Genomic DNA, 279,269 nt, shown 5'->3' on the forward strand with positions numbered 1-279,269 from the left:
TAGTCTTGTAGAACAGACCAGTATTAACGTTTGCAACTGGACATCAGTAAACTAAGATAACAATAGTGTCTTTTAATTAAGTAACCACACATCTAGTAGTCTAGTAGAAGAGACCAGTTTTAATGTTTGCAACTGGATATCAGTAAACTAAGATAACAGTAGTGTCTGTTAACTAAGTAACCACACATCTAGTAGTCTAGTAGAACAGACCAGTATTAATGTTTGCAACTGGACATCAGTAAACTAAGATAACGATAGTGTCTGCTAACTAAGTAACCACACATCTAGTAGTCTAGTAGAACAGACCAGTATTAACGTTTGCAACTGGACATCAGTAAACTAAGATAACAATAGTGTCTCTTAACTAGGTAACCACACATCTAGTAGTCTGGTAGAACAGACCATTATTAATGTTTGTAACTGGACATCAGTAAACTAAGATAACGATAGTGTCTGCTAACTAAGTAACCACACATCTAGTAGTCTAGTAGAACAGACCAGTATTAACGTTTGCAACTGGACATCAGTAAACTAAGATAACAATAGTGTCTTTTAATTAAGTAACCACACATCTAGTAGTCTAGTAGAACAGACCAGTATTAATGTTTGTAACTGGACATCAGTAAACTAAGATAACGATAGTGTCTGTTAGCTAAGTATCCACACATCTAGTAGTCTTGTAGAACAGACCAGTATTAACGTTCGCAACTGGACATCAGTAAACTAAGATAACAATAGTGTATTTTAATTAAGTAACCACACATCTAGTAGTCTAGTAGAATAGTCTAGTATTAGTGTTAGCAACTGGCGATCAGTAAACTAAGATAACAATAGTGTCTGTTAGCTAAGTATCCACACATCTAGTAGTCTTGTAGAACAGACCAGTATTAATGTTTGCAACTGGACGTCCGTAAACTAAGATAACAATAGTGTCTTTTAATTAAGTAACCACACATCTAGTAGTCTAGTAGAACAGACCAGTATTAACGTTTGCAACTGCACATCAGTAAACTAAGATAACAATAGTGTCTTTTAATTAAGTAACCACACATCTAGTAGTCTAGTAGAACAGACCAGTATTAATGTTTGTAACTGGACATCAGTAAACTAAGATAACAATAGTGTCTGTTAGCTAAGTATCCACACATCTAGTAGTCTTGTAGAACAGACCAGTATTAACGTTCGCAACTGGACATCAGTAAACTAAGATAACAATAGTGTATTTTAATTAAGTAACCACACATCTAGTAGTCTAGTAGAATAGTCTAGTATTAGTGTTAGCAACTGGCGATCAGTAAACTAAGATAACAATAGTGTCTGTTAGCTAAGTATCCACACATCTAGTAGTCTTGTAGAACAGACCAGTATTAATGTTTGCAACTGGACATCAGTAAACTAAGATAACAATAGTGTTTTTTAGCTGAGTAACTACACATCTAGTAGTCTCGTAGAACAGATTAGTATTAACGTTTGCAACTGGACATCAGTAAACTAAGATAACAATAGTGTCTTTTAATTAAGTAACCACACATCTAGTAGTCTAGTAGAACAGACCAGTATTAATGTTTGTAACTGGACATCAGTAAAATAAGATAACAATAGTGTCTGTTAGCTGGTAACCACACATCTAGTAGTCTAGTAGAACAGACCAGTATTAGTGTTAGCAACTGGCGATCAGTAAACTAAGATAACAATAGTGTCTGTTAGCTAAGTATCCACACATCTAGTAGTCTAGTAGAACAGACCAGTATTAACGTTTGCAACTGGACATCTGTAAACTAAGATAACAATAGGGTCTTTTAATTAAGTAACCACACATCTAGTAGTCTAGTAGAACAGACCAGTATTAATGTTTGTAACTGGACATCAGTAAAATAAGATAACAATAGTGTCTGTTAGCTAAGTAACCACACATCTAGTAGTCTAGTAAAACAGACCAGTATTAATGTTTGTAACTGGACATCAGTAAACTAAGATAACAATAGTGTCTGTTAGCTAAGTAACCACACATCTAGTAGTCTGGTAGAACAGACCATTATTAATGTTTGTAACTGGACATCAGTAAACTAAGATAACGATAGTGTCTGTTAACTAAGTAACCACACATCTAGTAGTCTAGTAGAACAGACCAGTATTAACGTTTGCAACTGCACATCAGTAAACTAAGATAACAATAGTGTCTTTTAATTAAGTAACCACACATCTAGTAGTCTAGTAGAACAGACCAGTATTAATGTTTGTAACTGGACATCAGTAAACTAAGATAACAATAGTGTCTGTTAGCTAAGTATCCACACATCTAGTAGTCTTGTAGAACAGACCAGTATTAATGTTTGCAACTGGACATCAGTAAACTAAGATAACAATAGTGTCTCTTAACTAAGTAACCACACATCTAGTAGTCTGGTAGAACAAATCATTATTAATGTTTGTAACTGGACATCAGTAAACTAAGATAACAATAGTGTTTGTTAGCTGAGTAACTACACATCTAGTAGTCTAGTAGAACAGACCAGTATTAACGTTTGCAACTGGACATCAGTAAACCAAGATAACAATAGTGTCTTTTAATTAAGTAACCACACATCTAGTAGTCTAGTAGAAGAGACCAGTTTTAATGTTTGCAACTGGATATCAGTAAACTAAGATAACAGTAGTGTCTGTTGACTAAGTAACCACACATCTAGTAGTCTAGTAGAACAGACCAGTATTAATGTTTGCAACTGGACATCAGTAAACTAAGATAACGATAGTGTCTGCTAACTAAGTAACCACACATCTAGTAGTCTAGTAGAACAGACCAGTATTAACGTTTGCAACTGGACATCAGTAAACTAAGATAACAATAGTGTATCTTAACTAGGTAACCACACATCTAGTAGTCTGGTAGAACAGACCATTATTAATGTTTGTAACTGGACATCAGTAAACTAAGATAACGATAGTGTCTGCTAACTAAGTAACCACACATCTAGTAGTCTAGTAGAACAGACCAGTATTAACGTTTGCAACTGGACATCAGTAAACTAAGATAACAATAGTGTCTTTTAATTAAGTAACCACACATCTAGTAGTCTAGTAGAACAGACCAGTATTAATGTTTGTAACTGGACATCAGTAAACTAAGATAACAATAGTGTCTGTTAGCTAAGTATCCACACATCTAGTAGTCTTGTAGAACAGACCAGTATTAACGTTCGCAACTGGACATCAGTAAACTAAGATAACAATAGTGTATTTTAATTAAGTAACCACACATCTAGTAGTCTAGTAGAATAGTCTAGTATTAGTGTTAGCAACTGGCGATCAGTAAACTAAGATAACAATAGTGTCTGTTAGCTAAGTATCCACACATCTAGTAGTCTTGTAGAACAGACCAGTATTAATGTTTGCAACTGGACGTCCGTAAACTAAGATAACAATAGTGTCTTTTAATTAAGTAACCACACATCTAGTAGTCTAGTAGAACAGACCAGTATTAACGTTTGCAACTGCACATCAGTAAACTAAGATAACAATAGTGTCTTTTAATTAAGTAACCACACATCTAGTAGTCTAGTAGAACAGACCAGTATTAATGTTTGTAACTGGACATCAGTAAACTAAGATAACAATAGTGTCTGTTAGCTAAGTATCCACACATCTAGTAGTCTTGTAGAACAGACCAGTATTAACGTTCGCAACTGGACATCAGTAAACTAAGATAACAATAGTGTATTTTAATTAAGTAACCACACATCTAGTAGTCTAGTAGAATAGTCTAGTATTAGTGTTAGCAACTGGCGATCAGTAAACTAAGATAACAATAGTGTCTGTTAGCTAAGTATCCACACATCTAGTAGTCTTGTAGAACAGACCAGTATTAATGTTTGCAACTGGACATCAGTAAACTAAGATAACAATAGTGTTTTTTAGCTGAGTAACTACACATCTAGTAGTCTCGTAGAACAGATTAGTATTAACGTTTGCAACTGGACATCAGTAAACTAAGATAACAATAGTGTCTTTTAATTAAGTAACCACACATCTAGTAGTCTAGTAGAACAGACCAGTATTAATGTTTGTAACTGGACATCAGTAAAATAAGATAACAATAGTGTCTGTTAGCTAAGTAACCACACATCTAGTAGTCTAGTAGAACAGACCAGTATTAGTGTTAGCAACTGGCGATCAGTAAACTAAGATAACAATAGTGTCTGTTAGCTAAGTATCCACACATCTAGTAGTCTAGTAGAACAGACCAGTATTAACGTTTGCAACTGGACATCTGTAAACTAAGATAACAATAGTGTCTTTTAATTAAGTAACCACACATCTAGTAGTCTAGTAGAACAGACCAGTATTAATGTTTGTAACTGGACATCAGTAAACGAAGATAACAATAGTGTCTGTTAGCTAAGTATCCACACATCTAGTAGTCTTGTAGAACAGACCAGTATTAACGTTCGCAACTGGACATCAGTAAACTAAGATAACAATAGTGTATTTTAATAAAGTAACCACACATCTAGTAGTCTAGTAGAACAGACCAGTATTAGTGTTAGCAAATGGACATCAGTAAACTAAGATAACAGTAGTGTCTGTTAGCTAAGTATCCACACATCTAGTAGTCTTGTAGAACAGACCAGTATTAATGTTTGCAACTGGACATCAGTAAACTAAGATAACAATAGTGTTTTTTAGCTGAGTAACTACACATCTAGTAGTCTCGTAGAACAGATTAGTATTAACGTTTGTAACTGGACATCAGTAAAATAAGATAACAATAGTGTCTGTTAGCTAAGTAACCACACATCTAGTAGTCTAGTAGAACAGACCAGTATTAGTGTTAGCAACTGGCGATCAGTAAACTAAGATAACAATAGTGTCTGTTAGCTAAGTATCCACACATCTAGTAGTCTAGTAGAACAGACCAGTATTAACGTTTGCAACTGGACATCTGTAAACTAAGATAACAATAGTGTCTTTTAATTAAGTAACCACACATCTAGTAGTCTAGTAGAACAGACCAGTATTAATGTTTGTAACTGGACATCAGTAAACGAAGATAACAATAGTGTCTGTTAGCTAAGTATCCACACATCTAGTAGTCTTGTAGAACAGACCAGTATTAACGTTCGCAACTGGACATCAGTAAACTAAGATAACAATAGTGTATTTTAATAAAGTAACCACACATCTAGTAGTCTAGTAGAACAGACCAGTATTAGTGTTAGCAAATGGACATCAGTAAACTAAGATAACAGTAGTGTCTGTTAGCTAAGTATCCACACATCTAGTAGTCTTGTAGAACAGACCAGTATTAATGTTTGCAACTGGACATCAGTAAACTAAGATAACAATAGTGTTTTTTAGCTGAGTAACTACACATCTAGTAGTCTCGTAGAACAGATTAGTATTAACGTTTGCAACTGGACATCAGTAAACTAAGATAACAATAGTGTCTTTTAATTAAGTAACCACACATCTAGTAGTCTAGTAGAACAGACCAGTATTAATGTTTGTAACTGGACATCAGTAAAATAAGATAACAATAGTGTCTGTTAGCTAAGTAACCACACATCTAGTAGTCTAGTAGAACAGACCAGTATTAGTGTTAGCAACTGGCGATCAGTAAACTAAGATAACAATAGTGTCTGTTAGCTAACTAACCACACATCTAGTAGTCTTGTAGAACAGACCAGTATTAACGTTTGCAACTGGACATCAGTAAACTAAGATAACAATATTGTCTTTTAATTAAGTAACCACACATCTAGTAGTCTAGTAGAACAGACCAGTATTAATGTTTGCAACTGGACATCAGTAAACTAAGATAACAATAGTGTTTTTTAGCTGAGTAACTACACATCTAGTAGTCTCGTAGAACAGATTAGTATTAACGTTTGCAACTGGACATCAGTAAACTAAGATAACAATAGTGTCTGTTAGCTAAGTATCCACACATCTAGTAGTCTTGTAGAACAGACCAGTATTAATGTTTGCAACTGGACATCAGTAAACTAAGATAACAATAGTGTCTTTTAATTAAGTAACCACACATCTAGTAGTCTAGTAGAACTGACCAGTATTAATGTTTGTAACTGGACATCAGTAAACTAAGATAACAATAGTGTCTGTTAGCTAACTAACCACACATCTAGTAGTCTTGTAGAACAGACCAGTATTAACGTTTGCAACTGGACATCAGTAAACTAAGATAACAATATTGTCTTTTAATTAAGTAACCACACATCTAGTAGTCTAGTAGAACAGACCAGTATTAGTGTTAGCAAATGGACATCAGTAAACTAAGATAACAGTAGTGTCTGTTAACTTAGTAACCACACATCTAGTAGTCTAGTAGAAGAGACCAGTATTAATGTTTCCAACTGGACATCAGTAAACTAAGATAACGATAGTGTCTGCTAACTAAGTAACCACACATCTAGTAGTCTAGTAGAACAGACCAATATTAGTGTTAGCAACTGGACATCATTAAACTAAAATAACAATGGTGTCTGTTAACTAAGTAACCACACATCTAGTAGTCTAGTAGAACAGACCAGTATTAATGTTTGCAACTGGACATCAGTAAACTAAGATAACGATAGTGTCTGCTAACTAAGTAACCACACATCTAGTAGTCTAGTAGAACAGACCAGTATTATTGTTAGCAACTAGGATAACAATAATGTCTGTTAGCTAAGTAACCACACATCTAGTAGTTTAGTAGAACAGACCAGTATTAGTGTTAGCAACTGGCGATCAGTAAACTAAGATAACAATAGTGTCTGTTAGCTAAGTATCCACACATCTAGTAGTTTTGTAGAACAGACCAGTATTAATGTTTGCAACTGGACATCAGTAAACTAAGATAACAATAGTGTCTTTTAATTAAGTAACCACACATCTAGTAGTCTAGTAGAACAGACCAGTATTAATGTTTGTAACTGGACATCAGTAAACTAAGATAACAATAGTGTCTGTTAGCTAACTAACCACACATCTAGTAGTCTAGTAGAAGAGACCAGTTTTAATGTTTGCAACTGGACATCAGTAAACTAAGATAACGATAGTGTCTGCTAACTAAGTAACCACACATCTAGTAGTCTAGTAGAACAGACCAGTATTAGTGTTAGCAACTGGCGATCAGTAAACTAAGATAACAGTAGTGTCTGTTAGCTAAGTTACCACACATTTAGTATTGTAGTAGAACAGACCAGTATAAATGTTTGCAACTGGACATCAGTAAACTAGATAACAATAGTGTCTGTTAACTAACTAACCACACATCTAGTAGTCTAGTAGAACAGACCAGTATTAATATTTGTAACTGGAAATCAGTAAACTAAAATAACAATAGTGTCTGTTAGCTAAGTAACCACACATCTTAGACTAGTAGATCTAGAAATAATGTTGCATACTCTACATTACACTACAAGAACAATAGTGTTTTAACTCTGTTTGAACCAATAGAGTTTTAGCTCCAGGACATCCAAATTAAGTTGTTTGAATACCAGTTTCATTTGACAGTTTTGCTTTAAGACAACTACGTTTTGTTTGAATGCCTGTTTGAATTACTAGAGATTTAAGTTGCAGTACGACCAAGTTGTTTGAATTTTTGTTCAAATTAAGTTATTTTTAGCACAACAAAGTCAAGTTGCTTGAATGCTTGTTAAATCAGAGTTGTAGCTTCAGACAATGCATTTAGAAGGTGTTTTCGCCCTCAGAACTGCCGTTGACTTGATATTTTTTTGTTTTTCGCCACATTTTCTGTAAACTCAATAGACTGTATTGTGTGAAAATCTTAAGTTCACCAGTTTTTCAAATGCTGGAACCACCACGTCTGGCACCAACAATCATTCCACGGTCAAAGTCGCTTAGATTGCTCATCTTCCCCATTCTAATGTTTGGTCGAACGACAATTGTACTTCTTTGGCTATTTGTGTTAGAGCAGGTGTACCTAATGAAGTAGCTGCTGATGTGGCTGATTCTTCCAGCAATGAATTATGTTAAAATTTAAAAGAAAAAAATAATATTAAAATGTAGAAGGTTTTTTTGTTTGTTTGGAATTTCGCACAAAGCTACTCGAGGGCTATCTGTGCTAGCCGTCCCTAATTTAGCAGTGTAAGACTAGAGGGAAGGCAGCTAGTCATCACCACCCACCGCCAACTCTTGGGCTACTCTTTTACCAACGAATAGTGGGATTGACCGTCACATTATAACGCCCCCACGGCTGGGAGAGCGAGCATGTTTGGCGCGACTCGGGCGCGAACCCGCGACCCTCAGATTACGAAGCGCACGCCTTAACGCACTAGGCCATGCCGGGCCCCTGAAATGTAGAAGGAAATACCTGAAGATTGTCTGCTAAAAGTAAACATCCGTATCTGTGGAAACTTAAGGAATTGTAAACCAACTAAATGCTTAGAAACAGTGTATAAATGTGTGTAATAATAGTGCAGAATAAAAACATTTAATAATAATAATGTATTTCATAATTAAGGTGATGTCCCACACATGCAAAACAGTCACGTGATTGGCCTGGTCCAATGAAGTGACAGGCTAACTGGAACTATTACAAGTTGTATAAAGAGACAGCGTTACCTACCTATTGGTGCACAGCTGAGAATGAGGTAGGTGAGGACAAAGTCGGCTCGGTTATAGTCGAAGACAAGCAAAGAAGTTTATTGAAATTAATAATACCAAATAATTTAATATTGAAATACTCAACTCACCCATGAAAATTTTTGTCTTCATATGTTGGAATTTTTGTGTAGGTATTAAGGCATTCTTTCCCCGTGAATAATTGATCCAAATTTTAAATTCCATGAAACTCAAGGTTACGAACAAACATTTGTTTTACTTACTCTTTGACGAATGTTTCTCTCTTCCGAGTAAGACAAGTCAGAGAAAGACGATAAAAATGGCCGTTCTCAAAGAAATCGCAGATACGTAATTTCGTCTTTTCCAAGAACTCCTTGTATATTCCAAACATATTTTTTGCGTATTAACTGTTTAACAAATCATAGATTAATAACACCAATAACTTGTTAAATATCGAACATTTCTTGACGCACTATTTGTTTATAATTTCAAGATGGCGGAATAGACAATTTAGTGAAGTTACACAATGTATCCACATTTTTATTTTAAATCCACTTGTTATTATCAGGCTGGGTCAAAGTTGAAAAGTTAGTGGCCATATTTTAGATATGTTTTAATTCCTAAAGTAGATGTAACTGAAGACGTAACCGACAAGAGACCTAGAAGCAAATCGTTTTTCCACCAAAACAAACAGGCGTTGGTCACAGCGAAACGTTTTATCCTGCTTAGATGTTTCATTTGTAGCGAAACAATTAAAGGTCTAGAATACTTTTCGACCAGATTAGGCCCGTTTCGTTTACAGCAAAACGTTCAGAGAAGTAGAGTATGTGTTGACATGCTTATCTGTTTTATTCACAGCGAAACGTTTATAAATATAAGCCAACTCTACAACTGATCTCTAATTCCAGTAAAACTATTAGAGAGCTGGCTTACAGTTAATTTACTCAAACACGTTTCATTCTATGTTCGTGAACGAATTAAAAAATCTACATCGTTTCAGATGTTTCGATACGCTTCACCCATCATTTAGTAGATTTTTGTTTTGTTTGCATTATTTTAAAATGGCAATTGTTTATCTTTTAAAAGGAATATTGTTAGCTGATTTCTGAAATTTTAAAAAATGTAACTGCGGGTATCGAAACAAAATGTTTAGTGTTAAAAGCCATTTGACTAACCACGGAGCCACCAGAATATAAAGGTTTTTGTAATAGTGACATCAGTTATCTGCTGTGTCCACGAAGGCGAATCGAACCTCTTAATGTAGCGTTGTAAATCAGACTTTTACTGACTGTTTCACCGGGGGCCCGGCATGGCTAAGCGTGTTAAGGCGTGCAACCCGTAATCTGAGGGTTGCGGGTTCGCATCCCTGTCGCGCCAATGATGCTCGCCCTTCCAGCCGTGGGGGCGTTATAACGTGACGGTCAATCCCACTATTCGTTGGTAAAAGAGTAGCCCAAGAGTTGGCGGTGGGTGGTGATGACTAGCTGCCTTCCCTCTAGTCTTACACTGCTAAATTAGGGACGGCTAGCACAGATAGCCCTCGAGTAGCTTTGTGCGAAATTCAAAAACAAACAAAATGTTTCACCGGGTGATGAGATAGATGAATTTGTCCTGATGGTGCTGCCATCTAGTAAGTTAAATTAAAAGGATTTATCTGTTGGAGACGTAATATTTAAATACAAGAAAATGTTTTTAGCAGAACATGTCAGACTAGCTCTGTGTGTGTGTGTTTGTACGCGCGGTATAGGACAGACATTTTATAAATGCTTAAATATAGGTGACTAGCAACGTTACTCGGCGTTGTCCGGGTTTTCGAAAAAACAAACTTACTGTTTCTCCATTCCATTTTAAGATATGTAAATATTTTGTGAATTTAAAAAAAAAAAAACACCTTAACTTTGATTTTTAAAAATAAACCACGACTCTGCTTTAAATCATGGCTATTTTATGAACGATATTTGTTTTTTTACTTCCCTGACAAAGATAATATTCTCAGTATGAGTTTGTTTTACATTATTTCATACGTATGAATATCCGTTCCAGTAGATACGATAAGCCTCGTTCTATTGACCCCATTCCTCGAAGTTTAAAACGCAAATACGTAATATTATGTTGAATTTGTTTCATAAAAATATCCAAATTACAATAAATGTGAAACCGTATTTTCATTTTGTCATTAATGTATGAAATATACTACAAACAAAATACAGTATTGTACTTTTATAATGAATCAAAAGAAAAATTCCAGTTCTAGGTATCCAACCACATTGAGAGAGAAAATGTACATTCGCTGTCTATACTTTATCAGTGCACACTATTATAATTTAAGCCTCACTCTTATCACGTAGACTAATTTATGGTAGTCAGTGTAATTTTATTTTATAGGCTAGGCCTATTGTTTGCTTTTTCGTACACGAAATTCTAACTGTACATACATTTATTTTGTATGTGAAGTTAAATATGTTATGTATTAATAAATGTATAATTAAGAATCTAAAATCAAATAGGCCTATAACGTTATATTCTAAAATAACTTTTTAATCAAAGTTACTGAAAAAGTCTGCGTACAATATGTTTAACGATGAAATTACCACTGCAGCAAACACAGACGCGTATATCAACAATAACTTGTAGTTCAGCACTCCTTCAGGTGAGAAAAGTGTAAACGCGACAGATAAATAAGCAAACAAGGGAACAATAGATGTTTTTAGTGTCATATATGGATAAATTTCTGTTCTGTATACAACTAGCTTTACTTCCATCGATAACTAGAACAGTAGTTTAAACCGTTCTCACCCTCAAATATAAACGTCATAAAGATGTCGAGATTTTACCGATGTATAATTATACAAAATATAAACGCCAAGATATTCAGATATAACCAATGTATAATTATACATAAATATGGTTTAAGTTTTTACTACCTGATTAGAAGGTTTGGTAAGTTTTTACTGCCTTATCAGTTTTATGTTTGAAGAACGTAAACAGTTTAACTTCTGGGAAGTATGGTCCTTTCAGTTGGTTTGTAAGATCCTGTGTGGTGGCTGTATGTAAATAAGCATGTGTGTGTTTTTATAGCCACATCGGGCTATCTGCTGAGCCCACAGAGGGAATTCGAACCACTGATTTTAGCATTGTAAATCCGTAAACATACCGCTGTAAGCGGGAGGCACGTAAATATATCTATAAAAACTATCTATTAACAGAAACGCTGTAAATATTGTACGTACAAGTTCATAGATTAACAAGTACGACACTGAACGTACATAAACAGGAAAAATAGAAAATAAATAACCTTCAGTTTACACAACCTATAGATGGACAAGAATTCAGTTACAGAATATAGAATTTACCAGAGAATTTTAATTTCCTTTAATTTCGTTAGCTAATGGCGTAGACAAAGGAAATTACATAAAAATTGTCACCGATATAACATGTGAGCGAAATTATTTACCACACCTCCAAGTTATTTGTTTTTTGGAGAGGGTAGGTGCCTTTTCGGCTCCTTCGATTCCTACATCTATCGTTTCTGATCCCACCTTCGGTGTTTCAGTGCCTTGAGTGGTATCCTTGAAGAAACGGTTTTTCAGCGTCGATTATTCTATGTGGTTTTCGTCATTCGGTCTCTATTAGCGTTTACGTAGTCGTTGAAGCCAGACACTGGAAGATCACGGTTAAACCTAGGCAGAACAACAGGTGCTTTATATTTAGACTTCTCGTTGTACGAGTCCGTAAAATGTTCAATACCCTAATGGAATCATAACTGAAGCCGAATTTATTTTTCACTTCCCAAGTAAATAACAAAAAAATGTGAACAATAAGTTACGTAAGTCTTCCATCCGTGCAAACACCAGATGGTAAAAATGGAATCCCTACAAACACACACTCGTAGGTCTGTCAGCTACAATTACCGCCTTGCTCGGATTTTGACGTCAATCACTTCAGTATTCCACAATATTTTGGAAGCTTCTAATTTCTGTTGTTTTTCAGTTTTATGTAATCTGAACTTAATGTTTTCTTTTGTTTGGAGGTCACAATTCATCTCTTGTGGGTCAATCTATAGCTTGGTCACAGCACACTTCCCCCATCTTTTACTATTAAAACAAGGAAAGAAAATTATGAAATAAAGAGAGAAACCACAATAAATCAAACATTAAAAATTTAATAAAAGATATAAATAATTACCACCAGAGTAACCTGAATTATTTATTCTCAGTAACTGTCATACGTCATTTCAGTTCTGATGTACTCACCATCTAATAGCATGAACTTATTCAAGATACCTCCGTGCTTTCACTAATATATTCAGACATCTGAAAGCAAATCTTAAACTATATAACCTTCTGTTTACTGTCACTACATGTATCGGTAAACCGTTCTATTAAATCTTGGACGTTAGTTTTATAACGATGTTAAATGTTGTGCTGTTTTTTAGACAAACTTTATCAAACAAGTAAACATGACTGTTAAATCAATCGGTACAAAATTACTATTTAAAATTATTAGCAAAGCCCAGTACTAGATGGCGCTTAAGTAAATACCTGAAATAAAGTCTCCTAAAACTATAAACAATATAGTACCAATGAAACAAAATAGCTGACGTCAAAGTCACACACTCCTAAGATTTCAGTCAACAAAACCACTGGACTAAAGAATTTGGCTAACCTTCTCTTATAATCCTTACTAATAACATGTAATGAAATTTGTGGATTTATTCTACAGGTGGTACTAATAAACACTACAGCAGGGGATAATAAGGAACCCCCAATTCATTGCCAGTTTCAGAACTATTACAACCAATCTAGCTCAAGCACTTACATCATGACCAACCAACTAACTCATCGTCAGATAATTATATCAAAAAGAGTAAATGTAAAATCATTACGTTATTTGTGATTTCTAAATAATAAAAAAAAACTGGCTTGGAAAATTAAGAACTGATATTAAATAAATATAAATAGTTACTCACTTAAACCATAAACAAAAACTACATATCTGTTTACAATAAACTCTAGATAACTATTATTATTCACTTGAGGTATATAAAAACTCAAAATTTGTTAATAATAATAACCGTAATTACTCACTTGTCTTAAGTCACATATTGATTTCGGAATATATTTAGTAACATCTGATGTTACAGTTTCATACAGATATAGGTACGTATAGCAACATCCATATGAGATTACAGTTTGAAACAAATGTATATAGGTGTAGTCACAAATGATGCTACACTTTGAAATAAATATAGATAGTTGTAGTAACATCCATACAATTTTACGTATGAAACAAATATAGATCGGTGTAGTAACGTCTGATGTTGCAGTTTGAAACAAATGTAGATAGGCGAAGTAACATCCTGTGTTGCAGTGTGAAATAAATGCTGATGACTGTAGTAACACCCATATGATGTTATAGTATGAAACAAATGTAGATAGGCGTAGTGACATCCTGTGTTGCAGTGTGAAATAAATGTTGATGACTGTAGTAACACCCATATGATGTCACAGTATGAAACAAATGTAGATAGGTGTAGTAACAACCGACGTTACGTATGAAACATATGTAGCTACGTGTAGTAACATTTTGAAATAAAGGAACGGCAAATAATTGTATGAACCACGTTTTGACGAAACGTCCTTGATGGTTTCCATCATAGCATTTTAAAATAATGTTGTTGTGTTTTGAGCTTCTAATAAATTGTTGTTTTTCAAGTTGTCGCTCAAAGTGTGCCTGAAACGTTTCCCGTTATGTTATCATGAACCGTGCACATAAGTTAGAATTTCTGTGTAAAAGTTTCACTGGGGCTATTAGTTCTTACTTAGCCCTAAGTTTGATTCGATAAGCTATGGGAAAGGCAACTGGTCAATAGTTCTAGCGGTCAACTCTTGTCTGATTGTGCTGTGGGATTTGACAGCTACTTTTATAATCCACCCACGAACTTAATATGGATGGTGTATTTTTGTTGTTTGGGGAAATTGGTTGCGAACCTTTAACAAGAATGCTAGCCATATGGTCATATTTAAAGTTGTTATGAATCATTTTACGATTTCTAATAACTGTCTTCTAAACGAAACATTTTATAACGTGTCCTATATTCAAATGGATAATAGAAGTCTTTGGTTTTGTTTTTTTCTTTGCCTTCAATAAATTTTATTCTACCGTCAGACATAATTTACAGTCAAAATGATTAATACCCTGATCAAAATTATAAATTGTAATTAAATAACATAATTAATCATAAAACTTTAATTTTTATTATAAACAGTTTGCACTAATTTAGAATATTTGAATCTTTAAACAACTACCGAGTGAACCAGGTTTCGAGATATTCTACAAAGTGTAGTTATGTGTTATAAAAGTTACAGGATTGAGTCCAGTGCGCTTTGGGAAAGAGGGAGTGTTATAGGAATGACAGTTAGATATCATTATTAGGTTAGAAAAGAGTAGCTTAAGAGTTGACGGTGTGTGTCGTTTACTAGCTGCTTTACTTATAGTTCTAATAGTTCAAAATTAAGGTTAGTGCAGAGACAGTCCTTTTGTAGCTTTGTGAGAATTATTTTAATTATTTCACTACTCAGCGACAAGTTTATAACACTAAAATCTGAAGTTGAATCCTTGAAGGCCGTTATGTGTTTAACTACAAAACTGGATCCTTGGAGAGTAGGTAGACCGTTGGGTGTTTAACTACAAAACTGGATCCTTGAAGGGTAGGTAGACCGTTGGGTGTTTAACTACAAAACTGGATCCTTGGAGGGTAGGTAGATCGTTGGGTGTTTAACTACAAAACTGGATCCTTGAAGGGTAGATAGGCCGTTGGGTGTTTAACTACAAAACTGGATCCTTGGAGGGTAGGTAGACTGTTGGGTATTTAACTACAAAACTGGAACCTTGAAGGGTAGATAGGCCGTTGTGTCTTTAACTACAAAACAATAGAAATATTTTATAATCGGATATCTTGCATGTGGCGAGACAGGAAGACAGTACCGAAAGACATCAGTGGCATCTTCCCAACCAAGACAAACGTTTGTTTGTGACACTTTCACTGAATTATTAACTAAGATGATAACAAAACATTCTTTAAACGTTCTGTTTCAATGTTCACAATCACTGTCTGTTAAACATTCACAGTCACTATCTGTTCAACAGTCACTGTATGCTCAACATTCACAGTCACTGTCTGTTCAACATTCACAATCACAGTCTGTTCAACGTTCACAGTCACTGTCTGTTCAACATTCACAGTCACTGTTTGTTCAACGCTCTACAAAATATTTCGTCTTTAATATGAGAAAATTTTTGTGGTTACGAGCTACACAATCTTTACTGAAGGTCCTTGAGATATAAGGTTGTCCTGATATCTAGTATAAAAGTTAAATCAATTCAGACCATAAACTGACCTAAAGATCAAATTTAATTTCAACATTTTAATTCGACAAAACATAAGTAAATATACAGATTTTCCTCCATACAGGTCTGAGACAAAAACAGGAGCAAAGATTTACTTATTTGAAATAAAACATGTAACAAAAAGTTTCTTCCCTGCAAAACAACGCTTGAAACTGACATAAGATAATTAAAACACGTGTGATGTCACATATTTGAAACTCACGAAATTTCATACGTTCAATCTATTTTGAGATTTCAAAATACAAGACTAATCGATCTCAAAATTTCACAGGTGAGGTCCAGTGATCAGTGATCAAAGTCCAGTGATCAACGATCCAGACACTTACATAAAAACGTTAAACCAGAAGATGTCAAGGTTCATCAACAGGTGAAGTCCAGTGATCAAGACAAGATGTTAAACACTTACATAAAAAAGTATTAAAACAGAAGATATGAAGGTTAATTAACAGGTAAGGTCCAGTGGTCATGACAAGACGTTACGTACTTACGTAGAAAACATTAAATCAGAAACCGTCTTTCAGTCAAATCATATAGACATCGTCACCAGGGGGCATTACACATATTAATCTACGACATCAAACACAAGTTTTTAATTTGTTTTGCTTTTTTTTAGATTGAGAAGGAACTATGGAATAGAATAATAGATTTAGACATATAATTGTATTTAATATAAAATCAAACAACACCAAACCTTGAAAATAAAATACAACGGTATTAAAGGTATCACAAATTTCTTTTAAAAATGGCGAAGGTTTCTAGAAGCTGTTTCCGGAGGAAATGCTCATAATAGTACTATATACATAGTTGGCCTTAAAATTGCAATGGATAACTTGACAGAACTCTGAGCTAAAATATATTTCTGGCACATATGGAAAGACGGTTCAAACGCTTACCATTATTACACAATAAAGCACATTACTTTATTAACACAAACATATATAAACATGCAAATTTGAGTATAGTTAGGTTAGACAAAATTTTCTTTCCTATACACAATAATATTTTATAATAGTCAATATGTGGAATTACAAGTAAAAATATAGGCTTCAAGACTTGCTTACATTATATACACTATAGTTAACAATACAACAATAACACAGTTTTATGTTAACCACTTGCTTATAGCAGCTTTCTAGAGTGTACCTTCCTAAAAGATTTTCCTATGAATGTACCGCTGGAAGGTGATGTCACATCGCCAAGCATAAAATAGACCAGCCGAAACTGAATTGATGTTGGGTTTAAGTTGCTTTAAGCCTATTTCATATCACCTTTTAATGAGCATAAAAGACAGGATTACGTTGTCTCAGGACCGTTCGTGCTCACGAGCATTGTAATTGATTTTAGGCTTAGGGCTATGAACACTAGGCAACATCATATTCGCATCATTTAAAAGCCTTACTATAAACAACGCCAAACATAAGATGATTTAGGCCTATTTTACAGTTGTTAACGTGATGAGATGTTTTCATCTGCATCGACGAAAAATTGTTTCAAGATATTTTTCAGAGTGAACAAATATATTAAGGTATTGACTTTGTGCGCGCTTGGCTAAAAGATGAAAGGAGAGGAATCAGACCGAGGCGTAAACAAGCGATGGAATCAGAATGAGGCTTAAACAATCGAAGATCACAGACAAATATTTTGAGTAGAAGTGTCATAAAAGTAGAAAAATATTTTTTTTTTTTTTTTTTTTTGGAAACGGAAGAAACGTTTTCTTTTTGTATACATTTGTATTTAAAACAGAGAATTATTTTAATAAATAATTTGTTTTAATATTTTGAAGATCTAAAACTATTGTTTATATTGTCTAAAGTTGACAAACTATGAGCCTGTATAAAAGCAACAACAATAAATGTCTTTCTTTTCTTTGTGTTTTCAAAGTTATTTGTCATACAAATAATGTTGAAAACAACTAGCCTTTAGAATGTAGATAACAATTTCCTAAGGAACGCTTTCAAGTTCGAGTTTCTTCGTTTGTACAGGACTATGTTCGTGAAATCACTTAGAAGCAGATGACTTTGAACTACTTGTTTGTTTGTTTTTAAGGTAACTACAAACATAGCTGTACAGAAATAAACGTTTTTCTCAAAATATATAAAGATTGTTTTGCACACACAAAATATACACATTCTCACGGTTATATGGACTTATTTCAAAATTATTGATATAACGATTAGTATTCATTAAATTCATCTTCTGAAATTGAAACAAACAAATTGAATATATTAAAACCAACTATTCGATATGACGCTGGTAGCACATCCTATCTTTCAAACAAAATGAGGGTTATCGATACCTAAAAGTTTGTTTCAGGCCGTCATGTTAATACATTTTGCACATAGAATCAGTTAGAATTGTTACTTTTAATTACATTTACAAATTCATGTTAAAAACATAAGATGGCAGATAAATTGTGCGAGATATCAATGTTTCAACAGTTGAACAAAAAACGTCTTATGACTTAAAACGATTGAATCAGACTTTTTTTTCAAAATTTAACACAGTTATATACAACGAATAATTTGTCTCAAAACAACAGTAAAGACTTTTCTTTACAAATTCTGAACAAGAAGTATTTACTGAGCCAATGTTAAAAATTTGATAGTAAAGAAGGGGCCTGAGGCACATGTTGTGGCTTAATCAAGATATGGCCCCTAAAGGAAACTCATGCTTATTAGCTACAGGGGCAGAAAGAGCACCCTCGGGCTCTGGCCTCTGGCTTTCCAGCTGTCAAATACTTGTTTGTTAAAACCCGACCGGTCATCAAGCATGAATTGGTCTAAATGTCAAGTTTACTGTAAGGCGGAAGTTGTCACGGACACAGTTTCTGACCGGGAGAAAGAGCTGATAGGAACCAGACTGGAGGAGGGGTCATCTTGAGAAAGTCCACTTCTGCTACTTGGGCCCGCATCCTCGCTGGCCTGAGACTGTGTGGCCGATCTCTTCTGTTTCTGCTTCAAGTGAACCTTGGTGTGTCGCTTCTTCTCGTCGCTTCTAGCGAACCTGCGGCCGCACAAATCACAGGAAAATGGTTTCTCACCAGTATGTGTGCGAATGTGTGTAGTTAAGTGGTCACTCCTACTGAATGACCTCATACAGATGCGGCATTGGAACGGCTTTTGACCAGTGTGGATTCGGATGTGGCGGGTCAGTTCGTCGCTGCGAGAGAACCTCCGGTCACAAGCTTCTAATGGACAAGCATAAGGTCGTTCGTGGACTGGCGTCTTGCAAGGTCTGTTAGGGTACTTGCGTTGTTTCACTGGTACCAACTTGAAAGGAACTGGGCTGGACTGGTAAGCCTGGCTGAGAATCTCGTGCCCCTTGCTAGTGGATTGGTTGTATTCTGCTAGTCCTTGCCCAGGGAGAAAGCCGGCTTCAGGGACAGGTTCTGGTTTTGGAAAAACAGCAGATGAACCTGCTTCAAGCTGAACAGGTCCATAATCAGGTGTGTTATAAACCGGAGTGGTCCACTGTCCTGATGTGGACGCTAACTCCATCCCTTGTTGGAAGATCATGGACTGTGGTGACATTCCCCCAGCAGCTGCTACGAGAGCTGCGACGTTCCCTTCAGGACCGGTGCAACTGCTATACGCAGATGACTGTTTCACGACAAACCCTTGACAACTCGTGTCAAACTGCAGCAGTTCCTGTTGGCTCTGAGGGTTGATGAAGAAATGTTCTTGAACCATTGTCTCTGCCAGAGAATGAGACGGTGCACTGATCGTCTCAAACGTTCCGTGAGTGGGTGAGGAGGAGAAATGGGAGGAAGGAGCGGGAGAAGCTGTTCCGAGATCCTGACCAGGAGGTGGTGACGACGTGGCAGGAACCGTGTGCGGACTGGATATATTTAGAAAAGGACTGAAGTCTGAAGATTTCTCAGGGTCCAGCCACCCTAGAACCTGGCCCTGACCTCTCTGCTGGGAGGGAGGGGTGGTACGGTTATACGAAAGACTTTGTGATGTGGCGGTTTGCTGTGGGGAGCTACTGGGGAACATCCCTTGATCAGGCTTCTCGGTAGAGGGGACCACCGCCTCGGCTGTGGAAAAAGCAAACAAATATTTGTATTATTTTCTCTGCGCTAAAAAGCATCCATACTTTTATATGAATTCAATTTAATATAATGAGATTCTTCAACTTACTTCGTCAGTGCGTAAGTCGGTGAGCGTACCTGGCCGCCATTAATACTCCGCCCTCACTTCTTTACGTAAGAGTACAGTTAACCAATCACATTTACACAGTGATTATATCAGCCTAGGAAAACTAGTTTTACCGCTATTTTTCCAGTATATATATTTTATTTACATTTTGAACGAACTTACCAAAGCAAATAAAAAGCACAAATCCACATTTAGATAAGAAACAAATATAAAAGCGTTCTTTGTTATAGACGTGCGTAACGATTTGGCCCTAAAGAAGAAGGCAAAGCGCTTCATTTTGTTATTTATATAATTTCTGAGAGAAGATACCCGTCGCGCACAAGAAACAACGTTTTAGTGCCGAAGCCACATCGTACGTCACACACGCGTTCTAGCAAGTTATTGTTCAAGTCTATTTCCATCTCTTTCACCTACAGGAGTTCACGTGTAAACTGAGACTGTGTGTGTGTATGTTTTTTTCTAACTTGTAGAAAATACTGAATTGGGCCTCATCGTATTTAGAGAGAGAGAGCTGTGATGAAAAGAAAGTGGAGATCAATAGTGTGTTCGTTAAACAATATTCATACTCACGATCTTGCAAACGAAGGGAAATGATATCCTTCACATTGATATAAAAAAAAGCAGTTGGAAGATGTTCTACACACTGGTATTAAAAATAGCAGGACGGAAATACTATTCTTCACATTGAGTTTAAATGTACCAGGAGAGTAATGGTATTATACACATTCATAATAAATACAGAAGGAAGGACCATCTATTCTTCACATGAATAACAAAGGTAGCAGAAGAGAAATGCTATTCTACACATTGATATAAAGATAGCAGGAGTGAAAATCTATTCTTCACGTTGATATAAAAGATAGCAGGAGGGAAATTCTACACTTCAGATTCATATTATTTATGAAGTTTAAACTTGCAGGCCTGTGTTGTTACCACAAGTCAGATAATTTTCAGTGTCACTATGAAAACTATATCACATCACTTGTCATAAGAAACAAAACAATATCACGTCATTCAGTATGTCGGTTAAAAACATATCACATCACTTGTCATTAGTTAAAAAACAATACCATGTCATTCACTATGACGGTTAAAACAATAACACAACACTTTTTATTAGTAAGAAAACAATACGATGTCATTCAGTACGTCGGTTAAAACCATATCACATAACTTGTCATAAGCTAGAAAACAATACCATGTCATCCACTATGACGGTTAAAATCATATCACATCGCTTGTCATAAGTTAGAAAACAATACCATGTCATTCAGTATGACTGTTAAAACCATATCACATCACTTGTCAACAGTAAAGAAAAATACGATGTTATTCAGTATGTCGGTTAAAACCACATCACATTGCTTGTCATTAACATGAAAACAATACCACGTCATTTAGTATGACGGTAAAAACCATATCATATAACTTGTTACAAGTTAAAAAACAATACCACGTCCTTCGATATGACGGATAAAACCACAACACATCACTTGTCATTAGTTAGAAAACAACACTACATCATTTCGTAGGACAGTTAAAACCACATAATATCACTTCTCATTAGTAAGAAAACAATACGATGTCATTCAGTACGTCGGTTAAAACCATATCATATCACATCTCATTAGTAAGAAAACAATACGATGTCATTCAGTACGTCGGTTAAAACCATATCATATCACTTGTCATAAGCTAGAAAACAATATCACGTCATTCAGTTTGTCGGTTAAAACCATATCACATCACTTCTCTTAACACTGAAAACAACACCACGTTATTGAATATGACGTTCAAATCCATATTACATTACCTGTCACAAGTTAGATAACAATCCCATGTTATTCAGTAAGTCGGTTAACACCATATCACACCACCTGTGATTAATAGAAAACAATACCATGTCATTCAGTACGACGGTTAAAACCATATCACATCACTTCTAATAACTCTGAAAACAATACCACGTTATTGAATATGACGTTCAAATCGATATCACAATACTTGTCACTAGTTAGATAAAATACCATGTCATTCAGTATGTCGGTTAAAATCATATCACATCACTTTTTATTAGTAAGAAAACAATACGATGTCATTCAGTACGTCGGTTAATACCATATCACATCACTTGTCATAAGCTAGAAGAAAAATACCATGTCATCCACTATGACGGTGAAAATCATATCACATCGTTTGTCATTCCGTATGACTGTTAAAACCATATCACATCACTTGTCATTAATAAAGCAACAATAAGATGTTATTCAATATGTCGGTTAAAACCACATCACATCATTAGTGATAAGCTACAAGATAACATCACGTCACTCAGTATGTCGGTTAAAACCATATCACATCACTTGTCATTAGTTAGAAAGCAATACCATGTCATTCAGTATAAGGTTAAAACCATAACACATCACTTGTCATTAGTTAGAAAACAACACTACATCATTTCGTAGGACGGTTAAAACCACAGAATATCACATCTCATTAGTTAGAAAATAATACCATGTAATTTTGTATGACAGTTAAAACAATATCACATCACTTGTTATAAGCTGTAAAACAATCCCATGTCATTCAGCATGACGGTTAAACCATAACACATCACTTGTTATTAGTAAAGGAACAATACGATGTTATTCTATATGTCGGTTAAAACCATATCACATCGCTTGTCATTAGTTAAAAAGCAATACCATGTCATTCAGTATGACTGGTAAAACCATATCACATCACTTGTCATTAGTAACGGAAAAATACGATGTTATTCAGTATGTCGGTTAAAAGCACATCACATCGATTGTCATTAATTTGAAAACAATACCACGTATGAAGATAAAACCATATCACATCACTTGTCATCAGTAAAGGAAAAATACGATGTCATTCAGTATGTCGATTAAAACGAAATCACATCACTTGTCATTAATTAGAAGACAATATCACGTCATCCAGTTTGTCGGATAAAACCATATCACATCACTTCTCATAACTCTGAATACAATACCACGTTATTGAATATAACGTTCAAATCTATATCACATTACTTGTAACAAGATAGATAACAATACCATGTCATTCAGTATGTCGGTTAATCCATACTTCATCGCTTCTTATTAGTTAGAAAACAATACCATGTAATTCAGTATGTCGTTTAAAACAATGTCACATCGTTTGTCAATAGTTAGAAAGCAATATCATGTCATTCAGCATAACGGTTAAAACCATATTATATCACTTGTCATAACTTTGGAAATAATACCACGTTATTGAATATGACGTTCAAATCCATATCAAACTACATGTCATAAGTTAGAAACAATGCCACGTCATTAAGAATATCGATTAAAACCATGTCACATCGGTTGTTATTGATTAGAAAACCATACCATTTCATTCATTATGTCGGTTAAAACCATATTACATCGTTTGCCATTAGTTAGAAAACAATGCCATGTGATTCAGTATGAGGTTAAAACCATATCACATCACTTGTCATTAGTAAAGGAACAATACGATGTTATGCAGTATGAGGTTTAAACCATATCACATCATTTGTCATTAGTTAGAAAACAATACCATGTCATTCAGTATGACTGTTAAAACCATATCACATCACTTGTCATTAGTAAAGAAACAATACGATGTTATTCAGTATGAGGTTAACATCATATCACATCGCTTGCCATTAGTTAGAAAGCAACACCATATCATTCAGTATGTCGGTTAAAATCATATCACATCGCTTGTCATTAGTTAGAAAACAATACCATATCATTCAGTATGTCGGTTAAAACAATATCACATCATTTGTTATTAGTATGAAAACAATACGATGTTATTAAATTTGTCGATTAATACCATATCACATCACTTGTTATTTGCAACAAAAATTTACGATGTTTTTCAGTATGTCGGTTAAAACCAATTACACCACTTGTTATTAATCAGAAAACAATACCATGTAATTCAGTACAACGGTTAAAACCATATCACATGAATTGTTATTAGTGATAAAACAATACGATGTCATTCAGAGTGACTTTTAAAACCATATCACATCACTTGTCATCAGTTATAAAACAATACCATATCGTTTAAAACAATGTGACATCGTTTGTCAATAGATAAAAAGCAATACTATGGGATTCTGTAAAACGGTTAAAACCATATCATATCATTTGTCATAACTCTGAATAAAATACCACGTTATTGAATATGACGTTCAAATCCACATCACACTACATGTCACAAGTTAGAAAACAATACCATGTCATTCCGTATGTCGGTTAAAACTATATCATATCACTTGCTATTAGTAAGAAAACAATACGATGTTATTCAGTATGTCGATTAAAATCATATCACATCGCTTGTCATAAATTAGAGTGCAATACCACGTCATTCTGCATGTCGGTTAAAACCATATCACATCGCTTGTTATCACTTAGAAAACAATACCATGTCATTCAGTACGTCGGTTAAAGGCATATCACATCGCTTGTGATTAGTTAGAAACCAACACCATGTCATTCAGTATTTCGGTCATAATTATATCACATCACTTGTCATTATAAAGCAACAATACGATGTTGTTAAATTTGTCGTTTAAAACCATATTATATCAATTGTCATAAGTAAAAAACAATACCATGTCATTCAGTATGTCTTTTAAAATCATATCCCATCGCTTGTTATTGGTTAGAAAACCACACCATTTCATTCAGTATGTCGGTTAAAACCATATTACATCGTTTGCCATTATTTAGAGAGCAATACCATGTAATTCAGTATGAAATTAAAACAATATCACATCGTTTGTCATTAATTAGAAAACAGTACCATGACATTCAGCACGTCGGTTAAAGGCATATCACATCGATGGTTATTAGTAAAGGAACAATACGATGTTATTCTCTATGTCGGTTAAAACCATATCACAACGCTTCTTATTAGTTAGAGAACAATAACATGTCATTCAGTATGTCGGTTAAAACCATATCACATCGCTTGTCATTAATTAGAGAACAATACCATGCCATTCAGTACGACAGTTAAAACCATATCTCATCACTTCTCATAACCCCTAAAACAATACCACGTTATTGAATATGACGTTCAAATCCCAATCACACTACTTGTCTCAATTCAGATAACAATACTATGTCACTCCCTATGTCGGTTAAAACCGTATCACATCAATTGTCATAAGTTAGAAAACAATGCCACGTCATTAAGAATATCGATTAAAACCATGTCACATCGCTTGTTATTGATTAGAAAACCATACCATTTCATTCATTTTGTCGGTTAAAACCATATTACATCGTTTGCCATTAGTTAGAAAGCAATGATATGTAATTCAGTATGAAATTAAAACAATATCACATCGTTTGTCTTTAATTAGAAAGCAACACCATGTCATTCAGTATGTCGGTTAAAATCATATCACATCGCTTATTATTACGTAGAAAACAATACCATATCATTCAGTATGTCAGTAAAATTCATATCACATTGCTTGTCACAAGTTTCTCGGTCATAACTATATCACATCACTTGTCATTAGTAAAGCAACAATACAATGTTATTAAATTGGTCGATTAAAACCATATCACATCACTTGTTATTTGTACGAGAACAATACGATGTTTTTCAGTACGTCGGTTAAAACAATTACAACACTTCTCATTAATTAGAAATTATACCATGTAATTCAGTACAACGGTTAAAACCATATCACAGGAATTGTTATTAGTGATAAAGCAATACCATATCATTCAGTATGTCGGTTAAAACCATATCATATCACTTGTCATTAGTAAAGTAACAATACGATGTTATTCTATATGTCGGTTAAAACCATATCACATCGCTTGTTTTTAGTTAAAAAACAATACCAAGTCATTCCGTACGACGGTTAAAACGATATAACATCATTCCTCATAACTCTTAAAACAATACCACGTTATTGAATATGACGTTCAAATCCATATCACACTACTTGTCACAAGTCAACTAACAATACCATGTCATTCAGTATGTTGGTTGAAACCATATAACATCACTTGTCATTAGTAAAGGAACAATACGATGTTATTCAGTATGAGTTTAACATCATATCACATCATTTGTCATTAGCTAGAAAACAATACCATGTCATTCAGTATCACTGTTAAAACCATATCACATCACATGTCATTAGTAAAGGAACAATACGATGTTATTCTGTTAGTCGGTTAAAACCATATCACATCGCTTGCCATTAGTTAGAAAACAATACAATATCATTCAGTATCTCGGTTAATACTATATCACATTCGTTGTCATTAGTTAGAAAAAAAAATATCATATCGTTCAGTATGACGGTTAAAACCATATCACATCACTTGTTATTTGTAAGAAAAAAATACGATGTTTTTCAGTATGTCGGTTAAAACCAATTACACCACTTGTCATTAATTAGAAAACAATACCATGTCATTCAGTACGTCGTTTAAAACAATGTCACATTGTTTGTCAACAGTTAGAAACCAATACCATGTCATTCAGTACTACGTTTAAACCATATCATATCACTTGTCATAACTTTGAAAATAATACCACGTTATTGAATATGACGTTCAAATCCATATCACACTACATGTCACAAGTAAGATAACAATTTCATGTCATCTATGATGTCACTTAGAACCATATCACATCACTTGTCATTAGTAAAGGAACATTACGATGTTATTCATAGAGGTTAAAATCATATCATATCATTTGTCATTAGTTAGAGAACAATACCATATCATTCAGTATGACTGTTAAAACCATATCACATTATTTGTTATTAGTAAGAAAACAATACGATGTTATTTAGTATGTCGGATAAAACCATATCACATCGCTTGTCATTAATTAGAAAACAATACCATGTCCTTCAGTATGTCGGTTAAAATCATATCACATCGCTGATTATTACTTAGAACACAATACCATGTCATTTAGTATTTCGGTTAAAGCCATATCACATCGAATGTTATTAGTTAGAAAACAATACCATGTCATTCAGTATGTCGGTTAAACCATATCACATCGATTTTCATTACTTAAAAAGAAACACCATGTCATTCAGTATGAAATTAAAACAATATCACACAGTTTGTCACTAATTACAAAACAATACCATGTCATTCAGTATGTTGGTTAAAACTATATGACATCACATGTCATTAGTAAAGCAACAACACGATGTTATTCAGTATGAGGTTAAAACCATATCACATCACATGTCATTTGTAAAGGAACTATACGATGTTATTCAGTATGAGGTTAACATCATATCACATCATTTGTCATTAGCTAGAAAACAATACCATGTCATTCAGTATGACTGTTAAAACCATATCACATCACATGTCATTAGTAAAGGAACAACACGATGTTATTCAGTATGAGGTTAAAACCATATCACATCTCTTGTCATTTGTAAAGGAACTATACGATATCGTACAATATGTCTGATAAAACCAAATAACACCACTTGTCATTAATTATTAGAAATACCATGTCATTCTGCATGTCGGTTAAAACCATATCCCATCGCTTGTTATTACTTAGAAAACAATACCATGTCATTCAGTATGTTGTTTAAAACCATATCACATTGTTTGTCAATAGTTAGAAAGCAATACCATGTCATTCAATATGTCGGTTACAACCATATCACATCACTTGTCATTAGTAAAGGAACAATACGATGTTATGCAGTATGAGGTTTAAACCATATCACATCATTTGTCATTCGTTAGAAATCAATACCATGTCATTCAGTATGACTGTTAAAACCATATCACATCACTTGTCATTAGTAAAGGAACAATACGATGTTATTCAGTATGAGGTTAACATCATATCACATCATTTGTCATTAGCTAGAAAACAATACCATGTCATACAGTATGACTGTCAAAACAATATCACATCACATATCATTAGAAAAGGAACAATACGATGTTATTCTGTATGTCAATTAAAACCATATCACATCGCTTGCCATTAATTAGAGAGCAATACCTTGTCATTTAGTATTTCGGTTAAAATCATATCACATCGCATGACATTAGTAAAGGAACAATACGATGTTATTCAGTATGAGTTTAACATCATATCACATCATTTGTCATTAGCTAGAAAACAATACCATATCATTCAGTATGATTGTTAAAACCATATCACATCACATGTCATTAGTAAAGGAACAAGACGATGTTGTTCAGTATGAGGTTAAAACCATATCACATCTCTTGTCATTTCTAAAGGAACTATACGATATCATACAATATTTCTATTAAAACCAAATAATACCACTTGTCGTTAATTATTAAACAAAATTATGTCATTCTGCATGTCGGTTAAAGCGATATCACATCGCTTGTTATTACTTAGAAAACAATACCATGTTATTCAGTATGTCGGTTAAAATGATATCACATCGCTTATTATTACTTAGAAAACAATACCATATCATTAAGTATGTCGGTTAAATCCATATCACATTGCTTGTCACAAGCTAAAAAACAATACTAGATCATACAGTATTTCGGTCATAACTATATCACATAACTTGTCATTAGTAAAGCAACAATACGATGTTATTCAGTATGAGATTAACATCATATCACATAATTTGTCATTAGCTAGAAAACAATACCATGTCATTCAGTATCACTGTTAAAACCATATCACATTACATGTCATTACTAAAAGATCAATAGATGTTATTCTGTATGTCGGGTAAAACCATATCACATCGCTTGTTTAATTAGAAAACAATACCATATCATTCAGTATGTCGGTTAAAACTATATCACATCATTTGTTATTAGTATGAAAACAATACGATGTTATTAAATTTGTCGATTAATACCATATCACATCACTTGTTATTTGCAACAAAACAATACGATGTTTTTCAATATGTCAATTAAAACCAATTACACCACTTGTCATTAATTAGAAAACAATACCATGTAATTCAGTACAACGGTTAAAACCATATCACATGAATTCTTATTAGTGAGAAAACAATACGATGTCATTCAGAGTGACTTTAAAACAATATCACATCACTTGTCATTAGTTATAAAACAATACCATGTCGTTTAAAACAATGTCACATCGTTTGTCAGTAGTTAGAAAGCAATACCATGGCATTCAGTATGTCGTTTAAAACCATATCACATTGTTTGTCAATAGTTAGAAAGCAATACCATGTCATTCAATATGTCGGTTAAAACCATATCACATCACTTGTCATTAGTAAAGGAACAATACGATGTTATGCAGTATGAGGTTTAAACCATATCACATCATTTGTCATTCGTTAGAAAACAATACCATGTCATTCAGTATGACTGTTAGAACCATATCACATCACTTGTCATTAGTAAAGGAACAATACGATGTTATTCATTATGAGGTTAACTTCATATCACATCATTTGTCATTAGCTAGAAAACAATACCATGTCATTCAGTATGACTGTCAAACCATATCACATCACATGTCATTAGGATACGAACAATACGATGTTATTCTGTATGTCGGTTAAAACCATATCACATCGCTTGCCATTAATTAGAGAGCAATACCATGTCATTTAGTATTTCGGTTAAAATCATATCACATCGCTTGTCATTAGTAAAGGAACAATACGATGTTATTCAGTATGAGTTTAACATCATATCACATCATTTGTCATTAGGTATAAAACAATACCATGTCATTCAGTATGACTGTTAAAACCATATCACATCACATGTCATTAGTAAAGGAACAACACGATGTTATTCAGTATGAGGTTAAAACCATATCACATCTCTTGTCATTTGTAAAGGAACTATACGATATCATACAATATTTCTGTTCAAATCAAATAATACCACTTGTCATTAATTATTAAACAATACTATGTCATTCTGCATGTCGGTTAAAGCGATATCACATCGCTTATTATTACTTAAAAAAACAATACAATATCATTAAGTATGTCGGTTAAATCCATATCACATTGCTTGTCACAAGCTAAAAAAACAATACTAGGTCATACAATATTTCGGTCAAAACTATATCACATCACTTGTCATTAGTAAAGCAACAATACGATGTTGTTAAATATGTCGGTTAAAACCATATCATATCAATTGTCATTAGTAAAAAACAAAACCATGTCATTCAGTATGTCGTTTAAAACCATATCACATTGTTTGTCAATAGTTAGAAAGCAATACCTTGTGAATCAGTGTGACGGTTAAAACCATATAACATCACTCTTCATAACTCTTAAAACAATACCACGTTATTGAATATGACGTTCAAATCCATATCACACTACTTGTCGCAAGTAAGATAACAATACCATGTCATTCAGTATGTCGTTTAAAACCATATCACATCGCTTGTCATTAATTAGAGAGCAATACCATGTCATTTAGTATTTCGGTTAAAACCCTATCACATCGATTGTTATTAGTTAGAAAACAATACCATGTCATTCAGTATGTCGGTTAAACCATATCACATCGATTTTCATTACTCAGAAAGCAACACCATGTCATTCAGTATGAAATTAAAACAATATCACATCGTTGAGTATGTCGGTTAAAACTTTATGACATCACATGTCATTAGTAAAGCAACAACACGATGTTATTCAGTATGAGGTTAAAACCATATCACATCAATTGTCATAAGTTAGAAAACAATGCCACGTCATTAAGAATATCGATTAAAACCATGTCACATCGCTTGTTATTGATTAGAAAACCATACCATTTCATTCATTATGTCGGTTAAAACCATATCACATCGTTTGCCATTAGTTAGAAAGCAATGACATGTAATTCAGTATGAAATTAAAACAATATCACATCGTTTATCTTTAATTAGAAAACAATACCATCTCATTCTGCATGTCGGTTAAAACCATATCACATCGCATGTTATTACTAAGAAAACAATACCATGTCATTCAGTACGTCGGTTAAAGACATATCACATCGCTTGTGATTAGTTAGAAAGCAACACCATGTCATTCAGTATGTCGGTTAAAACTATATGACATCACATGTCATTAGTAAAGCAACAACACGATGTTATTCAGTATGAGGTTAAAACCATATCACATCTCTTGTCATTTGTAAAGGAACTATACGATATCGTACAATATGTCTGATAAAACCAAATAACACCACTTGTCATTAATTATTAGAAATACCATGTCATTCTGCATGTCGGTTAAAACCATATCACATCGCTTGTTATCACCTAGAAAACAATACCATGTTTATCAGTACGTCGGTTAAAGGCATATCACATCGCTTGTGATTAGTTAGAAAGCAACACCATGTCATTCAGTATTTCGGTCATAACTATATCACATCACTTGTCATTAGTAAAGCAACAATACGATGTTGTTAAATTTTCGTTTAAAACTATATTATATCAATTGTCATTAGTAAAAAACAATACCATGTCATTCAGTATGTCGTTTGAAACCATATCACATTGTTTGTCAATAGTTAGAAAGCAATACCATGTCATTCAATATGTCGGTTAAAACCATTCACATCACTTGTCATTAGTAAAGGAACAATACGATGTTATGCAGTATGAGGTTTAAACCATATCACATCATTTATCATTAGTTAGAAAACAATACCATGTCATTCAGTATGACTGTTAGAACCATATCACATCACTTGTCATTAGTAAAGGAACAATACGATGTTATTCAGTATGAGGTTAACATCATGTCACATCATTTGTCATTAGCTAGAAAACAATACCATGTCATTCAGTATGACTGTTAAAACCATATCACATCACATGTCATTAGGAAAGGAACAATACGATGTTATTCTGTATGTCGGTTAAAACCATATCACATCGCTTGCCATTAATTAGAGAGCAATACCATGTCATTTAGTATTTCGGTTAAAATCATATCACATCGCTTGTCATTAGTAAAGGAACAATACGATGTTATTCAGTATGAGTTTAACATCATATCACATCATTTGTCATTAGGTATAAAACAATACCATGTCATTCAGTATGACTGTTAAAACCATATCACATCACATGTCATTAGTAAAGGAACAACACGATGTTATTCAGTATGAGGTTAAAACCATATCACATCTCTTGTCATTTGTAAAGGAACTATACGATATCATACAATATTTCTGTTAAAATCAAATAATACCACTTGTCATTAATTATTAAACAATACTATGTCATTCTGCATGTCGGTTAAAGCGATATCACATCGCTTATTATTACTTAGAAAACAATATCATATCATTAAGTATGTCGGTTAAATCCATATCACATTGCTTGTCACAAGCTAAAAAACAATACTAGGTCATACAGTATTTCGGTCATAACCATATCACATCACTTGTCATTAGTAAAGCAACAATACGATGTTGTTAAATAAGTCGGTTAAAACCATATCATATCAATTGTCATTAGTAAAAAACAAAACCATGTCATTCAGTATGTCGTTTAAAACCATATCACATTGTTTGTCAATAGTTAGAAAGCAATACCTTGTGAATCAGTGTGACGGTTAAAACCATATAACATCACTCTTCATAACTCTTAAAACAATACCACGTTATTGAATATGACGTTCAAATCCATATCACACCACTTGTCACAAGTCAGATAACAATACCATATCATTCAGTATGAGGTTAAAACCATATCACATTACTTGTCATTAGTAAATAAACAATACGATGTTATGCAGTATGAGGTTAAAACCATATCACATGGCTTATTATTAGTTAAAAAACAATACCATGTCATTCAGTATGAGGTTAAAATCATATCACATCGCTTGTCATTAGTTAGAAAACAATACCATATCATTCAGTATTTCGGTTAAAACTATATCACATCATTTGTTATTAGTATGAAAACAACACGATGTTATTAAATTTGTCGTTTAAAACCATATTATATCAATTGTCATTAGTAAAAAAACAATACCATGTCATTCAGTATGTCGTTTAAAACCATATCACATTGTTTGTCAATAGTTAGAAAGAAATACCATGTCATTCAGTGTAACGGTTAAAACCATATCATATCACCTGTCATAACTTTGAAAATAATACCACGTTATTGAATATGACGTTCAAATCCATATCACACTACGTGTCCCAAGTTGGATAACAATACCATGTCATTCAGTATGTCGGTCAAAACCATATCACATCGATTGTCCTTACTCAGAAAACAATACCATGTCATTCAGTACATCGGTTAAAACCATATCACATCGCTTATGATTAGTAAAGCAACAATACCATGTCATTCAGTATGTCGGTTGAAACCATATAACATCACTCCTCATAACTCTTAAAACAATACCACGTTTTTTGAATATGACGTTCAAATCCATATCACACTACTTGTTGCAAGTCAGACAACAATACCATGTCATTCAGTATGTCGGTTAAAACAATATTACATCGTTTGCCATTAGTCAGAGAGCAATACCATGTAATTCAGTAGGAAATTAAAACAATATCACATCGTTTGTCGTTACTCAGAAAACAATACCATGTCATTCAGTACATCAGTTAAAACCATATCACATCGCTTGTGATTAGTAAAGCAACAATACCATGTCATTTAGTATGTCGATTGTAACCATATAACATCACTTCTCATAACTCTTAGAACAATACCACATTCTTGAATATAACGTTCAAATCCATATCACACTACTTGTCTCAAATCAGATAACAATACCATGTCATTCAGTATGTCGGTTAAAACCATATCACCTTGCTTCTCATTATTTAGAAAATAATGCCATGACATTCATTATGTAGGTTAAACGATATCACATCGCTTGTCAGTAATAAGAAAACAATGACATGTCATTCAGTATGTCGGTTAAACCATATAACATCGCTTGTTATTAATTAAAAAACAATACCATGTCATTCAGTATGAGGTTAAAACCATATGTCATCACTAGTCATAAGTAATGGATCTATACGATATCATTGAATATGTCGGTTAAAACCAAATCACACAACTTGTCATTCATTAGAAAATAATACAATTTCATTCAGTATGTCATTAAAAACCATATCACATCACTCCTCATAACTCTTAAAACAATACCACGTTATTGAATATGACGTTCAAATCCATATCACACTACTTGTCGCAAGTAAGATAACAATACCATGTCATTCAGTATGTCGTTTAAAACCATATCACATGGCTTGTTACTAGTTAGAAAGCGACACCATATCATTCAGTATGTCGGTTAAAATCATATCACATCGCTTGTCATTAGTTAGGAAACAATACCATATCATTCAGTATGTCGGTTAAAATTATATCACATCATTTGTTATTACTATGAAAACAATACGATGTTATTAAATTTGTCGTTTAAAACCATATTATATCAATTGTCATTAGTAAAAAACTATACCATGTCATTCAGTATGTCGTTTAAAACCATATCACATTGTTTGTCAATATTTAGAAAGAAATACCATGTCATTCAGTGTAACGGTTAAAACCATATTATGTCACCTGTCATAACTTTGAAAGTAATACCACGTTATTGAATATGACGTTCAAATCCATATCACACTACGTATCACAAGTTGGATAACAATACCATGTCATTCAGTATGTCGGTCAAAATCATATCACATCAATTGTCCTTACTCAGAAAACAATACCATGTCATTCAGTACATCGGTTAAAACCATATCACATCGCTTATGATTAGTAAAGCAACAATACCATGTCATTCAGTATACCGGCTGAAACCATATAACATCACTTCTCATAACTCTTAAAACAATACCACATTCTTGAATTGTTATTGTTAAAAACAATACCATTTCATTCAGTATGTCATTAAAAACCATATCACATCCTTTGTCATTAGTTAAAAGCAATACCATGTCATTCAGTATAACGGTTAAAACCATATAACATCACTCCTCATAACTCGTAAAACAATACCAAGTTATTGAATATGACGTTCAAATCCATATCACACTACTTGTCGCAAGAAACATAACAATACCATGTCATTCAGTATGTCGGTTAAAACCATATCACATCTCTCGTCATTAATTAGAAAACAATGCCATGTGATTCAGTATGAAATTAAAACCATATCACATCACTTGTCATTAGTAAAGGAACAATAGGATGTTATTCAGTATGTCGGTTAAAACTATATCACATCACTTGTTATTTGTATGAAAACAATACCATTTCATTCAGTATGTCATTAAAAACCATATCACATCCGTTGTCATTAGTTAAAAGCAATACCATGTCATTCAATATAACGGTTAAAACCATATAACATCACTCCTCATAACTCGTAAAACAATACCAAGTTATTGAATATGACGTTCAAATCCATATCACACTACATGTCACAAGTTAGATAACAATACCATGTCATTCCGTAGGTCGGTTAAAACTATATTACATCACTTGTCATTACTTAGAAAACAATACCATATCGTTCAGTATGACGGTTAAAATCATATCACATCGCTTGTCACTAATTAGAAAGCAATACCATGTCATTTATTATTTCGGTTAAAGCCATATACATCGATTGTTATTAGTTAGAAAGCAACACCATGTCATTCAGTACGAAATTAAAACAATATCACATCGTTTGTCACTAATTAGAAAACTATACCATATCATTGAGTATGTCGGTTAAAACTTTATGACGTCACATGTCATTAGTAAAGCAACAACACGATGTTATTCAGTATGAGGTTAAAACCATATCACATCACATGCCCTTTGTAAAGGAACTATACGATAACATACAATATGTCCGTTAAAACCAAATAACCCCACTTGTCATTAATTATTAAACAATACCATGCCATTCAGTACGACGGTTAAAACCATATAACATCACTTCTCATAACTCTTAAAACAATACTACGTTATTGAATATGACGTTCAAATCCATATCTCACTACTTGTCTCAAGTCAGATAACAATACCATGTCATTCAGTATGTCGGTTAAAACCATATCACATCGCTTGTCATTAGTAAAGAAACAATACGATGGTATGCAGTATGAGGTTAAAATCATATCACATCGCTTACCATTAGTCAGAAAGCAACACCATATCATTCAGTATGTCTGTTAAAACCAAATAACACCACTTGTCATTAATTATTAAACAATACCATGCCATTCAATATATTTGTTGAAACCATATCACATCAATTGTCATAAGTTAGAAAACAATGCCACGTCATTAAGATATCGATTAAAACCATGTCACATCGCTTGTTATTGATTAGAAAACCATACCATTTCATTCATTATGTCGGTTAAAACCATATTACATCGTTTGCCATTAGTTAGAAAGCAATGCCATGTAATTCAGTATGAAATTAAAACAATATCACATCGTTTGTCTTTAATTAGAAAACAATGCCATATGACTCAGTATGAGGTTAAAACCATATCACATCACTTGTCATTAGTAAAGGAACAATACGATGTTATGCAGTATGAGGTTTAAACCATATCACATCGCTTGTCATTAATTAGAAAACAATGCCATGTGATTCAGTATGAGGTTAAAACCATATCACATCACTTGTCATTAGTAAAGGAACAATACGATGTTATGCAGTATGAGGTTTAAACCATATCACATCATTTATCATTAGTTAGAAAACAATACCATGTCATTCAGTATGACTGTTAAAACCATATCACATCACTTGTCATTAGTAAAGAAACAATACGATGTTATTCAGTATGAGATTAACATCATATCACATAATTTGTCATTAGCTAGAAAACAATACCATGTCATTCAGTATCACTGTTAAAACCATATCACATCACATGTCATTACTAAAAGAACAATAGATGTTATTCTGTATGTCGGGTAAAACCATATCACATCGCTTGTTTAATTAGAAAACAATACCATATCATTCAGTATGTCGGTTAAAACTATATCACATCATTTGTTATTAGTATGAAAACAATACGATGTTATTAAATTTGTCGATTAATACCATATCACATCACTTGTTATTTGCAACAAAAATTTACGATGTTTTTCAGTATGTCGGTTAAAACCAATTACATCACTTGTCATTAATTAGAAAACAATACCATGTAATTCAGTACAACGGTTAAAACCATATCACATGAATTCTTATTAGTGAGAAAACAATACGATGTCATTCAGAGTGACTTTTAAAACAATATCACATCACTTGTCATTAGTTATAAAACAATACCATGTCGTTTAAAACAATGTCACATCGTTTGTCAGTAGTTAGAAAGCAATACCATGGCATTCAGTATGTCGTTTAAAACCATATCACATTGTTTGTCAATAGTTAGAAAGCAATACCATGTCATTCAATATGTCGGTTAAAACCATATCACATCACTTGTCATTAGTAAAGGAACAATACGATGTTATGCAGTATGAGGTTTAAACCATATCACATCATTTGTCATTTGTTAGAAAACAATACCATGTCATTCAGTATGATTGTTAGAACCATATCACATCACTTTTCATTAGTAAAGGAACAATACGATGTTATTCAGTATGAGGTTAACATCATATCACATCATTTGTCATTAGCTAGAAAACAATACCATGTCATTCAGTATGACTGTCAAACCATATCACATCACATGTCATTAGGAAAGGAACAATACGATGTTATTCTGTATGTCGGTTAAAACCATATCACATCGCTTGCCATTAATTAGAGAGCAATACCATGTCATTTAGTATTTCGGTTAAAATCATATCACATCGCTTGTCATTAGTAAAGGAACAATACGATGTTATTCAGTATGAGTTTGATATCATATCACATCATTTGTCATTAGGTATAAAACAATACCATGTCATTCAGTATGACTGTTAAAACCATATCACATCACATGTCATTAGTAAAGGAACAACACGATGTTATTCAGTATGAGGTTAAAACCATATCACATCTCTTGTCATTTGTAAAGGAACTATACGATATCATACAATATTTCTGTTAAAATCAAATAATACCACTTGTCATTAATTATTAAACAATACTATGTCATTCTGCATGTCGGTTAAAGCGATATCACATCGCTTATTATTACTTAAAAAACAATACAATATCATTAAGTATGTCGGTTAAATCCATATCACATTGCTTGTCACAAGCTAAAAAACAATACTAGGTCATACAATATTTCGGTCAAAACTATATCACATCACTTGTCATTAGTAAAGCAACAATACGATGTTGTTAAATATGTCGGTTAAAACCATATCATATCAATTGTCATTAGTAAAAAACAAAACCATGTCATTCAGTATGTCGTTTAAAACCATATCACATTGTTTGTCAATAGTTAGAAAGCAATACCTTGTGAATCAGTGTGACGGTTAAAACCATATAACATCACTCTTCATAACTCTTAAAACAATACCACATTCTTGAATTGTTATTGTTAAAAACAATACCATTTCATTCAGTATGTCATTAAAAACCATATCACATCCTTTGTCATTAGTTAAAAGCAATACCATGTCATTCAGTATAACGGTTAAAACCATATAACATCACTCCTCATAACTCGTAAAACAATACCAAGTTATTGAATATGACGTTCAAATCCATATCACACTACATGTCACAAGTTAGATAACAATACCATGTCATTCCGTAGGTCGGTTAAAACTATATTACATCACTTGTCATTACTTAGAAAACAATACCATATCGTTCAGTATGACGGTTAAAATCATATCACATCGCTTGTCACTAATTAGAAAGCAATACCATGTCATTTATTATTTCGGTTAAAGCCATATACATCGATTGTTATTAGTTAGAAAGCAACACCATGTCATTCAGTACGAAATTAAAACAATATCACATCGTTTGTCACTAATTAGAAAACTATACCATATCATTGAGTATGTCGGTTAAAACTTTATGACGTCACATGTCATTAGTAAAGCAACAACACGATGTTATTCAGTATGAGGTTAAAACCATATCACATCACATGCCATTTGTAAAGGAACTATACGATAACATACAATATGTCCGTTAAAACCAAATAACCCCACTTGTCATTAATTATTAAACAATACCATGCCATTCAGTACGACGGTTAAAACCATATAACATCACTTCTCATAACTCTTAAAACAATACTACGTTATTGAATATGACGTTCAAATCCATATCTCACTACTTGTCTCAAGTCAGATAACAATACCATGTCATTCAGTATGTCGGTTAAAACCATATCACATCGCTTGTCATTAGTAAAGAAACAATACGATGGTATGCAGTATGAGGTTAAAATCATATCACATCGCTTACCATTAGTCAGAAAGCAACACCATATCATTCAGTATGTCTGTTAAAACCAAATAACACCACTTGTCATTAATTATTAAACAATACCATGCCATTCAATATATTTGTTGAAACCATATCACATCAATTGTCATAAGTTAGAAAACAATGCCACGTCATTAAGATATCGATTAAAACCATATCACATCGCTTGTTATTGATTAGAAAACCATACCATTTCATTCATTATGTCGGTTAAAACCATATTACATCGTTTGCCATTAGTTAGAAAGCAATGCCATGTAATTCAGTATGAAATTAAAACAATATCACATCGTTTGTCTTTAATTAGAAAACAATGCCATGTGATTCAGTATGAGATTAAAACCATATCACATCACTTGTCATTAGTAAAGGAACAATACGATGTTATGCAGTATGAGGTTTAAACCATATCACATCGCTTGTCATTAATTAGAAAACAATGCCATGTGATTCAGTATGAGGTTAAAACCATATCACATCACTTGTCATTAGTAAAGGAACAATACGATGTTATGCAGTATGAGGTTTAAACCATATCACATCATTTATCATTAGTTAGAAAACAATACCATGTCATTCAGTATGACTGTTAAAACCATATCACATCACTTGTCATTAGTAAAGAAACAATACGATGTTATTCAGTATGAGATTAACATCATATCACATAATTTGTCATTAGCTAGAAAACAATACCATGTCATTCAGTATCACTGTTAAAACCATATCACATCACATGTCATTACTAAAAGAACAATAGATGTTATTCTGTATGTCGGGTAAAACCATATCACATCGCTTGTTTAATTAGAAAACAATACCATATCATTCAGTATGTCGGTTAAAACTATATCACATCATTTGTTATTAGTATGAAAACAATACGATGTTATTAAATTTGTCGATTAATACCATATCACATCACTTGTTATTTGCAACAAAAATTTACGATGTTTTTCAGTATGTCGGTTAAAACCAATTACATCACTTGTCATTAATTAGAAAACAATACCATGTAATTCAGTACAACGGTTAAAACCATATCACATGAATTCTCATTAGTGAGAAAACAATACGATGTCATTCAGAGTGACTTTTAAAACAATATCACATCACTTGTCATTAGTTATAAAACAATACCATGTCGTTTAAAACAATGTCACATCGTTTGTCAGTAGTTAGAAAGCAATACCATGGCATTCAGTATGTCGTTTAAAACCATATCACATTGTTTGTCAATAGTTAGAAAGCAATACCATGTCATTCAATATGTCGGTTAAAACCATATCACATCACTTGTCATTAGTAAAGGAACAATACGATGTTATGCAGTATGAGGTTTAAACCATATCACATCATTTGTCATTTGTTAGAAAACAATACCATGTCATTCAGTATGACTGTTAGAACCATATCACATCACTTTTCATTAGTAAAGGAACAATACGATGTTATTCAGTATGAGGTTAACATCATATCACATCATTTGTCATTAGCTAGAAAACAATACCATGTCATTCAGTATGACTGTCAAACCATATCACATCACATGTCATTAGGAAAGGAACAATACGATGTTATTCTGTATGTCGGTTAAAACCATATCACATCGCTTGCCATTAATTAGAGAGCAATACCATGTCATTTAGTATTTCGGTTAAAATCATATCACATCGCTTGTCATTAGTAAAGGAACAATACGATGTTATTCAGTATGAGTTTAATATCATATCACATCATTTGTCATTAGGTATAAAACAATACCATGTCATTCAGTATGACTGTTAAAACCATATCACATCACATGTCATTAGAAAAGGAACAACACGATGTTATTCAGTATGAGGTTAAAACCATATCACATCTCTTGTCATTTGTAAAGGAACTATACGATATCATACAATATTTCTGTTCAAATCAAATAATACCACTTGTCATTAATTATTAAACAATACTATGTCATTCTGCATGTCGGTTAAAGCGATATCACATCGCTTATTATTACTTAAAAAACAATACAATATCATTAAGTATGTCGGTTAAATCCATATCACATTGCTTGTCACAAGCTAAAAAACAATACTAGGTCATACAATATTTCGGTCAAAACTATATCACATCACTTGTCATTAGTAAAGCAACAATACGATGTTGTTAAATATGTCGGTTAAAACCATATCATATCAATTGTCATTAGTAAAAAACAAAACCATGTCATTCAGTATGTCGTTTAAAACCATATCACATTGTTTGTCAATAGTTAGAAAGCAATACCTTGTGAATCAGTGTGACGGTTAAAACCATATAACATCACTCTTCATAACTCTTAAAACAATACCACGTTATTGAATATGACGTTCAAATCCATATCACACTACTTGTCGCAAGTAAGATAACAATACCATGTCATTCAGTATGTCGTTTAAAACCATATCACATCGCTTGTCATTAATTAGAGAGCAATACCATGTCATTTAGTATTTCGGTTAAAGCCCTATCACATCGATTGTTATTAGTTAGAAAACAATACCATGTCATTCAGTATGTCGGTTAAACCATATCACATCGATTTTCATTACTCAGAAAGCAACACCATGTCATTCAGTATGAAATTAAAACAATATCACATCGTTGAGTATGTCGGTTAAAACTTTATGACATCACATGTCATTAGTAAAGCAACAACACGATGTTATTCAGTATGAGGTTAAAACCATATCACATCAATTGTCATAAGTTAGAAAACAATGCCACGTCATTAAGAATATCGATTAAAACCATGTCACATCGCTTGTTATTGATTAGAAAACCATACCATTTCATTCATTATGTCGGTTAAAACCATATCACATCGTTTGCCATTAGTTAGAAAGCAATGACATGTAATTCAGTATGAAATTAAAACAATATCACATCGTTTATCTTTAATTAGAAAACAATACCATCTCATTCTGCATGTCGGTTAAAACCATATCACATCGCATGTTATTACTAAGAAAACAATACCATGTCATTCAGTACGTCGGTTAAAGACATATCACATCGCTTGTGATTAGTTAGAAAGCAACACCATGTCATTCAGTATGTCGGTTAAAACTATATGACATCACATGTCATTAGTAAAGCAACAACACGATGTTATTCAGTATGAGGTTAAAACCATATCACATCTCTTGTCATTTGTAAAGGAACTATACGATATCGTACAATATGTCTGATAAAACCAAATAACACCACTTGTCATTAATTATTAGAAATACCATGTCATTCTGCATGTCAGTTAAAACCATATCACATCGCTTGTTATTACCTAGAAAACAATACCATGTTTATCAGTACGTCGGTTAAAGGCATATCACATCGCTTGTGATTAGTTAGAAAGCAACACCATGTCATTCAGTATTTCGGTCATAACTATATCACATCACTTGTCATTAGTAAAGCAACAATACGATGTTGTTAAATTTTCGTTTAAAACTATATTATATCAATTGTCATTAGTAAAAAAACAATACCATGTCATTCAGTATGTCGTTTGAAACCATATCACATTGTTTGTCAATAGTTAGAAAGCAATACCATGTCATTCAATATGTCGGTTAAAACCATTCACATCACTTGTCATTAGTAAAGGAACAATACGATGTTATGCAGTATGAGGTTTAAACCATATCACATCATTTATCATTAGTTAGAAAACAATACCATGTCATTCAGTATGACTGTTAGAACCATATCACATCACTTGTCATTAGTAAAGGAACAATACGATGTTATTCAGTATGAGGTTAACATCATGTCACATCATTTGTCATTAGCTAGAAAACAATACCATGTCATTCAGTATGACTGTTAAAACCATATCACATCACATGTCATTAGGAAAGGAACAATACGATGTTATTCTGTATGTCGGTTAAAACCATATCACATCGCTTGCCATTAATTAGAGAGCAATACCATGTCATTTAGTATTTCGGTTAAAATCATATCACATCGCTTGTCATTAGTAAAGGAACAATACGATGTTATTCAGTATGAGTTTAACATCATATCACATCATTTGTCATTAGGTATAAAACAATACCATGTCATTCAGTATGACTGTTAAAACCATATCACATCACATGTCATTAGTAAAGGAACAACACGATGTTATTCAGTATGAGGTTAAAACCATATCACATCTCTTGTCATTTGTAAAGGAACTATACGATATCATACAATATTTCTGTTAAAATCAAATAATACCACTTGTCATTAATTATTAAACAATACTATGTCATTCTGCATGTCGGTTAAAGCGATATCACATCGCTTATTATTACTTAGAAAACAATACCATATCATTAAGTATGTCGGTTAAATCCATATCACATTGCTTGTCACAAGCTAAAAAAACAATACTAGGTCATACAGTATTTCGGTCATAACCATATCACATCACTTGTCATTAGTAAAGCAACAATACGATGTTGTTAAATAAGTCGGTTAAAACCATATCATATCAATTGTCATTAGTAAAAAAACAAAACCATGTCATTCAGTATGTCGTTTAAAACCATATCACATTGTTTGTCAATAGTTAGAAAGCAATACCTTGTGAATCAGTGTGACGGTTAAAACCATATAACATCACTCTTCATAACTCTTAAAACAATACCACGTTATTGAATATGACGTTCAAATCCATATCACACCACTTGTCACAAGTCAGATAACAATACCATATCATTCAGTATGAGGTTAAAACCATATCACATTACTTGTCATTAGTAAATAAACAATACGATGTTATGCAGTATGAGGTTAAAACCATATCACATGGCTTGTTATTAGTTAAAAAACAATACCATGTCATTCAGTATGAGGTTAAAATCATATCACATCGCTTGTCATTAGTTAGAAAACAATACCATATCATTCAGTATTTCGGTTAAAACTATATCACATCATTTGTTATTAGTATGAAAACAACACGATGTTATTAAATTTGTCGTTTAAAACCATATTATATCAATTGTCATTAGTAAAAAACAATACCATGTCATTCAGTATGTCGTTTAAAACCATATCACATTGTTTGTCAATAGTTAGAAAGAAATACCATGTCATTCAGTGTAACGGTTAAAACCATATCATATCACCTGTCATAACTTTGAAAATAATACCACGTTATTGAATATGACGTTCAAATCCATATCACACTACGTGTCCCAAGTTGGATAACAATACCATGTCATTCAGTATGTCGGTCAAAACCATATCACATCGATTGTCCTTACTCAGAAAACAATACCATGTCATTCAGTACATCGGTTAAAACCATATCACATCGCTTATGATTAGTAAAGCAACAATACCATGTCATTCAGTATGTCGGTTGAAACCATATAACATCACTCCTCATAACTCTTAAAACAATACCACGTTTTTGAATATGACGTTCAAATCCATATCACACTACTTGTTGCAAGTCAGATAACAATACCATGTCATTCAGTATGTCGGTTAAAACAATATTACATCGTTTGCCATTAGTCAGAGAGCAATACCATGTAATTCAGTAGGAAATTAAAACAATATCACATCGTTTGTCGTTACTCAGAAAACAATACCATGTCATTCAGTACATCGGTTAAAACCATATCACATCGCTTGTGATTAGTAAAGCAACAATACCATGTCATTTAGTATGTCGGTTGTAACCATATAACATCACTTCTCATAACTCTTAGAACAATACCACATTCTTGAATATAACGTTCAAATCCATATCACACTACTTGTCTCAAATCAGATAACAATACCATGTCATTCAGTATGTCGGTTAAAACCATATCACCTTGCTTCTCATTATTTAGAAAATAATGCCATGTCATTCATTATGTCGGTTAAACGATATCACATCGCTTGTCAGTAATAAGAAAACAATGACATGTCATTCAGTATGTCGGTTAAACCATATAACATCGCTTGTTATTAATTAAAAAACAATACCATGTCATTCAGTATGAGGTTAAAACCATATGTTATCACTAGTCATAAGTAATGGATCTATACGATATCATTGAATATGTCGGTTAAAACCAAATCACACAACTTGTCATTCATTAGAAAATAATACAATTTCATTCAGTATGTCATTAAAAACCATATCACATCACTCCTCATAACTCTTAAAACAATACCACGTTATTGAATATGACGTTCAAATCCATATCACACTACTTTTCGCAAGTAAGATAACAATACCATGTCATTCAGTATGTCGTTTAAAACCATATCACATCGCTTGTCATTAATTAGAGAGCAATACCATGTCATTCAGTATGTCGGTTAAACCATATCACATCGATTTTCATTACTCAGAAAGCAACACCATGTCATTCAGTATGAAATTAAAACAATATAACATCGTTGAGTATGTCGGTTAAAACTTTATGACATCACATGTCATTAGTAAAGCAACAACACGATGTTATTCAGTATGAGGTGAAAACCATATCACATCAATTGTCATAAGTTAGAAAACAATGCCACGTCATTAAGAATATCGATTAAAACCATGTCACATCGCTTGTTATTGATTAGAAAACCATACCATTTCATTCATTATGTCGGTTAAAACCATATCACATCGTTTGCCATTAGTTAGAAAGCAATGACATGTAATTCAGTATGAAATTAAAACAATATCACATCGTTTGTCTTTAATTAGAAAACAATACCATCTCATTCTGCATGTCGGTTAAAACCATATCACATCGCATGTTATTACTAAGAAAACAATACCATGTCATTCAGTATGACTGTTAAAACCATATCACATCACTTGTCATTAGTAAAGGAACAATACGATGTTATTCAGCATGATGTTAAAACCATATCACATCGCTTGTTATTAGTTAGAAAACAATACCATGTCATTCAGTATGTCGTTAAAACCATATCACATCGCTTGTTATTAGTTAGAAAACAATACCATGTCATTCAGTATGTCTTTTAAAACCATATCACATCGTTTGTCATTAATTAGAGAGCAATACCATGTCATTTAGTATTTCGGTTAAAGCCATATCACATCGCATGTTATTACTAAGAAAACAATACCATGTCATTCAGTATGACTGTTAAAACCATATCACATCACTTGTCATTAGTAAAGGAACAATACGATGTTATTCAGCATGACGTTCAAATCCATATCACACTACATGTCACAAGTTAGATAACAATACCATGTCATTCCGTATTTCGGTTAAAACTATATCACATCACTTGTCATTAGTTAGGAAACAATACGATGTTATTCAGTATGTCGATTAAAATCATATCACATCGCTTGTCATTAATTAGAGAGCAATACCATGTCATTTAGTATTTCGGTTAAAGCCATATCACTTCGATTGTTATTAGTTAGAAAACAATACCATGTCATTCAGTATGTCGGTTAAACCATATCACATCGATTTTCATTACTCAGAAAGCAACACCATGTCTTTCAGTATGAAATTAAAACAATATCACATCATTTGTCACTAATTAGAAAACTATACCATATCATTGAGTATGTCGGTTAAAACTTTATGACATCACATGTCATTAGTAAAGCAACAACACGATGTTATTCAGTATGAGGTTAAAACCATATCACATCACATGTCATTTGTAAAGGAACTATACGATATCATACAATATGTCTGTTGAAACCAAATAACACCACTTGTCATTAATTATTAAACAATACCATGCCATTCAGTACGACGGTTAAAACCATATCACATCACTTCTCATAACTCTTAAAACAATACCACGTTATTGAATATGACGTTCAAATCCATATCACACTACTTGTCTCAAGTCAGATAACAATACCATGTTATTCAGTATGTCGGTTAAAACCATATCATATCAATTGTCATAAGTTAGAAAACAATGCCACGTCATTCAGTATATCGATTAAAACCATATCACATTGCTTGTCATTAATTAGAAAACAATGCCACGTCATTCAGTATATGGCGTAAAACCACATCACATCGCTTGTTATTAGTTAGAAAACAATACCATGTCATTCAGTATGTTGGTTAAAACCATATCACATCGCTTGTTATTAGTTAGAAAACAATACTATTTCATTCAGTATGTCGGTTAAAACCATATCACGTTACTTGTTATTAGTTAGAAAACAATACCATGTCATTCAGTATGTCTTTTAAAACCATATCACATCGTTTGTCATTAGTTAGAAAGCAATACCATGTCATTCAGTATAGTGGTTAAAACCATATCATATCACTTGTCATAACTCTGAATAAAATACCACGTTATTGAATATGATGTTCAAATCCAAAGCACTCTATTTGTCACAAGTTAGATAACAATACCATGTCATTCAGTATGACTGTTAAAACCATAGCTCATCACTTGTAACAAGTTAAAAAACAATAACACGGTATTCCGTATGACGTTTAAAAGCATATCACACCACTTTTTCTGAGTGAGAAAACAATACTATGTCATTCCGTATGACGGTTGGCGTTAGTAGAATAATGTTATTGTTAAGAAAACAATGTTGTTTTTATTAGTAAAATAATATTATTGTTTATAAAACAATGTTGTTGTTGGTAAAACGATAGGACCGACATGGCCAAGCGTGTTAAGGAGTGCGACTCGTAATCTTAGGGTTGCGGGTTCGCATCCCCGTCGGTAAACATGCTCGTCCTTTCAGACTTGGGTGCGTTATAAGTGACAGTCAATCCCACTATTCGTTGGTAAATGAGTAGACCTAGAGTTGGCGGTTGTTGGTGATGACTTGCTGACTTCAAACAAATGCTGACGGCTAGCACATATAGTCCTCGAGTAGTTTTGTTCGAAATTAAAAAACAAACAAACAAACAGTAAAATGATATTGTTGTTTCTCAAACAATGATGTTATTACTAAAATAATGTTGTTAGTAAAACAATATTGCTATTAATAAGACAATGTCCTTATTAAAAAACCGATGTTATTGTTATTAGAACAATGTTGTTATTACATAAATAATGTCTTTGTTATTTAAACAATGATATTATTAGTAAAACAATGTTGTGATTAGTAAAACAATGATGTTGCTAGTATAATAATGTCGTTGTTATTTGAACAATGATATTATAAGTAAAACAATGTCATTATTCTTAAAACAATGATGTTATTAGTAAAACAATGATGTTGCTAGTATAATAATGTAGTTGTTATTTGAACAATGATATTATAAGTAAAACAATGTCATTATTCTTAAAACAATGTTGTGATTAGTAAAACAATGATGTTGCTAGTATAATAATGTCGTTGTTATTTGAACAATGATATTATAAGTAAAACAATGTCATTATTCTTAAAACAATGTTGTGATTAGTAAAACAATGATGTTGCTAGTATAATAATGTCGTTGTTATTTGAACAATGATATTATAAGCAAAACAATGTCATTATTCTTAAAACAATGTTGTGATTAGTAAAAACAATGATGTTGCTAGTATAATGATGTCGTTGTTATTTGAACAATGATATTATAAGTAAAACAATGTCAATATTCTTAAAACAATGTTGTTATTAGTAAAACAATAATGTTGTTAGTATAATAATGTAGTTGTTATTTGAACAATGATATTATTAGTAAAACTATGTCATTATTCTTAAAACAATGTTGTTATTAGTAAAACAATAATGTTGCTAGTATAATAATGTCGTTGTTATTTGAACAATGATATTATTAGTAAAACAATGTCATTATTCTTAAAACAATGATGTTATTAGTAAAACAATGATGTTGCTAGTATAATAATGTCGTTGATATTTGAACAATTATATTAGTAAAACAATGTCATTATTCTTAAAACAATGATGTTATTAATAAAACAATGATGTTGCTAGTATAATAATGTCGTTGTTATTTGAACAATGATATTATAAGTAAAACAATGTCATTATTCTTAAAACAATGCTGTTATTAATAAAATAATGTTATTCTTATTAAAACAATGATGTTATTAGTGAAACAATATTGTTGCTGGTAAAATAATCTCAAGAATTGTTCGACACAAAAACAATGTATTAATGTCGGTAAAAACAGAACCTTCATGTGCTAAACGACAAATACGTTTCTTACTACCAGTCCACCCTGAATAATCACTCATCCGAAATCTCAGGTAATTATTTTTTATTATTCTGTGGCTCTTCTGATTTATGCTTCAAGTTCATTTTTACTTTGATATTTCATGTAGATTATATCATATCTAGAGTCATGTGGAAGTACTAGAGCATCAATCAGTTGGAGTAGTATCTGGCTATCAGATCCCAACACACAATAAATATAGAATCACGTAGAGATATTGGAGCAACTGCTAGAGTAGTATCTAGCTGTCAGATCCAGTTTTATAACAAACACACATTTAATGTAGAATCACGTAGAAGAATTGGGGCAACTGTTAAAGTAATATCTAGCTATTAGATCGAACGTTATAACAAACACAGATCGAGTGTTATAACAAACACAGATCAAGCGTTATAACAAACACAGATCGAGTGTTATAACAAACATCAATAAAAAAATATGTAGAGTTTTTATGAAAGCTGAGAGAGAAGTTATCATAATAGTTTACTGAAATAAAACATTTTTGAGAGAAAATAAAACACCTTAGGATGTGAAATCAAAGCTTTACTTTTTGGATGTTTTATGAAACAAAATCCTATGGATGTTTGGGGTATAAAAAATAAATTTGGATAATTTTGTGATTTGTTATTCAAAATAATTCTTACTACTTGTTCATTGGTACCGCTATCTATCGTTGTCAGCTATACACACATACTTACAAAATACGTTTAATGGAACTCATTTACTAGGTGGCGCCCTAATAGTTTTGATACACATCAATACCATTTACTCTCTGAACCTACCATAATGCCTGCGAAAACGGTTCCGAAACGGGAGCCAGTAGTCAGCTGAGGGTCGCATCCTGCAGGTACACTGTCGGCGCGATTCCCAGACACAGTCAGGACGGGGAAACATTGCCCCCTCTCGGGTCGGAGGAGTGGGACGACGTAGGTAAGGCATACGGTAGACCGGCCGTGAAAGTAATATGTGCCGGAAGCAGTGGGAGTCAACGTCCAACTGAGAATCTATCCTCGTGAAGTCAACCAAAAGTTTGCGCGAACCAATCACTAGCTCGTGTTACATAATTACTGACATATCTGGACTACGTGTGGTTCACCTCACTCCTCAGCGGCCCCTCCCCGACAGTGTCACTCTATAAAGTGTGGCCTCTTGTTTTGAATCAGTCACACACAGACATGAACCAGAATATTAAGGTAATATGGTTTCTTCACATATCGCAGTGAAAACACCAAAACTCGATCATTGTTAGTTTGGTAACGCACTAACACTAAACTTTATGTTGCGTGTCAGGCCCTCACATGATAATCGCCACGCGAAATGGCCATAAAACTGTAGTTTCCACTACCAGATTTCCACTGTTTAGAGGTTGATTGTAGCTCACGAAGTACATTATTAACTCCGCTACGTTTGGTCAAAATCGGTAAACTTAAATTATTTACAATATTTAAAGTTATTATAATTATTGTTATCGCCAACCTTCCGAAGCCGCCAATTTCTTGGCGAGTTGTTCTTTAAGGGCGACTGAGAACATTTATTACTATAATTCAAACAATCAACCAACTTTTAGAAATAATTTATTTCAAGAATTCTACTTTAACGTTACGCTACACTGTAAACTCGCCGCGACACCTGTCGGCTGTGGCTATGAGGTAAACCTGCTGTCTTATCCTTTAGCAACGCACGCTTATCCACGAACTTCGTTGATGGTTCTAGAGCCAAATTTCACAGGACTCCAGATGGTCAAGGGGACTCCTTATCTATAAAACAATGTTCATTACCAAGGGAGCTACAACGATCCCGAAAATTTATCCAGGCAAACTGAAGATCTAGTATGTGTTTCTTTCCATATTTCATGATCTCGGAGGTGCCATTTTTGAAACTGTATTCCCACGCCCTGTCACCAGCTAGCAGTACCAAACTTTACAGGCGGACATCAGAGATAAATATTTACGTGTATGACATACCTGCTACCAGGAGCCATGAGCTCAAAGGGAGTAAAGCAGTAAGTTACTGGCTCCATGTACTCGAATTTGGCATTGGATTTTATGTCCTCATGATATTGGAGGCGCCATTTTAAAAATTATATTCATAGAACTAGTAGGATCAAACTTGGCATGAGAAATCGGATATCTCGGATTAACATTTTTTTTTTTATTTTTCACGTTCGCCTCCTTCCGCATCTTGGGGAGCCTTTAGATGTAAAGAGGACATTGAAAGAGCTCGATAAATAAATTAAAGCCTTTGAAACCAAAAGGGTGGCCTTTCAACCTCCAAACAGAGAGCGAATATTGTATATTACAGTGGAACCCCTCTGAAGCGGCCACCTTCGGGACTGAGACAAACTGGCCTGATTAGAGGGGTTCCACTGTACATAATTAGGGATTATGTAAACAAAAAAAGGGACTGTGATTGAATGACCGCCTTCAAGGGGTGACCGAATCTGAGGGGTGGCCGCTTAGAGGGATTCCACTGTAGTTGTCAAACTATTCCGCGATTTGTTTTTATTGTTAAGCACAAAATAACCCAAGAAGCTATCTGTGCTGCGGCCACTACGAGTTTCTAAATCCAGTTTTTAGTGCTGTAAGTCGATATATATAGCAATGAGCCACTGTGTGTGTATGTGTGTGGGTGTGGGTAGGTGGTTGAGTGGGTGAATGGATGGGTGCGGGTTTTTAACTCTTCAAATAATCAACCATAATAGTGAGTGCCTCTTCAACGTACTATAAGATAATTAAGTGCCCTAAATGGATAAATTTAGTGTCTCTCAATGTAATTTTATACACATAATGTCACTATATTTTCTGATTTAACGTAGCTTTATATTTATAAGTCTTGTGCTGTTATTTTTTGACATCACGCAATCGTGGAATTTTTTGCTTTTATGCTACTCGAAAAACATTTTTATTATGCAATATGCAACCCCCAACTTTACAAAATGTTTATCCTGTGTGCATGTAGATTTGCAATAGGGGTCACAATTTTCCTGTTTCTCCTCCATTTTTTTCAAAGAGAACTTTATTTTCCTCCATTCATATGCACATATGACGGGCTCGGCATGGCTAGGTGGTTAAGGCACTCGACTCGCAATCTGAGGGTTGTGTGTTCGAATCCTCGTCACACCAAACATGCTCGCCCTTTCAGCTACGGGGGCGTTATAATGTTACAGTCAATCCCACTATTCGTTGGTAAAAGAGTATCCCAAGAATTGGCGGTGAGTGGTGATGACTAGCTGCCTTCCCTCTAGTCTTACACTGCTAAATTAGGGACGGTTAGCGCAGATGGCCCTCAAGTAGCTTTGCTCAAAATTCAAAACAAACAAACGCATATGACGTCATGAATGCATCACACGTGTATCTAGTACACTTGCGCCACCAATATAAATATAATAGTACTGTCTGTTGCATGTTCATGTAAATACTTCGGAAGGTATGGATGGATCTTCACCAAAATTGCTTGTAAATTTACGGTTTGTTTTTTTAAATTATATATAAAGGAAACAACTTTTCATGTTCTAATATAATCGTTCATTAGTCATCAATTTACATAACTTCTGTCCAGGGTACGTGTCCACAGTTAGTAGTTTAATACATACTTATATCAAGATGTGTCGTATTAACATAGTTTTAAATACAAAACTCTAAAACATTAATTTATACAAAAAAACAGAAACTTATGTTAAGATCTTTTCTCTTTTTACTTCATTTCAGCCCTAGGGGAGTCATTGCCGCCCTGTCTTTCGACAAGATAATAAAGAAACGCATGATCGATAGTTTATAATAAACGTGTAAATATATCAATCAAAGACAAATAATTAATGTAGTGTTCTGATAGTTTAGATATGTTAGAGAACTGGAAAAACGTAAAAAAAAAAACATCCTTTGGATAAATAAAACTGATGAAATTTTTACTGGAAGATCGACATGACTAAAATCATCAACTGGTATATTACATGACTAGTATCATCAACTGAAAAATTACATGACTAGTAATATCAACTGATAGATTACATGACTAGTATCATCAACTGAAAGATTACATGACTAGTATTATCAACTGATAGATTACATGACTAGTATCATCAGCTTTAAGATATGATAAACCGATGGTGATCTCTTCTTCAGAGAATTTACACGCCGACAGAGAAAACATCTGGCGCGAAGGATGTTTAGACGTAAAACCATTTGAGAAAAGTAATTCGATTATAAAAACAGCTAGCTCCTTTGTAGAATTAGGAGCAGTAACGTTGAAAGCTATCTATCCTTAGGGCATGTCGTTCCCTCCATTTCTATCCTTTTATATCTCCACCCTTAATCAAGAATGGTTAGTAGCACACTAGTTCCAAGCCTAAACACCAGGGCTGTAGGGAAAGTGTTGAGAATCGAATCATAGATTTACTGCTACAATAAAATCTGGTGATTTACTTTTAAATTTAAAAATTTATTTCATTATAGGACTGTTAATGGTTTAATATTTTTTTATAAAATACAGTCATATTAAAGAGTAAAATATTTCTGTCCAGCATGCGCATTTAATTTGCGCAGAAACGTCATCAGATTCTACGTCATCGCTTTTAACGCGATCGTGAACTGCGCGTGGCAATGCCGGAGTCCTAAGGGCGTATCCGCGTCTTTATTTTCTCGATCGAGACAAGGTTAATGTAAATTTAATTGAGACTTTTTTCATCTGGATGGTCACTCAGTGATAATGACAAAACAATGTAGGTCACTTATGTTTCAGTGCAGCCCAGCCCAACCTCACTTTCCGCTAAAGTCTGTGGGACGAAGTGAGCAATACTGATGCTATCCTAATTGCCACCTGTTCAGTATACGGCTTCTTCAACTATAACTTGCCGTTGTATTACGTTTTTTGAGACGAAAACTTAATTTCTAGCGAATAGAAAACTTGAACTGAGAAGAATTGCGGGTTGTTCTGGGTCAGTTATTTGATGGCCTCCAATGGGTTAGGAAGTACTCTAAGTGTGATCTTACCTGGAGTAGAAAGAGCGTAGAGAGCTAGTTCTTCGGGATGAAAGAAACTGTTTCCGGTAGATATCGGAGTTTTGAAAATATCCGGCATCGCCTCACTAGAAGAGCCGGGAGATCTCCAGGGAGAGTCTGTACCCGCTACGGACTTCGGAGTATTCAGCTTTAAGAAGTAAGTGTGAGGGAAACAGTGACTGTCCACAACTGTACGAGAGAGGCTATCCAAAACGTTCATAATCATGCTAAGTTTCTCAAGGGGTTTCCGTGGAAACCTCCACAGCCGGACTAGTAAAAAAAACACCAGCACGTGCCCCTATCTTTCCGAAACGGCTGTTTACTTGTCAATAGGCTGTTTGACAATCGACTCTAGAAGAGGATTCACCATTTCAACTGTTACCATGTGGAAAGCCCGACTCTGTCTGCTTCTGTCCTCGTTTCTAGTTGTACTTTGTTAAACGTCAAATCAATGAAACAAACCACATGAATGAAGGTCGCTGCGTGGTCTCTTCCATATTTGGGAACCGGAACCTATCACTCAGCCAATCATACCAGTTTCAGCCTGCCTACGTTTGGTCGACGTCAAAATGACGTTGAAACTAAAAAAGATAACTGCCGTTGATTAGTCGTCGTTTCTTTCCTTTTTTTTTTTATTTGCTAAGTGCACGCCGTCTTTCACATCTACACTGCACATGCTTAGGATATCGCTGGATTTAATGAGAAAAAGTAGTCCAAAACTTAAACCATCTGTTCTATAAATTAGAAACCATCAATGTGGAGAATTTAGTTAATATTTACCACTGCAATTAAAACTCCAGAAACACGTCGTTTTAACAAACTATAAACTTCACGCTACGCATTGCCCATATATGGTAGCGAGAGAACCGAAGTCTTCCGAAAGTAAAACGTCATGATGTCGTCATGTGCTCGAACTACGCCAGTACCTTTTTGAGGCGAGCGCTGCCGAACGATCTTCGGATGTCATCGTTAACACGAAGTTCCGGAGCTTTACACTTGCAGAAGATGAATCCAATCCGTTATTCCAATTAATTTTAGTGTTGTTGCCATGGTAGTTTAAGGCCACGACAGCAGCTATTAGTGTCCGTATCCAAGTGAGACATAATGGTTAAGTTTAACCTCTGTGGTAGTTTGTAATTTTTTTACGGTTCGTACTTTTGTAAAACATTTGAACAATGCTCTTGATAAACATTATATATTTTTAATCTTTCAGGAAATTATTCTATTGTCTTTGGAGTTTCTAACATATTTATGTTCGACAGCTAATATTTCTAGAATAAGTAAATATTGTTTAATCGATATGTTGGCACACAATGAATTACACGGCGTGCTTGGACCATTCAAAGGCCAGGAAAAACATTCTGGACCCGTCGGTCCTCACGAATCTAGAATCATCTATTTCGTTGTTTAAAGAAACGATCACGTGTTGTCGTTAAGATGACAGATTTAATAAAGTGTACTCAGAACGATGTTCTTTTTTTTATTGGCTGGCATACGTATTAACGTGACACTTAACATATCCTGGTTGTTCAGATAACTGTACTTTTAATCTTAACCCTAATTGACACCAAAGTTACGTTCCTTTGAATATAATATATAGAAGTCGCCAAATAAATTTATCTCAAGTTATTATATCACTTTTTTATAAACATCGAGTCCCTTAAAAAGAGGATAAGGTAGCTGATCATTGAAGATTACTTTTTAAAAATATTAGGGCAGTAAAATTATTTTTATCATTACTGAGTATTTGATTATTTTGTTGAGCAATAGCATCTTTTATAATATTTCAAAAAATTGCTAAGTCAGAGAAATGATTTATACAATTACGAGGGCATGAAAATACTCTCAAAATACTAAGTTACTAAACGATCATTTATGAAAATCACTGAATATCTAAAAAACACTTTTCTAACTTCTAAAGTGAATGTCCACTAGTGTGGTCAGGTATAAATGTTTAATTCTGGTGGTGAAACTCGTGGAGAACAGAATTCAGACAATACATTATGTAGCTTTGAAGTAAAACAAACAAAGAAATATCCTTTAAGTGTTCACTATAAAAATGTACTATATTAATCGGTATAGTTATTAAACCTAATTAGTAATATCTGTCTCTTTAACTACTAATCATTAGTCCGTTTGAACTAATCATTAACTTACTGATTACACTTTTGTGATCATATAGGCTACTAATCGTGATGACAAAGACTCATTCGTTTCGGAATACGGCGTTGTGCTGAAAACTCGAAATGAGTTTTGATACAACACGAAGGTTATTCGCGCTAGTTTTTCCTTCTTAATATCTCATAAGCTAGAGGAGATGTAACCAGCACTTACCTCCACCTCTTAGGTTAGTTTAGTCCAATACTGGCACTGACATCTATCCACAACTCAAATTTTATGAGCGCAATTTTATGACACGGGACGCGAACCGTTAACTCTCGGATTCACAAATTTACACGCAATCACTAAGGCACATCCAATTCAAGTTTAACTAAAGACTAAATCATTTGGAATTTAGAGTATTACAAAGTGTAGAACCTAAAAACAAATATGATAAGATACGTATAAGACAAAGCAAATATTTATTGGTTTTTGAAAAGTAAACGAAAGACTACAGTTTTCTAGTAAGTTTTATATAGATCAGCAAAGTTCGATATATCTACGGAACAATCACAATGTTGTTGTCATATAATGATAGGATTATAAATGAAGAGAAAGGTGTGTTGGTGATACGAACTTGGTTATAAAAAATTCTTAGACTTATATAATTAGTATAGTCATAAAGGAGTTATATTAAAGACAGTTCTGATGACCAGTAAGGCCGTTCGTTGATGATTTTGGTCGCTGCTGGATTTTAACCAAGTCAAACTTTTCCAGTTATTCTGTTGTAAGGAGTTTATTTCGAATTATTTAGAATCTATATGAAGTATTTTATGTCTCAGGTGCGCTCACGTGTTGGTCACGCTCAGGTTGGACACATTTTCCATGGAAAATATAAAATCAAGAGGTTTACTTCGAAGAAAGTTCCTGGACAAGTTGAAATAACAGAAGGTATTACAAATGTCGTTATCACATTTTAATCGCTGTATATAATATGATAATTTATATTTAATAGTAGTAAGACAAATTTAATCATATTTTTATAGGCGGACATATAAATAAAGAAAGAATTCTATCGAGTCAACAATGATGTTTGTTCACAAGGCCTAGTGTGTTAACCATTTTTAAAGTGATAGAGATATAACTGGTCTGAGTCTAGCCACCCTGGTCGAATATTGAAACCTGACTGTCAGTCTTGTAACGCACCTTAGGCCACAAAGTTCGGAACGCGCTTTTTATCAACGGGAAGTTTACCGTTATCCCTCGAATTGACAGCTCGACATCTAATCCAATAAGCACAACAATCTTTATAGTGTGAAGTTTACACACTGTTTACTGAGAATTGTTTAACAACAATTAAACTAGTATTTTACATGTACACAAATTAGTAGTTTATACATTAGATTTACTTAACATCTGAATTACAACCACTCTCTGTCTGTTCGGAAATAATAGAACGTTCATTACTATATTTTACGAATATATTGTCTGTATGTTCGGAAATAATGGAACGTTCGTTTCTGTATTTTACAAGCCTATTGTCTGTCTGTTCGGAAATAATGGAACGTTCATTACTGTATTTTAAGAATATATTGTCTGCCTATTGGGAAATAATGGAACGTTCGTTACTGTATTTTACGAATATATTGTCTGTATGTTCGGAAATAATGGAACGTTCGTTACTGTATTTTACAAATCTATTGTCTGTTTGTTAGGAAATAATGGAACGTTCATTACTGTATTTTAAGAATATATTGTCTGCCTATTGGGAAATAATGGAACGTTCGTTACTGTATTTTACGAATATATTGTCTGTATGTTCGGAAATAATGGAACGTTCGTTACTGCATTTTACAAATCTATTGTCTGTTTGTTAGGAAATAATGGAACGTTCATTACTGTATTTTAAGAATATATTGTCTGCTTATTGGGAAATAATGGAACGTTCGTTACTGTATTTTTACAAAGGCACTAATGTCTGTCTGTTAGGAAATAACGAAACGTTCCTAACAATATTTGACAAAGATACTGTCATGTGTTTCCTGTTTCGCTGTAAATCACTCGTTTCGTTCATTTCAAACCTATGAACATCTAACAGTAGGTTTTGGTCAAAGTTTATTACATTAGTGCCATTTGACCTGTTTCACTCCTCACGAAAGGTAACTTACCGAGGTCTTAATGTGTCGACTTGACAGCACGAGGGCACATGGGTAGATTCTTCGAAACGGTGTGGAAAAGGGCAAAAGGCATGTGTTAGGTTGTCAGTAGTATGTTGATAGCTGTCCCGCGCAATAAACAGCGCTTTAAAAAAGCTTGTTTCATTGGTTGTGAGGCTTTCCAAGGCCATGCTAGAGACTTTCGTCACTCGAGACGGTGATGAACATCGTTGAGATCACACTTATGGTAATAAGCACGCGGGTCGAGTCAGGTTAGCTCTAGCTGGTGAAACGAAATCTATAAGTGTTCGGCAAGCGTAAGATGAAAAATGTCTTGATGAACTCATACCAGGTATAGACCACTGAACAAATGATCGACTGAGCTACTTAATAATTTGAGATGTGCGCGCGCGGCATTTGCGTTGGTGTGGGAGAAGCGTGAAGGTAGCTTCCATTCAACGAGCGTGTAACGTCAGGCTTGTGTGCAACGCGTGGGTGACGCGCGGAGGAGGGAGGCACGCGCACAGCGGAAGTTTTAGAAATTTGCTATTTGAGAAATAGCTACAGGTAAGACTTTTAACGATATTTAACTTTAGTGAGACAAGTTCAAAAATAAAATAATAATGGATATTACATGAGCGTTTGACTGCAATGGCACGGGCAGCAAATTTCAAGAGGTCAAACGATCTTAAACAGTCATGACTAATAAATTAAACCGCTGACCTTTAAGAAACTGAACGGATTTTATTTATCGAAATTAGAGGAATATGTTAGTAAAGAAGTCGATGAAAGATTAATGGATGACCTAACAAACCTTGTGATTTAAAATATGGTTTTCTTACTAAATCTTTCTTCCTATATGAATATAAACAGTTCTTTTTATTGTGTTTTTAAATATTCCAACTATATCTTTTCTGTTGTAGTTATCAAACAGAAACTGTCATATGTTGTAGCAATACTTATTTAGTGACTTATTTTTCTCAAAATATCAGGCTTCGGTATGACCAGGTGGTTAAGCCACTCGACTCGCAATTTGATGGTCGCAGATTCGAATCCCCGTCACACCAAACATGTTCGCCCTTTCAGCTGTGGGGGCGTTATAATGTTACAGTCAATCCCACTATTCGTTGGTAAAAAGAGTAGCCCAAGAGTTGGCGGTGGGTGGTGATGACTAGCTGCCTTCACTCTAGTCTTACAATGTTAAATTAGGGGTGGCTAACACAGATAGCCATCATGTAGCTTTGCGCGAAATTCAAGAAACAATCAAAAATATACATGTTTTTAAAATATTCCTATGATTCAGTTGTAAAGATGAAAATGTGCTAGACACAATAACTAAGTTTATAATAAAAACAACTTCATTCAACATTATAAATACTGAATGTAAAGACCGAAGTCACACCAACACCAGGCATAATAAAATTAATTCCGATCACAACAATTATAAATTAATTAATCCAGTGTGAATTCGAGGAGCAACGCATGAACGTACTTCACACTTTGGGTCTGTAGGTGTGTTATAAGAGTAACTGTCAAACCCTCTTATTCAGTCAGACAATAATAGATGGTGATGGGTGGAGATGACTAGTCGGTTAGCTTTGTTCCCTCGTGAGACAGCGGCAAGTCTTTAGAGGGTTTGATTCCCATCGGTGGACACAGCAGAGATCTCTAAGTGACTTTTCGATAGGAAAACACATCCACACACATTGTCAGCTCAAAATTAAGGAAAACTGTACGCCATACAAGAAAAACACCAACAACACATAAATAATAAGAAACTGGAAATCTTCGTTCAACTGTAGATTGAATAATAAAACTACAAATCAGTCTTACCATAAGGAAAAAAAATATTATGTAACGGCAGTTGGCTAAGTGCAACAAATCCCACGGGGGATCTTTGTTTAGTATTTCTGGTTAGGTGTAAAATATGTTTATCACCTGCTTTGTTATCATTCATTATATGGCACATTAACCTACATGAGTACTTTTTCAAAGTTATATGTAATAACAACAATAACATATTCATTTCCAACATAGCGGTAACTTTACAGATTTCTAATCAGAGGTTCGATTCCCCTCAGTGGCAAGAGTAAACAGCCCAGTGTGGTTTTACTAAAAGAAACACATACTCGAAAACTGATGTAACATCTAATGGGAATACCGAAAAATATTAGAAAAGTAGGTTTAATGTTATTGTATAACAGTTCCCTAAATACCATTACATAACAGTACCCTAAATACCATTGTATAACGTACCTTAAATACCACTGTATAACAGTACCCTAAATACCACCATTGTGTAACACTACCCTAAATACTATTGTATAATACACTAACGACAGATTCGTAAGGCGGAAACCTCGTCTAATGGTATTCAATACTGCCACCAAAGTTACGGAATATACACATTCTATCTTCAACAAATCTATATAGTAAACACAAAATTAGAATTACAGACAAGGTAAACAGAAGTTAATGTACTAACATAAATATTTATAAGGACAGTAGTAAATGTATCTGCACAGCCAATGAGAAAGAATTAAAACAAGATAAGTTTGTTTTTTTTAAGCTAGAGAGATTATTCCAAACGTTCATCAGATATCTCCTTATTCGTCACTACTGCGGTTGAACTGTTCATCGAAATCATGGCTGATAAGTTATGTTTTTTTCTTTGTATTCAACAAAATGTACACACCTAAAAAGTAAAACATGGAAGATGGCTTTAATAAAGATGAGTGTACCAGCAAACGAACAGCGATGAAAGATGAATCGTGATTTCTTCCCTTTGGCCAACAGAATGTTTGATTATAGTCCTTTTCATTCACGCATGGATAAGACCATCCGAAAAATTAAATTTATTGCCACCTACTTTCAAATCCTCGAAACATAAATCTGCAAGTTACGCCAAGTCTATCTATAGAAGAAAAACAATGATCACCCTGGTGAAATGCTGGACTTTGGTCAGACACAGTAATTTTATAAATAACTTGAACTTACTTTACCTTGACCTCTAACCTTTACCCATAAGTTGTCCATATATAATACGTTGTATAATGTGTTGTTGTTTTTTTCTATTTTCTTTCAAGTATTACTAAAAGTTTCTATTGTAAAGATTCAGATATGTATAACACTGGTCATATTAACCGCGTTAGTGGTCAAGGTGCTTAAAACAGTTTATATCATGATACCAGGTGTTTAAAACAGTTTATATCACGATACCAGGTGTTTAAAACAGTTTATATCATGATACAAGGTGTTTAAAATAGTTTGTATCATGATACCAGACGTTCAAAACAATTTATATCATGATACCAGGTGTTTAAAACAGTTTATATCATGATACCTCTAACACCATTGTTTGGTTTTTCTCGTACAAGCGAAGCCTTAAACCTATATTCAAATATCCAGTTTACAAACGATAAGTAATAGATTCAATATAACCATGTGTGGCAGGTTCAGTACAACCATGTGTAGTAGGTTCAGCACAACCATGTGTAGTAGGTTCAGTATAACCATGTGTAATACGGTTAGTAGAACCATGTATAGTAGGTTCAGTACAACCATATATAGTAGGTTTCATACAACCATGTGTAATAGGTTCAGTATTACCATGTATAGTAGGTTCAGTACCAACACATGTAGTAGGTTCAGTATAAACCTGATTAGAAACAATCAGTACTTTTCGTGACCCATCAACAGATGTTTCGTTACTGTAGAAATCTGTTTATAAAAGTTCTAATCGTGAGATATTTTGCTGTTTTATCCATATGAATGTGATACAGTGTAACAATTTCTTTGTTTCAAACCAATCAAAGCAGGATATTAATATAAAAGCTGTGTGAAAAAAAAACACCTCCAAGGTTTTATCTGTAGTAACATTAAACACGTTAATTTGAACATGTGTTGGCATTTTGCCAAATCTTCAACCCTACCTTTGTAAGGTATCGGAAGATGTCAGATTTAATTTTCCAGTTTGGGTGCCTTGCCCGGGTATGTCACCTGTATTTGTGACGTCATTCTTTCGTCACCATATTTGGCGCACAATTATGCGAAACAAGTTGAATACCGCCTTGTAACCAAATAGACTCGCCTCTCTTATCTAGAGGTGGAGACTTGTTGAGATTGTATGATATTAGCCTGTTAACTAGTTCTTTATTTTGACACGTACATAGATCTATAGAAAAAGTGAGGTAAGATTAACCGTGACACGGTTTTACTCTTATGACTGATGGAGAGTTGTAACAAAAAGTTTTAGTATTTAAAAATAAAAAAGCACTAAAATCACACAACAAACTAAATTAGAAGTTCCTTCATAATGCGAAGTTATCTTTCGAGTTACAAAACATTTACGTCTTTATAATTATCCCATTTTAAAATTCATGAGGCAGTTCTGTTTAAAATTATAATTGTATAATTTAAAAAAATCTTCCAATGACTCATAGTTAGTTAAGATTCATGGTTCGATACCTTACGGTGGAGGCAGAGCAGAAATGTAATTGTACAGTTTTCTCTTAGAAACAAACAACTGGAATAATGTCCTCCATAAGGGCGATTCTAAAAATCTATAAAGATTGTTGACTCAGAACAATAAAACATTTTTATTTCTCATTTTTAGAACCACGTACTTAATGAACTGTTTTGTTTCTAAACTCACTCTTTAACGTAATATGTATATATACGTCATATATCAGTAGTTTTGCTTTCGTTATTCCATTTGCAAGGTTAGCCCTAACTTCTAACTTTCAGGGATTCATTTCGGGCCATTCTTTTTAGCAGGCCTATACAAGAGAGCCATATTGTTTTTCATTTTTGTTAGCCACATATTGTTCTAAGAGTCTTGTCTCAGTTTAAACTTAACGACATTTAAGATGGCCTGATGGTGATTAAGTTGTGGTTATTTAGGGTTATTGCTACTTCACATTCCCTTCCACCTGTGAAAGTTAAGTAGTGTTTTCTTCCACTTAAAAACAAACAAGTCATTGTGCAGATGTCTAACTAGATCAGGACGTGGAAAGAGAGACACTTTAGATTTTTTTTCATGTTTCTATGGGCTGAAAAGTTTTATTTTTGACAGATGTTCTGTTTCACGAACTAAGATACGTCACAACACTAGAAAAAACAAAAACAAACGAAATCGCCTCATTTTTAACTGACACACCTTGTTGCCCTCTGGCGGTCAAACAAGTGAGACGAATTATCGGTTGCAGCTTAGCGCACTGTGATCTTGTTTCAAGTTGAAGAAAAATATGAAGATTGTCTTTTTTTTTTACAAATATTCATCTTTGAAACGGTTTGAAGCGTTTAATTTGTCGATGCATTTATATATATATAAGTATGAACTTCACTTATTAACTGTACAACTTATTTAATAAGTTAAATTTATGTCATCCTTAGATAACGGATCAAAGTACATTGTAATTTTTCAATTCAAAAATATGGCACCTTTAGATTCTAACCTTAATTTGAAATGGTGGTAGTCTAGTGATTAGGTGCCGGAACTGTGAATCTGAAGGTTTAAGATTAGCGTCCCGTTCCTATAAAAACGCGTTCCGCATTCTACGGCCTTGAGTGAGCTATAAGAGTGACTGTCAGAGCCCTTTCCTCTAGTTTATGTTAAAATATCGTCTTCAGTTTATCACTGAACTTCGGTTTTAGTTTAGTTTTGGTCTTCGCTTTGTGTGCGAGAAGTTATAAAAAAGTTTAAAAAAGAAACGTTAATACTTCTATTCTGGGTTGTTTCAATGGTGAATATTGTGTCGTGTAACAAATTCTGTTATTTTTCTCAAGTATTTATTATAACTGCTTTTCAGATAATATTAACAAAACAACTGTAAGTTTTTCCTACACAAAATGGAGTTATTTTTGTATCAAATTGCTCGTATACAGGGCAACAGGAAGTTTGATTCAGTTACCTTGGCAACACGCGCTTTCATAATTCTGAATAAGAAATGTCATAGTTCTGAACGTCCATCTATTCAAGAGTATTAAACATGAGAGCCCCCTGTCACGAAGTGTGTGATAGTTTCTTACTCATGCTTGTGTTTTAGTCACTTTAATTTTTATTTATGATTAAAATAGCCTGATTGACGTCAATATATCTTCTATAAGTAAGCGGTACCTAAGGTTCTTTAGTAAGTACCATCAAAATAGGTCCCGATGTAGCTTTAAAAGATATTTTTAAGTTTATAATGCCTTGCAAAAGTATTCACCACTACCAGTAATGCAATACTTTGATGAAAAATAATGTAAATAATTTGTTAATGATTGGTTTTATCCAAAACTCAGATGATCAAACTTAACACTTGTGTGTGTAAGAGGCTGAATGTCAGCAAAACCTACAAAGAAAATATACAAACTGAAATATGCTGATGGTACACAAGTCAGTGGAAGCACTTTCGGTTATTATTACTTTTTAGATGGATTGGTCAACACCATCTTTGTACAATAGGATGGTATGATGTCTGTCCATTCTTCCTGGAAAAATTGGGCCAATCCAGACAAGTTGATGGACTACAATTATCAAGTCTCGCCAAATATTTTCTGTTGGATTCAAGTCAGAACTTTGACTGTACCAGTCCAGAACATTCACATTATTTTATTGAAACCACTCCGGTGTTTCCTTGAGCTTTAGGTCGTTGTCCTGCTGAAATGTTAATTTTTGACCCAGTTTTAGGTTCTTGATTGACCCAAGCAGGTTTTCCTCTAGGTTCACCTGTACCATCATAACATGATGCTGCCACCACCATGCTTGACAGATGGGATAGAGTTGATTGGGTGAAGACCTGTGTTGAGCATGCAACGGTTTGAATTTGGACAAAAAAACTCAACTTTTGTCTCGTCTGACTACAAATCATTCTGCCACGTATCTGCAGTATAATTTGAATGATTTGTTGTAAACTTCATACGAAATTTAATACGATTTGTTCTTTCAGTGATGGTTTCTTTCTTGCCATTCGCCCACATATGCCAGCTTTATGTAGGTACTCGAATATTGTCGACGTATAAACACTGACTTCCATCTCAAACATGGAATTTTACAAATATTTTAAGGTAACTGTTGGCTTCACAGTTGCATCCATCACCAGTTTCCTGCTTGTCCAGCTGCTTAGTTTGAAAGGGTGGACTGATCTGTGTGGTAAGAAACAGAAAAACTCGTAAGTTCAAGATATCTTAATATAAAGTGATAAGAACCTTATAACTCGAGGGTTCGAACGGTGGACGTTATAAGTTTCTATCACTGGATGGTATGAAACACATACCATTTCTCAATGTTGGACTTCACTCTACTAAAAGTTATAACTAGTAACTTTAAAATTTTCTTGTAACCTTCTCTACCACTTTATCCGTGACTAGTTCAGAAAGCTCATTGGTCTTCATGGTTGGTTTGTCGTCGTATCAACTTCAATTATTTATTTATGTATTCAATACTTTAATAACTTCAAGTATTTATTTGTGTATTCAAAACTTTATTAACTTCAAGTATTTATTTGTGTATTCAAAACTTTAATAGCTTCAAGTATTTATTTGTGTATTCAATACTGTAATAACTTCAAGTATTTATTTGTGTATTCAATACTTTACACAGGCAACTTATTCATTTTCATGCTGATTAATTAATTAATTCTTGCTCGGAATACCGAAATTATTTTAAATACTTGTTTCGTGCTGAATATTTTAATTACTTAAATCTTCATTCACGTGTTCTATGCTTTATTTATTTGAAGTACTTATTCATGTGTGTTTTTCTTATAACAAAGCCACATCAGGCAATCTGCTGAGCCCGCCGAGGGGAATCTAGTCCCTGATTTTAGAGTTGTAAATCCGTAGACGTACCGTTGTACTAGCGGGGTGCTTATTCACGTGTTCAATGTTTTCATTATTCTACCACTAGCGACACAAACCTTCAACATTAACCTTCTACCACTAGCTACACAAACCATCACCATTAACTTTCTACCACTAGCTACACAAACCATCACCATTAACCTTCTACCACTAGCTACACAAACCTTCAACATTAATCTACTACCACTAACTACACAAACCATCACCATTAACCTTCTACCACTAACAACACAAACTTTAAACATTAATCTACTACCACTAACTACACAAACCATCAGCATTAACTTTCTTCAACTAGCTACACAAAAATTAAACATTAATCTACTACCACTAACTACACAAACCATCACCATTAACCTTCTACCACTAGCTACACAAACTTTAAACATTAATCTACTACCACTAACTACACAAACATTCAACATTAACCTTCTACAATAGTTACACAAACATTCAACATTAACTTTCTAGCACTAGTTCCACAAACCTTCAACATTAACCTTCTACCATTAGCTACACAAACCTTCATCATTAACCCTCTACACTAGCTACACAGAAATTCAGCATTAACCTTCTACAATAGTTACACAAACATTCAACATTACCCTTCTACCACTAGCTACACAAACCTTCAAAATTAACCTTCTACAATGGTTACAGAAATCTTCAACATTAACCTTCTACCATTAGCTACATAAACCTTCATCATTTACCCTCTACCACTAACTACACAAACATTCAACATTAACCATCTACAATAGTTACACAAACATTCAATATTAACCTTCTACAATAGTTAAACAAACTTTCAACATTAACCTTCTAACTCTAACTACACAAACTTCCTGTTTCACACCAACCTTCTATTACATGTAAGAAAAACGTTCAATACTGTCGTTTCAACGTTAAATGTTAGCTTCTTTGAATAGTAAAATATATTACTTACCAAATCCGTTTACGTTCATGTCAATACATTTATCAGTACGTTCTTTCATATACTGAAAGTTTTATATATATATATTTATTGTGATAAATTATGATGTTAAAATATACTTCCAAGTTCACCTATATATACATATGTCTTTGTGTGTGTGTATTCACGACATCACTGTTATGTTATTGTGACACTAGTAACACTGTACACATATGTATGTGATAATTTAGAACGTTCTGTTATATACTTAAAGTGTTTTGGTTTGATCGACTCACCTGAAACTTCATTAAATGTGTAGTTTGACTGAGTGGATGTTACAGTATGTAGGTTGTGAACAAATGCCGCTCCGAAATGACTTTGTGAACATTGAAAACTATACGACGCCCGTCAGAATATGAAAATAGTTCCGTTTAAAAATAGAGCGAAGAGAAATGAAAAGCCCAAGTGGTGGTCTGATAGATCAACATTCCAATTTCAGAAGACCTTGTATAGAGGATAAACTGAATAATAGGCGATTCACCCGTAGGAGGTAATCCTTTGAATGAACTATAAATCCTAAGACGGTTGTGTATACAGAGATGTGTATTTATATATTTATGTATGGAAGATCGAGAAGTTACACCTCCTGATACATCGGAGTGAATCTTCAACAAAGCCGACAATTTGTAACACGTTAGTATTTCGTAATGCTTTGTCATATAAGCAACGCCCGTGGTGACCCCTACCGGGTGAAGAAAAGTTTGTTTTAAAACTTCCAAATATAGAGATGTTGCCAGAAAGAATTAACAGTCCACTGGCGCGTGGGAACAGACGTGTTACATAATCTTAAACTGTCCCGCCATCTGTTGGATACTAGGTGTTTTACTTTCCAGTCCAAATGACACGAGCAGGGCAAGATAAAATCAGTGGGTTATGAACAGATCGAAGACAGGCCTACAGAGAAGATACTTCTTACTTTGGTATTTATAACAAACAGTAAATTCATTTTCAGAAGAAAGTCAACTAGTGGGTTCTGAAAACACATTTACTTGTGTTAAGAAATGCATCCCATTTTTTGATCACCGAGGTAGCATGGCTTCCAGCACAGTTAAACCAATGGAAAGGATGCGAGACTTACACGTGGGAAACAAAACCTTCACTGTACCTCATACCTACCTATTTGTTACTTTGTGCCATTCGAATTCACTCTAGTTGTCATAATAGCACACTCTAGTTGTTACAATACTACACTCTAATTATTACAATAGTTAACACTAGTTGTTACAATAGTACATGTTGGGTTCAATCTAGTTGTAACGTAGGGTCTGACGGGTTCACTTTAGTGGTTACATAGTGCATGTCAGATTCACTCTAGTTGTGACTTTGTGCATCTCAAGTTCACTCTAGTTGTTATTTAGTGCATTTCTGATTCACTCTAGTTGTTATTTAGTGCATCTCGGGTTCGCTCTAGTTGTTATTTAGTGCATTTCTGGTTCGCTCTAGTTGTTATTTAGTGCAACTCGGGTCCACTCTAGTTGTTATTTAGTGCATCTCGAGTTCACCCTCTTTGTTAATTACTGCATCTCGGGTTCACTCCAGTTGTCAATTAGTGGATGTCGGGTTCGTTCTTCTTCTTGTCTACAGGTGAACTTTATAAGAAAGTTACATACAACTAGTTAACTTTGCTTTTAAAGAATCACACTGCGTGTTTTTGTGCTTACATGACTAGATTGTATGAGTTTCCTCTTTAACATTTGTGTGTTATCGTGCTTACATTATTTGAATTTCCTCTTCCAAAAAAATGAATTTTAGAAACATAATCTTTTTAAGTTTGTTTCACATTTACAAAATAAAAACTAAAGTAATTTTAAAACCCATTGTAATAAAAAGAAAACATGGCTAATAACAATGTCAGTTATAACGCTTAGCTTATAACAGTGTCAGATAGAACACTTGGTTTATGACAATATTGGATGGAACTTTTGACTTATAACAATGTGATATAGAACATTTAGCTTTTAATAATGTCAGTTAGAACACTTGGTTTATGACAATATTGGATGGAACACTTCGCTGATAACAATGTCAGGTGCAACACTTGGCTTATAACAATGTAAGTTAGAACATTTAGCTTGTAATAATGTCAGTTAGAATACTTGGCTTATAACAATATCAGGTAGAACACTTGGTTTATAACAATGTCAGTTAGAACACTTGGTTTATAACAATTAAGTTAGAACACTTGGCTTATAACACTGTCAGGTAAAACACTTGGTTTACAACAATGTCAGGTAGAACATTTGCCTTATAACAATGTAAGTTAGAACATTTTTCTTATAACAATGTAAATTAGAACATTTTCCTTGCAAAAATGTAAGTTAGAACATTTGGTTTATAACAATATTGGATGGAACACTTGGCTTATAAAATGTCAGTAGAACACTTGGTTTATAACAATGTTAGGTAAAACATTTGCCTTATAACAATGTAAGTTAGAACATTTGGTTCATGACAATATTGGATGGAACACTTGGCTTATAACAACGTAAGTTAGAACATTTAGCTTATAATAATGTAAGTTAGAACATTTGCCTTATAACAATGCAAGTTAGAACATTTGCTTTATGGCAATACTGAATGGAACATTTGGCTTATAACAATGTACGTTAGAACATTTAGCTTGTAATAATGTCAGTTAGAATACTTGGTTTATAACAATATTGGATGGAACACTTGGCTTATAACAATGTCAGATAGAACATTTGGTTTATAACAATATTGGATGGAACGTTGGTTTATAACAAAGTAAGATAGAACATTTAACTTATAATAATGTCAGTAGAACACTTGGCTTATAACAATGTCAGTAGAACACTTGGTTTATAACAATGTCAGGTAGAACACTTGGTTTATAACAGTTTAATTAGAATACTTGGTTTATAATAATGTCAGGTAGAACACTTGGTTTATAACAGTTTAATTAGAATACTTGGTTTATAATAATGTCAGGTAGAACACGTGTCTTGTAACAATGTCAGTTAGAACATTTGTCTTGCAACAATGTCAGTTAGAACATTTGGTTTATAAGAATATTGGATGAAACACTTGGCTTGTAACAATGTCAGTTAAAACATTTGGTTTATAAGAATATTGGATGAAACACTTGGCTTGTAACAATGTCAGTTAGAACATTTGGTTTATACCAGTGTAAGTTACAACATTTGGTTTATAACAATATTGGATGGAACACTTGGCTTATAACAATGTAATTTAGAACATTTAGCTTGTACTAATGTCAGTTAGAACACGGTTTATAACAATATTGGATGGAACATTTGTAACAATGTCAGTTAGAACATTTAGGTTATAACAGTGTAAGTTAGAACACTTGGTTTGTAACAATGTGAGTTAGAACACTTGTAACAATGTCAAAACATTTGGTTTATAACAGTGTAAGTTAGAACACTTGGCTGGTAACACCATTAATTCCAGGTTTTAAAGGAACACAAGTTACAGTTTTCTATGTTAAATTATAATATATTACTCAAATTAACAGTATAATATAGAGTTGTAGGTTAAAGACTCTTCTAAAGATAGGGATCCAGATATAAAGTAGGTTATTATATCCTGGAAAGCAGGATCAAAATAGCAAGGAACCAGCAGGAGCAAAATTCACGATAAACAACGACCAACAAACAGGACCACCAGAACAGTAGGTAGAACAGCGTCAGACCAGAAAGTGTTAGTGCGTAGTAGTATGAATATAATAAATCGAACATAGTATCAGATCAGAAAGTCTAACTACGTTGGGTTTTAACATTCAGACGAAGAAGTTAAGCTACTTAGTTGTTTGTTGAAATACATATGTTCTGCATAATTATTCATAAGCGCTGTAGGCTGTACTTTGTTATTTCCTTTTAAGCTAAAATTATTCTAGAAAAATAATAATTAGGAAAACCTGTTTTGCGTCATTTACCCATTAAGGCTGATTAATTACGATAACGAACGAGTTATAAATAGTTATATAATGTAATATGTGACGGCGTCACGAATTTCAAACCTAACTAAACTGTCATAACAACTTCCATTAGGCCTAATACACACATAAAGACAGATACTAAGTCTGGCCAGAAGGGAAATGTTTCACTAGATTTAATTTGTTATTTTTGTAAGGTTAGGCCTTCAGTATTTTAAGGTTTCAGCAAAAGTGTTAAACAAAATCAAAAATATTCGTATAGAAATAATAAACTACCAAAACAAAATATAGAAATAACCCAAAACGTTTAATTAAAGACAATTGAAATGAAAATGACAAATTGGTTAAGTAACAAAATAAACAAGACACGCAAAATAATCGTTTGGCGACGCTTAACGTAAAGACAAACTGTTCGAGACATCTGAAATGGTCTTATCCATTATAATTACTAAATGGTTTCTGTCTCAAATTGAATAAAATATGCCGATGATATATGAAATAAATCAATCATATATCTCCATATATTTAAAAATTAAAGATTGCATTTTGCGCGGGACATAACATTGCCCAGTAGTGTTAAAGGAACATAATTCTCTTCCATGTTATTCCACCTTTCATTCTGTTGTAACCTGTTTATTCGGGTAGTTTATTAAAAATTTAAAATAAAAGCAAATATCTGAACGTGTCTCGTGTTTTGAAGCCAGTTGTAAGTTTATAAAATAATGAGTCTGGAACTTAACGTATTTTTGATAAAGTATAGTAATGGTGTAATGGTGAATCCAAAGTTTTAAAAGAACTTATCTTACGAACTTATCGAGTCCCGTTAGTCAGTCAATAGCCATGTGAATTTATGATAGGCCGGTTATCCTTTTGGTCCAAAGTTCGAGTTTGCTCACTGAAATCACACTCCATGGGTACGTTATAGGAGTCATATTTAAATCCCACTACTCAATTATATCAGCCTGTCTGTCATTTCTATACCAGAGAGGCCCTGGCATGGCCAGGAGGTTAACGCACTCAACTCGTAATCTGAGGGTCGCGGGTTCCAAACATGCTCGACCTTTTAGCCGTGGGGACATTATCGTGTGACGATCAATCCCGCTATTCACTGGTAAACGAATAGTCCAAGAGTTCGTGGTGGGTTGTGACGACTAGCTTCCTTCCCTCTACTCTTACGCTGCTAAATTAGGGACGGCTAGCGCAGATGGCCCTCGCGTACCTTTGCGCGAAATTCAAAAACCAAAACAAATCTACACCAGAGAAGGAAACGGTTAGAGAAGTTTAACACTTGTGAAGCTATGAGCGAATATCTAAAACAGAAAAGTTATATCCTGAGCTTCTAATAAACGTTAAAATGTTATGCTGTATACCTTTTAATAATAATCTTAGCAGTATATGATATACTTTAATATTTGTTTTAATATCGGGTAAATGGTACTTGTATTTATAGCAAAGCCACCAAGGACATTTTAATTTATGTAAGATAGAAATCACAGACTGGATCACATGCTGAACTAGATGCTAGAAATGGATTCAACAATATCGATAGTTCATTATAGAAAACAAATTTTCTGAAAATTCCTTATTCAGAGTTATTTTATTAGGCCTATTTTTCTCATCTAACTAGATATATCATGATTATTTCGTTATACATTATCATACTTTTAGTAAATAGTTTGGTTTTTTCAACAAAAACATTTTCAAATTACTACTCCATTACTTTATAATTATCAGCTTGTTTGTTTGAAGTTAAGCACAGAGCTGTACTCTGCCCACCCCAGTATCGAAACCCGGTTTTTAACAGTAGGAGTCCGGAGACATACCATACCACTGTGGTATTTGGGTTGGCACAATATAGAAACAAAAAAATATCCATTATTTCTAGATATTATGTATTTATGTGAATATAAACGAGTAGACAGTAAATGCCGAATAGTGTAACAACTTTATTTCATGTCAAATGTGTAAACGCTGATTTAGTTATCTTAATAAAAAAAAAAAAAACATAACTTAACTTTGAACTACTGACCAGACGAAAGGCAGCCACTAAATAGCACCTTACCACCCATGATAAGGGATTGACTACTGCTCTTCTCACGCACCCCCACATAAAATGATTGAAATCTTTTGTCGGGGATAGCACATATTCGAACCTGGCTTAACCCGCTTCAAAAATCCAGAGTTCTAACGACGAGCCAGCCCCTACTCTAGCGACACCAACAGTGTTTCCAAAGGATTTACTTTAGCTTGGAAAACATTAAGACAAAGAACAGACTGAGTTAAAGCCTAACAACCAACGGCGTAAAAAAACTCTTCAAAGGTGAGTTACAACAATAGTTATTCCTGTGTGTTGACCATTGTTGTGTTAATTACAACACTGGTTAAACCGAACGATAAGTATTATGACGTCAGAATAAACAGCCTGTTCGAGACACCATTATTGCCGAGGGTATTGACCGTGTCAAGTGACACACAACAATTAATAAACAACACGTACACTAATTGGCTTCTAAAAAAAAATAATTAAACTTCGAGAGAAAGCCTTGAGCGACGTGTGATGTCGTTTGGTGTTTTACGACATCGTCACGGGTAACCTCTGTTACCCCCACAGGGTTAGACAGACGAAAAGTGACAAGTAATATGTTATAACCTAATATTTTCAAATATACTCGACCTTAGAACATTTTCTATATTTTTAGAACATTTTATTTCATGTTTCTAATCGATTAACATTATTCAGTTTTGTAAGCATTTTTAGCATCATATTTTCCTTTGTTTAAGTGTGTTTAAAAATGTCTTCTCTTTCAAACTGCTATGAATAGTTGTACTTTTTTGTACCAGACTTTTATAACTCCCAGTCATTTCTAATTTTAAAAAAACGCCTCTAATTTTGCAAACAGGCTAAGATTTTCCCAAAAATCTCGAATTTCAAGAAAATTTTGTCCATTAAAAATGTGTTATCTCTAACTACAAAAAAAATATATAGAAAAGGAGCATTGATACAGACATGACTGTGAGAAGAACATCGGCTCTGGTTATTTGTATATAAATAAATATATATATAACTGATATATATGAGTACTTGTCAAACAGTAAGACTGTCTGTAAAGCTGAATATAGACTTTAACGCCCTCTGGAAAATTATTGTGCATAAATAACGTTGCAGAAAAAAAGATTCACTTAATCAAAAATATTTACTCAAGTGAAGCCGAAACTTTGCGAAGTAACTAGGCGATTTTACTGCCCTCTAAAGGTGTGATATACAACTAGCTTGGGAGTTGTCGGGGTGTGAAACAATATACACCAGCTATCTCTGCAGTGAATGAAATAACACAACTAAACACTCGTCCTACTGCACTGATTAGATATTTTGGTTTCTCTTATTTATCTATTGTCGGTTTTTACCAGATTCTACAGAATAACAGCTATATCTTACATGTTGGATATAAAGGCTATAAACAGGTTGAGCTTTGGTTCAATAATAGTGAAACTTTGAATTACAAATCAATTATATTATTATATGAATTATAAATGCATCATATCATCAAACAAAATGTTTGATTTTCCACACAAGCTCAAGGCCGGGCGTGGCTTAGTAGCACGGCTGTGGATCTGTTCGTTATTAAGCGAAAAACTACACAATGAACTGTGTGTGCGATGCTCACCACGGGTCCATTCATTGCCACTAAAAGATTACACTTTGCACTTTGAGGCATTAGAGTGACAGTTATAAGAGTGACAGTCAAATCCTATTTTCTGTTTAAAGTAGACCAACTGTTGGTGGTGAATGTGCTGGTCTATCAGTTCAAAATTAGAGATGGCTTGCGGAGACAGCGGTTACGTAGCTTTGCGTGAATACCCGAAACCAACAAACAAATCTCAAATCAGTGTTATATGTATATAATTTTCTCTAGTGAATATCAAAATTAGAAAACATAAAGGACATTTATGTATAACCAGACACTGATGAACAGTTCGTGCAGTAACTATTATTCAACATTGTCACATAATGCTCGCGTAGAGCTTTCTTTACACAGTTATTATTACATCTGACGTTAAAAGAATTCAGAGATCAGACAAGAACGTTGATTCATCAGTCTAAACTTTACTTCAAAAGAAAGTATAAAGAACAAAGATCGTAAAGCTAATTTATCAGCGTGTTTCCTTCACATTGTTATAATTCTTGGTAAACTAGAGGGAACATACTGACGCAGTTTATTCAACTCTATTTCAGAATACGCCTACATAATTTTTTTTTTCGTGTCACACAACTTAGCGGGTTAAATTAAGTCAAGTAATGATAGTCCAAAAATAATATAATTACATCTGTGAGGACATATAAAAATAGATAAATAAAATGTTTGCTATTATAGGCGTGTTTAATCGGGAACATGAACAACTTATCTAAATTATAAGTATCAATATGGTCTAATACGTCTTCCAACACAGATGTAACGAAACATCTTATAAATAAAATTATCAAATTGTTTGTTTACGTTTGAATTTCGCGCAAAGCTACACGAGAGCTATATGCGTTAGCCGTCCCTAATTTAACAGTGTAAGACTAGAGGGAAGGCAGCTAGTCATCACCACCCACCGCCAATTTTTGGGCTACTATTTTACCTACGAATAGTGAGATTAACCGTCACATTATATCGCCCCCACGGCTGAAAGTGCAAGCATGTTTGATGCGACGGGGATTCGAACCCGCGATCCTCGAATTACGTATCAAAATGTAAAACGTATTTCAGCAGAAACAAAGTGTTGCTACTGTTTCTTAGTTTAGAGTTACACAATAGATATGTACATTCTGACCACTGTAGGAATCGAGCTGAAGATCTGGTGTTGCAAGTCTGCAAACTTATGGCTGGCCCACCGAAAAAACAGAAAGAAACGAAACTAATTATTCATACTGGAGTTATGTCGGATGTGCTTCATTTGTCTTCTGAAAGAAATGTCAAAATAATATTGAATATTCTTAAAGTCAATACCTATTATCTTTAAAATGAAATAAGATTATTGCTAAATCGAATCACACTTCAAGTTTATTAGAATAATTATATTTTGCATGTAATAGAAAGAGTTAAAACCTTATAATTAAATAAAATATTTGAAGGTGAAATATAAAATGGTGTATTACCCAAGTAATTAGTCGTAATGCGAAGAACCACAACTTTTCATAAATTTTAGTTTTCTGTCAGTAAACATTTCTTACAAAAGCTGACTAACGCATAAAAGATACAAACTAACAAACAAAAATACGCAGCAGCCCCTGAAAATTAAATATACTAAGATATGATTTGGAATTATATCTGTTTGGAATTAGGGTATGGTATATATTGATTTAGGGTTATATTTGTTTACAATTAGGGTTAGGTATAGTTTGATTTCAGGTTGTATCTGTTCGGAATTAGGGTTAGGGATATGTTGATTTAGCGTTATGCCTAATTCGAATTCGGGTTAGATATATTTGGAATTAACGTTAAGCTTGTTTTGAATATAGCTTAAATTAAAATTGATTGAACTTACAACACTAAAAATTTGGGATCGATTACTCGTGGTGGACAGAACTCAGAATGCTTGTTGTGTTGTTTTGTCCTTAAACAAAGTTTAGACAGCACTTAATTACGTATGCTTGTTTTCAATTTCTTCTGGGAGAAAATCATATATCTATGTATTATATTCGAAGAACCTTTGTGACTTATATGACACAACAACCAGAAAGAACATTCACTAGTGAAAGAAAAATATACTTTTACTGAACTATGAAGTAAAATATATTACTTATTAAGATTTTGTTTGTTGTATGAAGTTAAGCACAAAGCTGTATGTATCGAAACGCTATTTCTAGCGTTTAAGGGTGATTAACAAGTCTTCGTATACGTGTATGTAGACTTTATCTTCTTGTGACCCTAAATACAAAGGATTTAAATAAATGTTATTGGAAGTGGTTAAGGACAGTGAGAACCTATTTGGTAATCAGTAAACTATGGAGTAGTTTAAAACTAAAACAACGTCTACAATTAGAACTATCTCTAGATAGCGGCATTTCTACATCTTGTTTGTATTTTATGAGGAATCTCGTAATCAGAAGTAAACAATTAATACCAACATTTTTAGCCACGGCTTAAGAGACTCATAAATGAGTTAAGTTAATTTTTACAAACGTTTAGCTCATGGCTCCGTTATTTCTTGACGATTAGAGATCTAGTTAGAGTTTTCTGATTGATGTATATGACCATGCTCAAGGTCTTACGGTCCTATTTACTCTAGTCCTGCCTAAAAATTTTCAATTTGAGGGTAGGATTATAGAAATCATAATGAGCAATAAAGTCGAATCGGGTTTATGGCCGTTCATAAACATAGATAATAAAACAAGGAAAAAAGTATCATACATTAATATGATCTAATCCTACACAGAGAATTTCAAACGCCACGGCTATTGAGAATTCCTCTTGTTTCAAGACAGGAAGCAAGCGTGAATAAATGATTCCGTAAAAGCAACATTTCATCCACCAAGAAAGCCAATAAATAGTTAATTAAAATAATAATATACCAGATCCAGGGTTATTTATAGATAACTGAAACCAACAGTTCGTTCAAACCAATAAATAGTTTATCAAACTAATAATATACCAGGTCCAGGGTTATTTATAGATAATTAAAATCAATAGTTAGTTCAAACCAATAAATAGTTTATCAAACTAATAATATACCAGGCCCAGGGTTATTTATAGATAACTGAAACCAACAGTTCGTTCAAACCAATAAATAGTTTGTCAAACTAATAATATACCATGTCCAGGGTTATTTATAGATAACTGAAATCAACAGTTCGTTCAAACCAATAAATAGTTTATCAAACTAATAATATACTAGGTCCAGGGTTATTTATAGATAATTAAAATCAATAGTTAGTTCAAACTAATAAATAGTTTACCAAACTAATAATATACCAGGTCAAGGGTTATTTATAGAAAATTAAAACCAATAGTTAGTTAAAACCAATAAATAGTTTATCAAACTAATAATATACCAGGTCCAGAGTTATTTATAGTTAATTAAAACCAGTAAACAATTTTTAAACCAATGATATACCAGGCCCAGGGTTATTTATAGATAACTGAAACCAACAGTTCGTTCAAACCAATAAATAATTTATCAAACTAATAATATACCAGGTCCAGGGTTATTTATGGATATTTTTGTTATTTAGTTGTTGACGTTATGGGTGATTTGTTTAATTATTTGAAAAGTATCCATTATATCTTCTTGTTGTTCTTTTATCTGAGCTTAAAGTATCAATATCTCCAAATTGTCGCGCATCTGAGTTAAATTTAGTCTTCTCAGATTGTATGTTGTACATCTGATGGTTCAGCAACATTCAGTATCTAGATACAAGGGACACGAACCTTTATTGAGCTGTAACTATACTTCACTTTAAAATCACGTTAGATGAGGTTTGCCTCGATACCGTTATGTCTCGTCGCCTACGCGTGGCAATTTTCGACTAAGAAGACTTTTCCACGAGACCTTTCGTTCCAGATTATATTCTGAACAGCACGTACTCTTCGTGCGCGTTTGATCAGAGTCTATGAGCGACAAACGACAAAGCGGCGAACACACCTACGTATATTCGAGAAGTTCATTTAGCGTGTTGTGGGGGGGTTAGTGGAAGTAAAGTTCTGTAAGGTATTTATTTGTTTTAAAACAACAGAATTAATGTTTTTGAGCCTTAGGCAGAATTTTTTACCAATCTAATCACACCTCATTCATTCTCTATCCTTTAAAACAAACCCGAATAAATATTTAAACAAAAGTTTCAGTATTAAAATCGAACCTGAAACTAAATTCTGTGATGGGAGAATAAGTATGCGACCCACAAATCTTGTCCTTCAAACTTAACTGAAATACCTTCCTATATAACGATTCAGGCTAAAAGCAAGGGACTCAGACATTCAAGGTCCTTTGAGAAAGTTTTTTTTTAGTGAGAACAATCCATTCCCGTAAAAACTGATTAATAAATCGATCTCTTGGATTTCAAAATCAAATACTGTTTCATCATTTACACAAATACCGCCAACAGCGACTGTCTCTAAGACATTGATGTAATAATTTATTCACGTTAACTGTTTATAAGAAATATTGAGGTTTGTTTTAAACCTTCCAACTCAAACCACTATCTGAAAATAACTGGTCTAACTTCAAACGGGACAGCTGTCACGGTGTGTAGAAATCTCAATCAGTATAGTTATGTATTAATGAGAAGATGTATTTCATAATGTAAATCGTGGGAAATATTTCACAATATAGTGTTCACCATTTTTACCTTTTTGATGAATTCGAAAAACACATTAAACAGTTGTCACCATTAATACCACTACGTTTCAAAATAAAAACTACACTTTGGTCTACCATAAGCTGTCACAGAAATAAGTACTGTTTAGAACGTCTTTAATTGTTACAGGTAATAACGTAAGTTTTATTGTTCACGTATTAAAGCTTGTAACTTACTAAGAGAAGCGTTATCAGAACCTAGTTATTTATCAGTGTGACTTCCATTAATTAAATGCGATACATTTTTAATATATTTTTCATCCCAGTAAAAACATACACACATTACCAAGTACTTTAATATCATTATTTTCTTCTACCGCTTTCTCAGTTCACTTTTAATATTTATCTTACTTATACACATGGCTTAAATATACAAAAAATCCATGGACCGATATATCACGTTAAATTGTCGTGACATTAAGAAATACTTTATTTCCGTACAACACTGGAAAAGTATCAAGACATTTCTCTATTGTAGTTCATACTCTACATATTTACTATGGCATTAAAACCACACAAATAGAAATATAAAAACTAAAGGTTTACAGTATAACAACAGAACATTAACATTGATCTGCCAGTCTATAAGTTTACAGTTTAAAAACAGAACATTAACATGGATTTGCCAGATTACAACTTCACAGTATAACAATAGAACATTAGAATCATCTGTCAGTTTGCAAGTTTACAGTATAACAACAGAACATTAACATTGATATGTTAGTCTACAACTTCATAGTATAAGAACAGAATATTAACATAGATCTTTCAGTCTAGAAGTTTACAGTATAAGAACAGAACATTAACATGAATCTGTCAGTCAAATGTTTGCAGTATAATAATAGAACATTGACATGGATCTGTCAGTTACAAGTTCACAGTATAACAATAGAATATTAACATGGATTATTCAGTCTACAAGTACACAGTATAGCAACAGAACAATAACATGGACCTGTAAATGTACAAGTTTACAGTATAACAATAAAACATTTAAACATCTGTCAGTTACAATTTACAATATAATAATAGAACATTAACATGGAACTTTCATTCTACAAGTATAGAGTATAACAGTATAACATTAACATGGATCTATTAGTGTAAACATTTACAGAATAACAATAGAAAATTTACATAGATCTATCAGTCTAGAAGTTTATCGTATAACAACATAACTTTAACATGGATCTATCAGTATATAAGTTTACAGAAAAACTACAGAACAGAATATGGATCTGTCAGTGTATAAATTAACAGTATAACAAAAGAACATTAACATTATCTACGAGTTTAGAAGTTTACGGTATAAAATAGAACATTAACACGGATCTGGCAGTCTAGAATTTTACAATATAAAAAAGACAACATTAACATGAATATGTCAGTTTACAATACAACAATAGAATTTCAACATGGATCTGTCAGTTTACAAGCTTACAGTATAACAATTGAACATTAACATGGATCTGTCAGTCTGCAAGTTAACAGTATAACCATAGAACGTGACAACAAAATATACAAAGGGTTGTGTACGTTGTGAGGAGACGAACTGATACTGGTATTTAATATATCATAGTTGAGCCTATATACAAGATTTCATTAATTAGCAAGTAAACCTAGCAATCGTAGTTAATGCTCACTTTGTTGTTTTTTCTATATTCTCTAGCTAAGACTAAGATAAGATTTAAATTCAAAATTAAAAAAAAAATCGACTGTCAAATACTTAATGTAAAAAAACATTCCGCCTTTTAAACACTTTCTTTATATGAAGAAAGTAATTATAGTTTCTGCTGTTTGTCTGTAGGTCTTTTAAACGTGTTTTGTTTATCTGTTTAGAGCTTCAGGTACGTTTATCTCTGTTTTTCACATTCAATCACCATGCACGTCCCATTTCTAAGTCTGATATTCTTGGAAAGGCTTATTTTACACGTTACACAAATACAACCTGGAAGGAACTATTTATTAGAGTAGTTTGTTTGTTTGTTTTAATTTCGCACAAAGCTACTCGAGGCTATCTGTGCTAGCCGTCCCTAATTTAGCAGTGTAAGACTAGAGGGAAGGCAGCTAGTCATCACCACCCACCGCCAACTCTTGGTCTACTCTTTTACCAACGAATAGTGGGATTGACCGTAACATCATAACGCCCCCACGGCTGAAAGGGCGAGCATGTTTGGTGCGAAGGGGATGCGAACCCGCGACCCTCAGATTACGAGTCGTACGCCTTAACACGCTTGGCCATGCCGGGCCTGTATTAGAGTAACTTACCACTTTAGATAAGTAAGTTATTACTACCGTACATAACAAGAGTGAGCTACACGTTTAAGTAAGTCTGAAATTGATGCTTTCATTACGTGGGCTCCTTTTACGTCCAATCATAATCTAGTTCTTTCCTTCTACTGCTACAGTTTCAACACGTATTTTATATTGTTATAACAACATAAACAGAAAAGGATTCACTGCTCAGTGATTAGAATATTTAATAAATATACAACAATGACCTTGAATGAAATAACCTACAAAGTTCAGTAATCCTAAGATTATTCCATCCAGTTTTATCACGTATAAATCACGCTAGGGTTCAAGGTACCTTAGTCTATCCAGTAGCATCATCCTACAAAGAGTGCTTCCAGTTAAAGCTGGTTCACTTCCTAAATACTAGAGTACGTGTGTATCTTTTATCTCTCAACGGACTCATACTGCTACAAACCGGGTTTCGATACCCATGGTGGGTAAATTGAGAGATAGCTCTTTGCAAATTATATTAAAGATCGTTATACTTAAGTTTGTTAAAATTATTTTCCTTAGGACAGACTGGTTCTTCATCATATCTTCCTTAGGACAGATGGTTCTTTATCATATCTTCCTTAGGACAGAAAGCTTTCATGAGCCGTTTTCGAAGGTCTGTCGGGTTTTATAATTACCACCAACTGATGATTCCAAGCGGTATTTGCCAAACAATATACTTAAACATATATAAAACAACACATGGTTACTATTGTATTCATATACAATAACACATGGTTACTATTGATTTTATATAAAACAATATACAGGTCTGCTGTTTTTATATATAATAATGCATGATTACTATTGTATTTATATAAAAGAATCCATGGTTACTGTTGTATTTATATATAACAACACATGGTTACTATTATATTTATATATAGCAGCACATGATCACTATTGTTTTTATATAAAACATGTTCATTACTATTTTTATATATAATAGCATATGGTTACTGTAGTTTTTATACATAACACATGGTTACTATTGTTCTTATATATGCAACACATGGTTACTCTCGTTTTTATATAAAACATGTTTATTACTGTTTTTATATATAACAACACATAGTACTATTGCATTTATATATAAAACACATGGTCGCTATTGTATTTATATATAATAACATATGGTTACTGTTGTATTTACATATAACAACACATGGTTACTATTGTATTTATATATAACAACACATGGTATACCATATATTACTATGGTATTTATATATAACAACACATTGTTACTATTGTATTTATATATAATAGCACATGGTTACTATTGTTATATATTTAACAACAGATGGTTAATATTGTATTTATATATAACAACACGTCATTACTATTGGATTCATATATAATAACAAATGGTTGCTATGTTTTTATATTATAATAACACATGGTTATTATTGTTTTTATATAAGAAAACATGTTTATTATTGTTTTTATATATAAAAATATATGGTTAGTATTGTTTTTATACATAACAAACCATGGTTACTATTCTTTTTATATATAATAACACATTGTTACTACTCTTTTTATATAAAATATCTCTAATTGTTTTTATATATAATAACTCATGCAAGATTACTATGGTTTATACATTAAACAACAAATGCTTACTATTGTTTTTATATTATAATAACACATGATTACGATTGTTTTTACATAAAACATGTTTATTACAGTTTTTATATATAAAATACATGGCTACTATTGTTTTTATATGTAACAACACATGCTTACTATTGTGTACATATATAAAACTTGGTTTTATTGTATTTATTTATAACAACACATGGTTACTATTGTATTTATATATAATGACACATGGCTATTCTTGAATTTATATTTCAACACTTACTATTGTATTTATATGTAATAACATGTAGTTACTATTGTTTTTATATTATAACAACACATGGTTGCTATTTCTTGTACAAAACAACACATCTGTTACTGTTTTTTATATAAAACAACACATATCTATTACTGTTTTTATATATTATGGCACGATTACTATTGTTTTCATATATAATAGCACATAATTACAATTGCTTTTATATAAAACAACACGTCTATTACTATTTCTATATATAACAACACATGGTTACTATTGTTTTTATATGTAACAACACATGGTTTGTACCGTATTTATATATAAATAATGCATGGCTAATATTGTATTGATATTATAACAACACGTGGTTATTATATTTATATTTAAGAACACATGGTTACTATTGCTTTTATATATAAAAACACATTATAATAATATAACAACACATGGTAACCACTGCTTTTAGAAATAACAACACTTGGCTATTACTGTTTTCATTTATAACAATACACGATTGTTACTGTTTTTATATATAATAATTCATGATTATCATTGTATTTATATTTAACGATACATGGTTGTTATTATTATTATTTTTAATCAACCAAAAAGATTCGAGTAGTTTAGCATTCATGTACGAAATATGAAAGGTGAACAAATGGAAATATATATATATATATATATATATATGTAATAGTAATAATAATAAAAAAATCATACATTCAACCAATAGAAAGAAATCCGTTGAACACCAAACATAATCAAAACGCACGTAAATATATTATATTTTAAATACATCGAGAAACTAAATCCGGAAAATTAATTATTCATTTATGAAGTATGTAAATCAGTCAAGCGGAAATTACTTACGCAGTGAAATTTGTCATTTTTCGAAACCAAAGTCTATTGTACTGGCAACGTACTTGAGAATAACAATTCGAATCATCACAGGAATATCATGACCTAAGCAAGTAGCAGTGAAATGTTAATTTGTTTCGAAACGGAAGTAACAATTACAGTAGCACGTGCAGTAAAGCAGTCCATCAGTTGAAAGGCCATTCCACTCTCTATCAGAAAGTAAGTCTTAAACTATGCCGAATACGAACAAAAGACTTGGGGACGCCCCTACTTAGAGTTGGATGCTACTGGTCGTTATACACTAACACAGCACGTCCTCTCAATCAACTAAATAGTTGGGATGAAAAAAATTCAAGGTCAAAAGTGGCAAGGGTTATAGGTCAGCTTATCCTCTGATGCCTAACAAAAAAACAGAAAAAGAAACGTGAACATTAAACTCCAGAAATGACAGCCCATTCCAAATACGTGATTACCTGGAAATAATGGACCACTCCCTGACGGCAGAATAGCGTAACATTCTTTACAAGAGGGGCGGCAGGACTTAGAAAGGGAAAACAAAGATAATGACAAAAGTGAGCATCACGTCTGTCATCTCTCTACAACTATTTGTCCAGATGATGATTAAAACTGACCGGAAAGCCTACGCACTCTAGTTATTTTAATGTGCGCGAGCCTGAATATGAGACCTAACCGATGAATCTGTGTTTTACCGCCTTCAATCAAAACACCTTCAAGCTTCAACTGTCAGGAAGTGAATGATAGTGTTTGTTTCCTTACGTAGTGTTTAATTTCTCAGGAAATAAAAAAAGTGAAACCTGAAGTTGACTAAAAGAATCAGTTTTATATGTGTAACTGAGTGTCGGAATGTAGAGGGCGGTGTTAGATGTTTGAATATATAATTTTATATTATTTATTTAATTATTTTTAATATAGGTATGAAGGTGTTCCTTGTATTGGTTTATTTTTCACTTACACAACCCCTTTCAAACATGTGGTCACCTTTCAGTCAGTTACCTCTTTCTTTGTGAACCTGACGATGACCGAAGAAGGTCGAAACGTGGTTCGCTCCTCTACGTAAAATATTTTCTCAACCCAAACGTGCAGGTGGGTTTTCTCGACATCACTGATTAATAGAATCAGTTGTTTCTAATAGTATCTAAATACTCGCGATAAAATCATTCCCTCTTGGAGGTCACATATTCCCTTAAATCTGTTTGGTAATGTTACGAATTGCTAAACAATCCAACGTGATTTTCATCGTGAATGTTAGGTCTATTGGTTTCATTTCGCAAGCTTTCAGCGTTTAATTTAGTACTGTAACATAACATCAGTTGCTTCTCTTTATCTCTCGGTTTTGTATTTAATCGTCGAATGAAAGTGGACTTACATTTACCGGTCATTAACGTGGTCCATTTGAAACTAGTCTTTGTCCTCGTTTCGGAGATTAAATATGATGTTTTCCGTTTCGTAAATCATTCAGGATATATATTTTACAAGCCTTAAAGATTCGTGTGTTGTTTGTTTGTTTTTTTTGCTTGTGTGTGTTTGTGAAGGTTTGTGTTTTTTTAACAACCCGCTTGAATATCAACGTGTAACATAAAAGTTAATTTCTCAAAATTGAGCACGTTTCCCATAACCGGTCACGCGCAAGTTTGAGAAACGCGGGTTTTAAAGCCAGGTAATCACGTGCGCAGTGATTCTCTTGTACTGACGCGAATGGTTGTGAGACGAGTCGTTATTATCATTAAATATTTTGTCAAACATACCTTATTATGAAATTCCTTAATCTTTCGGTAAGTGCCAAGTTTAAATGTCATTTCTGAAGCCTGCAGACAAAAACAATGACAACAGAACACAGCTTGAAATCTCGTTTATTACACAGTTATTTAGGCCAATAAACTTAAATTACTTGAAACTAAATCAATGGAATTGTAAATTATTGTTAATGACCTACGTAAAAACCAAAGTAATAGTTTATTTTCATAAATACGATACAGCGGCAAATATGAGGGCTTATAATGTTAAAATTGGGTTTCGATACTCCTGGTGGATACAGTACACATAGCCCATTGTGTAGATTTGCGCTTAACTACAAACTAAAAACAAGAGAGAATCCTCAATAGTCGCGACACTTAATTTTTATACAGGATTAGGCTAAATCAATTTGATACCTTCCCTCCCTGTTTATCTGCTACATCAAACCAACAACTTAGGTAACAACAGAACGTTAATCTGTTGTAAACAGAATAAAACAACAATTTTCTTTTGCATCTTTCAACGAACACCAACCCTCACTTCGAGCTGTGGCATTATTTGTCATGAATGTCTCTCACTCTTAAAGTGCAACATAAGCGGACAGCATGCACTCTATCAGTGGACGCTTTCTACCTATTTTACATCTTTTAAAACTGACCATTGTCCCACAAACACAGAAAATATAACATACAGTCTCTGTAGAATGCCATAGAAAGACACTACTCTTAGAGAGCATCCTTCCATATCACCTTATAATAAGTTCTATGAATGACATCCACGTGAAACACAGAAAGCACCTTTCTTAAGATCCAGAACACGTTTCTGGGAATCCAAATTTTCTCTCTCATGTTGTAGCCATTGTCGACCTTTGACGTTGAACATCATCTACTGATAACCGATTGTCGTTGTTTTTTTTTTAGAAAGTCAAACAGCTAATTAGTTAAGGCCACACAATGTTGTTCTTTTTTTAAACCCACAGGAATAAAGTTAGTAAAATCATATATGAGGACGGCTAGTGTTGGTATTAACACTTTTACTAATAAAGCAGAGAACAACGTTTCGACCTTCTTACGTCATCTTCCTGTTAACAAAAAAAGTTTGCAACCGACTGTTGACGGGCACGTGTCTTAGGAACGAGAGTATAAACAGATACGAGATCGTAGGGGGCGTTGCAGGTGGATATTAGGTTATTAATTAGTATAGGTATAAAGGTGTTTCTTTATATTCGTTTAGTTGCTGTATAAGTAGGGCTTCTTTGATTTTGCGTTTGTTGATATTCGTTTCCCGACTTAATATTTGAGTGTTTTCTATGGTTATATTGTGTTTATTTTATTTGCAGTGTTAAAAAACGTGTGAAAGTGTGTTTTTGTGTTCTTTGAATCTGGTTACCACTTTTCTGTTTGTTTCTCCAATATAAAATCTGTGGCAGTTGTTGCGTTGTATTTTATAAATTGTGTTGGTGTTGTGTTTGTCAGTATAGTTTCTACATGGACTTTAGTTTTGTAATTCACATCTACAGAACAAACATTTAGTTTTTCAACCACGTTAACTCAACTCTAACATTAAGTTCACCTGTGAAAAGAAAAGAAAACTAACCAAACAGCATTTCATAATGTCAAGACCACAAGAACCAATACACAATTAAAACAGAAATCCACAAAATAATCACCCATACTGGATTATACATTCCCTGGGACTCAGCATTTGATACAAAACAAAAACTCAACATGTTAAGAAACCAAATAAACACAGTCACAAAACTATGTTCACCTGATAAAATTAACGATGAAATCAACACTTCATCAACATCAACAAATTTTCTAAAAATAAATCGTTGAAAAAATTATACGCACCAGCTAGACCAACAACAAACAAACAATAATAAATCCCAATATACAACACCAGAAAACCTTACACTGCTGCATATCATATGTTGCTGACATCAGCAAAAAATAACCAACATTTGGAAAAACTTAAAACACAATATTCCAGTAAACACCAAATTTATTCAAAAGCCAGATACAAAACTAAAGTTCATATACTCTCGTCCATAAGACATGTGCCCAACAACGATCAGTTGCAAACTCTCTTTGTTAACTTGAAGATGACCTAAGAAGGTCGAAACGTTGTTCTCTGCTTTATTAGTAAAAGTGTTAAACCCACACTAGCCGCTCTGAGACACATTTTTACTTCAAATATGTTTCTAGTCATCACGAACTTTAAGTATTATTAACTTATATTCATAGTAACAGACAATAACAAACTTCACGTTTATTATTGTGGTGAGAAACAATTAAAAAGCTGTTATTATTCAGGGCAGTTTCCAGATTTGCGTTTCCATTTATCGTTAGCTTAGAATTTATTCTTCTGCTGTACCTTATCACGGCTTGAATCATGTCTTCTTCAAATACACCGCAGTGAGACATGGCAGAATCCAAAATACTAAGTCACGTGCTGTCACGCTCTCCTCGCGGCAATCACGCGTGCCCTTAGTTCTTCCGCTCGAGAACTGTTTTAGATATTTCATGGTGTTTGGTCATCTTGATAGTCACGTGCTTCTTTCTGCACGCGCACTTCCCCTGAAAATGTAAATAAGTACTGTCAAAATTTTATTTGGAAAAGGTGGCCTCATATGTCTTGATACAAATGAAATGTCTTGTTGTTAGAGCTGGCCACGTAGGTCTTGATATAGATGAATTGTCGTGTCATATGTCTTGCCAAAGAGTGGTCGTGTTGTTACAGGTAGTCTATGTCTCGATACAGATGAATTGTCGTGTTGTTAGAAGCGGCCTCATATGTTTTGATAAAGAGGGGTCGTGTTCTTAGAGGTCGTCTAATATGTCTTGATGCAGATCAATAATTGTGTTGTTATAGGTGGCCTCATAAGTCTTAATAAAGAGGAGTCGTGTTGTTAGAGGTGGTCTGATATATCTTGGTACAGATGAATTGTCGTGTTGTTAGATGTGGTGTGATATGTCTTCACACAGATAAATTCTCGTGTTGTTAGAGGTTCTCTGATGTGTCTTCACACGTATAAATCGTTTTGTTGTTAGAGGTAGAGTGTTATATCTTCACACAGATAAATTGTAGTGTTCTTAGAGGTGGCCTGATATGTCTTCATATAGATGAATTGTCGTGTTGTTAGAGGTGGTCTGATATATCTTGGTACAGATGAATTGTCGTGTTGTTAGATGTGTAGATGTGGTGTAATATGTTTTCACACTATACATTCTCGTGTTGTTAGAGGTTCTCTGATGTGTCTTCACACGGATAAATTGTTTTGTTGTTAGAGGTAGAGTGTTATGTCTTCACACAGATAAATTGTAGTGTTCTTAGAGGTGGCCTGATATGTCTTCATATAGATGAATTGTCGTGTTGTTAGAAGTGGTCTGATATGTGTTGATAAATAGGGGTCGTGTTGTCATATATGGTCTGATATGTCTTGATACACATGAATTATCGTGTTATTAGAGGTGGTCTGATATGTGTTCACAATGATAAATTGTTGTGTTGTTAGTGGTGGTCTAATATGTCTTAGTAAAGATGAATTGTCGTGTTGTTAGAGTTGGTCTGATATGTCTTCACACAGATAAATTTGTCGTGTTGTTTGAGGTGGCCTGATACGTCATGAGACAGATAAATTGTCGTTGTGTTAGAAGTGGTCTATTAAGTCTTGACACCCATAAATTGTCGTGTTGCTAGATGTATTGTTCTGGTCTGATATGTCTTATTAAAGAGAGGTCTTGTTCTTAGGCGTTGTCTATGTCTTGAGTCAGATGAATTGTCGTATTGTTGGAAGTTGCCTCATACGTCTTGATAAAGTGGCGCTCGTGTTGTTATAGGTGATCTCATATATCTTGATACAAGTGAATTTTCGTGTTGTTAGAGGTGTTCTCATATGTCTTGATAAAGAGGCGTCGTGTTGTTAGAGGTGGCTTGAGATATCTTCATACAGATGAATTGTCGTGTTGTTAAAGATGTTTTGATATGTCTTGATATGGAGGAATTGTCGAGTTTTTAGGGTTGGCCTCGTATTTCTTCATCAAGAGAAGCCGTGTTGTTAGAAGTTGTCAGATATGTGTTGATACAGGTGAATTATCGTGTTGTTAGAGGTATCCTCATATGTCTTAATAAAGAGGCGTCGGGTTGATAGAGGTGGTTTGATACGTCTTGAAAGAGATGAATTTTCGTGTTATTAGAGGTGGCCTCATATGTCTTGATAAAGAGAGGTGGTGTTGTTATAAGTGATTTGATATGTCTTGATATAGATGAAGTGTTGTGTTATTAGAGGTGGCCTCATATGTCTTGATAAAGAGGAGCCGAGTTGTTGGAGGTGGTCTGATATGTGTTGATACAGATGAATTGTCGTGTTGTTAGAGGTGTGTGATATGTGTTGATACAGATGAATTGTCGTGTTGTTAGAGGTGTGTGATATGTGTTGATACAGATGAATTGTTGTGTTGTTAGAGGTGTGTGATATGTGTTGATACAGATGAATTGTCGTGTTGTTAGAGGTGTGTGATATGTGTTGATACAGATGAATTGTTGTGTTGTTAGAGGTGTGTGATATGTGTTGATACAGATGAATTGTCGTGTTGTTAGAGGTGTGTGATATGTGTTGATACAGATGAATTGTTGTGTTGTGCAAAACATTCAGCAATGGTTAAAACATAGTAGAGCGTAAAATTTTCTCTGCCAACTTTAAAGCAACCAATCAATGTGTGTCTTTCCTAAACACAAAATTCAGAACTTTTTATTTATTTTGGTGTTATGATCACTGGACTTTGTGCACTGCGCATATCGCATGGACTGATCTTGAATTACAAATCCTTATTCTTAGAAAAGACGGGATTTGAAAGTAACAAAGGACGTGATCTGATATTATCAGAAACATAACGTGATAAATGTAAAATTATTAAACGTTAGTTTATCTTACCAATAATAAGAATGCTAATAATAGTAATAAATACGACTTTAGCTTAAGTTTTAAATTTCATCCCCTTAACCACTCATTACAAAGATTTATTCAGTGATAGTCAACACAAAGGGTTCTACCACTTCGTTGGTATTTCTTTACATAAAATGAATATTTCTTTGTGAACTACATCAATGTCAAGGTACTGTCGCTTCGTTGGTCTTTCTTTACATAAAATGTATGTTTTTCAGAGAACTATACCAATGTCTAGGTTCTACCGCTTCGTTGGTCTTTCACTACATAAAATATATGTTTGTTAGTGAACTATATCAAAGACAAGGTTCTGTCGCTTCGTTGTCTTTCTTTACATAAAATGAATTTTTCTTTGTGAACTATATGAGACAAATTGTGAGATAAATCTAAGACGAAATGGTCAGTGTGAACCAAGTAGGGTCATACTCTGTCACGTGTCAACTGGTCAGTGTGAACCAAGCAGGGTCATACTCTGTCACGTGTCAATTGGTCAGTGTGAACCAAGCAGGGTCATACTCTGTCACGTGTCAACTGGTCAGTGTGAACCAAGCAGGGTCATACTCTGTCACGTGTCAACTGGTGATTGTGAACCAAGCAGAGTCATACTTTGTCACGTGTCAACTGGTCAGTGTGAACCAAGCAGAGTCATACTTTGTCACGTGTCAACTGGTCAGTGTAATTACAGTTACACGGTGTCAGTTATCACGGAGAGCTGATGTCATTTAAAGGGGATAAAAACATTAGAAAAACGCTGTTGATAAGTTAGGAGTGTTTTAAGTGAATATACATTTACATTATTTTGGAAATGGAATTGTCTTAGAAATGTAACACTGTATTCGAAAATAAAGTCCGTTAAAAAGAAAAAGGTTAAGTAGTTCAAGAGCCTAACGTTTTGTTCACATAACAGAATAGCTAGAGGAGGAAACGTAACTTAATCGGCATGAATATTAATGTGTTTATTTTATGATACCCTATTGTGTTTTCATGCTTTTGGCTTAGTTTCCAATCTGTTTGCTTTTATAATATTTGTCTTTCTTTCAAGGGAATCGAATTCTGGATTTTAGTGTTGTAAACCTTCAAGACTACCAGGACTTGTTTGTTTTGTTTGTTTTTTAATTTCGCGCAAAGCTACACGAGGTCTATCTGCGCTAGTCGTTCCCAATTTAGCAGCGTAAGACTACAGGGAAAGCAGCTAGTCATCACCATCACTCTTGGGATACTCTTTTAATAACGAATAGTGGGATTGATCGTCACATTATAACGCCCCCTCGACTAAAAGAGCAAGCATGTTTGTTGTGACGGGAATTCGAACCCGTGACCTTCAGATCACGAGTCTAGCGCTTTAACCACCTAGCCATGCCGAGCCGGTTACCAGGACTTGGAGACAAAATCGAGAAAACTGTAATGGATAATCCTGGAAACAAAATTTATCAAAGAAAAATCACGTCATTAGCTAAAAAAACGATAACGAAAAGAGAGTTAAATATTATTTAATAATACAGTTAATTAATTAAATATTAGTTAACTAATAATTAAAAATTAGTTTAAATTAATTAAGAATACATTTAATTAATTAAGAATACAGTTAATTAATTAAGAATTTGTTAACTATCAATTAGAAATTAGTTTAAAATTAATTAAGAAATACAGATCATTAATTAAGAATACAGTTAATTAATTAAAAATTAGTTCGGTTTCCCTCGGTGGGCTTAACAGATAGCCTGAGGTGGCTTTATTATAAGAAAAACACACCATGCACTTTAATAAGAATACAGTTAACAAGTAATTAAGAATCGGTTTACAATTAATTAATTTAATTTTTAAAATTTTAATTAGATTTCATTAACATCAAAATACATTTATTTTACTTATTTTAAACATTCTCTCGGTTCAAGCAAAAACAAACGTCTAGTGTGACAAGAAACTGCTCTTTACCTCTCTAGTGTGACTAGGAACTGCTCTTTACCTCTCTAGTGTGACAAGGAACTGCTCTTTACCTCTCATTCCAAAATAAACGTATTATTAAGTAAATAAACTTACTATCTCGTTCTCTTTGATTGCTACGCATGCACAAACTTATTATTACAGCGTTTAGTATCCAGCACACGCACATGGACAAGAATAAATAAAACACATTGCATAGGGTGAATAATTAAAGTGCTATGTTTTTAATGAGTTTTTCTCGACCTATAAGCAGAAAATGTGTCTTTTCAATTTTTTTTTTTTATCATTTTAGTGAAACCGTGTTGCCGACAAAGTGTACTTCACAGTTTGGAACCATGGTGCGCTATAAGAGTGACAGTGAGTACTGTTGACTAATTGGCTTCCCTTTAGCAGTCTATCAATTCAAGATTAGGGAAGTCTAAGCGTTCAGTTCAGTTAAAATTCTGAAAGAAAAAATTAAAACTAGGAGAACAGGAAATCAAAGAGTTTTGTTGTTCTGCTGAAGTTGATTTCTAGTTGCACAAATTTTAAAGCAAACAAATGTTTAGAAGAAATGTTGCACATAAACAAAAAGTGAAGAGTTTCCAGACATTGTTACACTGTATGATGTTATGAAAGTAGTTTCAAAAGCTAATAAAAAATATGATACGCTTAACGCAGACACTGTGCAACGCCATCTGGTGGTAATTCGTTTAGCGCTATAGTATTCTGCAGATTCGGTAGAACCTCAGGAAAGTTGAAAGCGAATCATTGTAATTGTGAATAAGACGATGAGCCTGAGATGATTACTGCTATCATCTCCATGACGACGAAGACATGTGACATGTGCGACCTCTTACGCCATTTTAAACGAATTGTCAGATAAAACGATGAAAGAAAATTATAGTACTAAAGCCCGGATGCAAGCAAAATCGCGAAACTTTTTGTTACAAACAGACCATGACTAATTGCTCATTGTCTCGTCCAGTTCACGAGTTCTTCTAACAGCGCCCTTAAACGTTGGTGTTATCTTAACAGTTTTATTGTGATCAAGGTCTTTATTACGTGAATTTTGACAAAAAAAACAACAAACAAACTCGAGTCAGCTCGTTGTTGTTTGAATCAAAATAACATTTAAATTGTTTTTAATTGTCCTTACATTTAAGAAAATTTCTTTATTATTTTTATCTCATATTTTTGTTCTCTCTGAGTTCGTTACTCTAGAAATTATAAAAGAAAAGTAGATAAATGATTGTTAGAAAACTATAAAGAACATATACAGTCATGTGAAAAAGTTAGGACACCCTATAAAAGCCTGTGTAATTTTGTAACATTTTTGGATATATAGATATTTAATCTCAATTTTAACAATACTGAAACATTATAGAAATATAAATAAACAATTAAAACTGAAGAAAAGACTTTTCAAGATCCTTTGCAAATGTAATTCTACAAAAATGCATATTCTAACTGAGGAAAAAATTAGGACACCTTACCCCCTAATAGCTAGTGTTAACCCCATTGGCTGAAATAACTGCAATGAGACACTCCTTGTAGCCATCTACCAGTCTCTGACATCGGTCTGAAGAAAGTTTGCCCCACTCCTCAATGCAGAATTCTTTCAGCTGTGAGATGTTTGAGGGGTTTCTTGCATGTACAGCCTGTTTCAAGTCACCCCACAGCATCTCAATGAGATTAAGATCTGGGCTTTGACTCGGCCATTCCAGGACTCTCCATTTCATTGTTTTCAACCAGTCCTTGTTGGATTTACTGGTATGTTTTGGGTCATTATCGTGTTGCAGGGTCCAGTTCCGCTTCAGCTTTAATTTTCGTACAGATAGTCTCACATGATCTTCAAGCACACTCTGATACATAGTAGAATTCATGGTGGATTCTATGATTGTGAGCTGTCCAAGTCCTGCAGCAGCAAAGCAGCCCCAAACCATGACACTTCCACCTCCATGCTTCACAGTTGGTATGAGGTTTTTTTCCTGGAATGCTGTATTTGGTTTACGCCAAACATGTCCTCTGTTTTGGTGTCCAAATAATTCAATTTTGGACTCACCTGTCCAAAGAACATTATTCCAAAGTCCTGGTTTTGTCTACAATCTCTCTGGCAAACTTTAGTCTGGCCTTGATGTTTCTCTTAGAGAGCAAAGGTTTCCTCCTTGCACACCTCCCATGCAAGTTAAACTTGTGCAGTCTCTTTCTGATTGTAGAGGCATGTACTTATTCACATCACCAGTAGCCAGAGCCTGCTGTAGATCCCGTGATGACATATTAGGGTGTTTGGAGACTTCTTTTAGTATCTTGCGGTCTGCTCTCGGGGTGACTTATTTGCTTGGACGACCAGACCTGGGCATGTTGGCAGTTGTTTTGAAAGCCCTCCATTTGTTGACTATTTTCCAGACAGTGGAATGGCTGATTTTAAAATACTTTGGGATTTTTTTAAATCCCTTACCAGACTCATAAGCTGGTACAATTTTCTTTCTGAAGGCCTCAGACAGCTCTTTTTACTCTGACCATGGTGCTCACTTTCACGTCAACAGTCAGGAGCACACCAAACTAAATGTCTGAGGTTTAAATAGGGCAAGCCTCATTCAAAATGCTGAGTAACGATCTTCTAATCATGTGCACCTGGTGTGATACACCAGTGTGTGAGTTGAGCCATTTTAAGTGGAAATAAATGTGGGGGTGTCCTAACTTTTCCTCAGTTAGAATATACATTTTTGTAGAATTACATTTACAAAAGGCCTGGTATGGCCAAACGCGTAAGGCGTGCGACTCGTAATCCGAGGGTCGCGGGTTTATGTCCGTGTCGCGCTAAACATGCTCGCCCTCCCAGCCGTGGGGACGTATAATGTTACGGTCAATCCCACTATTCGTTGGTAAAAAAGTAGCCCAAGAGTTGGCGGTGGGCGGTGATGACTAGCTACCTTCCCTCTAGTCTTACACTGCTAAATTAGGGACGGCTAGCACAGATAGCCCTCGAGTAGCTTTGTGCGAAATTCCAAAAACAAAAAAAAACAATAAACATTTACAAAAGATCTTGAAAAGTCTTTTCTTCAGTTTTAATTGTTTAGTTATATTCCTATAATCTCTCAGTACTGTTGAAATTTAGATTAAATATCTACATATCCGAAAATTTTACACAAATACATAGGCTTTCATAGGGTGTGCTAACTTCTCACATGACTGTATAAAACCTGAGATGTTGTCGTTGATATGAGTTCCATTGTTACAACCAATTCAGCCTATATATATATATACACACACATATATATATATATATGCTGTTTTATTATTTCTTTACAGGCTTTACTTTTTTGTAGTATCCCGCAAGTACAGCGGTAAATCCACAGATCTAACTAATTATGTATTTATTAACTACTGAAAACAGGAGTTTCAACATTTCGTTCTGTATTTAGTAACTACTACCAACAATGGTTTTAACATTTCATTATGTGGTTAGTAACTACTACCAACAATGGTTTTAACATTTCATTATGTATTTAGTAACTACTAATAACAATGGTTTTATGATTTTATTATGTATTTAATAACTACTGACAACAATGGTTTTAACATTTCACTACGTATTTAACTTCTGCCAACAATGATTTTAACATTTCATTATGTATTAGTAACTACTGACAACAATGGTTTTAACATATCACTATGTATTTAGTAACTACTGACCGCCCCCCAGTGGTACAGTGGTATGTCTGCGGACTTACAAACTAAAAACCGGGTTTCGATACCCGTGGTGGGCAGAGCACAGATAGCCCATTGAGTAGCTTTGTGCTTAATTCTAAACAAACAAACTACTGACCACATTGGTGTTAACATTTAATTTAATATTGTATTTAGTAACTACTACCAACAATGGTTTTAACATTTCATTATGTATTTAGCAACTACTGATCACATTGGTTTTAACATTTCATTATGTATTTAGTAACTATTGACAACAATGGTTTTAACATTTCATCATGTATTTAGCAACTACTGATCACATTGGTTTTAACATTTCATTATATATTTAGTAACTACCGACGACATTGGTTTTAACATTTCATTATGTGTTTAGTAACTACTACCAACAAAGGTTTTAGCATTTCATTATGTATTTAGTAACTACTGACAACAATGGTTTTAACATTTCACTATGTATTTAGTAACTACTAATAACAATGGTTTTATCATTTTATTATGTATTTAAAAATTATTAACAGCCATGGTTTTAACATTTCATTATGTATTAGAAACTACTGACAACAATGGTTCTAACATTTCATTATGAATTTAGTAACTACTGACAACAATAGTTTTAACATTTCATTACGTATTTAGTAACTACTGACAACAATGGTTTTAACATTTCATTATGTATTTAATAACTACTACCAACAATGGTTTTAACATTTCATTATGTATTTAGTAACTACTAATAACAATGGTTTTATCATTTTATTATGTATTTAGAAAGTATTCACAGCCATGGTTTTAACATTACATTATGTATTAGTAACTACTGACAACAATGGTTCTAACATTTCATCATGTATTTAGCAACTACTGATCACATTGGTTTTAACATTTCATTATGTATTTAGTAACTACTGACAACAATAGTTTTAACATTTCATCATGTATTTAGCAACTACTGATCACATTGGTTTTAACATTTCATTATATATTTAGTAACTACCGACCACATTGGTTTAAACATTTCATTATGTTTTTAGTAACTACTACCAACAAAGGTTTTAGCAATTCATTATGTATTTAGTAACTACTGACAACAATGGTTTTAACATTTCATCATGTATTTAGCAACTACTGATCACATTGGTTTTAACATTTCATTATATATTTAGTAACTACCGACCACATTGGTTTAAACATTTCATTATGTGTTTAGTAACTACTACCAACAAAGGTTTTAGCATTTCATTATGTATTTAGTAACTACTGACAACAATGGTTTTAACATTTCACTATGTATTTAGTAACTACAAATAATAATGGTTTTATCATTTTATTATGTATTTAAAAACTATTAACAGTCATGGTTTTAACATTTCATTATGTATAAGTAACTACTGACAATAATGGTTCTAACATTTCATTATGAATTTAGTAACTACTGACAACAATAATTTTAACATTTCATTATGTATTTAGTAACTACTGACAACAATGGTTTTAACATTTCATTATGTATTAGTGACTACTGACAACAATGGTTTTAACATTTCATTATGTATTTAGTAACTACTGACAACAATGGTTCTAACATTTCATTATGTATTAGTAACTACTGACAACAATAGTTTTAACATTTCATCATGTATTTAGCAACTACTGATCACATTGGTTTTAACATTTCATTATGTATTTAGTAACTACTGACAACAATGGTTTTAACATTTCATCATGTATTAGTAACTACTGACAACAATAGTTCTAAGATTTCATTATGTATTTAGTAACTACTGACAACAATGGTTTTAACATTTCATTATGTATTTAGTGACTACTGACCACATTGGTTTTAACATTTCATTATCTATTAGTAACTATTGACAACAATGGTTTTAACATTTAATTTAATAATATATTTAGTAACTACTGACAACAATGGTTTTAACATTTCATTATGTATTTAGTAACTACTGACAACAATGGTTTTAACATTTCATTATGTATTTAGTAATTCCTGACAACAATGGTTCTAACATTTCATTATGTATTTAGTAACAACTGACAACAATGGTTTTAACATTTCATTATGTATTAGTAACTACTGACAATAATGGTTTTAACATTTCATTATGTATTTAGTAACTACTGACGAGAATGGTTTTAACAGTTCATTATGTATTAGTAACTACTGACAACAATGGTTTTAACATTTCATTATCTATTAGTAACTACTGACAACAATGGTTTTAACATTTAATTTAATATTATATTTATTAACTACTGACAACAATGGTTTTAACATTTCATTATGTATTTAATAACTACTGACAACAATGGTTTTAACATTTCATTATGTATTAGTAACTACTGACAACATTGGTTTTAACATTTCATTATGTATTCAGTAACTACTGACTAGAATGGTTTTAACAGTTCATTATGTATTAGTAACTACTGACAACAACGGTTTTAACACTTCATTATATATTAGTAACTACTGACATCAATGGTTCTCACATTTCATTATGTATTTAGTAACTACCGACAACAATGATTTTAACATTTCATTATGTATTGTTAACTACTGAACACATTGGTTTTAACATTTCATTATGTGTTTAGTAACTACTACCAACAATGGTTTTAGCATTTCATTATGTATTTAGTAACTACTAATAACAATAATTTTATCATTTTATTATGTATTTAAAAACTACTGACAGCCATGGTTTTAACATTTCATTATGTATTAGTAACTACTGACAACAATAGTTCTAACATTTCATTATGTATGTAGTAACTACTGACAACAATGGTTTTAACATTTCGTTATGTATTTAGTAACTACTGACAACAATGGTTTTAACATTTCATTATGTATTTAGTAACTACTGACAACAATGGTTTTAACATTTCATTATGTATTAGTAAATACTGACAACAATGGTTTTAACATTTCATTATGTATTTAGTAACTACTGACAACAATGGTTCTAACATTTCATTATGTATTTAGTAACTCCTGACAACAATGGTTCTAACATTTCATTATGTATTAGTAACTACTGACAACAATAGTTCTAAGATTTCATTATGTATTTAGTAACTACTGACAACAATGGTTTTAACATTTCATTATGTATTAGTAACTACTGACAACAATGCTTTTAACATTTAATTTAATATTGTATTTAGTAACTACTGACAAAAATTGTTTTAACATTTCATTATGTATTAGTAACTAGTGACAAAAATTGTTTTAACATTTCATTATGTATTTAGTAACTACTGATAAAAATGGTTTTATCATTTTATTATGTATTTAGAAACTACTGACAGCCATGATTTTAACATTTTATTATGTATTAGTAACTACTGACAACAATGGTTCTGACATTTCATTGTGTATTTAGTAACTACTGACAACAATGGTTTTAACATTTCATTATGTATTAGTAACTACTGACAACAATGGTTTTAACATTTCATTATGTATTTAATAACTACTGACGAGAATGGTTTTAACAGTTCATTATGTATTAGTAACTACTGACAACAATGGTTTTAACATTTCATTATCTATTAGTAACTACTGACAACAATGGTTTTAACATTTAATTTAATATTATATTTATTAACTACTGACAACAATGGTTTTAACATTTCATTATGTATTTAATAACTACTGACAACAATGGTTTTAACATTTCATTATGTATTAGTAACTACTGACAACATTGGTTTTAACATTTCATTATGTATTCAGTAACTACTGACTAGAATGGTTTTAACAGTTCATTATGTATTAGTAACTACTGACAACAACGGTTTTAACACTTCATTATATATTAGTAACTACTGACATCAATGGTTCTCACATTTCATTATGTATTTAGTAACTACTGACAACAATGATTTTAACATTTCATTATGTATTGTTAACTACTGAACACATTGGTTTTAACATTTCATTATGTGTTTAGTAACTACTACCAACAATGGTTTTAGCATTTCATTATGTATTTAGTAACTACTAATAACAATGGTTTTATCATTTTATTATGTATTTAAAAACTATTGACAGCCATGGTTTTAACATTTCATTATGTATTAGTAACTACTGACAACAATAGTTCTAACATTTCATTATGTATTTAGTAACTACTGACAACAATGGTTTTAACATTTCGTTATGTATTTAGTAACTACTGACAACAATGGTTTTAACATTTCATTATGTATTTAGTAACTACTGACAACAATGGTTTTAACATTTCATTATGTATTAGTAAATACTGGCAACAATGGTTTTAACATTTCATTATGTATTTAGTAACTACTGACAACAATGGTTCTAACATTTCATTATGTATTTAGTAACTCCTGACAACAATGGTTCTAACATTTCATTATGTATTAGTAACTACTGACAACAATAGTTCTAAGATTTCATTATGTATTTAGTAACTACTGACAACAATGGTTTTAACATTTCATTATGTATTAGTAACTACTGACAACAATGCTTTTAACATTTAATTTAATATTGTATTTAGTAACTACTGACAAAATTGTTTTAACATTTCATTATGTATTAGTAACTAGTGACAAAAATTGTTTTAACATTTCATTATGTATTTAGTAACTACTGATAAAATGGTTTTATCATTTTATTATGTATTTAGAAACTACTGACAGCCATGATTTTAACATTTTATTATGTATTAGTAACTACTGACAACAATGGTTCTGACATTTCATTGTGTATTTAGTAACTACTGACAACAATGGTTTTAACATTTCATTATGTATTAGTAACTACTGACAACAATGGTTTTAACATTTCATTATGTATTTAATAACTACTGACAACAATGGTTTTAACATTTCATTATGTATTAGTAACTACTGACAACAATGGTTTTAACATTTAATTTAATATTATATTTAGTAATTATTACCAATAATGGTTTTAACATTTCTTTATGTATTCAATAATTACTGACAACAATTCTTTTAACATTTCATTATGTATTTAATAACTTCTGACAACAATGGTTTTAACATTTCATTATGTATTAGTAACTGTTGACAACAATGGTTTTAACATTTCATTATGTATTAGTAACTGTTGACAACAATGGTTTTAACATTTCATTATCTATTAGTGACTTTTGACCACATTGGTTTTAACATTTAATTTAATATTATATTTAGTAATTATTACCAATAATGGTTTTAACATTTCTTTATGTATTTAATAATTACTGACAACAATTGTTTTAACATTTCATTATGTATTTAATAACTTCTGACAACAATGGTTTTAACATTTCATTATGTATTTAGTAACTACTGACGACAATGGTTTTAACAGTTCATTATGTATTAGTAACTACTGACAACAATGGTTTTAACATTTCATTATGTATTTAATAACTACTGACAACAATGGTTTTAACATTTCATTGTGTATTTAGTAACTACTGACAACAATGGTTCTAAGATTTCATTATGTATTTAGTAACTACTGACAACAATGGCTTTAACATTTCATTATGTATTTAGTAACTACTGACCACATTGGTTTTAACATTTCATTATGTATTTAGTAACTACTGACAACAATTGTTTTAACATTTCATTATGTATTAGTAGCTACTGACAACAGTGGTTTTAACATTTCATTATGTATTAGTAGCTACTGACAACAGTAGTTTTAACATTTCTTTATGTATTAGTAACTACTGACAACAATGGTTCTAAGATTTCATTATGTATTTAGTAACTACTGACAACAATGGCTTTAACATTTCATTATGTATTTAGTAACTACTGACCACATTGGTTTTAACATTTCATTATGTATTTAGTAACTACTGACAACAATTGTTTTAACATTTCATTATGTATTAGTAGCTACTGACAACAGTGGTTTTAACATTTCATTATGTATTAGTAGCTACTGACAACAATGGTTTTAACATTTCATTATGTATTAGTAACTACTGACAACAATGGTTTTAACATTTCATTATGTATTAGTAATTACTGACAACAATGGTTTTAACATTTCGTTATGTATTTAGTAACTACTGACAACAATGGTTTTAACATTTCATTATGTATTTAGTAACTACTGACAACAATGGTTTTAACATTTCATTATGTATTAGTAAATACTGGCAACAATGGTTTTAACATTTCATTATGTATTTAGTAACTACTGACAACAATGGTTCTAACATTTCATTATGTATTTAGTAACTCCTGACAACAATGGTTCTAACATTTCATTATGTATTAGTAACTACTGACAACAATAGTTCTAAGATTTCATTATGTATTTAGTAACTACTGACAACAATGGTTTTAACATTTCATTATGTATTAGTAACTACTGACAACAATGCTTTTAACATTTAATTTAATATTGTATTTAGTAACTACTGACAAAAATTGTTTTAACATTTCATTATGTATTAGTAACTAGTGACAAAAATTGTTTTAACATTTCATTATGTATTTAGTAACTACTGATAAAAATGGTTTTATCATTTTATTATGTATTTAGAAACTACTGACAGCCATGATTTTAACATTTTATTATGTATTAGTAACTACTGACAACAATGGTTCTGACATTTCATTGTGTATTTAGTAACTACTGACAACAATGGTTTTAACATTTCATTATGTATTAGTAACTACTGACAACAATGGTTTTAACATTTCATTATGTATTTAATAACTACTGACAACAATGGTTTTAACATTTCATTATGTATTAGTAACTACTGACAACAATGGTTTTAACATTTAATTTAATATTATATTTAGTAATTATTACCAATAATGGTTTTAACATTTCTTTATGTATTCAATAATTACTGACAACAATTCTTTTAACATTTCATTATGTATTTAATAACTTCTGACAACAATGGTTTTAACATTTCATTATGTATTAGTAACTGTTGACAACAATGGTTTTAACATTTCATTATGTATTAGTAACTGTTGACAACAATGGTTTTAACATTTCATTATCTATTAGTGACTTCTGACCACATTGGTTTTAACATTTAATTTAATATTATATTTAGTAATTATTACCAATAATGGTTTTAACATTTCTTTATGTATTTAATAATTACTGACAACAATTGTTTTAACATTTCATTATGTATTTAATAACTTCTGACAACAATGGTTTTAACATTTCATTATGTATTTAGTAACTACTGACGACAATGGTTTTAACAGTTCATTATGTATTAGTAACTACTGACAACAATGGTTTTAACATTTCATTATGTATTTAATAACTACTGACAACAATGGTTTTAACATTTCATTGTGTATTTAGTAACTACTGACAACAATGGTTCTAAGATTTCATTATGTATTTAGTAACTACTGACAACAATGGCTTTAACATTTCATTATGTATTTAGTAACTACTGACCACATTGGTTTTAACATTTCATTATGTATTTAGTAACTACTGACAACAATTGTTTTAACATTTCATTATGTATTAGTAGCTACTGACAACAGTGGTTTTAACATTTCATTATGTATTAGTAGCTACTGACAACAGTAGTTTTAACATTTCTTTATGTATTAGTAACTACTGACAACAATGGTTCTAACATTTCATTATGTATTTAGTAACTACTGACAACAATGGTTTTAACATTTCATTATGTATTAGTAACTACTGACAACAATGGTTTTAACATTATATTATATATTTAGTAACTACTGACAACAATGGTTTTAACATTTCATTATGTATTAGTAACTACTGACAACAATGGTTTTAACATTTCATTATGTATTAGTAATTACTGACAACAATGGTTTTAACATTTCATTATGTATTAGTAACTACTGACAACAATGGTATTAACATTTCATTATGGATTAGTAACTACTGACAACAATGCTTTTAACATTTAATTTAATATTGTATTTAGTAACTACTGACAAAAATTGTTTTAACATTTCTTTATGTATTAATAACTACTGAGAACAATGGTTTTAACATTTCATTATGTATTTAGTAACTACTGACAGCCATGGTTTTAACATTTTATTATGTATTAGTAACTACTGACCACAATGGTTCTGACATTTCATTATGTATTAGTAACTACTGACAACAATGGTTTTAACATTTCATTATCTATTAGTAACTACTGACAACAATGGTTTTAACATTTAATTTAATATTATATTTAGTAATTATTACCAATAATGGTTTTAACATTTCATTATGTATTTAATAACTGCTGACAACAATTGTTTTAACATTTCATTATGTATTAGTATCTACTGACAACAATGGTTTTAACATCTAATTATGTATTTAGTAACTACTACCAAGAATGGTTTATATATATTTTTAAAAAACGACGAAGTTTATAGTAGAAACAACATGTATGTGATGGTTATAATTATTGTCACATGTTAAATGTTTTAAAGTACAAAGCTTGAGGGAGGGCTGGTTATCAGCACTATGTCTGGCATTCGCACTATCCCCTGGTGGCGCAGTGTCATGTCTGCGAACTTATATCACTTGCAATCAGGTTTCTTTTTGCAGCTTTGCGCTAACTATGAAATCACAGCTTACAAATCTTTGAGGTTATGCTTGAGCTAGCCAGAGGAGGAACGTATTTTCTGCTTATAAACATTCAAATACTTAAAGAAACGATTCTAAACCGTTTATTACCTTTATAAACATTTCAGTTCAGTTGAACGTAGTCATTTTGAAACATAAAATGTAAATATTGACATAGTAATTTAAATACAAACAAGTTTGTCTTTTTACTATTACTAAACTTAAGAAAATATTATAGTTCAAAATGAGATTCGTTAATCATACCATTAATAAGCTATTTGTATCTCGTTTTCAGCTTAATATCAATTTACTTTCCTCAAAGGTTAGTGACGTCATGTGAAAACCTCAGGTGAGAGGGCGTTAGTACCATCTGCACCGTAGACTGACAAAAATGAAAAACGTTTTTCACACTTTCTTACATCGAAATATTAGAGTAGCTTGTGGTGTCCAGAAAATGAGAAGTATATAAACATGTAAAAATATTTTGTAATAACTGATTTTATATTAATTTCAGAAATAAACGTATTATTACGTATACCTATATTTTGCAATTGCAAATTACTTTCTATATTAATGACGAATTCACACATACTGAAGTTTGAGTTATGTAGTGACTCGTAATACATTCATGTATAAAAACAAAATCAATCAACTAACAGACAACACCGATGTAGACCTTTAGTTCTTGTACCTAAAAAAACCCAACACTTCCTTGCTTTCCATTATAACAAACACAGTGTTTAAGACAGCTTTGATAATCGCGTAATATTTCCACGTTATGTATCAATATAACAAACACAGTGTTTAAGACAGCTTTGATAATCGTGTAACATCTACACGTTATGTATCAATATGACACAGAGAAAATGGCAGATAAACATAGAGAAATAAACATGGTTAGGTAGAAACATAAATGGATGAGTTTTAATAATGTTATACGCTTAGCTTTTATCTGAATGAATCGAAGTTTGTCAAGTAATATTTTACAATCGTTTTCTATTGGCCAAAAATAAGTGAAACCTCTAGAGTCTAAACAAACAATCTACGCTTAATCATAGACGAGAAACAACTTCGTTCGAACGTCTATACGTTATGGTGATGAATACCACGAGAGTAAAACAGCGAAGAGGCAGACGCTTAACACCTACAACCTGCACGTGAGACGAAATGATTGCTTACGTACGTTGAAGTATGTGGTTACTAGGACAACCAAATAACGTGCGTTTAACAAACGATATATGAGATGTTTTAAAGCGTTTAGGATTCTACTTAATATTAACAATAATAATAATTATTACTGTTTAGGAACTTTGAGGATTTTTAAAATATAAATATATTTGCTTATTTAATTAGTAAAACTTCAAACGAAACTAAAATCTAAAAATCCTATTATTTAAATATTTCAATCAAGTAAAAAAATAAACTTTTTAAGAGACTTAATTACCTTTTAAGACTTAAAACAAAATGTATATTTTTATAATTTTCGAAACTTCACTTAATTACTGGTAACATAACGTAAATACAATTTACTGTTATACTATTTATTAGTACAATTCAACCAGGTGTATAAATAATAACCAGTTTCCTTAATCATCGAAAGAAGGTTATTTCAAATTTGGTAATTTCAACCGTAAATATCTGGTTGTTGTTACTGTTTAAGCGCAAGATTAAACAATAGGCTAACTCTCTGTAACGTGTGAAATCAAAATCCTCATTTCAAATTAGCGTTTGGTTCAATACTATTACTCTTAATTATTGAAAAGTTTGCCACGTGTTTCGATAATGTAATATTCGGTATTACAACTAGCGACAGTCAGGTGGTTCAGAGATGCGTGTCGTTGAGTACACAACTTATAAAAATCCTGAATCAACACCCACGTGCTTATATATAAATAGAGCGTAGGTCGTAGCTACAGTTACGACAGAAAGTGTTCGTACCCCTGAGTCCCGAGTGGTTTTTTGCTCATAACGTAAAATGTATCACGAGTAGGCTAATAGAAGTATAATATATTATAAATACAATACTTACACACATCTACATATTTTTTATGTAAATTAAACGACAAATAAACTGTTTATAAACAAATAACCAAAAATAGAAGAAGCAGAAAGTGTTCGAACAGTTCAGAACGTGTGAAAAAACTGATATTCCCGTAAAAATTTTGTTTAGTTTGGCAAATAAACTACATTATATCATTCCAGAACTAGACACTGGGTTCATAATTATTGGAATTTAGCCAGCAAAAAATGTACTTCCTGCAATTTAGCACCTTCTCCGTCATTATCTGCTTGGTCATCATGGCGAACAGGAAACAACTGTCCAGTGATTTAAAGAACCGAATTATTGTAAAATACAAGTCTCGTGTGTCTCTTTCCTGTAATGCTACACAACTTAATGTGCCGAAATCTACTGTTCAAAGCATAATTGCCAAGTTTATGCTTACAGGATCAACTACTTACCTCCCTCGTTCCGGACGCCCCACTAAAATTCCAGAGAGAGCCAAGAGGAAGGTTCTCATTTAACACGTCATGACATACAGAAACTGGTAAGGGAAACTAGGATTGAAGTAATCACCTCTACAGTTACAAACATGTTACGCTCTTCTGGGTTCAAAGCATGCCATCCTTGTAGAACTCCATATTTAAAGTCTATTCATTTAGAAGTACGATTGAGGTATGCAAGAAAGCATACAGATAAACCCTTTACCTATTGAAAGAGTATTCTTTGGTCAGACGAGACTACAATCGAGCTTTTTGGCCACAATGATGTTCACAATATTTTCCGTAAGAAGGGGGAACGAAATCTTCTAAAGAACACCGTCCCTACAGTTAAACACGGAGGTGACTCGATCATGCTATGGGGTTCCTTCAGCTCTTCTGGTGTAGACAGCCTTCACCGCGTCAACATAATCATGAAAAAAAAGAGTACGTTGATATATTAGGCACTTATATCAAGGATGATGCTCGGAACTTGCAGCTTGGGCGTCGTTGGATCTTCCAGCACGACAATGACCCTAAGCATACATCGAAATATGTGCAATCCTGGTTGCAAAAGAACCACATAAGCGTTCTGGAGTGGTCATCGCAGTCACCTGATCTCAACCCAATTGAAAACGTTTGGTATGAGTTGAAGACCAGGGTTCATCAGCGTCATCCGAAAAACGTGCAAGAGTTGGAGGCTTTCTGTAAAGAAGAATGGAAGAAAATACCAGTCGAATACTGTCAAACGATCATGGAGGGCTATGAGGAGAAATTGCATCAAGTAATTTACCTGAAAGACTACACAACTGACCATTAAAGTAGACGCACGAACACTTTCTCCCCTCCTATGTTTGGTTATTTGTTTATAAACAGTTTATTTGTCGTTCAATTTACATAAATATTTATCTGGATGTGTGTTAGTATAATATTTATAATATACTGTACTTTCATTATCCTAATCGTGATACTTTTTAAGTTATGAGGAAAAAACTACTCACGACGCAGGAGTACGAACACTTTCTGTCCGATCTGTACCAATCTAAATTTTAAACACACTTAGTATACATTATAAACATTGATCTCTTTATATGTTGTTAAGTTTAGTTCCATGTGGTGTAAACGTTATAACTTCACAAAACCGAATCACGACCCCTGATTACTGGACATACAACTCATACTGACCATACCCTGAAGAACTTCGACCTCTGTTTACTGGACATACACCTCATACTGACCATACCCTGAAGAACTTTGACCTCTGTTTACTGGACATACAACTCATACTGACCATACCCTGAAGAACTTCGAACCGTAAAGAGGTTCAACTCCTAAAAATGAGCTTACACCTTGTGACGAGTCTTCTCACTAAGAAAATCACAAATATAAACAATAAAATCACAGGTAGTTAAAAAATAAATATATACACGTGTTTTATCATGATGTCAGTAGTTTAATACTGGAATATATATATACACGTGTTTTATCATGATGTCAGTAGTTTAATACTGGAATATATATGTACACGTGTTTTATCATGATGTCAGTAGTTTAATACTGGAATATATATATATACACGTGTTTTATCACGATGTCAGTAGTTTAATACTGGAATATATATATACACGTGTTTTATCATGATGTCAGTAGTTTAATATTGGAATATATATATACACGTGTTTTATCATGATGTCACTATATATATATATGTGTGTGTGTGTGTGTGTGTTTTATCATGACTTCAGAAGTTTAATATCAAACTGATTTTCATAATCTGTTAATTTTTTGAACGCTGTATTTTAACTGGTCTCCATCATCTCCGGTTAAAATAATAAATATAATTTGTTGAAAGAAATACTTTATCAACAGTAAGCTTTGAAAATGTTGTTACATTTTATTTTATTTTAAAAACGTTCGTTTGGTGTTATTATAAAACAATTATTATGTTGAAGAAAGATTTAATATTCTACTTCCATTTTTCTTTATTCGTATTTTTGTAGCTTAGTCATTTCCATATGTAACTAGATGAATTGCTTATTATACATATAAAAGTGTAAGTGGCTTTAACGAGTACAGCAAATTTCATTAACTTTTGAAAATAACTTCAAACAGTTGTTACTAAAACATAAAAAACGTTATTTTTTAATATTCTCTAATATTGATTATAAATCTGTAAAACACATGAGTTTTGGGGAAGTTAAAAATAAACACTTTTTAGAAAAATTTGCTCTCCCAATTAGTACAAATCTAAAAACATCAACTGTCATTAAATCTGTGTTTTCATCGAAACGTTCCTGAAACGCCGTTTTCAGTCAAGTTTGATACATGTAGGATAAGTCCCAATGGGTAATTTGGTAAGATTACTATTAACTCAAAGGTCACATTAAAAGTCAAATGTTTTCTTGTTCTGACTGAATGAAAATCTGTAGAAAGGAAGGAGACGTGCGTCGTATTCCACTTACTGATTTTTACCATACCACCTTCACCTTTAACGAGAGAAAAGAGAAACCGAATGTAAATAGATTTATCTTTTACGCAGCGCCCTCTCAAATCTATATAAAAATACAAACCACTAGTACACAAAATTAATTAAATGTCAATTAGATAAGACCGTAGATAGATAGATTTTGGTTAGGGTTAAATTGTCATTATTAAGGTAACTTTAAAAACTGATTTTTAATTTACTTAAGATATGAGATTCCCTTTGTTCTTTAAAAAACAATAAATTATATTTTTTAAAGAGTCGTATGCTATTTATTGAAATTAAAACTTTAAAGTTACGAACAAGTGATTAGTATAAATATTCCTCTTCTACTCACATTCCAGCCACCTGTGTGGCTTCTATGCCGTGCACTTCGGCTGTGCCAAGAAACGGAACTCCATTCTTTTATCCGACACTAAAAGGCTGTTGTTACGATGGCCTCTTTCCCATGATGCCTCTGAAACTTTCCTGGTGTTTTAACTCATGTGTCACAGCACAAACTTCTCTTCTTGTGCATATCGTAACTAGGGATAATAAATATGAGACTATTTTAGTGTAACCATGTACATTAAATCCCACACTATTAAACATAACTTCGCAGTGTTTTGTAACCATGTACATTAAATCCCATACTATTAAACATAACTTCGCAGTGTTTTGTAACCATGTCGCCTTCTCAGTAGGTTGAAACGCAACTGTTTATTGGATAAAGCCAGCTATTTTATCTAGAAGCTAAGTATTGAAACTGTAAATCTAAACGATCATAACGTATACGTAACCTAAAATTAAAGCAATTGAAAATCATACATATATGTATATATACATACATACGTACATGCATATACTTACTTCGTTCTTTTCGAACTACAAGTATGAGAGGATCAGAGATAAAATAGAAAGTCATCTTAAAGACCAACCAACTAGAGCACAATATTAAAAAAAAATAATAATAATATACTTCTGATAACAATTGCGAACTTCTCTTTGAGTGGTAAATATAATAAATATTGTTCACTGTTAGTCTGAGAAATACAGTTGCAGTTTTACTGTTCGATTGAACGACACAGTCACGTCTACACTGTTAGACTTAACGATACAACCACAGTTTTACTGTTACATTGAATGATACAGTCACATTTATACTGTTGAATTGAACGATACAGTCACATTTACACTGTTTAATTGAACGATACATTTACGACTAATAATTAGATGATATGATACAGTCATGCATTCATTGTTCCACCTAATAACATAGTGATATATTGAATGTAGTCGCAACTTAACTATCAGATTGAGTGATACAGTCACATCCTCATTATTATAAAATTGTTATCACAGTCATTTTAGGTGACATGAAAATGACAATATCCATATCTAAATGAATTGCTTATCACCGTTTTTATAATACCGAAAGAGTCATCATACAAAGACATACACTTACAACGCGCGACCCCAGCATGGCCAGGTGGGGTAAGACGTTCAACTCGTTATCGGAGAGTCACGGGTTTGAATCTCCCTTGCATCAAACATGCTCGCCATTTCAGCAGTGGAGGCATTATAATGTTACGGTCAATCCCACTATTCGTTGGTAGAAGAGTAGCTCAAAAGATGGTGGTGAGTGGTTATGACTACAAAATTAGGGACAGCTTGTGTAGCTTTGCACGAAATTCAAACGCAACGTATACATTTTTTGCCTTCATTTAATAAGTTTGAATCATCAACAAAATTATTTCACCCCTGTCACATATGTTCTCTTTTATTTTGTAATCGTATGATTCCGTCACAACCAATGGATTAGCAGTCAACTTGAGGGCATTTGACGATAAATTTTGAGGTTTTAGTCTTCGCGCAGCTTTATGCGTAAAACACTCCTATAGGTAAACCTAAATTGTTTTACAATGAATTGTAATTAGATTTGTTTATTTTTACAGATTATGCAGCGTTTTGTCTGTAACTACCAACTAGATTAGAATTGTAAAAAACGTAATTTAGTAACTAACATTCCAGCTAAGCAATACTCCCGTGAACGTTATTCTAAGTGCTTCCATCTAGCGAACATTGTTAAATTTACCATGTGTTTCTTTCTTTTAAATAGCAAAATAAAATATCATTGTCAATAACTTAGGCACATATAAAAAAATGAGAAAAAAAGAGGAATGTTATAGTTTTCTTTACTTTTAGCATAGCCGATTGTGGCCTAAAGATTAACATGCTCAGTTTTAGATCAGATAATCTAATGTTAGAGCCCGCAAAATGTCACTAAATACGATCTGCACTTTTAGAGCAAACTGTTTATCAAAATAACTTTAATCCTGTTATTCGATTAAAGTATTCAGATAAGGAAGACGTTGCTCTCTTTCTAGTCAGTAGTTTTAAATTAAGAACAATTAAACCCGAATCGTAAGAGTTTTGGGGGTGGTCGTTTTAGCCGAAATATTTGCTTAGTAGGCTATTTAGAGTAGAAATAACTAGATATTATACCAAATAGAGTTTATCTTTTTTTCACTTTTATTTCTATTATAGTATACACCCCTATACTAGAATATTTATTTTAAATTTCAATGATGCTAAGTATGAATAATCGGTGGAAGTGTAAAAGCTGAAATCAAATAAATAAATGTTTCATTTTATTTAGTTATTTTATTCCAGTTATAGTAGTTAAGAGGGCGGAGAGATCGAGAAAAATATGGAAACTTCGCTTGATTTTGTAAGGACCTTTAAGTCAGCTTGTTGCATGAAAACCGACGAAATAGTGATAACAGTTAACAACAAAACAATCAAATAAATAAATGTTTCATTTTATTTAGTTATTTTATTCCAGTTATAGTAGTTAAGAGGGCGGAGAGATCGAGAAAAATATGGAAACTTCGCTCAATTTTGTAAGGACCTTTAAGTCAGCTTGTTGCATGAAAACCGACGAAATAGTGATAATAGTTAACAACGAGTCAGTGATTTAATTATTTTTAGGTACGATATAACATATTTTAATAAAATGTGTATTATGGCTCAAACAGTTTTAAAATTTCGTAAAGAGTTTACACATGTATAGAAGTTAGTACTTAGTGTTTAACTTCTGTACAAATAAATTCTGTACGAAATTCTTAGTACATTATTATTAGTGATAGTACAAAAGTTTTACAACTTAAAGGAATATCCAGTGTTCGAGTAGACCCAACTGTGATAATAATGTAATTCTTAAATAAACCTTTGAGATTTAAACTAATGCAATAGATATTAGAATCCACAACATACATGTTTTTGAATGTCACAACGTCTTATGTTATTAGCAAAGATATTAATAACAGTGATTTACAATGTTTAAATTAAACTGTGAATGATATCCCCTTTTTTTGTGTGATCTGATTATATTTACAAATTGCATGTTAGTTACAGCACTGTGTAATATTAAGGCTTTTCACAGTATTGCAGGTAATGATTATACCTGTATAAGGCCGACTAAAAATCAGTCATTTATGGCCTTTAAAAAATACTGAGATTTTTTTTTTACTGTTGTGGAAAAATGAGTATGGCTGTAAGTGTTTTACTGATAATATAATCATTAACTGGTGCATTATTGTAGCTATTGGTAAATCTGCACAGCTCACATGGCACAGCTATATAATTAAATGCCACAAATTGCTAGAAGTTTTTCTCGTTGCATTTTTCAATGATTCAGTTTTATATAAAGAAATTGCTTGTTTGTTTTTAGAATTTTGTGCAAAGCTACATGAGGGCTATCTGCACTAGCCATTCCTTATTTTGCAGTGTAAGACTGGAGAGAAGGCAGGTAGCTATCACAAACCACTGCCAACTTTTGGCTACTCTTTTGCCAATGAAAAGTGAGATGGATTGTATTGTAATAACACCCCCATGGCTGAAAGGGCAAGCATGTTCGGTGTGATGGGGAATCAAATCTGCAACCATTAGATTACAAATTGAGCACCCTAATCACCTACCATGCTGCAGCATGTAAAGAAATAAAATTAAAAGTTGTAATGTCATTATTTGTGTTTATTATGACTACATCTTGTGATTTAATTTGCTAAACTAATCCTGTGACAAATTTCACCTTTTTAAGTGATAAAAAAATTGTGATTAATTGTATTACCTTTTACTACTGCTCTTTCTAACAAAATTACCTAGAGTGACAGAATTCTGGGAGCAATTACTCCTTCAGATAAAAATTACCTGTAGCAATGTATTTTTAGATATGTGACATTCAAATGTTTTTGGATGTATAATCAATACTTAAAACATATTTTGGCCATATTTCTCTGAAAAAAAAGAAACAAATTTATTATACATGCGTAATTGAATATAACATAACATATGGATGCGTAGGGACTTATGGGCCACCCTGTACATGTATTACACAGATGTATTTGAATGGAATACAGTATCAAATCAGTGTGAAACAAAAGTAAAGATATGTACATATATGATTCACTATGTAGAGTTTTTATAGAAACATAGTGTCTATTTTTCTAAAATAAACTTTTAATTCTATTAAATAAAAAAAACTTCAGTTTTGAATAATGTGTTCCTAAGGAAATATTGGAGGTATGTACCCAGATTTGATGTTATAATAATTGGTTTAAGGCTTGAACATTGTTCTCTCCAGAGAAAATGAAACTTGTGCTTTTGAGCATTGAGATGCCATCCATTTAGTCGTGTTGAAGTTATACAGCGAGTCTCAGTTTGGGTAGTCATGTGTTGAAGTTATACAGTGAGACTCATTCCATTTACTCATGTTTTGACTTGTACAGTGAGACTCAGTCCCTTTACTCGTGTTGAAGTTATACAGTGAGACTCAGCCCATTTGCTCATTTGTTGAAGTTATACAGTGAGGCTCAGTCCATTTACTTATGTGTTGAAGTTATACAGTGAGGCTCAGTCCATTTACTTATGTGTTGAAGTTATAGTTTTTTGTCTAAACAGTTTTTTTCAGACCACCTTTTCACAGATCACCTTAGACGAAGACAGTTCTAACTTTTAAAAGTATTTACAAATTGTGGATTGTCTTATCTTTCTAATGCACTTTTTCTCTGTTGTGCTAATGGATTTACTTACTGCTTGATGGAAAGTGATGTTGGAAATTACTAATGTATGCAGATGTGAATGAATGCCTGTAATAAACTGTTAACCAACTTCATTACTTGAATTCGTTTATGGTTCTTGCACAAAGAAAATAAATGTTTCTGTCTCTAGCAGTCAGTTACTTTAATGCAAGCATATTGACTAGCTAACCATCTATCTACTGTCATATCCTGAAACTTAATTAAAACTAAAAAATCAGTTAACTCAATATTCCCTTTGTAGTAAACACAAGGATATTTATGTGGCTGTGTTTTATCACAATTTTATAATACATAGTAAAACTGTAGTGTGACATAAAATATAAAACCTACTTTTCAAATATTACTTATATTTCAGGCTCATCAACAATATCGTATAGCTGAAGGTTTTCTAAAATCAGGAAAGTTTGAAGAGGCCATTTTGTGTCACCAGAGAGCAGCAGGTACTGTCTCTTTGTGTTTTTTTTTTTCTAAGGTTGACATTTTGAAATGACTGAATGCTGGTCTTGAATTAAGAGTTTGTGATTTACAAACCTGTCAAAATAGGATTTCATGTTTTCTAAAAGATAAAAATGTGTTACACGAGAGTGTATTTAAGTAAAGTCTCTGTCTCTTGCTTATAAGTTTGTGTAAAAGATAAAAATGTATTACAGTGAGAGTGTATTTAAGTAGTCTCTGTCTCTTGCTTTACTTATAAGTTTGTGTAAAAGATAAAAATGTATTACAGTGAGAGTGTATTTAAGTAGTCTCTGTCTCTTGCTTTACTTATAAGTTTGTGTAAAAGATAAAAGAAATATGTTTTGTTCTTTTCACCAAGAATGAAGGACAATTTAAGTTGTAAAGGAATTTACATCTCTCAGAAGAGTGTGATTTAATATTTTTACAAACAGGCCCAGAGCCATGCAGGCCTAATCCTTCACAAATCACCATGCCACACTATGTACTTGAAATTAAAATACTTTTTTTTTTTTTGTTTGATGAAAAAGTTATTTTGATAGCAAATTGACTGCTTATTAGTGTTCGTATGTATTATTGTTTTCAGTTATTCCAATTAATAAGTAAATAATCAAAACCATTATTAAATCAATGTTTCAAAAATAATTCACTAATCAGAATTAAGATTTGTTCTTGTGTTTGGTAGTCAAACTATCCAAATACTTAAAATAATACCATTGTTTGTTTGTTAATCAGCTACACAGTAGACTGGATGTGCTCTGCCCATTATAGATATTGAAACTTGATTTTTAGTGTTAAATTTTCTCTTAATCATCTCTTGGGAAAAATCAATTAATGTAAATCAGTTCATTAGTTGATTAGTAAGTTACATTAATCACCTTGTACCAAAAATTTCAGATCTGTCTTTTCATCCCCACAAGCCAGTGCCTAAGAGCCCTTTCATTCAATACCAGAGCTCATCAGTTTGGCTTGATGATGAAAGAAGTTTTTCTCAAAAGTTATTTTTTACATATGATGTCAAACCTTAAAAGCTATGGGGAAATATTAGAAACCATAGGCCTAAAACCTAACTTACAACATTTTGAATCACATGAACATGGTTGTGCCATTAGGCTTAGTGTGGGTATAAACATTGTGGTGCAAGAAAACATAGAATATAGAAGAAAACTCATATCTATTGCTTATAAGACTGCTACATGATGTAATATGTAAGGAGTGGAAATACATGGAAAAATATCTCATCTATAACATTCTGAAATATAAATATATTATTCTCTGATAGGAAAACATAGCACTAATGGTTTTAGAATTCCTAGAAGGGGAAGGCATAACCTAGGCTAAGGATCAACAGAACAACTGTAAATAACAAAGGATTGTGAAAACCAGATCCAGAAACTTGTTAAATGTGAGAGTGGTGTGCACTAAGAGGGAGTACTGATCATGATAGGTACTCTTGTCTGAAGTTTTCCTTTATTATTTTTATAGTCCAGTATGGGTGATTTTTTTGGTGGATTTCTGTTTTGAATTGTGTATTGGTTCTTGATGTTAAGAAATATTTGTTTTCTTTCTGTTCACATATGGAGTTAATATGATTGAAATAATTGTGTTCTGTAGATGGGAATCCTGCAATCATCTACATATCTGTACCACTATAGTGGTAGATATAATGCTGTATTAATTGTTTGTGTTTCAACTTGTGTCATAAAAATATTGTCCATGCTTAGGCCATTTATTTGTATATAGTTAGGGTTGTTGAACATGAAGTTTGTCTTCATCGTGGTGAATCCTATGAAGGTTGCTAATTGGTTGCTGGGAATTACGATAGATGGGTTAGGGTCTTGGATATAGAGTTCTAAGGCTATCTTGCAGATCGAAACATTGTTCACTTCTCTACCCATACCAGCTGTTTTTTACATATATAATTTTTCTACACATGGGTTTTCTCGTCATCACAGATTATAACTTCAAAAAATTTTACTGGAGTCATAGTTCCAACCTTCAAACAGCTCAATTGGTACATAAGCAAGTCTTCAGATTTATAACACTAAAAGCAGGGTTTTGATTCCTCTCTGTGGTTCCAGCAGATAGCCCAATGTGGCTTTGCTGTTAATAAACACACACACACTAAGGACAGATACTTTTGGCCTGGGATGGCCAGGTGGTTAAGACACTCGTCTCGTAAGCTAAGGGTTGCAGTTTGAATCCCTGTCGCACAAAACATGCTTGAACTTTCAGCCTAGGGTTGTTATAATGTGATGGTCAATCCCACTATTCATTGGTAAAAGAGTAGCCCAAGAGTTGGCAGTGGGTGGTGATGACTAGCTTACTTTCCTCTAGTCTTACACTGCAAAATTAGGGATGGCTAGTGTAGCTTGACATGAAATTCAAAACAAACTCCAACCTTCAGTATTTATGTTGATATTATAGTTTCAAATAACTCTTACTGAAGTCATAGATACAACCTTCAGTAATTATACTGATATCATAGTTCCAACTTTCAGTAACTGAACAGTTTAATCCAGGTGTTCTTTCCATATTGTTTGTTACAAGTTGGTCCCAACCTGTTCTTATAAGATTGTCATTCAGGTTTCTTACAGGAGGCCTTAAAGCAGACAAATTCAGAGAAAGCCAAAGAATCTCTCACTCTGCAGTGTGAATTTCATCTTCGCCAAGAAGCAGTTATCGATACAAGCAAAACAGCGAGTATTTCAAAGAAAGCTCGGAAGATATACAAGATGAAGATGTAACTGTGGGAGCACAACCTCCCAGGAGTCCAGAGCACATTCAGTGTGTGATATTACAAACTTTGGAAGAAAATGATTATTTGTTGCAGCTTCTAATTCAACCAAGCCCTACTCCAGCTAGTATATCATGTGAAAGCAACACACCCAGAAATGACAAGACACTGATTGAAGAACTGCAGCTAAATAATATACAGTTGAAGACATTACTTCAACAGTTGATGGTGGAACTAGAACGAGTAACACAAGAGAATGAGCACCTTCAAAATATTGTTAACGAGTTACAGAGAAAAAACATTTGGCAGGGAACTAGAAGATTACATTTGATTAAGGACTTAAGTTCTCTCTACCCATTTTCTTCTGTTAGTGATACAAGTAGTGGCTCAAGAGATCTCCCAGATCTGGCCCCTTTAGAAGTGCCAAATTTCGATTTTGATTTGTTAAAAAATGAAGCAGCAAGAATAGATTTGTGAGTAACAACTAAAGTTCTATGTGTTTGTATGAATTACAAGTTTCATCAGAGTAGATAGTATTATTTCAGAGGAGACCCTGGAGATAGAACAGGCTGTAATACATATTGACAAGGAATGGAATGTACTAATTTCCATCCACATCTGTTAAAAAGTCTGAAGAAATTTTAGTAACAATGAAGCTTATGCAACATGAAATCTACATCATTCACATGCTTGACTTAATGTTGGTAGTAATAATCTTGTTTGTAAAGTTTACAATGTATGTTATGTGTACATTTTAATGATTTTATGAATATTTGAAACTGAAAATGACTTGGCTCTATGAATTAAAATTAAAAAATAAAGTTGCCCCTCAATCACAGTACCTGAGCATTTATTTATTCTGCTTTTTCTGTTATAAATAAAAATTTTATTCAAAGTTTGTGTGTTCATTCAAAGTTTAATATACAACTTCCAAAAACACCCAAACTGAGTTAGGAAAGGAGGAAATTTATGTTTATTAAGACTCGTTTAGTTTTACTAGAAGACACATGAGAAGGCCGTAAACTTCTGTCACCCCCTGTTGAGGTTTACAGTATTCAAGGTGATGTTTCTTATCCCATTATTTATATAGTGTTTAAAAGTTTCTTTACATTTACTAACCTGAAGTGTTTGTACACACAAGAAAACAAAAACTAACAAAGTTTCAGACACTTTATTGCATCATATACTAGATAATTATCACAGGAAATGATATGAAATCAATTTTAATTGGTAAATCCATTCTTACAATGAACCTATTTCTGTTGTGGAAAAAAATAATTGTGGAAGGCATAGTGATTCTTTAAACCAAAGTAATTTTAAAACTGGTGTAAAATTTAAAAAATCTTACAAGTTACATAAAAGTAGAAGAATGCATCATTTATTATATTAAGATATTTACAATATATTTATTATTCATATCTAGACTTAGTGTTAAAAGGAAATCTTGAACACTTTCTTTCACATAAAGTTTTTGTAAACTTGCTGCACCTGTCTTCAGACTCAGTTAAATGAGAGATTGAAAGGAAACTGACTTTTAATGTGAATAACACGATACCATAAAGACATGCTACAGAATAAAAATTCAGTTCTCCATTTTAAAATAAACAACAATACAGTTGAAGGGTGGAATAACTACTAGAATCATTATGGAAACAAATGTACACCACGTACGGAATGATTGTTTTCATAAGGAAATTTGACAACCATAATTTTATTAGTAGAATTTGTGTACTTATTAATCTACAACTTTAAATGAATTTCTGTTATTTGAAAGTACTCTTTAATGTACAACCAAATATGTATATTAGCTATTCCTCACCTAAAGTCAGTGGCTTTTCAAACCTTCATTCTTTACCTAAAACATGAAACATGCAGGGTATTTGATGCAAGATTTTACTCAGAACACCTGAATACAGTCCTAGAGATCTCGGTTTCTCTTTGATACTTTTAAATAATATAAACCTCATATACACTTCATTTGAATCTATTTTATGTTGTTAGATCTCTTAACTGTAACTTCACATTTTGTTGAAACACTATTTAACTTCATAAGTAGCTCTGCACTTGTTTTTATTCATTTTCTAAAATAAAGGACACAGCTCTGATGTGACAAGAAATGTATCATTGAAATGCAACAATGAAATAGTTGACTAATCATACAACAGTAGAGTAATCACTGAACATTATAGTTAAAAAACTTTTATCAAAACAAGATCCATCTTTGCCAATTAAATGTATCAGTTGATAAGTGAATGAAGAAATGATAATGAAAGTCCATATCTAAAAGATAGACAGAATTTATTCAAATCCTGGTAATGAAAAATGGAACAGATATAATTGAAAAAGATGTGAAATCTCCCACGAGCATCGTTGAACCTGAAATAAATTATTTAACTTGCTGGTCTTTGTAACGTGAGTGCATTTACAGAAATATATTTATTTAAAAGCAGTCATGAATCTAAGAGACAATAGAGTAGAAAACTTAATATTCAGGGTAGAGAAAATATTTGTACATATATATTACATATAACTGTAAATTCAGAAGTTATCATGTGCATGTGTAACACAAAATTATAATAAACTTTGAACTACAGATAGAACACAAACCAAAAGTGAACATTTTTAATTTGTGTTTACTTCTTGTGAAATACTGTGTTAAGCTATTTATATACATATTACTTCCCTTTCAGTCCAATTGAAATCTTACAATATTGCATACATATCTAATCAGTGACATGTTGTATAACAGTGAAAAAACTTTCCTGACACAAAATGTATTCTAAAAATGGCTGGTGTGGGGTATTAAAGGTTTTATTAAAATAAAGTAGATAACAACAGTTGCAAACTTTTTGTTAACCTGAAGATCACCTAAGAAGGTAGAAGTGTTGTTCTCTAATTTATTTTAATAAAAGTTGTAATACCCATACCAGCCATCTGTAGAATACATCTTTACTTCAGGTGGCTTTCACATTATCACAAAGTACTTTCCTGACACAAGTTTCACATTAAATTTGGTACAATAAATTTCTAATGATTTTGACACTTTTTACTACCAAATTACACACTACTGTTTATAAAAATTTTCATGTAGAATTAGGCTAAACTAATGAATGTGTTCAGAGAAAAAACTTACCCTAACCCTATTATGTAACAAAAGGTTTTTTATTTTTGCATGTTTCTTAATCTGTGTCAAGTTTTCTGTTTCAAACTATATAAACGACACCCTAGTAAACTTAGTTTCACCAAACTAGTAATGAAATACAAAGAGAAGACAAACTCGATGCTTCTCAAACCTCTGTGTAATAAACACATTTATTGTAATTTTCAAGTAACATTGATCACAACTTTTCATCACCACTGAATTAATCATGTTACATTTTTAACTCTAAAAATTTTCAGTTTTCAACAATGGAAGATTAAAAGGACCTTTCAAGCATTATACTACCAGAAACTAGAAACATATTTCATCAACATCTATTCAAAATTAAATTCTTGAGGTTTTTCCAAACATTACTAAAATCAAGAGTGATAGCTTACAGATGTCAGTAATCAGACATTCTGTGATGTTCTACTCAATGTATCATGAAGTTATCCACTTTTAAATATTTAATTATTACTTTTGTAACCACTCCCAAAATGGTTCTTGTTTTCAGTGCTTGAAATGTGTTTCATACTTCAGTCATAATTGACTGATACTAACCTGATATGTGAAAGTTTAGTTTTACATTCAAAACAACTTTCTCAGTATTTCTCCAGGTACAACAAGCTACAAAACCCTAATTTTGAGGTACGTAATTTTTCAGTCTTCTATTTTATCTACATACAAGAATTGTGTATGTACAAACAACTGATTTAGTTTGAAAACATCTACTAAATATTTGTAATAACTAAAAAATAGGTGAAAAACTTATTACACAATGTTTATACATTTTTTCAGTATATCTCAACATTTATGTCAAAAAACAAATTACTGTATGTATGAGAAAACATGATAGTTGTTTAATTCTATGTGTTTAATAATTTCTAACTGTGGTAACACACAGAACTATGACCACTTAGGTTACAGGAAATGTCTCTGGTAAATATACACTATAACTCAATTTTTTAATAGAATATAGCAAATATATTTTCATTTCAAACTTCAAAAATGTCAGATTTCTTTATGTTCACACAATAAATGAACAGCTTTGAAATATTAAAGAGCAAGCTAAGGCATTCAGTTTTAAATGATCTTATTAGAACATTTCTCTGAAACTTTGGTCTAGGTTTATAACAAGGCCAACGACAAACAGGGCAGCAGTGGTTGCAAGAATCTCGACACAACCATGCCATTATGCACTGACAGTGGTAATTGTGGCCACAAGGCAACCCACATAAACTAACACCATAATGATAGCGTTCCAAACAGATGGCACACTCTCTGCATTCTATCATTCCTGAAGGAGTCCCTTGCTGTTTCTCCTCATTTGGAGACTGGAAGCCATGATTTTCTTCATCAGAAACATCACTATTTTGCCAGTTAGAGCAAGAACGTCGTCTTTCAGCTGTTGTGGAGCAGTCACAATCATTGAACGTGGTTTTTATGTTACTGTCCAAGGAAACTTGACTAGACTCAGAATTTGGTTTCAGGTCTTGTTTGGCAAAGTGGTAATTTAATGGATTAGCTTGTTCTTCAGACATAATTTTGGAATGTGGGTGTTCCATATCTTTATTGTTTTCATAATCAAATTGGTCATCTGATTCTATTTTGTTGTCACTTGAACACCATCCATGGTAAGTCCAAACAGGCAGGTCTTTAATATAATCAGTTGGGAAAACAGGCTGTAGCCATAGGTTTGGAACAGCTAGCCTTTCAATAAGCAACTCCATTCCCTCCTCAAGATCCAGATCCTGAGGAACCATCGGTCGGCTCAGAGTGGCCATTGGTCGAAATAGGTAACTCAAAATATATCCCTCCCAGGGATCAGTCCACCAATCAGCAAAGAAGGAAGATTCATTGAATGAGGAATTATATCCCAATTTCTTCCATATCACACCAGTTATAGTTCCCAAGACAATGAAAGTAAGGAACAACAAATAAGACGAAAGATGTAACTTCCAGTCGTATCTAATGAGAGAAGCTACAGGCGTACCACTTAAATATCGAATTACTTTTAAACAATATTCTGATGTTGTTTCCATGAATGGAAACTGGAACAATCCTATAACCAACAGCCATACTAAAAACAAAACACAATTATATTTGATGATTTGAAATAACAAATGAATAACATGTTTCCAAATTTTGCCCGATAAAAGAAATAATCCAAATCCTGTGAAGATATTTACAATAAACAAACTTAACAAAATATATCATTCATTTCTGGTCTCAGCCACTTTAAAAGAAGCCCATGCTGTCAAAATTAAGGGTTTCACCACACTGATGACCGTAAACAACTGTTTTTCTGGTGTAACAACTAAGTAAACAGGAAATGTTGACACTTTCAACTTGTTCTTCCATTGAATTTTATTATTTTCACTGATATTAACCAATCCAAAGCGGACTCTTCCAGTAAATTTAATGGCCAAAGAAGAAAAAAACAGAGGGGGTTGTGACATAGTTGACATCAAAATCACTCGTATTTCAGACAACGGAGTTTCAGGGGAGTATGTCAACCACCGATTTTCAAGTTCATCAGGAGAATCAACCTTCTTTATCCTAGTTGCTAGAAGATGCCGTATCCACTGTAAAACAGCTTGTGCTTTAGCTGGGAACAGGTAACTATGAAGGACTACTTCCTGCTTGGCCCTGTGTCCTCTGGGAAGTGCAAGAACCAACTGTGGCGTTGTCCACTTCTTCCTAGCACACAGTCTATCAAACAATCATTATCAATTATCACTTACTAAATTACATACTCATAACAAGCAAGAATTTAAATATCTTTATTAAATTTTTCATTAATCCTAGAATCAATTCAGAGATGTGCTAATATTTTGAAACATTTTTTGAACCATTTATAATTGATAATTTATAATAAATGGAACTTGATTTTCTCCTTTCAAATACACAAGTTGTCTTAGTAACTGACCTTTCGTCCAAAGAACATTCAAATATTCCAGCTCGAACTCCAAATCGTGATACCTTGGAAATGACCTGTTTCCAAGTGGAAGTGTCCAGTAAAGGTTGCGTGAGTCCTGAAGGAATTACTTGTACTAACCACACGCTGTCTTTAGTGTCTTCTACCTCCTCGTAAAAGTGGCTACCACAGGTGAAGTGAGTGGACTTGGTAGTCTTGCTAAAAATGGAGCTCTGTGGTGTGGAGTTTTCCGTTTCTATAGCCGAGTCCAGCTCTTCCTGCACCACCTCTCCTGTTGAATAAATCATCAGTTCCAAAATTCACCTGCTACAATTACTTACAGCAAAACAAAACAGTTTACTGAAGATATAAGCAACACCTACTGGACATCCATAAAACTTTCTATTTTTTGCTCTTTTTTTACCTCTTTATAATTAAAGCCAAAGATGCTTGACGTGTGAACAGAAAATAGTTACCATGGCAAATATCCTTAATAAACACTTCACTTTAGTTTGTTCTTCTGGAAACACAGATAGTGTAAACTAACGAAAATACATACTTAGTTTGTTTTCAAATGGAGACTCATGAAAGGAGCTGGTACAAAAAACACAACAAGTTTTGGTTTTCACTAATTAGATATTTATAAACAGAACACAGATGACAGAAACATCTTCAACAACTTTCAACATGCACTAAATTCTAATCAAATGTGATATAACTATAAAAAAGGTTTTATTGTTATTTGGAACATTCTATAAATGGTTCCTATAACTTTTTAAATTCAAGAACAAATGTAAAATGCACACATCACCAAAATTAATATGATTTGAGAATCACTCTTAATAGATGTTACTGCTAAATCAATCTTGTTTAACTCTGACATGTCTGTCAATTAATCAAGAACATTTTGTACATAAAGTCCTCTAATCAGATTGTAAACATACTGTGATATACGACACCAGATTTATTAACCTTCAGTAAACATACATGTTCTTTTGTGTGTTTATAGCCACCTAGTGGTCAAGCCTAAATTTATATCGTATAATGCTTTTAAATACAAAATTATGTTTTATCCCTGACAAAATTTTTTATTCCATTTTCAGCTTTAAATTCCAATCTTAAACCAACTTACAGAAAGGTTTTATGAAATATGTAAAAGGTGTTTTTGTGCATTAATACATATTTACCAAAATATTATCCATCCTGTGCATTTTGGAATATTGAATGTTATCCAAATAGTTGTGTATATATATCATTTATCATTCTGTTTGAACAACCATTTTTATTCATAATATTTTAATATTGTTTTATTCCTTAGGAAAATACTCATACAATAGAGTTGAAACAAATTTAGTGTGTGCAAAGTCACAAATAACTATTATTATGGATTAAATGCCAAGATGGCTGTAAACATTAGTTTCAAAGAAAATCTAAGAACAACCTTTTTCTTAACAAAATGCATCAGATTTGTCCCACAATATATTTAGTTTATACTGTAATGTCATAAAACTCAAGTACTATTAGCATCATGTTTATCAGTATACAAGTTACAGTTGAGTGTGTTTCTGCCCATCAAAACATTTCCAAGACAAAAAACCAACATCACTAAAGTATACACATGCCACAGAGTACACCTTCAACAAGTAGTAACCACTATCCTGGGAAGAAACTAGGGAGAGTTTATCATGTGTAATTAGGTCAAGAAAAACTGGTTTATGACATATTAATGTTTTTTTTCAGGTCAGTCATTCTTTAGTATCACCAGCCAGAACTATTATGAGACAAACAGGTTTCACAAGTTCTCTTGCCAGTCCTTTCATTAGTGAATACATGTACATCACAAGGCCCTTAGAAGACTGCTGTGTTACCATAGCAACTTAGTTACTGTAAAAACACTGCTGTTATAAGGGTTGGAATGGTGGTTTGCCATACACCAAATTTAAAACATAATACAATTTTCAAATCCCCACCTATCATATGTTATTCACAGATGTGTATAGATAACTGGATATATGGTAAAAGGAAGCAAAACTACAGTCAAAACAAACGTACAGTGGAAACAAAACTAAAGTCAAAACACAAGCTTAATCAAATTTATGTGTAAAACAACAAACAGGATAGGGAGTATGTAAGTTGCACATAAACATTATGGGTCATAGTGAGGTCAAAACTAACTACTGGTGCACTACTGAGTTATGAAGTAGACATTATAAAACTAACTACTGGTACACTACTGAGAGATGAAGTAGACATTATAAAACTAACTACTGGTACTCAACTGAGAGATGAAGTAGACATTATAAAACTAACTACTGGTACTCAACTGAGCGATGAAGTAGAAATTATAAAACTAACTACTGGTACACTACTGAGTGATGAAGTAGATACTATAAAACTAACTACTGGTACAATACTGAGTGGTGAAGTAGACATTATAAAACTAACTACTGGTACAATACTGAGTGGTGAAGTAGACATTATAAAACTAACTACTGGTACAATACTGAGTGGTGAAGTAGATACTATAAAACTAACTACTGGTACAATACTGAGTGGTGAAGTAGACATTATAAAACTAACTACTGGTACAATACTGAGTGGTGAAGTAGACATTATAAAACTAACTACTGGTACAATACTGAGTGGTGAAGTAGACATTATAAAACTAACTACTGGTACAATACTGAGTGGTGAAGTAGACATTATAAAACTAACTACTGGTACAATACTGAGTGGTGAAGTAGACATTATAAAATTAACTACTGGTATACTGCTGAGTGATGAAGTAGACATCATAAACCTAACTACTGGTACACTACTGAGTGATGAAGTAGATATTATAAAACTAACTACTGGTACACTACTGAGGGATTAAGTAGAAATTACAAAACTAACTACTGGTACACTACTGAGGGATGAAGTAGAAATTATAAAACTAACTTCTGGTACACTACTGAGTGATGAAGTAGACATTATAAAACTAACTACTGGTACACTTCTCAGTGATGAAGTATACATTATAAAACTTACTACTGGTACACTACTGTATGGCCATCATAAAACTAAGAATCAGTACATAGTTATCCTGTAAACCAGCGTTAGAAATGTTCATATATTTCAAAATTTACAAATAGTGCAACTGTGTGCAGTAAGAGGGTGAACTGAGACTAGATGTTACGACTCAGCCAATCCCTAACAAATAACTATCTGTAATTGATTACAGATAGAATTAAATTATTTATAATTTTTAACTTAGAAATTAGTAGGAATAAAGATAGCTGGTTGTATTTTGTTAATTAAAAGTCCAACCATGCATCATTGTTAACATCTTTTGAAAAAAGGCATTCTTCTGATGCCTGAAATAAGTGGTTAATATATTTAACAAGTTGTTTCGACTAACAAATCAAAATGATAATTTTATCAAAGAAAAATCATCTGTAATTGTTATTAGTTTTTATTTTATTTTATTGAACAACTAATAGCTGGTAAATGAATAGTATAAAAGAATAGTGTACTCCTTGGCCACACTGCATTAACTTTCCAGCTGAATAAAAGTTGAGAACACAGTAAGAGTTTTCAATCATTTGACAATGATACCCATATTTGTTTTCAGTTATCTTGTAATTTGTTTTTATGTCATTTAAATATATGGGTTGGAGAAATAAAATTTCATATTAGTTAGAGAATCCACGTCTGTGCACATGAATTTCAAAATAAAAAACAGACACGTACTTTGCAAACTAACAAAATATTTCTAATAAAGACAAATTTTTCTGTAAAATCTAAAAGTCCAGAGACAAGAACAAATGTTTAATTTCATCCATTATTGGTAGAAATAGATTTATAACTTAAAATCAGTAAACAAAGTTTCTACTCATTTAGAACAATTATCATAGCATTTCCCTTTAGTTGTTAAATATATCTGATTTACTGCTGTTTTTACCTGATGACTCAACTAATGCTGTCAACTCTTGCTTTTCAACAACACCAGCATAGCTTATCCCTCGACTTTCCAAGATCTGCTTTAGTTTCAGAACACTCAAAGAAATGGGTTCCAGAATCTGTCTTGAGTAAAAAAACGGGGAATTTCCTTGGTACCATGAAACAGCTTCTAACAGTCGAGACAGGAAAAACAACAACAAGAAATAAAGTGCTAGAAGAACCAGCCGAAAGTAGAACCACATTCTGACAGTAGAAAATGATACCTGAGAAGTAAAATAATAATAAATTAAGATAGAAGTTATGTTTGTAAACAAAACTATAAACAAATAGAAGTTCAGTAATCTTAATATTACAGTCTAAGAACATGTAACTTGTTTCCAAGTCTTAAGTGTTTGCTTGTTAACAATTCAAAAAGAGAATTATACATCAGGAAGTTATTATTTTCCTATGCTGTACTTCTAATAGGCATTTCCCGATGTTCACAAGATTAGATATTCTTGTCCAGTGCTATCCTTTACATCTTCTGCTCCTCCATACTAGAATGAAATGATTTTAACATGTCTCTCATGTAAGCCATCATGCATCGCTTCTACAACAGAAGCGTGATACACTCGTATGACACACGTGGCTCCCTCTACATGCCTCTACCAAACCATAATTTTGAGGTTTTGCAGAAGACATAAGCACCAGAGGAAAGCAAAAATGGAAGTGCATATAGAAGATAATATTTCAGTATCAAAATATTATAACTTATGACTCAGTACTTTCTCGTTCACACAAGTCTGACATGGTACTTTTCTGTTCACACAAGATTAGCTAGAATACCACATTGATCAGATGATGGGACCAAGTGAGGTAATATTGCATCTACGGATACACTTGGAAATAAGAGAATCAGATCATAAGATTTGATAAGGAGAACTGTACCACTTCTGAAACAGGTGTACTCTTTACCCATCTGTAAAATATTGAGATAAGGGCAAAAAAAAAAGGAACACATCCAACTGGCAAAGAACTGTGTCAGGACAATAATTCTAACCATGTAAATATAGCTGTAACTTAATTATACAAAGAAAAAAGTGAGTAAAATAATAGATGTGCCCCTAAATGTAGAGTGGCTATGGCATAACCTACCTTACTCAGTAAAGCAGCAAGTCAACTACATTCAAAACCCAAGCTGCTGGGGAGAAGGGGGTAGAATGAGAATCATATGGTATTCAGTTCAAGTCCAAGAGACTTGGGGGAATTAGACCCATTATCCAGTATTGAAAGGATGTCTATATAATATAAATATCCCCCCCCTCAACAGTGAAATTGACCATAACCATCCTAAAGGAAATAATTACATCTTCAGAATAGTTATAAGTGATAGCAAAAAGGACAGAACCAGAACATTCCCTGTTACCTCCACTTTGACCCAAAACACAAGAATACAATCAAGCGAAGAATACAGAGAACCATAAGCATATGTAAAACTTGCGTTGATTGGTTCTCTCTAAATCAAAACCCAGTCACATGGTACCAACATTCATGCAGGGGTAGGATGAAAGCTCCCAGTCAAAGAGTTCAACTGCAGTTTGATGTCTTACTCCTCTGTGTATATTGCATATTGGAACATGACATCATCTACACCTTCAGAACTCCACCACCCTACTGTCATTTTTGTGCAGAACTCATTCAAGAAGGTTTCTCTATGGTCAACCACTCCAACAGTTTGGATCTGAAAAGTGGTAAGAACTGCCACACTCCACTTGAAGAAGGGGGGGGTGAGAACACATTGGAGAGTCTGAAGGAATTGTCATCACCTGAGCCAGTATAATGGGTGAAACTCTAGTTTAAAAGGCAAACCAAACTGACTTATTCAGTACATGGCATGTCAATGATGGGCAGCTATTCCTTTTTGCTTTACCCATGAAGACCATGGGTGATACAGTCTAGAAAGTGCAAGTTTATGAAGCAATTAGATCATTAGGTTATTGACCTACAGATAATTTTATGGAATACCCCATCCCAACAGTAAGCACTGCAAAACAATGAAAGATAAAGCACGACTCAACATGGCTGTGAGGTGTAGATATCAAGTTGAAGAACACCTGGTCAGGCACCAGTCACTACTGAACAGGATCAATATCATAAAGAAATGAATCAAGGGTTCCTGAAAGGAAAAGTAGGAATATAAACTTATCCAGTCCAAATCACACAGTAGCCTGAAGATGACCAAAGGTGAGATAAGAAAATCCAATGAAAAAAGAAACCTCAATATGGAGTAATTAATGGGACATAAACATATTAGGTGTAGTCCACAAAACTTGAAGAAACCAACAATCCTTGATGAAAGGACATCAGTGAGGAAAGAAAATCAGCAAGCCAAGCTCCAACTTGAGCAGAACCCACTAGATAATCACCAATATTGTTAACAATATGATATTACTGAAGAAAACAAGAAGAAGCACCCTGAGAAGAAGGAACAGGTGAGGACTGGGAAATGATAGCAGGTGTCACACTGAATTCTGACAAAGACAAATTGGCAACAAGGTTGGAATGATTGAACTGTTGTTGTACTGATATATTTTATGATTCCAAAGATGTATTGCTGTATAAATGGGACCACATGTAAATCTCAATGATAAGATAGCAAACAGATGCAAGTTAAGGTCACATGCAGACCTAGAACAGGGGTGGGCAACTTATTTTTCATAGTGGCCACAACTGTGGCTAATGAAAGTAACATTGGTCACACTATTCAAAAAAGAAATTCAAAGATGTTAGTTTAATCAAAATAATTGCACTTCAACTAACCTTCAATGTAAAATTGATGGGGTTTTCATCAACAAGTTTTGTGAAATTTGGTTAATATATATGCTCAATGAGCATCTTAGCTCTGCCTCTAAATTTATGTGAGTATGCAGAGACCTGTATCTAGACTTGAGAAAATCTAGCATAGAAAATGTTGACTTACACACCCATGTGAAACCAAACATGGAAAATAATTTTGAAATTGCTCTCTTTAAATTTGGAAGACTCTCATTTATCAGAATAGTGAACCACATCTCTCTGAAAGGACATTTTTGTTTACCTTTTATGCATTCTACACTTTGCATTTCATTTTCAAATCCACACTTATCTAAAGATAAAAAAAGACAATTTTCTTACTGAAATTTCCTAAGTCAAATTGAAATGGATCATACAAAATTCAAATATCAATTTCAAACTTTTAAATTCAGAAAAGCGTGATTCAAATTTTTGATCCAGTTTACATAGAGATCATCTTTAGCATCAGAGAAATCATAGTTATTATTTTCTAGAAAACTATTCAACTTTGCAAAATGTGTGAAATCATTCTTTTGTAATTGTTCTGCAAGGAGGTTTAGCTTTAATTAAAATTCATGAATAGACTGTGATTGGTCGCTTATCATTTTTATCTCTTCCTGAAACTTTGCATTCAAATTACTCAAGAGCCATCATATAGCACAGAAAGTGTAAATCACACTGCCATGACAAAGTGCCAATTTCAGGAAATTTTCAATATTACCCTTTTCAACAAAATACTCTTTTATTTGAGGAAATAAGGAAGTAAATCGTTCCAAGACTTTTCCTCTACTTAGCCATCTCACATTTGCAAAATTAGTAAAATCATCAAAAGTACAGTCACTGCTTTTCTTCAAAGACTCAACAAACTTTCAACAGATGAGAGAGCTTCCACTTCTAATATAATTTACAATTTTTACAACAATGTCCATCAAATTTTTCAATTCATCATTTTAGACGTCCGAGCACATCAATTTTCCTGATGCAAAATGCAATGGAAAGATGGCAGTGTGGACTTCACATTATTTTCAATTAAATGCTACTTCAAAAGAGAAACAAATCCTAATTTCTCCCCAGTCAGGAAGGGAAAAACAAACAGGAATGGGAAAATTAGTCATGTAGTGAAGAAGTCATGTGGTTCAGAGAAAATGAAAGAGATAAAATGTTGCATACCCAAAAACAAAATTAAAACATTAGGATTAACTGACTCTGGGTGGAGCATGAGAAGGCAAGAGAAAATCAGAACATGGAAACAGATGATTTAAGTTCAAGTCTACCTGAACAGACTCATCTTGTTTGGAAGGAAGTGGGGAAAGTCCAGACACAGAGGTTAACCCATGTAACATTCAATCACCTGCTGGGTTGCCAGCACCTGAGACCTAAGATGAAGCAGTAGTCACTTTTAATAAAACACTTCGTATTGTTGTTTTTACCTGGATTTTTTCTAAAAAATTCACTTCAAAATTAAAGAATGATCCTACTTTTGTAATGGTAACAATTCTAAAGAGTTTGATGACAGCAGCTCTGCAAAATCATCTGACTGAAAATAAGAAATACCAACATGAATTAATTTAACAGAAACTTTCCCTTAATACCCTGTTAATGTTTGGTCAGAGATGCAACAGAAAAGGTTTATTTTGGAGTTTTAAAAACATTTTAAGGTTCCACACAAAAGATTAGTTAAGAAACAAATATAACTAGGACACATAGAATGATTATTTCCATGGTTTGTATGGAAACCCATATCAGTAGGACACAGAGAATGATTACTTACATGGTTTGTATGGAAACCCATATCAGTAGGACACAGAGAATGATTACTTACATGGTTTGTATGGAAACCCATATCAGTAGGACACAGAGAATGATTACTTGCATGGTTTGTATGGAAACCCATATCAGTAGGACACAGAGAATGATTACTTACATGGTTTGTATGGAAACCCATATCAGTAGGACACAGAGAATGATTATTTACATGGTTTGTATGGAAACCCATATCAGTAGGACATGGAAAATGATTACTTACATGGTTTGTATGGAAACCCACATGAGTAGGAACACAGAGAATGATTACTTACATGGTTTGTACAGAAACCCACATGAGTAGGACACAGAGAATGATTACTCACATGGTTTGTATGGAAACCCATATCAGTAGGACACAGAGAATGATTACTCACATGGTTTGTATGGAAACCCATATCAGTAGGACACAGAGAATGATTACTCACATGGTTTGTATGGAAACCCATATCAGTAGGACATGGAGATTGATTACTTACATGGTTTGTATGGAAACCCACATGAGTAGGACACAGAGAATGATTACTTACAATGTTTGTATGGAAACCCACATCAATAGGACAGAGAGAATTACTCAGATGGTTTGTATGGAAACCCATATCAGTAGGACACAGAGAATGATTACTTACATGGTTTGTATGGAAACCCACATGAGTAGGACACAGAGAATGATTACTTACATGGTTTGTATGGAAACCCACATCAATAGGACACACAAAGATTACTTACATGGTTTGTACACAAACCCACATGAGTAGGACACAGAATGATTACTTACATGGTTTGTACAGAAACCCACATGAGTAGGACACAGAGAATGATTACTTATATGGTTTGTATGGAAATCCACATCAATAGGACACACAGAAAGATTACTTACATGGTTTGTACACAAACCCACATGAGTAGGACACACAGAATGATTACTTACATGGTTTGTACAGAAACCCACATGAGTAGGACACAGAGAATGATTACTTATATGGTTTGTATGGAAATCCACATCAATAGGACACAGAGAATGATTACTTACATGGTTTGTACACAAACCCACATGAGTAGGACACAGAGAATGATTACTTACATGGTTTGTACACAAACCCACATGAGTAGGACACAGAGAATGATTACTAACATGGTTTGTATGGAAACACATATTAGTGGGACATAGAGAATGATTACTTACATGGTTTGTATGGAAACCCATATCAGTAGGACATGGAGAATGATTACTCACATGGTTTGTATGGAAACCCACATCAATAGGACACACAGAATGATTACTTACATGGTTTGTACAGAAACTCACATGAGTAGGACACGGAGAATGATTAATTACATGGTTTGTATGGTTGCTGGATTGGAGAAAGCAAAATGTTGTTAATGGAGTCCAGTCAAGCTGAACCTACTTTTTTTAGTGGACTGCTTCACTGGTCAATGCTTGGACCTATGTATTTTGCTGATTTACAGTAATGATACTGAAAGGGGCATAATTAGTAAATCAGCAAAGTTTGTTAAATATATTAAACTCTTGGTTATTCCTAAATGTAATGAGAGTGCTAAGGTATCAGCAACCCATTAGGATCAATTGGTAAACTTGACAGTCCTTAAATGCAAAGTAATGTACTTGGGTCACCATAATTTAAATGAAATGTTTCATATAGACCGGAAACAATAGACCAAAGTGACAGATGAAAGAATGTCAGCACAGTGAAAGATAAATCATTCAAGTCAGTTTTATGTTGCTAGCACTAAGGCTAATAGAAGTGTAGGGTACATTTATAGACATGCTAAAGATGTAATTACCATTCTGTACAAACAAATATTTAATATGATTCAATTAGAATAGTGTAGTTTTTGTCTCTTTACTGATGAATGCATACCAACTTCTCGAAAGGGCTTGGAAGAAAGTACTAGAATGATCCTTAATTCGGAAAGGTTATCTTATTTAGTCAGGTTACGACCTCTTATTTTCTCTTGTGAAAAAAAGGATACCAGATTTAAGATGACTATTGTCTGAAGAATCAATAGGCTAATGGTATCTGATTTTTAAGTACTGTATTCTGAAGATAATAGGATAAAATACAATGTTTAACATTTGGAAATAAGCTAGATTCTACTTAAGACAACTTTATTTTTCTTAGAGGGTGGTGAGCATATACAAGGTGTTGCTTCAAACTATCAAAATAAATGTAAAAAAAAAAACTTGGTCCAGTCTCACCAATATTAAACTTTTGAGTTTATCTTTAGCATGTCTGGTCTGTTCATTTGTAAATTTAAAACCATTCCAAAAAGCCCCATTTCTATAATGATGAAAATAAAGCCTATATAGATTTTTAGTCGAGACCAATTAAAGGTAATAAACTAAAGGTTGGTTTGATAGGTCCAGGAAAGATATGAATGTTGTTTCAAGTGTACTACACTACAGACTTTAGTATATTTTATAATATTTACTACTAGTTGGCTGCCAAAATAAATATCCATATACATAATTAAAATTTATGTACAGACTATCACGACATCACGTTTTAACAAAATACTGGTCTGTCTTCTTCATTTATGATTTACAGTTTAGCAAAATAATTTATAAATACTAATAATAATACTTTTGTCACATGACAGAAAATGAAATTTAGAAGAAAAGTCCTTAAGTCATAAACCCACTGCATCTTCATAGTTTGTTTGCTCCGGATAGAGGATAATCCACCTGTGAAAAGTGCTCACGTTATAAGGTTTCATATTTTTATTTTTTATTTTTAATCTACGTATTTTCCTAATATCACGAAATAAGCACAATATGCTTCGCTGTATGTCAATATCATATCTGAAGAATACAGGTTAAAACATGTATGTTATCCACGTAAAATTTCATTCTACTTACAGAATATTGTTTGTCAACTTACTACTGTATTAATATTAGCATAATATACTTCATCCTACAATAGATTTAACTATTGTGTTACACTCACTAAAGTAAATTCAATTATAAGTAGGCTATGATTGATTACGTGACAACACAGGCTTATAAACAGTATTTTCACACACGAATTACATCATAAGAATTATATCTTCCATTTTCAAGTTTCATAGTTGTACTACAAGTATAATATCTATTACTGAACTTACTGCCTATACAGATCTAACTTTGAAAATTATATAACAATTTTTACTCAATTTGGAAAACAAATATAAAAAATAAAATCTGAACTGTAATTTTTTATATTATAGATATCTCACCTTCTAGTTCTAAAATGTTTTACGTTTAGTCTTGAACTTGACAAAACATTCATTTGATTTTTAAATGTTCATCCTCCAGTTTAATAAAACCCTAAATTTCGGAACTGAAACTATGCTACCATATGATGTAGGCTTACGCTAAGCCTTTGAACTTTGATACGTAAAAGTATAAGCACTCACTGTTCTCCCTTTTTTTCATTATCATCTAGAAGATGGCAGATGGCTACAAAACTATATTTTTAAATATAAATGTTCCGATTATTATGATATATATTATAAAAAAGATATAAAAACAAGGGTATTTTTTCGTTTCAGTAAATTTCTTCATTTATAAATTCATTGAATTTTTGGATTGTGTTCAGCAAGTATTACATAAAAAGCGTTTATAATCAGTTATGAATTTCTTAAGACCAGGAAAACCATAACAACAATTGATAACATGTATAACATTCGGACGTTTCACCCCTCAGTGGCACAGCAATAATTTTAATGGCTAATAACTCTAAACACTGGGTTTTGATACCTGTGGTGGGTACAGATACCCCACAGTGCAGCTGTAAGTCTACAAACATATCGCTATGCCGAAGGGTGTCATTGGTCTCTAGTGGATCATTTTTAATCAATAAGGTTTATTTGCAAAAAATAAAAATAAAAATAAATCTAACTTAAGTTTCAAGGTAGAGTTCGTAATTGGTTTTAAGATTCGAGTGTTTATAATATTGCTTTTTCCTTTCTGAGAAAAGAAAGACTCAGAATTCACAGAACTTCGGAAACGACATGCTTTCTTTCGGATGGAGTTTTCTTTGTTAAAATCTTACTTTGTTATATATTTAGGGAAACCATTTTGTTCAGAATGTTTCGTATAAATGTTATTTCCAAGTAAAGAGTAAAGTAATTTGAGTATATTTAGTTTAAAATAAAACGATGTATCGCTATTTCACCTGATTAAACCTACCGGCCTGAGTTGTAAACATTATTTGTCACTCTTTTAGTGAGATGATTCTCCCTAGAATTACACATAGGATACGCAGGGTAACATAAGATTTAAAAAAAAAATCATGGAGTAAAACTAAACTACTGAACTTTGTCTGAGTTTGAAGAATAAAATAGATTAGTGTTGACATTTTACAAGTCTGGAAGTAGATGTGACAAAACCATTAAACAAAATCGAAACGTGTGTATATGATAGGTGGAAATGTATTCAGAAAACCGCAGTAACTTATTAAAAACTTGTTATCTGTAGTTATATACCATGTAGGTGGCAACCCTTTTCAAACAAACCATTGTGTGTAATTATACTTTTTTTTAAACACTACCCACAGGTATGCGGCACTCATTTATACTAAGTCAAAGGCACTGCTGCACCCTCAACATTCCCAGATCACGGGCTCTTGGAGACTGCATACAGTGTGTAATAAAATAAAATATTATTTTATTCCCCAAAACAGAAAAATCAGTTAAAGAGAAGACATTTATATACGAGAAACGGCATGTTTTATGGAGATCAACAGCACCAAAAAGTTTTCGTTGAGAAACTATAGAATTGTGTGAAGAACTGTCTCTCGCATATTTAATAAAGTAACAATAAAGGTTACAAACGTAATTCGCCAAACATTCGAAGGTTTGTGAAACCTGGATAAACGTAAGTATATTAAAGTTTGTAAATGTTGAATTTTCTGGTTCTGATTTGAATTTTTATGTAAAAAAGTGTGAGATGAAACTAACTTTTTTAAAATAATTATTTCGTTGTTTTTCATTCGTTAATATCCATGGTTTATACTCTCTCAACGACTTAATTTAAAAACTAAAAGGGCAACCATACCAGTGTTTCTATCCTAACACTGGATATCTATTGAATATTGGTTGATACCTAATATAGAGTATGTTACTATTGGACGCGAACTATTTTTAATAACACTTCTCAAGTTATAGAAATTAAAACTTTCAGAACTGCTGTTATGCTTCCTTTTTGATTGTTACATGGTACTTATAAATATGTCTGCTTTTTTCCCTTATTCATGTTTACAGACCACATTTAATCTTTTTAACCTTTGTAAGATATCTCATTTTTAAGTATTTCCTAATGTTATTATTATCATACTAACAATTTATTTGTTCAACTTTTCATAATTAGTCCACTAAAATCACAGTTGTTTAATTCTCTAAACACTTTGAACCAGTTATTAAAGCATTAATATACCTTTTATCATGCTAATTAAGTTATATCATAATAAGGAAGAATATTTGACGTCATTTGTTTTGTTCCTTTAAAAAGTTGATGACATCATGAATATTTGCAGGTTTTACTTCCATTTTATATTGTTCCTCAAAGTAAAACGTAGAATATATTAAAGTGCTGACTTAGAAACAGATTGGTTATCATCAACCCCACATCAATGTGGTTACAAACTGGGTTAAGTTAATAGTTTTGAGAAGAAGTCTCCAGGTAATTAACCTTCTGAAATAAAAACAAATACATCAGGATTAGTGTAACTATTGCATTTTTTCTACATAACAGAGATAGGTACTTATATTTATCTATTCAATCATCCCTTCCATGTTTTATGAATGAGACACTTTTATAAAGTTTGTGGGTGTAAAACATTTTTATTTTATAATATAGTGTGTTACGGTGAATTTTAAATTATGAATTTTCAATAGCTCAAACTTAGTCAGAACAAAGATCTCTTTAGGCCCTCGAGCCAAATAGTCTTAGAGATAATATCACTCCATTTCAATTTAGTTGTAAGTAAGTTATAGACTATGACAAATAAAACTGTTTTAAATAACCTTTGCTTTATCACTTATTATAGTAACTTACTACACTTTCTGGATAAATAAAATAAAGATGCAAGGTCACGCAAATTTAAACTTATTTCTCTCACGACATTATTAAAATAAATATTATTTTATTATCACAATGAAAATGATTATATTGTCTAATTGAATGTTGCTTAATTTATTTATTAGTTTCATATCAGACAAAGCCAAATTCATTTTAGTATAGTGTTTGACATAATTTAAATATAAAACAACAGATGGCACTAAAACTCAAACTTTAAGCGTTATTATATAAGTCCGCAGACTCACTGATGATACACGTAGAAGAGGAACCACTACTCAGAATTATATTATTTCCCGAAATTATATCATCATCTGCCACTCGATTCCTTGAAGGAACACAGGGCCGCAATCACTTGCGGTTTCAGTAACATGTATTTAAGTGAGTAGGTTGTCAGCCCACTGCACCGAGCCGTCCCTAATTTAGTAGTGTAAGACTAGAGGGAAGGCAGCTAGTCATCACCACCCACCGCCAACTCTTGAGCTGCTCTTTTATCAATGAATAGTGGGATTAACCGTCACATTATAACGCCCCCACGGCTGGGAGGGCGAGCATGTTTGGCGCGACGCGGGCGCGAACCCGCGACCCTCAGATTACGAAGTGCACACCTTAACGCGCTTGACCATGCCGGGCTGAAACTATACAGAAGAAGGTTAAGATATTTAAATATCAAAGACGAATTTGTTAAAGTATGTGTGTGTTCTTCAGTGTAAATATAATTATTTCTCGTCACAGGACGCCTTTATATAACATTCCTAAATCATTATCTTTCGCTCATTTCTTACAATGATGTAAGTTAATGACAAATCAAAACGCGAACGTCATCAGTAATCTTATTACCGAAACACTTGACGAACGAAATGAGCAGACATGAAATATTCTTATATCATTTATTGAAAAAAATGTGCTTAAAATACAGTTTTAGAATAAATGTTATCAAGTTAACTTTATTACAAGGTCCCTCGCTGGTATATCAGTAAGTCTATGGATTTACAGTCCTAAATTCAGCGGTTCGATCTCCCTCGGTGAATACAGCAGATAGCTTGATGTGGCTTTGTTAAAAGAAACTAACACCTTTATCACAAGAATTAAAAAAAAATGTAATGCAAAAAAATGTTTCTAAAATGGATTTGTTTGTTTTACAGCAAAGGAAAATTAATATTCTATTTTTTCCTTAATTCGTTTTCCATAACTTAAGCAAGCATTACAATTTATTTAATTTTATGTTTGCTAATTTTACACATAATTATATGCAATTGAATATTTTTTGTAAGGGAATATATTTATCGTTCTTAGGGATGTCACATGACCGTAAATATAACTTTTATTGGATCTCGTACTTTACGAGAATCTTACGTAAAGATAACAAGAGGAAAACCAATTGGGTCTCGTACTTTACGAGAATCTTACGTAAAGATAACAAGAGGAAAACCAGTGTGTTTGCGCAGTGTTTTTTAGGTTATATGTATTCGGGAAATGGTGAGTGATTTGGAATATTTTACTCGTAAGAAAGGTTGCGAAGATGAGCACAAATTTTTAATAGTTTGAGTATCTTAGTGTGATGTATATGTCGTTTTTATGGGTTGTCGCACATTTAACTTATTTTCATCATCATGACTATAATTATTTCAAGTTGCGTGTAGGACTACTCGTAACACCAATACGAAAACAAAGTATCCACGTGTAAAAAGTCGTTTTTTCTTTAAAAAAAAGGAAATAGCTTATTAGTTTTGATAAGCTAAATAAATATAAATAACCATATAATTGTGTATAACAAATGAATACCCTTTTCTGATTATAGCCGTTTTGATGTTTGTTGTAGACTAGTGGTATTTACCGTTCTTGCATTCTTAATAGGAAAAAGAAAACGTATCACATGACCACGTGAATTTGGAATCTCAAGATAGTATAATATTAGAGTTTGAAAATTGTGTTTTTTTATAAAATAAAAAAGCGATAAATTAAGTTCTGCCAAATCAGTGAAATACTCTCTCAAACTCAAACTTTATTTGTTTAGTGGTCGTGCGTGATAACTGTTAAAAGTTGAGTGGTATATAATATAGTTTATTTGCTGTTAACTAAATTGCATGTGACTTGTTTGCTACTGATAATTATGCATTGTTTTATAATAGGTAATCGTGATGGATGTAAATACATTTCTTTTGCTTTAATGGCACATAGTAAAAAACCAGAGATGTCTTACTTTGAGGTGTATTTTAATTAAAGTTATTTTTAATTATGTTTTTGTGTTTATTTTAGAAATTTGATGAAATGTGTATATTCTGAAACTTTAATGAAATATTTGTTTATTGCAGTATGCATTATTGTTTAAGTGAATTTTAGGATAAGTTTGTTAAGGCTAGGCTTTATGAGCATCCAGTTATCTATGGTAAGACTGTTGTATCAACTTCTAGATAAAGTGTTTACTTCTAGGTATTGTCAGAAGAGGTAAGTGACTCTGAAGGACCTGTAGTCCATATTCTTAGATCTATAACACCTTTTGTACCTTATGAGAGTGTAGGGTTGGTTTGATCTCGTGAGGGTCACCTAGAGATGAATAGTTAAACACGAGGTCTGTTTTTCAACAGGCGGTATTTTTGTAACCCTTTGTTTTAATTATGTATATTTGTACCTATTTAAGAACTAAAAGTGACACAGTTGTTGTAACATGTTTCAAACCACATTAATATGTATCAAATCCTACAGTAATAAACATTCAGTTAACTCAGGAAACACTTTTCATATAAGAAGGGGGGTCACTTATTGTATGCTAGAAATGACTTTTTTTAACAAACCTTGTGCTTTAGTTGCCTGCAAATGTATTTACCCATATTTGCAGGTGCTGTATTGACCTGGCATCATGTGATGGTTAAATTCCTGCAGGATGCAGGATTTGATTTCCTTTTAGTTGCTCCATCTATTGTTGGTAAAGATTAGCCCAGGAGTTTCTAGTGGATGGTGTTGACTACTTGCTTTTTTTTCTACTCAATCACTTCAAGAACGGAGTAGCTTTGTGCAAAATTCAACAGACATGCACATATATGAGTCATAGAACACTTGTAATAAACACCATATCAGAGCACTGTTGTCCTTGTTTGCTGTCTTGTAGGTTATGCTACAGTTGTGAAAAATATCAGACAAATGGTAGTTGATCATACATGAGAAGTTGACAATTTAATTATGACAAACAAACGTACGAAGATGAGTGATTGTAAAAAGTTTATTGATTCATTGGAAGAACTATGTAAAGAGAGAACTACAAAACTGGAGGAAGATATCTAAGGAGGAAACTGATGTCAACAAACATTCAGATGGAAAATACTTCAAACATGTAGTTAACATGGAGTGAGTACAAGTTCTGCAAAGGCTTACAGTTACCACATTAGTGGATGTGTGATAAAACTGGTTGAAAATAGCCATTGTCTTGTGACTACTTAGTAAATACGTGATTCGTTAAGATATTTCACTGTATAAGTTGACCAAGCTGAAGCAAGACTAAATATTTAAGGTTCTAAGCTGTTGTATGGTACAAAATATTTTAGTAACGTCTGATGAACTGAATAGCATATATTTTACAAGTGTATGGTTTTGCACAATCTCTAGGGGTAAAAGGCTCAATTACAGATTGGAAATCATGTGCCAAATATTAAAAATGTAAACAAATGTTTTTATAAATAAGTAGGAAGATGCAAAGACATAAGTTTATCCATTTTAAATACTCTACTGATATTGTTATTATCCTATGGAAACAAAAACAAGCTAGTTTATTCTATGGCTCCCTACACAGGCTTTAAATAACTGAAACCATTTTAACCCATCATAATTTATTTGCTGCTTTTTATCTTACCTCTCACCATCATCACACAGAGATGCAGTAAGTTTTGTTTATTTTTCAGGTACATGATGGATGACGCCCCCCTTCAATCTTTGGTGATTTTCACAAAGTACAACATGTGGCCATAATCTTATTTCTAGTGAATTGTCAGTGTGTAGCCACATAACAAAAACTGTAAGATAAAGTTTACTGGTGTTTTTGTGCCTTCAGGACTTTAGGATGTTGAATATAAACTAGAGGAAGGAACTGACCTACAACTACATAAAGACAACACAGTGAACAATGCATATAACAATACAACATCAATATCTCTAAAGAAAAACAAAGTAACTACAGATGTGTTGCCACCATCTAAAGAAATACTGAGGACACTTTTTCTGAGCTCTTGAAACTGTGATGACTAAACCAGCCATTCTTTCCATTCTAGCTGAACTTCTGGCATAACACATTCTGCCATCAATGTTACAGAAGTGTCCACTGATGCTTAATGAATCTTAATGAATTGTTTTGAGATGTAAGAAGAAGAGCTTCTGTAGCACTATAAACATGTAGATGAAGCCATCAAAGTAACTAAAGAACTCTGACAGACAATCTATCCCACAGTTTTATAAATAAGGTTTGTAGCCTCTATTTCAGTGCCTTCAATATTTCTGCAACCAAATGTAAATGTGATCATGAAAATATTACTTTCATGAGATATACACAAGAAATGACAGTTAAAGTAAAAATTGTTAATATCAGCTCTCCTTGTTGATTGTTTCATTGTAGCTGTTTTGAAGGTAATAAGTTAAAGGTTCATGTTGTAGATGGACTTGATAACCAGGTCTTGGATGATGAAGCTATCACATCAAATTTATGAGAAGTTAAAAGTTTATGTTGTGAGACCCAAACATTTTTCTCCTGTCCAAGTGTTAGTTTGGGTGTCTAATGAGAGTTTCTTAAAACATTAAATACAAACATTTTACTCTAACAAAATGTTTGATACTTATGTAACTTTAACACGTCTTCAACAGGTTATTTTCTCCTTTTCCTGGTGTCCCTCTGTAACATAATGCATCCTTTATTTTATTGAAGTAGGGATTAAGAGTCAGGGGGATACTCTCTCTACAGTAGTAATAATGATATCAATATCCTTGTAAGTAAATTGGCATCAGACTTGATAGCTGTGTGAAACTTTCTTCTTTCCACTTATTCAGATTTCATTGTATCAGGTCATCCCTTAAATAATGTCCAATTTTAGGTTCAGGAAAAGAGAGAGGATTTCAAATGCTTTTAATGTTATTCAATCAATAATGTATGTTCCATTATTATTAATTACTTCCTGCCAACGATTCACAAGCTCCTGAATGTCACTTTTATAAAATTCTTGTGGTTTGGAAGAAAAGAATGTAGAGAGGGTAGTTTTCACATCTTTATGTGTTCTAAGCTCTTTTCCATTAAGATAGTTTTGTGAACTTCAGAAAAAATGATAAACAGATGGGGGCAAGGTCTAAAGAATAAGGGGGATTTGAAAGTTTTCCAGCCTTGGTCTTGAATCTTTGCAGATGTGATCCTTGCTGTATGGGACCATGCATCATCTTGGTTTAATATAAGACCTTTATGATTGATTAAAGCAGGCTTCTTTTCAGTGCAACGTTCAAGCAATCTAATTGTTAACAATAGAAGTCTGATGTAAACGTTACTTTGAGTGGCAGCAACCCAAACTGAATCACATCAACAATATCCCATCAAATACTCTAAAAGACTTTCTTAGGGTGGAGGACCATTTTGGGCTGTGCTTTAGGTACTTTGCCTGCACTGAGCCATTGTATGCAGCACTTAACATTCTTATAAAATATCCATTTTTCATCTCCAGTCTCTAATCTGTCCAAAAAAGGTGTTACGTTCACGAGAGTGCAGAGAAGTGCAAATGCCCACTCTTGCTCTAAGGTTGGCTTCTGTTAAATCATGGGGGACACATTTTCCAAATTTTGGTAACTTTCCAAGCTGTTGCAGATGACTGAACTGTTGAATGGATTGAATTAAGCTTCTGTGCTAGTTCTTAAACTGTTACAGCACAATCTTCATCTAGTGCAGCCAGCAGCAAGTCAACATTAAACTCAACAGTACGATCTGAACGTGGTGCATCACTTAAGCTGTAGTCACCTGATCTGAACTTCTGAAACCACCTTCAACATTTTCTTTCACCATGAGAGGCTTTGCACCATAAACACCTTGAATGTTTCGTGTAGTTTCTACTGCACTATTGCCTTTTTTAAACTCATAAAACATTATATTCCTAATGTGCTTGTGAGACACATCCATCTTCATAAGGGTTTATTTGATTAACGATCTGAAAAAGTGGACTTGGATTAGTTTCTTTTATTTGTCTGAACATTTTTATACACGTCCTACTCCATATTTTAGTCATTAAAGCCTTCTACAAAGACAGAAATGATGATGCACTTTCTGTATTAAATTTTCGGACATTACTTATGGGATGACCTGATACATGTGTATTTGTTGGTTGTGATGTAGGTGTAGATTATTGCAGAGACAAACGAAACTTTATTAACTAATCATTCGAATACACGTTTTTTTGGTTTGCTTGCAACAAAGAAGCAAAATGCCAGCCCTCTAGTGAGGAAAAAATCAGTCTTCTGTTAGTAAAGAAAAACTAAACATAAAAGAACTGGCATTTTGACCCGATGTTGAAACTTGAAATAAAGCGTTAATCGTAGTGGACTAACAACACTTAAATATATGGTACGTGAAAGATCATCTCTAGTAGAGTAATCCCAAGTTTTTGACGTGTTAGTGTTATAATAGGGATTTTGATGATTGACGTTAATAAAGTGTTTTATTTTCCTAATCTGACATGTTGTGTCGGTTATAAACGTGCGCCACAGGTGTTTACCATTGCTGAATTTCATTGTGGGTAATTGTCGTTTAAGTATATAAGCTTATATCAATCGTATTAACGTTTGACCTGTAAGATGGTCGATGACCAATATGATGCTTGGATGTGTGAATTTCAGTAATAGTATACACGAATGTACCACAACCCAAACTACTACCCAGATCAAATGTATGGTCTTCGAGGGCCCACAGACTCTTTTCCAATCGTAAGCCAAAAATGGTAAATATGTATATGAAACATATTAACAGTTGTAATAATTATCTTAACAGATGATATACAAACAGTAAAGTGTACATGTTTATCTACCATCATGAAATAAACCTGTTATTGCTACAGACAATATTAACTCTAACAAACCACAGGGAACATTTTGATGAGTTTCCCATCATTGGTGTAGGTGCTGTATGAGTAACTCTAGCCTTTTCACATTTCTGTTTATGTACATTTATATAAATGTGTTTGGAGCCCAACATTTCACCTTTTCTTGGTTGCACAGACTGGCTGTTGGTTCAAGTTCGATCGGTACTAAAACGCGATTACCAGTTTTAGGGCCGTGGGTGCGCTAAAACGCGTCGAGTAAGTTACACAAGAATACCCAACATTTCACGATGGGTGCTACTTACTAGATGTAATCTTTCATTGGTTTACAATTAGGGGCAGCTATACACAGATAAACTTGTGTATCTCTGCGCCAAAATTCTAAAACGAATGTAGTGTAATTGTGTGATCTCGGAAACTTTAAATATTTTTGAAATAAAGGATTCTGGGAGCTAGTTTCTCTGATATAATACTTTTAGGAATTGCGCATGTACCGTTTCAACACTGTTTCCAATGGCAGGTACAGTTGCACTATGCTCGCGCTAAGCCGGAGTGACGTAACGTTCATGATCTAATGATTACCAGTACCTGTATTAATTCTGTATTTTTGCTTCTCTTCAAAGTGAAGACTGGGTGGGTTGAAATAGGTCTCGCTTCACAGAAGTTTTTACTTTTAAGCCATAAAATGTTCTCGCGATGCTTTTGTATTTGAATGAAAAAACAAAAACGCACGCGGTGATGTCATGCATTTTTACGTGGGAACCGAACCTGCTCGGATTCTCGTTTGGTTTGAACCTCGTTGCTGGACTGAAATTACTAAATATATTCGAAAATTGTATTATATTATGAGTGGAATAAGAAACTACTAAGTACTATGTGGCTGTTGGTAGTCAAAACAAATAGGTTGTGTTTATTAATGTAGTTGGTTTCAGTACCGTAATGGAACATCTGTTTACACATACGTAAATACCTTCATTAGTGTTTGGTAATTTCCTTCTGTGTACATTGATGAACATCGAAACCATGGTTATAATCCACCATAACTCCAGGGCTTGCAATCAGATAGTGATCTTGGATAGTGAAGAAATATGGGAATAGTAGTTGAATATAGCGGATTTTATTACGTGGCTGTAGGTGGTGTACAGGTTCTGCATTGCGAGTGGTCCATTCAGCTAGTGAGATGTGACGCCATTGGCTGTCTGCCAATGAAGTCTGTTGTCTTTTACGAACATCTGTTGTTTATCGCTCACGTGTGATAAAGATGTAAACATATTTTGTGACCCAACTGGTCTTTACTTCTACCTTTAATGCGGCCGGTAGCAATAAAGGGAGAAATCAAATAAAGTAGAAAAATCACAATTTTATTATTTGAAAGTTGGAGAAACTTAACCATTTTTCATGTTTATACTTTTACCAGTGCCATTTTGTTTTAAGATTCGTGTATTCAAACACGTGATAATGCTAACACTACTGTCGATATTTGATGATTTAAGTCCTAGTTCTCTTTCTTCATGAAGATGCGAGATGCACAATGGTCATAAACACCCGGATTACGGTTTTTGTTTAATTTTGCTCATGGTTTAGATATTTATATTGTCCAACCACTTTAAGTTCGTAGTAATTCGTCAGTTGGTCATTTATTTTATATGCTGCTCTTATGAACTGAATCAAATATTACAAAAGAAACTTTAATTGGCTTAGACCAGTATACTAATTCATTCAAAGTGCTCGCATTTTAGAGGTACTGGGGCACGTGGACCATTAGCTTATAAGCCTGATAAAGGACCGAATATTTGTACTGCAGATGGAATATTACCCAGAAGAAGAGATTTAACAGTGGGGCACGTTAACTTCTAAACTGATCTGTATTTGGTTTTTAATATAACACTAAGTACATCACAATACTATAAACCAGTTTTATCTGCTGCATCAGGCACTTAAATGTGCTTTATAAACTGTGTTTATATAACAGTATAAATAGTTTGGGTTCAAATAGTTATTTCTGGACCGTTCTATGACAGAAGATGAACAGTTGAGAGTATAGAAACACTGAACGATTTGAACGAACACGAGAGAAGGGGTGTGTTGTACCTACCTCTTTATTTTTATACGAAATTAAAATTAGTTTCTTGCACCAACCATCCAACAACGGCGTCAACGGAAACTCTCAGTGTGTGATTACAACCTCGTGTTTACTTCACGTGTCGATCTGCACGCAAGTCTGTTCGCGTGAATTCGTTGACTCGAAAAATTCATGTGTCATCGTGAATTTCTAGCAGCGACCGACCTCAACTCCACCCATTTTCTGTATCGCTGAGGTTTACCATTATTAATTTTAGAATAGTTTTCCATCGTATATTTGCGGATACTTGTTACACGTATAAGACATACCAGTTGATTTGGTGGTTATCATGTGATATAAACATTTTTATGTGGACTCAATGTCATAAGTTGAGTGAATATTTGGCCACATTTGCGGTCTTGTGTGTGTGTGTGTGTGTGTGTGTGTGTGTGTGTACATAAATTCCATGTTCCGTAATTTTTCCATTGCAGCTTATCGTGTAACCAAACAGTGTGTTCCAAAATCAGTTTTAATTTATTGTACTGTTTTGGTAAAGTTACTTATATCTACTGTTACTTGGAGAATATATATTTGTCATATTTGTTGACATTATAACTGATTTTTAGCGTGACTTTTAATACTGAAATCGATTATTATCGTGGCGATTTCAGGTTCGATCCCGTTTCCAATGATTTATTATGTAAAACTGTAAATAAAATAAATAATAACAAACGTTTTCTCATCTTTTATAGGCAAGTAACTTCTGTAATATATTTCAGAATTTACGAGCAGGCCAATGACACGCTGCGAGTCCGAAAAACTGTTACACATTAATATAATACTAAAAGTAGGGTAGAGTTCACAGAAAAATGAATCGGGCCTGTCAGAAGAGTCGAGCTGTCAACACCGACGAAACACAACTAGTCGATCCCGTGACCAATACACTCTATCTTCAACATCTAACCACGAAAGAATCAAAATGTGACGGAGACAAGTCGACCTTTGAATCATCCAAACAAAACGTAGATGATCGAGGTAAAAGACATTCCTTGTTTCGTTAATGATTACGGAAAACCTAGAATTCGTCCATTTTGTTTAATAGCTGTTAAGGAATGATGTTAAATTATTTAAAATAGATTAAAAAGGCAGGATCATTAAGATGTTACTTTAGTGAAATAGTATACTTCCGTATTACTAATACAATAAATAAAATTGAAGTGAAATATCCGAAGTAATTTATGTTTCAATACATTTTGGAAAGTTGTCTAAGTTCCTTATTTTTCAGTTTAAAGTTGTCCCCCGCTGGCATAGCGGTAAGTCTTCGGATTTACACCGTTAAAATCAGCAGTTCGATTCCCCTCGGTAGACACAGCAGATAGCCCACTGTGGCTTTGCTATAAGAAAAACGGCCCGACATGGCCAGGGGGTTAAGGCGATCAGCTCGTAATCTGAGGGTCACAGATTCGAATCCTCGTCACACGAAAGATGCTCGCCCTTTCAGCCATGGGAGTGTTATAATATGACGGTCAATCCCACTATTCGTTGGTAAAAGACTAGCTTAAAAGTTGGTGGTGGGTGGTGATGACTAGCTCCCTTCCCTTTAGTCATACACTGCTAAATTAGGGATGGCTATCGTAAATAGCCCTCGTGTAGCTGTGCGATTAATACACACACACACACACACAGTTTAAAGTTATATGAAGAACATAAAAAAAGGATGAATTAAATAAAAAATTAATAGTTTACAAATAAGAAACAAAATTATCTTAATGATTTCGAGTATAATAACTTTGATAATGTCCGAATTACTGTATTTTATGTAATATTGTCAATTAGTCTTAAAATATTTTCACGAAATAAGCTCCTGCGAAATACGCCCTCAAGGGATGGGTGTACGCCAAAGTAAAACTAACTGGTATTAACAACTCTAGGGGTCTTGGTAAAACACGTCTCTTTGACACAAACCTTGTTTATTCGCAACTTTTTAGAACCGTTTCAACAGTATATGTTATAACAATATTTTTGTCACTGTTTCACGCACTGTGTTTGTAATTTAGGATTTCTATATGTTTTAAACATTAAACGATTCTAAGTTTGTTTTGTTTTTCCTTATGTAAAACGGTTTAAAGAGGGCTTTTGCCCGAAAAGTTGCATATAAATAAGGTTTGTGACACTGAATATTTTTTCATTATTATTCCACGTCTTGCGATCCTTCGTATACCCCTCCCCCCCATAGATAATAATGGTTTTATATTAGGCCCGATTTTTATATTGCAGGTGAAAGGCCAAAGGTCGAAAGAAATTACATATTTAACGAAATATGAAAAGGCCGAACAACATTTTAGTACCGTATACTTTAAGTCAAAAACATGCCACCAAACATGACTATATGATTAATGTGACGTTGGTTATTTCTGCACCTAAATGTTGTTTCCTTCTGTTGGATCTAACTGTTTTGCTCTCTTTTCACTAATTATAAAATTAGGGCCTGAATATATCCCGGGTCATTCTGTTATCGCTGGTATTTTAGCTGCTTCGAAAGCATGATAAGTTGTCACAATTAACTAATTTAAAGTGTGACCTCAATATGTTACACACGATAATGTTGCCACCCCATCAAAACGTTAACGATTTAAACCCATTGCTACCACGGTAGCTACTTTGTTGTTGGGCGATTTTTTTAATGCAAAAAAAAATGTTCAAACAATTTTCTGTATTACTTGTAGGGTTGGAAGTGGTTGTTTTCAGGTTGAAACCCTGCATGACATTCACACTTTACGTTAATAAAAAAAATCCTGTTGTATCCTTGCACTTTGTACAACAACACAAAAACGATCCAACTTTTATCATCAAGTATTCTGTCACTGATATTCATGTAGAGTCACGTGTCTTCTGATGGTAACTCTGCACCTAACTTCAATATTATTCAAGTGTTTGTGTACGAAATTAACAGACATGTATGGGAGAAAGCGAACTAGATTCGTTGATTACTTGGACTACTTACCTCACGGTAAGTCGCGCTTTCATTTGGCGATTTTTTTTTTTTTTTTTTAAGGGGAAAAAATTTTCTATAGTTTCTTTTGGAAAATATTTTTAAAAAGTCCAAAGACTGCTTTGAAACTGCAAAAATTAGCCTTTTAAATGGATGTTTTTAGAAGTCAAAAGAAACAACTTGTATAAACGTATATTTCAAATGATGTTTATGTAAAATTTGACAAAATTTAAAATATCACGAAACAACATCCAAATCGTAAGACTACTTATCACATATTGACCTCACTGGTACTGAAAACATTCTCACTGGTGTTTTGTTCGAAAATTTGGGTCAGTGTTTTTGCCAAAAAAAACAACAACCTGTAATTATTCGTTGTGGCTTTAACAAAAACGTGTGTGTGTTTTACCCTCTGAATACGTTGGTTTATAACTCGATTTTTGCCACTGGAGCTATGCGGTTCCAATACGACTTGTGGTGTACTGTGTGATTGACCTGGTATTTGTAGTCACCGTTATTGAATCTTTGACTTTCATCAGGGCCTATAATGTATTTTTGTTTAATAATCAAATTCTACTTAATTCTTAAACTTAGATTTGTAAAGAGGGTCATAATAGTTAGTCATGACCTGTCATGAACTTTGTTCACTGTGCATTATTACATGCAACCATGGCCAGTAATGCTACGTCATAACTAGTAGGGTACATGAAAGCTAATTCGTGGCTATATACTACAGAAAAAACTTACAACGTAATAATTATTGAAAGCGAACTGACGCCATTTTTCTAAATTATTACACGTGACGATGGAAAAGTTGGTGTATTTATAAACACAACACTATTGAACAGAAACTTATTGATCACAAGGGTTTTTTCTTCAAAATTTTCGAATATATTATTGATGAAATCCGTAGCGCCAGGATGAGAACATAGTGTATGTTTTATGATGTGTGAGCAGACTATAACGTATAGGCCTATAAAGCAGTGTCTGATTATCAGAAGGAAAAAAATCTGAGACAAGTTTATAGTGTAGTGAATCATACACAAAGGTTCGCCGGCTTTTATATAATAATCATAATAATGATCGAGAAGGAAAGTTGGAATTATGTAGGAAATAATTGGATTTATTCAGTTCTTCGGTTATTTATTTTGTGATACAATAGATAAACATAAAATTACCTGGTATGTCTATAAACGTAAACCAAATCACGACCTATGTCTCCAGAAAATAATTTTATTAGCTGAATATTTCACTATTACAGCTGTGTCAGTAGGTATTGATATTCTACACATTTCCTCAGCCAACTACACGTTCTGAAGCTTAAATCTTAATGTGAAATATGGGTAATGATTAGTTCTGTAAACAGTTTTAAAGAAAACATAGCCAGTGATCTAACACTTACTGAAGGCCACAAGTTCTACTTGACTCTGTAGAATATGACGAAATTCTGGATTATTCTTTACAAATATGTTTTATCTTAAAAATATTTTCATTACATCAATGTTCAATTAATGGGTGAACATAGAACCTCCCTGAAGCACAGCACTCTACAGTTTATTGAATTTGAAGTTAATTCCCCTGGTGGAAAGATCTCAATACTGCATTACAATATGCAATATTCGAATTCTGTTTGTTTGTTTTTTATTATTTAAATGAACCCAAAGTGTTCTATGCCGACAAAAGCAGTAATATAAATCGTCACAAGTCTATAATAACGTTCGTTAATAAACATTGTTCACAAGGGGTTCGTCTACATTTTAGTTTTACTTTCACAATTCTCAGCTTAACGTCATGGGGTTTAATAGCTATTTCACTTGTGAAAATCTTGTTAGCTGTTTTCACGCTTTCATGGTTTTGGTAAATAATAGAAGCCCCCTCCACATCCTAAATAATTATTTTGATACGCAACAGGTAGTTAGTATGAAAAATTAATCTATTTTGAAATAATGTAGAAATCTTGATAACCAATCTTAACCCTAATGGATTTTACTTGAAAAAAAAAACTAGAATTTCCCATGATTCAATGTATTTGTGTATTGGTTTGAATTTTGCACAAACTTATACGAGAATTACACCCTTTTGCAACTTAATTGAAACAAATGGTCATTTTACAATATTTTCAGTATGGCGGCCGGTGTAGGCTCACTGGCCCCTCTGATTTCCTTTTAATAGCCATTTTTTTCACACAGACGGCGTCATTAGCTGTGTTTTGCAGTACGGTCGATCTATTTTTGGGACATATGACGAAAATTTGAGGAATATTACGTCATTCGAAATTGTGTTAGAAGGGTAAGACCAGCCAAAAAACAACTTCTTACCAACTCGAAGAAAAAAACGGTATAATTGGGGTCGGAAATGCAAGAACAATGGAGGAAGGTGTTATTCAGTGACGACTCATTTCTTTGTACAGGGTCAAAGAAGTCTGCATGTTCGCAGATCTCCAGGTGAGAAACTTCGAGAATCTTGCATCAATTAGTTCGTAAAACATCCCTTGAAGATGTTTTTGGGCTTTTTCAGCTACTATGGCGTCAGAGGCTTACATATCGTAGAAAGTATGACGCGAGGACCACAGTACATCGAAGTTTTGCATAGAAAAGTCGTTCCAGAATTGAAAGAGAGATTTCCAGATGGATCTGGCATTTTTCGGCAAGATCTGGCTCCGTGCCACACATCGAAACTTGTGAAGAATTTTATGACTACAACGCGAATAAAGGTGCTGGACTGGCCTGGAAACTCTCCGGACTTAAATCCTATTGAAAATCTTTGGGTGATTTGTAAAGAAAGACTTCGGGGAATAAGACTATACTACGAAAGACAAGGTAATTGAGGCCATAATTGAGGTGTGATACCGCGATCCAAAAATTAGTAAAAATTGCAGTCAACTCGTGGACTCGATGCCAAAGCGGATTAATGATCTTCTAAAAAATAAAGTCGGTCATATCATGTATTACTTTGAGTAATTTTTGGATTGTCAGAAATGAAACGCAAAAAATTAAAAATCGTAATTTTCCGTCTTGTTTCAATTAATTTGCACAAGGGTGTATCTGCGCTAGCCGTCCTAAATTTAACAATGAAAGACTAGAGGGAAGGCAGCTAGCTAGTCATTACCACCAACTCTTGGGTTACTCAAAATTTTACCAACGAATAGTGGAATTGGCTGAACCACTATAACACCTTCACAGCTGATAGGGCGAGCATGTTTGGTAGGACAAGGAGCTTGTCTGTGTGTAGTTTGTCGATTTCTATATTTATATGGAACCACCAAATTGTGAATCGAAAGAAACATTTCCCTGTCTTGCTGAATGGAGTAAAAAAACCAAAGCAGAGGTGTTTATTAAGGAAAAGGTTGTAAACTGTTTATTTATTGATTGGTTGTTTATTCTTACTTATTTTTATCAATTATCAACTACCTCTATGTAACAAGTAATCTTATTAAACCATTAACTAACAGGAAGTATAGAAAAGTAACAAATAAACACATGTACCCACAGAACCGAGGATACGTAAGTAAAGACAAAACCAAACCTCATAACGGGCTTTTTATTTAGCCCAAATAACCCAGTCATAATCCGCTCCTGTATACACCATTATCACTGAATAATTTTGTAATTTCTTCAGTTTGATACTTCTTAAAATAATTAAGCCCATTTTCCCAGTGTGGGCTTCTGATGTAAAACCCTCAAATATTTTATTTAATAGGTTCTAAAGTAAATAGAATGAGACATCTTTAATCTGAAGTTACAAATAATTAAATATTTATGTTTTCAAATAACGTTACGTTTTCACACTAACATTGTGACTTCTGTAGCTCATCTGCCACTGTCCAAGCTAGGCCTATAAATTCTACTTTTAGATCTATTCCATTTAGTTAGATGTATAGAATGTTATGTCTCAGGCCGCTATAGATTTGTCTAAACTAGGCCAGTGAATTTTAAACCTAAATTTATTTTAAAAAATCAGTACTGTACACAATTAGACCATCGTGTGAAATATGATTCCTACTCGGTTCCTAGCACACGAAAACATCTATCATTTTAACCCTAATTTTACGTGTTATTGTGAACTAAAACTGTCACACAACACCAAATTTGAAAGTGTTTTCAAATCTAACGTGCCGCTGATAGCTTTGTTTAGCTAATACCCAGTAAATAACCCAAATGACTCGGTCTTTATATTATGCCCGTTTCTGATCGTCTGAATACATCTCGTGTGAAAATTCATCAAATTGGAGTCAATAGTTTCAGTGCTGCGAAACAATTAAAAATCAAACTCGACATTTTCGTAAATGATCTCTTGCGTTGTCTTCTTGCCAGAAAACAAGACATTAAACTATAGAGCACGCAGTAGAACTTTGGAAAGGTTTGAGAATTAGTGGTTACAACTCCGTGTTGAATAAAAGATCATAACTGCTTACATTTTGGCCCACCTGCCTTCATGGATGTAGAATGAAAGTGTTGAATCTAGCTTTCCTTTGTATGCTCAGCCGTCTTAAGAATACATTTTACTTCACGTGTTTCTCGTCATCACGAGTTAGTTCCTCTTAGCTCAAGACTTATCATAGTTTGTACCAATTGTGATTTTTCAACCAACTACTACACACTGTATTGTCTTATTATTACTAGTCTCGAAGCATTGTGGGGAAACCAAACAAATTTATCTTCCTTTGTCTGCTTATGTTTTAAATGTTCTTCTTTCTATAAACTAAAATTGTCACTAGATGTTATTACACAAGATCTACAGTTCTATGATTTTCATTGGTCACCTGATACAGACGATTAGTGAGTTTTCCCTCATGCATATTAAGTGTCCTCACAAATCGATGACACTGAGATAGAGGGCGTTGAATTAAACTCGATACAGGGATTAAAGCAGGAAGCCTATTAAATATAGAAATGGATAAAACCCTACAACCTGTATGTATCGTATTTATTCATTTATATCAAGACTTCGTGAACCTACGTGTTATTCTATCATCATATATATATATAGAAACGGACAGCTTAAGTGATGAACGTCTTAAACGTAAAAAAAGGAAAAACCGCATTCTTTTTAAATTGTGGGCGAAGAACAAGTTATGACACAGCACTAATTTTGTTAAACATTTATTTGGTACAAACGTAACAATCTGATTGTGATCGTTGCATTTTTATTTGCTTTTTGAATTTCGCGCATAGCTACACGAGGACTATCTGCACTAGCTATTCCTAATTTAGAAGTGTAAGACTAGAGGGAAGGTAGGTAGTCATCACAACCCAACGCCAACTCTTGGGCTACTCTTTTACCAACGAATAGTTGGGATTGAGCCTCACATTATAACGCTCCCACGCCTGAAGGAGCGAGCATATTTGGTGCGAAGTGGATTTGAACCCGCGACCCTAAGATTACGAGTCGAATGCCTTAACCCACCTAGCCACTCGTCCATTAAAGTTTTCAACTGTAAGGAAGGTACTGTTCTATAACAGAGAACAAGTAATTACCTGCACTTTGTGATTTTCATCGTTGCGTTGGTTTTTGGCATTTAAAACCGTATTATTAAAAAACAAAAACTGAAAACAGTGCTAAGTATCTTGCTGCTACATGATAGTTTCATGTTTAACTTACCGATGTGGAAATTCGAAGGGTCCGTATTGGGTTTTTTAAAAACAACTATATGTAGCGTGTGCGTGTTTTCTTATTGCAAAGCACCATCAGGCTGTCAACTGAGTTCGCCGAGGGGAAACGAACCAATGTGAGCGTGTTGGTTACAAGTATTGTAATAACGTACCACTCATAAAAACACTACTTATCAATCAATTCCACCAATTTCTGGTAGGCCTTCTCTTTATGTAAGTTACATAGACAGTGAGTGATTTCACTAGTTTTAGATCGGTTCTATATAATGACTGTTGTAATAAGGAAGATTTAGCACTATATACTGTACAACTACTTTTATTAAAAAAAAAAAATGCGAATTACCCACTATGCTCTAATATATGTACTCCAGTGGATATATATATGTGTATATATGTACATATTGATGGTTAATAAGTCAGGAGTTTGAATTGAGTTTTGTATGAAGTATCTAATAAAATATTATTTCGTGTGCAATAGCCTATGTATAAAATGTTAAGTTATACGTTAAAAGTTTTAGACTGTCCTGCTTTATGACTGCTACCAGTAATAACTCCTTGTAATAATTTATTAATGTTAAAAGTAATATACAAGCTATTCCCCATAAAAATTCTGTCTGGTTTTCTGGATTATGTCTAACAATAATAGGCCCGGCATGGCCAGGTGGGTTCAGGCGTTCGACGTAATCTGAGGGTCGCGGGTTCGAATCCCCGTTGCACTAAACATGCTCCCTCTTTCAGTCGTGGGGACGTTAAAATGTGACGGTCAATCCCACTATTCGTTGGTGAAAGAGTAGCCCAAGAGTTGGCGGTGGGTGGTGATGACTAGCTGCCTTCCCTCTAGCCTTACACTGCTAAATTAGGGACGGTTAGCGCAGATAGCCCTCGTGTAGCTTTGCGCGAAATTAAAAAAAAAAAAACTAGCAATAATAACGTTCAGCGGTTTGTTAACATATTCCATGTTAATAAAATACTCCAGGAAGTGAGTGAATTTTCGGTACTTACTTATTATCAGGGGGCCATTAAAATCACTTGAATGCATGAGAAATTTAAAACATTAATAAATTAATCTAAATAAACTGTATACATTTAATACTGTATGTGTTTGTTTTTCTTCTCTCTCTCTCTCTCACACACACACACACACACACACACACACACACACACACACACACACACACACAAAAGAAAGCGTTAGACTCGTAAATACCACAAAGAAGAAACAACTGTTTCTGGATGCCAAACATATAGCGACTGTTTGCACATAAATTCAGCTAATTACGACTAGACGATGACGTGCAGTGCTTCCTCGATGTTTTTCATTTCTTCCCTAAGCTGATCCTCAGAACCTTTCAATTTCTTGTGGAGTACCAGTTTCCAGAGCGACGAAATCGTACTTGTGGTTAACATTAAAGTACACTTATGTGGACTGTTCAATTTGCAAATTGGTAATCTCTGATTACGTGAACCTGAAAGCCGCAAACATGCAGTCACAGAGTAAACTTGTTGCCACGATACTTGCATGTATACTTAGGCCTACTGACTGATACTTACGAACTATCGCTTAAACCGAAAAGCTTAGAAGCACGCCTATATTAAAGATGTACATTTCGGCTACTGAAAAAGCCTACATCTAGGCCTAATTATGTAATTCGATTGGTAAGAACACGAGAATCATAAAAACAAACACAATTTGTAGGCCTGTGATGCAATAAAACAATTCAACAGACCAAACTATAGGGGGGATGATTGTATGCACCCTACCCACCACCTAAAATGAAGGAGGATGTATCCCCCATCCCCCCAGGATCTATGCCCCTGCCAGTAACAGTTCCGAATTGTATGACGGCCATGAGTCTGAGTAAATTCTCGATCTCTGAGCGATATTGTTTTGTATAGCTTCCATTAGAGTAGAAGTAGTGCGATCAGGAAATTGAACTAGAAAACACTCATTAGTTTGACGACAAATGCCCTCAAATATCCATTGCATTGTTCTTTCGTTGATCTATAGCAGGGGTGTGCAACATTTTTCGTCGGTGGGCCATATAACCAACTTCATCAATCAAGCGGGGTCACTTAAAAAACAAGCTTATTCGTGTACATGCACAATAAATTAAAAAAATTCTCAAAATGCAAGCAATAATATTTTATATTTTTGCATGAGTGATCATTTTAGTGCGACACTTGAAATTTAGAGTCCTTGCAGAGCTTGTCAATATCAGCTTTGACAGAAGTGGTTGCCACTCTTAACTGACTGGTCAAATGTTCATCAGTCAGCTGACTTCTACATTTGGTTTTGATGAGCTTCATTTTGGAGAAAAATTGCTCACAGCAGTAGGTGCTACCAAAAAGGGAGGCAATTCTTTGTGCATGACGGGACAAATTGGGAAACTTTTCACGTACACAGAGTTTGTAAAGTCTAGCAAACTGTTTTCAGAGAATTTCTTTTAGTGTCCATGTCAGCCTGCAGTTCAATGAGTTCCATTTGGCAATCATCAGGACTGTCTTCCACTGCCAAATCAAAAGGTTGAGCGAACAATTTCAATCTAATTTCAGTTTGTCTGAAATCTGGAAATCTGTTTGCAAACTCATCACGCAGCTTTTGTACACTGGTTCCATATTTGGTGCAATCCAGATTAGGAAATTCCAGTTTCCTGGTTGCAAGACATGTAAAATGGGTCAATATGGCTCTTCTCAACTGAACCTGGAAAAGTTCCAATTTCTTCTCAAAAGCACAAATATGCTCAAACAACTTATTCACAAGTTGACTTTTCCCTTGTAGTTTTAAGTTTAAATCAGACAGATGCTGTGTAATGTCTGTGAGGAATGCTAAGTCATTCAGCCAGTTCTCATTGCTCAAGAAGTCCACATTCTGACGTTTGCTCTCCATGAAGAACTTAATCTCTTCTCGCAGATTCCAGAATCTCTTCAAAGTAGCAGCTCTACTAAGCCAACGTACAGCAGAGAAGTACAAAACATCTGAATACTCACTGTCCAGCTCATCTAAAAAGTTTTAAATTGTCGATGATTTAATCCTCGTGTTCGAATATAATTTACGCATTGGACGACATTTTTCATGACTTCTGCAAAATCCAGAACTTTGGTGCACAAGCTCTCTTGGTGAATAATGCAATGGCTTACAACTACGTCTTGTGCTCCAATTGCAGTTAGAAATTTCTTGGTGAATCCATTTGTCCTACCTGTCATGGAAGGAGCACCATCTGTTGTAACACCACATAATTTATAAGGATTCAGTTCAAACTTTTCTACAACCTTAAGCACTTCACAAATATCCTGTCCTGTGGTTGTGGAGGAAAGGCTTGCCATATCTAAAACTCTTCGAAAACATCAAAGCCTGCAGTAACAGCTCTGATGAAAATGACAAGTTGGGATGTGTCATTGATATCAGTGCTTTCATCCAAAGCCAGACTGAAAGCTTCACACGAATTCAATCTCTCTTTCAAAGTTTCTTTGATGTCCTCTGAAAGATCTTTTGTCCTGCGTGAGACAGTAAAGCGGGAAAGGCTAGTTTGCTCCACCAAATATTTTTCTCTGGACATGCATATTCTGTGAATATTGTTAAACAATTTTAATAAATTCTCCATCACTGAAAGGCTTTCCCTTTTCTGCCATACATTCACAAAGCTTAAAACTCAGTTTTGTCACCAGTTCTGAATTTTTCTTGGAAGTGGTAAAAACACCTTGTTGTTTTTCAATGGATGTTTTTAAATGTTCAATTTTGTCCTTTCGTGCCTGACCAACAATTTCATCAAACTGGGAGGAGTGCTTAGTTGCGTAATGTCGCTTAATATTGTACTCTTTCATGACTGCAATTGTAGTTTGACAGACGAGGCAGACAACACCTTGATTATGTGGGACAACAAGATATTTTGTGCACCATTCACTGTTGAATAACCTTCCCTCATCATCAATTTTCGTTTCTTAACTGCTGACATTTTACTAGCCCTGAAATCAAAACAAAATTATTATCACGAAAATAGCAAAGTAGAAAAAAACATAGAATTTATTTACACATGGAACCTCTTATGGACAGAAACACATGTTTCTAAATTGGCATCCCGATCATAGCCTTCCGGTACTTAAATTACTTGAGAATAGCAAAATACAGTGTGACCTCGCCTATTCGCGGTTCGCCATTCGCGGGTTATGCGCAAACTGCGTTTTGTAGGTCACAGAGACTGAAAGGGCTTTTCGAGGAGATTTCTGTTGTATTTACTCAATCAAGCCGTTTTTATCAATTGTCGTCTTCACCAAACAAGATTGGACTGCTATTGGCTGACTGCCTCAGCTTCCCCAACAACGCAAACGGCAAAGCACAGCCCGGTAACGCACGGTACAATTTAGTGAAATACATAACAGTATGCAATATTGCTACATTATTACTGCATCAATGAGTATAAGTATCATTAGTGTTTGGGAAGCATTTCATATAGTATATAATCGCATACATATACGTTTTAAAACTGCGTCCAATATTCGCGGTTTTTCGCTATTCGCGGGAGGGTAAAGAACGTAACCCCCGCGAATAACGAGGTCACACTGTACATAGAATCAGATGCATCAGATGTAGTAACTGTAAAAGGTAATAAAATTTTCACCAATAATGAATGACGGACAGCAAAGGTTAGGGAAAATTGTCGCCAGCGGACGAAGGCGAGGTTCAGGACATGACGTTGAGTCGTAGACAATAGTGCTAGTGCACGTCACCTATTCATGCCCTAAGGAGGCCGACCAATCGAATTCGGCCTGCTCCTCTCTAGCAAAGATAATTTTAGAAGTTTGTCGAGTCGAAGCCTGGGAATCCCGTAGGATCGATGCTTTTAAAAATATTCCATTTGCGTTGGATTACAGATCAGGCCACATGGTTAGATTACAACAACTAGGGCCACACTAAATGGCTTGGCGGGCCGGGTTGTGGCCCGCGGGCCGCCTGTTGCACACCCCTGATCTATAGAATTAAGTTATGACCTCCAATTGTCTTAGCAGATCGAGCTAGTGAAGCATCTGCGCATACTTCTCTGAAGTAATTATTCCAGTCTGTAGTAGTTTTGTCCGTCATGTCTTATTGTCGATGGCACCAATCTATCAAAGTCATTTCAAATGCTCAGCAGTTAATAAAACGAAGACTTGTTACAAAAAGAAGCCGTGATCCCATAAACTAGTTCCCAACGTGCATATCTGCTTTAGTACGACAACTTCTAATAATACAACACCATTGAATTATTTCTCCAAAGTACACCTTCATTTTGTGACCTTTTTACGTATATGTTCAGCAGGGAGAATTTCATTGCCTTACAAAAAAAAAAAAAGAGAGAGAGAGAGACCGCATCTTCATTACTTTTAGGTAAATCCCAAATTTTCATCATCTTTGGGGCGAGGATAAAACGTGGCTTAACTAGAAAAAAAATTAAAAATGTTACTTATGTTAAATTGAATCACATTTATTTTTTTTATCAAATTTAATATAATCAAGAAATTAATGTCCCCCGTTAATACGTAAGTACCGAATTTTCTTATAATCATTATGAATTTGTCATTTCTAACTTTTTAAGAATAATTACAACTAGCAGAGACCCACAAAACATTTCCAGTTAAATTAGTATATTTATACATTTATTACGAATGTACTTTTTTAAATACAAAATTTCTAAAATAATACAAACGAATTGCAATCGTGGACACTGTAATGTGTTGTTATAGGCCGTACAAAGTTGTATCAAACCTTAACCAATGTTAGGCCTAAGTTCGATAAATAAATGAGCATTAACCTCTGTACGTTTTTTACTCTAGGGTTAAGCTTTCTTAGGACTAAACTTTACCATACTAAATACCATCGATAGATAAACTTAGTGTTATTCTACAACCTAACGCCAAACCTTGTTAAATGTTGTTGTATAGCTGTTGGTAAAGTATCATTACACTCACCTTTTGTTGTTATTTTTTCATTCATCTTTGAAGGTTTTTGCCGCTGACAGACTGGTTGTTGTCGAGTCCACATTGCGCCTGCGTTGTTTTTTGTTTAAAATTCTCACTGTACTGTTTATAATGCATACTGTTAAAGCTTAATTAGAGTACGACAAGTCCTAACATTCGAATTTATTTATAACATAACATATTGTTTCAGTTTTCATCATTACTAAATGATTTCAAAAGGTTTGAAAACTCGATACGTATGTACTTAGCGTATACTCTGTTTTTATCTGATGATCACGGTGATTTTCTATTAAGAGATAGCAGCCAAAACAGGGATGATTTCTGTATCTCAGAGCGCCTAGTGTGGGTATTAACACTTTTACTAATAAAGCAGAGAACAATGTTTTTACCTTTTTAGGTCATCTTCAAGTTAACAGAGAGAGTTCATAACCGATTGTTGCCGGGCGCACGTCTTGGGGACGAGAATATAATTAGTATCGGTATAAAGGTGTTCCTTTATGGTAGTTTAATTTTAGATTGAGTTGTTTTATAAGTAGGGCTTCTTTGATTTTGCGTTTGTTGATATTCGTTTCCCGACTTAATATTTGAGTGTTTTCTATGGTTATATTGTGTTTATTTGATTTGCAGTGTTAAAAAACGTGCGAAGGTGTGTTTTTGTGTTTGAAACTTATTTCCGTTTTTCTGATTGTTTCTCAAATATAGAAGTCGTGGCAGTTGTTGCGTTGTATTTTATAAATTGTGTTGATGTTGTGTTTCTCAGTGCAGTTTTTACATAATATAGACTTTAGTTACGTATCTGGTTTTTGAATAAATTTGGTGGTTACTGGAATATTATATTTTGTTATGTTTTTTCCAAATGTTGGTTATTTTTCGCTTAAGTCGGGAACATGGTATGCAGCAGTGTAAAGTTTTCTGGTGTTGTATATTGGGGTTTATTATTGTTTGTTTGTTGGTCAAGGTGGTGCGAATAATTTTTTCAGTTGTTTTTGGAGGAAATTTGTTGATGTTGATGAAGTGTTGATTTCATCGTTAATTTTATCAGGTGAACATAGTTTTGTGGCTGTGTTTATTTGGTTTCTTAATATGTCGAGTTTTTGTTTTGTTTCGTGTGCTGAGCCCTAAGTATGGGTGAATTTTTTTGTGGATTTGTTTTTAATTGTGTATTGGTTCTTGTGATCTTGAGGTTATGAAATGCTGTTTGGTTAGTTTTTTTTCCTTTCACAGGTGAACTTAATGTTAAGGTGCACAGAGTTAACGTTGTTTGAAAAAACTATGTATTCTGTAGATGTGAATCCAGCAGTTGTATCATCAACATGCCTGTACCAGTATAGTGGTGGGTGTAAGACCGAATTGATCGCTTGAGATTCAATGTGTCATAAAAATGTTGGATAGAACTAGTGACACAGGATTACCCATACTTCGTCCATTTATTTATAGGTGGTTTTGGTTATTGAACATAAAGTTAGTTTTGGTGGTAGTGAATTCTGTAGGGGTTGCTAATTGTTTGCTGGGGGTGTGTATCAATGGGTTGTTTTGGATATAAAGTTCTAAGCCTATCTTGCAGGCTTCAATTTTTGGGACTTCTGTGAAAAGGGAGATTACATCAAAACTGACCATTAAGGCTTTATGATTTAGTTGATTAAGAATAGATTTAAAGTTAAAAGAGGCTTTGAAAATGCCTGTATTTTTGCTGTTACTAAACTTTTCTAACATGTAAGTTAAGTAAATAAATAGAAAACAGTATTTTTAGTTATGTTTATTAAAATATTGTTATTAGTTTACTTCACATTGTATTTGAGCAAATGTATCTTGACAGAATGTTCTCTAACATATCTTTCTTATTGAAAAATTAAAAATTTTTTTTGGTCATTTGGGTGTCTAATCATGTTATGTCATTGAATAAAAATATCTAATTTTCTCCTAGACTGTGACATGATGGAACATGAGACACTTCTTGCTCCTGGTCCAGTTAAGCTCACTCCAAGTTGGGAATCTAGAAATATTCCAAATGATGAACTGAACTTTAGGAATGGTTGCTACAGAGAAGGTGCCCCTGAAAAAGAACCTAGGGATAGGTAAGCTGGTTAATAATTGTATTACTAATTCAGTCTGTTCAACACTTGAAGTTTAGGCAACTGTGTAACAAATATTTCAGAAACTTGGTCCAACTTAAAGGGTATTTGCAACAATGCCCTTATGTGTTTAATGTCACTCTAACTGTAGAAATTAGTTCATACTGAAACTAAAAGGTGTTTGTTCATTAGTTATTTCACATTTCTTCTAAGTCTGATTCAGTGGGTGTGAGAAATGAAATATTAACTTGAATAATGATGTATGCTTTTGTCAGAATTTTTCTGTAAATGTAAACAATATAAAGTAGATTTAATTACAAAATTGTTAAAATGTTATCCTTCTTGGAGTTCTTAGGGATTGTAATATAGTGGCTTATACCACTTAAGAAAACATAGGTAGGTAGTTGTGTATGGTGTCTTTGTGGTAAATTTTATTTATTTTTTAATAACTTAATCAACATAAGTAATGCACTGACAAAAATATAGTTGTCAGACTTCTGTCTAAACTTTTTCAACCTGCCTGTTCCACAAGACAAAACAAGTTGTAACTTAAGTTTCTGTCCAATCTTTTGTATTCAATGCTTGATGTATACTCAGTGAAAAACTGTGGATATTCCAGGGGTGACACCTTGTGACTTGTTCTTCAGATGATGGACTGGTTTATCAAGACATCAAACATCTTGTTACGATATGATGAGATATGAAAGAGTTTGGGGATGAAACTCTGGTGTTGACGCTGCAGTGCAGTATATATATATATATATATATATATGCACGCACAGACAGACAGACATATATATATATATAGAGGGTTGAAAACATTATAAAGTTCAATTTTGGTGGCAGAGATAATTATAACTAGTGTTATGAGAAATGTGTTTGAGATGTTAATCTGTAGGTTTATAGATACAAGCAGTGTCTATCTGTGTTTTGTGTACAATCTGCATAATAAATAGAGAATTTTTGACAAATGCATGGCTTTTTTTTTTTTTTTGTACATTGTAGTAATTTTATTAGATGATGTATACAATCAAGTAAAAATAATACATGTTTAATACATTTACCTATGGTAGTTACTTATGCTGTATTCTAAAGTAGAGCCATAGTTTAATACAGCTTTTGACTGCATATTCAATTAATACCTTCAAGAAAGTTTTAAAAATGGCTCCTGTCCCTAATGCAAATTCCTAGAAATATCATTGATAATGTTAAAAGAAACTGCCAACAAAGTAGTGAAAAAAATGCATTTCTGTAGTTTAGCTGAGTGATGGTTAATAACCACTCTGAACAACAGGTTGGATTGATTCTAATTGTTTCACTTTAAACATTTTTTTAATACAGTCCAATTCTAGTAATTGTTCAGTGAGGCTGAATCAGAAGTTATAGAAATAAGTGAGTAACGTTATATACCTTTTAAGTGTTAAGTGAAATGAATTATTAGAAAAAACAGGTATAAATGGAACCAAAGGTTAAGTGTTGGTTAGCTATATAAACTGATACATGGGAATCACTAGCCAGTTCTGAAACTGGTATACTAAATAGCTTTTGGCTATTACTTACACATTGAAAGTGCTGACATTTGGTGGTTATTATTAGGTGCTTTTTTCTGGCATTTTGTGCACTTTAGACCAAACACAATAAAAAAAAAAAAAAAAAAACAATAAAAAAATGTTATTTTTTATGAATTTTCTAATTTCTCAGTTTCTTATTTGTTTTTCAGATTAAATTTGGTGTACATTATTTTAATGTTACATGGGATTGGCATACTCATGCCATGGAACATGTTCATCACTGCTAAACCAGTAAGTTTTGTGTTTCAAATTTTGATTCATGAACATATACAGAAGTTAATTTGTCAGATTCACTAAAAGTGCTTATAACAATCTCAAGTCGTCCCTGAACGTACAAGTTTTCCTTAAGAGTTAATTCACTTGTGTTAATAATTTTATTTCAAAATATAGTCATAGTAGCTGTAACAGAATACTGTGTTGCAATGTAAGTGTACTCCCATTTTGTGATGATGAGAAACCCACTTGAAGTAATATGTATTCCCAAGATGGCTCAAAGGTATTAGAACTTTAATTGCATTCCCATTTGTATGGAATGAATTTGGTTGTTTAGAAGTGGTTCTGAATTTGTATGTCAAAAGTAAATATTTTATTCTTTCCTGATATAAACATATTGTGTATGAACTAGGGAGAACACTAATTCCATGTCAGAATGTTTAAATATCAAACATATGTATGTACGTATTTAAGTAGAAATATTTGATAATAAAGCTTTTGACTTAGGCTTCATTGGTGAATTCTATATAGCTTGGAAAACTCACAAAGTTTTATTAAATAGTTTAACTAAAACTGAAACTATGTGACTTATCCTGGTGACTAGCATGCCTGGACAGTGAATCCAACTATCTGTCCCAGTGGCTAGTATGTCTAGACAGTGAATCTAAGAGTTTATGGTTTGTCTCCTATTACTGTAAAGTGTATTTTTAACTTTTGACCCATTGGTTTGCTGCACACTGGTGGTCAAAAGCCAATATTCAATTAAACAGTTGGTTACTGTAGAATAGCTGCATTCCTTTGTTAGGTATGGCTATCCACAGATATCTCTTGTGTAGCTTTGCTTGGAAATTCTGAAACAAACTCAAACCACACACATCTGTTTGATCTTTGTATTCTATTTACTACATTAAAGACAAAATATTCTAGAGATTAAAAATTTGGAAGAATTCAATTTTTATTCAATAAAGTTCCAGTAAGTTTTTCTAAAACCACTGGGTTCATTGTTCTTCTTGTTAGCCTAGTGTTGCTGTATTAAACCTATCTGTAATTTTAAAAAGCATTGTGCGACTAACAGACAGTAATCAGTTTTAACCATTTTTTGTAAGATCTGACCATTGATTTCCTTCTGTTATTTTGATGATGTACATTTTGTAATTTCTAAACTGTCTGTGATCAACTAAGTTTTATTATTAGCTCTAAACTCTTCATTCTATGGAACTCTAGTTTTATCATAAATATTTTTAGAAAAAAACAAAAACATTTACTTAACCTTCTCTTTTCAGTGATGATAAAATCATCCTTCACATTGACATTTGCCTGGTGGTTAGAGAGCTTGAATTTTAATTTGTGGGTTGAAGGTTAGAAATGTCCATTACCCTTTCAGCTGTAGGAGCTTTATAAGGTTACAGCCAATCTAACTTTTAATTGGTGAAGAGTAGTTCTAGTGTTGTTAATCTTGATGTCAGTTATCCATTATGTTGTCCAGAAATAAATGTAGTTTTTGAACTGTGAAGTTTGGAAAAGTATAAACCATTGTTATAAAACATGCTTTAGTCAAAGTAATCACCATTTGCTTCAACACAGTTTTGCCAACATGTGAAGATGCTGTTTTTGCCCCTGCTGTAGAAATCAGTTTCTATGGTCAATGAACTCCCTGAAAGCTTCTTCTGCAGCTGTCTGGCTTTGAAATCATTTATTGTTCAAAAGTGATCAAAATGCTTGAAAAAATGAAAATCTGTTGGGGAAAAGTCTGGGGAATAAGGTGGGTGTGACAGAACCTCGATTTCCAATTTGTTCAATTTTTGGAGCGTCATCCTTGACAGGTCTCATAATGACGATTTTGTCGATCTTCAGTCAGCTATGTGAAACCCACTTATCCAACTTTTTCGTCTTTTCAATCATATTCAGGTGGTTAGCAATTCTTGATATGTTTGTGCCTAGCTTTTCTGCAAGCTCACATACTCTTGTGTGAGAGTCTGTCTCAGCTGGTTCCCTTTAATATGTTTTCATATAAGGATGGCTTCCTTCCACAACCTTTGTGATCTTCAAGACTTTCGTATCCATGTCAAAACCATTGGAACCAATGATGAACTGTACATTCAGTAAAAGATCTATGGCTGAATGCTTGGTTAATGTTCTGTGTAGTTTTGGTAGCTTTTTGTACAAGTTTGAAGTTGTAGAGGAAAATCAGATGCAAGTCCTTCTTGTCCAAGCTGTCTTGGGGGTTATAAAACTTACTGTGAGTAGAGTTGGAACAGCAGGCAAATGTTGGATTAAACTTGAGTTAGTTCATCTTCTAAATGTTATTGCGAGAATTTTGACATTTACTTCTGGATAACTTAATACCTGACCTCTAATCTCAGTCTTCTCTAGTCTCTACCATACCTCTAGTTTATCAATTCTAAATTAAGGATATTAGAATAGATGGCCATTTAGTAACTGTGTGAAATTTTAAAAACAATTAGTTCATTACACTATTACAGTCATTAATAGTTTAGTGTTTTTCAGTAAGAGTTACTTATTAAATGTATTTTATTTTTTCAGTATTTTGTAGATCTTAAGTTGAATGTCAGTCAGAATGACGTAAAAGCTTCTCAGTATCAAGACAATTTCTTGTCTTATCTTGGTGTAGCAGCACAAGTTCCCAATGTTCTCTTTAATGGGCTTAATCTATTTCTCCCTATTGGGTAAGTGTATTAGTAAAACGAACTTTAATAGATATATACATTGCCAATGCTTTGAAAAAAAAAACAATTCACACAATACAAACGTTTTTTTTTATCTTTACATATAACTGTAAATAAACTTTTTTTTTTTTTTCTTGTTAGTGGAGGAAACCTTACAAAACGCATCACCATAAGCATCATTGTGGCCATCTTTGTGTTCATTCTAACAGTAATTTTGGCTGTATTAGATACTTCTGGTTGTAAGTAGGTTTTTGAATATCTTTTTGATTGTTGACTGTTACAATGTTAACCTACATGGTCACAATTTGAGTTTTAACCTCTTGTATAAAGCTTTGTATTTTTAAAAGTAAACTTTGAAGTGTCAAAGTTAGCACTGGTTTTTACGTTAAATGTAAAAGTAAAGAACTAACAACTTTGTTGTAAGCAAATCTTATAATTAAACAATATTTTTTGTTCTTCTCCCATTTTGTGCAGTTTTCAAGTTTTTTTGCTTCTCGTGTATTTCTGATGTCATGGTCAGAAGTTTTTTTTATCCAACTTATTTTCATATAGCAAGTTTGTTTGAGCCAAATAACATATTAAATACAGTAACTAAACATACCTTTCCAGTTTTTTTAAAACTTTAACTACAGCTTGAGTTTTATGTAAAGTTTGTTGATTGTTTTGGTGTTCCTTTGTTCTTTACATATTTATTCTTGTAGCCATCTCAGTAAACACTGTAGTGTAGCAACATTTATGAAAACAGAAATAGACATACAGATTTTTTATTATGCACATTATACTATCACAATATACATTGTGAACCAAACTGGTCTACTTACTTGTAGAACAGGTTCATGAAATAAATATAGAACTATAATACACACTGTTGAAAACAAAACAATGATGTATGCGTACATTCAGATAGATGTACGTACACAATGAACCTGGTCAGAATTTCAGTTACATGACTAAATTACCCTCTATTTCCATCATCACATAAACAGCTAGAAAGTAGATAAAATCTCTGTGTTTAGCTTAGTATTATATCATAATATAAATGTATCTGGATCATTCATACATAAGGAATGGCACCTAAAGAGTTATCAGTCAGTCATCCCATAATAGTGATGGTAATTTCTTAATTGTCTGAAACTTTCTGATAGTATGACTTACAAAATGGTACAGACTTAATTAGCTCACAGTACAAGGTTGTTTGATTAAACTAAGCATTTACTTATTAGTTAATCAGTTTTGTATTAATCTGTAAATTAAACGATGGAAGTAGTTTGTGTGGATCTGTCAAGAACATTTAATACATCATCGCAGAGAAAATGAAAAATTGAAAACAGGTTCCTTAACTTTTCATTAAATTTCACTGTTAAATATGACTAATAATGAAGTGAAATCAGTATTAAGCCTTTTTTTATATTTTACTCTGTTACTTGATAAAAAGTACTTCTAAGTAGTTCTATATTCCATTATTTTCACATATCTATCCATTTTTAAGTTCAGAATTGTACATTATGAGTTTGTTTACCTTTGCCAAGTAGAATGGTAAATACCTTCTAGAAATAATTATATTCTTTTGTCATCTTTAGGGCCAGAAGCATTTTTCTACATTACCATGGTCTCTGTAGTAATTTTAAATAGTAAGTATCAGAGCAAACGTACTTGTTTCAGTGAAATAATTAAAGTTTATAATTTATTTGAAATATAATAATTCATTATAATGCACAGTATCTTAGTTTACTTATAAATCTACTTTCTTTTAAGGTATATTTTAATTTTAAACACCTTATTTATGTAATTTTGAGAGTTAAAAAAATCTTGTTTACTTTACAAAGAAATGCCTACATTTCATTTTCTTTCATTAAACAAAATACTTGAATCAGTTTGTACACTAATATTAATGATAGTATGATGAGAAACTTCCTTTAATAAAGTTCTTCTGTAAGTGAAATAATTCAGTTAACCCATAACTAAGACTTCTTATCTCAATGTATTTCTGTAAGTGAAATAGTTCAGTTAACCCAAAGCTAAGTCTTGTCTTAATGTACTTCTGTTATTGTTTAGTGTTACACTTGATTTTTAAGAGGTGAATTAATGCTAAATCATTGATTTAAACTGGGTTTTGTATAGTTTTAACATAAATTCTTTGCAGTTTGAAGAATTTTTTTTGTGAGAAAGTAATTATAAGTAAACATATTACCTACAATAGTTTTTTGGGAAAGAAATATGTGATTGTATTTGTTCTTATTTTAATATATATATATAGAAAACAACAATTTTGCTCTTTCAGTGGCTAATGGTGTTTACCAGAACTGTGTGTACGGTGTAGCTGCTAAGTTGCCGATGAAGTTTTTGAATGCTGTAGTTTTGGGTTCGGTAAGCAAGATCTGAAAGAGTGTAAAAAGCAGAGTTGTGCAGTGATATGAAGCCTTTGAAAAACATTTAATTTCAAATTAGATTGGATTAACTTTTTGACAGAAAATCTTCTACAAAGCTTGTTATTGTAAACAATATTTCAATAAACTTTCACGAATCTTCAGGTCTGTGGTTGTGTAGACAGTGTTTGGTTTTTATCTTGTAGGGGATACATCATGGAGAGATTCCTAGAATGTATTAATGTCTTCATGATTAATTACCAGTAGAAATAATTACATACTTCCGATGAGAGATTTAACTAACAGGAACAGGTCTTAAACTTAGAATCTTTTGATTATTAGCTTGTAGCTCTAACACTTAAACTTTCCTAAAAGAACACTGTTTATTATTTTTATAGTTTATTTGAAGATATCTATTATAGATTACGTCTCAAGAACCATAAATATCTTAATGGTATCATTAAGGAAGAAAATCAGTGATTTCTGTGTTTTGTTGGACATTTGTTATGTAGATCTGACGTACGATCATAATTACCACTAACATTTGTTAAATATTAGTCCTACCACTAATACATATACAATACTTGATTGTATAAAAACTAAGATCACTATTTTAAACATTAGTTTATGAAATAACTTCCACTGTGTTTTTGTTTGGTAACCTGACTAGCATGCAAAACATGAAATATTTCTGTTTTAAATATTTTAAGAAAGAAAGACAATTTGAATTATCCTGTAACAAGTGTATAGCATAAACTTAGCTAGTTATTGGGATTTGAGAGTGTATTAAAGTAATCCTTGTAGACGGTACTGATGTTTCCTTTTTATTTGCAGAATATCAGTGGAACCATTACTTCCCTGATCAGCATATTGTCTATTGCAGGTTCGTTCCTCAATTACCTGTTCCTGTGTTTCATTATCTTACTGTACGTATGTGTGTGATGAACGTTAACAGTTACCTATTACTGTGTTTCGTTATCTAATTGTGCGTATGTGTGAAGAATCTTAAATTAGATATGAAAAATGGAATTTATTCAATTCCAGTTTAACTCCAGATCTTAATATATTTATTTTTTCAAGAGTCAACAAGTAATAGTGAATGAAATATTTGTATTTTTTTAATTAAAAGTATAAAATCTGAAAACTATTTCATTATTTTCATGAAGTTGATGTTTAAAGTGAAGAACATATACCTGACATATATTTGTGTTTGTACATCTGTTATCAGCCTCCCAAAACCCGAGAACTGCTGCCATCTACTACTTCATTACAGCTATCTTTGTGCTCCTGGTGGCGTTGGATACTTATTTCGCTCTTCCTTTAACTGTGAGTGTGTTTCTAGTGTTAACTTCATCTTAAGGTATGTTTCAAGTGTTTATTCAATGTGAAGATGTGCTTCAAGTGTTAGCATGATATTAAGATACATATTAAACTAAATCTGTTCTGTTATTTATTTAGATTTCAACCTCTAATTGAAAGCTTTTCTCAGCGAGTTTAAATTGTGAGATCTACTTTGTTTTTTTCAATACTTTCTGTGTGCTTTTCATGTCTTCATGTCTTAATGTCTTTCCAGCGTTTCTATAGATACCATGACAGGATCTCTCAGCAAGCCCAAGAAGAAAGCAAGATTACTTCCAGACGACCCCTGTACTGGAAAATATTTAAGAAAGTATGAAGATTGTAGATCAGAGCTCGAGAATCAGAAACTGTTCATTCCAGTGATGTTATTGCTGTGTATTTTGTTTACTAACTTGTTCTATATTAACCATCTTGTTAGAAGCACTATGAAGTAAATATCACGTTAAAATTTTCCTTTATAGAAAAAGGTTTGCTCTGTCTTTTCATTCCACACCCAAGACTGTAGTTATAATATAGTAATCAAAGACTGAATTTGAAGTATTTCTTTTTCTTGAAATTAAAATTATTTGAGGAATATAAAACTTGAGTAATAAAAGTTCAGTTATTTCAAGTAATTAAAACTTTAAATATCTAGGTCTTATCATTCCTAAACATTTGTTAAATTTTGTTAATAATGTTATAAAAGCTTAGAAAAATAAGTTTGATAACAATAACATATTTTATAATTTCAGACGTGGAGACAGTGTTTCAATGTATTCTTTGTTTTCTTCATTACACTGACAAACTTTCCTGCTGTACAAGGCAGCATCTTTGCTGTTGATTCAGACTTTGTTATATCTTGTAAGTAGATATTTTTATTTTAATACAATGGCTAGAATGAAAATCAGAAAGATCTGTTTTTAAACAAAACTGTTTAAAACTGTTAACATATTTATAGAAGATAACAGGTAATTTATTATGACTTGTCCAGTTACAGTTAAAACAGAAAATAACAGGTAATTTGTTATGACTTGTCAGATCATAGTTACAACAGACACTTGATAGTCAAGTTTAAAAATATGAAGTATGTATTCAAAACATCAAAATTAGTTTTATTAATCTTAGTTATTAGTTACTTTATTGTTGTTCATCTGTATTAGTTACTTTATAGTTTTGTTGATCTATATTAGTTACATTAAATAATAGATTTTTAACACACACATAAAAACTATATTTGGTCATGTTCCTTTCAGTGTTTCACCCATGATTGGTAATGCATAGAGAGCCCATTGTGTAGCTTTGTGGATAAGAACAAATAGTGTTTTACAAGATATGATTCTGATTGCTTAATTGAGTTAGAAATTAAACCACTAGGTTGTAGTACCTTAGCTCTATTTGAAACTTGTTTTTGATAATGTTTTCTTTACTCTAACTCTATTATTGCTGTAAGTACTGCTTTTAAATTCTGAATTAGTCTGAATATTTCTTAATAAAGTATGTATAAATCTGTACTTCATAATGCTTTTCATGTAGTAGCTCCTGAGGTGTTCATGTACTTGTAGAGAATGGTGGTACTGTACTTTATTTTAATAACCACACTGGCTATCTTTACAATACAAGTTAGTGATGTTGTACTTTACAATTTGTAAAAAATGATGTTTTATGGAAAAAAAAATGTAAGTGTACTTTCTATCTTTTTTTTTTTATATTACAGCCACATATTTTATTCCTGTTTGTTGCTTCTTGTGTTTCAACTTGTTTGCCATGATTGGTAACATTATTCCAAACTGGGTGGTTTGGGTAAGTGTAACTTCTGAACTTGTTTAGCAGTTACTATAACATTTTTGTACTTGATGTGAGTTGTGAATGTTTTATTTTAAGCCTGGCCCAGCATGACCAGGTGGGTTAAGGCACTCGACTCATAATCCGAGGCCAGGGGTTTGAATTCCCATCACACCAAACATGCTTGCCCTTTCAGCCATGGGGGTGTTATAATGTTACAGGCAGTCCCACTATTTGTTGGTAAAAGAGTAGCCCAAGAGTTGACGATGGGTGGTGATAACTAGCTGCCCTTCCCACTGCTAAATTATGGACTGCTAGCACAGATAACCCTCATGTAGCTTTGCGCAAAATTCAAAACGAACAAACAAACAAAAAGCTTTAAGCCTCTTATGTGTAAAGAAATAATAGTTTATGTTAGTTAACTTGAGCTGGTCAGTTAATGAGTCTCAGCTACACCTGTTAATGTCACAGAATATTATGAACTAGTCAAAATTAATGTTTCTATTTGTTACTGTTTTTGATTATTCTAACCATTGAAGTAATCAAAATATTGCTGTTATGACTTATTGTCATTTCTCTCAATTAATCAAGTGTCACAATTAATAAACTAATCACCTCCTTGAACCTGTGTTTCCAGTTAGGTGCCTGAATTACTTCATAATTAATTAAATTTAATGGTAGTTTGAGTTTTAAAAAATTGTAAGTGCCAGTGATTTTGTTATGTTTAAAAAACATAACCAATAGAAATAGCAAACTGCACATATGTGACATGTATTCAGAATTACAGTATGTAGTTTCATATTATAAAAGTAACCAATAGAAATGTCGGAAGTCTAGACATTCTTTCAAAGACAGGTTGTAATACAGCATGGGAATTTATGGCTTAATATTCAATTAAAGTAAGAATCTTGGAAGCGACAGATGTACAAATTCAGATCATACAGAGATATAAATGTCGCTTAGGAATATATATAAATATATAAGTGCACAGTTTGTTATGGACCCAGACATACAGAGGTAGAAAGAAATCCTAAAATGGGCATGTCACAGCAAGAATAATCCTTTAATACAAGAAAGAAAAGATTGATAGTTTATATAAAATTAATAAATTGAAACTTGCACTAAAATATCCATTATAAACTGTTTTTAGGTCAAAGTTGTTGACCTACATAAATAATAAAGTTGTTTAGTTAATTTTCAGTTACAACTCCATGGGGGGGGGGGAGTGACATGCACACTTAGTTCTCCCTGTTGGAACCTGAAAAATTAATAGTTGATGTTTCATTGTGTTTCTTTGTAGCCTGGTCCACGGTTCTTGTGGATCCCTGTGGTGTCAAGAATACTATTCATTCCACTCTTTATGATGTGTAACTATAAGCCTGACAAACGAGTCTATCCAGTTCTCATCACTAGTGATTGGGCCTACATTATCATATCGATACTGCATGGACTGAGTAATGGTTATTACGGTAGCTTAGCAATGATGTATGTTCCCAGGTAAGAAACCCCTTGCCTCAAGAAATCTTTCATATCAAGCTATGAAAGCATAGCCTATTCCTCTTTATGCCATAACTGACTACCCTTACACACAAATGAAGTAAATACATTGTAGTCTAATCTCTCATTCTAGACCCCAGATATTAATCCATATGTAGCAACAAGATAAGCTGTAGTCTACACCCTTACTGTAGAGACTTGAAAGTTATGTGTTCATACTTAGTTACATGGTGAGCTGTAGTCTACACTCTTACTGTAGAGACAAAGTTGTAATATGTCCACACCTACTTACCATGTAAACTGTTGTTTACAGTGTTACTGTAAATTAAAAGGAACCACAGTTCCTTGACACTGTAGAGTTTGTTAAAGAGAATAAATAAAGTATTAATGATACAGTAGAACACTTGTTCTAAGATTTATTTTGAAGTGTTTAGTATTTTATCCATCAAATAAATTGTAATAGTTTAAACAAATGTAGGTATTAAGTATTACCATAATGTTAAATGAACAAAGAGCTGTTTCTCATTATATTTTCAGATGTGTTGAAATACAATATGCTTCTGTAGCTGGAATGATGGGAGCCTTCTTCCTCATCCTGGGGATCTTCTCTGGTGTTAACTTCTCATTTTTTATATCTTGGTTGGTGGAGAGTTCTATTTTTCAAAAACGTCATTGACGGTCACCTCTCACATCAAACTAAATAATTTAATTTGTCACTTGTTTAGAAACATCAAAAGATTTAGAACAAAGTCTCTTCATATTGAGGTTTGAGTCTCAATCTTTTGTTTAATATTTTGTTTCAATACCTAATTTGTTTATCTTCTCCAGTAACTAGTTAATAGAATTGTTTGTTATCTGTTATGTTAGTACCAGTGATAATTTATGTCATAGTCACTAAAAACTATGGTTTCTGGTGTGGTTAGAAAAGATGCACATTGTTGTAGCTGAGTTTTTAAGTCACGTAAACATATTTATCATTTTAGAAATTAAGTATTTTAATGATTGAGGAATTAATTGTGTGACATGACTGGTGACTTGTTAAGTTTTTTAAAGTATTTAAAATTAAATATTGTTGATATTAAACATGTTTTTTGTATTCGTAATTTTGTTGAAAGAACTCCATCTTGTATTAACAAAACTATCACCTCTGAACACGCATCAAGCAGTGTGTTGTCATAGAAATGTTTGATACTAAAATATTTTGTATTTTAATATATTTTTAGAGACAAGTAATTCTCTGTAGCCATGATAGAATAACTTGTATCACTGTGGTAATGAACAAAGTGTTCTGTTATATGTAAACTTGAATTATTTAGTTTTAATATTAGGAATGTTTTTAAAATTTCTGTTTGATTTGTTGATATATTGCTGATTGACTGAGTGTAGAACCTAGAAACTTTAACATTACACTCTTGTTTGTGTCTGTTTTAATGGCTAGTTTTATAAAAGGTTCTGGGGAAGAAACCTCATTGTTAAACCTTTAACTTGAGTTACTGATTGTTATTACGGAGTAAATTTCAACATTTAACTCCACTTCCGATAAGAAACTTTGAATCTCTGATGATTTTTAAATTTTATGTTCATGTTTCAAGCAGACATTTAATTATTACCAAGTGTAGTTTTATTTTGTTTAGATATATATGTCTAGATTTCTAAGTTGCACATGTCAGAGTATTAAATAATGCAAAAGAAATTGTTAAAATAGATAGCAAAATAAAGTTGTTACAAAAGGTATAAAAATGAAGTTGTTGTGATATGTATTCATAATTTTGAGAAATGTAGAAAATTTAAAACAAGAGAAACACAATCTTATTAAGATATTTATTTGACACATAGAACAACCTGAATAATTAGCAGCTGGTGTTTGGTTCTGTTATGGCTGTGAGTCTGTACTGGTTGTCTAACAGTCACCAATATACTTATCAGTTAGTTCTCTGATTTGTTAACCATTGTGCTGATCAGGTAGTTGTTCGACTTGTTAACCAATCTGTCCAATTCTGATTGGTATATTACCGTGTCCACTAAGAAGATAGTGTAATCCTAATGATGGCTAGATGTCACTGTGATAACAAAGAATCCTTGTACACAATAATGTGTGTGAATATAGATCAACCTAACATTTAACAGAACACTAAAAGGTTATTGTGACCTGTGAAATGTCTCTTATTCATAATAATACTAAGAGGAACACAGCCATCAGGCAGATTTTTGTTTATCCCATGTAAATAAGTTTTGTGTAAAAATGTTGAAGATTAGTGGGGTTGGGCAGAACGTAACATGACACATATATTTTCCTGGGAAAGGATATTGTTTGTAATAGAACTGTTTCCACATTTCTGTTGATCTTATTTTGAAATTGTTCGTGCCGTTGTTTACTTATGTCACATCCAAGGTCCCCTGTGTTTTATGTCTGCTTATAAACTGATAAAACTTTATACAGGTTGTCACCAAACCTGGCATGTTCTTTAGAGAGTTACATAATGGGATGAACATTCAGATCACTGTTCTAGTTAAAATAAAGCTTGTTGGGGCTGCATTTATACCTTACATGATTTTAAGGTACTAGAATGCCACTTGATATGTCGGTGAACAGTAATGTTTGTAATACTAAGAATTAAATTATTCATAAAGTACGTTTTAAGGTCCTTAATTAGAAGTTAAGAACATATTTCTTCAAACTAGGAACAGAGCATGTGTCGCTACCATCATAATTACTTCCTTATTTTGTTTGAACTACTGTTGTGACGTGTGATATTCTAAATTAATTTTCTCAGGGCTGAAAGATTAGTATTTAAACAGGTACAACGTACAAGTGATTTTATACATCAATACTCGTTTTTAATACACTTACGTATCCCCATGGTAAGAAATGGGACAGGGAAATATCCCTGGTCTTGTGTTGGTGGACCTGAACTTCCCTGTATTTTGTACCTTATGAATGACAAGTGAACACACCTTACTAAATTCGACCAACAGTTGACACTAGTAGGATGAACGGATATAACGTAAATTATAAAGACATTTAATAAACTGACCAAATCAGATGTATAAAGATAGACAAAAAGCACTGGACCGCATGTGCGTATGTAAAGAAAGATTTGGTAAGTTCTCAAAACGAATGTACATCTATAAAGAAATGCGTTTGGTGAGTTCACCTAACCCAAACTTACAAATATAAAGAAACATAAGTTCACCGACCCAAACCTATAATTGTGGAGAAACGTTTTCTATGTTCACAGGACCAAACGTACATCTATTAAAAAAAAAAAAAACGCCACCAAAAATGCGTTTGGTAAGTTCACCTATTTGCGTTTGCCTATTATGTCACATAAACTAATATTCGTAAAACATTTGTTGAAGAATCATGTAAATAAATAACAGAATTTCGAAATATCTTTTCATAAAAACAAAACGGCATCTGTTAAGCTTGTTGTTTTTTATTTATTTTTATTTGTTTCTTATATATTCACATTTCTCTGAATATTGGAAAACACTAAAACCGGATATTATTAACCCTAAACATTTATTAGATATTTATAAAAAAACGTTTTCACAAGACATATTCCCAACAATAATGCCCATTAAGACAAATTTAATGAATATTTTATCACACACTTCAAAATTGCAACGAGTTTAAACAATTCAAATTTTTTTTTTTTTTTTTTTTGGCGTTTCTCATACATTTGAAATTTTCTGTTGAAGTAAGTAGCTTATAATTCCCATGTCGTTGTAAGAACTGTATATTTAATATAATAAAATAAAGGAAGATTTTACGATACAAAACTAAAATACGGTTTACTACCTTTCATGGCAGAAAATGGAGAGAATACAGTTGTAAATGATAACACCAGGTGGCTCCCCAGATCCACATAGTAGACCAATTCTTCCTCTTTATTGTGGTTGTACAAAACGTAGAGTATAGTTAGAGGACGTAGAAGTGTCAACCAGATAAAATTGTAATAGAGAGCCACGTCAATAAATACTTCATTCCGACACTCTGGACCACAGGTTTGTTTTTCTAGTCGATTGCAAGGACCTGAAAATGACCACAAATATTATTGTATCAGAGGAGATTAACAGAACAATCAACTACTTAGACTTAGCAGTAATTAATATTTCGATAATAATAAAATACTATTTCAAGCAGCATATTTTCACTGCAGTCCCACCAGGTCTAGTATTACAGAGGTTCTACGAGATACGCTTTGATTCCTAATTCAGGTAATGTCATCTTATGTAAGATTTGTAAACAGGGCCATCTAGTGAGTAACTGTGGTCTAGAATATTTTTTTTAAAAGATAAATTTCTAAAAATGAACTGATGATTGAACTCTGTGGAGTTCGAAATTTGATCTCTGTGATGGATACAAGATAGAGGTCCTAAGAACAAACACCGAACTGGAAACTGTTACGTCAGTTTTGAAGTAATGACATATGTTAATATTTTATCTTACAAGCATTGTTTTTATTACATTTTACTGTAAACTCAAATGAAACTATTCAAATAAAGACACTGTTCGTTGAAGGATTGAATATTTCAAAGGCCTACAACTGCCCACACCAATACCAATCCTATAAGTATTCATTTACTAACATTTTAGTGACTGCACAAGGGTTATTATCGAATCATTAAGAAATTATTTTGGACATCGCTGGCACGAAAATGTGTCTAACAATAAAGCTCATAATAAGTTCAAGAGTTATTACACAAGAGAAAATAGAAGCAATAAGAGGGTTTAGAAGTTATTACACAATAGAAACAGAAGCGAAGTCTGATGAAGTGATTTTTTTCTTGTTAATGAAACTGGTAACGAAAGTAGAGAAATTGTAATTAATTAATTGTTAAACCAGAGAGAATTTAAAATTATACATTGGTAAAAACTTGTTACGTTAAACGTCATAATGTAAAATAATTTTATTAATGAGATTTAGCGTTTAATGATTAGGAATCAAATTATCATGGAAGAAAGCTAACCTTCTACATGGAAAGGTGATATCAGCTATTAACTGACAAATCGATATTATTTCTCGTGTATCGTGTATCACAGTTAATACAAGTAGATTCTTCAGACAATTTGTAGACTGATATTTTAAAGCACGTGCTATCAAAATCCAATGAATTAGCATTATTTTACAAAAAACTTGAGAAATATCTCATACTAAGAAGTTTCAAGTTGCGCATCTTTGGAGCTCTCGTGGGGGCGTTAAAATGTAATAAAGTGAAACCTGTTCAAGCCGGAAACAGCATAATAGGATGGATACCTCTACAAGCCGGAAATATAAAAAATTTGCAGCATTTTCTTAAGATTTCTCTTATAAAAGGCCCTCTATATGGCGGAACCTGCGTAATGAGGATGGAAAACTATCTTTCATCCAACTCGCATATCAACAAGTAGGAGTAGAACCTGAGTAAGGCGGAAAAAATGTTTTTGATTAAATATTAATAAATTCTTGTTTAATTAATAATTTCTTCAAATATTAATAAATTCTCGAACGTTTTGTTACAGTAAGTGTTGGTTAAATGTATTCTGTTCTTTTTTCTTCCGTCATTATTTTTGCAGTTAAATTAGATTCATTCTCTTTTAAGTGCAAACTTCTACACTTTAAATGATTCTCACGAAAAATAAATTCCTATCTTCCCCAATTTTAAAATTTAGGGAAAATGTACTTAATACGCTTATTTTTTAAAAAAAGCTACTTAATACCCTCATTGTTTTAAAAGTTGTTTGTTATGATGATTCTAGTGTAATATAAACACTGATTGAGAAGACTGATGCAGATGATTCTGTTAACGTGGAAAGTTTTGTGAACGTTTACAAGAATGTTTTAACAGAAACTGATGAAATTTATTTAAAATCTATAATAGAATCGCGAGATGGTAACAGTGTGAGAGATTCAGAAGATGAACAAAATAGAAAAGATAGTGAGGAAATATAAATTCCTACTTCATCACAAGTGTTAAGTTATATTAACACTTTCAAATTGTATGCAAAAATGAAGGGAGAAAATGAACTTCATGAAAAGGCCGTAGAATTGGTGTTCTCTTTTAACTGCATGAGAAAACCCTTTATAAAAACGAAACAATTGAAATTGAACACTTTCTTCAAATAAATTTGATTAAGAATTTGTGTATTTATGTATATTTTGAACGTGTATTTTTGTTCTTATTCTAATAAATATAGCATAAACAGTATAATAACTTTATTCACAAACGTCTGACTTCCCTGAGTCAAGCAAGGATAACGTTCCGCTCAAAAATTATATATAATTAAGGAAATGCATGTTCACTATGCCTAAGCTAGAAAACCTGCTTAAACCAGAAATTTTACTCGGTCCCGTGCGATTCCGCAATAGACAGGTTTTACTGCAGTATATTCCACTATTCGTTAACAAAGTGAAGGTAGTGTCGACTAGATTATCTTCTATCTAGTCTATCATTTCTAAATTAGGCACAGTTAGAGCTGATACATCTCGAGTAGTTTTGCACGAAAATTCTACAAACAACCAACCAATCTTGGGTGGTTCCGTTATTGACTAAAATGGTTTTGCCGTTAATAAGGTTCATGAAGTTTTCTCTCCTGAGGCCTAAATGGTGCGTATTGAAAAGTTAAAAACCTTTAATATTGGCACAATAATCTAACTTCCAACAGTTTAAAAAGATCAAAGATGTTCATATTAAATGTGTTGGTATTTGAGATCATAGAAACAAGTGTCATTACACTCCTTCAATCTGTTCCTCAGTAAATATTCTTCAAAGTCCTTGTTGTTAATTGCTGTAATACAGAAACAATCCTATTAGTTTTCTGTAGGAAACTAATAGTGCTATGTGTATAAGTGAAATGTTCACACATATATTTATTTAGCGCTTGCATACGCACAAATTCATACAGAATTTAAAACAAAGAACCGTATAACATGCCAGTAACACTTCACAGAGTCAGGTAAGGCAACGTTTACTGAATGACCTGTTAATGTCAGGGTCATATGCTTGATCAGGGTGCCATGACAACGTTTTCGTTCACGTGTGAAATTTTTATGTTTAGTTTTATTAATGAAGTATAGATGGTAAATTAAAATTATGTAAATACCAAGGTACATTTTAGAAAGGTGTGCTATTTTGAACTGCGTTTTCAATGCAGTTTTCATTGGAAACTCATACTCTGATTAATAATTCATTATTACAAATAGGGCATGTTGTAAAACTGTGGACAGCTAATGGGAGTGAGCGGGTGGGGGTGTGGCGTTCGGTTGGAATCTGGACCTCGACCGAGCTGAGCCGATCGTTAGCCGTACGCAGAGCGTACACCATGGTAAGCGGCTCAGTGATCATACGCTTAAGGCGTTCGAGGCGGGAATCGCGTGCTCGAACAAAGCAAACCCGCGGCCTGGATATTGAATGGTCATAGTAGCACCAAAACAAAATGTCTAAATTGCAGTTGACCTTCACAGAAAGGCTGGTTTCTTCATAAGTTCACATTATTCATACAGGTCAAACTGTGATTGTGATATTGTTCTTATTATCATAAGTGTGACAAGCACCTGTTACAATAACGTAACTACTACATTACATTAAATTAGGCACTTCTAAATAGCTCAATGACAATTTCAAAATTCATTCTAGAATTATTTAGAAATATTATTTGGTCAGTTAAAATGTAAGGTTATTATTTAATCATAAGTATAACATTAATTGGATTGTAAGCCACAATTTTAAGTGTATGCCTCAATCATCAGTACAATTTTGGATGGCTGATACACAATGGAAAATGATCTCACAGAGGACACAACACTGGCCAAATGCTTCATAGTTTTGACCTATACACAATATACATGCATGCTGAGTTTTACTTTTCAATAAAAGATAAATGAAATTAATGGGTAAATACCTGTGAAACCTTTGGTTTATCAAGTAAAATCCCTGATGATCTGTTGTAACTTTAAATCAACGTGGTTGTCTAATCTTCGTCAAAGCTCAAGACAGAATGGCATTACACAGGGAGCGGCAATACAGCGCATGAGTTTCAGTGCATTCAGTACGTTGCTATGGGACGCATGACACATACTTCCGTCTTATTGAAGACGTTGAGTTCTACAGATCTGTGTCTCTTTTATGTTAATTGTTAGGCAACAACGACGATTTTTTTCCATATTTTATGAATATATGTAGGTAACAATATTGGGGAGCTGAGGGGGGTTTGGCTTATTTGGGGGGCTCAAGCTCCCAAGCCCCCTGGGCGCCGCCACTGCTGTACATTACTCGGTACATAACCAGCTTTAAGTGGTTAACCCATATAAAATTACACATTGCACCATTCGAACTGAACGGAAGCTGTTTCCGCTGTGTATTTATAAGGTTGTGGTGGAAAGCTTTATTTACAAAGTATGAGGGGAGAAAAGCAAATTGACGTTAGCAAATAATACATGCTTGGAGAAAACAAGTATTGAATATTATTATGCTATCACTGTTGTACATCTTGTGGCTAAGTGCAAAGTTGTTATGTTAATTCTGAGGGATAAAAACAAACAAACTGTATTTTTCTGTAGTAAAAATACTAGAAAATATTTTGACCAATAAACCTGCACATGTTCAGTATGAAAAATGATTGTTTGTTTTTTTTTTAATTTCGCGCAAAGCTACACGAGGGCTATCTGCGCTAGCCGTCCTTAATTTAGCGGCGTAAGACTAGAGGGAAGGCAACTAGTCATCACCACCCACCGCCAACTCTTGGGCTACTCTTTTACCAATGAATCGTGGGATTGACCGTCACTTTTTAACGCCCCACGGCTGAAAGGGTGAGCATGTTTGGTGCGACCGGGATTCGAACCCGCGAGCCTCAGTTTACGAAATGAACGCCTTAATCCACTTGGCCATGCCAGGCTGACACAAGAATAGTAAATGTCCCAAGATTTACAACTTAAGCTAATCAGGAGTTCTTTTAAACCTGAAACGTTCAGTCAGGTTAGGCAGATGTTCGGTGTCTGTCGGTACTGCTAAACAATGAGGTATTTGTGTTGTGTCTACCACGGGTATCGAAATACGGTTTCTAGCATTACAGGTATGCAGACTTACCCCTATTCTACTAGAAAGCGTGTTGCTAAGTGACTGTGTTATTCGTTATTTACTAGTTTTATGGCTGTAACTGTGTTGAGCTAAATGTGTCTCACAGTGCCCAAGTCATGGTTCAGGTCAAGAAATCATTTAAACATTCGTTTCATACGGGGCATTAAAAACAAAGCACACGGAAAGCCCGTAACTGAATATTGTCACTGGAGACAAATTAAAGTCATTAAACCGCGAACATTAGTAATTTTACGGGTCCAAGCGTGGACTAGTAGTTACTGTCCAAACTGTGAATTCGTGGTACATGGCCTATTGAAACGGATTTTGGGGAAATGATGGCGAAAAAAAAGAATTGATGGGTTGATTTCACTATGCAATTACACATGAGTGTCCCAAGAAATTCTTTCCATCTTTAATATCAGTTTAAAATGAGAGATAACCATGATGGTTCTCCACTACAAGTTCAGAGTAGCTCTAAGTGTTTTCGCAAAATAGTAGGGCATTGAAACTATACTGAACAGGAAAAACAAAATCTTAACAGAAAGTAGGGGCGCTGGTTATTCGCAGAATTGCTATAAAGAACAATAAAAACTTATCGATTTCCAATCCCTACTTTTAAAATCTATCCAACTATTATCACTTTACTGTTTGTGTAATTTTTATTACAACATTTATCTTGTTTTCTATATTTGTTATTGTAATTCCACAAATAACCAATGATCCATATTTTCTGTTATCATTTTAATTTCTTTAATTTCATTTGTCCATGGAATGGATACAACATACATACAGTTTCAGTATAGTCAAAGCTCTGGCAGCTATAACGTTTACAAGAATTAAAACCCATAATTTATCAGATGTAATCCTTAGTTAAGTCTACAGATATGTCTATGGAGTTTTGAAAGTAGGAATTAAAATTTATAAGTTTGTGATTGTAGTTTTAGTTCTTGTTTAATTTCTTTTTGTAGCAGGATGTCAACTTCATTTTAAAATACATGGTTGTTAATACTGTCGTTTGATTACTTTTATATTATATCAGTCTATATTTAGCGCCATCTGTTAGGTTTAATTGGGCTTAAGAGATTTAAGTGGGTGATGTGTTTATCAATTTAAAAGAATCGTCTATATACATTTATTAGAATATCAAAAGCGGATGTCTACAGACCAGTCAAGTAAGCTGGAGGAATCTCGTATCGATAGTCTGAACCGTCTAGGGGATAGCCACGCTGACGTGATCAGGTAGATAGGTGGTAGACGAAAAAGTTGGTGTTTGCGAATTTTTCAGTTGTTATAACGGAAATGTTATCGACCATTCTAGCGTATTTTTACTACATATGTGCATTATACTGTCCCAACCAATACTTTGGTAGGTCTGTTTCTCGTTCAGAAATTCAACAGGGTGGTTTTTCGGTGCGTGAATTAATTGGAAACCTTGTTGATACCCCACTATTACGTACTATTGTATTTAATAACAACAACATTTATTCAATTGATTATACGAGCCAATAAATGTAATTTATTATTTGAATTTTTGTATATCCGGATGTCGCACAGATAATTCATATTATTTTGGCTTCTAAGCCTAAAACCCCTTCTTTTATTAGAATTAACATATAATCTCATGCATTTATGAAAAGTTTGTTGTTATAGGGAGTGTGGTAACTGATGTCAGGGATACGTGAGGCTTTTTCAAGTCAATTAAGGTTCCTGACAATTTTATGGATATAAAAAGTTGAACTCGTACCTGAACAAGAATTCCCAAGTGGTGGCGGAAGGGGTTCTTTAGTTTCCGTCAAAACGAGTCTGGTTGGGGCCATCAGAAGCCTGAAGATACAGTACACAATCACGAGAGCTGGAGGGAGAGTTAACACCATGTACTGCCACTTCAAATAAGTGAGATAATGTTGCCCCAGAGTTTGCAGGCAGATCATAAAACCAACTTTGTAGCCACTTGTGGAGTTACCATTACTTGGTATGACCAGAAGGCTGTCCAGGAAGTACAGGGACTCGTCTGTTCCGTTGTCTTCTCCATAGACTGCCAACACATCATATAGAAGCTGTGGTACGAGCCACGCTAAGCACGTGGCCAAACTAGCAGTACGTGCTCCGAGTTGGGGCTGTTTGTAGACAACAATAAGATATCCATACAGCAAACGGACGGCTAGTAGAGATAGGAGGACAAATCCTGCTTCGGTCGTAATAAAACACTGCAGAAGACAATATCGACTAGAATCTAGCACCGGCCATTCACCATTCGCTAAACTGTAGGCCACGTAAGGTGTCCAGCTGCCGAGGTACACCAGACCTGTTAGCAGCACGGCTCCTGATGTCAACACGTGCAGACATGAACGAGGGTAAAGAACCAGTTTTATGAGTGTTTGGAAGTTCAGTAAATATACAATGATCAGAATAATTAGACGTGATATGTTAGAGATTACAAGAAGAATGTCCATGTTGACTTAAAACATGTCACGAGGGCTGTTTTCTACGAACCACAACTACACGAAGACTTCCACCACTGTGTTTAGGAGGAACGCCATCTTACAGACGAGGTCTGAGCGCTAGTTTAACGCGGACAATACTGGACCTAGATCACTACATACTAAAGAAGTGTGGTCTAAGATCCTACCTGGTATCTAATCTCACGTTCGAGCGGTCGTTTGCGGTCACTGCCCCAGATGGGAAAACAGCGTTACTGGTGCAAGACACAGAACCGTTGATAGAGGTATGGACTTCCACTACCAATTGGTTTACGCTAACTATAACGTGCGAATCACAAAAGTTGTCTATCCAGCTTGTGAGGTAGAGGTATAACGGGTGCGTTGTCAATTGGGCTTGCACATAATCGGTAAAGTCATAATCGATTAATAATCGGAAAAAATTTGCATAATCGATTAATCGTTACCTCTCAATATTATTTATAAACGGCCGCTACGATTCTTGTAATGGATCACGTTTTGCACAGAAACGTATAATATATCAAAATAAAGCTCAGGATGTCGATAATCTAAAAAGTCATTAACAATCAGTGCAGTTACAGTATATCTTTGTGTAATTTTTTTGGTTTACTTTTTTCTGACTTTCACTGCATCAGCTGTTATTGTGGACATAATAACAATGGCTCATGACTATTTTTAAGTCAAAAATGGGCATGTGTTATAAATATATCAAAGCTACAACATAAGAATTTTATTAAAATTTACTGTATATCACCAAACAAAAATTACAAAGATGCAAAAAAATACCCATGTATATTGGCCATGTAGTAAACGAACAAAAGAAGAGTTCTAACTTCCAAATCCAACTATTAACAGGATTACAGATTTACAACATATTGACAAGTTTTAAATTTAATAAATTTTGTAGTTTTTTAAAAAAGAACTTGTTAAAAAACTTAAACTATTTAGTGTCGATTCATGTTAGTACTCAATAAATCAATATTTATTCTTGAACAGATTCTTTAGGAAACACAAAGCATTGACAGTTTCATCGGAGAGACTTGATCTTATCTTTGTAATAAAAAGACCTGCTGCAGAAAAACTTCTTTCTGCCTGAACGCTTGTGGCTTGTATACTTTTCATGTCATGGTATAACTTAAGGACATTCTCACTTCTTGTCCCAGTTGCTTTATATGATTTCAGCTCATCCTTCATAGTTATCTTTTTTAATCAACTCCCTCCAGTCCCTTGTCGAAAGAGTTCATAGCCTCCATATACTCCTTATAAAGCGAGACAGCTGAGTCCTCTTCATTTTTAGCTTCATTTTCAGGCTCAACTGACTGGTCTTTATCCTCTGCCTTTTTCTCCTGCATGTTATGCAATCTTTCAAATGTATGCTCTCCAATTTCTTTTATATTTCCTTTTGTGCAATAAACGAAGTCATATCCTGATTGACTTATTAACTCAGGGTTGTGAAGGTAACAAAGAAGTGAAACAGCATCCCTTTGTCGCCTGGCAGTGTATCTGTCTAAAAGATGCTTATACAATTGTTCAGCTACGAAATTTTCTTGGCTTTTGAGTTTAGACAATAAAAAATGAACTGAATTTTCAGCTTTTAGCAAGTTGTTTGCTTCAGAGCAAAGATTTTTCAGCACGATTTGGACAGGTTTCAGAGCATCAACAAGGTTGTCTAATGTTTTCCACTCATCATCAGTGATAGTTTTAACTGACCCAATAATTCTCAGAGCTTTGGGTATGCAAGCTTTAACCTTCACAAATCTTTCTATCATCATCAACATACTGTCCCATCTTGTTTTACAATCAAGAGACAATTTCAGTTCTTTTCCAAATTCACCTTTAATGAAGTCCTGCAATTTTTCGTTTTTTAATGGTGACTTTCTAAAGAGTTTGCATATTTTTCTGACTTTGTCAATCATTTGTTGACAATTTTCGTGAATCTTACCATCTGAATCATCAATATCCTTTATTTGTTCAAAAGTAAAACAGCTTTCACCATCTTCATTATCACTCTCTGTTTCATTGTCACTTGCAGCTTCTAAATTCTCATCTTCTTTCTCACCCTCATGTTCTTGACCTCCTTTCTTTTTGCATATAATACATCACAAACTGCCAAGTGTATAGTGTGTGCGACACATTGCTGGTGAAAGGAGCTAATATCATTTCCAAATTTGACCATGACTGAAGCCCCATCTGTTGTACATCCGACAATATGATGGTTGAGGCTGAGACCAAATTCTTCAAGTTTCCTGGACACAATTTCTATTGTTCTAGCACTTGTTAAAGATCCACAGATTTTTGTTAATCCCAGAGACCAGTGCTTTTCATCACTATGAACATTGATATTGATGTAGCGTCTGTTTTGAATTGACGTATATTCATCAAGGGTCAAGGAATATCTAGCATCAGACTCAACCTGGGCTTGAAAATAACTGCGTAATTCTTGCTTTTTCTGTAAAGCATAATTTACTACTATTTTTTTCACGCCTGAAACACTGGTTGGTACAGGTTTATCATATTTCTTTTTCTTGAGGCTTTCTTGTATAAAGTGACGAGATGCAATCTGTTTAAAGCTCAGCCCATCCAGACTAGCTAACCTCGCAATCTCTTCATCAGTGTCAGGTTTCTTGATGAAAGCATCCAATGGTCGTTGAACAGTGCCCTTAGTGTTAGGGTCAATACCATGCATCACACGTAGATGGTAAAACAAAGAAGAAGTTGACCCACCAATACATTTCAACTCTTTAGTACATATTTTACATTTAGCACCAGTAGTATTTTTATCGAAGTGTTCCCAAACATTAGATTTCCTTTTTTTAGAACCTTTCCCCATTTTTGTGGTAAAAAAATATAGTTCAGTGATAAACGCTATTTATTTAGTTCCGTCTGTTCAAAATTTGGTGACAATGCGCAATATCATAGAAGCTATCGATTAAACCCGAGCCGAATTACTTGCGCAAGAATATATCTACGTCATCTGATTCACACATTTTTACGACTTTTAGTGAAAATAATCCCCTGTGGAACCCCACTTCAAAGTCATTTTTACAATGCTTTCAGAAGGTGACAACCATTTTTATCAATTTAGAACATTCCTTGAGTATATTTAATAATATAATGCCATAATATTATAAAAGAAATAATTATGAAAAACGTAATTATGACGTAAATAATAGAATAACTAATCACGACGTAGCAACAGCGTAGTTTTCGAAGTTTCCCCTATCAATAATATTTTATGATATAATTGGTATATTGCACACCAAATGCTCCCAATGTAAACTAAAATGCCACATAAAATGCCTGAAAATACTTCGAAAAAGAAATATATAATCATGTACGTAACGCAGGGAAATATTTTTTTTTTTACCATCGAGTGACTCGATCTGCCATTATCGCTCATACAACTAGCTTAGCCGATTATTTGCGATTATCGAGATCGATTAACGGTTAAGCAGTAACAAGTCTTAACCGATTATTAATCGGTTATTTCTAACCGGGTGCAAGCCCTTGTTGTCAATTCATCGTATTCATACGATCTGTGTAGTTTGTTAGTTGATCATTCTATATGATGTATTTAGTTTGTAAAATTGATTATATATATATATATGATCTATATCTGGATACACTTAAGGACTAATTAACTTGAGCCACTTGGAGACAGACAAGGATTATTTAACTTGAGCCACTTGGATACAGACAAGGTCTGACTAAGTTTACCCAGTTGGATATAGACAAGGACTAATTAACTTGAGCCACTTGGATATAGACAAGGACTATTTAACTATAAATTGTTGGATATAGTTAAAGACTAGACAGTGAGAAATAATATTAAGAAATTTAATTGAATATATTTTGAGATAAATCATAATACTTCCAGAACCTTCCATTCTGTGTGCCATGTTTTTGATATTAAAGTTTGTAGTAGTTTAGACGTCTTTTGTGAAACTGAAATTTATTTTTGGGAAAACATTTGATATCACAAAAAAGCGGTATTGTCGAAAACAACGTTTTGAATCAGTGTTTATGTATGGTATTTTGAAAATAAATTTTAGTTCGATTAGTTCTAGAGTAGTGGTGAAGTGGTTCGGGTTTGTGAAGACAGCTCATGGCGATGAATGTTAATGTGATAGTTTACGGACTTATAACATTAGGTTGTATTCATATGTGTACCATAAATTCCGGCGTATAAGTCGACGTGGCGTATAAGTCGAGGTCTATAAGTTTGGCCTAAAAATCATGATTTTGACATGTACCTGCCGTATAAGTCGACCCCCTTCTCTGGCTCAAATCGCTTGGTCGGAATATTTCAGTCGGCATCAGCGGCGAGGTGTAGCTAAGGAAGTGATATTCAATAATCAACTGCGTCATCAGCAGACTTTGTCAGACGGCGCCATTTTCAAGAATTCTTATTATCCGCTGTGACTAGCTACGCCTCGCCTCTGGTCGGCATAAAAATGATAGATTTGCACTTTACAATAGAGAGCAAAAGTTCTGTCACTACGTGTTCTGAGAATTCATTTTTGCTGACTCATTCGTGCGCTTCGCCGCTTTTTCACTCACGTGACGTTTCGTTTGCCAAAGTAAAGTGAGAAATCTGCGTTGATTGGCCAACATGACATGCTTGCTCGACAAATAAGGCTTTCACTAAAGAAGAAGTGTCACGTTTTATGCACCTTACGGTATTCCTGTCTAGACAAATTTATTGATTTTCTTTTATCTGGTGTGTCTAACCTTGCTACGCTTAGCTAGGAAATTAGCTGACCAATCGGCTCTGAATGAATTTTTAACTGTCTATCCAGTTTCAATTTCCAGTTTCAAAATGTCAGTTACAAATTTCAGTGACAAATTTTAAATAATTATAAATCGTTAAACAAGCAAGATGTCCAGTCAACCACGAAGAAGGATGAAATATGATGCAGCATTCAAGATAAAAGTCGTTCAAGCAGCCAAAGACAGTAGCAACAGCGCAGCAGCTCGGCACTAATGCATAAGTGAAAAATTGGTCAGAGATTGGAGGAAGGCAGAAAACACTATTAAAGAATTGCCCTTAACCAAATGTGCGAATCGTGGTCAAAATCAAGAAAAATGGCCAAGATTAGAGAAGGAAATAGCGACATGGGTGTTATCTGAACGTCAATGTTGCAGAATCGTAACAAGAGCCCTTATCCGACTGAAAGCTTTACAATGGGCAGCTAAGAATAAAGAAGACAGCATGGATTTTAAGGTTTGTTTTTGAGGGCCCCAGGGAAAATTAACGAGAGAAGTCGTTCTAAGTCTAGGTAACTATTTGGTATCTCAAGGTTGTTATGCAGAGAGAGGGGCCTTATAATATTATTTATGTAACGATCTCACGAGAAAAGGTTTATAGTGCAACAAAAAAAAACAGTTCTGTTTGTTTCTAACAAAATTGTTAACGATGACTTTATTTTAAAATCTCGCGGTTAGCGGGTAATGAGCTCTTTTATTGTTATAATTAGATGTTTCTCTTCTTTGTTTAAAATTAATGAGAGGGTAGGCTAACTGACAGTGTTAAAATTATTTTGTTAAATGCAGACAATAAACCTTCATTAAACACGTTCTGTGTAAGCAGACTGTTCTTGTCTGATTTCCTCTTTAAAGAATATAAAATTAGTAGTTACTGGAGAGATTTACGCACATGATAAAACTTAACCAAAAATAACATAAACAGTTATGTATATTAAATCTGAAGAAACCGCAAAGGCGAAACGTTTGTTGAAACAAAAATATACCATTTCATATTTGTCTTGAGTGTAAATGTCGCGTTTTATTCTTAACTGTTACAGAATTCGGTGCGAAACAATTTCCGCAAATAAGGATATCTCCACTAGGTGGTGGAAATGTAGGATATGTATTCAAATAACATATTGGAAATAAAGAGGTTTTATGTTGAGTTAAAAAACAAACTACTGGAAATAAGGGACAGTGTACGTCATGATACACAACGTGAATAGAAAAATCAGACGAAGTATAAGAATGATAATTGGAAAACAATCCTAGCCTAACTTTCATAGGATTACCGGTAAGTTCAGGTTACGGCAGAACAGCTAAAACTAATTGGTAAGAATGATAATTGGAAAACAATCCTAGCCTGACTTTCATAGGATTACCGGTAAGTTCAGGTTACGGCAGAACAGCTAAAACTAATTGGTAAGAATGATAATTAGAAAACAATCCTAACCTAACTTTCATAGGATTACCGGCAAGTTCAGGTTACGGAAGAACAGCTAAGACTAATAGGTAAGAATGATAATTAGAAAACAATCTCAACTTAACTTTCATAGGATTACCGGTAAGTTCAGGTTACGGCAGAACAGCTAAGACTAATAGGTAAGAATGATAATTAGAAAACAATCCCAACTTAACTTTCATAGGATTACCGGTAAGTTCAGGTTACGGCAGAACAGCTAAGACTAATTGGTAAGAATGATAATTAGAAAACAATCCTAACCTAACTTTCATAGGATTACCGGTAAGTTCAGGTTACGACAGAACAGCTAAGACTAATTGGTATGAGATTTTTACATATAACACAAACTAGTTGTAAAACTAGTTTAAATGGTTAAATAAATACTTAAAGTTTCTGTTCGATAGCCTGGGTAATACGACGTATAATTTAGTAAAACTGGCTCTTGTTATTACTTGTTATGAGTTCAAAGTGGTTTTATTCTTTATGTTGTACATAGATTGATATGAATATCTAAATTTATTATTTGTGTTGTACATACACATATTGGTATAAATATATAAAGTTATTCTTTATGTTGTACTTGCATTGTTATTAATATCCACCGTATTATAAACTCTTCTCACTACAAATTTTAAGACTAGAGAAGTACAACACATGTATAGGATTTTCAAATATCATAAAATTATTAATCATTTATTGGAATAAGAAATTAGTCACTCGTCACATAAAATGTTGAATCTTAAATTGTTTTTCTCCGTGTAAGTTAAATAGTCGATTATTTCAAATGGTAGTTGTTATGTTATCAATTTGGTAAATTTTCGTTATAAAAAAGGAGTAACTTTGTATTTACATTTAGTATCTTGTTAAAATTACTTTGTTTTTGCATTTAGTATTTTGTTAAAAATTACTTTGTTTTTAGATTTAGTATCTTGTTAAAATTACTTTGTTTTTACATTTAATATCTTGTTGAACCTTACCTTGTTTCTACATTTAGTATCTTGTTGAACCTTACTTTGTTTTTAGATTTAGTATCTTGTTAAAATTACTTTGTTTTTACATTTAGTATCTTGTTGAACCTTACCTTGTTTCTACATTTAGTATCTTGTTGAACCTTACTTTGTTTTTAGATTTAGTATCTTGTTAAAAATTACTTTGTTTTTAGATTTAGTATCTTGTTAAAAATTACTTTGTTTTTACATTTAGTATCTTGTTAAAAATTACTTGTTTTTACATTTAGTATCTTGTTAAAAATTACTTTGTTTTTACATTTAGTATCTTGTTAAAATTACTTTGTTTTTACATTTAGTATCTTGTTAAAATTAATTTGTTTTTACATTTAGTATCTTGTTGAACCTTACTTTGTTTTTATATTTAATATCTTGTAAAAAATTACTTTATTTTTACATTTAGTATCTTGTTAAAAATTACGTTGTTTTTAGATTTAGTATCTTGTTGAACCTTACTTTGTTTTTACATTTAGTATCTTGTTAAAATTACTTTGTTTTTACATTTAGTATCTTGTTAAAAATTACTTTGTTTTTACATTTAGTATCTTGTTAAAAATTACTTTGTTTTTACATTTAGTATCTTGTTAAAATTACTTTGTTTTTACATTTAGTATCTTGTTGAAAATTACTTTGTTTTTACATTTAGTATCTTGTTAAAAATTACTTTGTTTTTATGTTTATTATCATGTGAAACATTAATTTATTTTCGTATTTTGTGGCTTTTTTCCCAAATGTGTCCTTTGGTTTCAAGTGAATATATTTATGTTTTGTAACGTAGAGACAGAATGTGAACAACAACTGGAATGAATGACCTTAATTTGAAGTCAGTTTTTAAAATTCTTATTACGATTTTTTTTCGTTTGATTTACCTAAAAAGAAAAAAATTCTTTATTTTAAAGGATAACTTCCTCTACAATAACAAAACAAAACAAAAACCAGTAAATTGCATTATCAAGTATTTAAACCACGTGAAAAATATCAAATAACAAACCAGTTAATCAGCAAGAAATACACCACCAATTTGTTAATAATTTGAGCTAACGCATGAGAAACACCTTCAAGTTTTAAGATTGATTATTAGCACTGGAATACATTATATACGAAAGTTCTGCTACCTATCATCAATATTTACAAATTATATTGTATTTAACAAAGGAAGTGTTCCATATAGTGTAAATCGCATGTCATTTAGTTTTAAATTTTGTTTATATTTTATTATTATATTTGTAACTATTATACTAACTGTAATAAAGAGACACAATTTTATTTAGTCATTCTGATAACACTATGTAACAAAATTTTTACTTTTTCTTGTTCCTGGGCAGAAAGTGTTATTTCCCAATTGCTCATGCCTGAAGTAAATGGAAATAGCCTATTTTTCTCTTCAAACTTTGCTTTTGTGACCTGGGAGCGTATAAGGAAAATATGACGAGAGACTATATTTAGGGGATGATACGTGAAAATGATTTACATTACAGTCGCAAATCTCAAAATACTACTCACTTCTAAACATATTTGTATAGCTTTAATATAAATACATGTAAATCTTGATTCCTGTGTTTTATTAAGACCTTATGTAAATGAAAATGTGCAAATTTTTCCCTTTTTACAGAGAAAATAGGTTAATTTCTAAATTTCATTATTCAGGTCGCAAAAGCAAAGTTTGAAGGGAATAATGACCATTTTCTGTACTTTTACAACACAAGCAATTAAGAAATAACACATACCATCCAGGAACAAAATTTGTGTTACATAGTGAATTCAAACTATTAATTTTTGTTTCTAAGTGGACAATTCCACTTCTGAATTCCATAAACATTATTCACAGACATATGTCTGGTGCATGTGAAACAAAGAGCCTAGTGTGGTAGATGTGAAACACAGCAACGACTGTGCTGCCTCTGGTGGATGTAAAACGAAGCGACGACTGTAAGAATATTCTTTCGTGTTAGAGATTCGAGAAAAGTTATCTTCACCGATGCTGATGGCAAATAACACTCACTGAAATATCTTCATGAAAACCGAAACTAGAGAACATATATAGTTGAATAATACTGCCGCCAGGTGTCGAAAGGTTTGGGAGAGTTTGAGTGAAATTCTGAAAGCTATTAATAACACTAAAATGTTTCTCATTTTCCTTAAAGTATTGTATCTGAAAACAAACAAACAAATGTTTTAAAGAAATGAAGTAAATACCAAATTATAATAAAAACATTATAACTTTTTTCCTGGAAGTACATAACACGACCTAAAGCGTATTTGTTGTCACCAATTACTCAAAAAAAAAAAAAAAGACTTAACTGGCTTAAATTCATCAAGTGACATTTATTATTACACTTATCCATAAATTACTAAAGCAATCAGTCTGTGGGTTCTCATGCCCCTATACAACTACATACATGCCCTGAATGTAAACTAATGTCTAACCATATATGCCTTTATACTTTCAATGTTGGACACTGGTGGTGTTGTTTTCTTTCGGCGCCCTACCAGTGAAAGTGGTTTTCTTGGGGTACTCCGTTTTCCCCACATCAAAATTCTTTTTTCATCTAGGATTTATAGATCCCAGCCCTGTAAAGAGGCCAGTTAGAACGCATCATACTCATCACCACATTTTTAGTATCAAAATTCTGGTTAATTAATATCATGAGTTTTAACTATGCTGACGTACTGTTTGCATTTCTCTGCTCGTCTCTTCTCTCTTCGACCACATATACGTCAAAGAAACCTTCGAGTTGATGTGAATGGGGTGCTGAACCTCTCGCCGCAGTTTTCGATCTCTCGCGGTCCTCCTTCGCAGCTGGTTCCGACGCCCTTCAAACAGTCACACAAATATGTTACTTTCAGGGTCATCTGTGACCAACACTCCAGACTAATATATAACTAGCCACTGAAGTTCAGTTCACCAGTCTCGTATTCCGTTGACAAATGTACTCTCATCGCGTGTGGGGTGAAGAGAAACAGTAGTTTCTGACCGCACCTGGTTATAATAAGTTAACCAAAATACCTATCCAGTATCAACTTCTCATGCTCGTCATTACACACAATCGTAGAGCGGTATATCTGTGGACTCTTAGTGCTCGAAACCGGATTTCGATATCTATTTTGGGTAGAACATAGATAGCCCAATGTGTAGCTTTGTGTTTAATTCCAATCAACCAAACAACCATTTTCATGCTAAAAACCAGGTTTCAATAACTGCTAGCTACTTGTAAACATGATACATGTTTGGTTGTGTTTACTAGTTACTAGATTCTTGTAAACATGATACAGTTTGGTTTCATGTACTAGTAACTAGATTCTTGTAAACATGGTACAGTTTGGTTTCATGTACTAGTAATTAGATTCTTGTAAACATGATGCAGTTTGGTTTTGTGTACTAGTACTAGATTCATGTAAATATGATGCAGTTTGGTTTTGTTTACTAGCCGCCAGATTCTTGTAAAGTTGCTATAGTGTGGTTGCGTTTGCTAGCCGCTAGATTATTGTAAAGTATCTCGCGCAAAGCTACACGAAAGCTGTATGCGTTAGTCGTTTCTAATTTAGTAGTGTAAGACTAGAGGGAAAGTAATTCGTCATCTCCATCTACTGTTCACTATTGGGCTACTCTTTTTCCAACGAATTGTGGGATTGACTGTCACATAATAACAGCCGCACTGCTGAGAAGGCGAGAATGTTTGGTGTGACGAAAATTTGAACCCGTGAACCTCAGATTATAAGTCGAGTGCTTTAACCATTTGGCCATCATGCCCATGTGTAACTCTCAATTGTTAACGTTATAAGTTCTCAAACTTACGAGTGAGACACGTGAAACCACCAACGGATGACTGTTAAAACTTATTTCCCATAGGAATAAGAAAACGTACTTTTTATAAAATGACGTTAGAGAACTCCGGCAGAGATAGTTAAACTATGAAGTGGAAACGACGACTCACGTAGAGGGCCTTGTCTTTCACGTTAATTTAAAGTAAAACACACCTTTCGTGTTGTTTACATGAAAAACCAGAATTAAACGAATAATATCGTACCTTCTTAATCTGACCTGTGCAGCAGGTAAAGTTGACCAGTCCTCTTGAAATATGAACGTCCTCATGCCTTTGGCGTAATTTTCAAAGTAGGTGCTCCACTCAAGGTCACTGATATCGAAGCTGAAAGTCTAAATCAAGAGATAACAAAAGTTTTAAACGAACAGACTTAAAGTTTACGTTTAAGAAATTTAATAAGATCAACATACTTTAACAACGACCAAGTAATGTGTACAATCTTACTTTGAAATCCAGTAGACACGTACAATGTGTACAATCTTACCATTAAAATTGTCCCTTACCTCAATGTCCCTTCCAGAAAGTTCCAAAGACAATTTTTTTGTATTTTCATTGAGAAAAGTCCATTCATGTAAAGAAAAAAATTCCAAGGCGTTGATTGCTCGGTGAAGTTTCGTGTAAAGACCAACTAATCTAATGAAAAAAAAAAGTCATTTAGTTCATGTTCTTACAACTAGATGACAGCAAATGAAATAAATATTGCTATATTTTAGTAAATTACCAGGCAAGAATAACTTCGAATAATTTTATAATTACGGTTAGGCACATTTCTTTAATAAATGCGTATTTAAAAATCTCTAAAATGTATAAATGTTTTTACTTCAAGCACCGTTAGGTGTAAATCCAAGTTCTTGTCCAGTCTTTAGATTCATCTTGTTTATTAAGAAATTTAATCAATATAAAATAATATTTGTATAATTTGTCGCCAGATGTCATGACATACAGTTCTCGTAGGTTTACACCCTGATTGAGAGATTAGCTGTGTACGTACGCTCTTTGGATTGTAAGGTAAAGGCTCGTTTCTAAACTGTAGCCCTTAAATACCCAACTTTAAGACTATTTATAACCTGGACAACTTCTGACTTTCAAAATAAAAGCAGTGTCGATAATAGAGAACTGTTTATTAGCATTAATGTTACACCAACTGCTACTTAAGCAAAGATTTCGGTTTTAGGTTTCTGGTAGATATTAACACTAACGAACGATAAAAATAGAAATGTTAGGGTATCATCAAAACGTGTGCTCTACGAATACAGTATGAATAGTAGTTAGAAGTACTTTGGTTTTTCGCCTTGTAGTCGAAGGAAGAGGTCGTAGAGATGAGCCGGTATGTAATGTTCAAAAAGTTTGGAGACTGTATTCCATGCACGGTTAGTTGTACACGTCAAGTGAGGATAGCGAATGAGATGAGATGTGGGATAGATGAGAGCGTACGGGAACATGAGATTGACCAACTGTTCCCATGTGAGTTTCTTGTCCTGGCCTGACGTACAGTGATACACAGGAATGGTGTTGGTCCTACACAGAACATTGTTATTAGTGATTGTACTTACTGAACTGAAAGTTTCTGTTTATATTAATTGTACAGAAAACAGAATATTGTAAGTTATAGGTTCACCTCGCCAGCTATTCCATTATCTGGATAGAAAACAGAACATTGTAAGTTATAGGTTCATCTCGCCAGCTATTCCACTATCTGGATAGAAAACAGAACATTGTAAGTTATAGGTTCATTTCTCCAGCTATTCCACTATCTGGATAGAAAACCGAACATTGTAAGTTATAAGTTCATCTCTCCAGCTATTCCACTATCTGAATAGAAAACCGAACATTGTAAGTTATAGGTTCATCTCTCCACTTGTTTCATCAACTTTTTGAATAAGTTTTTTGTTCGTTATACTAATGACCATGGTATATTTTTGATACTATTTATGGCTTTCTCTTCAACGTAAAAAATCCAGTTTAAACAATAAAAATTAACATTAAAGGGCACTTTACGTTTCTACCAGTAACATAGTAGTTCAACCAGTAACAAAAAAATAAAACGACAGTAATACAGAATACATAACTTAATGATGCTATTGTTTTATAAGAGACAAATAGTGTTTTTGAACACGTGTCAAGGAACAACCATCCATTAGATTCCTTTGAAGTAAAAGTTACATCAATAAATTTTAATATATGAATATTCTATTAAACATAGATTCGTTAATCACATGCTTTCTAGATTATTTTTTGTTGTTATGGATACGTATGCACGTGATTTTATTATTTCAATTTTTTGTTGTGTTGTCGAATTTCACGTAAAGTTTCTCAAGGTCTGTCTGTCTGCGTTATCCATCCATAATTTAGAACTGACTGACTAAAGTTGGTAGATACCACACACCATCATGTGATTGTTCATCCTATTATTTATTGGTAAAGAAGTAGCCCAAGAGTTGGTGGTGGGTGGTGTTGAATAGCTGTCTTCCTTCAAGGATATCATTAGTAAATTAGGGACGGCTCGCCCTAGTGAAGCTTTTCATGAAATTAAAAGGAAATCACATTTAATAACCTTGAGTTATTACAAAAAAAATAGAGTTGTAAAGAAAAACTTTTTGTCTTTTTAAATTTTATCCGCGCTTTATTTAACTTATATATTTATATAATTCATATATTTCTCTTCAACGTAAAAAATCCAGTTTAAACAATAAAAATTAACATTAAAGGGCACTTTACGTTTCTACCAACTTCTGATTGAAACGAAACTGTAGAACGAAACAAAAAGGAATTTACCAATAAAGTTTTCATTTATACCTATGAGTTGCCGTGTGCCAACCCACAGCAATCATTAGATTTACTACTACGTCCACTGGTATCAGGTCCGCAATTTTAGAGGAGTCACACAACATAGTCTGAAGTAGTCCAGTTGCTGCCTAAGAGAAAAGAATGACTTAATGGACAAAGCAATAATTTTACATATTGTAACTTCTAACCACTTACCTATTCTTAGCTCTAACTTTACAATAATTTTACATATTGTAACTTCTAACAACTTACGTATTCTTAGCTCTAACTTTACTCTGATTTTTATTTGTTTTCAAATATTAATAAACGCGTATTCTTATATATCTGACTTCTGACTAGATTATATTTAATTTGTAGCCTGACTCTCCACTGATTCTTAACTATTGAGAGTTCGGCTATGCTCTGGTTTTTTGGAGTATTCTGATGCTTGACTATATTATAATTTTTACATATCTTAAGTCTGACTGGACGCTAAAGTATATTTAATATGTATCGTGACTGATGAAATCTTTATAATCCGTTGTGTCAGTGGATGTTTGACTTTGGGTCGATGACGAACAAACAACATTAATTCAACACAGATAGCAAAGAGTGTGTTTAAGTCCTTACCGCAGCGTTCAGTCCATTAGGTCCGTTCAAGTTCTCCGTCCAGCCCTGAATGAACAGAATGAGAACTTTTGTTACTACTGAAGAGCTGCCGTAAGAAACTAATACATTAATTTATTACTACGTTTCAATATTTATCTAGAAGTAACTAATACATTAATTTATTACTACGTTTCAACATTTATCCAGAAGTAACTAATACATTAATTTATTACTACGTTTCAACATTTATCCAGAAGAAACTAATACATTAATTTATTACTAGTTTCAACATTTAACCAGAAGAAACTAATACATTAATTTATGACTACGTTTCAACATTTATCCAGAAGAAACTAATACATTAATTTATGACTACGTTTCAACATTTAACCAAAAGAAACTAATACATTAATTTATGACTACGTTTCAACATTTATTCAGAAGAAACTACATTAATTTATGACTACGTTTCAACATTTATCCAGAAGAAACTAATACATTAATTTATGACTACGTTTCAACATTTATCCAGAAGAAACTAATACATTAATTTATGACTACGTTTCAACATTTATCCAGAAGAAACTAATACATTAATTTATTACTAGTTTCAACATTTAACCAGAAGAAACTAATACATTAATTTATGACTACGTTTCAACATTTATTCAGAAGAAACTAATACATTAATTTATGACTACGTTTCAACATTTATCCAGAAGAAACTAATACATTAATTTATGACTACGTTTCAACATTTAACCAGAAGAAACTAATACATTAATTTATTACTACGTTTCAACATTTAACCAAAAGAAACTAATACATTAATTTATGACTACGTTTCAATATTTATCCAGAAGAAATTAATACATTAATTTATTACTACGTTTCAACATTTATCCAGAAGAAACTAATACATTAATTTATTACTAGTTTCAACATTTAACCAGAAGAAACTAATACATTAATTTATGACTACGTTTCAACCTTTAACCAGAAGAAACTAATACATTAATTTATGACTACGTTTCAACATTTATCCAGAAGAAACTAATACATTAATTTATTACTACGTTTCAACATTTAACCAGAAGAAACTAATACATTAATTTATGACTACGTTTCAACATTTAACCAGAAGAAACTAATACATTAATTTATTACTACGTTTCAACCTTTAACCAGAAGAAACTAATACATTAATTTATGACTACGTTTCAACATTTATTCAGAAGAAACTAATACATTAATTTATTACTACGTTTCAACATTTAACTAGAAGAAACTAATACATTAATTTATGACTACGTTTCAACCTTTAACCAGAAGAAACTAATGCATTAATTTATTACTACGTTTCAACATTTAACCAGAAGAAACTAATACATTAATTTATTACTAGTTTCAACCTTTAACCAGAAGAAACTAATACATTAATTTATGACTACGTTTCAACATTTAACCAGAAGAAACTAATACATTAATTTATGACTACGTTTCAACTTTTAACCAGAAGAAACTAATACATTAATTTATGACTACGTTTCAACCTTTAACCAGAAGAAACTAATACATTAATTTATTACTACGTTTCAACATTTAACCAGAAGAAACTAATACATTAATTTATTACTAGTTTCAACCTTTAACCAGAAGAAACTAATACATTAATTTATGACTACGTTTCAACCTTTATCCAGAAAAAACTAATACATTAATTTATTACTACGTTTCAACATTTAACCAGAAGAAACTAATACATTAATTTATGACTACGTTTCAACTTTTAACCAGAAGAAACTAATACATTAATTTATGACTACGTTTCAACCTTTAACCAGAAGAAACTAATACATTAATTTATGACTACGTTTCAACCTTTAACCAGAAGAAATTAATACATCAGCTTAATACTACGTTTCAACCTTCAACAAAAAGAAACTAATATATTAATTGACTTCCATGTTTCACTTTTTAAAGCCAATGTTCAGAGTTGTAACACTTATAACCCTGTTCGTCCTCAACCCTTTCTAGAAACCGTTGGATACTAACTGGATATTGTTGTTTTTGTCTAGGAGCTGTGGTGCGTTTCTTGTCAAAACATTGCTGTGTATGAGAGTCCGGTGGAGAACTAGCTAGGTGCTGTTGGAGTCTTTGCTTCCGTGAGGAACATTAAAGCTTTTTTCTTCAGAATTTTGTCATCTTTGATTTACTTCGTTTAATATCTCGCTTTATAACAGATTGTCCCGTTACTGCTACAACTTCTGTCTCAAATGGTTCTGTTTATGAAACTGTCCCCGTGGCGCTACTGTATTGAAATGTGCAACTACTCCTCTGTGTGAAAGTTCACACTTTTGCGGAACATGAAATACTACCATCAATATCAAATATTAAAATATTTCAAACTAATTTTTAATATATATACAGCTAAATTTGCAGTGTTTGTTTCAGACATATGTACTATAGATTATTTGAGTGAAAACAAGGTTGGAGTATAGAGCCTCGCCCACACACTGAGGAACAAAGTTTAAGTCAAAACCTCTACTATGCATTAGTAACAATGTTATGTTGAATAACAATACTCTATATTTTATAATAACTATAAAACATCTTACAATATTTCTAAACTTCTATTCAACATTAGTAACAGTGCTAAGTTGAATAATCTATATATTATAACTACAATAGGCATCTCTTACAATACTTTAACTATTTCATAAACCTCCAGATGTATAGAAATAATATAATTTAATGATCTCTAAAATATCCCGACTCACAGGTAGAGGTTCTTTCCAGGTTGCTATGACGATGGAAGGACGCACTATGGCAACAGGAAGATCGACGGATTCCTCTTCAAACAGATTCTCAGTCACTGCTTTGGTGAATGTATACGTGTTCGGCCAGCCGTGAAGTAGTTTCGGTGTTAACGTTTCTAGCAGTTGGAATTCTTCTAAGAAACTTAACCAAGATTCAAGAAAACAGTTTTATTTCAATTTTTTTTTTTGTATTTAAAATATGTTTTAAAAAAAAAACAAAAACACGAACCTAATAAAAACAAATTTCTCTCTCTTGTAATTCTTTACTTCTAATGGAGCACGACTAACTTCTTTCACTGATACTTGTACTGTGAAGAAAAATACTTTTTCTCTCAGTAGTAATTTTTCACATGACGAAATTTTTCCTTTATCGTAAAACACTTGAACTTCTAAAAATAAATTATTACTCGGTTTAAAATCATATAACACACATCTTTAACATCAATTGATTAATCAAATCTAATCACGCGCAACACGTGATACAGATAGAGCAATGATTTGTTGAAAAACTCAGTTTATTCCACAAATTCTCAGAGTAATTACATCAGCATTCCAAGCACACCTACTTCCCCTGATTTAAAATGTTCAACTAGCCAATTCTAAAGACACGCGATTCTCACAATTTTATTTAATTTATATAAATAACACGCTTGTGTCTGTTGTTTGTCCAAGGAGTTCGGATTACATATTGGATTTTTATTTATAATCGTCTTATATGTTTTTTGTTTAGTTAAATATTCAAATGTAACATTATGTTACAGGATGAAACAATGCCGTTGGCGGTACGTGACGACTAGCTTCGATTTCAACGTTCTTGTTTTATTTACAAAGTATTTCACACAAACAATATTTAAACCACATCTAATCTCCTAAAATATTAACATTTCAGGAAATAAAACTCCTATGACCTATTTAACTCACATGTTTATCACTTTGTTAACATATAAGCTATGTTTGTATAACTTTACTTTAGAATAAAGTATGATTCCATGAAACTTGTGAGTGTGTTTTTGTGTGTTTTTTCGTATAGCAAAGCCACAAAGGGCTATCTGCTCAGCCCACCGAGGGGAATCGAACCCCTGATTTTAGCGTTGTAAATCCGGAGACATACCGCTGTACTAGCGGGGGGCGAAACTTGTGAGAAAGAATTATCCATATCTAATGATAGATAATTGTTCTTCTGTAAAAGACGTTTAATATTTTTGAAGTAATTTACTGACTCTAATTACTACAAACTCACCTTGTTATATTTATTAGTTTCTGAACATCCAGCGGAGAAGAATATATTTTTTCTTCGATGACCGTATCTCGGTTGCAATTGCAATATGCCGTAGAGACGTGTACTAAAGCCTGAATGAATTGTTAGTAAAACGGATGTCAGTCCATAAAAACATTTTACTGTTTAGTATGATACTGATTAGAAATGTTTTTAACTGAGTGCTAAAGAGCAAAACGATGAAGACACGTATGTTTGTGATAAAAGATAAAAAGGTTTTCACCGATACACTGAACGCTTCTGATGATTTTACATTAAATAGAATTATAAAAGTGCATCTTCTTACAGTTAAAAAACGACATACCTTCAGATGGGTCATGTTTTTACAGTTAAAAAAAGACATACCTCCAGATAGGTCATCTTCTTACAGTTAAAAGACGACATACCTTCAGACTGGTCATCTTCTTACACAGCTCAATAACTTTTGTGGTACCCAGTACGTTCATGTCAACGGATGTTCTAGTCGACCAGGGGAATAAAAGTGAATAGTCAACAGAGATTCTAGTTAAGCAAGATTGACACGCACAAACGGACCAGCTTTTCAAAGAAAGAGTGACCAAAGTCTAAACAACAATATTGTTAATAATAATATATTGGCTTCTAATGTTATCTATTGTCTGGTTAATTGTCTTCAGCCACGTTCTTAACGACTTCTACATCTAATGTATTGTTACATGTGCGCCCGCAGAAACTGTTCTGGGAGGGAAAATGGAACAAACTTTATAACAGGAATGGTCAAACTTGCTTAACGTAAGAGCCACATACGACAAACTTCAGATGTTTGAGAGTCACAAGACATGAACAAATATAACTTGTTTTTCTGTTTCTGAGTTTCGCGCAAAGCTACTCGAGGGCTATCTGCGCTAGCCGTCCCTAATTAGACTAGGTCTCGTGTGAGACTAGAGGAAAGTCATCACCACTCACCGCCAATTCTTGGGCTACTCTTTTACCAACGATTTACCGTCACATTATAACGCCCCCACAGCTGAAAGGGCGAGCACGTTTGGTACGACCGGGATTCGAACCCGCGACCCTCGAATTACGAGTCGAACGCCTTAACACGCTGGGCCCGACAAATATTACACACACGTTTTTATTGTTACGTAAATTTTATATGAATATTAATAAATACATTTACGTAATAATATCTGTTCATGTATGTAGTTTTTAAACTGTTAATTTGTATTAGTTTCAATAATCACAAAGTACACATGTATATACCAAATGTTTTCAAAATCCTGGCTGATTATTCTTTTAACTATATTAAGCGTATCTGATATGGTAACGAACTACAGAAACATCTTAGAAAAATACGTAAATTTGCATTTCATTAACATTAAATGAGACTGTTAAAAATAAAAATAAAAGAGGTAAAAACAGATATTTTTAATGATATTTATTTGTCTTAATAAATATCTGGTCAAAACCTGGAGGAAAATATGTAAAACAATAAAATTAGAGATATTTTAATCAGATACCGCCTTACAAAATTATAGTCTTATTATCTAGTGTTACACTACTAAATTAGGGACGGCTAGCGCAGATAGTTCTTGAGTAGCTTTGCGCGAAATCCACAACAAACACGATTTAATGGATTTGATATATATTTATACGCAGCTGTATATACTTGATATTAGTAAACTTTGTTTTATTTTTTTCAAATTTCTTATTCCTAAAGGATAATACCACCTATATAAAAGAACTGTTTATATGAATACGGTAACTTGACGTCATATAAAGTACAATATTATAGTGACATATGTTGTGTATGTTATCTATATAGGCCAGGGCTAACACTTAACCTAGTATATATTACCTATACAGGTCAGGGCTAACACTTAGCCCAGTAAATAATGGAAATATATTTCATATAACGGTCTAACTAGAAGAGTGTTGTTATGGAAAAACAACAACAGTGATTATAATGTGTTATTTGATTATCATCGCTATCATTGCATTTTCATGTTAAATAAAACAAGTAAAAAATCTATTACAAAAAGTAAGTAAATGTAGGGATGGCTAATATCAATCCTACAAAAATAACAAACACAAGTTGGTTGGGATGGCATTTGTATTACCCACACATAATAGTACAGGCAAGAAGTAACATATAACAATATAACCCTCCAATCACAATTAAGTCTAATTTATCCTGTTTATCTGTTAACATTCTATGTGTTATTATGCATGGTTGATACAACTGCCATCCCTACCATCTTGTTTGTTTGTTTTTTAGGGATTGGAACTGGCCATCCCTACCTACATTTACTGACTTTCTCAAACGTTATCTTTAGTTGTATATGTATATTCAACCATTTCGATACATTGATAAAGTTAACCATGCTTCACGAATAAATCCTTTTTAAAAAAGTTCCGAATGACAAAGTTTCACTTACTTTAGAGGTTCTTCGAATCGCACTGTTGCTGCGCAGTGAAAAACAACCGAAACTTTTTTCCTGACTGTATCCAAGTCGGAAGGAGTCATGCCTAGTCCGGGAAGAGTCATGTTTCCATCAATAGCCACTAATTTTCTGAGCACTCCTGGATTAGATTCTTGAAGGTATTCAAACAGCTAAAATTAAAAAAAAGACTGAACTGATATAACACGTCCTGTTTCAGGAGAAGCCTTGATTCAACGAAATGTTTATTTGCTCAAACATCTCACCCTTTGTGTTTCGAAGATGTAATTTATTGTGAGCACACAGGAATATACATGATCCTTCACTGAACAAAACACGTCCATTTCTCAGCCCAGAAAACAAACGTTCAAGCGACCGTTTCTACTTATTGTAATCTAAGTTACACACCAATGGTAAGAGTGTTTTATTATAAAGTTCGTTCGGTCAGCAGTGAATAACAACCAATGGTTAGAGTGTTTTATTATTTTTGTCAGGACGGACAACAACCAATGGTAAGAGTGTTTAATTATTTTTCAGGATGGAAAACAACCAATGGTAAATTTTTTTATTATTTCTTTAACATCGACGTTTTCTGGAACATTCTTTACTTTCCAAGTCTTCATGGAAGATAAAAATAGTGATTATGATTTTTTTTGTTCTCTGGCAGATTTACATTCGTGTCAAACGGGTAAAATTTTATCTTATTAAATACAGATTGTTTCCTGGTACACGTTTGTTAAACCTATCTTGTTTATAAAAATATACATTGTGTTTACTACTAATCTCATTTGTGAATAATTACAATCCAAATTTTTCCATGTTTACGAGGCTTAGTTCAGAGTTCAACATATAATCTCAACACAAGATGGACGACACGCTTGCCTTCGATTTCAAGATGGCGTCTAAACGTTGAGCAGGGTTGTTTCCTTTTTTCTGACGTACCAGCAAAAAGATTGTTTCAACGTCTGGACAGGAACGTAGAATCTTCTCTACCAGTACCTATGGTAAGATTAAAATGTACAAAGTCACTCGCAAATCACAGAAAGTAAGAAGTTAGAAGTAGTTTCATATCTTATCAGAAATCTTGTACAGGAAGTGGAGTATAGCCCTCAGAATAACCATAAGTATAACCTTCAGTATAACCCTCCGTAAAACCTTCAGTATATCGTATTTTACACTTAAATATGATTTAAGTGTAAATCATTACACTTTTACACTTTCTATTTATCCTCAAAAAACTTGACTTGAAGGTAAATGTTATCTGTGTTTTGCCCACCACAAAGATCGAACACAGACTTTTAGTGTTGAAAACCATTAACCTTGCTGAATTTCCAAATGGTTTAGTATACACTACTCGCCAAAATCTTAAAGCCAATGAACATAAAGAAAAAAATATGCATTTTGTGTTGTTAGACTCAACCACTTATTTGAGTAGAGCTTCGAAAGATGAAAATAAGAATAGGGAAAATAAAAATAAAAAACTTTTTAGCATTTAATAGGGAAAATGTGAACACTATGAAATTAGTCTAAATACTAACTGGTCAAAAGTTTAAGACCATACCAAAAAGAAGTCCTAAACAGAGTAGGAGATGCCCAACTAGAGGTCTCAGTAGTGAGTTGCACGGTCGTCATTGCGAATAACTTCAAACATTCGTTTTGGCATGGTCCATATAAGCGTTTGCAGAAGGCTGGCTGGAATGTTATTCCAAGTGGTGAAGATGGCTTCACAAAGATCATGCACTGTTTGGAATTGACGTCCATTGCCTTCTCCCCCCAAACATTTTCAATGGGATTCAGTTCAGACGAACACGCTAGATGGTCCAAAAGAATCACGTTATTTGCCATGAAAAGTCCTTTGTCCTGCTGAAAGATCCAGTCATTTCCACACAAGTGAGTCAATAAGGATGCACTCTCTAACACACCATTGTAGCCAGCTGCTGTTTGAAATTCTAGTTCCGTATCTCTTAGGGTCTTTCAAGACATTTGCAACAGCAGTTCTACTACGACCAATCACACCAGCGATGGCACGTTGAGAGAGACCTTGCTTTTGCAGCTCGATAATTCTGCCACGTTCAAACTCTGTCAACTTTTTAGCCTTTGACATGTTTTTACCCAATGTAACACAGGAGATGTCAGTGAGAGATGTTGACAACGCTAATGCCTGAACACAAATGACTAAATTTCGTTACGTGTTTACCGATTAACGCTTCGTTTCAGTATGGTATGGTCTTAAACTTTTCACCAGCTAGTATTTAAGCTAATTTTATAGTGTTCACATTTTCTCTATTAAATGCTAAAAAAGTTTTTATTTTTATTTTCCCTTTTCTTATTTTCATATTTCGAAGCTCTACTCAAATAAGTGGTTGAGTCTAACAACGCAAAATGCATATTTTTTCTTTATGTTTATTGGCCTTACGATTTTGGTCAGCAGTATATGTTAACACAATTTATAAATCACAGGTTTAGTCCCCTATTGTAAGTTTTAAGGAGCTACATACATTTGTAATTTAAAAGTGTGTTTTTTCCTAATAGCAAAGCCACATCGGGCTATCTACTGAGCCCACCTAGGGGAATCGAACCGCTGATTTTAGCGTTGTAAATCCGGAGACGTACCGCTGTACTAGCGGGGTACCGTAATTTAAACAACAACAACAACAACTATTGAATGTATTGAAACGTCTTAGGGTTAAATTAGAAGAACATAAATTGAAGGCGTGCAATGTAACACTTATGGTTCTTGTTTCGATTTCCAAATTTTGTAACAGATTCAGATGTTTAAATGCATTTAATATATTTTAATTTCGGAAATCTGTCCATCCTGATGTTTAGGGCGCTTGACTCGCTATCTGCGGATCGCGAGCTCGAATCCCGTTTCCCAACATACTCGTTCTTTCAGTCACTGGGACGCTGTAATGGTTCAATCAATCCCATATTCATTGTTAAAGAGCAGTCCAAAAACTGGCTGTTGTTGAATAATTGTTTTCACATTGCTAAATTAGCGACAGTTAGCGCAGTTGACTTTCCAGTAGTTCTGCACGAAATTTCGAAACAAACTTCTAACTTCTAGTGAACGTTCTTGTGTTCGACTTTCCACAACTGTTTGTGTGAGTTTAATAGAAGCGATGTATACATTCTCTTGATCATTGGACCTTGAGTTTACACGTATATGTTAAATTTGTATTTTATTACGTTTCCAAAAAACAGAAGAGAAAACAACTCTTCATCAAAGTGGTGGGAAATTATAACCTACCAGTTAAAATAACATGGTTTCACTTTCTAAAATCATTAAAGTGTTGATATACACGGCAGTGCAGACATCTGGGTCAAATATTAAGTAAATAATGTAAACAAAGAGTTAATTCATTGTTTGCGGGAACATAAACATGTAAACAACCAGACCAATTCAAACTGTTTTTCTTCACTTAGGATGGATTCAAGTTCAAACTTTTCCTCACGTGATATTCCCAAAAATATGTTCCATTCAAGTATTACATCATTTGATTTAGTTTGCGAATATATATATATATATAAATTTATTTTGCCCAGTTACCTATGAAACTTGGACTTTTAAATATACTCAAACAATGTTACTTAAAACTCAAGCAAAGTGAACAACCCGTACACAAACACACACACTAATAACCCTAAAATAACCATAAATTTTCTAAATAACTCATTTTATAGCATGAGGTACGTAATAAAGTAAACGAAACATACACACACACAAACAACTTGGTTCTACTGCATACTAAAGTAGCAGTAATACCAACATACTTAAAATGGAAAGACACAGTTCATTAGGTATAAATAATAATAACAAACATAAGATCATAAATACACCTCTGTCACAGTTACATTATAACAAACATAAGAGAGAAGACACAACTCTGTCACAGATAATTAATAACAAACATAAGATAGAAGATAAAACTCTGTCATAGATAATTAATAACAAACATGAGATTGAAAGATACAACTTAAGATAAGATAAACGAAACAACTCTGGCACAGATAAGTAATAGCAAACATCGGATAGGAGATACAACAGCGTCATAGATAAATATTAACATACATAAGAAAAAAGATACCAACCGTCATAGATTAATTAATAACAAAAATAAGAACAAAGATAGAACTCTGTCATTGATACATAATAACAAACATAAGATAAACGATACAAGTCTGTAATAAATAAAAAATAATAAACATGAGATTAAAAATACAACTCTGTCATAGATAAATAATAAGAAACATAATATTCAAGACATAACTCTGTCACAGATAACTAGTAAAAAACATGAGTTCAAAGATACAGCTCTGTCATAGTTTCGTAATATCAAACACAAGATAGAAGATAGAACTGTGTCATAGATAAATAATAACAAACAGAAAGTAGAAGGTAAATCTCTGTCAGAGATAAATATTAACAAACATAATATAGAAGATACAACTCTGTCTCAGATAAATAATAACTAACATGGGATACAAGATAAAACTGTGTTATAGATAAATAATAACAAACACAAGATTAAAGATACAACTCTGTCGTAAATAAATAATATCAATCATGAGATACAAGATACAACTCTGTTAGAGATATATAATAATAAACATAAGATAGAAGATACAACTCTGTCTCAGATAAATAATAACAAGCATGAGATCAGAGATACATCTCTGTCATATATAAATAATAACAAACATAAGTTTGAAAATATAATTCTAACACATATAAATAATAACTAATATGAGATACAAGATAGATCTCTGCTAGAAATAAATAATAACAATCATTAGACAGGAGACACAACACTCTTATAGATAAATAATAAACATAAGATGGAAGATACAACTCTGTCATAGAAAAATAATAACAAATATAAGATACAACTCTGTCATAAATAAATTATAAGAAATATAAGATAGAAGATACAGCTCTGCCATATATGAATAACAACAAACATAACAAAGATACAACTCTTTCATAGGTTAAAAACAAAAAACACGAGATCAAAAATACAGCTCCGTCATAGATGCGTAATATAAGGTCGAAGAAAACTCTGTCATAAATAAGTGATAACAATCATAAGGTAAAAGATAAAACTCTGTCATAGATAAATAATATCAAAGATAAGATAGAAGATACAACTATGTCATTAATAAATAATAACAAACATGAAATGAAAGATTCAACTCTGCCATAGATGTGTGTCTTTTTATAGCAAAACCACATCGGGCCATCTGCTGAGCCCGCCGAGGGGAATCGAACCCCTTATTTTAGCGTTTTAACTCCGTAGACTTACAGCTGTACTAACAGGGGACTCATAGATAAATAATAACAAACATAAGATATAAGACACAACTTTCAAACACAAATAATATCAAACAATAGATTGGAGATACAACTCTGTTATAGATAAATAATAACAAACATCAGATAAAAGATACAACTTTGTCATAGAAAAAATAACAAACATAAGATAGAAAGTGCATATCTATGATACATAAATAGTAACGAACATAATATAGATGATACAAATCTGTCACAGATAAAAAATAACAAACATAAGATTAAAGACACATCTCTCTGATAGATAAATAAGATAAAACATAAGATGGAAGATATAACGTTGTCATACATAAATAATAACAAATATAAGATTAAAGATATAATCATATCACAGATAAATAACTAACATGAGGTACAAGATACAACTCTGTTATATATAAATAATAACAAACATAAGGAAGAAGATACAACTTTGTGATACGTAAATAATAGCAAACATAAGATAGAAGATACAATTCTATCACATGTAAATAATAACAAACATACGATAGAAGACAGGACACTGTCACAGGTAAATTATAACAAATATGAGAAAGAAGATTTAACTGTGTTGTAGGTAAATAATACCAAACATAAGATTCAAGATACAACTTTATCATACATAAATAATAGAAACAAATGGTTAAGAATACAACTCTGTTTCAGATAAATTAATAGGAAACATAAAATAGAACGTACAACTCTGTGATACATAAATAATAACAAACATAAGATAGAAGATACAACTCTGTCACAGATAAATAACTAACATGATATACAAGATACAACTCTTAGTCGGGCATGTATAATAGGTCTGCTTGCACCCCCCTTCCCCAATGATCCTCTGAAACCAACTTTTTTTGAAAGTTTTTAGGATACTTTTGAAGATTAAATATGTTTCCGGTTGCGCTTTCATGGTATAAGGGGGTTTTCGGGCCCTTTTCAAAATGGTTGCCACCGAAAATCGTAAAATTACACAATATATATGAAATGATCATTATTTGCATCCACTTGGCCTATAATATTTAAATTGTTGTTATTCACTTATGTATAAAGCACAAATTGTACCAAAATATGGAATTTTGAAATTTTGTGACATGGGAGAAATCCAAGATGGCGGCCAAATTTTGGTGCATTTTCGCAAAATCGCTCATAACTTTTTTAACCAGTTAACGTATAAAGTTGATTTTGGTCTCTAACCGTATGTTTTGCCACATAAGGAATTCAATAGAACCATACTTAGAATGATTTATCCAACCCTAGCCATATTAGCAACATATTAACTGTGCACAATGAGTGCAAAGTGATTCATGCCATTTTCCGAAAAACGCCCTATTATTCCACTCTATACTCAATGCTTCGCACATTTGATTTCCAACATTTTTCTGAACTAGATACATAACAAATTACCTTATTCAGCAATTTTTAGAAATATTTTGTACAAGTCTATACTGAATAAACACTTGTAAAAAAATATTTATTTCTGGTCACATATGGCACACACATATACTACACATCAGTAAAACATATAAAAATAACATAGTAATCAAATAAGATATATAAGTTGCAATATATACATGTATAGTAAAAACACTATAAACATGACGAATAATGCATTGTAACATGTCATTTTAAAATATCTTTCATTGTTATAGGTGGCATAATTACCAATCGACGGTGGTTAACAAGACTCACAGACTTAGAGCTTCCCCTATTCCTAGCGGTGTCGGTGATCTAATATTGTAGTTGTAGAGACACTTTAACATCTGTCTGCATTACCATGCCCAAAACAAAATCTAAAACTTGTGGTGGTGGCACTGACTCTGGTGATGGTCCAGCTAAAAAACAATCACGCCTATCAGTTTGTATTATACACACTGATGGCATCAAAAATGCAGGGAACCTGACTTTGATTTCCAGCCTTTCAGATCTACAAAGAAGGTACAATGAAATTTGTAACACAAGGGACAGGCGATTGTTGCTACCAAAAGATTCACCAAAAGGAGAGAGTCGGCATGTTCCCTCATCCCAGAAATTCTCCAAAATCACCATGGGTATCACAGAAATTGCTACCAGCGATTCACTAATCATCTGGACCAGCTTCCCTTGCTTGATCCTACCAGTGTATCACAAAGCACCGCACGTCAAGACTCTGTGCAAGGTCAATCAAATTCTTCTCGTAGATCCTTCACACAGGGAGACCACATTCTGTTCAAGAAAGACTGTATATTCTGCAACAAAGTTGGGCGTATCAAAGTCAAGATTGCAGGAAACTGGGAACAGCAGTCCACGTCAACGTTCGAGTATGGTGGCGGTCAAACTGTTATTGATATTGCCACAAGCCGCAATGATGACAGACTTCTAACACGCATACGTGGGCAAGACCTCTTTGCTTGTGAAGCCCAGTATCACCCGAATTGCAGAAAGAAGTATGCATCAAACCCTGCGCTATGGAACAGCAAAGACCGTGAGAACATCAAACAACAAGCAGGTCTGGAGGAGGCACACCAGAATGCCCTGCAGAAAGTTGTCGATTATGTTTCCAACACCATAATAGTGGAGCAAAATGTTGTCATGTTATCGCACCTTCGACGTTTGTATGCTACTGAATTGCAGCAAACACGCTATGACAATCCACACTACAGAGCTGAGAAACTCAAGGACAAATTACAGAAACACCCAGAATTAGGTTCCAAACTTGAGTTCACATTGGTTGAGACAGGTCGTGGCAAACTGCCATTTTATCTTGTACTCAACAGCAGCACCAAAACATCTGGTGCTATCGCCAAGGCTTACCAGCTTGCTTCACAAGATTCGATAAGAGATGTGGCCATGATCCTTCGTGGAGGTATCTTGCAGGCATATGAGCAAGCAGACGATGGTCAAGAGAAATGGCCCCCAGACTTAATGGAATTGATTGTCCAAGATGAAGTGATTCCACATGTACTTCAACGGTTTCTGGGTCTGGTTTTGACAGGTAGCGAAACGGTTAAGACATCACGAGCTGAACGCATCATGCTCTCCATTGGCCAGGACATATGCCGAGCCGTAACTAATGGTTATTCTTGTAACAATGTAAAGTTTGATTACATTGATTAAAGTTTTATGAATACTTACTTGGTTTTTCTTTGTATGCAGTGATATTAATACCATATAAAATAGCGATATTATTTTATAAAATTGCTGAATAAGGTCATTTGTTATGTACCTAGTTCAGAAAAATGTTGGAAATCAAATGTACGAAGCATTGAGTATAGAGTGGAATAATAGGGCGTTTTTCGGAAAATGGCATGAATCACTTTGCACTCATTGTGCACAGTTAATATGTTACTAATATGGCTAGGGTTGGATAAATCATTCTAAGTATGGTTCTATTGAATTCCTTATGTGGCAAAACGTACGGTTAGACACCAAAATCAACTTTATACGTTAACTGGTTAAAACGTTATGAGCGATTTTGCGAAAATGCACCAAAATTTGGCCGCCATCTTGGATTTCTGCCATGTCACAAAATTTCAAAATTCCATATTTTGGTCCAATTTGTGCTTTATACATAAGTGAATAACAACAATTTAAATATTATAGGCCAAGTGGATGCAAATAATGATCATTTCATATATATTGTGTAATTTTACGATTTTCGGTGGCAACCATTTTGAAAAGGGCCCGAAAATCCCCTTATACCATGAAAGCGCAACCGGAAACATATTTAATCTTCAAAAGTATCCTAAAAACTTTCAAAAAAAGTTGGTTTCAGAGGATCATGGGGGGGGTGCAGGCAGACCTATTATACATGCCCGACTATCTGTTACAGATAAATAAAAACAAACAGAAGATAGAAGATACATCTCTGTTATAGATAAATAATTATGAACGATAGAGAGAAGATATAACTCTGTTATAGGTAAATAGTAAAGAACATAAGATAAAAAGACTCTATTTATTTCCAATAAATAATAACTAATATGAGATTGAAGATACAACTCTGTTATTGATAAATAATAACAAACATAAGATGGAAGATACAACTCTGTAAGAGAGAAATAATAACAAACATGAGATTTAAAATACAACTCTTTTATAAATAAATAATGACAAACACAAGAGAGAAGATACAATCTGTCAGAGATAAATAATAATAAAGATAAGATAGAAGATACAACTCTGCCATAGATAAATAATAACGAACATAAAGTGTAGTAGGATGGCCTGTTAAGATATAGTAGGATGGCCTGTTAAGATAGAGTAGGATGGCCTGTTAAGATATAGTAGGATGGCGTGTTAAGATGTAGTAAAATGACCTGTTAGGATATAATGAGACGGCTTGTTAAGATAAATACATCGTTAAATATTACATGATTAGTTTATTTTCAATGTAAGTCTTTGTGTTTTAAATAAACCACATAAGTATTAGTGTTTTTAAATACATTTTGAGAGTGTTTATTTAATATTACTGTGATTCAACCTTAAAACTCATTGAATTGTCTTTACCTACACCTGTCACCAAGTGAGTAACAACAAAATTGGCAAGTGCGTTCAGACATTGAGTTATGTAATAGAATATGACTTTGTTGACATCGAATGTCGTTACAGTTACACCCACTGTCTGAATTCTTTGTTTTCTTGTGTTAAATATATAAGCTACATTGTCTTTCAGCTACAACGGTATGGTTTACTTTCTTCCCGTTCTCGTGACATTTTAAAATGTCACATAAACGTTTAAAACCGACTGTAAACATTTTGTTTAGTCGATGTACGAAATAAAACAACTCTTTATCTTTACTCTACCATTATCAGGACTAGAAAAACAGGTTTTTTATAACGATCAAACTCACCGTAATCTACGACTCTGCTATGAGTCTTGTACATTACCACCAGTTAATCATTCATTTCCGTTTAACAGAGAACTGTTTATTTTACTGTACAAACTATCTAATACTGAATTTACTGTGACTGTTAGGTTCATCGTTTAATGCCATTGTTGAATGACGTGTTTCAATATGTTTATTGTTTAATTTCATTGTTCAATGACGTGTTTCAATAAGTTCATGTTAGACTCATAGTTTAATGTCATTGTTGAATGACGTGTTTCAATAAGTTCATATTAGACTCATAGTTTAATGTTATTGCTAAATGACGTGTTCCAATAAGTTCATGTTAGGCTCAAAGTTTAATGTCATTGCTGAATGACATGTTTCAATATATTCGCTGTTTAATGCCATTGTTGAATGATGTGTTTCAATATGTTTATGTTTAGTTTCATTGTTTATTGCCATTGTTGAATGACGTGTTTCAATATGTTCATGTTAGGCTCATAATTTAATGCCATTGTTGAATGATGTGTTTCAATATGTTCATGTTAGTTCCATTGTTTAATGCCATTGTTGAATGACGTGTTTCAATATGTTCATGTTAGTTTAATTGTTTATTGCCATTGTTGAATGACGTGTTTCAATATGTTCATGTTAGTTCCATTGTTTATTTCCATTGTTGAATGATGTGTTTCAATATATTCATGTTAGTTTCATTGTTTAATGCCATTGTTGAATGACGTGTTTCAATATGTCCATGTTAGTTTCATTGTTTAATGCCATTATTGAATGACGTGTTTCAATATGTTCATGTTGGTTTCATTGTTTGATGATATTGTTGAATGACGTGTTTCAATATGTTCATGTTAGTTTCATTGTTTAATGCCATTATTGAATGACGTGTTTCAAAATGTCAACTAAAGGAGAAAATAAAGTTTGTTTTTTCATATTTATGTTTAGTTTGCACAATATATTTTATTGAATTTACACATAATTTAATGTATACCTTTTTTATCTAAGGATCTGTTTACTATCAGGGACTATTGTTTTAATTTTGTTAACTAGTTTGAAAATAGCGATATTGCTGTTCAGTTACTTTGATTACCATAGACACTGTCTATGTTTTCTTGAAAACACTTGTTAAAAGAAATTGCTTCCACAACTGTTAATTAGGAATCATTTTCTGTTCTCATGCCGCCTTATCAAAGGTCATGTCACCCATTTTAAAAAACTAACAAACTTTTCATACTTATATATACAGAACATTTAAAATACGTTCTGATTCCACTAATATGGAAACGAATTAAATTATATAAAAGACATTTATAACGACAGGGGGTTACAATGTTGATATTTTTAACTTGTAAAACAACGATCATACAATTTTTCTCAAACAACATACTAGATTAAACAGTGTCGCCCTCCAATGTCACAGCGGCGTATATTTTGACTTACAACGCTAGAAACCGGGTTTCGAAACCCGTGGTGGGCAGAGAACATACATCCCTTTGTTTAGATTTTTATTTAGCGTCAAAGAAACAAACAAATAAACAGCGTTTGTCATAATAGAAGGAACAATAGAGTAAGAGATAGCTATGACACAAAGAGATAAGAACACATTAAGGGTTTGAACATTTGGACGAGCTGTTAGGATAGGACTTTATCAATACCGATATCATGTCTTTGTTTGTTTTTTTATAAAAGTCTCACCTTTCCGATGAAACCGGTGCCGCCAGTAATAAAGAGACTTCGACCACGGTAAAAATCGGTTATATTTGACGACTTTCTGCTGGTAACTAGGGAGACAAGTGTAGACATTGTTGTTAAACTGCTTTGTGCTCGAATTCTGTCTCACAAACTGTCGTCACTTTCCAAAGTTTTCAGTAGCTGAAAAGAAATTAAAATAACAAAAAAAAAGAAGATCAGTTTAAGTTCCAGCCAGTCGTGTCAATATGACAAGTTTTCCTTGACCAGTTTTCCTTGACCAGTTTTCTATGTTAATAAAAAAATTAGAATAAAACTTTCAAAAATATTAGAAGTAGTAAAATCGAACCTAATAAGCATAATTAACATAAATATTATTCGAGAATTCGAATCAGGTCGTGAGGTCACCTTTCAACATCAAAGTGTTTACGGATTATGTATTTCAACATAATGTCCTGATTTATTTATTTTGGCACTGATGTATATCAACACTTTCCTTTCCTGGAACCTGAGAGGAGGAAACTTCTAGCACCTCGCCCATTTTTCTGGTAATATGATAGTTATCCTAAAAGGAAAGCTCATAATGAACATTGTTATACCAGAGACTAGATACAACTATGATTTATCATTGATTATAAACTGATAATGTCCAAGACGTTTATTATTTGCATTAAAAGGACGAATAGTTTATCCTGTTTCTCTGTCTCTTTGGAGAAAAGAAAACAACATAAATTCCTTTTGGATTTGCTATAATTAACATAACATCTTGCGTAAAACTGTTGGGTCTATTTAAGCAACTGCAGGATTCCAAGTAACAGTAAGAACGCAAATGGTCGCAATTAACCTATTAGTACCGGAAGGGTAATCCTTTAATATCGTGTTACAATTAACCTGTTAGTACCGGGAAGGTAATCCTTTAATATCGTGTTACAATTAACCTGTTAGTACCGGAAGGGTAATCCTTTAATATCGTCTTTGTAAGTAAGCAAATACTGAGTTGATTTTTAGAATTACAAAATGACATAAAATATTCCTACAAACTTACCTGCTATAGACTGAAATAGAAGAAATAAAAATAACAACAACAACAACGTGATTAGTGTGTTTTTCTCTCTTGAAGACGAGTGCAACCAGCGTCCAAATCTGTTTTGTTCATTTTTTTCCTTGTATCCTGTGGGCGACGTAACATGGTTGGTTAGATCGCTATCCAATCCAAACCAACGCTTCATATTCGCTTGCGACGTGAGGTTGTTTTTTTTTTTTCCACTCCTATTAAATGCTGGCGCAAGGGCTCTTAAAACTATTGTTTTAAGACTTTTTCTGGAAGCATCTGAAGAGTTATGTGTTGAAATTGCTGGGTAGTTTAATAGTAAAATACAGTTTGTAATAAACACAAAAATTACGAGTGCTGGATCCAATGATAGACTCGAGAAAACACACAGACACAGTTTGGTAATTAGGCTAAATTAGGTTCATTTTCTAGGTTTAGTATAATTTAATCTAGGGTCTCGACTTTGGTAATAAAATTAATTTTCACGGACTGGACGTAAGATGAAGAGCAAGTCTATGTTTGTTGGTTACTTTGTGACTCAGCGGTCAGTCTCAGAAAGTATAAAGCACGAAATCTAGTTTCAATACATGCTGTGAACAGAGCAAAGGTAGTCATTAAAATTTATGACCATGTTTTGAGAAGTCATCCGGTGATACTTAATGATTACAGGATCGTGAAGAAAATGTTTTTGTGGAGACACCTATCATTTATTTGTTTAGTGTACAGTCATTACACGTGCTCTGACATACGTGCAACAAGCACAGAGATTATGATAATTTCACTACGTGTAGGTTTGGTTTAGTTCGTTTGCTTCCTCACTAACTCTTCGTAATTTAGCAGTAAAGGTTTGGTTTGTTTTGAATTTCGCGCAAAGCTACACGAGGGCTATCTGCGCTAGCCGTCCCTAATTTTGCAGTGTAAGACTATAGGGAAGGCAGCTAGTCATCACCACCCACCGCCAACTCTTGGGCTACTCGTTTACCAATGAATAGTGGGATTGATCGTCACTTTTTAACGCCCCACGGCTGAAAGGATGAGCATGTTTGGTGTGATCGGAATTCGAGCCCGCGACCCTCGGATTACGAGTCGAACGCCTTAACCCACCTGGCCATGCTGGGACCTAACAGTGAATGCAACTAATCAACACATCCACCGCCAACTCTTGAGCTACTCTCTTACCAACGAATAATTGGAATTATCCGTGACTTTATAACGCCTTCTTGACTAATAATTTAATACAAAAATGGGTTTAAACATTACCGTGAATAAAATTATACCGAACTGAATTTGACTGTAACACTTGGATATATAAATATTACTTTGTTTTTCCTTTATAAAGTATACGTGTGTGTATATATACTGTTTCATATCATAATTAATCTCGGAGATTAATGATTAATGTGATAATATGATAAATATCATAATTAATTAATTAAATTGATATATATTAAACTTATTATATTTGTCAACAAATTGATACACACAGTTTTCTTTCTTAACACAAATATATTTTAATATACAAACAATAATACAATTTATAATAACGGTTTTTACAAATAACTGTTTATATACAACAGTTTTTAAAACTCACAAACAATATTCAGTTTTCTATCTGGTTTGGAACTAAATATTTTTCGACGGTTTACGTCCACGATGCTCAAGTTATTTTTATGTTGATATAGAGAAACACTCACTCGACTGGAATGCTACCTACCTCTATTCTTGTTTGACCTAACGTGGTTTACAAGCTTACATTTTACGGGTGTGTATGTTTTATTACAGCAAAGCCACATTAGGGTATCTGCTGAGTCCACCGAGGGGAATCCCTAATTTAGCAGTGTAAGACTAGAGGGAAGGCAGCTAGTCATCACCACCCACCGCCAACTCTTGGGCTACTCTTTTACCAATGAATAGTGGGATTGACCGTAACATCATCACGCCCCCACGGGTGGGAGGGCGAGCATGTTTGGCGCAACTCGGGCGCGAATCCGCGACCCTCAGGTTACGAAACGCACGCCGTAACGCGCTGGGCCATGCCAGGCCGGTTCAAAATCTATAAACGTTCCTGCTCAACTGTCTGTAGTTTTACGATTAATAAACGTTAATTACAATTATTGTTTCCGAGGGTTATAATATACTGAATGTAACTAACCAAAAATATTGTATGAAGGCCTTTCAGCTATCAATCACGCGAGAATTTCGAACGTTCAACAATATTCGAAGACACGCTAATATTTTCATGAACCACATATTGTCCATTCTTGCTGTCGATAATCTTCGACAAATTTAGAGAACAGGCGGGACTTGCGCAATACACATACAACAATACATCAAACCGAAACAAACATAAATATTAAAATAAATGTATAGCAGTAAATCTGTTACGATGTATATACTGAATGTTATCATACACTATATGTACATTTTATCGTTTTACGTTAAACTTATAATTTAACTCTTTGCACAGAAAACCGCTGAAGATGGATCATGTTTGATCCATAACGACGGAAATAAAATGTTTGATTTTATTATCGTATTGACTTTGTTTTGATACAGTCCCTACGAATGAATCCATGGAAATAATCTAAGCTTGGATCTCGATTTCAGTATAAGGCTAATTGAGAATTATCTTTAGAGATTGCTGCATTATACTTTTAAACTTTTATTTCACAAATCTTTTGGTAGGCGGTGGTAAATTCATAATGTTAACACCCGTGCTTCTACTCTTCCCCGCGCAAATAGTCCCTGTGTAGACTTTCTCATATTTCCTGTACCCTTGTAAGATAGTGGTAAGTCTACGGATTTACGACTTCAAAACCTGGCATTTGATTCCTCTCGGTAGAGACAGTAGATTGCCCAATATGTTTTTTTTTAAATCTAAAACAAACGAAAAAACATATTTCCGAACCAAACAAACTCTATTGTACAAAAAATCAAATAATAAAGTGTTTTAATATTTCATTATTCAACATTTCGATAGTATATTTCTCATCAGGTGAATAGGACTAACCCTGCGACAAAATATGTGCTTTTGATGACCTCTAGTGTGTAAAACTAAATAAATATGAAATTAAATTTATTCAATAGAAATATTTCTATTAAGCTCTGCATCTACTGAATGATTATTGTTGTTTTGAACTAAGCACAAAGCTACACAAAACCCGGATTTTAGCGTAGTAAGTCCGCAAACATACCGCTGAGCCATTGAGGAGTACTGAATGGGTTTTGCAATTTCAAAAATTTTCTATCGATATGAACTTCGATCCTTTGCTCTTCGTACGTTTTAACGGCATCAGAGAAAAATTTAAGAACAAACTTTCCCTCTTGTGAGAGAATCTCAGAAAGACAACGAGACTTCTACTTTCAGTTAATTGGAAGAAATGTTTCGAAGATAAGATCAGGAATAAAGGGTTTGGCATGATCAGGTGATTAAGGCACTCAACTCCTAATCTGAGGGTTGCGGGTTCGAATCCCCGTCACGCTAAATATGCTCGCCCTTTCAGCCATGGGGACGTTATAATGTAATGGTCAATCCCACTATTCATAGGTAAAAGAGTAGCCCAAGAGTTGGCGGTGGGTTACTAGATGGCTTCCCTCCAAGTCTTACACTGCAAAATTAGGGACGGCTAGCACAGATAGCCTTCACGTAGCTTTGCGCGAAATTCAAAACAAAACAAACCAAACCAGTCATGAAAAAAACACATGTTTCACTATACATTTCTTGTTGTTTAAGTCATACATATATACATTTCATCTCGGTGGTACATGCATGTATAATTTTATTGTAGAACTTATAATATATTGATATTAATTAAACATGTCCCTTGTAAAAATGACAATTTCCAAAAGCGCTCACTTCGGTAGTGGTCTTTTCTTGCACTCAATAAATTTACAAGGAACAGCGGCATCCATCAGGATCACATAGAAACTAAGCAGTATTCAAACTGTACTATTTATACTGACACGTTTAGTTCTGTACTGGTCCTGGATTCACATCCTGTTCTCTTCGATATTCAAAACCAACTGGCCCAATTATCTTTAACATCTGCTTCTGTCCAGTTTTTCTGCATACTGGGCCATGTTGATATTTGTGGGAACGAGCTCGCCGACGTCGCAGCAAAATCTATCTGCTCTGGCACTATCACCGCTGTGCCTGTTCCATACATGGACTATGGTCCTGTATTCAAGGCTCAGCTCCGTGCCAGTTGGTAGTCGACTATTTTTAGAGAAAAGAAATATCGTTGAATTGTTTTAAAATGAGCATCTGCTAGTAAATATGAAGACAAACGAATAGAGTTAAGAAATTATTAAATGTAAGTAATTAAACAATATTTACTGAAACGATTCAAATAAAATTATGAAACGAAAAACCACATTAAGTGAAAAAGGACGAAATACTTTCCTCCCTGCCCTGTAGTTTGAGTTTGTCAGGACGATATTTGATGTATTGAACGCTTCTTCTGGTTTTTGGTAAACAAGGACTGTTATTCTAAAACGTTTGAGTGACTGTATAGGTTGTTTAAAGTGTTTGTTAACTCTGTTCTGATCACGTTCGCGGACACGTTCTGCAAGTATACTCGTGTTGGTTTGTTTTAATTTTGCGTAAAGCTGTTTGTTTTAGCCCTTCCTAATTTTAAAGTGATAGACTAGAGGAAAGCCAGCTAGTCAAAATTACTCACCGTCAACTCTTGGAATACTCTTTTATTAAATAATATTGCTATTAAACGTCATATCATAAAACCTGCATGGTCGAAAGGGCGAGCATATTTGGCGACGGGTTTTGATTACACGGCCAGATGTTGGCAAGTCGGCCTTCCCATTGGTCAGTAAGCTAAGCCTAACAAGCGTAAAACCTGTTCTACAGTGTGAAATTGTTTAAAAAGAACAAAAATAAAATAACTGAAGAAAGTTGAAGTACGTCTAAATAACTGTTTGTAACGACGGTTACTAATAATTGTTATAGTATCAATATTACAACAGGTGTAGTTACATTATCGTACATCTGGTGATTTAAGTACACAAACAAGTTTATAGGACGTAACATATTTCTTCGAGGAATGTGGCTTCAAGTGAAATATTTTTATGAAACTTCGATGTGCTACATAAACAGTGAGAATTAGGAGGGTAGGTGGTAGATTACTTTTAGATTAAAGTTAGGTCATGCATCTGGTGATTTAAGTACACAAACAAGTTTGTAGGACGTAACAGATATCTTCCCCTATAGAGAGCGCTAGTATACTTTGAGACATATAATAAGTTTGTGTGTTGTTTGTATATGTTGTGTTATAGAAATTTTAATATATATTTTTGTGTAACGACGTGGCGCCGTAGATGAATATAGTTAACGCTGATTTATATGAAAGATAATAAATGTTGAATAACAGCAATAAAGGGGTGGAAAGGGATGGTAACTCCCCTATAGTATGCCCCTTGTTTCACACTGTCACCCCACAAAACTTGAGTGAGATTGGCCCAGCGACCTAGGAGTAGTTAGATAACAGACAAACAGACAGACACACAGATATTTGTGTTTTATATGTTTAACAATTACATTCATTGATAAAATTATACTCTAGTAGACACTCTAGAATATTATCTTAAAGCGATATAAAACCAGTGAAAGATCTCTAAATTTCTAATGGGACAGTATTCTAGATTGACATTACTCAATCAGCGATGGTTTTAAACAGTGACGTCACGTAGACCAAGTAAGCAATAACATGAGAGGTAATGAGATAGTTGAAGAATCGCGGTTAATAAATTATGTTAAAATAGCTGATAAGACCACAAGGGGGACATTTTGAGTTGTTGATTGATTATTCATATGTCATCTATTGAAGTAACTGCATATAAAAGTCTGTTTCAAAAATGGAAAGAGGTGAACAGAGCTATAGAGTTTGATTCAGTGCATAAGCCATATCTCAGCAAAATAGAAAGATATGTGGTTCTTATTTTATATTCTAGCTTGTTAACATTGGTAATTTAAGTTCCTAGTTTAGACTAAACTATAGACCTTGTATTTTAATATAACAAATACATAATTTTAAACACTGCTGCATCCAACGTACCACATGACTCACTAATATCTGTATTTAGATGTGTTATTTTAATATTTACTTTTAAATTAAGAAATTAACTCATATATAATATTAAAGTTTGAATTATAATCTACAATTTGCTTCAAGACTTAATTACATAACTTCATAAACTAGCAGTTCAATAAGCTTTTGAACGCAAGTCAACGAACGTCATGGGATGGCTCGTCGCGAAAGGTTTAATAAGTCAATATCTGTTCTTCTAGCGGCACCATATATAGTACTACAATCATACGATAAGCGCTCTCAACACAAATGAGGAAAAAAAGTAAAAACGTTGTGTGTGAATGTCAAATGGTAAAAACAAACTGTATAATTTCACTTTTATTCGGTCAAGGAGAGCTTTGTAGAGGGCGTTTTCCAATTATCACATTTGCATTTCTTTAAACACGAATGACGAAAGTCATTGAGACTCTGATGATAAGTTATGTCTCGTTATTCAAATTATCAACGCCAATGGGAATGTTTATTGATTGTGACGTACGATTCGATTGGTTTAAAATTATTTTTTAAACTTAACATCTTTTCTTTGGAGATGAAAGAGAAATGGCTGAAAAAGATTGACACAAAATATTTCACGTTTAATGGTCAACTTAAGTCAAAAGAGAGAGAAAAAGGCAATACGGATCTTACAACAGCTTTTTTTTTATTAGAGAAACGTCCTACTTAAGAGTATCAGGTCTGCTTCAGCTAAATAACGAAAGAATCGAACAAAGGAAGAACAAACAAAAGATATTGAACCACATTTCTTACTCGAAGCCTATTTATACATGTACTTATGTGATACCATTTCCCACTGCTATCTTAAATGTGAGGCCTTTTGGTTTAAGGTGCTTCGTCGGTTTTCGTGGTTTAAATTTTTTATCAGGCAGGCGATAGTACTATCTGTGTAATGATGGCGTGGATTATCCATCTACTTGATATTTTAAATTTTATCAATAGGTCATGAGGACCTTACAACACTATACAGTGTCTCCTTTTATAACAATATCTGTGTAACAACTGAGTCACAAGTTATGGAAATGTCTGTAAATATTATAGTGAAATGTTTGATTTTTTTTCGTCTTTTTCTAATTCTCTTTCATTACGTAATAACTAAAAAACAAAACAATGATGTCAACCAGTCTCACTGAGGTGACGTAGTTTCCAACAGAGTATCTGATTTTATAAATATTATTAATAACTTGTAGTAATTTTAAGAAATCATAATTCTAGTGTTAGCGATGTTATCATTACTTCTTGACGTCAGCTTTCTTAAAGAAATTTGCTGTTCGTTTAAAAACATTAAGTACAGTGTGAAACAGGAATTACCAGCCAATAATAGATAACCAATAAATATTACAGTTAGAACCTCACTGTAATTAGACCTTGATTATAAATACAACCTTACTATATTTATTGAAGCATTATATTAAATAAAACAAGTAAAGAAAACTACTAAAATAGTAAATAAATGTAGGGATGGCTAATATCAATCCTACAAAAATAACACACAAGATGGTATGGATGGTATTTGTATTATCCATACATAATAGTACAGGCAAGAAGTAACATATAACAATATAACCTTCCAATCACAATTAAGTCTAATTTATCCTGTTTATCTGTTAACATTCTGCTACACTGTGTGTTTGTTATTCTGTACGGATAATGTAAATGATATACCTACTATCTTGTTTCACTGTTTTTGTAGGATATATATTATCCGTCCTTAAATTTACTTACTTTTGAAAAGTTTTTCTTTACTCCTATTATATTTTAATATCTGGTCATTTATTTTTGGGTCATTGTTGTCTTGCAAGACCTGAAGCGAAGCATTTCAGATAAAGTCTTATATCCGATAAGTTAAGACAAATGAGAGAACAAGAATATAAAGTTTTCATTTATCCATAGCGCAGATAGCCCTCGAGTAGCTTTGTGCGAAATAAAAACAAAACAAAACAAACATTTATCCATTGTTAAGTTTTAGGTGAATTGTCGCCTGCCTATTTAACTGCATCAGAATAACATCCGGGAAAATAGGTGTGTGAAATATCTTTAGAGTAAATACATATGTGAACTATTTTAAATTTGAATTTTTCCACGCTCAGCGATACACAAAAGTATTCAAGAAATAGAAAAAAAAACCAACAAAAAAACTTGAGTTTGGCAAGAAAATTATATTCCTGTTAAGGCTATTATTTCCTGACTTTAGAAGGAAGCGATAACTCACGTTCACAGTCAACAGATTTATGTAAATAAAACCGTATTTACAATGACTAGTAGCATATAAATAGTACCTTAAATAAGGAAAATTACTGTAATTACTTAGAGTAAACAAGTTATTTCGTGGAAGAATAAAAACGATGATTTTTAGAACAACGTTATAACTCTGAATTATTTGAAATGAAAAGAACTTAAACAGCGACCTCTATTATTAAACGTAAAATATATAAAAGAGCAAGTGATCTCAGAGAAAATGACACATTTGCTGTATCAGTGAAAAACAGGCATTCGTGATTTCTTTCTTAAAAGCAGATTTAACTAGGCCGCTTCACTAACAGCTCTAGGTGAACAATAAAAAAAATGAAATTCTAACATCAACAGGTTTCACGTGTAGGAACGTGAGATGATTAAGTTATGATGTTTTAACTTAAATACAGCACCTTCGTCTGAAGAGATCAGAACGAAATAATCTAGAAAACTGAGAAGTTTAAATTAACGTACATTCTAGTTAACAAACTAACTGAAGTCGTTACGTCTGTCATGATAGCGAAGACATTATTTTGTACAGGACTTTGTTCATTTGGAGCTGAAAAACAAATCGATTTAATAGGCATACCATACACGTTTTGTTCTCGTGCTAGGCCTTGTCACGTGTAACAAAATGTTATATGGGCACTTTTTATGACTTTAATGGAGATAATGTAACCTTGAAGCACAAGGTGAATTTTTTCTTTGAAAGAAAAAATACGAAAAGATCTTCAAGTACTCACCGAAACCATTCTAAGAGTAACCTTAAGTCACCCGCTGGTACAGCAGTAAATCTACGGATTTACAACACTAAAATCAGGGGTTCGATTCTCCTTGGTGGACTCAGCAGATAGTCCGAGGTGGCTTTGCTATAAGAAAACACAAAGAAGTAACCTTAGGATGTACTCTAATTAGAAACTAAATAAATTCATTAAAGTAGTGGGGGTGTTATTATGTATCGATCAATCTCACTAATCGTTTTACACTGTTAAATTAGGGGACGACGTGTAGTTTCACCCAAAATTTAAAACAAACCAGACCAAATCATACTTCTGTGCCACTATGGGGCTTCAGTGAAGGACAAAAGAAAGAATGGTTTCTGAGTATAGTGATGACAGTGAGGAATAAAACTGACGTGTTCATAAGAAATACGACACTGTAGTTCCAAATTACGTATGTTGACGTCAGTTCAGCAATTTAAAAGTGAGACAGCAATAGAACTAATATGTGTTTACATGGAAAAACGGCAAATTACAAACTTGCTACTAAATGTTTTTGTGTTTTTTTTTCATGTGTCAGTTTTATAAGTTTCTCATAATACTGTCAGGACTATGGAAAACTACCCTTTGTAATTAATCTTACCTTAAACATGTAACTAATTAAATGGTTTAACGTTAATATTTATAAAACTTTGTTGCTCAGGATTTCGTTTGAGTGTATGTTATAATATATTTCACTCCATAAAAGCAATAGTGAAGGTCAGTATGCGTGTTATATCGAACAAGAAAAATATATAAGTATGTCATTAGGAATACGTGTACATACATGTATGTAAAATGAAAGAAACACGTGCTAAAACCTTAAATCTAACATTACAAGTACAACAACTCCAATATTTTATTAAGAACAGGTTAAAAATGAAAGTGGAGTTAGTGGGTTATGGTAAAACTGGTGTTCTGAATTTGTTTACCTTATGACGTTCAGTTTGCGATAACACCAAAACACTAAACCTGTTCTGCTTCAACAACAATTGTTTTCATTGCATACATTATTAACTTTGCCATACGGATTCTGTTGTGGTGTGATGGAAAGATACGCGGTTCGATCCTCGGTCTTCCTGTTATCCACTAGTCCGAGCATTTCCGATTCGATATAGCGACCTCCAGATATTTCACTTATCTCATAAATTTACCGTTAACATGTTTTATCATACTTAGGGCTGCTATTAGTGACGTTAGTTCTGTGTAGTCTATTCCTGGTAACTTTAACATGTTTTATCACAATAAAGAAATTAAATAGGAAGTATTTCAGATCCGTTCACAAGTTTGATGTTGACTGCTAGAAGGGAATGTCCAATGAGGCGATTTGATGCCCAATATGGCGGCATTAAGTTAAACAACAAGTTTTGTTGCATGACTTGTATTAAAATTTTGAAAAAGACAAGCTAAACTTCTGTTAAGACAGATTTATTTTATTTGAAAATGAGGTCCTGTGTTGTTTCCAATCTCAGCCAAACTTGGAATTTCATTGCGATATCTCAACATTCAGCATAGTTTAGTTAAGTTTACATCTTAGTCAGATTTTTTACGGTTTTCCTTTCTGATGTAACCTTAAGATCCTCGCTATAAGGAACTGCAACCTAACAATTTTCTGTTCTTTCCACAGAGCTACTCTTAAGATTCTCGCTATAGGGCACCTGCAACCTAACAATTTTCTGTTCTGTCCACAGAGCTACTCTTAAGATCCTCGCTATAAGGAACTGCAACCTAACAATTTTCTGTTCTGTCCACAGAGCTACTTTTAAGATCCTCGCTATAAGGAACTTGCAACCTAACAATTTTCTGTTCTGTCCAGAAAGCTGGCCTTAGAGTCTTCGCTATAAGTGACCTACAACTTCGCAATTCCTTGTCATGCCCACAGAACTGACCTTAAGTTTCTCGTTAAGACAGACCTGTACATATATCTTTATGAGTGATTTTTCAAGAAGAAACTTCAAAACCTAAACTCCATATGGTTAACTAAAGTACAGGTCATTGTGTAATATGATGTATGTCAATAAAGGTGATTCCACACACCAATAACCACCTTTCAAAATGCGATATGTTCGGATGTCTCGAATTTTATATAATATATCAACAGCCGTAGTCTACATAAGTGTTTGTCCTTGTATTCTACGTAAATGTTTGTCTTTTCTTCCAATCCGAGACCACAGTGAGATTATGAGATTACAACAAATTAAACGAGTTAAAAAACAAACCAATGTTCCAGTTCTTTTTAAAAATTTCACTCGCATTCCAGCTCGACATGGCCAGCTGGTTAGAGCACTTGATTCGTAATATGATGGTCGCAGGTTCGAATCCTCGTCACACCAATCACACTCGGTGGGGGGTGATGGCTAACTGCTTTTTCTCTAGTCTTATAGTGTTAAATTAGGGACGGCTAGCGCAGTTATTCCTCGTGTAGCTTTGCACGCAACTAAAAAGAAATAAAAACTCACATTTCTTCAGTGAGAATATATACATATATATTTTGTTACTAAGGGGCCAAGTAGTTAAAGCTGGTTCTCATGGGTTGTCAGGTACATGAGCCAGTTGAATGCAGGTCAAGGATTTAAGAAACAATTTAATAGCAAAAAAAAAAGGGGATTTTACCTTAAACATTAACTGTAATAGTAGCAGCAATATTATATCTGTCGTGAGTGTCTTGGGGAAATATACTGTGTATAATTATTTTGAAAATAGAATTAATACATTTTGTAGGATGTGTTATTAATGGTTACCACAGAATAAGTACTGTCTAATTATAAATTACCTGCCAATGCCAATCGACTAACTATTGGAAACGAGTTGTCCTCAGAAGTGTTTCAAAAATCAATGTAACTGTAGATATATATTAAGTTTCTCCTTATTTATTTTAATGCGGATCAAAGCGAGAAGTGTGTGAAAACACCATTTCTGATTTATCTTTTGCCTCCAACAATCACTTTCCCATTCAATACCAGAATAATAGATGGGCTAGACTATAACAAACAAAATAATCCATGAAACACTATTTTCATGTATGATATATTTGTTATTTGTTGTTTGTTTTTCATTCTCCTGTTAGTTTGTTCGTCAAGAACCAGGGATGTACGTTACAGTACAATAATTTGTTCGTCAAAAACCAGGGATGTACGTTACAGTACAATATTTTTTTCGTCAATGAGAAGAAAACACACCAAACAAGTCACAAACTTGTCAACTACCACAGAATTATTTGTGGCTAAACTACCACTTTAAAAAGTCTACAAAAGATATAGTGGATCAATCATTTAAAACAACAGTCAATTAACTATAAACATGTTAAACAGTGAAAAAAAACTAAAATATCAGAGAGAGAACTGTGATTAGTTTCAAAACTTCCAACTAAGTACATAAACAAAGAGTAAAATACAGTCGATAAACAACAGAGTAGATCCATTAGTTAAAGAACTTTGACTTTATGGATCCCCGCTAACCTATGACCCTGACTAAAGGCCTTAAACTCTTTAGAACCGAGATGCCAGTCACTATTTTTTACTTCGCCATCTCTGCTTTCATCAACTGTGAGTGAAAAGTTGATATTAGGACAGTTGATCTTATTGCAGTTATTAAAATTTCACTTTAATTGAACGTAGCCTGCACGAGTGGGTCGAAGTGGTATATTAATACCCCTGAACACGGCACTCGAGGAAAGCAAACCAACCAAACACCTGCCACGAGAGCTGTTGTTGTTGTTAGCACTAATCCAAAACGATGTTAAAGATTAGAGTTATCCAAGCCCAAAAATACACGCTCCAAGTTTCTGATTATGAATACTATAAAACCTCACTGAGTTTCAGTCATAAGTAGTTTAGACAATTAATATACTGTCCACAATTTACGGTTGTTTTCAGTCAAACTATGTAATCATGATAACAATAATTCTGGCTGTAAGTTAGTCCTGTTTAAAATAAGGTACTTATGTTGTTAAGCCCCCACAATTTTGATATATTTTAGGTATATATATATCTAAATGAAGTTTAAATGAATAAATAAAATAATGAGGAAGGACTGCGTTAAAATCAACACATCTCAACCTATGATTAATTATTTTATAACCATAAATTTTCAAGCCATAAACTAAAACACATTAATATGAAATATTTTTATAAAAATTGTTTTAAAAATACGCTGCACATTAAAAAAAATGATCCTAGGGTACAAGCTACAACATGGGATCATAAAATGTATTCTAGGTTTAGGATGTGACTATAGGTAGAACCCATATTGCGGTGGGATATACAGTCTATCCATCTTAACCTCCAATTCGCTAGTCTGACATCAGAAAATTAAAAGAGCGAAATGTGGGTGCTTAACCCACATCGTCCCACATCTGTATCACACTTCACTGCCTGTGGGCAGTTGGGGGAAGGTGACTACTCTCTCCCAAGTTAAAATAAGAACAAGAGAAACATAAAAAGAAGAAAAAAATAAATAATGAAAATAAGGTACTAACTACCCTTTGAAGTTAAGTAAGATAAACCTTACATCTTGAAGCTAGCATTCCTACCCCTAATATGGTAAAGACAGTAATTAACTGTGGCCCGGCATGGCCAAGCGTGTTAAGGCATTCGACTCGTAATCCGAGGGTCGTGGGTTCGAATCCCGGTCGTACCAAACATGCTCGCCCCTTTTAGCCGTGAGGGCGTCATAATATGACGGTCAATCCCACTATTCGTTGGTAAAAGAGTAGCCCAAGAGTTGGCGGTGGGTGATGATGACTAGCTGCCTTCCCTCTAGTTTAACACTGCTAAGTTAGGGACGGTTAGAGCAGATAGCTCTCGAGTAGCTTTGCGCGAAATTAAAAAAAAAAACACTAATTAACACAACATCATCAAAGTGATAGTTTACTGTGACTGTCGTACATTTATATACAGCTTAAGGTGTACATTTTCATAAAGCAAAATCAAGCTCTGACATGACCTCATGTTTAACTGCAAAGTTTTAGTAATTTTAATACAATTTCTCTGATTTTATTTTCTTCGTATTTAATACATTTTTATATTTATTACAGAATAATTTCATAATGTTATGTAAATTTGTTTTATTAAATACATTAACTATTAATTTTCGAATTAATATAACAACATTATTAATTATAATGTTTATAATAGATGGGTATGGAACATTACTCTGTAAGGAGGATAAACAATATCGGAATAACTGTTAAGTTGTAATTTTTGTAATAGATGTGAACGGTACATTACTATGTAAGGAGGGTAAACCACATCTAAATTACTGTGAAGTTTGTTTGTTTGTTTTTGAATTTCGCACAAAGCTACTCAAGGGCTATCTGTACTAGCCGTCCCTAATTTAGCAGTGTAAGACTAGAGGGAAGGCAACTAGTCATCACTACCCACCGCCAACTCTGGGGCTACTCTTTTACCAACGAATAGTGGGATTGATCGTCACATTATAACGCCCTCATGGCTGAAAGGACGAGCATGTTTGGCGCGACGTGGATGCGAACCCGCGACCGTCAGATTACGAGTCGTACGCTTTAACACGCTTGGCCATGCCGGGCCTCTACTGTGAAATTATTATGTTTATAATAGATTAGTATGGAACACTACTATGTAAGGAGGATAAACAATATAGGAATAACTGTTATATTCTAATGTTTATAATAGATGGGCATGGAACATTATTACATGAGGAGAATAAGCCATATCTGAATAACTGTGAAGTTATAATGTTTAGAATAGATGGGTATGGAACATTACTATATAAGTAGGATAAACCATATCTGAATAACTGTGAAGTTATAATGTTTATAATAGATTGGTATGGAACATTATTATATAAGGAGGATAAACCATATCTGAATAACTGTGAAGTTATAATGTTTATAATAGATTGGTATGGAACATTATTATAAAAGGAGGATAAACCATATCTGAATAACAGTGAAGTCATAATGTTTATTTAAAGATTAGTATGGAACACTACTATGTAAGGAGGATAAACAATATAGGAATAACTGTTATATTCTAATGTTTATAATAGATGGGCATGGAACATTATTATATAAGGAGGATAAACCATATCTGAATAACAGTGAAGTTATAATGTTTATAATAGATGGGTATGGTAAATTACTACGTAAGGAGGATAAATAATATTGGAATAACTGTTAAGTTATAATGGTTATAATAGATGGGCATGGAACATTATTACATGAGGAGAATAAGCCATATCTGAATAACTGTGAAGTTATAATGTTTATAATAGATTGGTATGGAACATTATTATATAAGGAGGATAAACCATATCTGAATAACAGTGAAGTTATAATGTTTATAATAGATGGGTATGGTAAATTACTACGTAAGGAGGATAAATAATATTGGAATAACTGTTAAGTTATAATGGTTATAATAGATGAGTATGGAACATTATTATGTAAGGTAGGTAAACCGTAAATTGGAAAATCAAAATATTTTCTTTTATTAAACATATTTATATTGATATTCTTGTTACCAATTGCTTTAACTTCTAAATCTAAATAGTGCGCATCTTTATGAGAAACTGTAGTATTTTCAGTTTCTAATTTTTTTTGATGAATGGAGTCAATAACATTATATATTTCAGAATAATTGTTTATACTAATTACATTAGTTATACATCTGTAAGTTAAAATAAAATATTTGATTTGTATAGTTTTCAATAAATATATTTTCATAATAATATAAATATAAATTTGCTACACGAGTTGAATAGTTAGCTCCCTTTGGAACTCCTATCACTTGTTTAAAAACCTGTTTTTGAAAAAAAATATATAATTATTATAAATACAGAAACTTAATATATCTTTTGATGTTTTGGAACTATGTTTCCTTTTTCAGTATTAGTAAAAAATAACACTATTGTTCCATTAATGACTTTAAAAGAAAGATAAAATCTTTTAATGGTATTGTGACATATAATGTAAAATCAAATGTTTCAATACAATTGATCTGCTCACAATTTATTAGACATTCTAAAATAGGTTGGTTATTTTTTTCTAATCTGAAATGTATGTCTTTTATTGTTAATATTTACATTTTCTGTTTATCAAATAAAATATTAAGTAATTTATTTAATAATATAGTGGATTGTTTGATAATTGTTTTTAATGAATTGGAAAAGAAATCTAAATATAATTCGAGATTTATGAAATTTTAGAATAGCATACAGAAATAGTGAATCTACGTAAGAATTATGTTTAAAAGAATGTTTATGATAAATTTTAACGAAAGTATTAGTTGCGGTATGTTTGGGTTGTTGAGAAGCTTGAAAGATTGTGTAATATTAATTACTGTATTTCTGGGTTGGTTGTCAAATTTAAAATTGGATTTGTTGACAAGTTTAATAGTTTGTGTACTATAATTTACTGTGTCTTTGGATTGGTTGATAAGTTTAAAAATTTGTGTATTATTAAGTACTGTGTCTTTGGTTTAGTTGAAAAGTTCAAAGAATTCTGAATTACTAATTACTGTGTCTTTGGATTGGTTGACAAGTTTAAAATTTTATGTATTATTAATTACACTGTATTTGGATTGGTTGACAAGTTTAAAAGTTTATGTATAATTAATTACACTGTATTTGGATGGTTGACGAGTTTAAATGTTTGTGCATTATTAATTACTGTGTCTTTTGATTGGTTAAGAAGTTTAAATTATGTGTATTATTAATTACTGTGTCTTTGGGTTAGTTGACAAGTTTAAACGTTTGTGTAATATAATTACGGTGTCTTTCGATTGGATGAGAAGTTTAAAAGTTTGTGTATTATTAATTAGGGTATATTTGGATGGTTGAGAAATTTAAAAGTTTGTGTATTATTGATTACTGTGTCTTTGGATTGGTAGGCAAGTGTAAAAGTTTGTGTATTATTAACTACTCTGTGTTTGGACTGGTCGGAAGTTTAAATGTGTGAGTATTACTTACTACTGTATCTTTAGATGGTTGACAAGTTTAAAAGTCTGTGTATTATTAATTACTGTATATTTGATTTGGTTAAGAAGTTTAAACGTTTGTGTATTATTAATTACTGTGTCTTTGGGTTAGTTGACAAGTTTAAACGTTTGAGTAATATAATTACGGTGTTTTCGGATTGGTTGAAAAGTTTAAAAGATTGTTTGTTATTTATTACTGTTTCTTTTGTTTGGTTGACAAGTTCATTAGTTTGTTTATTATCAATTACTGTGTCTTTGGATTGGTTGACAAGTTCAAAAATTTGTTTGTTATTTATTACTGTGTCTTTTGTTTGGTTGACAAGTTCAATAGTTTGTGTATTATCAATTACTCTATCTTTGGATTGGTTGACAAGTTTGAAAGTTTTTGTATTTTTAATTACTGTGTGTATGGACTGGTTGACAAGTTTAATAGTCTATGTACTATTAAATAGTGTGTTTTTGGATTGGTTGACAAGTTCAATAGTTTGTGTATTATTAATTGCTATATGTTATGAGTGGTTTACAAGGTTAAAAGTTTGTATATTATTAATTCCTGTATATTTGGTTTGTTTTGCAAGTTTAAATGTTTTTTCATTATTTATTACTGTATCATTGGATTGTTTTGTAAGTTGAAAAGTGTGTGTATTATTGATTACTGTATCTTTGAATGGTTGAGAAGTTTAAAAGTTTGTGTATTTTAAATGCTGTATATTTGGATTGGTTGACATGTTTAAAAACTTTGTTTATTATTTATTACTGTGTCTTTTGTTTGGTTGACAAGTATAAAGGTTTGTGTATTATAAATTATTTTGTCTTTGGATTGGTTAAGAAGTTTAAATTACGTGTATTATTAATTACTGTGTCTTTGGGTTAGTTGACAGGTTTAAACGTTTGTGTTATATAATTACGGTGTCTTTGGATTGGTTGAAAAGTTTGAAAGTTTTTGTATTATTATTTACTCTATCTTTGTGTTGGTTGACAAAACTAAATTTTTTGTATTATAAAATTCTGTATATTCTGATTGGTTCACAAGTTTAAACGTTTGTGTATTATAGAATGCTGTGTCTTTGGATTGTTTGATAAGCTTGAAAGTTTGTGTATTATTAATTACTGTATATTTGGATTGGTTGACATGTTTAAATGTTGTGTATTATTAATCAGTATGTCTTGGGATTTGTTGACAATTTTAAAAATTTGTTTATTATATATTACTGTTTCTTTTGTTTGGTTGACAAGTTCATTAGTTTGTCTATTATCAATTACTGTGTCTTTGGAATGGTTGACAAGTTTGAAAGTATTTGTATTTTTAATTACTGTGTGTATGGATTGGTTCACAAGTTTAATAGTCTGTGTACTATTAAATAGTGTGTCTTTTTATTGGTTGACAAGTTTAAAAGTTTGTTTCTTATTAATTACTGTATCTTTATATTGGTTGACAAGTTTAAATTTTGTGTATTATTAAATTCTGTATGTTCTGATTGGTTGACAGATTTAGAGATTGTCTATTATTAATTACTGCGTCTTTGGATTGGTTGATAAGCTTAAAAGTTTGTGTATTATTAGTTACTGTATATTTTGGTTCGTTGACAAGTTTAAAAGTTTGTGTATTATTAATTACTGTGTCTTTGGTTTGGATGACAAGTTTGAACGTTTGTGTATTATTAACTACTCAGTATTTGGACTGGTTGGAAGTTTAAATGTGTGAGTATTATTTATCACTGTATCTATAGATGGTTGACAAGTTTAAAAGTTTGTGTATTATTATTTACTGTACATTTGGTTTGGTTGAGAAGTTTAAACGTTTCTGTATTATTAATTACTTTGTCTTCGGATTGGTTAAGAAGTTTAAATTATGTGTATTATTAATTACTGTGTCTTTGGGTTAGTTGACAAGTTTAAACGTTTGAGTAATATAATTACGGTGTCTTTGGATTGGTTGAAACGTTTAAATTATGTGTATTATTAATTTCTGTGTGTTTGGGTTAGTTGACAGGTTTAAACGTTTGTGTAATATAATTACGGTGTCTTTGGATTGGTTGAAAAGTTTAAAAGTTTGTATATAATTATTTACGGTATATTTGGATGGTTGACGAGTTTAAATGTTTGTGTATTATTGAATGCTGTGTCTTTGGATTGTTTGATAAGTTTAAAAGTTTGTGTTTTATTAATTACTGTATATTTGGGTTTCTTGACAAGATTAAACGTTTGTGTATCAGTAATTACTGTATATTTGGATTGGTTGATATGTTTAAAGGTTTGTGTATTATTAATCAGTGTGTCTTTGGATTTCTTGACAAGTTTAAAAATTTGTTTGTTATTTATTACTGTGTCTTTTGTTTGGTTGACAAGTTCAATAGTTTGTGTATTATCAATTACTCTATCTTTGGATTGGTTGACAAGTTTGAAAGTTTTTGTATTTTTAATTACTGTGTGTATGGATTGGTTCACAAGTTTAATAGTCTGTGTACTATTAAATAGTGTGTCTTTGGATTGGTTGACAAATTTAAAAGTTTGTTTCTTATTAATTACTGTATCTTTGTATTAGTTGACAAGTTTAAATTTTGTGTATTATTAAATTCTGTATGTTCTGATTGGTTGACAGATTTAGAGATTGTCTATTATTAATTACTGCGTCTTTGGATTGGTTGATAAGCTTAAAAGTTTGTGTATTATTAGTTACTGTATATTTTGGTTCGTTGACAGGTTTAAAAGTTTGTGTATTATTAATTACTGTGTCTTTGGTTTGGTTGACAAGTTTGAACGTTTGTGTATTATTAATTACTATATGTTATGATTGGTTTACAAGGTTAGAAGTTTGTATATTATTAATTGCTGTGTCTTTGGATTGGATGACATGTTTAAACGTTTGTATATTATTAATTCCTGTATATTTGGTTTGTTTGACAAGTTTAAATGTTTTTTATTATTAATTACTGTATCATTGGATTGTTTTGTAAGTTGAAAAGTGTGTGTATTATTTATTACTGTATCTTTGAATGGTTAAGAAGTTTAAAAGTTTGTGTATTTTAAATGCTGTATATTTGGATTGGTTGACATGTTTAAAAATTTGTTTATTATTTATTACTGTTTGTTTTGTTTGGTTGACAAGTTCAATAGTTTGTGTATTATCAATTACTGTATCTTTGGATTGGTTGACAGGTTTGAAAGTTTGTGTATTTTTAAATACTGTGTGTATGGATTGGTTGACAAGTTTAATAGTCTGTGTACTATTAAATAGTGTGTTTTTGGATTGGTTGATAAGTTTAAAAGTTTGTTTCTTATTAATTACTAGATCTTTGTATTGGTTGCTTAAAAGTTTGTGTATTATTAATTACTGTGTCTTTGTGACACAGTGAATATTTTCAAATATTCTGTATATTCTGATTGGTTCACAAGTTTGAAAGTTTTGTGTATTATTAATTACTGTGTCTTTGGATTTGTTTACAAGTTTAAAAGTTTGTGTATTCTTAATTATTGTGTCTTTGCATTTGTTGACAAGTTCAAATGTTTGTGTATTATTAATTACTGTGTTTTTGGATTGGTTGAGAAGTTTAAAAGTTTGTGTCATATTATATATTGAATCTTTATATTGATTTACAAGTTTAATTTTTGTGCATTATTAAATTTTGTACATTCTGATGTACAAAAAAAGTTTAAAAGTTTGTGTATTATTAATTACTGTGTCTTTGGTTTGGTTGACAAGTTTGAACGTTTGTTTATTATTAATTACTGTATGTTATGATTGGTTTACAAGGTTAAACGTTTGTATATTATTAATTACTGTGACTTTGGATTGGGTGACATGTTGAAAAGTTTGTTTATTATTAATTCCTGTATATTTAGTTTTTTGACAAGTTTAAATGTTTTTGATTATTAATTACTGTATTTTTGGATTGTTTTGTAAGTTTTAAAGTTTGTGTTTTATTAATTACTGCGTTTCTGGATTTTTTTGTCAAGTTGAAAAGTTTGTGTTTTCTTTATTACTGTATCTTTAGATGGTTGACAAGTTTAAAAAGTCCGTGTATTATTAATTACTGTATATTTGATTTGGTTGAGAAGTTTAAACGTTTGTGTATTATTAATTACTTTGTCTTCGGATTGGTTAAGAAGTTTAAATTATGTGTATTATTAATTACTGTGTCTTTGGGTTAGTTGACAAGTTTAAACGTTTGAGTAATATAATTACGGTGTCTTTGGATTGGTTGAAAAGTTTAAAAGTTTGTGTATTATTAATTACGGTATATTTGGATGGTTGACAAGTTTAAATGTTTTTGATTATTAATTACTGTATTTTTGGATTGTTTTGTAAGTTTTAAAGTTTGTGTTTTATTAATTACTGCGTTTCTGGATTTTTTGTCAATTTGAAAAGTTTGTGTTTTCTTTATTACTGTATCTTTAGATGGTTGACAAGTTTAAAAAGTCCGTGTATTATTAATTACTGTATATTTGATTTGGTTGAGAAGTTTAAACGTTTGTGTATTATTAATTACTTTGTCTTCGGATTGGTTAAGAAGTTTAAATTATGTGTATTATTAATTACTGTGTCTTTGGGTTAGTTGACAAGTTTAAACGTTTGAGTAATATAATTACGGTGTCTTTGGATTGGTTGAAAAGTTTAAAAGTTTGTGTATTATTAATTACGGTATATTTGGATGGTTGACAAGATTAAAAGTTTGTGTATTATTAATTACTGAACATTTGGGTTGGTTGACAAGTTTAAACGATGGTATATTATTAATTTCTGTATGTTTTGATTCGTTCACAAGTTTAAATTTTGAGTATTATTCAGTACTCTATGTTTTTATCGTTCACGAGTTTAAAAGTTTGTGCATTAATAATTACTGTATCTTCGGATGGTTGACAAGTTTGAAAGTTTGTGTATTATTGATTACTGTATATTTGGTTTGGATGGCAAGTATAAACGTTTGTGTATTATTAAATACTTTGTCTTTGGATTGGTTAAGAAATTTAAATTTTGTGTATTATTATTTACTGTGTTTTGGGGTTGGTTAACAAGTTTAAACGTTTGAGTATTATTGATTACTGTATATTTGGTTTGGTTGGCAAGTATAAACGTTTGTGTATTATTAAATATTTTGTCTTTGGATTGGTTAAGAAATTTAAATTTTGTGTATTATTAATTACTATGTTTTGGGGTTGGTTGACAAGTTTAAACATTTGTGTATTATTAACTACTGTATCTTTGGATGATTGAGAAGTTTAAATGTTTGTGTATTATTGATTAATGTGTCTTCGGAATGGTAGACAAGTGTAAAAGTTTGTGTATTATTAATTACTTTGTGTTTGGATTGGTTAACAAGTTTAAAAAGTGGTGTATTATTAATTACTGTATGTTTTGATTCGTTTACAAGCTTAAATTTTGTGTATTAATAATTGCTGTATCTTCCGATGGTTGACAAGTATAAAAGGTTTTGTATTATAAATTACTTTGTCTTTGAATTGGTTATGAAGTTTAAATTATGTGTATTATTAATTACTGTGTCTTTGGGTTAGTTGACAGGTTTAAACGTTTGTGTAATATAATTACGGTGTCTTTGGATTGGTTGAAAAGTTTAAAAGTTTGTGTATTATAAATCAGTGTGTCTTTGGATTTCTTGACAAGTTTAAAAATTTGTTTGTTATTTATTACTGTTTTCGTTTGTTTGGTTGACAAGTTCAATAGTTTGTGTATTATCAATTACTCTATCATTCGACTGGCTGACAAGTTTGAAAGTTTTTGTATTTTTAATTACTGTGTGTATGGATTGGATGACAAGTTTAAAATTTTGTGTCATATTATATATTGTATCTTTATATTGATTTACAAGTTTAATTTTTGTGCATTATTAAATTTTCTACTTTCTGATGTACAAAAAAAAGTTTAAAAGTTTGTGTATTATTATTTACTGTGTCTTTGGTTTGGTTGACAAGTTTGAACGTTTGTTTATTATTAATTACTGTATGTTATGATTGGTTTACAAGGTTAAACGTTTGTATATTACTAGTTACTGTGACTTTGGATTGGGTGACATAGTGAAAAGTTTGTGTATTATTAATTCCTGTATATTTGGTTTTTTGACAAGTTTAAATGTTTTTGATTATTAATTACTGTATCATTGGGTTGTTTTGTAAGTTTTAATGGTTGAGAAGTTTAAAAGTTTGTTTCTTATTAATTACTAGATCTTTGTATTGGTTGTTTAAAAGTTTGTGTATTATTAATTACTGTGTCTTTGTGACACAGTGAATATTTTCAAATATTCTGTATATTCTGATTGGTTCACAAGTTTGAAAGTTTTGTGTATTATTAATTACTGTGTCTTTGGATTTGTTTACAAGTTTAAAAGCTTGTGTATTCTTAAATACTGTGTCTTTGGATTGGTTGTCAAGTTCAAAAGTTTGTGTATTATTAATTACTAATGTTTATAATAGATGGGCATGGAACATTATTACATGAGGAGAATAAGCCATATCTGAATAACTGTGAAGTTATAATGTTTATAATAGATTGGTATGGAACATTATTATATAAGGAGGATAAACCATATCTGAATAACAGTGAAGTTATAATGTTTATAATAGATGGGTATGGTAAATTACTACGTAAGGAGGATAAATAATATTGGAATAACTGTTAAGTTATAATGGTTATAATAGATGAGTATGGAACATTATTATGTAAGGTAGGTAAACCGTAAATTGGAAAATCAAAATATTTTCTTTTATTAAACATATTTATATTGATATTCTTGTTACCAATTGCTTTAACTTCTAAATCTAAATAGTGCGCATCTTTATGAGAAACTGTAGTATTTTCAGTTTCTAATTTTTTTTGATGAATGGAGTCAATAACATTATATATTTCAGAATAATTGTTTATACTAATTACATTAGTTATACATCTGTAAGTTAAAATAAAATATTTGGATTTGTATAGTTTTCAGTAAATATATTTTCATAATAATATAAATATAAATTTGCTACACGAGTTGAATAGTTAGCTCCCTTTGGAACTCCTATCACTTGTTTAAAAACCTGTTTTTTGAAAAAAATATATAATTATTATAAATACAGAAACTTAATATATCTTTTGATGTTTTTGGAACTATGTTTCCTTCTTTCAGTATTAGTAAAAAATAACACTATTGTTCCATTAATGACTTTAAAAGAAAGATAAAATCTTTTAATGGTATTGTGACATATAATGTAAAATCAAATGTTTCAATACAATTGATCTGCTCACAATTTATTAGACATTCTAAAATAGGTTGGTTATTTTTTTCTAATCTGAAATGTATGTCTTTTATTGTTAATATTTACATTTTCTGTTTATCAAATAAAATATTAAGTAATTTATTTAATAATATAGTGGATTGTTTGATAATTGTTTTTAATGAATTGGAAAAGAAATCTAAATATAATTCGAGATTTATGAAATTTTAGAATAGCATACAGAAATAGTGAATCTACGTAAGAATTATGTTTAAAAGAATGTTTATGATAAATTTTAACGAAAGTATTAGTTGCGGTATGTTTGGGTTGTTGAGAAGCTTGAAAGATTGTGTAATATTAATTACTGTATTTCTGGGTTGGTTGTCAAATTTAAAATTGGATTTGTTGACAAGTTTAATAGTTTGTGTACTATAATTTACTGTGTCTTTGGATTGGTTGATAAGTTTAAAAATTTGTGTATTATTAAGTACTGTGTCTTTGGTTTAGTTGAAAAGTTCAAAGAATTCTGAATTACTAATTACTGTGTCTTTGGAATGGTTGACAAGATTAAATCTTTGTGTATTAATAATTACTCTGCGTTCGGACTGGTTGACAAATTTAAATGTTTCTGTACGATTAATTACTGTTTCATTGGATTAGTTGACAGGATAAATGTTTGTGTATTATTAATTACTGTGTCTTTGGGTTGGTTCATAAGTTTAAAAAAGCGTGTATCATTAATTACTGTATCTTTGGATGATTGACAAGTTCAAAAGGTTGTGTATTATTAATCACTGTGTTTTGGATTGGTGGTGAAGTTTAATAGTTTGTGTATTATTAATTACTGTATGACTGGGTAGGTTCACAAGTTTAAAAGTTTGTGTATTATTAGTTACTGTATCTTTGTATTGGTTGACAAGTTTAAATTTTGTGTATTATTAAATTCTGTATGTTCTGATTGGTTGACAGATTTAGAGATTGTCTATTATTAATTACTGCGTCTTTGGATTGGTTGATAAGCTTAAAAGTTTGTGTATTATTAATTACTGTATATTTTGGTTCGTTGACAAGTTTAAAAGTTTGTGTATTATTAATTACTGTGTCTTTGGTTTGGATGACAAGTTTGAACGTTTGTGTATTATTAATTGCTATATGTTATGAGTGGTTTACAAGGTTAAAAGTTTGTATATTATTAATTCCTGTATATTTGGTTTGTTTGGCAAGTTTAAATGTTTTTTCGTTATTAATTACTGTACCATTGGATTGTTTTGTAAGTTGAAAAGTGTGTGTATTATTGATTACTGTATCTTTGAATGGTTGAGAAGTTTAAAAGTTTGTGTATTTTAAATGCTGTATATTTGGATTGGTTGACATGTTTAAAAACTTTGTTTATTATTTATTACTGTGTCTTTTGTTTGGTTGACAAGTATAAAGGTTTGTGTATTATAAATTATTTTGTCTTTGGATTGGTTAAGAAGTTTAAATTACGTGTATTATTAATTACTGTGTCTTTGGGTTAGTTGACAGGTTTAAACGTTTGTGTTATATAATTACGGTGTCTTTGGATTGGTTGAAAAGTTTGAAAGTTTTTGTATTATTATTTACTCTATCTTTGTGTTGGTTGACAAAACTAAATTTTTTGTATTATAAAATTCTGTATATTCTGATTGGTTCACAAGTTTAAAAGTTTGTGTATTATTGAATGCTGTGTCTTTGGATTGTTTGATAAGCTTGAAAGTTTGTGTATTTTTAATTACTGTATATTTGGATTGGTTGACATGTTTAAATGTTGTGTATTATTAATCAGTGTGTCTTGGGATTTGTTGACAATTTTAAAAATTTGTTTATTATATATTACTGTTTCTTTTGTTTGGTTGACAAGTTCATTAGTTTGTCTATTATCAATTACTGTGTCTTTGGAATGGTTGACAAGTTTGAAAGTATTTGTATTTTTAATTACTGTGTGTATGGATTGGTTGACAAGTTTAATAGTCTGTGTACTATTAAATAGTGTGTCTTTTTATTGGTTGACAAGTTTAAAAGTTTGTTTCTTATTAATTACTGTATCTTTATATTGGTTGACAAGTTTAAATTTTGTGTATTATTAAATTCTGTATGTTCTGATTGGTTGACAGATTTAGAGATCGTCTATTATTAATTACTGCGTCTTTGGATTGGTTGATAAGCTTAAAAGTTTGTGTATTATTAGTTACTGTATATTTTGGTTCGTTGACAAGTTTAAAAGTTTGTGTATTATTAATTACTGTGTCTTTGGTTTGGATGACAAGTTTGAACGTTTGTGTATTATTAACTACTCAGTATTTGGACTGGTTAGAAGTTTAAATGTGTGAGTATTATTTATCACTGTATCTATAGATGGTTGACAAGTTTAAAAGTTTGTGTATTATTATTTACTGTACATTTGGTTTGGTTGAGAAGTTTAAACGTTTCTGTATTATTAATTACTTTGTCTTCGGATTGGTTAAGAAGTTTAAATTATGTGTATTATTAATTACTGTGTCTTTGGGTTAGTTGACAAGTTTAAACGTTTGAGTAATATAATTACGGTGTCTTTGGATTGGTTGAAACGTTTAAATTATGTGTATTATTAATTTCTGTGTGTTTGGGTTAGTTGACAGGTTTAAACGTTTGTGTAATATAATTACGGTGTCTTTGGATTGGTTGAAAAGTTTAAAAGTTTGTATATAATTTTTTACGGTATATTTGGATGGTTGACGAGTTTAAATGTTTGTGTATTATTGAATGCTGTGTCTTTGGATTGTTTGATAAGTTTAAAAGTTTGTGTTTTATTAATTACTGTATATTTGGGTTTCTTGACAAGATTAAACGTTTGTGTATCAGTAATTACTGTATATTTGGATTGGTTGATATGTTTAAAGGTTTGGGTATTATTAATCAGTGTGTCTTTGGATTTCTTGACAAGTTTAAAAATTTGTTTGTTATTTATTACTGTGTCTTTTGTTTGGTTGACAAGTTCAATAGTTTGTGTATTATCAATTACTCTATCTTTGGATTGGTTGACAAGTTTGAAAGTTTTTGTATTTTTAATTACTGTGTGTATGGATTGGTTCACAAGTTTAATAGTCTGTGTACTATTAAATAGTGTGTCTTTGGATTGGTTGACAAATTTAAAAGTTTGTTTCTTATTAATTACTGTATCTTTGTATTAGTTGACAAGTTTAAATTTTGTGTATTATTAAATTCTGTATGTTCTGATTGGTTGACAGATTTAGAGATTGTCTATTATTAATTACTGCGTCTTTGGATTGGTTGATAAGCTTAAAAGTTTGTGTATTATTAGTTACTGTATATTTTGGTTCGTTGACAGGTTTAAAAGTTTGTGTATTATTAATTACTGTGTCTTTGGTTTGGTTGACAAGTTTGAACGTTTGTGTATTATTAATTACTATATGTTATGATTGGTTTACAAGGTTAGAAGTTTGTATATTATTAATTGCTGTGTCTTTGGATTGGATGACATGTTTAAACGTTTGTATATTATTAATTCCTGTATATTTGGTTTGTTTGACAAGTTTAAATGTTTTTTATTATTAATTACTGTATCATTGGATTGTTTTGTAAGTTGAAAAGTGTGTGTATTATTTATTACTGAATCTTTGAATGGTTAAGAAGTTTAAAAGTTTGTGTATTTTAAATGCTGTATATTTGGATTGGTTGACATGTTTAAAAATTTGTTTATTATTTATTACTGTTTGTTTTGTTTGGTTGACAAGTTCAATAGTTTGTGTATTATTAATTACTGTGTCTTTGGATTTGTTTACAAGTTTAAAAGTTTGTGTATTCTTAATTATTGTGTCTTTGCATTTGTTGACAAGTTCAAATGTTTGTGTATTATTAATTACTGTGTTTTTGGATTGGTTGAGAAGTTTAAAAGTTTGTGTCATATTATATATTGAATCTTTATATTGATTTACAAGTTTAATTTTTGTGCATTATTAAATTTTGTACATTCTGATGTACAAAAAAAGTTTAAAAGTTTGTGTATTATTAATTACTGTGTCTTTGGTTTGGTTGACAAGTTTGAACGTTTGTTTATTATTAATTACTGTATGTTTTGATTGGTTTACAAGGTTAAACGTTTGTATATTATTAATTACTGTGACTTTGGATTGGGTGACATGTTGAAAAGTTTGTTTATTATTAATTCCTGTATATTTAGTTTTTTGACAAGTTTAAATGTTTTTGATTATTAATTACTGTATTATTGGATTGTTTTGTAAGTTTTAAAGTTTGTGTTTTATTAATTACTGTGTTTCTGGATTTTTTGTCAAGTTGAAAAGTTTGTGTTTTCTTTATTACTGTATCTTTAGATGGTTGACAAGTTTAAAAAGTCCGTGTATTATTAATTACTGTATATTTGATTTGGTTGAGAAGTTTAAACGTTTGTGTATTATTAATTACTTTGTCTTCGGATTGGTTAAGAAGTTTAAATTATGTGTATTATTAATTACTGTGTCTATGGGTTAGTTGACAAGTTTAAAAGTTTGAGTAATATAATTACGGTGTCTTTGGATTGGTTGAAAAGTTTAAAAGTTTGTGTATTATTAATTACTGAACATTTGGGTTGGTTGACAAGTTTAAACGATGGTATATTATTAATTTCTGTATGTTTTGATTCGTTCACAAGTTTAAATTTTGAGTATTATTCAGTACTCTATGTTTTTATCGTTCACGAGTTTAAAAGTTTGTGCATTAATAATTACTGTATCTTCGGATGGTTGACAAGTTTGAAAGTTTGTGTATTATTGATTACTGTATATTTGGTTTGGTTGGCAAGTATAAACGTTTGTGTATTATTAAATATTTTGTCTTTGGATTGGTTAACAAGTTTAAAAAGTGGTGTATTATTAATTACTGTATGTTTTGATTCGTTTACAAGCTTAAATTTTGTGTATTAATAATTGCTGTATCTTCCGATGGTTGACAAGCATAAAAGTTTTTGTATTATAAATTACTTTGTCTTTGGATTGGTTAAGAAGTTTAAATTATGTGTATTATTAATTACTGTGTCTTTGGGTTAGTTGGCAGGTTTAAACGTTTGTGTAATATAATTACGGTGTCTTTGGATTGGTTGAAAAGTTTAAAAGTTTGTGTATTATAAATCAGTGTGTCTTTGGATTTCTTGACAAGTTTAAAAATTTGTTTGTTATTTATTACTGTTTTCGTTTGTTTGGTTGACAAGTTCAATAGTTTGTGTATTATCAATTACTCTATCATTCGACTGGCTGACAAGTTTGAAAGTTTTTGTATTTTTAATTACTGTGTGTATGGATTGGATGACAAGTTTAAAATTTTGTGTCATATTATATATTGTATCTTTATATTGATTTACAAGTTTAATTTTTGTGCATTATTAAATTTTGTACTTTCTGATGTACAAAAAAAAAGTTTAAAAGTTTGTGTATTATTAATTACTGTGTCTTTGGTTTGGTTGACAAGTTTGAACGTTTGTTTATTATTAATTACTGTATGTTATGATTGGTTTACAAGGTTAAACGTTTGTATATTATTAATTACTGTGACTTTGGATTGGGTGACATGTTGAAAAGTTTGTTTATTATTAATTCCTGTATATTTAGTTTTTTGACAAGTTTAAATGTTTTTGATTATTAATTACTGTATTATTGGATTGTTTTGTAAGTTTTAAAGTTTGTGTTTTATTAATTACTGTGTTTCTGGATTTTTTGTCAAGTTGAAAAGTTTGTGTTTTCTTTATTACTGTATCTTTAGATGGTTGACAAGTTTAAAAAGTCCGTGTATTATTAATTACTGTATATTTGATTTGGTTGAGAAGTTTAAACGTTTGTGTATTATTAATTACTTTGTCTTCGGATTGGTTAAGAAGTTTAAATTATGTGTATTATTAATTACTGTGTCTTTGGGTTAGTTGACAAGTTTAAACGTTTGAGTAATATAATTACGGTGTCTTTGGATTGGTTGAAAAGTTTAAAAGTTTGTGTATTATTAATTACGGTATATTTGGATGGTTGACAAGATTAAAGTTTGTGTATTATTAATTACTGAACATTTGGGTTGGTTGACAAGTTTAAACGATGGTATATTATTAATTTCTGTATGTTTTGATTCGTTCACAAGTTTAAATTTTGAGTATTATTCAGTACTCTATGTTTTTATCGTTCACGAGTTTAAAAGTTTATGCATTAATAATTACTGTATCTTCGGATGGTTCACAAGTTTGAAAGTTTGTGTATTATTGATTACTGTATATTTGGTTTGGTTGGCAAGTATAAACGTTTGTGTATTATTAAATATTTTGTCTTTGGATTGGTTAACAAGTTTAAAAAGTGGTGTATTATTAATTACTGTATGTTTTGATTCGTTTACAAGCTTAAATTTTGTGTATTAATAATTGCTGTATCTTCCGATGGTTGACAAGTATAAAAGTTTTTGTATTATAAATTACTTTGTCTTTGGATTGGTTAAGAAGTTTAAATTATGTGTATTATTAATTACTGTGTCTTTGGGTTAGTTGGCAGGTTTAAACGTTTGTGTAATATAATTACGGTGTCATTGGATTGGTTGAAAAGTTTAAAAGTTTATGTATTATAAATCAGTGTGTCTTTGGATTTCTTGACAAGTTTAAAAATTTGTTTGTTATTTATTACTGTTTTCGTTTGTTTGGTTGACAAGTTCAATAGTTTGTGTATTATCAATTACTCTATCTTTCGACTGGCTGACAAGTTTGAAAGTTTTTGTATTTTTAATTACTGTGTGTATGGATTGGATGACAAGTTTAAAATTTTGTGTCATATTATATATTGTATCTTTATATTGATTTACAAGTTTAATTTTTGTGCATTATTAAATTTTGTACTTTCTGATGTACAAAAAAAAGTTTAAAAGTTTGTGTATTATTATTTACTGTGTCTTTGGTTTGGTTGACAAGTTTGAACGTTTGTGTATTATTAATTACTGTATGTTATGATTGGTTTACAAGGTTAAACGTTTGTATATTACTAGTTACTGTGACTTTGGATTGGGTGACATAGTGAAAAGTTTGTGTATTATTAATTCCTGTATATTTGGTTTTTGACAAGTTTAAATGTTTTTGATTATTAATTACTGTATCATTGGATTGTTTTGTAAGTTGAAAAGTGTGTGTATTATTGATTACTGTATCTTTGAATGGTTGAGAAGTTTAAAAGTTTGTGTATTTTAAATGCTGTATATTTGGATTGGTTGACACGTTTAAAAACTTTGTTTATTATTTATTACTGTGTCTTTTGTTTGGTTGACAAGTATAAAGGTTTGTTTATTATTAATTACTGTATGTTATGATTGGTTTACAAGGTTAAACGTTTGTATATTATTAATTACTGTGACTTTGGATTGGGTGACATGTTGAAAAGTTTGTTTATTATTAATTCCTGTATATTTAGTTTTTTGACAAGTTTAAATGTTTTTGATTATTAATTACTGTATTATTGGATTGTTTTGTAAGTTTTAAAGTTTGTGTTTTATTAATTACTGTGTTTCTGGATTTTTTGTCAAGTTGAAAAGTTTGTGTTTTCTTTATTACTGTATCTTTAGATGGTTGACAAGTTTAAAAAGTCCGTGTATTATTAATTACTGTATATTTGATTTGGTTGAGAAGTTTAAACGTTTGTGTATTATTAATTACTTTGTCTTCGGATTGGTTAAGAAGTTTAAATTATGTGTATTATTAATTACTGTGTCTTTGGGTTAGTTGACAAGTTTAAACGTTTGAGTAATATAATTACGGTGTCTTTGGATTGGTTGAAAAGTTTAAAAGTTTGTGTATTATTAATTACGGTATATTTGGATGGTTGACAAGATTAAAAGTTTGTGTATTATTAATTACTGAACATTTGGGTTGGTTGACAAGTTTAAACGATGGTATATTATTAATTTCTGTATGTTTTGATTCGTTCACAAGTTTAAATTTTGAGTATTATTCAGTACTCTATGTTTTTATCGTTCACGAGTTTAAAAGTTTGTGCATTAATAATTACTGTATCTTCGGATGGTTGACAAGTTTGAAAGTTTGTGTATTATTGATTACTGTATATTTGGTTTGGTTGGCAAGTATAAACGTTTGTGTATTATTAAATATTTTGTCTTTGGATTGGTTAACAAGTTTAAAAAGTGGTGTATTATTAATTACTGTATGTTTTGATTCGTTTACAAGCTTAAATTTTGTGTATTAATAATTGCTGTATCTTCCGATGGTTGACAAGTATAAAAGTTTTTGTATTATAAATTACTTTGTCTTTGGATTGGTTAAGAAGTTTAAATTATGTGTATTATTAATTACTGTGTCTTTGGGTTAGTTGGCAGGTTTAAACGTTTGTGTAATATAATTACGGTGTCATTGGATTGGTTGAAAAGTTTAAAAGTTTGTGTATTATAAATCAGTGTGTCTTTGGATTTCTTGACAAGTTTAAAAATTTGTTTGTTATTTATTACTGTTTTCGTTTGTTTGGTTGACAAGTTCAATAGTTTGTGTATTATCAATTACTCTATCTTTCGACTGGCTGACAAGTTTGAAAGTTTTTGTATTTTTAATTACTGTGTGTATGGATTGGATGACAAGTTTAAAATTTTGTGTCATATTATATATTGTATCTTTATATTGATTTACAAGTTTAATTTTTGTGCATTATTAAATTTTGTACTTTCTGATGTACAAAAAAAAGTTTAAAAGTTTGTGTATTATTATTTACTGTGTCTTTGGTTTGGTTGACAAGTTTGAACGTTTGTGTATTATTAATTACTGTATGTTATGATTGGTTTACAAGGTTAAACGTTTGTATATTACTAGTTACTGTGACTTTGGATTGGGTGACATAGTGAAAAGTTTGTGTATTATTAATTCCTGTATATTTGGTTTTTTGACAAGTTTAAATGTTTTTGATTATTAATTACTGTATCATTGGGTTGTTTTGTAAGTTTTAATGGTTGAGAAGTTTAAAAGTTTGTTTCTTATTAATTACTAGATCTTTGTATTGGTTGTTTAAAAGTTTGTGTATTATTAATTACTGTGTCTTTGTGACACAGTGAATATTTTCAAATATTCTGTATATTCTGATTGGTTCACAAGTTTGAAAGTTTTGTGTATTATTAATTACTGTGTCTTTGGATTTGTTTACAAGTTTAAAAGCTTGTGTATTCTTAAATACTGTGTCTTTGGATTGGTTGTCAAGTTCAAAAGTTTGTGTATTATTAATTACTGTGTTTTTGGTTTGGTTGACAAGTTTAAAAGTTTGTGTCATATTAATTCTTGTATCTTTATATTGATTTACAAGTTTTATTTTTGTGTATTATTAAATGTTGTATATTTTGATGGGTTCCAAAGTTTAAAAGTTTATGTATTACTGTTTACTTCGTCTTTGGACTGGTGGACAAGTTTTAAAATTTGTATTATTAATTACTGTATATTTTGGTTGATTGATAAGTTTAAAAGTTTGTGTATTATTAATTACTGTATCTTTGGATTGGTTGACAAATTTAAAAGTTTGTGAATTATTAATTACTGTAACTTTTGATTGGTTCACAAATTCAAAAGTTTGTGTATTTTTAATTTCTTTTTCATTGGATTGGTTGACAGGTTTAAAAGTTTGGGTATTATTAATTACTCTCTTTGGATTTGTTGGGAATTTTAAATGTTTGTGCGTTATTAATTACTCTGACTTTGGATTGGTTGACAAGTTTAATAGTCTGTTTACTATTAATTACTGTGTCCATGGATTGGTTGATATGTTTAAAAGTTTGTATGTTATTCATTATTGTATCTCTGCTTTGGATGAAAATGTTGAAATTTTGTGTATTATTAAATTCTCTATGTTCTAATTGGTTCACAATTTTAAGAGCTTATGTATTATTGATTACTGTGTCTTTCTACTGGTTGGCAAGTTTTAAAGTTTGTGTATTATTAATTACTATATCTTTGGTTTGGTTTAAAAGTTTTTGTACTTTTAGTTACTATGTCCTTAGATTAATTGATAAGTTTAAAAGTTTGTATATTATTAATTACTTTGTCTTTAGATTGGTTAAGAAGTTTAAACTATGTGTATTATTAATTACCGTATCTTTAGATGGTTGACAAGTGTAAAAGTTTGAGTATTATTAACTACTGTACATTTGGGTTTTTTGACAAGTTTAAAAATTGTTTACTATTAATTGCTATGTCTTTGAATTGTTTGAGATGTTTAAATTTTCATTATTATTAATTACTGGATATTTTAATTGGTTCACAAGTTAAAAAGATTGTATATTATTAACTAATGTATATTTAGTTTGGTTTACAAGTTTAAACGTTTGTGTATTATTAATTATTTTGTCTTTGGACAGGTTGACAAGTTTTGAAGTTTCTGTATTATTAGTTACTGTATAACTGGGTAGGTTGAGAAATTTAAGAGTTTGTGTATTATTAATTACTGTGCCTTTGGATTGGTTGAAAAGTTTAAAAGTTTGTGTATTATTAATTACGATATATATGGGTTGGTTGACAAGTTTAAAAAATGGTGTATTATTAATTACTGTATGTTTTGATTCGTTTACAAGCTTAAATTTTGTGTATTATTAATTGCTGTATCTTCGGATGGTTGACAAGTATAAAAGTTTGTGTATTATAAATTACTTTGTCTTTGGATTGGTTAAGAAGTTTAAATTATGTGTATTATTAATTACTGTGTCTTTGGGTTAGTTGACAGGTTTAAACGTTTGTGTAATATAATTACGGAGTCTTTGGATTGGTTGAAAAGTTTAAAAGTTTGTGTATTAGTGATTACGGTATATTTGGATGGTTGACGAGTTTAAATGTTTGTGCATTATTATTTACTCTATCTTTGTGTTGGTTGACAAAATTAAATTTTGTGTATTATAAAATTCTGTATATTCTGATTGGTTCACAAGTTTAAAAGTTTGAATGCTGTGTCTTTGGACTGCTGGACAAGTTTTAAAATTTGTATTATTAATTACTGTATATTTTGGTTGATTGATAAGTTTAAAAGTTTGTGTATTATTAATTACTGTGTCTTTGGATTGGTTGACAAGTTTAAAAGTTTGTGAATTATTAATTACTGTAACTTTTGATTGGTTCACAAATTTAAAAGTTTGTGTATTTTTAATTTCTTTTTCATTGGATTGGTTGACAGGTTTAAAAGTTTGTGTATTATTAATTACTCTCTTGGATTTGTTGGGAATTTTAAATGTTTGTGCGTTATTAATTACTCTGACTTTGGATTGATTGACAGGTTTAATAGTCTGTTTACTATTAAAAACTGTGTCCATGGATTTGTTGATATGTTTAAAAGTTTGTATGTTATTCATTATTGTATCTCTCTGTTTTGGTTGAAAATGTTGACATTTTGTGTATTATTAAATTCTCTATGTTCTAATTGGTTCACAATTTTAAAGGCTTATGTATTATTGATTACTGTTTCTTTCTAGTGGCTGGCAAGTTTTAAAGTTTGTGTATTATTAGTTACTGTATATTTGGGTTGGTTGACAAATTTAAAAGTTTGTGTATTATTAATTACTGTGTTTTTGGATTTTTTGACAAGTTGAAAAGTTTGTGTATTATTTATTACTGTATCTTTGAATGGTTGAGAAGTTCAAAAGCTTGTGTATTCTTAAATACTGTGTCTTTGGATTGGTTGTCAATTTCAAAAGTTTGTGTATTATTAATTACTGTGTTTTTGGATTGGTTAACAAGTTTAAAAGTTTGTGTCATATTAATTCTTGTATCTTTATATTGATTTACAAGTTTTATTTTTGTGTATTATTAAATTTTGTATATTCTGATGGGTTCCAAAGTTTAAAAGTTTATGTATTACTGTTTACTTCGCCTTTGGACTGGTGGACAAGTTTTAAAATTTGTATTATTAATTACTGTATATTTTGGATTGGTTGACAAGTTTAAAAGTTTGTGTATTTTTAATTTCTTTTTCATTGGATTGGTTGACAGGTTTAAAAGTTTGTGTATTATTAATTACTCTCTTTGGATTTGTTGGGAATTTTAAATGTTTGTGCGCTATTAATTACTCTGACTTTGGATTGGTTGACAAGTTTAATAGTCTGTTTACTATTAATTACTGTGTCCATGGATTGGTTGATATGTTTAAAAGTTTGTATATTATTCATTATTGTATCTCTGTTGTGGTTGAAAATGTTGAAATTTTGTGTATTATTAAATTCTCTATGTTCTAATTGGTTCACAATTTTAAAGGCTTATGTATTATTGATTACTGTGTCTTTCTACTGGTTAGCAAGTTTTAAAGTTTGTGTATTATTAGTTACTGTATATTTGGGTTGGTTGACAAATTTAAAAGTTTGTGTATTATTAATTACTGTGCCTTTGGATTGGTTGACAAATTTAAACGTCTGTGTATTATTAAGTACTATATCTTTGGTTTGGTTTAAAAGTTTAAAAGTTTTTGTACTATTAATTACTATGTCCTTGGATTAATTGATAAGTTTAAAAGTTTGTATATTATTAATTACTTTGTCTTTAGATTGGTTAAGAAGTTTAAATTATGTGTATTATTAACTACCGTATCTTTGGATGGTTGACAAGTGTAAAATTTGAGTATTATTAACTACTGTATATTTGGGTTTTTGACAAGTTTAAAAATTGTTTACTATTAATTCTTATGTCTTTGGATTGTTTGACAAGTTTAAAATCTTTTGTATTATAAATTACTGTGTCTTTGGATTGGTTGAGAAGTTTAAAAGTTTGTGCATTATTAATTACTATGTCTTTGAATTGTTTGACATGTTTAAATTTTCATTATTATTAATTACTGGATACTTTAATTGGTTCACAAGTTAAAAAGATTGTATATTATTAACTAATGTATATTTAGTTTGGTTGACAAGTTTAAACGTTTGTGTATTATTAATTACTGTATAACTGAGTAGGTTGAGAAATTTAAAAGTTTGTGTATTATTAATTACTGTGTCTTTGGATTAGTTGACAAATTTAAACGTTTGTGTGAGATTAATTACCGTATCTTTGGTTTGGCTGAAAAGTTTTAGTTTTGTAAATTATTAAATTCTGTATATTCTGATTGGTTCACAAGTTTAAAAGTTTGTGTTTTATTAATTACTGTATATTTGGGTTTGTTGACAAGTTTAAACGTTTTTGTATCAGTGATTACTGTATATTTGGTTAGGTTGACAAGTTTAAATGTTTGGGTATTATTAATTACTATGCCTTTGGTTTGGTTGAAAAGTTCAAAAGTTTTTGTATTTTTAATTACTGTGTCTTTTGATTGGTTTATTGGTTCAAAAGTTTGTGTATTATTAATTACTGTATTTTTGGATTGGTTGACAAGTTTAAAAGTTTGTATACTATAATTAGTGTATGTTTTGATTGGTTCACAAATTTAAATGTTTTTGTATTATTAATTACTGTATGTTTTGATTGGTTCACAAGTTTAAAAGTTTTTGTATTATTAATTACTTATGTTTTGATTGCTTCAGAATTTTTAAAACTTGTTTATCATTAATTTATTTTATGATAATTAATGCATATAATTATTTATAAATTATATCAAAGCTACAGTTAGCTTTATCAATAGGAACTATAAGGTATTTGTGTTGTTCTTTAATCTTAGGTTTTTGTTAATTAAATGAGGAATCTTTGTGGTATTTTTTAAATTTATTTGGTTTAATTGTTTTAAGTATAATTTCCATTCTAAGTGTATATGAGTATAAAAACATTTAAATATGGAATTTATTCACGTATAGAATACTTATCGTTTGACGGAACAGTGGCCACAAAAGCCTATAAAAGCTAAGAAACAAGAACCACCCTCAAATTACCTGATTGATTTCATGTTTTTCAATGGACGTTCCCTTATTTTTTCGACTCTTGCAACGTTTTTTTTCTTCTGACTAAAGATAAAAACGGAACAAAACGAAGTCATTTATCTTCTGTATAAAATATCTCAAGTCTCCAGCTGTGAGCGGTGTAATTAATTACAATATGGATTTTTATTAAATATTTTTTGCGACTCGTATCATCAACAGAGTTATGTATTCACAAACAATTTGTTGCTTGAAAGTTTAGAAAAAAATTATCGTTGCAGGCAGTAATGAAGAATAATCAATACAGCATCAACGAAAGAGACGTTTAACTATTGCCATCTGACGTTAAAACTTTACACTCAACAGTACAGAATAAGCTATACCTCTGAGACTCTATCTTATACGGCCTTTATATTTCAAGATTTATTACGATTAAATTATTGTCGTTTACGTATATTCAAAAGATCCAATTAATAATAGAATTAAATTCAACCATGTCATGATTAGTGCGTTATGCGCGTATTTGTACAACAGTTTCAATAATCCACTGTAACTGATCAAAACCGCCTCGTACAGGTGTCGCTTTGTCCTGTATAGACGCCATGCTGATGATGCGAATTGCTTGTCCCCTGTCAATGACAAACTCAGTACAATTTCTTTGTATCTTTGTGAAGTTTCGGCAGATTTGAGTAAATATGTTTTATTTAATGATTTTTTTTTATAAAATAAGTTGTTGGTTATTTACTAAAACATTCGGAAGATGACGCTATACTGCTTCTGCATGAGTTTCAGCATCACTATGGCATAAATTAAACAAGGTTTATTTGTTTTTCCTTACAGACGTATAGATTCTCTGGTTTACTTAATGTATAGGTTGATTAGAGAATGCATAATATTATTTACGTATATTGTAAACCACTGAACGAAGACTAGGCTTCGATCTGTATTTCAGAGTTAGCAAACTTGGATCCAATACCGCAAAATAACCCTGTAGTTTATGCTTTGAGCACATTATAAGAGTGACAATCAATCTCTTATCATGGGTTATAAAAGTGATGCTGAGCTTGGTTGGCTTTCCTTTGGTGGTCAGTATTCAAAATACTTAATGGTGGCTGATAGAGTTCAGAGCTTTGTGTGTGTTCTTATGGTAAAGCCACGCCGGTTATGTGGTGTGTCCATGGAGAAGAATCGAATCCCTGATTTTAGCAGTTAAAGATCTTTATCATAAATACAAAAATTATAAAAACAAATTCAAAGTTTAACAAACACACACGTAACTTAAGTAAACGTTAACATGAATAAACTTCGGAATTATAAACTCCTCGATCTTATCCACTAATCTTGTATGTGGAAGGATTTACAGGAAGTATCTTAACGTCTTCCAGAATTCCAAAGAGATGGCGACACTGAGAAAACAACAAACGAAATGAAAAATATATGATGGTTAAAATTACGTTTACATGATTAGCTACTTCAATTATTATCATAACTTACTAAGTATATCACGGTAAAAGTGAATATATAATAAACTAGTGCTTAATATATACACTGAAGCTCTCACTGTTTCCCAACCGTGATTTTCCTACATATGAGGAACCAACATGTTCCTCCAGAAGCATTAGAACAACATTACTGTCTGTCTTCCACCACAACACAGAGGAAAGTCGAACTTCCACCACAAAGCAGGAGAGAGTCGAGCTTCCACCACAACAATGTAGAAATCAATGTTCTAACATAACACACGAGAAATCAATATTCCACCATAACATAGAAAAGAGTCAATGTTCCACAACAACACAGGAGAGACTGGAAATGTTCACATACACAAGAAATGTGTTTACATACGCAGTATGAAATGTTTAAACCACACTTACATTAGCTTGTCTCTGACAAACCGCCCAAACGGTAATGATGGGTTGAGAAGAGAGAACTCCATAGTAAGCACTAAGGCTGCAGGAGTAGTTGAAGAAACCTCCTGCGGCGCTAGTACTTAGAATTGGGTTCTCTACCAGTACTTTCAGGACTCCTGCGCTATTAGTACTTAGAATTGAGTTCTCTACCAGTACTTTCAGGACTCCAGCGCTATTAGTACTTAGAATTGGGTTCTCTACCAGTACTTTCAGGACTCCTGCGGTATTACTACTTATAATTGAGTTCTCTACCAGTACTTTCAGGACTCCTGCGCTATTAGTACTTAGAATTGAGTTCTCTACCAGTACTTTCAGGACTCCAGCGCTATTAGTACTTAGGGTGGGTTCTCTACCAGTACTTTCAGGACTCCTGCGGTATTACTACTTAGAATTGGGTTCTCTACCAGTACTTTCAGGACTCCTGCGGTATTACTACTTAGAATTGGGTTCTCTACCAGTACTTTCAGGACTCCTGCGCTATTAGTACTTAGGTGAGTTCTCTACCAGTACTTTCAGGACTCCAGCGCTATTACTACTTAAGGTGGGTTCTCTACCAGTACTTTCAGGACTCCTGCGGTATTACTACTTAGAATTGGGTTCTCTACCAGTACTTTCAGGACTCCTGCGGTATTACTACTTAGAATTGAGTTCTCTACCAGTACTTTCAGGACTCCAGCGCTATTAGTACTTAGAATTGGGTTCTCTACCAGTACTTTCAGGACTCCTGCGGTATTACTACTTAGAATTGGGTTCTCTACCAGTACTTTCAGGACTCCTGCGGTATTACTACTTATAATTGAGTTCTCTACCAGTACTTTCAGGACTCCTGCGCTATTAGTACTTAGAATTGAGTTCTCTACCAGTACTTTCAGGACTCCAGCGCTATTACTACTTAAAATTGGGTTCTCTACCAGTACTTTCAGGACTCCTGCGGTATTACTACTTAGAATTGGGTTCTCTACCAGTACTTTCAGGACTCCTGCGGTATTACTACTTAGAATTGAGTTCTCTACCAGTACTTTCAGGACTCCTGCGCTATTAGTACTTAGAATTGAGTTCTCTACCAGTACTTTCAGGACTCCAGCGCTATTAGTACTTAGAATTGAGTTCTCTACCAGTACTTTCAGGACTCCTGCGGTATTACTACTTAAAATTGGGTTCTCTACCAGTACGGTCAAGACTCCTGCGCTATTAGTACTTAGAATTGGGTTCTCTACCAGTACGGTCAAGACTCCTGCGCTATTAGTACTTAGAATTGGGTTCTCTACCAGTACTTTGAAGGTTTGGAACACCAGGAGTCCTCCGAAACTGGTACTTACTATTTGTTTGTTTTTTTCACTAATTCACTAAACATTATTGTAAGATTTTGGTAAATGAAAACTAAGCCTTGGGACGCCTGCGGTATTACTACTTAAAATTGAGGTTCTCTTCTAAATCACTAAACATTATTCTATGATTCTGGTCAATCAAAGCTAAGCCTTGGGATTCCTGCAGCTCTGGTACTTAAAATTTGTTGTTTTGTTTGTTATTAGAGTATATTACAGGGTTTGTATCTTAGTAAAGCATATAATTAAAGACTTTAACGTGGTCTTGGATCTCATCAAAGGTTATAAGCTAGGGTTATTAACCGACTCTACAACTTCCAACAACTCCTACAACTGACGTGGACACGTTGAATCTTTGTGCTCTGAGGTTCCAGGAATAAGAAAAAAAACGTTAGATATTATCCTTCATATTAGACTAAACTCTGCTTTAACCTACATCAGGGTTAGGCTAACATTAATCATCGCTGGTATTATATTAACATTATACTTTAAGACATATAGTACTGTACCAGCATTTTCCTTTAAGCTAATCTATAATTGTATATAAAATATTAATGCTTGTTATTTGGCCGTGGCATGGCCAGGTAGTTAAGTAATTCGACTCACAATCTCAGGGTCGCGGTTCCTATCCTCGTCACACGCTTTTTCAACCTAGAAGGCGTTATAATTCCGCGACCAATCGCACTATTCATTGGTAAAAAAGTAGCCCAAGAGTTGGCGGTAGATGGTGATGATTAGCTGCCTTCCCTCTAGCCTTGCAATGCTAAATTAGGGACGACTATCGCAGATAGCCCCAGTGTAGCTTTACGCGAAATTAATGAACAATCAAACTTTTTATATAAAACTAACAATTCCAAACAAGTTCAATAAAGATCAAATTAAGAGGTCCTTTCAAAATGTTATTTTCCAAACATTCAAGAAATGTTTTAGCTTTTCCTTTGTCTTTTTTTAATTCCAACGACTTCTAAAATAACGAATATCTATTTGAAAAAATTAAAAGTAATGCAGGCTTCGACTGTTTGTTTTTAAACACAAAACCACACTAGGAACTATTTGTTCTCTGCCCACCGGGGTGTTGGAAACATATTTGTAGCATTTTAAGATTTATCCTTGAGACATTGTTGGAGGCTACAGGCAAAGAATAAAACTCTGTATATAATTTTTTTAACAATTCACAGCAAATGGATGAAAAGTAAAAAAAAAAAAATTATAAAGTCGAATGTGTAATGTAACTAATTCTCACAATACTCTAGTTATTTAAAAAGTGGCCTAAAGTTAAAACGAGATACAGTGGTAACTATAATATTACCTCTTAGCACACCTCTAAGTAAAAACTCCAGACCTTAAACAGACACCTAAAAATCCATTAGCAAGTAGAACGTTGTATTAAATCCTTCCCGAGAAACTGGAATGTTACTTACATACAGCTTAGTAGACCTCTGTCCTCTGAGATAAAGAACAGCCTCACTAGGTTGTTAACAAAACTTAACTAACCACTTCCTCGCTCGCCAGACAGTGGAATTAAGCCTAACTTAATCAGCTCTTTCATTGGCCTATCTACAAGAACAGAATGATTTTCATACCCTTACCGTCCCTGGTTGGGTTGAAAGCAGGAAGAGAGAAAGAGATATCGAGAGCCCCGTAATTAGAAAATTGATGCATAATAAGGATACACGGGGAGTCCGTGTGTTGTTTCAGGGTCCACAATTTTGACAGTATTTGTATCTTTTGTTTACAATATTTTGAATCATTTATAAGATAACAGAAAAAGAAGCGGGGTCAACTATCTCCTCACCCCTCGGGGGAAAAATAAAATATTAACGTTGAAACTGACTGGGACTGATGCTAACTACATATGTGGCTGGAATGATCGTCACGTTAAAACTTGACGGACACAAATATTCCGGGACAGTAATCCAAAAAAGATCACAGACTCTATACATACATGTTTCCAATTTCTCATTTCCTGTGGTTGTTGTGGATTTGGACTCAGACTTTAATATCACAGATAATAGCGTTTTCCTTAGTTATTCCAACATAACCTGATTATCATCCAACAGCGGATCTCTTCTACAAACCAACAAATGTTCACTAATACACAACATTGGAACAAGTTCAACAGTGGGTCTCTACCATAAACTAAGTGGTCACTAATACAAAACATTGGAACACGTTAGTCCAACAGTGGGTCTCTACCATAAACTAAGTGGTCACTAATACAAAACATTGGAACACGTCAGTCCAACAGTGGGTGTCTACATAAATTAACAACTGTTCACTAATACAAAACATTGGAACAAGTTAATTCAACAGTGGGGTGGCACAGCATTGTCAGGTGGTTAATGCACTCGGATCCAGTCATACAAAACACTCTCGCCTTTTTCACCGTGAGGGTGTAATAATGTACCGTTCAATCCCGCTATTCGTCTTTTAAAGAGTAGCCCAAGAATTAGTGGTGGTTGGTGATGACTAGCTGCCTTCCCTCTAGACTTACACTGCTAAAGTAAGGACGGCTATCACGGATAGCCCTCGTGAATCTTTGCGCGTGACTCAAAACAAACCAAACGAAATCATAAACAAACAACTGGTCATTAATTGAAAACATGGGAACAAGCTACTCCAACGGTGGGTCTTTACCATGAACTAACAACTGGTCGCTAATATAAAACATTGGAACAAGCTAGCCGAATAGAGGGTCTCTCCTATTAGCTAACAATTGGGCACTAATATAAAACATTTAAAAAAGTTAGTCCAACAGTGGGTCTTTTCTATAAACTAACCACAGGTCATTGATATAAAACATTGGAACGAGTTAATCCAACAGTGGATCTCTACTATAAACTATCAACTGGTTACTAATATAAAACATTGGAACAAGTTAGTCCAACAGTAGGATGGCACTGCTTGGTCAGTTAATCAATGGACTCCACTCGAAATTCGAGAGTCGCGTGTTCAGATCCCGGTAACACTAAACATGCTCTCCATTTCAGCCATGAGAGAGTTATAATGATACGATCAATCTCACTTAGGTAAAAGAGTATCACAAGAGTTAGCGGTAGGTAGTGATCATAGGCTGCCTTCTCTCTAGTCACTGGTCACTACTAAATTAGCGATGAATTGCGCAAATAGCCCTCGTGAAGCTTCGCCTAAATTTCAAAAGAAACCAAACCAAAACATAAACTTAGAACTGGTCACTAATATAAAACACTGAAACATGTTAGTCCAGCTGAGAGTTTGTACTACGAAATAACAATTGGTCACTAATTTAAAACATTGGAACAAGCTAGGCCAACAGTGGGTCTCTTCCATGAACTAACAACTGGTCACTTTTATGAAACATTAGAACAAGTTAGTCCAACAGTGGGTATCTATCATAAACTATCAACTGGTCGTTAATGTAAAATATTGGAACAAGTTAGTCCAACAGTGGGTATCTATCATAAACTATCAACTGGTCGTTAATGTAAAACATTGGAATAAGTTAGTTCAACAGTGGGTCTCTACCATAAACTCAAAACTGATCACTAATATAAAATATTGGAACAAGTTAGTCTAACAGTGGGTCTCTACGATAAACTAACAAATGGTTACTTTTATAAAACATAGGAACAAGTTAGACCAACAGTGGATGTGTAACAACTGGTCACTCATATAAAACATTTGAACAAGTTAGTCCAACTGTGGATCTGTACTACAAACCAACAACTGGTCAATAATATAAAACATTGGAAGAAGTTAGTGCAACAGTGAGTCTGTACCATAAACTAACAACTGGTCACTAATATTAGACATTGGAACAAATTAGTCCAACAGCGTATACTCAAAACTGGTCACTAATATAAAATATTAGTCTAACAGTGGGTCTCCACGATAAACTAACAAATGGTTACTCTTATAAAACATAGGAACAAGTTAGACCAACTGTGGGTCTCCACTATAAACTAAGTGGTCACTGACATAAAAAATTGGAATAAGTTAGTCCAACAGTGGGTCTCTACCATAAACTAAATGGTCACTGACATAAAAAATTGGAATAAGTTAGTCCAACAGTGGGTCTCTACCATGAACTAAATGGTCACTGACATAAAAAAATTGGAATAAGTTAGTCCAACAGTGGGTCTCTACCATAAACTAAGTGGTCACTGGCATAAAACATTGGAATAAGTTAGTCCAACAGTGATTCTCTACCATAAACTAACAACTGGTCGCTAATATAAAGGATTGGAACAAGTTAGTCTGACAGTGGGTCTCTACCGTGAACCAACAACTGATCACTAATATAGAATATTGGAAGATGTTAGTTCAACAGTGGGTCTCTACCATATTCTAACAACTGGTCACTAATATAAAACATTGAAACAAGGTAGTTCAACAGTGGGTTTCTACTATACGTATATATTTTTCAGTTGTTTTGAACAATGTATTTTGGAACTTCCTTAAATAATTGATTACATTAACCAATCAATGAAGTTATGTTTCAATCTTTTTGTTTGGAAAATCATTAAAACATTTAATTTAAATCATTAAAAATTTAAAAAATCAGTTAAAAAATACAGTAAACTGAATAGAGGGCGCCACTCTAACTTAATACTGAATTTGTTTGTTTTCTAGACCAATGTTTCAAAAACTTTTGGTTGTTGTTGGATATTTTTATCTTCTTCAATATTAAATTTCATTCGATATTTGAATGTTTATGTTGTCATCTCCTGTCTGTTGTGACGACACCTTTACAAAAACACCTTAGTTAGCGAAAGATAGAGAACTGCTGTTGTAGACCAAATATAAAACTCAATAAAACAAATGTTACATAGTCCCGCAGTCAGAGACTTTGATGAAATATGAATGTTACAAGTTCTTTAGAGGCTACAAACATGCAGGTATCTTTTGGTAACTTCACAACAGTCTTTTGTGGTTTGTTTGAAATCCAGTCGGTGAAGGGTGGGATGGGATTTTACAGGTTCGAATACAAAGAGAATGAGGTGGGTGGGGATATATATATATATATACAAAGAGAATGAGTTGGGTGGGGATATATATATATATATACAAAGAGAATGAGTTGGGTGGGGATATATATATATATATACAAAGAGAATGAGGTGGGTGGGGATGTATATATGTATATACAAAGAGAATGAGGTGGGTGAGGATATAGATATATCAGTTTCAAGTACAGTCACGATGGGTTGAATTAAGTATATACAAGATTTGAAATACTGACAGGGTGGGGTGTATAAACTATACAGAGGTAGAAGTACAGTCAGGATGAGGGGTGGGTGAAGTGGAGAAAAGATCTGAAATACAATGAGGGTGGTACGAATTAAGCAGGTACGAAATTTGAAATACATATAGGGGAGAAAAGAATATACAACGTATGAAATACAGACAAGATGAGTTGATTATATCTAGATTTGAAGTAGAGTTAGGGTTAGTTAAGTATGTTTAGATTAAAAGTACATTTAGGGTTAAATAAGTATATCTTGGTTTGAAGTACAAATAGGGTTAGTTAAGTATGTTTGTTTAGGTTTGAAGTACAGTTAGGATTAGTTACGTATATCTAGGTTTGAAGTACAGTAAGGGCGAATTAAGTATAAAGAAGTTTCAAGTATCCTTTAGTGAGTTAAGTATGTAGAATTGAAGTACAGTCAAAGTTTGTTAAGTATGTTTAGGTTTGAAGTAAGTCACGGTTAGTTAAGTATACCTAGGTTTTGAAGTACAGACAGTGTTAGTTAAATATATCTAAGTTTGAAGTACAGTCAGGATTAGTTAAGTATATCTGGTTTGCAGTACTGTCAGGGATAGTTAAGTATATCGAGGCATGAAGTACAGTCAGGGCGAATTAAATATAAAAAGGTTTGAAGTACACTTTTGTGAGTTAAGTATGTGTAGGTTTTGAGTACAGTCAGGGTTAGTTAAGTGTGTTTACATTTGAAGTACAGTAAGAGTGAGTTAAGTAAGTTTAGATTTGAAGAACAGTTAGGGTTAGTTAGTTAAGTATATCAGTCAGGTTTTAAGTATGTTTAGGTTTGAATTACAGTCAGGGTTAGTTAAGTATGTTTAGGCTTGAAATACAGTCTGGATGTGTTAAGTATGTTTAGGTTTGAAGTACAGTCAGGATTAGTTAAGCACGTTTAGGTTTGAAGTACAGTTAGGGTTATTTAAGTATGTTTAGGTTTAGGGTACAGTCAGAGTTAGTTAAATACGGCTAGTCTTGAAGTTCAGTCAGGACGAATTAAATATAAAGAGATTTGAAGTACAGTCTGGTGAATGTAGTATATTTAGGCTTGAAGTACAGTCTGGATGAGTTAAGTATATTTAGGTTTGAAGTAAGTCAGGGTTAGGTAAGCAGGTTTAGGTTTGAAGTACAGTTAGGGTTAGTTAAGTATATCTTGGTTTTAAGTACAGTTAGGGTTAATTAAGCACGTTTAGATTTGAAGTTCTCGAACAAGGGAATGGTAAGAGACTGTGTATTATTAACAATATTCCCTTGATGATACCTGAAACGTAATGACTCTATAAAAATTCACAATAACACCTGAAAATGAATATTACCGAAACAAAAATTAACATATTTTCGGGAAACATATTTTTGTAGTTTTTGGTGAAGTGGTTTCCAGTTGGATAATACTCATTTTTATGAATGAACTATTCTAAAATAGAATGACGACATTCATTTATTCTACGATTGTTTTCTCTGAATCTCCATTTAATATTGAATTAAATATTTGTTTAATATTTACTGCAGTACTTAGTTTGTGTGACTCACTAGACGTACTGGATCCTCACGTTACTATATCCTGTGATTCTATTATAATATGATTAGTCTAACGTATATCCTTGTATTTCATTTCTATTGTACTCCCTACTTGTTCTGTAGGGAACAAGTATAGTTTGAATCAGAAATTCGTGGAGACTTCCTGCTCACACAAATAATTTCCCTACACATTTTAAAACATTCGTAGTTTGACTCAGATATTCACAGATACTTCGTTGTAGTCTCTTCTTTTAGACGTACGTGTGCGTAAATAGAAAATTTAAAACAGTTAAATATTTGATTTCGACCTTTAGTATTTACAATCAGTGACATTTAATTGGGAAAATAGGGAGTCATTATCATTTTAAATTAACACTGCCTCTAATAATTACACATAAATAGAGCAGTTAACCCTACTTCTTTCAGCATTTTCTTGTTTTCATGTCGTACCATTTACAAATAAGAGCAAACTCTGTTTCTCAGGCTCTTGTCGTGAAATTTAGAAATAAAAGTAAACCTTTTTTATCTTCTTTATGTCTGTTTTTGTTGTTTTTATTTTAAAACCAAATTTCCTGAACTGAAAAAGTAATATTAAAATTTTATTCACTTGAAACAAATAACATTTTTTTACACAAATAGAGCTTTAAAGTTCCATACATCTTATGGCTTGAAAGATATCGCGACAGACCTGACGTCATTTCTGATGGCTTTGCTTGGAGAGTATCTATCTGCTCATCCAATCCGATGGCGATATCTATATGTTTACAGATACTGCTAAAAAGTAAACTAAAAAACAAATCCATCTTCTTTCAAACTCTTTTATTATCTTTTTATAGCTACTGATTAAAGAGGTTTATTTGTTTTAAACTCGAGGAAAATAATTTGGTAATTTCAGGAATATAAAAGATTGACGTATTTAAAAACACAAAATATGAAAGTTAACCGAGAGGTGTCGGCACTCTTGAAACACAGGCACAATATGCATGAAGAATTACAATTTGAAAAAGAAACTTAGAAAAGTGTTGTAAAAAAAATGTTTCTTCCGTATTAAGCTCAATGTATGGTACAGGTTTATTTTTCATATTACTGAAATCGGCTTTATAAACTTGGCACTAGATGGCAGTAACGTACAATGATCACTGGAAGTACATTAACGAGGTTTTTATGTTTCCTATTTTTGTTTAACTTACATACAACACGTGGACCATTTTACTTGCATATAGAACATTCTGAGCATGCGTATAACACGTGGACCATTTTACCTGCCTATATAACATTCTGAGCATGCGTATAACACGTGGACTATTTTACCTGCCAAAAACACTCTGAGCATGCGTATAACACTTGGATCATCTCATTGGTGTGAATAAAGTAATAAATATACATATTACGTATAAATCCATAGTGTATACGTCACTAGCTAACAATGTATAAGTTTCCCTGATAATAGTTAACAGGGATAAATAAGTTTTATATGATGACAAGGAAAACTTTGGTAATTGTTACATTGGTTGACAATTGACAGATTTTATCTTCTGATAATGATTGACAAATAGCATGTTTTATCTTGATATTCAATAATAAAAGGCAAACTCGCTTTTATTGTTATTAGAGATAAGTTGTCATCGTTGAAGTCTCGAGTTAGATTTTTTTTTTACCAGTTTTATGTTTCAATATAATTCATGACTGATACCAGTGTCTTGTTTCAGTTCTCTGCATGTCTGATACCAGTGTCTTGTTTTGATGTTTTTCATGACTTATTAGTGCTATGTTTTTAGCTCGTCAGTATGTTTCAGCTGAAACTGTATTCCACAAAGATCTTCTCGTTTCTTCAGACCAGCCGGAAAGACACTATGCAGAGATAGATGGCTTCTCGTCTGACCTATTAAGCAGTTGTGTGCAAGTAAATATTAGCACTATTACCTGCGGCACCACTACTTAGTAGGCGAAACGTCAAATGTCAAAGCAACCCGCATCTCCATGGTAACAGTCACTGCGTTATATTTGCCTGTAGCTTCAGACAAAAGGTTAAGGAACAGCCTGAGGTCTCCATGGTAATAATCACTGTGTTATAATTATTCGTGGCAAAACGACAAATAACGTGAAAATAGCCTGCGGTATCCATGGTGACTGCCACAGTATTATAATTACCCGTAACTCAAGGCAAAACGATAATAAACATATAAACAGTCTGCGATCTCCATGGTAACAGTCATAGTATTTTGCCAGTAAATGAATAAAAGTCATAACACATGTGTTGATAAAAAAAAAAAACCTCCATTTTTCTGTCTAATACCACTGATAATAATACTCGATACCAGGAAAGAATTACAGGATTGTGTAGCTGCTGCTGTCGTAAAATAAGGGACAGTGTCCCCGTAACCTTTACAATTAAATCAACAAGTCTTTAAATACTTTTACATTATAAATTATAGCACTGTAGTAAGCGACAGTATTCATGCTAGTGACGACGACTATATAATTTAGTGTAATGTAATTCTTATAAAAAAAAGCAAACAAATGGGGCCCGTCATGGCCAGGTGGGTTAAGGCGTTCGACTCGTAATCTGAGGGTCGCAGGTTCGAATACCCGTCGCACCAAACATGCTCGCCCTTTCAGCCGTTGGGGTGTTATAATGTGACGACCAATCCCACTATTCGTTGGTAAAAGAGTATCCCAAGTGTTGGCGGTGGGTGGTGATGACTAGGTGCCTTTCCTCTAGTCTTACACTGCTAAATTAGGGACGGCTAGCCCAGATAGCCCTCGAGTAGCTTTGCGCGAAATTCAAAATACTTATCAAAATAACTCGGTATAAGGCAGCCCTCTAATATCACGCTAAACTTTACTTATGTTTATTCTTCTACACTTTATCCAAATCAACTGCTAAGTACCAAGAAACGTGTTCCGCTCCTATTAATAAAACTATCTTTAATCTAAATAGATAATATTTATCTGTCTGTTCCGCTTTTACTTAATGATTAATGTTCAAATACTGTTATTGCGACATCTGCCTTTACTGGTTAGAAGAGAAAACGGAAGCGCCATCTATAAAGTAACACACAGTAAGCAATATTCACAGTCTTAATTATTTATACAACATTCAAGGAAGATGATAAACATCCTCAAATATTTCGTCTCGTTCGCTCGTGGTTAAGCATAGAGCTGCACAATAATATGCCTACTACGGGTATCGAAACCCAGTTTCTAGCGTTATGAGTCCGCAAACTTGCTACTATATCACTGGAGGACAACGTTTCGACTTACGATTTTTTTAGAGCGATCTGTGACGCTGAAAGACCCTCGAAATGGCTTAAACCGAAACGTCGCATAGTAGGAAGTTAAAAAGAAGTCCTTATCCTCCGTAAACTTCCATGGAGGTGATTATAAATTTTCTTGTTATGAAAATGGAAACTCAATGAATTACGGATAAAATATTAAAAACAAATACTTCGTTCTGGAGTCTGACAGAAGTCGTCTGCTGGATAAATTTTCATCAAGAAATATCTCGCTGAAGTCTTCCTTCCTGCGGGCTTAGGACTGAAATGTGCTACTTCAAAATACTAATCCGTTCAAATGGAAGCTGGACTGTTCCAATGAGAAAACAGGTGTAAAACAACAGGCGGAAATTTAGGTAAGAGAGGCATTGCATCCAGGATGGGCGACATCCGACAGATGAACACACTAATACACACGTGGCATGCTGAAATGTGAGACATGTAAACTGGGCATGCGCACAACTCGTAACGGATATTCATAGTATACTACGTATATTCTAATTTTCCTTCTCGTTTCGTGTGGCTCAACAGTTAATGTATACCGAGAATCCAGATTGTCAAGAGAACACACACCTACACAAACTATAAACTACAAACGTTATACTATTTTTTACGCTACCTGCGACAGTGAACACGTGGTAAAAAAAATAGTTTTAAAGTGACATCATGTACGAGTGTCAATTGTCACCAAATACCTATTTAGGTTTTAGTGTATGTTGGTTTTGTTGTTACGTTCATAACTAAACAGTGAATTATTATAGGCTTTCAAATTTTCCGCTGAACCACTGGTAGGGTGGAACGGGCCAAATGTATCTATTACCATCAATTTAAATCTATCTTTCCAACATTGTCCACTGAAGGTGCAAAATAAATTAGATTTATCAATGTAAATGACGTGGTAAGAAGAAAACTGAATTAAAGTTGTAATTATTTACGTCAGTAAAATAAAACTTACTGACAAGTATAGCACCACTTGTCCATCTGATTATACTACATCAGGACTAGTATAGTACCACTTGTCCATCTGATTATACACCATCAGGACTACTATAGTACCACTTGTCCATCTGATTATACTACATCAGGACTAGTATAGTACCACTTGTCCATCTGATTATACACCATCAGGACTACTATAGTACCACTTGTCCATCTGATTATACCACATCAGGACTAGTATAGTACCACTTGTCCATCTGATTATACTACAGCAGGACTCGTATAGTACCACTTGTACACCAGAATAAACCTGTAACTTTAGAGTGGTGTAATATTTGAGATACATTACTGCTAAACATGCTCCAGTTTAGGTAAGGAATCAAGAAGCAAGATAGGGAGAATTAGCACAGAAAGTGACGATCCAGCGCGTGAAAAGCCTACTTGTGAGAAGAGATAGTATTTGGGGCACCCTAAGAGTAGACAGCTAAAAGACTTAACCTCTCAAATCCCTATGATAGTATTACAAACAACATAATAATTTATATTTTGGTCCCAAATTAGTTTATTGTTTTACTTGTGCAGAAATAGAATTGAGTTTTAGTGGAGGTCAGAATATTTTTGCCTCAAGGCCAAAAATAAATATCTGAAAAATAAGATAAAACGGTGGTCCAGTGGATTAAAAATACACCGACTTCTCACTAATACCATTGTTTATGGAATGGAACCAAAGCACAAGTTTAAAATATTCTGAAGAGTTATAAAGGTGAAGGGTCATGGTTCAACCTAACCTTGCTCACATTAGTAGAAAACCATAGGATAAACTAACAAAGTGAACCTTTGATGTCATTTTTCTTGTTTCTATTGATGTCGAGGTAGTATGCAGCTGGATTTTCACCATTCTCAGACCTGAACCCTGAAAATCCAAATCTATCTTAATAAGTACAGAAACACGATTATTTTATCTCTGGAGGTTAGAAGGTGGGAATATTTGTGCACAAGGTGCGTGTAGTGTTGTAACAACAGACATCGAGTAACTGAAGCACGTAGTGCTGTAACAACGGACACTGAGTAACTGAAGTACGTAGTGTTGTAACTAAAATCCAACGAAGTTCGTTGTTTTTTTTAATTTTACAACATTCAAACTTCAGTTTTATAACAAAGTTTCAACATGTAGTTTTTATGTTTAGAGGATAGGAGGGCCTGTTAGAGATCTCACGTTTTGTGTTTTTATGAAAACTCATGTTCTTTTTCAACTCAACGTCATGTATGGGTAGATTGCAAATAGAAGCGACACCTGGTTGCAACAAGTGGTCTGGTGTTACAACAGCGTACACAGGTGTTTTCCGTGTTATTTATTTAATTCTCCCAACTAACATGTACGAGTTCTCAGGCTAAGAATATTTTGCAGCAAATAGAAACGTCCAGACAAACTAATATTCACTTAGGTTTTATTTCAGATCTGACAGTACATAGACTAAACACGTTAACAGAATAAATATTTGTGGTTCGTGTGTTGGTGGTACACAGACTAAACACCTTAAAAGAACAAATATTCATGGTTTGTGTTGTTGGTACACAGACTAAACATGGAACACGTTAAACGAAACACCAAGAAATGCTTATGTTTCAAAACTGAACAGAAGAACCTGTTTGTTAGTTCAAGTTATGTTTTACTGTAACTCAAAGCACTTCTGAGTAAGTTTAAAGTAACTTCCAGTCTGTTCTCTAGGGTCTCAAGCGTCTTAAAAACTGGTCTTCTTTCTCGGTTAACAAAATTTATTACAGATAATTCCCGCCAAGAGAATATTCAGAAATCATGATGATATATATATCAAAGGTGAATTCTTAGCTATAGGAAACCAAATGACCAATGATTCTAACCGTTTTTAAAGATGAAATTCAGAACCAATAGGCAAGGAATTGCACAAATTACGACACAGCTTTAAGTCTTTTTATTGTGCACATCTCTAAGTCATTTTATTGTGCATAACTTTAAAACTTTTTATTGTGCACAGCTTTAAATCTTTTTATTGTGCATATCTTAAAGTTCTTTTTATTGTGCACAGCTTCAAATCTTTTTATTGTGCATATCTTTAAGTCTTTTTATTGTGCATAGCTTTAAGTCTTTTTACTGTGCACAGCTTTAAGTCTTTTATTGGGCATATCTTTAAATCGTTTTATTGTGCACAGCTTCAAATCTTTTTATTGTGCACAGCTTCAAATATTTTTATTGTGCACAAGTTTAAATCTCTTTTTGTGCACAACTTTAAATCGTTTTATTGTACATAGCTTTAAATCTTTTTATTGTGCATAGCTTTAAATATTTTTATTGTGCATAGCTTTAAATATTTTTATTGTGCATAGCTTTAAGTCTTTTTTACACAGGTTTAAGGCTTTTTTTTAATCTGTAATATTCTATATTCTAGATGCTCATGGCATGCTGCTTGTAACCCTAAAACCAAATACGAGCCAGTAAGATATTTCTTACGAAATCACAGCGGAATACCAAAACTTTAATTTGTAAATCAGAAGTAGAAGTCAGTGTACTTCATAACATGCGGGTTCGCGCTCGCGTCGCGCCAAACATGCTCACCCTCCCAGCCGTGAGGACGTTATAATGTGACGGTCAATCCCACTATTCGTTGGTAAAAGAGTAGCCCAAGAGTTGGCAGTGGGTGGTGATGACTAGCTGCCTTCCCTCTAGTCTTACACTGTTAAATTAGGGATGGCTAGCGCAGACAGCCCTTCTATAGCTTTGCGCAAAATTCGAAACAAACCAAGTTACTACCTAAGCCTACCACATAAGAAAGATATAAAACACTGACACTACAGTCAGGTTTCGTTTATTTGTTTTTGAATTTCACACAAGGCTGAAAGGGTGAGGACGTTTGGTAAGATGCAGATCCGAACCCGCGACCATACTATTACTATTCAAACGCCTTAATCCACCTAGCCATGACGTACCGTCCAGAGTCGAGTGTTCTGGCTCTTTAATGAACACACCTTACTACTTAAGCCCGGTAGCGCTGAAAGACGTCGGACACTGACCCTACGGTTAGAATTACTGGTTTAAAGTTTGTAGTTTTAAAAAACAAATACAACCTTAAAAACCCGAGGTGCCTAATGATTAATAGAATTCAGAATCAAAAAATGACACTAACAGAAAAATAAACATAATTATCAACGATTGTATCGTAAATTTACAGCTTATGAAAATTATATAAATTATACTAGTTTCATTTTGTTCTTGTAGTTCCATCTTCTTTCGGTAGGTGGCTGCTGAAAGGAACTGCCAACTCGTGAACGCTACAATAGGCATTGATTGTATATTATCATGCCTATTATTACGGTCACAAGATGGAGTTCACTGAAAGATATAACAGGTCATCCTCCATCTGTGGGGTCACTGAGTGCTTTAGTGAAATGTTTCGTAGGCTTAACAACTTGTCACTATAGGAAAGTTAAATATACTGCGTCCTCTGTATTTTGGCGAGAAGAAACAACCAGTACTGAACTTGATGTAAAGTACTCTTCTAGATAATTCAAAGAGAATACACCCAGATGTGACGTGTTTTCCAGCTTATATATTTGTGCCCTGCTGATAAATTGTAGCTAATTTGATATCGACACATCTCTCCGGCGAATAGAAATTTCCCATGTGTGAGATGGATTTGCAAACTCAAGCTAGCTCGTGACTAAACAACTTTTTACCATGCTAGCGAAAGTAGTTTTACGAACGTTGCAATGCTAAGCCTAACGGAAACTATTTTTCATTTTAAAATAATGCGAGAGTGAATAGTAGATTTTGTAACATAATTAACAGAAACTTGTGCAAAAACTATTAACGTTTTCGGAAAAACGAACACTATATAAACAAAGTTTTCCTTTCCAGTTATGTAAAACAGTTATGTGCCAACGATTTATTGTAAACTGGATAAATATATGTTTATTATGTATAAAGAGTGTTAAGTTTAAATATTTTTTTCAAATTAATTTTGAAAATAAAAGCGAGAAGCGAGTGCATTTAAAACACAGATATATTTTATTGTTGTCATTTGACGCTAACGCCCTCTTCCCATTAAAAATGGTGTCAAGATAACATATTAACATCTTACCGAGGAGAAAAAAACCTATATTATATTCTGGCTGTGGACTGATAAAAAAGGTAAGCAACAAATGACCACAATTTATCTGTACGTTAATAAAAATTCAATATCTCTGTATGGGGTGGTAAAGAAGGAAAAACCACAATTTACCTGTCAGTTGATAAAGAAGGAAAAACCACAATTTACCTGTCAGTTGATAAAAAAGGAATACGTGGTCAACTAATCTAGGTGTTGGTTGGTATATTATACGTGTAGATTTATCACAAGAGATGGCAAGGAACGACAATTTTCTATCTGTATGTTTCTAAATAAGGAATACAAGATACAACCACTTGTAAGTGTTGCTTTACAAATGGCACTATTAAATTGTA

General features: G+C 32.7%; 7 protein-coding genes and 1 long non-coding RNA gene across 26 annotated transcripts; 3 read left to right on the forward strand and 5 right to left on the reverse strand.

Annotated features, from left to right (window-relative positions):
- Window positions 1–15,998: 15,998 nt before the first annotated feature.
- On the reverse strand, window positions 15,999–55,504 carry LOC143257309 (uncharacterized). Of its 3 annotated transcripts, none has more exons than XM_076515759.1 (2): window positions 54,782–55,504; window positions 15,999–20,032 (listed from the first exon to the last, which is right to left on the reverse strand). In XM_076515759.1, exons 1-2 carry the CDS (start codon window positions 55,014–55,016, stop codon window positions 18,789–18,791), a joined length of 1,479 nt encoding a protein of 492 aa, XP_076371874.1. In that variant the 5' UTR covers window positions 55,017–55,504; the 3' UTR covers window positions 15,999–18,788. The 3 variants fall into 3 exon arrangements, with proteins under 3 accessions (XP_076371874.1, XP_076371875.1, XP_076371876.1); XM_076515760.1 differs by lacking the exon at window positions 54,782–55,504 and adding an exon at window positions 50,576–50,758; XM_076515761.1 differs by lacking the exon at window positions 54,782–55,504 and adding an exon at window positions 20,136–20,239.
- A 3,738-nt stretch (window positions 55,505–59,242) lies between these two features.
- Window positions 59,243–107,301, forward strand: LOC143257311 (uncharacterized). Its single transcript, XR_013031781.1, has 3 exons — window positions 59,243–59,613; window positions 94,044–94,108; window positions 106,387–107,301. It is a non-coding gene; the product is annotated as an uncharacterized LOC143257311 (long non-coding RNA).
- Window positions 107,302–113,670: 6,369 nt separating this feature from the next.
- Window positions 113,671–120,190, forward strand: LOC143257310 (nuclear receptor-binding factor 2-like). Of its 4 annotated transcripts, none has more exons than XM_076515764.1 (3): window positions 113,671–113,906; window positions 116,461–116,545; window positions 119,156–119,242. In XM_076515764.1, the coding sequence occupies exons 1-3, from the start codon at window positions 113,886–113,888 to the stop codon at window positions 119,212–119,214; spliced, it is 165 nt and encodes a 54-aa protein (XP_076371879.1). In that variant the 5' UTR covers window positions 113,671–113,885; the 3' UTR covers window positions 119,215–119,242. The 4 variants fall into 4 exon arrangements, 3 of the variants coding, with proteins under 3 accessions (XP_076371879.1, XP_076371877.1, XP_076371880.1); XR_013031780.1 differs by having other exon boundaries at window positions 113,672–113,994; window positions 119,156–119,185; XM_076515762.1 differs by having other exon boundaries at window positions 113,672–113,906; window positions 119,145–120,190.
- Window positions 120,191–120,451: 261 nt separating this feature from the next.
- On the reverse strand, window positions 120,452–137,342 carry LOC143257312 (E3 ubiquitin-protein ligase RNF103-like). 2 transcript variants are annotated; one of them, XM_076515766.1, is made up of 5 exons: window positions 137,145–137,342; window positions 136,514–136,614; window positions 129,295–129,556; window positions 125,364–125,643; window positions 120,452–125,146 (listed from the first exon to the last, which is right to left on the reverse strand). In XM_076515766.1, exons 2-5 carry the CDS (start codon window positions 136,580–136,582, stop codon window positions 124,648–124,650), a joined length of 1,110 nt encoding a protein of 369 aa, XP_076371881.1. In that variant the 5' UTR covers window positions 136,583–136,614; window positions 137,145–137,342; the 3' UTR covers window positions 120,452–124,647. The 2 variants fall into 2 exon arrangements, with proteins under 2 accessions (XP_076371881.1, XP_076371882.1); XM_076515767.1 differs by lacking the exon at window positions 136,514–136,614 and having other exon boundaries at window positions 137,145–137,338.
- On the reverse strand, window positions 123,430–124,476 carry LOC143257313 (E3 ubiquitin-protein ligase RNF103-like). The gene has a single exon (XM_076515768.1). It carries the CDS (start codon window positions 124,474–124,476, stop codon window positions 123,430–123,432), a length of 1,047 nt encoding a protein of 348 aa, XP_076371883.1.
- Window positions 137,343–141,330: 3,988 nt separating the features above from the next.
- LOC143257314 (equilibrative nucleoside transporter 3-like) lies at window positions 141,331–178,922 on the forward strand. 6 transcript variants are annotated; one of them, XM_076515770.1, is made up of 16 exons: window positions 141,364–141,465; window positions 143,883–144,437; window positions 149,880–150,135; window positions 165,581–165,731; window positions 167,449–167,530; window positions 170,057–170,199; window positions 170,341–170,438; window positions 171,780–171,830; window positions 172,481–172,566; window positions 173,400–173,448; window positions 173,794–173,891; window positions 174,139–174,234; window positions 174,656–174,764; window positions 175,618–175,703; window positions 176,986–177,182; window positions 177,720–178,922. In XM_076515770.1, exons 3-16 carry the CDS (start codon window positions 149,970–149,972, stop codon window positions 177,856–177,858), a joined length of 1,551 nt encoding a protein of 516 aa, XP_076371885.1. In that variant the 5' UTR covers window positions 141,364–141,465; window positions 143,883–144,437; window positions 149,880–149,969; the 3' UTR covers window positions 177,859–178,922. The 6 variants fall into 6 exon arrangements, 5 of the variants coding, with proteins under 5 accessions (XP_076371884.1, XP_076371888.1, XP_076371886.1 ...); XM_076515769.1 differs by lacking the exon at window positions 143,883–144,437 and having other exon boundaries at window positions 141,331–141,465; XM_076515771.1 differs by lacking the exon at window positions 143,883–144,437 and having other exon boundaries at window positions 141,358–141,465; window positions 149,853–150,135.
- Window positions 178,923–179,048: 126 nt separating this feature from the next.
- Window positions 179,049–188,961, reverse strand: LOC143257318 (uncharacterized). 2 transcript variants are annotated; one of them, XM_076515782.1, is made up of 3 exons: window positions 187,987–188,961; window positions 180,985–181,218; window positions 179,049–179,242 (listed from the first exon to the last, which is right to left on the reverse strand). In XM_076515782.1, exons 1-3 carry the CDS (start codon window positions 188,693–188,695, stop codon window positions 179,223–179,225), a joined length of 963 nt encoding a protein of 320 aa, XP_076371897.1. In that variant the 5' UTR covers window positions 188,696–188,961; the 3' UTR covers window positions 179,049–179,222. The 2 variants fall into 2 exon arrangements, with proteins under 2 accessions (XP_076371897.1, XP_076371896.1); XM_076515781.1 differs by lacking the exon at window positions 179,049–179,242 and having other exon boundaries at window positions 180,593–181,218.
- Window positions 188,962–197,357: 8,396 nt separating this feature from the next.
- LOC143257316 (putative fatty acyl-CoA reductase CG5065) lies at window positions 197,358–222,620 on the reverse strand. 7 transcript variants are annotated; one of them, XM_076515776.1, is made up of 13 exons: window positions 222,499–222,619; window positions 221,460–221,636; window positions 210,492–210,608; window positions 209,607–209,782; window positions 207,597–207,669; window positions 207,175–207,284; window positions 205,896–206,076; window positions 203,137–203,181; window positions 202,537–202,655; window positions 201,019–201,258; window positions 200,244–200,373; window positions 199,945–200,072; window positions 197,358–198,021 (listed from the first exon to the last, which is right to left on the reverse strand). In XM_076515776.1, exons 2-13 carry the CDS (start codon window positions 221,565–221,567, stop codon window positions 197,889–197,891), a joined length of 1,560 nt encoding a protein of 519 aa, XP_076371891.1. In that variant the 5' UTR covers window positions 221,568–221,636; window positions 222,499–222,619; the 3' UTR covers window positions 197,358–197,888. The 7 variants fall into 7 exon arrangements, with proteins under 7 accessions (XP_076371891.1, XP_076371890.1, XP_076371893.1 ...); XM_076515775.1 differs by having other exon boundaries at window positions 197,358–198,068; XM_076515774.1 differs by lacking the exon at window positions 197,358–198,021 and adding an exon at window positions 198,143–198,730.
- Between the last annotated feature and the right edge of the window lie 56,649 nt (window positions 222,621–279,269).

This window comes from Tachypleus tridentatus, chromosome 7 (genome assembly GCF_004210375.1).
Source record: "Tachypleus tridentatus isolate NWPU-2018 chromosome 7, ASM421037v1, whole genome shotgun sequence".
Lineage (NCBI taxonomy): Eukaryota > Metazoa > Arthropoda > Merostomata > Xiphosura > Limulidae > Tachypleus > Tachypleus tridentatus.

Excerpts from the sequence above, each read along its gene's own strand:
- LOC143257312 (XM_076515766.1), bottom strand. The coding sequence starts at position 136,582 with ATGAAGATGCAGTGGGTTTATGACTTAAGGACTTTTCTTCTAAATTTC. Across the intron at positions 125,644-129,294 it reads AGCATTAGTTGAGTCATCAG|GAGAGGTGGTGCAGGAAGAG; the intron begins GTAAAAACAGCA and ends TTTATTCAACAG. Across the intron at positions 125,147-125,363 it reads GAATGTTCTTTGGACGAAAG|ACTGTGTGCTAGGAAGAAGT; the intron begins GTCAGTTACTAA and ends ATTGTTTGATAG.
- LOC143257318 (XM_076515781.1), bottom strand. The coding sequence starts at position 188,695 with ATGGACATTCTTCTTGTAATCTCTAACATATCACGTCTAATTATTCTG. Across the intron at positions 181,219-187,986 it reads ACTTGGGAATTCTTGTTCAG|GTCCTTGCAATCGACTAGAA; the intron begins GTACGAGTTCAA and ends GGTCATTTTCAG.
- LOC143257310 (XM_076515762.1), top strand. The coding sequence starts at position 113,886 with ATGGAAACTTCGCTCAATTTT. Across the intron at positions 113,907-116,460 it reads TGGAAACTTCGCTCAATTTT|GCTCATCAACAATATCGTAT; the intron begins GTAAGGACCTTT and ends CTTATATTTCAG. Across the intron at positions 116,546-119,144 it reads GTGTCACCAGAGAGCAGCAG|GTTTCTTACAGGAGGCCTTA; the intron begins GTACTGTCTCTT and ends ATTGTCATTCAG.
- LOC143257313 (XM_076515768.1), bottom strand. The coding sequence starts at position 124,476 with ATGGAAACAACATCAGAATATTGTTTAAAAGTAATTCGATATTTAAGT.
- LOC143257316 (XM_076515774.1), bottom strand. The coding sequence starts at position 221,567 with ATGTCTACACTTGTCTCCCTAGTTACCAGCAGAAAGTCGTCAAATATA. Across the intron at positions 202,656-203,136 it reads CTAATGGACTGAACGCTGCG|GCAGCAACTGGACTACTTCA; the intron begins GTAAGGACTTAA and ends CTTTTCTCTTAG. Across the intron at positions 200,073-200,243 it reads TTTCTGGAAGGGACATTGAG|ACTTTCAGCTTCGATATCAG; the intron begins GTAAGGGACAAT and ends CTCTTGATTTAG.
- LOC143257309 (XM_076515759.1), bottom strand. The coding sequence starts at position 55,016 with ATGATTATGAACGTTTTGGATAGCCTCTCTCGTACAGTTGTGGACAGT. Across the intron at positions 20,033-54,781 it reads CTACGCTCTTTCTACTCCAG|CCGAGGCGGTGGTCCCCTCT; the intron begins GTAAGATCACAC and ends CTTTTTCCACAG.
- LOC143257314 (XM_076515769.1), top strand. The coding sequence starts at position 149,970 with ATGAATCGGGCCTGTCAGAAGAGTCGAGCTGTCAACACCGACGAAACA. Across the intron at positions 171,831-172,480 it reads CTCTGTAGTAATTTTAAATA|TGGCTAATGGTGTTTACCAG; the intron begins GTAAGTATCAGA and ends TTGCTCTTTCAG. Across the intron at positions 174,765-175,617 it reads TTCAGACTTTGTTATATCTT|CCACATATTTTATTCCTGTT; the intron begins GTAAGTAGATAT and ends TTTATATTACAG.